Below are 230,414 nucleotides of genomic sequence, written 5' to 3'. Positions count from 1 at the left end.
GGAGTAGTGGGTCAATTCAAGGACTGTGGAGGTAGGGGGTATGAAGGCAGGGCTGAGAGGGGCGGATGGAGTGGGTGGTTAAGGGTCGAGGAGAGTTGGCGGCGATGAGGGGGACACGGGAAGAAAATGGAGTTAAGAAGCAGTCCTGCATGGCTACTTCTAAGGTGGCTAGAAAGTCGGTGGGAAGGGAGTGTATGTTGAACTTCTTTTTCACCGTACTTAGCCAACCGTGATAATCTGAGGTGCAGAAACAACAAACGACTTCCACAGTCTTCTCTGCCCAACCCCCCTCTCTTTCTATTTAAAGCCTCGACACAGAGGCATTCGGTCTCTGTGTGTCTATGTTGTGTGTCTTTCTCTGTGTGTCTGTGTTGTCTCTCTCTCTCTGCTTGTGTGTCTGTCTGTGTGTCTCCGTGTCTGTGTTTTGTCTCTCTCTAAAATTTAGTTCTAGCTGAGGACGGTTGCTTGTGTTGCAATAGAAACGTTGTACTCTATTATTTAATTTTATTTTACGTGACTTTACCAAAAGAACGAGAGTAATCCTGCAGTCACGAAAGCTTCAAATCAAGTTTGACTTTCACAGCCGTTCAGCTTTTCGGAAACAATTACGGTCAGATACGAGGGAGGGAGTTAACCGTGGTTTGGGGAGCTCAGGTGATGGGGAGCGGAGGCATAGAGTGGCTAGGGAGTTGAGGGAAGAGGATAATGCTCGCTATTTTTATTTGACCAAATAAGGCCCACTGAGCTACATAGCTCTTTTTAAGAACGACCTGGCCACAAATGATAGCTCAACGAAGTGGCTTATCATATATATCGCAAGCGAATAATCCAGACGCATGTTTCTAAATGTGGAGGGGAAAAAAGTGGAGGACCCGGGAGAAAAATCCACGGGGAGAGAGATATGCGCACTCCAAATATACAACAGGCGTCGGTGTCGGGATCGAACCCACGTCCTTCTGTACACCAGCGTCGGTGGAGGGATTCAGTAAAGGAGGGAAGAGATGGGGGGAGGGGGGGGGTCAGGGAGCCATTGTCCAGGGAGCGAACGTTGCGGCAGAGGTAAGGGAGGGTAGAGAGAGGGGAGTGGAAGGATCAAGGGGAGGTATTAAGGACATTGTGCGAGTGAAAGGAGAAAGTGTTCTGAGAGGGGCCGGAACCATGGGCGGAGTTTGAACGTCTTTGTTAATTTATTTTCAGTAATTTACGAATAAGATAAAAAAAAATTATATGCACCCGCGATTCCTAATGTGAGGGGACAAAGCGAACCTTTGCCCTCCCACTCCCCACAAAACATATAGAAGTTATACTCCACCTATGGGGGGGAACTCGTGGCACTGTGACAGTTCAGGATAATGACAGTCACATACGAGCGCGTAAATACGTGCAATTGCAAATCGAGGTCAAAGTTTGAGTACGTGCATTTTAAATCGACAGTTCCGTACAGCCAATGCTCAATGCCACCTGTTTGCAACGTGTCTTTGGAATCGTCAAGCGTCGTCGTGGGCTGCTTTTGTATTTTCGGCGATGCTCTGCACGCTCGAGGTTAACCGGCTTCCCTCGCGTGAGCGATTCGGCAAGATCAACATGATGACCATCGTGCCCTGGATTGAAATCTGTGCAACGTGACAGGCCAACATCACGGCATCGCTCCCTTGATGAAGTTGCCGTTCAATAGACAAAAAAAGGCGCAGCACTGAAATGTCTCGCTCTCGGCCACTGCTGGTGGAAGGTCGTCGACGGGAGAGGGACCTCGAGAGAGCCGCCCTCCAGAAGGGTAGTTTGGCCTACTCTTTCGCCCTGGCCAGATGTATCGTAAAAGGTGGGAGGAGCCACACTTTACCCTCACCACACACCACCGGTCCATTGACGAACTGTGGCATATGAAGTTCATTTATTTATTTCAAGTTCATCTATTAGGTGTAGCCCTGTGAGCCATGCGGCTCTTCAGTCGGGTGCAACCGCAACAAACAAAATATGAACACAAAACATTTTAAAGCGACGACGCGTAACAGAAACATCCTGGAATGAACCAGCAAATATATTTTTTTAAACGTATTAAAACGCTGTGTGCAAAAATCCCAAATGTGGTGCAAGTCACGGGGGGGGGGGGGGTTGGGAGGGAATTTAAGAAAGCTACCCATTTGTTTTTTGCAAGTCCAGCATACTAACCATTATACCACAACGGCATCCAAGGGGTGTACATTGATACTCGTTCAAACATTCAAAACTGGAATGTATGCAGCGTCCTCTTAAGATGCATGTAAAAAAATGTAGGCTGTAGATGTGGCAACTTAACTGCAATTGCCATTTTTTTGACAGCTCTTAGAAACTGCATGAGGTGTATTACTTCACTATTTTGGAGTTCCGGTGGGGGGGGGGGGCAACCCACGAAAAAAACTCACTAAATAATTAAGGCTTCCAAGGAGAGCTGTGAGTTTTGAATGGCTGCACGATTTATGTTTTGAGTTCGCCGCATCTGACTGTGAGCGCCTGGAGGTGATGTAACAAAGCCGGACAACAAAGAGAACAGAAGATGCCCGCTGAAAAACCTGATTGGTGCTCCGTGGCCGCTACAGGAATGTGAACAGCAAGCAAAGTGTCACGCACAATCATGGCTTTTGCCGGAAAGCTGAGAAATCCCTGTGCATGATCCATTAAGCCGACCTCCAAATCCATAGAGCACACTCACACGCACAACCACATATGTCAAACATGGCGCGTTTAAAGTTCCGTGCGGTCTTCGCCTTTGCAACAACAAACAACAATTGCTTTGCGGGTTTTTTTGTTGTGTGATTCAACTACATTACGAAAAAAGTTATTCTGGTATACGTGTTATTGTGATCATGTCACTGGTGCATGCAACAAGCATGTGCTCATTTCTAAACTTTGTTTATGATTTAAAGTAGGCCTCCGTTTGTTGTTAAAATGTATTAATAATTACAATAAAAACATATGATGCTGTATTTTATTGATGCAATTGCTTGTGGTGTGTGTTCAGATAAACAACAACATTCTATGTTAAACGACTACTTGCACCAACAGAGTTCGCGTCTCCAGACTTGCTGCATGCAAAGTGAAATTGGTGAAGTTGCCAGAAGGTGGCATGAGTGCAATGAAAATGTTTCTCCTTATCATGTTTCAATCATTATATTCGAATTGTTTGAACCGAATTACAGCGTCGTTGAGCTAAACGAGCTAATCTCTACTTATAGACCGTACAATTAAATGTCTTCTATGAAGCAACGCTAAGCGTGATACATTACATTTGCAGTGCACCTCTTATACTGCACTCGTGGTGACATCAACCACATTGCCCGTCATGACTTCTTAAACTATAAACTATAAAAATTTCGATTTAAAGCTTTCGTGACTGCAGGGATTCATCTTCTTGGTTCTTTCGGTAAAGTCACTATTTATGAACACAGTTTCTATTTTACTAGGTAAGGCCCACTTAGCTCTATAGCTCTTTTTTTCATAAGAGACATGGCCTCAAATGATGGCTCAACGAAGTGACTTGTGTGGAAAATGTATAGCAGCCAAATACTCTAAACGCGTGTTGATTCCAAATGTAGAGGGGAAACCCCGGAGGAAAATACGCGACCACGGGGAAAAAGACAAACAAAAACTAGGAAACTATTTGTATTTTACCAGGTAAGGCCCACTGAGCTATATCGTTATTTTTCAGAAATGTCCTGGCCACAAATGAAAGCTCAACGAAGTGGCTTATCACGTAGACATTTATAGTAGCCTGGACAAAAAATCCACGCAACCACGGGGAGAGAGACATGCAAACTCCAAATTATACAGGCGTCAGGGTTAGGATCGAACCAACGATCTCCAATATACCAGGCGAGGTAGTTAACATCTTTCCACCGTGAAGCCCACTTCCTGATCTTGTGTGAAATGCCTACAGTACTGCACACACATGATTCACTGCACGCTTAACCATTTTTCATGAAGATTAACCAAGATGTTGCATTCAAAACAACGTTCATACGCTTTATAAACCGGTATCCACAATTTAAAACCCCTCAATAAACGCATTGTTTTAAGGGCAGACGTCAAATTAAGCATATAAATTCACGATTTAATGTGTGATGTATGATCCATAAATTCGGAGCAAACTGGCAAAAGTCCCTGTATGCCGAATGGATTGGTAGACATGAAATTGCACAGTGACCGGGATATATGGAATAACTTACACTTGAATGTACAGGTTCAATAAGTGCAATGCTTGCTTTGATATTAGCATGCTCTTTTCAAATGGACATGCACTTCAAAGACTTTCCACTTCTCACGAGCTGTCACATTGCTACATACGACATGTGAACTGAAAAATAAAAACACAGATTAATTTCACAAATAGGAACATGCAGTACTTTACTAGGCATCGGGGAAGGTGCGTTTTATCCTGGTAATCCACGAAAAAGCCTCAAATCTGGACAAAAAGCTTTGCATCTCGCCAGATAATAACTAACAATCAGCAAGCACGGAAAATACTACAAAGAAGAGTGTGTGTGCTTTAACGCATAACTTTTTCGCATGATGTAAATGCTCAGTTTTTGACAGTGTGTGTGGGATGTTGCTCAGGCATGGCAGATTGTAGTATGGAGCTTTACATTTTTTTCCGTTAAGAAATTTGTTTTTTTATGAAAAGTTATTGTTTAAAATTGGAAAATAATTTCTTAGACAATCTACCCTCTTGTGAAATTATTTTCCAATTTTAAACAATAACTTTTAATAAAAAAACAAATTTCTTAACGGAAAAAAATTTAAAGTTGTGCCTGTGGAAGGATACATTGGATGATTTTAAATGACTTGCGAGTTGTGTTCAAGGTTAGAACAATTCGGCTGCAGGATGGCATTAACCCTGCTCAGTTTATTGTTTGAAGCGCGCTGCTATCGTAAACGTCTTTCAATATACGGCACTGCTGGATGAAGGTCTCTCCATGGTGACACGGCTGCCCTTGATTCTGTACAGCTGCAATTCATCTCTCTCCATAGCCTTCCTGCTTGTCCTTCTTGGCATGATCACATCGTTGGTTGCCATTCCATCACGAAGTTTGTTAATCTGTTTACATTTTTCCGTTAAGTATATTGTTTTTTTTATGAAAAGTTATTGTTCAAAATGGGAAAAGTATTTGTTAGACAAGCTCCAGGGCTGTCCTCGTATTTTTACTATTACTCAGGTCACTGTTTATTAAAGTCATGGCTGGCAGTAAAAAACTGTTGGAATACATTATTCTTCTACAAAAGTACACGTAGCTTTCCATGAAAAATATAGTTGTGTCTATTAAAATCACTCCGTCTTGCTTGCGATCCACATTGTTTCAGCAATGCCATCACCACCCCTCTACAACAGTGGCCATACTTGTGCATGTTTTTCTGCAGTGTAACCCACAACACCAATGCCTCTAAAACGACGTTGAATATCATATAAAGACATGCAGACTTGAACGTAATGTTGTTTAATTGCCATAAACTATGGCAGCTTTATATATTGTTCCCCCATTTTAGAGTACAAAAGTGAAATCTAAACGATGATATCACAATGAGCCTACGGGCTGTTGAGTTCAGCTAAACATTTTTCTTATTATACACTTTTATTTTACCAGGTGAGGTCCACTGAGCGAAACAGCTCTTTTTCAGAAGCGACCTGTCGGCTATCACAAACGAGAGCTCAACGAAGTGGCTTATCGCTTGGATATTTATCGCAGCCAAATAATCTAAACGGCATGTTTCTAAGTGGAAACAAGTTCGATAACCTTGCATCAACTTAAACTACGGATTTATTCGTAAATGTTACTTAACTAGAAAAGCCTCGACGGGTCTCTCAACTCGCCTTTCAGGAGGAATTATTCTTGGCATATTTGGCCGTGTTTAGAAAACGCGCCGCAGAATTCAGGAGCAAATATCAATAACCCTGCTTTTCATATTTATCAACTACCTATTTGCTGTTACCGTTTAACACCTCGTTTGTAAGTTGCGCAATATTCCTTAAGGACCCCGGCTGCACTCGTTCTCTGCAATGTCGATGTTTTTGTTTTGATGTGCTCACACCACGGATCTGCCCTCGCAAATAATCGGGCAAACTGTCTTAACGGGACCATCCGTGTGGCAACTCGAATAAACTCCACACAAATTAAAATAATGCCACCTGTTGGTCATTTTATATTCATTCAGGCTTGAACGCTGCACACGTCCAGGGCTCATTTTGAAAACACGTGCGGCGCTTAACCCGCCATCACCACACGGACAAAAAAAATGTAAAAAATACAATTTTACTAAAAAAAATGCGTTTCTACAACAGGCGTATGGAGACGAGAGACATTGGCTAGGAAAGCGTCATAGAAGCGCACACGTGGGTTAAGTAAAACATTGAGTGATTTCATTCGTGCTACAAAGCATCACACAATGTCTTCTTTGGGTATCACCGTACACTGCTCCAGTATTATTATGTCTTCAAAATATGCAAGTAAAAGTCTACAAATACAGGCAAGTCTTAATAATTTAAATCAATAGCAATGCTAGCTCAATAAAATTACTTTTTTATGCAAATATTTTACGTTTATTTGCAATTATTGAAACATGAGTTGTTGTTTTTTTACCAAGACAATTAAACCTTTTAGGGAACTATTCATATTTTGGCATCCCCCCCCCCAACACGACTCATGTCAGAGCAAAATGTCTCTCTTGCTATTCTGATCATGGCGTGTTGCACAATTTGCATGTACATACATTTTCTAAACTGCATATCTTTAAATGGTAATGCGATGCCATTATATGTTAATAATGGCGATTCCATTATATATTAATAATGGCACTGTAATATGCGTTTATAACACAGATAAGTGTACAGTCATAAGTGTGCCAAAAATGCAATTACAGTAATTACATCGAACACACGAGCAGAATAAGAATCTTTATATTCATACTGGAGGAATCCGATGAGCTTTCAAGCTCTTTTTCACAGACGTCGAGTAGAAAGCAGGTGGGCGCAAGAGCTCCATCACACAGCGAGTGAGAACTGGTCTTGCTCAATGGGCTTCTTCACCCAGGCTCCTAGGCTCGCCTTGTGGAAGGCCCGGTTGAGCTGACGCTTGGCTTCTTGGTAGCCCTCAGCTGCCAGCTTTGCTTCGCTGTAAACATTCATTCTCTTCCCCTTGAGGTCAATGCGAGTATTTAGCTGATAAAACAAAATAAACGAGAGAACAAAAAACATGGAAACAGGACAGTCAGTGATGGTAGCGTGTGAAACGATTTCAGCTTTTTTTTTTTTAAATACAGATGGCTAAGTGGCTCAGGGGGATTTACAATTCTTGTACGAGAACCACATTATATATTTGGTTTATTACGCAAGTTATATATGCAGGAAAGTCCCGCGGCATCTTACAACTCTTTCATATATTCCTGAAAGAGCATTTTGCATATTAGTGGAAATCCAAAACGTGAAGTAAATCCGTGCATACATAGGCAGGGCAGGAACATTCCTTAATATTGCCTTAATATTACCTACTTGCTAATGACTACTTAAGCGCCTTGCAGATTTGGAATCTCCCATTCAATAAACTCTGCAACATCCACCAAGCATTTAAGAACAAGGTTTACCCTTTCTGGCAATAAAACAGGTGTTAAGGTGTTAAAATACCAAACTGAAACCTTGTGCAAGGAATCATGTCTGAATTAACCACAAAACTTGTGGTGAACATGCAAACATGGTCTGATAGTTAATATGCATATCCGATCAGCGCATATTTTTTTGTTTGAATGTTCACCACAAGTATATGTGGTCAATGCAGACATGATTCCTTGCAAAAGGTTTCAGTTTGGTGTTTTAACATCTTAACACAACAGCTTTATTGCCAGAAAGGGTGAGACCTATTCCCATCTTTTTGGTTCTTTCGGTAAAGTCACGTAGAAGGAAAATAATAAAATAATTAAAATGAAACATAATAAAATAAAAATTTTATTTTATTATTTTCCTTCTACGTGACTTTACCGAAAGAACCAAGAAGAAGAATCCCTGCAGTCACGAAAGCTTTAAATCGAAACCTATTCTCATATTTTGATTTACTGACAAGGGAGGTACCATGATCCACCAAGCACCGGGTTGCAGGCGTGCAACACCGCGCATGCTCAGTGACTCTGCAACACCGAGATCTCAGTTTCAGTTTCATTTATTAGGTATAGCCCTGTGAGCCATTCGGCTATTAAATCGGGTGCAACCGCAACAAACAAAAGACAAAAACATGAACAAGAAAACATCTTAAAGTGACTGAGTGCAAACAGAAAATCCAGGAAAAAACAACAAAATATTCCAGAAAAAGCACCGTACACCAACGCTGTGTGAAAAAATCCCAGTGGGATGCAAGTCAAACAACAACAACCAAGGTTCGAATACTCAAAGATGACACGTTGCTGATGTCAGCTCAGTCGCGGATACATTCACAGACAACCCGTAGACACACGTATGTGTCACTCTTGGCTTTGCCCGGCTGTAAAGTCTGTTCTGCGCACTTGAAAGCAGCTTGGAAGTTGAGCGCCCTCTGGCGACTGGATTACAGAGAGGCATCTGGCTGGTCATCGAAACAATGACGGTCACTGCATCGCGCGCTCAAAGATGCGCTTCTGCGGTCGTCTGGAACTTTGCGTCTACGTTGTGCGAGTGTGTGAAATTGTGTATGTGTGCATCTGAGTTTAGGGCATGTGCAGCACAGTCACTCCATGAAACATGTAAATCCCATCCCTGATAGCTTCTGCTTATTTCAGGATCCAGCTGGCATGGGTCTGGCTGGAATGTTTTCGTGGTATTTCCCTGCCGACTCCACCGTGGTATCCAAGGCAGGACGGATGACGCCACACATCCCCAGCAGTCGTAAGCTTGGCCATTCGTGAGCAAATCTTGCTCACGATAAGCCTCGAATCCGCTTCTAATTCCTCTTTTTCCATTGGAGAACTGAGTCGAGCCAGCCGTGCCGCTGGCTTGGCACACGAGTCCCTGCCTTGCTGGCCCCAAACCAGATTCAAATGTCTTTTCAGGAGGCCAGTGTCCGTCCATGCTATTCCGGCACAGCACGGCAAATAGCCAGTGGGTAAAAAAAAAGACTCGTGTAGTGTCGGCCCCGTGCTGGCTCGGCTTAGATGTACGAGTGGAAAGGGCTACAAGTGCATGTGAATCACGCCTCAGGAGTAGTTCTACGGTGTCAACCTCTGGGGTTGCTCTCTCGTGAAAAAATAATATTATTTTGTCAGGAGGTTGGGTGGTGAAGGGGGGGGGGGGGCTGAAATGCTAAAATGGATGCCTTTGGTATATCACCTGGCTACCATCATCGCACATTTTCCATATAGACAGAAATAAAATGGCGAAACACATTTCGGGGAAAATGATGGTTTAAACTGTAAATGTATACTGAGCAATAATAAAAGATAACGGCACAGATTTAGTATTCGACACATGTAGACTTACACCCCGTTGCTTTTCAAATGTATGAACCGTAAAATACAATAATGGCCTCTGTACGTAACGCTGAATGTAATTTTAACTTTGTAAGAAACATAGCAATATATTAAAAGAGTCTTCTGTTATCAAATGTTGCACTAACACCTTCATATTTCATATTTACCAATGTTTCATCATAAAGACCTTACTACCATTTAACGTTAAAATGTAAAAAAAAAATGCAGATACAAAAAAGGATTTTGCATTTAAGCATATAGGACCATCAACAGAATTATATTTCTTCGCAATAATATAGTTCTTAGCGATTTGAGAATGCAACGGAGAGGTAGCTATACAGCACACCACAAAAACCTACACAGAAATTAATGGGGAACTGAATAAGCTAAATCTGAAAATCAATTTCAGTTAGTTTTTAACTGATTTAATTTACATGGCAAATTAAATGGTTCATAAACAATGGTGATATGAAGAAATCACCCACCATATTTCTATCACTATCACTGTCCCAACAGAGATGACCATTCATAAATGTTGATCACCTTCAGGTAAATTAGCTAACACCGCAGCCCTTAAGTACCAGGTGAGCTTCATTCTCAGGCCCCTTAACTATATCCTTTAATTCTAGATTTGAGGTCTTCGTGACTGCAAGGATCCATACTCTTTGGTTCATTCGGTGAAGTCACGTAGGTGGCTCCTCCCACCCTCTTGTCTTATATAATATCTTGTTACGAGTAGCTCTTGTCCACTCCAGCAAATTATTTCTTGCTGCGGCTGTCCTAGCTGACGACGGAGGCTTGTGTTGCTTCCGAAACGTCGTGATTTAATTGAGTTATTTTCATTTTTATTCTATTTTTATTATTATTATTTTTTATTTTCACCTACGTGACTTTACCGAAATAATCAAATAGTATATATACTTTAATGTTTAATCAGAAATATGGGTAAAACATAAACTCACACTTGCTTTGAGATGTTTGTGTTTTTCAGATTCATTTATTCACAACTCCTTGTGTGGGAGAGGTTCGTGGGATGGTGAAAATGCAGTCCTTGCACCAGGTCGGGTGCCATTGGCCATTGATGTTGAATTGAACTCAAGTCACCATAGTAGTTCACTAAACACTACATCACCCTCCACCTCATTCACACCCAAATGTGTTTCAAATAAATGTTTATAGTGAAATATGTGTCCTTTTCATTACAAATTTGGTCTACTTAACGAGATCATGATCTCATTTTAATTGCTCTGACTGCGTAAAAACATAATGTGCAAAAGAATAACGTTCAGAAATGAATTGTTTAGAATTTAGCATAACGCAGCCATGTCAAATGGCTCAATATCGAGGGAAAGTATGAATACGAGTTCAGTAAATAATGTTATCTCAAAAAGCAAGCAAGCTGCAAGCAACGATATAACACCTGATATTATTGTAATTTAAAAGTCAATTAAAATTGTATCGGTGCAAATTAGGTCAACTTGAAGTCGACTTTAGGGCAGTCAATATTGCAAGTCAAAATGATATTGATTTCACTGAATCAATAATGAATGGGGTCAATCACACGTTTCAACGGTGACAGACATAGTGTCCCGAGTGTTGAGGTCACAGACATGTGTTCACCTTTCTGTTGACTCGTAGCCAGCGTGAAAACAAGGCATGCTTGGAGAGACGCGATGCACGGCCCAGGTCATTCTTCCCCGTGGTGGCATTGATCACCTCCAGACTGCCATCGCCGTGGCTCCAGTTTGCACTGAAACTTGGGGCCTTCCCAGCCAGACGGGACTCGGCGTTGCTAATGCCTACACACGGGAAAAGCACAAAATACATTGACAACAGCGTTTTCGTTTTATATACATTTTGCGGTGTTTGATTAAAACCTTTGTTATTTTAATGGCGGCGTATTTCAGCGTCAAAAACAAGCAGTACAGTTGAAAACGCTGAGAGCGAAAATGAAGCAAACAAACCCAAAAAGAACACACCGCCACGGAACGTGTCGCGTGCAAGCAGTCGTGTTATCGGATTAGCATATGTCCAAAATCTAAACATTAAAGATGATTTAACAACGCAAAAAAATGTGCCATATTGCATGCACACCGTACCCCGACCATTGTGTAATTTCAGTTGAGGAAATGTGGCCATCCCATCATTGCTACATTTTTTCAACTATTCCGAGTTGGCGAACATAACCGCAGCAGATGCATAAACAGTGCCTAAAGTCACAGTACAGTGCTCATTTTTAAGAGATAAAATCAGCACAACGAGAAGCCAACTTGAAAAACACAAGAATAAAAGCAATCAAAGTCATTAGATTGCATTGTACTTTGAAAATAACATTAAACATTAAGCCATTGTGGAAGCCTCCACTCATCTGTAATCAGTTTAGTTTTCATTTAACAAAAGCCTCCAAGACAAAGGACAGTGAAAGTGTCAACATATTAATAACGGCGTCGAGATGGAGTATCTGAAGTGCACCACTGAGCATGGGCCGGTTGAGCTTGTATGGTGAAGGAAGGTCCCAAATGTCGGAGATCCTCTGGTAGGCAGCGCGCGACAGATGCTCGCCGTGGTAAAGGCTGCCCAGGATAATGCTGTTTAGGTAGATGGGCTTCATCAGGTGGCTCAGCAGGGAGCCTTGTATGCCCAGCACATTCCACCTGACGCACACACGAATACACAAAAGAGTTAAACACAAAAAAATTGATTATCACTCCTAATGCATTTTTTTCCATAGGCACGTCGTTAATTGCATGCCGTATTCCAGGCTGCTTCTGAGCCATTCTTTGTGCGGCTGCATCCCCACGGTTTTAAAAGCAGGCCCAAGGCGTTCTTCTTTACACGGCTGCTGCAACAATGCCGGGTTAGCGCTCTAGCATTCGAGTACTCCCAGCATTAACCCAGATACCAGTGCTGATGTCACATGCCACCGTGGCAATGGTGAATTTGTGCTGTGAATATATCCAGCTCTGCATTCAATTTGAGGTCTTGTGCAGTCCACGTGAAGGTAAAATGTGCAGTCCTACAATTGCTCACTCGTTCCACTGCTGGCGGACGAGAGCGCTAAAGTGGATTTTGTCTCCTCCGTCACGCTGACCAGACACCTCGGACGAGGTGGGTGTACCCACACTTTACCCCACCATGCAGGACTAACTGCGGTATACCCACGTATAACGCTGGGTGGACAGACGCAAGGGAAGTTAAGAAAATTGGCCAATTGTTTCAACTGCCGAACCTGGAGATAGAATCTATACAGAGTGCATTGGGATTGCAAGTCAATTGTACCCAACCATTGTACCATGGAAACCTCTAAGCTACCTGGCCAGATTGCATAACATTTGTGCGTTGACGGACAGGCAATTTCCACCTATATCGGTCGGGAACATTGCCTTATTTTTGCTATTCAATGCCAATTTGGCAATTTTCCACCACATCTGCAGAAAAGCAGTTCAAAGCTAAATTTGAATCGGACTCAAAAATGTGAACAAATTTTCAGTACTGTATAAAAAAGGGGTTCATGCACAGTGCCACCTGCGTCATCACCACGATCAGTAGTTTTCCATCCACTGTTGGATGAAGGCTTCCCCTGTTATCACCATTCCTCACAGTCAGACATCATAGTCAGTGTGTTGTGCATTGCAATGCAATATACTGAACGAGTTTTTCTCAACCTTTACGATTTGGCGACCCCTATTAGAATCCGAAAAATATTCGAAACTTACGAATGAATAAATAAACAAAAGGCCGTGTGCACATGCAGTGCGCAGTACTGTGTATGTATATCTGTATGTATGTTGTAGACATTTTTACTAAGAAAAAGATCCCCCGTGTAGCCTTAATAGACTGTTGGGACAAGTGCTGTTTGGGAGCACCTATGAAGGCAGGCACGACGCACGAGGAGGTGGGTGGCCAGCACCACGGCCGGCCGCCTTTGTCTCCCTCATTTTAGGAGAGGCCCAGTACCAGTTCAGATAATCGTTACTAGTGGTGGCCTTGAACGGAAATTGAACCCAGGTCGCCGGGTTCATAGCACAGTGTGCTAACCACTCCACTTCCACTCTCGACAGTACATAGATATATACCAATAATAAAATATAGAGATATTCAGCACCGCATCCACATACATGCACACATGTGCAAACATGCCAATGCACATGTATGCACGCACACATTTCAGTTCACATATATGCACATATGCAAATGCACATGCACATATAAACGTCTAATATTGATCGAGTCACATTGATATCCACGCTCGGACAATACAATTCACTGAAAATTATGCACTGTGACCTCATTTTTACTTTTCAACGGTATACGTGTTGTATCGGAGTCTGATCCATCCGATTGCCTAGTGGAGAGTAGATGGCAGCACGAAGTTAGATACCAGGGTCTTCCTGCTAATGACAGGTTTTACCACGTGATAGGAACAAGTAAAACATGTATCCCATTATTTGCAAATGATGGTTGATGGCATGAACAAATGCAACCCGTCATTAATTCGGTCCTTAATGGCCGCAGTTGACACAGAGGGTGAACTGGGATGGAGCACATCACCCAAAATAATGTTGGCCATCAGACGACACGAATGGTAGCCACATTAGGGGACAGACCAGAGATGATGGAAACATCCATCGGAGGTGGAGCAATGAGATTGGTTCACGTACAGGAGTAGGATGGATTACGGCATCACAGGATCGTCAGGAATGATGATGGCATGAGAAGGCCTTCATCAATAGGTGGATAGATCGTGCCTGATGATGACGATGATAAAAGAACATTAATGTTGCACGCGTTGAAGAGCTTCCATGACAACCATTTATCGAAATACAAGAAGACGGTGTACATTTGCGTTCACACACCTCGAGTTCATTGACTCGAGCTTGTCAATGTGCAGTGCTTGCTAATGTTCTTTTTCAAAGATCAAAGTGTGGAATATTGATGTGCGTTTAAAAGCACAAACCCTCGCTATCTTGTCTGTACTCTTCGGCAAGGAAATGGTTTGATGTTGAATGAATGTCCTACCGATGTAATTATGCAAAAATAAAGTTGGGTTGTTGAAGGATAATGGATGATAGAAAAAAAGCCCGACGACATAAAATGCAACAGATGAGTGTAAACAGTATAAATGGATCATGTTATTTCATGTATTTCTGTGATGTGAATTTAAGATGTAACATATGTCGATGTGGCATGAAATATAAAAGTTCCATGTTAAAGAGTTTAGTACTTGTGTTATGCGAACTCTTTTCGCTGTCATTTTTTCACATTTATTTTACATTTATCTTCTAAAATAAACAAAATAAGCTTTTCAAGTCCGCCAGATTGTCTCTGTAACCTTGAAAATCCAGTGAACCTCAGCCTCAGCCTTTCATGGTGACGGTCAGTGACTCGGATGAAACTACACAAGGGTGATTTTTGTCTTATTCAATCCTAAATGTGAAATCGTAAACAATTAGCTAATTGTGACTGTACTATGTTTTAATGAATAATTTTACCATGTGATTATGCATAAATGTAATCAACATTTAGTTTTTTTCTTCAAGTATGCTGAACATCACCCATGAGTGGAAAGTTGCTCCCCCCCCTACCCCCAATGACCATGCCCAGTCTGAGCAGATCTTTACCCTCCCCTCCAGACAGGGAGCTCGAGAAGCAGCAGGATGGAAACAGCTGGCCTCCTGGTCACCTCTGACCCCCAAAATGCCCAATGAAATCTTCGGTGCAAGCTGATGCCACCACACATCCTGCTTAAACCGCGGGAGATTCGGCCATATCTCCCGATTGCTTCTCCAATAAAGGGACCCATTCACCAGGCAGCTATATCACAATTGGTAACTACGGTAAAGCCAACTGTAAGGCGGATTTGCGTCCTTTAGAAAAAAAAATGCAACAAATATGTTGTCAACATGGGAAGCGGAGTCTAAAAGAGTCAGTAAAATACAATTGTCTCCATGCCCAAAAAAGCATGAGGATGGTATTGATATCAGAATAAGTTTTCCCCCTTTAATCTGATAGATATCAATACTCCCCATGAAGTATTGATATCCATCAGTAGCCCTATAATTTATAGGTGGAAATGACACGTTCCTATGGCAGGCACCAGTCTTTCTATAGTATAAGACAAAGTGGACATTCATTTTATCAACCCAAGTGGTACGATGGGCAAATCCGACCAATCCCTCACTCGGATTTGAACTCACGACTCGCTGAACGTGAATCAGGCACCGCCTCACTTGACTGGTTTGCACGCGTACAGCACTCGTATGCTGCCTACATACACAGGGCACGCGGGCACTCAGGGTCACGCAACAGCGTCGGTGAATGCATCACGGGGTGCGTGGTCACAGAATGCACGAGTGAACACCTGGACACGTACAGCCCAACACGTGCGCATGCTGGATGTGTTTCAGTGTGGCCCAAGTTGTCGGGTATAACTGCTTGAATGATTACCTGGGCTCCGATGTGATTTCCTGATGTCCCGAGAATTTTTTTTTTAGTGATCCAGCGATAATCCCCACGGCCATGTCTGCTTGCTGGATTTTCATTTTTTGAGTTGCCAGAAATAAGGACGCGTGCGTGCGTGTTCCAATTCGTACAAATAGGCAATCAAACCCAGCGGCTGGACTGCTGCCGAAGCCGTGCAGCTTTTCACGCAGCAGCATCCTGGCAGCGGCTTTTGGCTAACCATCGAACAAAAACGGTCACCGCTTCGCGCACTTTCAGATGCGCTTACGGGGCCCATCTGGAACGCTCCTCCTTCTGATATTAGGAAGCCGCTGGAGCTGTGTACTTTTGAATCTAGATTGAAAACGAATTTCTTTAGAACTCATTGGCACGGTTGGCTATGTACAGTGCAAAATAAATTCAACACGCGTGCGTACATACATCCTACCACATGGCCGCTGACTGTTACATCTCGGCAGGATCCTCCAAACCAAAGAGTACTGAAGCTCAGCGAGGCTTTCCGGGGTGAGCAAGCGTAATCAATTTAACACGTAGGCTTTCGCGACCAATGTTATTCATAATCAACGATTTTTGGGTTTAGATCGCGTTTATTTATAAATGTGTCGTAACCCTCCACCACCCGACACGGCCAATCAGTAAAAATGTGTCACGTTGACAAAGACAAATAGTTCACTGCTTTAGCCCACCGGTGTGTTGAAGCAACAACATTTACAATTTGAGTACGACGTTTCGCTGGTAATTGCAATCAGCATCATCGGGCAATTCGCCAGAATGGTGAGGCTCTCCTGTGTCTCCCGTTCTTATATAGAGCAGCAGCAGGGTGACGTCATCATTAACTCATTAACTCATCAGGTGCAAAGATTCAAGGGGGGAGTGATTGTAATTATATACTAGATTAGTAATCAGGCTATTGTTACGATGCGAGTTGTAGATTAGTAATCATTTGGAATGTGTTTTATTGTGATTATGCTACATTAGTAATCAGTTAGTGGTTGTTTCCCTTATAAGTAATTGTAATGTATCTTATTTAATAATACGCTTCCAGGCCGCACTAAGCCTATAGCTGTCTGAGCGATTAAAGTTATTTCTGTTTCTCTCAATTTCAATCGATTCTCTAATTAGTCTTTGCCAGTAGTAACTAGTTTTACACAACACTTCCACGTTGTCAAAATCAATTGAGTGTCCCTGTTGGCATGCATGTTCTGCTACTGCCGACAGTTGTGTTTGTGATAGTTTAATATTTCTCTGGTGTTCTTTTAGTCTTACACTAACGTTACGCCCTGTCTGTCCAATATAGCATCTGCCACATACACAATTAATCCGATATACACCTTCTGTTGATAATTTAGGTAAACATGTTAAAGAAGCACTAAGACAGAATGGCTACAATAATGCTCAAATTAACAGAGCACTAAAAGCCAAATCACGATCGCAAAGCAACACTGCTGAAAGCGATCAGATTATTAAAACAATAAAAATACCATTTATCTCAGGAGTGACTGATAAATTAGCCCGTGTTTTGCAAAAGCAAAACATTACAGTAAGATTTGGTACAGTACACAAAATTCAACAACTAGTAACGTGCACTAAAGACGAATTACCTAAATTATCAACAGAAGGTGTATATCGGATTAATTGTGTATGTGGCAGATGCTATATTGGACAGACAGGGCGTAACGTTAGTGTAAGACTAAAAGAACACCAGAGAAATATTAAACTATCACAAACACAACTGTCGGCAGTAGCAGAACATGCATGCCAACAGGGACACTCAATTGATTTTGACAACGTGGAAGTGTTGTGTAAAACTAGTTACTACTGGCAAAGACTAATTAGAGAATCGATTGAAATTGAGAGAAACAGAAATAACTTTAATCGCTCAGACAGCTATAGGCTTAGTGCGGCCTGGAAGCGTATTATTAAATAAGATACATTACAATTACTTATAAGGGAAACAACCACTAACTGATTACTAATGTAGCATAATCACAATAAAACACATTCCAAATGATTACTAATCTACAACTCGCATCGTAACAATAGCCTGATTACTAATCTAGTATATAATTACAATCACTCCCCCCTTGAATCTTTGCACCTGATGAGTTAATGAGTTAATGATGACGTCACCCTGCTGCTGCTCTATATAAGAACGGGAGACACAGGAGAGCCTCACCATTCTGGCGAATTGCCCGATGATGCTGATTGCAATTACCAGCGAAACGTCGTACTCAAATTGTAAATGTTGTTGCTTCAACACACCGGTGGGCTAAAGCAGTGAACTATTTGTCTTTGTCAACGTGACACATTTTTACTGATTGGCCGTGTCGGGTGGTGGAGGGTTACGACACATTTATAAATAAACGCGATCTAAACCCAAAAATCGTTGATTATGAAGCGTAATCAAACATGCGTTTTTAGAAACATGCGTTCAGAACATTTGGCCGCTATATATCTCAAAAAGAGCCACGTAGCTCAGTGGGCCTTACCTGGTAAAATAAAAAAAATAGTTTGTTATCGTTAGTTAATAATAATAATGATGGTGATGATGCGTACCTGGCGATTTTGTCACTGCAAGACATGGTGAGAAGACGCTCTCCTTGTAGCACACCATCCCACGTCTGCACAGCGCCACTCGCCCGCACGGGGATGGTCCCCTCTCCCGACTCGATCTTTGTACGCAGTTGCCCGCGGGCCTTTCTGTTGGGGTGCTTGTCACCTGCATTTTACCGAACAAAAACCATGTATATATGCACGGCTTTATGTGCTCGTGTTTGTGTAGCGGTTAGCGCGCTTGCGCTATGAACCTGAGTTCCATTCCCACTCACGGCCAACAGCGTTGACGAGTTTCTGAACTGGTCCTGGGCATCCCCTAGGTCGACTCAGCCTCAAATCAGTACCTTGTGTGGTGGATAAACATCACCACTGGGGAACTAAAGGTAAGCTGGGCATGGTGCTGGTCACCTACCCCCTCGTGTGCCGTGCCGGCCTTGATATTTGCTCACTGACAGCAATTGGCCCAACAGTCCGTTAAGGCTCTGCGGGGGATCTTTCTCTTTGTATATATATTTACTGCACTGCACATAAATCATGAACCATTTGGTAACACATCGACATTTCACGGAATGCTACACGGCAGAATTGCCATGATATCTGCAGTGCTCTTATCTACAACCCCTGTTTTTCCATGGGTTTCCGTGTGATGTGCACTTCATCCCGTTATCCACGGGTTGTAGCTCTTTGCTGTTTGCTGCAGATTTTGGAGTTTCAACGAGGATCAAGCAAAACAATAACATCCCACGCAATAAATAAATTCTGACCGAGTGTCAAGGTTTCATTCTTTTTTGAGGAGGGATTGTTTGTTTGGATGTGGAAGGGAACCAGAGGACTGGTAGAAAACTCAAAATGACATCCGAGGTTCATCTTAACAATCCATACTGATGGGTCACCAAACTGATTTATGTAACATATCCTGGCCACTTCAAAGCCAATTAATATGGGAATTGCACAGCGCATCGGCAAGAACATAATGCGTTTTCTTCTAATTCAGTTCATCCATTTGACTGAATGGAAACCAGGAGTTGCATACCAGATAAGGCAAATGGATACAACGTGAATCCTTTTACCTGCTGTTGTATCATACTGCACTAGCACAGACAGACAAACAAGTATTGGCAGAAAACAAGTAATAGATTTAAAACTCATTTTATCTGCACATTTATTATTCACAACTATATCTACCCATCCCATTGCAGATAAGAGGAAGTGGGATATATACTGTATATGTGAGCAATATTCATAATTTGTCAAACTCAGAGCTTATTGGCAAGTCATCATAGTTTGTGTGTTTGTTTTTCATTTGTTGAGGCAGATAATAAACATTCAGCCATGAGTTGTTTTACAAGAATGACCGATGCAATAGAAGATACAACAATTATAGAAGAGGCCATTAAGATGTATGTCTCAATTTGAGGACCCTACCCAGAAGATGATATGAAAATGTACATGATATAAGTAATCGGAAGCAATGTATATGAATTGGGATGATTTTTGTACGGCTGAACATCTCAAAGTTTTCGCGTGAAAAAAATAATAACGTGAACAAATAAGTGGTTTTAATGTAGCATACACATTCAACTAGTCTCTTACCTAAGTGCACGTGCATGTGAGAGACTGGAGGTAGAATGGAGATATACAATAACCCACTTGGGGGTACATTTATTTTCGTCTTCCCCCTGCCCCCCAAGTTTGAGACGATTCTGCGAGTTCCATCGTGTCATGTGACACAGAATGCATTTGCAACTATCTGAGAGCAGTGCATCAGTCCGTGTTAGAGAGCGGTTTTCGGAAAGAGATATTACAAATCTACATTTGAGATCCCTTCAAGTGACCTCTTAGGCATACTCGGGTACTAGGGGGCAGCACTTTCCCACCCACCCTGCTAGAATGTTTTTTTTTTCATCACGTGACAAACTGACATAGTTTTAACTCTCCAGGCTGGAATGTAACGAAATTAAGTGCAAAACCAAATGTGATTTTGTGCGTGTGCGCGCAGTTATCGATGGCTGGGTTGAGACAATAAGTTTGCTACACTCAAGAATCCAGTTCCATCGCGGGGGATTTACCAAATTTAAACTCAGCTCGGCACTGATCTCTGTGTCAAGCCGGTCCACCCTCCCTCATTGGGGTCATTTTTATTTACAACAACATAATAACCACACAGTGTGTTGAGAAGTTATTCGTACATACGAGAGACAGTGCCGGATTATCCTAGTAGCAAAAGTAGCTACAAATGCTACGGGCTCCGCACTTTCAAGGGCCCCGCGCTAAATGCTTTCAAGCTATCAATTCCGGTTCAGTGATTCTGCACTTGCTCTATTACTATAGTACTATACTGCCTTCAACTTTTACGAACGACTGGGTGTTTAAGGTTAGCGATCTGTCGTATTATCTGGCTGTATAGCAAATGAAAAAATACAATCACTTTATTTTGCATTTAACAAAAAATTGTATTTTAATATTTATGTTTTTTTTTTATTTAGGGCCCCTTTATAACACATGCTCCCGGCCCCGCACTCGCTTAATCCGGCACTGACGAGGGACTGCTGCCCTTCAGTGGCCACAAACAGGATTGCATGACGTCAGACCTTTTTTTTTGACAGCTTTATTCATGAAAATCCCATCAACGTAATAATGTGGTAGTAAATATTTATAATAATTGCACGAATGCAATATTATCTGCAGAGGTTAAATTACATGTACAGGCGTAAGATGTTATTCTAGAGTGTCGTGGACACATTAGCCAGGAGTTTATTTTCTTGTGGGTTTGTCCATTTGTCTCACGTGACAATGAGCATTAAATTGTAACATGAGTTTACTTCTCAAAGCTGGCAGAAGTCGCAGAATTGCTGCTTCCAATCATAGTATCTGGTGTAAGTTATGACCTAGACTAAACATTTTAAGAAGTGCAATATAAATGCATTCTTTAATGTTATTTTTGTCCTATTGCTAAAATCGACTTATTGTCCCCTTATGTGCTATCACGAGTTTCTAATACCAAGCTTTGGAAAGGATTTTTAAAAGTACTTGTTTTTCTTTTTACTTTGAAGGAGTTCTGTTTATTTTTGTATTCTCCCCTCATTCTTGTGCTAACGGTTCCAAGTTATGCAACGTAGTTTAGCTACGTTTAGACACTTTTGATATTTTTATTACTATATGACGTTCAACAGCATTAAATATAAAGTTATCTGCAAGAAGTGTACTGCCAGCACAGAGCCAAACATTGTGAGAGAAAGACCTGTCCCCAGATGCTGCTTATTGTCTCAGATAATACCCGTGCTGCGTGTCACTGTGGCTGAAGGCTTTGAATCACATCCAAAAGCCAAGAAATTAAACAGTTTAGACTCAAATCCTTGCCGACGACATGATTACCGCTTTGTGGGAAGTCAACAGCGGTCGCCCTATGGGAGAGAGACTGCCCACCGCCTTCCAAAACGTGGCATTTATACCGTGGACTCAGAGTTACCAAAGAAGATGAGTGTGGCCCCAATGCCACCTTTCTCACAAACGAAACCCAGACATGCTGTAAGTCAGCCTACGACTATCAAACCTGTGCAGTCTCCTGTAACAAAGTTCAACACAATACCGGTACCAGTTCTCGGTGCAAGTTAATTCCTGCCGCACGAACACAGATGCCCGTTGCTGGACAGGTGTCAACCCTACTGCAGACACTGACTTTGCTTACTCAATAACAACTCAACAGACTGCCAGTGGTGTGCAAGCAGAGGCCATAAACACCACGACATAATCATCATCGACTATACCTTTTAACAGAAAGCAATGATCCTATTTATCTGCCCTACTTTGAATGTAAAGTGTTAAGCCGTTCACGTAAAACATGTAAAAGCGCAGCCCTGCAAATTGCCTGCTCACGTGACTGCAGGCATATAGGCCTCCGCTAGTGGGAGCTGCAGCGAACCCTTCTAGATGGTATTTGGCCCACTCGTCCACGCTGACCAAACGTCTTGAAAGAGGTGGTCGTAGCCACACTCTACCCCACCACATGCAACCAGCCGATCGATCAACTGCATGCAAATCCATTTGTACTGCTGGGTGGACAGATGCGGGGTGGTGGGGTGGGTGTGGAAGTGATTCAAGAAACGCGCATTATTAATGTCATCTGCTGTGCAAGAATAAACAAATCAAACTAAAATTTGTTTTTAAATATTATACCAGGTAAGGCACACTGAGCCATATAGCAATTTTTCAGAAGCGATCTGGCCATCGCAAGTGATAGCTCAATCAAGTGGCTTATCGCGTGGGAATTTATAGCAGACACATACTACAAACGCACGTTTCTAAACGTGGAGGGAAAAACACGGGATGACCCGGAGAAAAATGCACGTGACCACGGGGAGAGAGACATGTAACCTCCAAATATACAGTCATAACAGGGGAGGTAGCATGGGACCTTCTTTGCCAGTACTAAAATAAATAAAGCTGTCTCTGGTGTGGACCAATCAGTTTCAAAGAGAATGCATATATTATCAGAGTTTTTTTTTGCATTCTGACCACAAGTGTTGTGGTTAATGCAGACATGATTCCTTGTAAAAGGTTTCAGTTTGGTGTTTTAACATCTTAACACGTGTTTTGTTGCCAGAAAAAAGGGGAAAACCTATTCTCAATAGGCGAGGTAGTTAACATCTCGCCACCATGGCAACCTCTAGATTGGAAGTCCAGTGTGCTGACCGTTACACCAGGGCAGCATGCCATTCGGTTGCTATGGGGATGCTGTACAAGGTCTTCTGGTACAAATGTTTCAAGGCAATTACAACAATGTCAAATTTTATATTCCCACATACGCTAGTTGTTGAGTAAGGTGACAACGCTGATACATTCTTTGTGGATGGGATGTATCAAATGGCTACGTGTGACAGTAGAGTGACATTGTGGACTGTGTAGCCACGTTTCTACAAGTAACATCCCAAGGATGAACAAGCTACAGAAATGCATCATCTAAATTCATAACAGGGTAGATATTTCATACCCTAGAATGTAGGCTTTTTTCAGAAAACATGAATGTATTAGAAACATAATCCTGCTTACATCTAAAAATCTTACCCTATATATACAGGGTGTACAGATGTCTAAAATGTACTGTATATAAAGGGTGTTTTAAAAGATAGACCCAATTTAAAAGCAGTATATTTCACGATGGAAACATGTTTCAATTACACGAAAAGTTGCAAACGGTTTAATGAGTTATCAAGTTTTACTAACCATTTTATAAATGCTCTATGTGCCCTCCACCTGCTGTGCGGACAACATCGAGGCGATAGTTTAATTCATCCCAAACGCCTCTCAAAGTGTCTTCTTCCACTAAAGTCACCGCTGCCGTGATTCTGTTTTTGAGGTCATCCAGATTAGTCGCTAATGGTAGCACAAAAACACGGTCTTTTGTGCCACCGTACTCTTTGACATTGGCGGATCAATGCCAAAACGCCGTTGAAACGCACGCTGCACCGCAATAACGGATTCAGTCTTGCTGAACTGCAGAATGCAAAAGGCCTTGTGTTGCGGGGTCACCATCTTGCGAATGACTGAGGCTAGAGGCTGTTTGTGCGCTGGGAGAGGCATCTAGTGGTAATCATTTGAAACTCTATGCCCCGCCCGTTCAAGTGGTAAGAGTTTCATTCATGGGTGGTTCGTGGTTGCAGAGATATTGCGATTTCAAATCGGGTCCATCTTTTTCAAATACCCTGTATATTCACGTGTCAAGTCAGTAGTTTCAGGATAAAATTTCTGACGGGAATCCACAGCAAGAATAAAATATTATTTGCCTATGAAATAGGAATTGGGGCCACGTAAGTGATATCCGATGCTTAAAAAACCTGAGCTCTTACCATCCATGCTGGCTTCATGGGGAGAAAAGATGCGAGCATCTCCGCAGGGTGATGTGCTGATGTAGAGGTGAAACTGGATGTCTTCCTTCAGCTTGAAGCCTCCCTGCTCCAATGCTACAAATATGGACGTCTGCTTCTCCTCTTCCTTGCTACTGTTGAAGTGAAACAAATGCATTTCACGCATGTTATACGTGCAAAAAATATATATGTACAGCAATACCCAGTGTTACATATTTGACTCGGAAAAATCACATCTGTTCATTTGATTCCTTTGTCCCTAATGTAATGTCAAATGCCACGCTTTATTTTCTAAAATATGCCACGTGTGGTGAAGCAGAGCGTATCCAGTGCATACGATGCATGCTGTGCATGGATCACGGAGCGCTGGGACTACAGTATTCTGCGAGCCTTTTTGGGCAATGAAATGTGGTGTAGGAATCAGGAGAGCAAATAGCCTCCTGGCTACCTGTGTGGAGTTTGAGTGATCTCCCTTCTCACGGAAGAGATGTTTCTGAAGGTACTGTGTTTGTTTCACATGGAGAGAGAGAAAAATACAGTAATGTGCTAGACTTTCCAACCAATACCTCCTGAAGATGAGTCACTGAAGTCAGTGAGGTGTTCCTGCATGTATAATGCAATGCAATTACTGTGGATTACAATATACACTGCAACCACCATCCAGCAGGCTGACAACACATTCCTGCGGAGGGAGCTGGTAGGAACGTTGGGTTGCTCGGTCAATGGCCAGGGTCAACGGCGGCGTGGTGTATTCCGCAAATATGCCCGACTGTGAGGGCGGGCACAAGCCGGCGTGAGTAGGTTAAACGTTGAGTTTTATAAGGGCACCACGGGGTGACCAGCCCCTCCCCACCCAGCCCCACCCCTCCCACCCCCCACCCAGCCCCACCCCCCACCCAGCCCCACCCTCCCCACCCAGTCCCCACCCTCTCCACCCAGCCGCTCCCCACCCCACCCTCCCCTCCCCACCCAGCCCCACCCTCCCAACCCAGCCCCTCCCTCCCCACCCAGCCCCTCCCTGCACGACAGACGGACACAATAATCCCCTGTGGGCTGGTGGAACCAGTGGGTTCCTACCAGTATTTGCTACACATATCTACATACAGTACAGTATACATATGTAGGGATTATTACGGGAGAAACGGCGGACAACAAACACAGGGGTGTCGGCACTCACATACACGGGTGGTCACACCGACGTCCGCATCCGTTATTGCCCACGCCCCCAGCCCTCGGAGTGATCCCTATAAAAGGTGGAGACCCAAAGAGCTCGAGGCAGTTCGACACGAAGCTGACCAGTGAAGATCCAAGACTCGGAGATTAGGCCCTAGGACTCCCCGGTCTCGCCGTCCTTATAAGGGCCGAGCCGGGTAAGCCAGCGGCGCGGCCCAAAAGCTTCCAGACCGCTGCCCTTATCAGGGCAAGGCTGGTTAGCTGGTGCCGAGATCTGTGCTTGCCAGGGCCAGATCAGTCAGCCTCCCGTAGCCCAGTAGAGGAGGACTGGGGAACAGGACAGAGGGCTTAGTACTAGGGTGGGTTTCCCATAGTACGGGTGAAAGGGGCCGATACCCCTTCAACTATTGTGCCTGTCCCTGGGTTAATAAACAGAGTGTGCCTCAACTTCGACATCGTCTCCTCGAACTTACTACATCTGGTGTCGGAAGTGGTCCAAGCATGGATACGAGACGGAAGACTCGTGCCCAAGACCCAGGAGAGGATGACGACGAGGGAGGGGCGGTGCAAGACATCACCGCCGACGTACCTGCACAACCGCTGCCGGCTCCGACATCGGCGGGGTCGTCGGAGAGGGCCGGGACGTCGACTGACGAGTTGGCGTTGGCTCACTCGCGGCTGGCGGAGCTCCTGTATGCAGCGGCCGCCATGCTGGAACAAATAACTTGCCTGGGGCCGGGAGGAGCGACGCGGCGGGAAGATGGACAACGCCCGCCAGAAACTCCCGCCTTTACAACAGAGAGGAGACTCGAAATTCCCGCCACAAAGACAGTAGGGGCAGAGGGAGGAGCCCCAGCTCGTCACGCGGGGGACGGAGCCCAGCCAGCAGCCGCCACGTCATCGGCGGAGGCGGGTCGCAGTGGCTGCCTATCAGGGGTTGCAACGTCACCACCATCGGACGCCAGCACCGACCAAGCCCCGACCAGCACGTCACTGACGGCGCGACACCCATTAGAGTCCGCCATTACTTGTACAGTACGGGGACGCGATACGGATGCTGCAAGAGGTTCGGAGACGGAGCCAACATTCCAGCAACGCCTGCCGGCCATGCAGGTATTCGTAGCAAGCGACGGCGATTGGGGGGGGTTCCAGCGCCGGTTCCTGGCCCACCAAGAAATGGCGGGCTGGTCGGACAACGAGGCGCTGTGTGCTCTCCCGGCGATGCTGGATGGCGACGCCCTGGGCACCCTCACCGCTGCACCCAAGTCGGCACGCTCCACGATTCAGTCGGCGCTGCAGCTGCTGGCCACGGTTTATGGGCCGCCTTCCGATTGTCGCCAGCTCTTCTATGAACGGCAGAAGGGCGACAAGGAATCGCCACTTGCTTATCGCACGGCCCTGCTGTCATTGGCGAAAGACGCTTTCCCGCGTATGGACGAAGAAGGGATCGATGCGATGGTGGCCGAGAAAATGTTGCTGCTGGCCGACGATTTGGACTTCATCATCCTAGCACAGGATGATGCGGATATGTCATCATTGCGGGCTGCAAGGCACATTCACGCCAATCTCATCTCCCAGCGGAGGAAGGCAAACAAGGCAGCTGCACGACACACCGTGGCGGCGACCTCTTCCGGAATGGAGGGAGCCTTCGCTGCGGATCGTTCTGCAGGATGGCGATCTGCCGAGCGACCGGCTCGGGACGTTCCGAGCCACCGAGATCAGCCCAAGTCCTCTGGAGCGCTCGTCGTCTGCTACAATTGTGGCCTCCGGGGCCACGTGGCGTCCGGATGCCGGGCTCCTCGACAGCGCGGAGCGAGACCTGGAGCTGCGGACGGCCCTCCCCACAAGCCTTCGCAACATCCTCGGGCAAGTCATGGCACCCCACATGTTCGGCCTGCACACACACCCACTTTCCTCTCACAAGGTCCGACACACGATTCTCGGGGTTTGGGTGCTGGTGCGTCGGGTCGCGGCATGTCGGGGAGGGCGCTCCAACCGGGCCAATGGTCCGAGTTGGCTCACCGGGTCGTGGCTGCATCGGCGGGGTCGTCCGTTGTCATGGGGCATATTGACGGGGTGTCACGGGGCATATTGACGGGGTGGAGGTACGGGTACTGGTCGATAAGGGAGCTTCGGCAACTATCATTTCGGATTTGATTTATAATATCCTGCCCGTTCAGAGTCGCCCGTTGCTCCCTGTCGACATACCGTTTTACGCTGCAAATGGGGGCTCGTTGGGTATTATCGGCCAAATTCGAGCGCAAATTTCTATCGGGGACATTAAACTATCTGGCCCGGTGTTCGTCTCCTCCTCGCTGGCTATTCCGTGCCTGTTGGGGACGGACTTTTTGGCCAAATTGCCCATCAAAATTCTGATTGACCAGCGATGCATCGAGCTTCCATCGGGCCGACGTATTACGTTCCTGCCTTCCACCCCTGCCTTGCATACTGCCTGTGCTACGGTACAGGCGCTCGTTGCTCGGACGGTGCGTGTACCCCCGGGGGCACAGATGCTAGTACCCCTGCGGTTGCGTCGACCGTTCGATAAAGGGGTCTCTGACCGGGGCATTATGTTGGGACCATCTAGAGCCGGGGTGAGTGGGCCAGATCTGGTGACGGCCCAGACTATTGTTAAAGGGGATGGGGACCCGTTTATCGCGGTCCTCAATGTCGGGACACGGACGGCGGTGGTTTCGCAGGGTACCGTGTTCACACATGCGGTTCCGGTACCTGCGGAAACGCCGATCATTGGCCAGGTGGCAACCGATTCTCAAACGCGATTAGCCTCAGACACTGACGAGGGTTGGCTGGAAGCGTTGTGTGCTGAGTCACCTGACTTGTCCGACGCACAACGTGCTAAATTACGCGCCTTATTGCGAGAATTTTCCGACGTCTTCAGTAAACATAAATACGATATCGGATGTACCAAATTACTACGCCACCATATTGACACCGGTGACAACGCTCCTATCCGCCAAAATCCTTTTTGGTTAAGTCCCGCCGAAAAGGATCATGTCAAATCGGCTGTAGATGACATGTTGAAATCTGACATCATTTCTCCCTCGACCAGCCCTTGGGGTGCACCCATAGTGTTGGTTAAAAAGCACGACGGGTCCCTAAGGTTCTGTGTCGATTTCCGGCGATTAAATAAGATCTCGGTGGCCGATGCTTATCCGCTTCCTCGAATGGACGATTCGCTGGATGCCCTCGCGGGATCGCGATTCTTCTCCACTTTGGATTTGCTCTCAGGATTTTGGCAACTTCCCTTGGACGACGAATCTAAGCCCAAAACAGCTTTCCGAACGCCGCACGGCCTCTTCCAATTCAATCGCTTACCCATGGGATTACACTCTGCTCCCGCGACGTTCCAGCGCCTGATGGAATTGGTCCTCGCTGGCTTGCAATGGGAGGTGTGTTTGATTTACCTGGATGACGTTATCGTATTCAGTAAGACGTTCGAGGAACATCTTGATAGGCTTCGGGCCGTCTTTCTCAAGATGCGCGCTGCTAATTTGAAATTCAAGCCACAAAAGTGCCATTTGCTGCGCGAATCTGTTAAATATTTGGGTCACATCGTCGGCCGGTCAGGCATCTCAACCGATCCCGCCAAAACGCGTTGTGTCAGCTCCTGGCCTACTCCCACCTCGGTGGGGGAGGTTAGAAGCTTCATCGGATTTGCTTCATATTACCGCCGGTTTGTCGCGGACTTTGCTTCCATCGCTAAGCCACTACATGCCTTAACGTCAAAAGGGGTCAAATTTCATTGGGGGCCGGAGGAGGACGCCGCTTTTATCTCTCTTCGGGATGCCCTGGTGGGGGCCCCGCCGTTAAGCTACCCCGATTTTTCCATGCCCTTCGTGCTCGACACGGACGCAAGCAATACCGGGATTGGAGGCGTGCTGTCACAAATTGTGGGTGGCGTGGAGCACGTTGTGGCTTATGGTAGTAGAGTATTGTCTCCGGCCGAGCAGCGGTACTGCGTCACCCGCCGCGAACTGTTGGCTATCGTGTTCTTTATCCAACAGTACCGACCATATCTGTACGGCCGGCATTTCACCGTCCGTACAGATCATGCGGCGTTGCAGTATGCCCTACGAATTAACCAGCCATCGGGGCAGTTGTCCCGATGGCTGGAGATCATGCAGGATTTCGATTTCGAGACAACTTACCGAAAGGGGATTCGCCACACCAATGCTGATGCCCTATCACGCCTGCCGATCGCTCCGGATTGCACTTGTTTCTTGGGTTCGGGCCGTTGCAAATCGGCAAGTGACGGCCGGGATCGGGTTCTTGCGGCCGCAGTTGACACCCCTTCGGACGCTGGTCCTATTTTGGGGGGAGGGAAAGATTCCCTACTAGGCTTGTCAAGTGCTGAGTGGGGTCGCCTCCAAATGGAGGATGCGACCCTCCTGGCGCTATGACGTCGCGCGGAAGGATCAGGTCAAGGGAAGTCGGGCGTTGACTCATGGGGGTGGTGCCAGGGCCTACTCATGCATTGGGACGGGACGTTCCGCCGTCACAGGCTGGTGGTGCCTTCCACGTTGAGGGGTAGGGCTGTATGGGCTGCTCATGAACGGCTCCTGCACCTCGGTACCCTCAAAACACTTACCATGCTCCAGCTTAATTACTTTTGGCTGGGCATGGCAAGAGACGTGGACGATCTGCTGCAGTCCTGTACCCAGTGTGCACAACGGAAGCCGCCAGCAAAGGGAGCCAGTCCACCGCTCCAGTCTATTTCGGTCACCCGGGTTAATGAGCTGGTCGCCCTTGATATTTTGGGACCGTTTCCTTCCACGCCGAGGGGTAATAAGTACCTGCTGGTTGGCGTGGAATATTTCACGCGATGGCCTATGGCTTGGCCCCTCGCCAACCAGTCCGCAGCAGCCGTTGCGGAGGCTTTTGTTCAGGGCTACGTCCTCGACAAGGGCGCACCGGAACGGTTGTTGACCGATCAGGGAAAGAATTTCACTAGTACCCTTTTACACGAGGTATGTGGCCTTCTGGGTACAAAGAAAATTCGTACCTCACCTTACCATCCACAAACGGATGGGATGGTGGAACGCCTGCATAGGACTCTTACGTCCATGCTATCCCACCAGGTATCTGAGTCCCAAACCGATTGGGATCTACGGATCGGGGGAGTCCTGGCAGCATACAGGATGGCTCCTCACGCGGCGACCGGATTCTCGCCATTTTTTTTTATGTATGGCCGCGAGGTTGACCCGCCTGTCGCGACTCAGCTGACGATTGCCGCGCCTCATGCTAAGTCCAAACTCGCGGACCATGTTAAATTTAACATCCTTCGGTTGGCGGAGGCACGGCAGGCGGCCATGCAAAACTCTGACTCTCGCCAGAAACAAAACGAGAGATTGCGATCGCGCCGGACACACACGCACGAATGGCACCCGGGCGACCGAGCATGGTTGCACTGCCCCCAGGTGCCATTGGCCACCTCGGCTAAGTTGTTGCGACCATGGAGGGGCCCCGTAGAAATTGTGCAGGTTATGCGGCCTCAATGTGTGCGCATTAAGTGGGGGAAGCGTCGGTGGTTTGTGCACCCTTCACGGTTAAAGCCATTTTTTGCTCCGCACGCTTCCTCTCACAAAAATGGCCGAACATGTGGGGAGTCCACTGACTCCGGGAGGGCGGGGTCACCGCCAGCCTCTGATCCGCTAATGACTGTCTCGTCTTCAGGAGCCCCAGGACTGAAGCCCTCTTGGCTGCCAGCCTCCCCCGTGGGGGTCGGCGCTGGCACGTCCGGGAAGCCGGATGACCAGGCACCTGCTGATGCGACACCTGCCACCGACTCTACCAAGCCGGCCCCTTGTGACGGGCCCGCTGCACGGACACGCGCCAAAACGCGCCGGTTGTCATGAATAGCTTTCCGCGCGTGTTCCGTTGCTGCGGAACCCGCTCATTATATATATTTTTTTGTTGTGTGTGTGTGTGTGTATGGATGCTTCTTGTGCGTGGGGATGGCGAACCGCGTTCTGTATATGTGTTGCAATTTTGGGGAGGGGGTTTTTATAGGGGACCATCGGTTGTTGTTACACTTGTTCTTGTTATTGTTACTGTTACGAGGCACACGTGTGTTGACTGTGTTAATCTTTATTCTTGGGGGTTGAGGGATTGTTGCAGCCGGGACGGCTGCGAGCTGTACAGGGGGGGGTGATGTAGGGATTATTACGGGAGAAACGGCGGACAACAAACACAGGGGTGTCGGCACTCACATACACGGGTGGTCACACCGACGTCCGCATCCGTTATTGCCCACGCCCCCAGCCCTCGGAGTGATCCCTATAAAAGGTGGAGACCCAAAGAGCTCGAGGCAGTTCGACACGAAGCTGACCAGTGAAGATCCAAGACTCGGAGATTAGGCCCTGGGACTCCCCGGTCTCACCGTCCTTATAAGGGCCGAGCCGGGTAAGCCAGCGGCGCGGCCCAAAAGCTTCCAGACCGCTGCCCTTATCAGGGCAAGGCTGGTTAGCTGGTGCCGAGATCTGTGCTTGCCAGGGCCAGATCAGTCAGCCTCCCGTAGCCCAGTAGAGGAGGACTGGGGAACAGGACAGAGGGCTTAGTACTAGGGTGGGTTTCCCATAGTACGGGTGAAAGGGGCCGATACCCCTTCAACTATTGTGCCTGTCCCTGGGTTAATAAATAGAGTGTGCCTCAACTTCGACATCGTCTCCTCGAACTTACTACACATATGATATTACATGCTGTGAATACACACTCTATTCTACACAAGTTTGGAAAGCCATCGAACAAAGAGAGTCACTGCATCGGGCGCTTTCATTGTGCTTCTGCGGCCGCCTGGGACGATGTTCCTTCCAATATTAGAAAGCCACCGAAGCTGTCTTTCCGACAGACCTGTTCTTCACCTGAGGACGGCTGCTTGCGTTGTGGCCGAAACGTCGTGAGAATTATTTTATTATGTTTTATTTATATTATTTTTTTATTTCCCTTCTACGTGACTTTACCGAAAGAACCAAGAAGAAGACTATATATACCTTTAAATCATCTAAATTTAAAACTAATTTCTTTAGAAGAGTTTTTTGTGTTTAGTTTGTTGTCACCCCCCGCACCTCCGATTAGCACAGTTAGCTACGTACTGTGCAAAAGAAGTTCTACATATGGTACGTTACAATAGTCACATATGACATGGTGAATACATTTACGTTACTTGCATTAAGATAAAATATTCGTTCATTATTATGCCATGTCTTATATAGATATTCTTTTGCGATTGTTCTTATCATTAGACTGTCACAGGAATGTGGAATTCGTAAAACTGGCCAAAGACCACCAAAAGAAACAGAGACACGCTTGTTTGGTCATCTTCGATAGCTCACTATTGTGGCACTGGAAACGAATTATATCGGCTTGCAAAGCCCCGACAACCTCACTCTTGCAACAACAACAAAAAAACAAGACCAAAGCGCAAGAGCAGGGCACTCATCAGCGTTGCATAGAGCTATGTTTAGACTGAGCAGCCGCAGGTGTGAAGAAGGAAACCCACAATACTTCAAAACAATCTCAAACAAGACATTGCTTAGCAACAAGGCACTGTTTGCTTTACGAACTATGCTGTCAGAGCTCTTATCCAGCTCCACCGAGATCCCGAGCTGGAATTCCACAGCTCTCACGAAAGATAAAACCAGGTTCCCATGTGTAAGGAGTGTTATGGTATCGGCTTGTCACGAACAACTGCACGTGAACACACACACATGACAAAGATCCCTGTTTATCCTTACATTAAGTATTGGCGAGTGCCGTTTGCAATGACAGCAGAACAAGAACGTCGATTGTGAGGCCTCCACTATGCCCAGCAGCCTTTGTCTCATCAGTGCTGATCGCTCATTGCTCAGGCTACACTTTTAAGGCTGAGCTGACCTAGGAGAAGCCCAATGCAGGATCAAATACCAGGTGTGCTTGATCGATATATGCCAGGATGTTGTTAATGTTCTATGCATCGCACGCAAATATTAAGAACATATTAATTTGGTTTCATACTTTACTTGGTCAAGCAAACACTCCAACATCGCCATCGAAAGACTGCAACCCACACTCACTCATCAACACAGTCAGCTGCTTGTTCTATGACAGATCCTTGATGGATAACACGAACGGCGCTGCCATACCATTCCCAAGTTATTCCACAACGTCAAGAATTGTTATTTTACTGCAGGAGAATGCACAATTGGAAATTGCCGTGTTGATGTATAAATATTGGTTTAACATTGGCTGCAGAATGTTGAAAACCGACCAACTTTCACTGGCTGACAAAGAGTGAAGCTGATCCATTCTCAGCTCTATGGAAAGGGGAACTTAAAGGTCTTCGCAATTACTGAAAAGAAAAAGAAAACGAAGTATGGAACAATGCAAAGCAAATGTTCTGACAATAGTATAAATTCGACGTCTTTGGCACAACATTTGCTGGTGTTTGCCTTGTGCAGACGTGAGATTAATCACCTCACACATCTAAAGAGAAACGGAACAAATACAACATCAAAGCCAAGGATCCCCCGTGTAGCCCTATACGAACACCCAATGAAGGCCGGCACGGCACACGAGGGGGTGGGTGGCCAGCACCACGCCCGACCGCCTTTGTATCCCCAGTGGCGACGTTTAACACACAGTTCCAGGTAGCTCATTTTGAGGGCCCCAGGACCAGTTTCAGATATTCGCCACCGATGTTGCCTGTGGGTGGGAATCGAACTCGCCATCGCCGGGTTTGTAGCCGCAGCCGCAGCGCTTAAACAAATCTCGACGCCAAGTCGTGAGCGGACAACACAAAAAGTTCCCAACTGCGCCTCGTCCACCGTGTGCTTGTGCGAGTTTTCAGCAACGCATTGTGCATTATTGCCAATTCGTGTTTGCACACGTTTCATCGCCCAATCAGCAAAGTGTCGCGGTGATTGTTTTGCTGTGGGTCGTCGCAACGTGGCATCCCGTCAAACGCGAGAACTGCCACCGGCAGTCAGGGCCGGATTAAGGCACCACGGGGGCTTTAGGGGTTGCAGCCCAGGGGCCTCCACCAGCTGGAGAGCCCTCCAGAGATGAAGTGAAAAGTTGTTTAATTTGTGAATGCTTATTTGTTGCTAGCCGTGTAAAAAATAAGAAAAAAATTATTTTACTTTGTTTTCGTTTTGAAAATATTACTGGGGGCCTCACAGTACCTGTAGCCCAGAGGCCTACAAAATCTTAATCCGGCCCTGCCCGCATGTAGCACAGCAGATGGCAAAGGATGTGAACTACCAACGCACCCAGGCAGTTCACATTTGTATATTCACTTTGCACGCACATCATGCGCGCGACAACGCCTGCATCGCATTTGCATTTAAAGGAAAGCGTTCTATTAACAATGGCAAATGCGGCTGAAACGTTGCATGAAAGAAGCATTGCATTTGTCTGAGCGAGTGTGGTTTTATAGTCTGAAAAGGTATGGAAATTACTGGATTAATGTGACCGAACATATAAAGGAGTACAATCTCCACACACTGACTGCAACGTTGCATCCCTAAGCTATAACCAGATTGTAAATAAAGGAACGTGTAATTACTGCACATTCTGGTCAATGCTGAACTTTCAACTTGTAAATGAAACATCTTGAATTCTCTACAGTTAAGTAACAACACACAAATATCCAACATTGGTCAGGTGACACTGGAACAGGGAATTGGACTCACAATTGTAAGCCCACGACTGTACAACGAGGAGGTATTATGGGGTATGTAACTCGGCCCTAAATCATTCTGCTGTTGACAAAAGTACAAGAGTGAAAACCTCTTGAAGCCACACTCGAGTAAGCTGGAATGTTTCAGATGTGAAAGTAGAACATTGTTTGTAAAGCATTGAAGTCTACTGTATTGTTGGCGAGGGTGACTGTGTGTGGGTAAAAAAATTGTCTGGTTGTCATGCGAGTCGAGACGATGTTCCTTGAAATATGACTTTCATCTCTGCTAATTGAGGCAGTTTGCGACCATACAGCATATCCCAATTATTCCGTGCATTCGTATGTATTTAGTGGAATGTAAAAACAAAATCTATGCGGTTTACCAATTTCAATTTACTCAGAAATTACCCAGTTGGGTAAAGCTACATCGCAACATCACCCACTGTTGTAAAATAACTAATGCAAACTATGTCTGTGAAACATCGTTTCTTCGTTTTGCGATAGCCTTGCGATCTAAGAATGGAGCGAATACCCAGTGTATTATTTATATTTTACGTCATACAACACAAAATAGCATCCATCACCAACAAAGTAACTGACTTCCAAACAACACCCAGCATCACATTTCCCGTTGGAAAAAACAAATCCAAGACTACTTTTATTTCTACAGAATACAATCCGTGCAAGAGAATTACACTTGCCAGTCTGGCGGGTATTCGTGTCCAAGTGCAAATCTGTTTACATAGTTAGGGCGCAGCTCCCTGTCCTGTCGTAAATTTCCATCGTCATACATTCTGCTGGGGTTAAAATGTCAGCTGGAGTGCATTGTTTTGGAATCCAGCACCAGACGTCTCCTTCAGCGAGCGGAGAAGAAGGTTCATGGGGTGGGACAGTCAAGAAAGAACCGCCGGGTGAACATGATTTGAGGGTACAAAGCCAACCGTTAAAAACGTATCCCAAAATATGGTAAGACGTTATACACGCATCAATAGGGAGTTTGTGTGGAAACACCACTGTAGACATGTCAAGCTCAATTCCAGATGTCCATTGATGATGCAATGGTGCAGGCAATAAATTTCATTTTAAGAATGTAAGTCCCGATTGCTGAAATGTATCATGCTAGGTGAGCCATACCAGTCCCGTAATGTAATTATTGAACACACAGGATTCATTGTGGATTGGTGCTGAAAAAGGGTATGGAGGACTCATCATCATCACCATCATCTCTACCATTTACAGCCCTGAGGCAGTGAACGAAATTCCATATTGTACAGCCATTGTTAAAGTGACATTTTAGCTTATCAATCCTGAAATATCAGAAAGGCTGAGTTGGAAATAAAACACATTTTGTGCATAATTGATTATGATTACATTTTAAAAGTATATATTTCACCGCAATAAGCGATTATACATGGGTTAAGAAACGCAGGCATACTGTAACATTCTGAGGCAGAGCCCAGAGACAACAGCAAAGACGTTTTCTTTCATCATCGCAAGATACGCCGGATTCAAAACTCCCTCACTCAGACTGCCGCTGAAACAATCGCGCACGCCTACGTAACCTCCAGACTTGATTCCTGTGATTCTCTCATACATGCGCTCTTCCAGAGTCTCCCACTTCAGCGGATTAAACTTGTGCAAAACGCTACTTGCAAGGGTGCTGACCTCAAACCCATACACGTGACCACCATTACCATCATTCTCCACTCTATAATCAAGCTTAGGATTGCACTTATTGTTTTCAAAGTTGGGCCAATTAGCCCCAGAAAATTATGGAGCGGGGGGGGGGGAAGAATGCCCGGGCCCCTCCAGCCCCACCTCCCTAATCCTGCTGAAGGATTGGCCCACATTATAATTTCCTATAGGCAAGATTTTTGTGTTTTCTCCTCCCAAACAAGGTCATGCTACAGGGTAGAACTATCATGGCCATGAATGGAGATTTAATTGTGCCGAGTGGTCCTTGTACGTATGCACGTTGAACTTGTGAGAATAGGTTTTCCCCTTTTTCCTGGCAACAAAACAGGTGTTAAGATGTTCAAACACCAAACTGAAACCTTTTACAAGGAATCATGTCTGCATTAACCACAATGCTTGTGGTCAGAATGCAAACAAAAACCATACTCTGATGAGAAATGTATTGTCTTTGAAACTGATTGGTCCATACCAGAGACAGCTTTATTTCGAGTCTAGGCTAAAAAAAAAGCACATGACTATTTATGATCCTTGACGAGACCAGCAAGGTATTGTGGTTCATTTGGGGCAACTACTTTGTGTGTAATGAGTGCGAATATGGCAATGTGAACGTAATTCCTTGCAGGCCACCATGTCTGCTTTTAGAGATGACGACAACGACGACGGCGATGATTGACGATGAGACACGTTGCTCGCTCACCTGAAGTGGAGCTCCAATTGGGTGTAGAGGTAGCGGAGCAGGGCACGCCGGGCCACGATCTCCGCGTGGCAGTCGTTGAGAGCCAGCCCACGGTCACTCATGTACTCGCCGTTTACGCACTTGGTTCCCGTCGCCACTGATATCACCTGCGCATCTTTAACGTCCAACCCTGCCACCGAGAATCACCGAAACAACACCGTGTTACGACGACGACCATGAGGAGAAATGTGATGTTGTTGTGCCGAGTTGGTTTGTTAAGCCAGAATGTCAACCGGCGAACGCTTCATACCCACGGTGATACGGGGAGACCGATATCGCGGATCCTATTATCTGCAGGTTTATCCGCAATTCTATTCCTATTATCCACGGGATATAAATTCACAGATAACCCGAGAATAATAGGAAGACTTTGCCACACGACTTATCTGCAGAAAAAGCACGAGTATTAAGGAGCAGCTTCGTTGTGCATTTAATATGGTCACAGATAATAGGAGTTACTCTTTGGTTCTTTCGGTAAAGTCACGTATAAAGAAAATAAATTAAATAATAGAATACGCCGTTTCGATTGCAACACAAGCAACCGTCATCAGGAATAACTAAATTTGAAAGAAAGAGACAAAACACAAACACGGAGACAGACACACAAGCAGAGAAAAACAACACAGAGACACACAGAGAGAGACACACAACATAGACACACAAACAGACACACAAGCAGAGAGAGAGACAACACAGATACAGAGAGAGAGAGACACACAACATCGACACACTCAAATCAAGTTTAGATAATAGGTCCCCTCTATTGTCATGTGCTCGAAAATGCCGATTCAGATGCATCATATTCAAGGTATATTTGGTTATGATGGCGTGGCTATATATTTGAAAACATATTTACTAAGGTTGTATGAGCATTGTTTTGCCTGTGAAGGCCGCAAAATGAAATGTAGGTGTTGGTGTTGAGGTTTCACAGCGTGAAATATTCATAAACACACGTGTTTGCCAAACATTTCACAAATGTGGTGTCTATATGGAAATACAATAATGGTCTCCCACAATAAATTCAGGAATGTATTGACATATATTCATAATGTAAAGGAAAACTGCTCTCAGGTGACATATGTCATGGCTGCGCCGTGTCATTCCTCAACGGCCTGGAAGTTTGGTATTGCACCATGAAGAAATGCGATTGCTACCGCGTACACAAAAATATAAACACAAATGTGAATTACATTAGTCTAATATAATTGTTTTTACAATTATAAAAATCCTAGCATCCATTAGGATTTCAATGAAAGCCAGAACATATCTCTATGATCGTAAATCAGTTGACACCAATGTGTGAGATAAAATATTGAAAACTTATTTAGGACCGTATTGTAGAAATAAATAAGTCATGTGGTGGCCATTTGGATTGCGCTAAGCAGGGGGTCTCTGGCATCAGTTTGGGCAAGCTCAATATATTCTTAGACAAAAAAAAACACCGTTTGCATTGGACAACCTCAAGTGAGAAAATTGGCAAGTAACCGTTTCTTATTTGTGTGAAGAACTGAATATGAGCACACGATCAATGTACCACATTGTTCATAATAATGTCATCAAATTTCACAGTGTGTGTGAGTGTGTGTTTCTCGCCAGATAACAGCTGAATTGAAGGATGAATTGCCAGGTGATTGTAGGCCGATATCAGCTCAATTTAAGGACAAATTTGCTAGATTCCTTTACTGCATTGTGAGAGGAGGCAAATTATAAGTGTGTCCCTGTCAAAAAGAGAGAAATTTGGATGTCTTGAACCTCATATCCAGTGGCGTATATACACGTTTGTCTCATAAAGGAACTGCTCAACAGGGGATAATTATCGATAATGGAGGAGTTGTAGTACACTCCGATTGGCTACGTACTGTGTGAAAGAAGTTCAACATACATACATACATACGGAGGTTTGCTCCCATAGGCAAAACACTCAGCAACGATTTGTCCACACTTTAAATGCAGGACCTATCTGAAAAAAAGAGTCTTAAGACTCAGAAAGACTTCGATTAGACACATATGAGCCTTGTTCGATGCCTCATATGATGGCACATTTATTTATAAAATTATGGAGCGATGCAGGCCTCAAGAAAATCTATCGGTTTTTTTTCTCCATCTGGGTGATAATTGCTCACTGGAAAAACGAGGGGGTGACTTGAATGAAAGGTAGTGGTTCAAAAACATATGTTAACATTGAATATAGCGTCATTTTGTATTTTAATTTGCGTTTAGTTTGTTTTCCTTCCCTGTTCACCTCCGATTAGCACGGTTGGCTACGTACGGTACAAACAAGTTCAACATACATAAATACGTGCAATACTGTGTGATAAATATGTTAAATTACTAATAATGACGATGCAACTACCTTTCTAACAGGTAAAACCACCGCTGCAAATATGTATGGCCCGAACTATTTACTGTAATTCATATTTAACAAAATGCCAGAAAATGTGCGCACCAAATAACAATACCATATTCCAGTTCAACAGCGTTGGCCAAATGACCGTGAAAGGGTAGTGGAACAGGGTCTTGAGTGAGCACCAGTTGTGGGCTCCACACAACTGGCACGCCGCTGGCAGTGCGGTGCGGTGTCATCCCGTCGCGTCTTATCGTCGTTGCTGGCGTGTGCACGGGTGTCGAACCGGCCGTCAGGACGATCCCAGCGAGCACTTTCCGTCGAGCGTGCGGCGACGTGAAGCCGTCGGTGAGATCTGAAAACTTCTGCTGCACAAGGGATGCGACCGTGTCTGCCAGCACCTGAGCGCAAAGCACACAAAGACAAAGATTCCCCCGTGTAGACTCAACAGACTGTCGGGGCAAGTGCTGTTGGCGAGCAGCAGCACCTGTGGAAGGCTACCGGCACTGTGGCACACGACGGGGTGGGTCGCCAGCACCACGCCCGACCACCTTTGTCTCCCAAGTGGCGATCTTTACACAATGCACTCGGTACTAATTTGAGGCTAAGTCGACCTAGGGGAGGCACAGAACCGGTTCAGATAATTCTCACTGGTGTTGGTGGCCGTGAGCGTCACAAAATGGGCTGCTTAGCCTGATTGTCTTTTGGCGTTGTTCTCTGGTCTGACGCTGGTGAGACGAGGCCCTAAAGAAGGCTCCTGTCTCTGGTATAGGCCAATCAGACAATGCATATTTATTAGCAGAGCATGTTTGCTTGCATGTTCAGCACAAGTACGTGTGGTTAATGCAGACTTGATTCCTTGCAAAAGGTTAATATTGGGTGTTTGGACACCTGTTTATTACTTTGATACTGGAAAATAGGTCTCCAAATATACAATTATTTCTTTAACATGCTGCTATCAATCCATACAAAAGAAGAAGATCCTATTCATGGCCATACTGTGTCCTGTTTGCACGGTAGGATGTCCATCTGAAGAATTCTGGCAAACATATCTCTCACTGTTAGAAAATAAAAAAAATATCAGAAATCACTCAAAATCAAAGACCCTACCACCTTCATGTCAGAGTTTTTTGGGTTATATTTGTTTCATAGCAACGTTTATTTATTTGATCGTGCCTTCCAGTTTACCATGATTTCCAGCTTTGAGAGGTTTTACTTTATAGTGGTCTACATTCTCCCATGTACGGAACTTATATTTTGTTAATTTGTGAACTTCTTCTATCAGTCGATCATAATTGTTATTTTATAGTTATTCTAGTATTAGTCTCCAAGCTCGTTACTAGTAGCCTATTCTAGTACAGTAACCACCCCGGTTTACATCGGGGATGTGCTCCTGAAATGTGCTGCAGCGAACATCGAAACGACGTCGATCAGGGCTATTTTTCCCAATCACCAAAATGCTGTACATGAATGATATATTTTACTCCACAGCACGGTACATTTCTTCATGCGATGGATACGAGCAAGGACGGACGACGCCGCCAGCGACACGTGGAGCTTGAGGCGACGCAAATTTGGTAGCGGTGTTAATCATGTGACAACGTGCTTTGCGAAATTACGGAAAAAGGGGCAAACAAAAATCGGCGTATAACTCTATAATCATTCTATGACTCTAAAATCTGATCAATACTGCCAGAAAAGATCGACTGGAAAATCCTAATCAATTCCATAGAATCACAGGTCGGATCGCCAATTGGTTAAGATTTGTTTCCATATATATACGAGCAGGGCCATGTGATAAAAAAATTATTTGTAAAAAAACAACGCCCCTATTGTCCAACAATGCTTATCTATGGCCTGCCGTGTTTGGAACATCTGATATACACTATATTAAAATAAAACAGCACTTGTCCAGGACGTCGATGGGAGTGGTGGAAATGCTTTGTTGAGCCTCGAAGAGACGCAGTCCAGGGATCGCGCCTTCAATATTTACACATCCGGATTGATGGTGTGCCTGAATGGACTGGGAACTGTATGCTGTCTTGGTGTGGTCTGGGACTATTTTTGATTTGAAGCTTTCATGACTGCAGGAATCCACACTCTTTGGTTCTTTCGGTAAAGTCACGTAGGTATAAGATAAAATAGATCACGACGTTTCGGGCGCAACACAAGCGTCCGTCATCAGGTGGGAAAAGCTTTACCCCCCTCATGATGGTTCCATAAATCTAAAACATACTTACTCAATAAAAAAAATCGAAATGTAAAAAAAAAATCGAGGTCAAAAATGTATTTGCACTCAATCACGGGGCTTGTATCCATTAATGAGGCCTTATCCCCAGATGAAAATTCCACATTACTATGCTAGGAGCAAGCCTCAACCCAGAAAAGCTTTTCCCACCTGATGACGGATGCTTGTGTTGCGCCCAAAACGTCGTGATCTCTTTTATTTTATTTTATACCTACGTGACTTTACCGAAAGAACCAAAGAGTATGGTCTGGGACTGGTTTTTTTGCTGTTGTTTTGCTGCCTTACCAAAGCCTGGGAATTGGAGTACTTATGCAATTTGAATTGATACACTCTATCTATTTTTACGTAATTATTTTTTAGTGATTTCTTTTCCTATACTTTGCACTCCAATCGTTGTTTGTCTTGTTTGTTGTTGTAACTTTTTGACCCCCCCCCCCACACTGGACATCTGTGAAAAAGAGCTTCATAGCTCATCGGATTTCTCCAGCATAAATAAAGATCCTGTTTCTGGGGATGTATGGAGTACCAACGCGTATTTATTGTCTTAAATGGACAGACGCCTGCTCACATCTGAACCACATCTCACACGGGTAAGAGAGCAGAAGTCTCCATTTAATCGCAGACACTCCTGACATTTGTAAAACATTCATTTTGTGTATTCTTGGTTCTTTCGGTAAAGTCACGTAGAAGGGAAATAATCAAATAATAAAAATAAAACAATTAAATTCTCACGACGTTTCATCATCATCGGGTGTTTTTCACACCCGATGATGATTGCTTGTGTTGCAATGGAAATGTCGTGACAATTTAATTGTTTTATTTGTATTATTTTATTATTTCCCTTCTACGTGACTTTACCGAAAGAACCAAGAATATGAATCCCTGCAGTCACGAAAGCTTTAAATCGAAATTCATTTTGCGTTCAACCATATTTGAGTTGCTGTCTTTGGGCTCATCTGTGACTTTCGATTGCAGATTACCACTCTATTTATTTGTAACATGGCGCGCACATATCAGACTTTTATTTTATTTTTTAAAGACATGCGTGCAGTAGTCTGCACCGGGTTCTTTTGTTTGGATGCAGTGTGCATATTTGTGGCTCAGGCTCTGAAGTGCTCGTTATTTTGAGTAAGGTATAAAACTCCAAGTCTGGCAAGCTGTTGACGACATATCATCATACTAATAGGGTTTTCCCCCTTTTTTGCTGGCAACAAAACTGACACCTTTTGCAAGGAATCATGCTTACATTAACCACAATACTTGCAGTCAAATACAAACAAAAAACAATACTTTGATAATTTATGCATTGTCCTTGAAACTGATTGGTCCACACCAGAGACAGCTTTCTTTAGAGCCTAGTCTCATATGGTGTTCGACCAGATGACGCCATATGGTGTTCGACCAGATGACGCCAAAAGGCATGCGCCTTTTGGCGTCATTTGGTCGAACACCATATGAGACTAGGCTCTAAAGAAAGCTGTCTCTGGTGTGGACCAATCAGTTTCAGTCTCATATGGTGTTCGACCAAATGACGCCAAAAGGCGCATGCCTTTTGGCGTCATCTGGTCGAACACCATATGGCGTCATCTGGTCGAACACCATATGAGACTAGGCTCTAAAGAAAGCTGTCTCTGGTGTGGACCAATCAGTTTCAAGGACAATGCATAAATTATCAAAGTATTGTTTTTTGTTTGTATTTGACTGCAAGTATTGTGGTTAATGTAAGCATGATTCCTTGCAAAAGGTGTCAGTTTTGTTGCCAGAAAAAAAGGGGAAAAACCCTATTAGTATATTTTGGTACTGGCAAAGGAGGTCCCATGATGACGTATCATCAATTACGCTGCCTATTCTTTAGAGATTCTAAATGGACAACAGCAATAAACATCCATCCAAGAATTCGCCAGCGTCAACAGGTTCGAACGCCTTAGTTAAATTGTTGTCTCATGAAAGTGATTATCATTTAAAAGCCATTTCAGCTTGCCTTGCATACTGTGTGTCTGTAAAAACACATCTGGTGAGGGAAACAACATTGAGAGTGTATTATTAATTTTAATGACACTAACAGTAAAATGCTTAGTTTTTAAATAAGTTGTTCTATGGCAGTCGAATCTCATACTGGGCCACCAGCAAACTATATTAAACCTGGCGTAATTATAATGCATCTGTAGATAAATTATATTTTTAACGTGGCAACAGAGGCTGCAACATTGATGATGCCTCCCTCACAGTGAAAGTATCCAAAAGATACTCTAAACAAAGGTCCTTGCAATGGTAAGAGCACATTCTTTGTACATTTTAGATACTGCATTGGTTTATTTTGCCAGCAATGTGATGAAGGCTATGTTATTGTTACCCAGTACTGTAATTACAAACTGTAGGTATGAAGAAGAAATGGCAGATTACACTACACACTGCTTTGTAACAGGTTAAACAGTAAATGTACATCCAAAAGCCATGCATTTATGACTCAGGGAATCCACCCCAGACTCTCCAGCTTTGCGCAGGATGCACGCTCATCACACGAGCCCTCACTGGTTCCAGAAATCTAAAATATACTTACTCAATAAACAAAATCTAAATGTTACATTTTTGTTCGAAGTCAAAAGTCAAAAGTGTATTTGCACTCAATCACGGGGCTTGTATCCATTAATGAGGCCTGATCCCCAGATGGAAATTCCACATTACTATGCCAGGAGCAAGACTCAACCTAGAGGGATGATGAGTCGGCCGCAATTGTGAGCAGGGTAAAATGTGCACTTTGTAAAAAAAAAAACCGCTTACAGAGATTCGAACACAGTTTACAGACATGTAAGTATGGCAATACCTTTGTATTTGGTGCTAGAGTATATGACACTAAATTCATCGTCATTATGTTGAGGCCCATCTTATAAAATATGCCACTTTCAAGCTTCACAGACCTCATCACATGAAGCTCCCACAAATACTTTCCCAGAGTTATTCATGAATTTCATCGAGTATAGATAACAATTCGTCTTTAGATAAATCTAGTTCCACATGGAAGCGTGGGACAGTTTCCCAAAGACAAAGGAACTATGCTGAGTATTTTCGTCACTGCAATTTGAAGTCACATCAGACAGCAGACAAAGGTTGCTTTAATCGCCTCCTGTATCAGTATGAAACATGAATTTAAAGTCGGGACACATTCATACTAATTCCCATACTTACGTAAGCCATTACCCTCCAGAGCATAAAATGTTTGCTGACCACCAATCACAACATTAATTTACAGAGGTGCTGAGAGCATGTTACCGTGCAACACGTAAAGGGTGAGGGGTTTGGGAGGTGCAGACCTGCACCCGTCTTTTGCTTTGCTACACCACCTTCATGGTGCCTCTTTGTAATATTTCAGCAGCATTCTGAATGAACTGAGGAATACATTTGCCACGCAGTCTTTTGTAATAAAACTCAAATGAATGGTTGCACGCTCCATCGCCGATGTTGATGCCAATGACTTAATCGTCAGGTGCAATCTCACTCAGATATGCTGTGTTAGAGTGGAAGGAAGTGACTGTGTGCATTGAAATTGTCATTGAAAAGCATCAGTAATTACGCGGATAATTGGAAGACTTTACGGTGACTCCAATTTTATGTGACTTTCCCACCGATAACCCAATGGGGTAAGTAACTCATTCGATTATTCCCAGTAGCTCACATGTCATAAAACTGATTAATACAGTTCCCCCGGTTAATATAATTAAATGCTACGGTGATTATCAGTAATTGCCATTAGTTTAGACAATAATCATCCTAATATTATGAAGCAGTATAGGAAGTATTTATTAGACTGGTTGTAGACAGCATTTTAAAAAAAATTGTTGAGCCAACTATTGGCTAATTTACTGGAAACCAATCTGCTACAAAAATGCCGCTCATATGGAGAAGACTGAGTTTGACCATTGGAATGTAAAATTTCAAATTAATCCATTTGATTTGCTTTTGTCATTTGGGTGGCCCAGATCACAGTTGCAAATGAGACTCCTATCCTGGTCTCTTGAGTTCTCATCCTTAGTTAAACAAAATTAAATGTGAACTTTTAAAGTATTTGATGACTCATAGATGGAGATGAGCTCCAGGGCATTGCTAGTTTTGATTTTTGATTCATCATTTGCTGTTGTGTCTGGTCACGTTCCTTACTTGTTGATAAATTCTGCTATATTGGAGGTTTCCAAGGAAAAAGCATTATCACACACATGCGCTCATACTGGACTGCACAGCGATGTGTTACTTAAAAGCTCCATCTATGGTCGTGTAGCACTTGTGCATGCTACACTCACAGCTGGTGCCTGTCTTCTGCTTAATAATTACCACGTGCATGCGGGGCTAAGGGGGGAAATGTAACACACTTTGAAATGCCAATTTGGGAAATTCCACTATATTTCTTGTATTATTTTACAATCAAACCAAACACCACTCTGTACAGAGACAACAGCGGTGGTCCTAGGATAGACTAGTCCCAGCCATAGCAAAGAAGCATTATCCACAGCGCACATGCCGTCAGTTACGCATGGCCGTGAATTCTAGAGCGAGCAGCAAATGAACGATGGCTGGCCCCCACATCACCACTTCGAATGCCAATATAGTTGCAGTTAACTTTGAGAATTTGGGCTATAACCCCTTTAACGCTAATGCTGTTCCCATTAAGCAGATTGCACTTCTAAATGCAGCCACAGGCCCTTCCGGGAGAGAGAAAGGATGTATCCACGAATGAATCAGTCACTCTATGCCTACTCTGCAGTGTACTGCACATCGATGTGTTGTGCGCCCATTTGTGTTAGGTCTGCCCCCCCTCGAGTTTAACTTACCCAGGAATAGCCAAGACACAGCGGCAGAGGACCGCAGGTGATAAATTGGCCGCACATTGATGAGAAAGGCTTGTCTGAGCAATCCAATACTAGCAGAAGCCCATGCACTGGCAATCTGCACCTGATGATGTGATTTTTACCACACAAGTGTAGCAGTGCGCGCTTGAATGATCAAATTACAGCACAGGCATCAGAGATGCAATCAACACCTTGCGGTGGGAAGCAGGAACCCTGCTGCTGCCCTGCCACCCATAAGATGTGAATCACGATTAAGTGGTGAGCACAACGGATCCTGCTCGAATTTGGACCTGGTATAAATCGTTACGATCGTTACTGGGTCAGCGGCTTTTGCACTGCACTTTGCTGGGTGGCGTGTCCGCCAATGGGCAATTTAAATTGAGTTGGTGGTTATTTTTCTACTGTGAGTCTGCAGCGTAATTACTGTAACAAATTGCCAAAGCGAGCTCTCTATCTGTACAAGAAATAAATACACGGCGTGCCATTTCTCCCAAGCAGAGGCCACCGAAAGAGAAGTATCACAACCCAAATGCCACATTTGAAAAGTTGTACGCAAATACACGGTAGTGCATGGCGAATAATCTCCTCCGCACACCCTGGACACCCTTGCAAATGAGGGAGCCACGTTGGTGAGATGTTAACTCCCTTGCCTGGTATGCAGGAGGTCGTGGGTTCGATCCCGACCCTGACGCCTGCTGCATATTTGGAGTTTGCGTGTCTCTCTCCCCGTGGCCGTGTGGATTTTTCTCTCGGTTCTCTGGTTTTTCCCTCCACATTTAGAATCAACTTGCGTTTAGAGTATTTGGCTGCAATACATTTCCACATGATAAGCCACTTCGTTGAGCTATCATTTGTGGGCAGGTCGCTTCTGCAAAAGAGCTATATAGCTCAGTGGGCCCTATTTAGTAAAATAAAAAATAGTTCATATTTTTTTATTTTATAGATGCTATATAAAGGCATTACACGATTTATGGGTCAGAGTAATGCGTGCTATTCACCTCGCAGCGTGTCTGCATCACCGGTTTTCTTGTTCCCAGTTCATACTTTATAACGGTTGCTAGCGTGTGCTCCAATTTGTCCGCATTTATTGTGTTATTTGCCATTTACTTCAAGCACCCCCTTCAAGATGAGTCGCAAGCGTAAATCAGCATTGCCGGCTATTACTCAGCAAAGAAATCTCGGCAAACTATGAGCCTGCGAACGAAGCGGGACATCGTGAAGAAGGCACGGGAAAGGAAAACGCTTGGTAGAGATTGCGTGTTCCCTCAACTTAGCTGCATCAAGTGTGATAACTGTTATCAACAATTTCCATAAGATCAAGAGCAGTAAAGTATTATTGTTAATGATTATGTTTTCATTGCTGTAAAGGGAAAGTAGCCGATATGTATCATTCTTGCATTACGAGAACGTGTCCTTAATTTTTTTCTTTCAAATAATCGGAATTCTTTTTTCGATCGACGATTTTCCGATTTTACGGACCGTTTTTCAAAGAATAAATCCTAATCGTAAATTGAAGAATGCCTATATTAAGGAATTTTCTGGGTGAAATATTTTTAGAAAAATTATTTTAAAAATAAGTTGTTCAGTTTAACACGTAGGCTTTCACGACCAATATCATCCATAATACAGGGTTTTTGGGTTAGATCGCGTAAATATAAATGTGTTGTTAAATCCACCACCACCCGACATAGTCAATTAGCAAGGTTTGTCACGTAAACAAAACGTGCCAATTCGTTACTCGTACAGCACATCGGTGGCGGGTTTAATGACACATTTATATTTATGCGATTATAACCCGAAAACCCTGTATAATTATGGAAGTTGTTCAGTGCTTGGCAAAGATATTTTTTTCTCAGGGTCCCTCGCCAGATTAAGTAGAGGGGGGACACTGAATTAAATAGTTCCCATCAATTCTGTTGAAGTTGTGTTCAACATTCGTGTAACTTCAGGGCCACATTGTAGATATCTAAGCCACACTTTGCTCGGGTAAATGTATTTTAAGGATTATTTAAAACCTACCGCTGTCATATTTTATTGAACCTAATCCCTTCAAACATGCTGGTCTACTTACTATGCAAAGTTGAGAAGCAGTATTCATTTCTCTTCAGAAAAAAATATTTGAAATACATTGCTTTGCGTTCGTTTTTCCTTTGTTAAAAAGATGCACTTTCAAAGCAATGGTGTTGTTTTGAAAGTGTCCCCATAGGCAGCTGTGTCGGATACAAGATCGCCTGCTGGCTGTGCCACCACCATGCCTCTACCCTCGGTCGTCCACCGCACCTCTCTTCAACTGCTGTCTCACTGCACTACAGGTCACAGTGCAAATCTCCACAGCAGAGCGACTCACAAGCTCTTCTCTACACCAGGGACCAGGGACGTCAATGCCGGGCGTCGTTTCTCTGTGGCAGCCTCCCGCCGTCTGGAACGCCATCTCGCTGCACATTCGCAGCAGCATTCAATCTGCGCTGATTTTAAGAGACGCTAAAAGGCCCTCAACTCGTTCTCTCCTGGCTTTCGAGTGAAGAATGAGCTTGGCTATGTGCCTCTGAGTCACAGCCATTTACGTCTGTGAAATATTGTTCACGTTACAAATTGCATTAGAATACTGAAGTATAAAGGAGCTTAAATGGAAAGGACATCTGGTTGCAGTCATTTTTATTAAATGTATCAAATAATATCTTAGTAGACTGCATTTCAAAACCACAATTCTGGTAACCACAGTAAAACCAAGGTAAAACAGAGTGAATTCATGGTCATGAATTTACAACACTTGCATAATATGTCGCGTCCCAACCAACTGGACCATACCCTTCAAACCCCACTATTGCTCAAGCCCACAGTGAGACCACATGCTGTGCTAAATAAATAAATATAATCCTTCCAAAATGCATTATTCCATCATCACTGTTCGTCTCCATCTGCATCCATGGTGTTGAAATGCAACGTGAAAGATTAAAACTGGGATAGAGTGATCCACTATCACGTTTAGCAACAAAGCCAGCTCCCACAGTGTCCTTGTGCTGTGTTTTGTTGGCTGATCTGCAGACAATTCTCAAGCTCAGCAGAAAATGAATGAACACTATCAAAGGAAATTTAAGAGGTGGACTGAGACCTCCTGAAGTTCAAAATCAGTATACAATACAACCTCAGCCTGCCAGACACAGGATGGCCAGATTTTGCATTTAAACGCACAAATGGCAACTCATAATAATAAAGTATTTTTTTTAAATGTACCAGATTTTAAATGCAAGAACAGAATACATAAAATGTAATGTCGACTAATGTACAAAAACTTTAGGTGAACTTAAATATTGCACACGTGAATAAGAAATATAAATGACTTAAAAAAGGGGCAATTAAATATTGCACAAAACCGTTATGTTTTGGCTGAGTCGGTTGCTGGCAATAAGTATCAGTTGATAAGAGTTTTTTTGGGTTAAATCGCGTAAATATATATAGATATCGTTAAAACCGCCATCACCCGACACAGCCAACTAGCAAGGGTTGTCACGTAAACAGAACATGCCAATTCGTCACTAGTACAGCACACCGGTGTGTTGGAGAGCCAAGCCACAACATTTACAACTGAGTACAACGTTTCGCCAGTAATTACAACTAGCTTCATCAGGCGACAGCCTCTATTATGGATGATACTGGTCGTGAAAGCCTACATGTTAAAGTATCAGTTGACAGACAAATTAATAAACACAGTGGGAGAGCATTGATTCCATCATCAACGAACAGATGGCCTATTCGTTGATATTTTAATTGCTCACGCAATGCTGGTGACGATCATAGAGGTTGAAACTGGTACAGGATTTTCGTCGTTTAAACAAATACTGAGACAGCGCCATGATACGGTGGGGGTTTTTTTGGTACGTTAGATCGCGTAAATATATAATGTGTCGTTAAAGCCACCATCACCCAACACAACAAATAATTAAGGTTTGTTACGTAAACAGAACATGCCAATTAATTACTAGTACAGCACACATATTGGTCTCGAAAGCCTACGTGTTAAATAGAGAAAAAACATTTGTCTGGAAGGGCCTGTTTGCCCGGAAGGCACATTTCTCAATGAAGCCTCAATATTATTTATTTTGGTGAAGTAAACAATGTTGGTGTATGATAATTGGTTCTTTACCCTTCTATCTGGCAACAAAACTGACACCTGGCAAATGAGGTCCCCATAATGTTGGTGTACATGAAGTCAACGCCTCATTGCGTAATTAATTACACCTACACTTCCACACAACCCGCCTAGACAGCACGTGATGATATTGCACCGGTTCGCTGTTCCGTACTCTGCTGTTCTTGACTTGGGCCTCACCGTGTCGGTAGATAACGCTTGCCTAGGACACCTGCCAACCCAGCAGCCTTTGTTGCTGGGTTGCTGATGGGCCCCAGAGAAGTGGAACCCACCCCTGTAAAGTGTGCCTTATTAGAATTACTGCTGCTGAAACAGATTGCTCCAGAAAACCACGACACCAGCAGCAACGGGAAGCTGCATCTCATTAGTGTCTCTGTTTAGGCATCTAAATTCATGAATGCTGAATGACAAGCTTGTTATTTCATTTCTATGAAATATATTCGGCCTGGATGCCTTCAGGGTTTCTTGTATTTTTGCTTTAAAATAATTCACATGATCGCCGATAAGTACCCGTTTGAATCATGCTTATGTGGAAACTTAGCCAATTACTGTTTAACATGTAGGCATTCCGAACCAATGTCATCCATAATATAGGTTTTTTGGGGTTAAATCGCGTAAATATATAAATGTGTCGTTAAACCCGTCACCACCCGACACAGCTAATTTAGTAAGGTTTGTCACGTAAACAGAACATGCCAATTCGTTACTAGTACAGTATGTTGGAGAGCAAAGCCACAACATTTACAATCTGGCTGTCGCCTGATGAAGCTAGTTGTAATTACTGGCATAACGTCGTACTCAGATTGTAAATGTTGTGGTTTTGCTCTACAACATACTGTACTAGTAACGAATTGGCATGTTCTGTTTACGTGACAAACCTAGCAGATTGGTTGTGTCGGATGGTGGCGGGTTTAACGACACTTTTATATATATTTACGCGATCTAACCCCCCCTAAAAATAAAACCTGTATTAGCCAATTGCTGTATGCCAGAAAAAAATGTTTACTTCACAAATACACAAATAAATGTGGTGTTTTAAATTAGCATCAAAACATTTAATCTGCGATTATAAATGTAATAAAGCATACTCGTATTCAACAACGTAATCTCTTGTAGGTTGATAAATGGTTACCACTCAGAGGGAATCATGGTTGTTTGATGAAAAGACCAGCCACGGCCATGTGAATGGAGAATTTCCACGACCTGCTCAGGGCCGGCAATGGAGGCCACAGTCTTCCCCATTGTGCATTGAGCTTGGCAGATGCTTTAACGAGACTGTGACAATTGCCCATGTATATAAAAAAAAAACAATATAAGAAATATATAACAAAGAACATAGCATCTAATTACAAAAATATTGTATGCAATTGTACAAGAAAAGTCAGTTAAAGGGGTTACATTAAAAAAATAGCTATGGAAATTTAACATGCAAAAAAATAGAGCTGAAGAAAAATGAAGGTTTGGGTGGCGTGGAAGCAAAGTAGACGGCACAATTCATGGCAGCTCCGAATTTGATATCCCACCTGTGGCAGGTGCAGCTGCAGGCCCTCACTTGGGATGGGCTGGCGACCGGGGGTGGCATCCAGCTGCAGATGAAAAATGCCCTGAAGCACAGCCTGCGCTGCTCGAGCCTTCGCCAGCTTCTTATTGCGACCAGATCCCTGAAATGTCTGCCCATCCACCGTCACAGCCATTACAAAGTTCCTGGCATGGCTCTCGCCGATTTCTGCGACAAAGTCAAACCTGAGCCCAGGTCGCATTTCATTGAGGATCATCAGCGGGTTTTTTCCGCACGAGAGAAGAGGGTAAGGTGGGTTGCTTGGCTGCTGACCAGGCACGGCAGGAATGAGCGACGCCTCGCTCCTGCTTGCCTTCGCCTCGAAGCCGTTGAGTCCGAATGTAGACAGAAATGACTCGCTCTCGCTGGAGTCTTGAGAAAAAGAGTCACTCTCCCCAGGTAGGTCAAACTTGTTAAAGTTCATGCCCGGGACGTCGGCCAGGTCGGACGTGAAGTCGGTGATCGCTGCGGTGTTCTGGCCCATGGCTATGTGGGCCTCGCAAGCGTTTGGAAACTGCACGAAGGAGCGCAGGGCCTTCTCGGCCGCCTGCAGCTTTGCCTTCTTCTTTGTGGAGCCCGAACCCTCGAAGGTCTGACCATTCACCTCCACGGCCATGATGAAGACGGGCGCGTGCACGGGCCCCACCTGGTTCACCATCTTGTACTGAATGCCCGGCTTCACCTCGTTGAGCTGCATCAGGGCGTTCTTTGGCACAGCCGGCCCTGGCGCCCTCCTCCGTTTTTTCGGCCGAAAACGCGGGAACATAGAGCCATTGCTGCCCTCCTCCAGGGGCCTTTTGCGTTTCGTAGAGCCCCTGTTCGCGGGAATGCTGGCTATGGAGCACAGTCCGAGAGCGGGCTCCGTGATGGACATGTTGTTTCCGATGTGACGATTCTCTTTAACGTCGGTGCTGCAAGAGTCTGAAAAGGGATATTGTAACACGGACAAGCAAATGTGTGCATTCAAATAGAATAAAGACCACGATTGTATTATTTTAAAAAAAAACACCAATTAAGAATAATACATTTTGACACGTGCTAATACACTTGCAGCCATGTGATATTACTGCACACATTTTTAGGTCACGTGTTTAGGAAGCCACGCAGCTTCCCAAGTTGACAGTTGCTCACGATCTGGAATTCATTTCCACAAAATAGAAAAAAGCAGACCTAATATGTATATTGGAACCGCTGTGGTATAACTGTAATTACATGGAAAATAGAAACCCTTTCTGGCAATAACTCAACACATTTCAAGACTGCCACAAAAGTAAGAACTAGATCATGGATGACATTCAGGCAATGGTCTTTCATCATTGCCGAGAAGGAGGGACATTGCATTTGTTTCCCCTTTGAGGGCAGTCTTCCCGATTAATGCGTTGACTGCCAATGCAGAATCACAAAAAAAATTATTGCAAAAATTCATGAACTTTGCTTTGACAGCTATGGAATGAAATGTTCTTGCCATTACATACTCCAAAGTCTGTGAAATAATTGCAAAGGCATTTTTATTTTATTATTGCATAATTATTTGTGGATTATATGATATACTGCAATGTGATATTTTTACGATAGCTTATATTCTATATACGTGTATCTGTCAAAAAAAAGCGTACACATCAAGCATATAATATCGAACATCAGGTTAAATCGGTCATGGCTCTCTCTCAGGCAAACTGAACGGCGAGGGCAGGTTGACGTTGACCCATTACGGGGGTTTATTAGGTCGTTGTTGCAGAGGGGTGTTTAGGAGGTGCAACGTGGAGATGGAGGAGAAATGTGAGTGGTGTACTCAGTGGCTCATTGCTCGAGTGTAAACATACACACAGGCAAGTGGAGAACACGATCTCTAGCATTAAATCATCGTCATCATCAACAATGACTAATCCACTGCTGGATGAAGGCCTTTCCCCCCCCCAGCCACTATGATCCCTCATCATCGTGCACCGCAAAAGTCCACCTAGCACCTATACACGTGATGATTCTATCGCTCCATCTCCTGGATGGACGTGATTTCGGGCATGTTTCTCTCCTGCCACTCCGTCACTAGCCTTGACCATAGCCGAGGTTGCCTCGAAGTGTTGTCCACCTGCAGTAACTGCGGTGTTATTGGTCACCACCCAATGCTATTTTACATTATGTAATGCAGAAAGTAGCGCAAAATGTGGTTCGTACATTTAGGCTGTTGTATCAAAGCCACGGCCAATAAGAGCCAATTAGATGTATGTCGGGGTATATAAAGTAATAGCAGCAAACACACCATTACATATTTTCATGGGGTGAATAAGTAGAACAAACAACAGAATAAGTAGCACACTTTGCACACGGTGTGCACGCACTATCGTGGAGTTTGCAATGAAAAAATAGATTTTGGATGCCATACATGGTGCATTCCACACTAAGCATGCACTCACAACTATGTTCTATGCATCACAGAACCTGTGAAAAGCTCCCAGAAGCGGGTGACTACACTTGCAAAGGTAGCCGGTTGTCCATTCAATACATATCACGTTAGAGTTACTTGAGAAATATACTATTAAAGATACAATTAACGCGTTTGCTGATATGCCCCTTCATAACATCTTACACTGTGGTTCCTAACTGTCAAGTTGAAATTACAAAATTAACTGTGATCTTGGCGACCACGTGTCCATATTTCATACATATTTGTGCACACTGTTTAACAAATACCAACGGTGGTAGTTGACTGCTGGCTAAGACTTGCTGATGGAATTCCATGAGAGGCAGTTCACCGGATCTAACAGCAGATGAAAACACTTTCATGGCCAATATGGCCACCACCAACCAGCTTTTCCTACCTTTAGAAAGTGAGCATTTGTATTCCATTTCTTTTTACGTCACCAATATAATTTAAGTACAGTATGTATGATATATATATATATCCATGTAGCATGCGTAAGAATTGATGAATTGCGAATAGAAAACTATGAACGTAATTGTGGAGACTGGAGAAGTGCTTAATGAACCCCAACAGGAGAGAAATAAGAATAAATCACATGCAAACGCTGTGCATACTCCACACGTAAGTATAGTATCCAGGGTCGGCGAGATACTCACTCATATTCTCTTCATTCTCATCCACTCCAGTCACATTTGGTTGCGCTCTGAATTGACAAACAGCTGTGGTCCTTTCTGAAAGTGGGAAAAAAAAGGACACGGATTTGTATTATTCAAGCTCTATTTCACATTCATCCCAGAGATACAGCTCCTTCCTGAAAAAAAGACACAAGACTCAGCCATTGTTATATCATGATGAGTGAAACAGATGACACTAGACTGTAAAAAAGAATTTCAAGGAAAGGAATCTGCCGATTAGCCTACATACACCATTTAGGTTCCTCTGTGTTTTTTTTTCAGATTGCATTTGAACACACACACACACGCGCAGTGGCTATATAGGCAGAACGACCGTTTACAAAACCTGCTTAAGTAGAGTTTCCATTTTAAAGTCAATGCCCCCACGACTTACAAAGCATAAAGTGGTGAGTTAAAAATCTCAGCCCATCATTTCTCTTTGGGTTGATACAATCACGACCGTTTTGCGAGAAATTCCAGTCGTCCGATGGAAAGAGCAAACCCACACCCCGAATGGGACTGTAAAATTGTCGCGTCCAAGCCAGCTCGTCGCAGCAGAAAAAAAAGTTCCGACAACTTTCGTGATTTACCCCCCCACTTCCCCCAAAGGGGCCCCCTCTACCCCACCCTTAAGATACAATAACATTTCAGTTCTGCACAGCGCACTTAACAAATTAAAAGTAGTAATTTTTGGGTGCTGTACAAGGTGACCAGGGTGAGTATAACGCTTTAGCTAAATATAAAAAAAAGTTTCATTAAGAAACGCTCACGCAAAAAAAATAATTGCGTGGAAGAATCGAATGGTAAACCTAATGGTACATATAAGGGGTTATTTAAACAACATTTGTACGTGATGAACTGAAAGAGAGAGTTAGTTTGTGAAGAATTATTATGTATATATGGGGATGCATTTATGCACCAATGTGTGGGTGCTGTGCTTTGTTTTTCTCTTGACTTTATCAACACCGTGACCTCGGTTTCAGCTCTGCATTGGTGTCTAATTTGCATCTCTGTGAAAGGTGTCAAGCCTATCGATAAATATAACTCCCTAAAACTTGTATAGTACTAGCAGTGCAAGTTTACAGCTACTTTTCAAACACATCTTATTCAGGACATGTAAAAAATGTGTTGATGTTTTTTTTTTCCATCACTGAATATAAAATAAACAACACAACACGTTTACTTTTCATGGACGGTCTCGTAAAAAAGTGTTTTTTGAGGTGGCACAATGGAAATTGGAGTTGCATAACAGCTCAAGGTGTCAACTATGATATCCCCTTTTCTTGATAAGCAATGAGAGTCAAATGTAATGCAGCACAAGTCAATAATGTTTGACAAGGACATAATCCAAGTTCTCAAGGGAAGTGGAATTTCATCTATTGGCTGACCTTTGAATTTTCATAGTTTCTTCATCCAGATTTGACTTTATTGCTGAGTCTCATCAGAAAGCTCTGTCCTTATAAAACAATGACAATGTATGTTATGGACAGGAAATAAACAATAGTACTGATGGGACTCAGAGACGCAGTGAATTATAATGGGTTGCCGCGTTTAAACAAATTAATCTGGGAAATATAAATCGGGAAGGCCACAGATCATTTAATGAATGAAATGCTTTTGTGCGATTGAAAAGAGTCTTATTAAACCCCTTCATAAATATCACTACAAAAAATCGAAATCACTCTCCACTCAGCTTCCCCTCGTCCCACGTGTATTGTTTGCCTACGTAGTATCTACTGTGACGCCCATACAGGTGCTATTGTACAGCTATTTGAAGTCAAACTGCATTTTATTCTCCTCAGTCTCCCAACTAAAAAAAAAATCAGTTGGCATTCCACACAAGGGCGGTCACTGCAGAGGCGGTCACTGCATCGCCAACTTTTAGATGCGCTTCTGTGTCCGTCTGGAACGCTCTTCCTTCCAATATTCGGAAGCCACTGGAGCTATGCACTTTCAAATCTCGACTCAAAACTCATTTATTTAGAACTTCTATTTTGTGTTTTGTTTGTTGTCCTTCCCTGCACCTACGTACGGTGCGAGAGAAGTTTAACGTGCAAACACAAGCCACACTGTCCAACAAATCTGACGACCAACATCACCCTCGAGAGGTCTTTATCTAGCAGTATGTTGACAAATAGCTATAAACGAAACGCACCATATGTTATGTTATAAGTTCGAGTTAATACTGGTGGTCATGGTTTATTTTAAGTCTGTGCTCATATAATACTGCCAGCATATTCCAATAGGTGTTTTTAAAGGCTACCATTGTAATATGATAGCGAGCAGTCTAGTTTACTCAATGATGAATGGATCCTAACCAATGGGGCCAATGGATACACACCACGTCCCTCCATACTGCATCACTGAAACATTTTAGACTCAAAATATATATTCAAAACAGAAGAAGCAATCGAAAATTGCTGCAATGCAAGTTGCGCTTCAACACAGGCAATGAGAGGACGAAACTAATTTAGGGGAAAATCATACGTAGTTAACATTGAAACATCGAGGGCAGAAGGTGGCTTGTTTAGGCCAACTCTAAACAATAGATAGAGATGCCTAGAGGATAAAATAGATTAATTGGATATCTTTAAATAATGAATGAACTGTAATGAATAGTGCATTAAAAGAAGGGGAAAAGATTACAGAGCAGAGAGCAAATTGTTCAACACTTTAAATATATCATGTATGAAGAGGAAAATAATAAATGTAACAAGCAATGGAACAACTGCAGATTGAATGCACATCAACTCTGTCAAACGAATCGGGAACGAATGGGAAAAGGGATGAGAGAATGCAGCACACAACTGATAGAACATGCAAGCAATGGGCGGGAACGTGAAAGCAGCAAAAGGAACTTGACTATGAGCAATTCACAAATGGTTGTCCCTGATACGGAGAGAGATTTAAAATGAGTGGAGGGATTTGTGCACTCCAAAGAAGACGGCAGATATAAAAGAGACCCTTTTATATGTTTTGATGGATGGTTTGCTAAATACAGAACTTGTGCCAGCCCTGTTGATATACTGATTTCAGAAGCAAGTCGGGATTAAATTGTAACTTTAAAGGAACAATTTCTACTGTTCCACACTATTGTGATAATGCCCACGTTCCTATTATTATTACCACCATGTACGTAGTTAATCTTCCAAGCCTGTGACTACCCTCAACAATACCCCCTTGCTTCCATTTGTACAGAAATGTTCTGGAACCTCTCGTGTATTCATCCTTCCTACTCGAACAAAAGCCCAACAATCGCACAGTCCCTCCCCAAGCCTCTGACCCTCCACTTTTCTCACAGACTCCTCCATCCGTCGTACTTGCTCTGTCCTCTTAACAGCCCCTTCACCACAGCCTCATCCAGCCTCCTCCCTCGGCTCACCCTCCTCTCCTCCGTAATCCCTCGCGCAATTGCGACGCACAGGACATCGCGACTCGTCTTACCCCCGTAGCAGAGAAAACAGGGTGCCAGATAAGCGAATGCGCACATAAGGGGCTTGCTCGTCTCTGGATTGTCCGAACAAATAGCCGTGACGAGCAGCCTCGTTGACGCCCCTTTCTAAATCCACTGCTGGATGAACGTTTCCGCCGTGACGCGTTGGTCTTGGCAAATATTTAACCATACTTCACCATGCCGGTCAGGGTGCGGGGTCAAACCCACGACCTCCTGCGTGCCAGGCGAGGGAGAGTGCATCTCTTTCGCCATCACGGCACCGCAATAAACGCGTGACATCTTAACAAACGAGGGCGCCTTCACGCGAGGATATGCAGGCACATATTTATGTATTGCGTAAATTAGGTGCGGTTTCCTACTACGAGTGGCCATCGGATATTACGTGCGTCAGTACTAACCGCAGGAAGAGTGCTCTTTTGAGCAGCGTGCCTAGGCAGACGATGCATTCTTAAGTTAACATCACCACCTCATAACCCTTCCCATCGTTTGCGCACGTTTATTATTCCACTGCCTCTTGTTAACATGGCACTCTTGACAGCAGACAAGCGGCTGCATCATTTTCTCATCTGTAGGCAACGCCGAAGTCAACTTCGGCAACCGAGGGCGACGGTGATTAGCTTCTCTGAAATGTGACATGTACAAAAGACACACGCTCTGGAGTTGCTTGATAAGAAACAAGCCCTCAAAGGAATATAATAAAGTTCCCACAGTGCAAGAATGCCAGGAAATTGTCTAAAGTCACGAGATATATTGATAATTCAGCCGGCACTCTGCGTCACAAGACAAGTATGCATTTGCTTGACCAGTGGTGTTTCGTACTTCTTGGTTCTTTCGGTAAAGTCACGGTAGGTATAAAATAAAGAAACAATTGTTTCTTGCTGTGGTTGTCCCACCTGATGACGGACGCTTGTGTTGCGCCCGAAACGTCGTGATTTCATTGATTTTATTTTCTACCTACATGACTTTACCGAAAGAACCAAAGAGTATGGATCCCTGCAGTCACGAAAACTTCAAATCTGGATTCAGTGGCGTTTCGTTGAACACGTAGTAGGATTTCGTGATCAATATTATTCATAATCAAGGCTATTGGGTTAGATCGCGTAAGTATAAATGTGTCGTCATTCTCACCGCGCCAGCGCAGCCGAAAAGTGAGGGATTTGTCACGTAAATAAAACGTCAATTAGTTACTACTTCAGCCCACCGGTGAATTGGAGAGTAAATCCACAACATTTACAGTTTGAGTCCCGTGACGTTTCGCTGGTAATTACAACCAGCATCATCGGGCGATTTGCCAGAATCATTCCCTCAAAGGAATATAATGAAGTCCCCACAGTGCATCGCCCGATGATGCTGGTTGATGTAATTACCGGTGAAACGTCGTACTCAAATTGTAAATGTTGCGGATTTACTCTCCAACACACCGGTGAGCTGAAGTAGTAACTATTTGGCGCTTTTTTACGTAACAAACCCCTTACTGTGTCGGGTGGAGGAGGGTTTTGACACATTTATACTTACGCGATCTAACCCAAGAACCTTTATTAGAGTGACGTTTCAAAAGAGCAAGATGGACATCAGCTATTTTGCAGCGCAAGAGAAGTCCGTGATTAGGACAGCTGAAATAAAACTACGTACCGTAATTGTACATTCACCTTAATCCTTACTCAGCTGCATCTCGCTGCCAGCTTCAGTGTTCAAATGTTCATGGCAGGTGTAGACCACACTCGACGCTACCCGGGTCTAATTCCAGGCCATGGCTAGCAGCAGTGCCGAGTGACATCTGAACCTGATCCTGGCTCTCCTCCTTAACAAACCAGCACAGGCCAGCGTGGTTAAGTATGATCAATCTTGACTTGAAGCTTTCGTGACTTGCAGGAATCCATACTCTTTGGTTCTTTCGGTAAAGTCACGTAGGTATAAAAAAAATATATTATTTTTATTTTATTTTATACCTACGTGACTTTACCGAAAGAACCAAAGCGTAAGTATGATCAATCAACCCCAATAGACGACATGGCACGGCAAAAGGCCTTCATCCAGCAGGCGAATTTACAAAAGGCTGTAAATGATAGAGACAATTGGCAATACTGTATATGAGATCAAAACATGTTGTTTTTAACTACCAGTGCAGAACATGCCCAGACATTGATCTTGTTCACTACAGTACCCGATTACCGGATTTGATATTGTTATTATTTTTTAATGAGCATGTTGCTTGTAATTGGTTTTGCACCTGTCGCGCAGAATAACTCTGCATCCAAGAGGCAAATATTTGGTTGCAAAGTGAGCCGATTGGTTTATTAACACGAAACTTGCGCTCCTGCTGCTACCCATAGCGACGAGGATTACATTGAGCGAACTTTACTGCCTGCTATTGTGTGCTCGCATTACAGCGCTGACTGACTGACTGACCTTGCTGGACAACATATTGCCCTATCATTTGTTCAGTCTTCATACAACCTATCTTGGACCGCGTGTTTGTGCGTAGCGATCGCAATGTAGCAGTCAGTGGCTGCAACGTTCTTGTACGCCGTGAGGACATTGTCATCCCGAATTGCAAGGCTGTTACACACTGGTTATAGCTGCACATATTGAAGGACATAGTGCAATACATAAATACACCTTTGCAGAACCCATAACCTGCGCAGAAAGATTTAAATGACAAACCCGTCACATGTTTCTGCCACATACTGTAAGAAAGTACAACAGAGTAACGTTTACATTATTTTGACGGTATCGTATACAGCAATTGAGTATGTAATTGTGGCATAATCAAGTCTAGAGCAGCTATATAATTTTTTAACAAACACAGTCAGAGTTAAGCGAGACATATGTTCGACGTCGTTCTTAATAACAGCACTGCGATACATATGTATTTTAAAAGAAACACTGACCTGTTTTTTGTGTTCATTCACACAGACGACGAACAGGACACATTAACGCAACAACAAAGGCATACGCGAATGGCTCTACATACCACATGGCAGCCTGGTACGGCTTTTGCTGACCGCTACCCTCATCCAAAATCAATAGGAGCCACAAGCAGGATGCATCAGTGCAGGATGCATCGATTGTCTCCACTTCAGATTCTTCTGACTTTAAGTGGCGCCTCTTGCTAGTAGGCTTTGCTTGGTCAGTCACTCAACGGCGTGCCTTCTGCACAACCTTAAGCAAACTTCATATCCCGGGACGGCCACTTGTGGGTTGCCCTGGATGAGCACCATCTCTCTCTCTGTAGTGGCACCGATCATCTGGGACTCTCCCACTGCACACACTGAGCTAAACTGTTTTTAATTTTACCAGGTAAGGCCGACCAAGCTAAATGATAGCTCCGTTTCAGTTTCATTTATTAGGTATAACCCTCGATTAAAAGCTTTCGTGACTGCAGGGATTCATATTATTGGTTCTTTCTGTAAAGTCACGTAGAAGGGAAATAATAAAATAATACAAATGTAACAATAAAACGTCGTGAGAATTTTTTTTTTCATTATTATTTCCCTTCTACGTGCCTTTACCGAAAGAACAAAGAATATGTATAACCCTGTGAGCCATGCGGCTCTTGACTCGGGTGCAACCGCAACAAAACTAAAAAATGAACAAGAAACCAACGAAGTGGCTCATCATGTGGAAATGTACAGCAGCCTAATACTCTTAAACGCGTGTTTCTAAACGTGGAGGGAAAAAAAGGAGGACATACAGAAAAATCCACGAGACCACGTGGAGAACATGCAAACTCCAAATATACAGGCGTCAGGGTGAAGATCGAACACGCGACCTCCTTGCAAACCAGGCGAAGTAGTTAACATCTCGCCTCCGTGGCGACAGTCAGGCACCATCCATCTGCAGGCAGCAGTTTAAGGTCCACCTGTTGTTCAGGCTGACTTTGAGCCATACGATAACTTCGTGACTGCGTGGAATTGTAGCACAATGAATGAGTCTAATACGGTTTGGGAAAAAAAATAAGAAATGTAATGTTTATAAAAATATGCTTTTCAATTATTAATACTAACTAAAGCAACTGCAGCGCATTGTTGCGAATTTCACACGTACTTCATTGTCCACATGCTTTTAATTAACTCCAACAAATCTCCAGCAGTTGTAAAATGCACGTTTGTTGCGATTCATTCCAGCCACCACCCATGTTAACAATTACATCACGACAGTCTAATCAGAGTCATGTTACAAGAAGATGTTCCTGAGAGAGCAGAACACTCGCACTCTGGCAGGGAATGGCCCGCGTTTTGTGTAAACAATCGTTAAAGGAGTTAGCCAAACATCTCAATATAGGGTCACAGAAGTCGGGCAATTTTTTGACGCCCATTCTGTCTGTCTTCCCGTTTGTCTGTGGGTTTCTGTTCCCTTAAACCCAACGAAAATTGTGCACGTTACAAATTTGTGAAAATGTTCACGATGCTTCTGAAGTCGCTTGCGTTGACTTATCTCATATAACTTGGGTGGTGCTCCCTCAGACTCGTTACAGAGTGGCTCAATAATGTTCATGAACTACGTTTTTATCTTCGAGAAAAAACGAAGATAATGAAGTGATGTATGAACAGATGTACTCGTTTATGGACTCCCAGCCCCTATTTAAGTCTAGGCTCAAGACCTTCTGTTATCCTCTTTCATTGACTCATAAAAAAACAAGTACAGCACAGTACAATATATTTGGGTTGTTAAACGATAATGGGGATACGTTTTTTTTTGTATCGGTGACCAATTCCGAATGTCAGGAATTAGCAATCGATTCCAGTGGAATGTCAGTGATTAATGCCGTTGTTGGCGAGCGCAAACGTACAAACTAAATTACTGCACGGTACATTTTCCCTTCTTTCTCATGTAAAAGTTGAAGATACATCTAAGCAATCGCTAGCGCATGAGACTTTTTATCAGAGGGGCCTCCATTATAGTGACTTCTAGACGATATTTGATCTATCCTTCCATGCTGATAAGACATGTTGGAAGAGGTGGGCATACCCACACTTTACCCCACCACACACTAATCTGTTATCCTTCCCCCGCACCTCCGATTAGCACGTTTGGCTGCGTACGAAGTGAAAGCAGTTCAACACAACAACAAAAAACAACATTCGCGGCCAGGTGAAGTGTCGAACGCCCGCTGGCAGGAGGCCACGGGACAGACCCAGGTGCCATGGGTCGACTGACTGAGATGACTGCCGATGCACCACCTGTGCCCCCTAATGTGCCAACTTGCTATGTTTTAGCCACCCGGCGCTCTGCTCGTTGTTGTGAGCATCGCTCCTCTGGCCTCCGTTGTTGCTGCCTCCAACTGCCCAGTAACAGCGTCCTTCACGAAGTTCAACACACATACATACGAACTGCCAATTGACTGTGGTGGACCCATTGACACTGCTGGGTGGATAGAGGCGGTTGGGAATGATTTAAGAAACCTGCCCCATTGTTTACACTGCCGTGCCATGAGATTGAATTGAACCGGTGACCTTTGAATGGCAACTCAGGTGTGCCAAACCATCAAACCACAACAGCTCCCATTGTGTCTTAGATAAAAAGCTAAAACTACATAGATCTTCATTGGTAACTATTTTTTTCATGCGATTATCCTGCAGCACAACGTAGAATTTTAACAACGCAAGTGCATAAAGCCACCTCTACTAGCACAATGTGCATGTCTCACTGTTTTGTACATCGTATTGACGTGCAGTTGCATTTTGATGTTACATAAATCCAACATTGCATTGTTTTGTGCAGTCTTTGATGATCGGTCTGATACTTTCAACTCACTGCACTTGACATGCCTGCTTAATCACAAGTGGTTGTCACACGACAGCGGAGCTTAATCTCAGCGGTTCCTCCGTTGTAGACATTTGTTTTTAACCGTGCCACCCAAACCACCTGTGGTTTTAGTTTTCATTATAAGTGGGATTTTTTTTCCATCTGAACCAGCAGCTTCATATCAGTGTCTAAGGCAACGGGTCTGTGCTGCATTGATGTCAAAGAAAGCCCCGGTGAAGGCCACCTAGTGCGGTGAACTCGGCCACATGCAGAGCAAATATTTTTTGCTTGAAACCTCCATCCATTAGGGAATCACGATGTTCTGCTTCACTCGCGGCCCAGGGACAGGTGGGGAGGGTGGTGCGTTTGCTCGCCGTGTCTGTCCCAACAACCTTCAAAACATGCGAGTGACACATCTACAAATGGGAGCGAGGCCATGGGGGGGGGGGGGGCTCTTCCCTTCCCTCCCACGACTGCATGTGAAACGACGCCTCCGCAGTCGCGACTCGCGCATTCAGCGCCTTGCGCGCGCCGCGAGCGCGTGGAATTCCGCCTCCACCACCATTATCGCCAAGGGGTTCTGTGCTCCCCCACCCACTTCCTGAGACCTTGCAGAGTCGCCGGCTCGTCCCTCTTCAACTGTGCTCTGTCAAAACGAAGACCGCGTTCTCTACCCACTGCTCCCCCCCACCCCCCAAGTCAAGAGATTGCATTACTCCCACTCACGGCCTCGCGACCATTGCCTTGCCCCGTAAGACCTCTCGAATCGGAGGTCAGCACTTCATTGCCCGCATGCTTTATCTGCACTGTTATTTATCTCGTTCGCTCAGATGGGGCTACACCCAATGATATTAGCACTTTAGTGTATAATACAGGACTGTCTTAACCACCCCTTGAGGCACGGTGGTGGCGAGATATTAACTACCTCGCGAAGTATACAAGGGGTCGTCCCTAAATGATGTCACGCACCTGGGGGGGGGGGGGGGTCAGACATTTGTGACGATGTGTGAGGGGGTTTGAGAAATATGACGTCACATCAAAATGCGCAACTTTAAATAAATATAGACAACACGTTCTACTTAATTAATTAGACTTTTTAATAAATGTTTTCTCCTAAAACATCAGTGTGCAGCGCCACATTAAATACGCACTACAATGACAATAGTTTAAAGCGATTTAAAGCATGTTTTATATTTTTTTGGGAGGGGGGGGCAGAGCTTTGTGACGTCATATTTGAGGGGGGGCTGACTTTTCGTGACGTCGTGTGACGAAGGGGGGGGGGGGTCAAAAATCGTCCAAAATCGCGTGACGTCATTTAAGGACGCCCCCCAAGAGGTTATGGGTTCGATCCCTGACGCCTGTATGTTTAGAGTTTGCATGTTCTCCCCGTGGTCGCGTGGATTTTTTTCCCAGGTTCTCTGCTTTTCTCCTCCACATTTAGAATCAACATCATGCGTTTAGAGAATTGTGTTTCTATAAATGTCCACATGATAAGCCATTTCCTTGAGCTATCATTTGTGGCCAGGTCGCTTTCTGAAAAAGAACAACATAACTCAGTGGGCCTTATCGAGTAAAACAAAAAATAGTTTGAGGTTTTTTTTTAATAACAATGTATTGTTGCCCTCACAGTTTTCCCCGCTATATATGTCTGTCTTATATTGTTGACCTGGTGTAAGCAGCCGCGGCGTGTAGGCTGCTTTATCTCACTTGCGTGTGAATAGACGAATATATATGAGCGTAAGGTATATTTCACTTGGGCCCTCAACAGAACATTGGGGCCACCAACAGTTCACACATTAAAAGCAACCACTGAGCAAGGCCTGGCCACTCATTTGATAGCATGAGCTTACAAAGCCACGTTGAACAGTCTCAACGTGATTACCATGTTTAACCTTCCCAGAAACTGTGGGAATCATTTGTGTCCAGTTAAATTTAGATATATTTTCTGTCCCATTAATAACCAAGCATATGTCTAAATACAGCTCGTGAAAATATACATGAATTTTGGACAAATACTGTGAATATAATAATGTGCATAGCTAAGTAATGTGTTCATCTATATTTCTGTAAGCACATTGTCAACACAGACATTACATGAAAAATGTTGGTGTAATTAACATCAATTTACATAATAGTCATCTAAATCATATTTAGTTTTCCGTATAATGCAGTGTTTCGGTACTGTGTTAACGAGTGACGTTAAATTAAGTAAATTATGAAATGTGTGTTTTTGAAATCATATCTGCGCTAATGTTCCATTCACATACAATCATAGGCTTGGTAACGATTGCAAACAAATAGTCAAAATCATTTCCACAATCATCGATGCCATCTATGTTACTGCTGCTGGTTTTCCCCGCTATTTGTCCCAGAAAGGACTGAACGAATCAAGATCGCACCCAACACCTTGCTGTACATACCGTAAAACATATTCCAGTCACACTCCCACACACATACACAATGTTTAATGACACACACAACAGCAACAGCACGAGGTAATAAAGGAACACAGAAATTCGGTGTCGCAAACATTTTGCACGGATTAAAAGTATTTAACAAGCAAAGAAAAAAACACGCCGAAAGAGTAATTGTTCTACTTTACCCTTTGCAGATTCCATGAGACTGCTGCGATGGAAGTGGCGTGCTGTGTGCAGTGTCTCGGGGTGATTTCTTTTTTGTTCTGCCCCAAACCAGCAGTGCCACATTTCTTTCGTCTCTCTGATGTCAGCCTTTGCAGATCGTCTCGGCTATCTGCAACATCCTTGGATTCGCATGCGCTCTCCCTACCCGCAGCAATGTTTGCTGCCGTAACTCGGATGATTAATGCACCATAAATAAGCAAGTGGTCCTGCGGCTGATACTGGAGAGAGAGAGAGAGAGAAACAACTAACAGACATGTTTGTTGGAAGTTAGAGAGGAGAGTATTAGAGAGAATGGAAATGAGATGAGATGCAGCATAGCTGGAGTTGAAGAGAGAGAGAGAGAGAGTGGGAATGCTAGGTAAGAGATTAAATTGAATAAGGAGAGGTAACAAGAAGGGTGAGTTGGCCAATTGGCTCAGCGGGGTAATGCCTCTGTCAGAGCACTGAGCTGACACGACTGACGTTAAAGGTTGAGTGTGGGCACTTATTCATAATTAAAACTGGCTCAGAGGCAAAGATGAGTCAATGCTCTTTAATGCACAAAAACTGTCATTATACATTAGATTCTCTTTTTCGATCATAATTCAGCTTGAGTGTTTATCTCCATGGACGGAAATTGTCATTGACTCCCTGCAGTATTTACAAAATAATACAAAGTGCCATCGCTTGTTGAGTAAGCAGATTTTGTCCTCGTTTTCACACTTGTACGACAGTACTTGTGCGACGTAAAATAAACAAGTTTACATTCGGAACGCCAGCATAAGAGCAGTGCGTCTCCCCAACGTGAAACTACTGGACATCTGTGGAAGAGCTTCATAGCTGATCAGATTTCTCGAGAATAAATCATCATTGTGATTCTGTAAGAGAACGGCTTCATCAGGTTCCTTCAATTGCCCTGTATCTACACTAGGGATACACCTGCTCACGTGCCCTGCTATAGAGGCGTTCATTGTATCGCATTTAACTCAGTTGTTGTGTATTCCCCCAGAGCTGCAATACACCAAATTGAATATAAAATATAAAATGTTATTTTTGCACAGCCATTGGTGACCGGGTTGCGGCTATAAACTGGCTACACTTAAGAGCCCACTTAAGTCGCTGGTGGTGGCCTGGATTCAAACCCAGGTTCCCAGTCGTTCCGGCTCAGTGTTCTCACAAGACGTGAGGCCCCGCTGAGACACCCAGCCACCTCCTGCAAAGGTACTTTCTGTGGTGCCATCTTCCGGGGGCCCATTCTCGATACAACGGGATGCCACTGCTAACCGTGTGAGAACCAAACTAAAGTTTCTTCATGACGCAATATGAATTTAATAGCACACCACGGATACAACCCAGAAGGCCTAAACAAGGAATTACGTCATCGGGGAGAGATGAAAGCGTCGCTATAGGGCCACTGTGTGAGGAAAGAGGAAGAACGTGGTTAGAAGACGAGAGGGTTGAGCGAGAAGGGACTTGTGTGGCCTTTTGGGATGGTGATTTATGACAGCACCCAGGTCTCCACATCTCACAGCAGTTACCGTATGCCCTCATCTCAATGTCTGTGTTATCAACGTACGGTCAAGTGCATGGTCTTGGGATGATGATGTTTAACGAGCAAAGCTATTCCTCGACTGAATTTAAACGCAGTGCAACAGCGTGAAACGTGTTTATTTAAACGCCTTGCACAACAAGTAACTGAGTCATGTGATAAGATACCTGCAACACACAATGTGCTCGCACCGCACGAATTATTTCAGAATGTGGTGACTTATTTCATCAACTTGAATGGATAAACGAATCCATAAATATATATTAAAAACATTTAAATTAAAAAAAATTGCATTTTTCAAAATGTTCACTTCGGTGATTTTCAAATTGTTCAAAATAAATGTTAACTTTTATTAAAATCACGAAATTAATTGTTCTTTTACAAAGAATAAATTAAACAAGTTTCACCTTATGGACAAGTTTTGAGTATTTCTGGACTCATAAGAAAATGCAAAACAATATTACTCAAGATATATATGATGCAAGCATCTCTGTATTGCGTTATCTGAGCCATTAACACTAACTCATGTCCCTAAAATTAAACACATTGCAGATAACAGGATGGTTTATCAGGAAACGAATTAGTTGCTCAAAAAATGGACAAGAGGATGACGTCCCTCTTAATTAATTCCAATATGGAATATATCTCCGTGATCTTTCTCTTATCTGCGCATTTGCAGAGGAAGATCGAATGCGTGTGCAATGTAGCAAAGTGAGAATCTCATTGAACCCTGGATAACAGTTGTGGATACACGAGAATTGAAGATGAGAGGATTGTTGCTATATTTTATCCATGACTTAATACACTACTTGCATCCCACTGGGATTTTGCACACAGCGTTGGTGTACGGTGTTTTTTCTGCAATATTTTGCCATCTTTTCTTGGATTTTCTGTTTGCACTTAGTCACATATTCACTTTAAGATGTTTTTTGTTCATGTTTTTGTTTTTTGTTTGTTGCGGTTGCACCCGATTCAAGAGCCGAATGGCTCACAGCGCTATACCTAATAAATTAACTTGAAAGTTGAAACATAATGTTAGTTATTTCAGTGTTCAATAAACCATACCCAACCACGTCACCTCCTAGAGGGCGCCCTTCCATTACTCCGCGATGGAAAAACTCGAGACGAAGAAGAGGGTTGACTTTAGAATTTAATATTTAGAATCTTCGAATTTTTAAGGACAATTCCCGATCTTATTTTAGGATGTTCATATCATGTGCGTTTAGTTATATATTGATGTGGGGGCGGTGCTCATGCTGTGACGACAGTCGGGGGGAGAGAGGGTAGGAGGCACATAGGGCTGACCCTAAATAAATAAGTAAAACCAGGCGCCCCATATGGCCATGCATTTTTGTATGTATGTTGAACTTCTTTCGCACCATATGCAGCTAACCGTGCTAATCGAAGGTGCGAGGGTAGGACAACAAACTAAAATAAGACAACGATCCCCCGCATCGCCTGAACAGACTTTCGGGGCAGGTGTTGTTCGCAAGCAGAGCCTATGAATCGATTCCATCATAATTAAGTTAAAATGCCCCCAAAATAACTGAATATTACTTAAATTAGCCACTTGGTTTAAATATTTAGAAGACTTTGAAATGGTAATATTAACAGTTTTTTGTATTATTAATTCATATATTCTTTTTTTTTACATAGTTGGCAATTGAGAATAGCATTCTTTTATCATAATTGAATGATTTATTTTCACACACGTGTGTGTTTTATCAAAACAATTATTCTCATATATGAATGCGTCTACTCTGAGCCAAAATTCCTCTTCGTTAAAAAAAAAGGCTAAGCAATGGAAAATAAAATATGTGAACTACTGATGACATTCGTGCACTGCAGCGCACACTGGTGGCAGACAGAACGATGCGTGGCTGCCAAGGACTCTCACTCTCCCCGACACGGGGAGGAGAGGAATTGAAAGCACCCTATACTAAGCACGCCGGAGCAATGCCCTTGCAGGTGAGTATAAAACACAGGAAAATAGCCGCTCATAAATGTTCGCCTGTTTAATGTTGGCGGGCGATAACTTTTGCCCGTTGCACTAAACTATGCAGATAAAAGTCCTAGCAACCAAATGAATGCAAAACGTTGCATGACCAAGTTTCACCATTTTCCACTGTTGACGTTATATTGCGTCGTGCATCATTGTGCCAAGAATGCATGCCAGAGGAATGCTTCGTGCACGATTACAGCAGGAATAACCTCGATGCTCCAAGTGCTATTTGCATTCAACAATGCCATATTTCTTAAATATTGGTCATTTCAAACACATAAAATAGTCTGTTAAAATGGTTTGTAGCGGAGGCTTTCTCGTGTAACCCTAAAACAGTTGATCAACGATCACAATAAAAGACATTAAAAGATATTTATCATTCGTATTAGTTCACATGTCGTATAGCATCCAACATTTTTGGGCTTTGCAAGAGACCACTGTGTACAAACTGTTTTAAGACGTGATATGGGTTTGTTTAGTAGTTCAATTCCGTTGGAATGCAATGTTGCAGATTCGAGAGAGCAAGCATATTTCATTGTAAAGCACACCAAGGGAATCGACTGTACGTTAGGTCGGGTTTTTTTTAAAGCACAATACTTCGTTCAAAGCTGTAAATGTTCCCAAAAGTCCTCCTGTGCCATTAGCCTTTGGTGGATTTGCCATGCTTTATGGCACACAACTAGAATAAGAAAATTATGGGAAATAATAATACTACGAACGGCCCTCTATTAGGATGAAGGACACCTCACACTATGTTAATTATGGGGGTTGTTTGACTATACTTCACCACACTGATAAGTAGGGGGGCTGGTGCAGGGGGGGGGGGGCAAGACCCAATCAGATATCACTCCCTACTCATATTAGCCATGGCCAGGAATCTAACTCAGGTCAATGGGTCAGAGCGCTGAGTCAACAGCCTGGATTGCGAATCGATTATTCAACCAGGTTTCAAAGTGAAGTGAGTCCATGGTCTTTCCCCAAATCACCAATGACTGCACACCCCCTACCCAAAAAAGCGAATTAAATGTGGTTTTTCGTTCAGTTGGCAAAACAGCCATCTCTGAGAATAACCGTTTTCCGTGCGACTATTATGCAACAAACATCTCCACAGCAGCGTGCTTAGGAGAGCATAGCAATCCGTAGTGAGGATATGCGACAATTCTGAACGGATCTCGGAAATAGTTTCGTGAAAATTACCTTCCATGATGGGCCATTCTCGAACACGGGGTGATGCACTGCCCGACTACGAGAGTTCCAAGGCAGACTCATTTTTGACATTTCTCATAAATAAATTCACCCTATCGATCCGTGCTTTGGAATGCTCCGTTAATTGCACATCACAAAAGATGCTGGCTAACTATGAGGCGTCAGCTCCCATTGGACAACGTGCAATTCTGCACGAGCGGAATGCCCTTGTGCAGTCAAAGCGAAGCGATCACTTGTGTGGGCAGCTGTGTCCTCAAAGCCGTGTGGTATAAATACTCTTTGGTTCTTTCGGTAAAGTCACGTAGGTATAAAATAAAATAAATTAAATCACGACGTTTCGGGCGCAACTCAAGCGTCCGTCATAAGGTGGGACAACCACAGCAAGAAACAATTGCTGAAGTGGGCAAAAGGGGTGCTTGAATCAAGAGGCTATATAGGTAAGAGAGGGGGGGGCGGAGCCAGGGAGTAGAGATAGAGAGGGTGGGCGTGATCTAGATTGTGTGGTATAACTTCAGTGCAAAAAGGGTATAAGTTGAACTGCGGTAGAAGATAACGTAATTTCCTCGCTGAGAATATTAAAACATATTCATGAATTTCGATTTAAAGCTTTCGTGACTGCAGGGATTCATCTTCTGGGTTCTTTCGGTAAAGTCACGTAGAAGGGAAATAATAAAATAATAAAAATAAAACATAATAAAATTAAATTCTCACAACGTTTCGGCCACAACGCAAGCAGCCGTCCTCAGGTGAAGAAACAGACCTGTCGGAAAGACAACGTCCTCATTAAGATGCTGTCTTAATGAAGAAACAGAGCTGTCGGAAAGACAGCGTCCTCAGCTCTGTTTCTTCACCTGAGGACGGCTGCTTGCATTGTAGCCGAAGCGTCGTGAGAATTTAATTTAATTATGTTTAATTTTTATTATTTTATTATTTCCCTTCTACGTCACTTTACCGAAAGAATCAAGAATATTCATTAATGTTGGGGTTGTGAATATACCTGCAATGCTTTCACAATGGGTGTATTAATTGCATGTTTTTGTTTATTTATCATCGCAAACACAGTTGCTGAGAGCTCCAGGCTATAATCGCAATTCTCCTGAGGCTCATTCATTTCCATAGACCAGCGGGAGTTTGTTTTAGGGACCCATTGGGCTTCTGTTGATACCCAGAAATCTGTCGAAGAGACTGGGAAATGTTGTAGTTCTACAGTGCTAATGTACTTGCTGTCTGAATTTTCAGCATGTCCTTTTCAACGGTGTTACTGTGGAAACAGGAGGTAGTGCACAATGTGAATTTACTCAGGAACTCATTTCCTCCGAATTGGATTGTGGTTCTGCCCAGGTATGAAATGATCAGGTCACGCCATGGTCACACCATGCGCCTCTAACACAGTGTATAATGCATTCCTTTATCGAGTAAACCTCACCGAATCTCAATAATTGTATCAAAATGTATAATGCACTCCTTTATCCAGCAAAAACCTCACCGAGTCTCAAATAATTTAACATAAATCTCCTGCATTTATGGCATGTTTTGGCCATTTTCCCCCCCCATTATATATTTTTTCTCCTCGAATAGAAGGGCAACGATGTATCCCACACACACAAAACGCATTGCTCACGCAAACATTACCGTCCTGCTGTACTGAAAACACCACGGGCGAGGCACAAACACATTTGCCGTAACTGCCATCGGCGCATTGTTTTTTGTGTGTGCGACCGTTGTATTTAACTCTCGATTATTACTGTCGTTTTATGTTTTGTTCACTTAAAGGTCATTTAAAAATGGGGGTTGGTGTATCCCCTTGTTTGTAGACCGATGTTATCTGCCTCGTGACCAGTGGTTTGCGGGTCAGTCACGCCACCACCTCTATTCTTGTCTCTTTAATATACTCGACACCCCTTTTTGTACGTTTCACAGAAGCAATCGGTGCACATGACTGTAATGGTTTATATATTTGGACAATTAACATCATCGCAGCCATGTGGATCACAATAGTAAACTATTTTGAAGTATTTCTAGATTTGAAGCTTTCTTGACTGCAAGGATTCATAAAAAAATTAAATTAAAATTAATAAGACGGAAGCTTGTGTTGCCTCCGAAACGTCGTGATTTTTATTTTTATTTTACTTTTATTAATTTTAAATTTTTATCTACGTGACTTTACTGAAAAAAACAAAGAATAGTTTGAAGTATAATAATTGCCCTTTCCTAATTGTCACACAAATTGAGCTCTGCTATATTCTTTGGGTCTTTCGGAGAAGTCACGTAGATAGGTTGAAAGAAAATAACAAAAAATAACTTTTCTTTCAACCTATCTACGTGACTTTACCGAAAGACCCAAAGAATATGAATTCCTGCAGTCACAAAAGCTTTTAGTCAAGATTTGAGCTCTGCTGTTTAAAAAAAAACACATTCATAAATCATACTGCCTTAAAGATGAGGAGTCATTTCCATTTTGCATAGCACATCAACAGCAATACTTATTTATGTGCTTTGAAGAAGGGCAATTTTTCAAAGCGTCACCTATCATTACTTTTTTTTCCTTTTATGGCAATGTTACTGATAAATGTGTTTGTTTTTGTTAATGCTGCTTGTGCACCACTGCCAACGTAGCATCAACAGCAGCATCACCAAATAGTTTTATTTAAAATACAGTTGCACGTTTGGACAAAAGGACATGGCGACACCTTCTGTTGGCAGTGACATTCACATTTATAATACGTTTTCTGTGCCATGCGAAAATTTAGAGTGCCGTGTAAATTATTCATATTTCTCTCCTGCAATATTAAACATTGTGGACTTTTTTTTTAAAAAATTGTTCCGATAGTATAACCCATTCCTTATTTTGTAATCAAAGGGAGAATGTCCCACACTTCATGCCTTCAAGGCCCCCGTCAATTCATACAAATAACCGCACGACACAAACACAATGCATAAGAACGTATCATTTTGCAAGACCAAAACAATTACACAGTTCTATGTTGCTGTCAACAACTGCATTAATAATTCATCAACAAATTAAGATTACCTTAATAAACGAATACATTCTTTATATTCAATTTCCTGGTCCTATTTCAAATGCTAGTAAATACTTTACTTAATTAAATAGTAAACATTATGCATTGAGTGACTTAGAAATGCATAGTTATACGTGTACAGCATGGGCACAGTCCATAATGTACTTGACAAAATGTTAACCAAGAATAGCTGCATTTACTTAAGAGGTGAACAATTCTGAGATCATATAAATCAATAAATTTTCTGATTTGCAATATCCCTTGAATATTTCAGGAGTTCACTTTTGGGTCTGACAATGAGATGCACAAGGCTGAATCACTCACCTCCCTTGTGCTTTTCGGTTATAAGCACATCACAGAAAAACTAAGATTCCCATTTTGCCTTGAACAGACTGATAGGGCAAGCGCTGTTAGTGGGGACCTCTGAAGATCAGCATGGCACACGAGGGTGTTAGCCGGATTTGCAGCGCAGCATGCTAACCGCTGTACGTATGTGTGTTGTTGCTAATCGGAGGAGCATCACACGTGTGACACACAATATGGTGTTGGGCATTAACCGTACACTTGTGTTTCCGCGATGTTGCACAGGGTATGGGCAACTCATTCGTCCCTATCTCTCCTTCGAGGACAATACACAGCAGAGATACGTCTCGCACTCTACTAGGTATGGTACGTACCATTTGGACCATGCCACTTTTAACGTGATGTGCAATGCATCTTCGTAATAGGTGTACCAAGTTTTTGAGAGGAATTGTGCTCTGCGATTGCACGAGCGTGCATTTAACGTCACCCCCGCAGACACCGGCATGTTTACGATGCTGCGCCACTCTCTGCATATCACGCAACCGCTTATGCGTGCGCCGAAAGGCTCGGACATTCACTCGCTTGCTCTCTGCAGAGCAACGATGGGACTTCCACTGCTCTGAAATATACAGACTCAGAGTCTCTATTTGGACCGGAGGAATCCGATGAGCGATGAAGCTCTTTTTCACAGATGTCCAGTATGGGGCAGGTCAGCAAGTCGCAACAGGAAACACTACCAAAAAACCGATAGGAGTGCAAAGTAGAGAAAATGGTAGGAAAGTCACTGAATACTCTTTATTTTTATCGGTAAAGTCACGTCGGTAAAACAATAAAATAATTTAACTCACGACGTTTCGGAAGCAACACAAGCCTCCGTCACACGGAGGCTTGTGTTGCTTCCGAAACGTCGTGAGTTAATTTATTTACAAATTTTACCTACTTGACTTTACCAAAAAAAACAAAGAGTACGAATCCTTGCAGTAACGAAAACTTCAAATATAGAATTAATCTTCTTGGTTCTTTCGGTAAAGTCACGTAGAAGGGAAGTAATAAAATAATAAAAATAAAACATAATAAAACAATTCTCACGACGTTTCGGCCACAACGCAAGCAGCCGTCCTCAGGCGAAGAATGAAACACCACCAAGCTTGGAGCGTATATTTAAGCTGGGTTAGAGGGGGGGAGGTGGGAAGAAGAGCGCCTAAACAAAATAATTTGTATATCAAGAGGAATTCAGCATATGGAAAATGCGTAGGAGGTGGGCGGGGGGGGTTCCAAATCAATACTATGCCCGTGCATTATGCAGGATTAGCAGCATCAAAGGGGGGGGAGGGGGGTAGCATTAACAAAGGAAATGAATGTTAATAGTATGTAGCTGCAGTTACTAAACTTCCCTTCTACGTGACTTTATCGAACGAACCAAGAAGATGAATCCCTGCAGTCACGAAAGCTTTAAATCGAAATATAGAATTAAGTCACTGAATATAAAGAAATAGGAAACTATTCATTATAAATATCCGGTTTATTAAGATTGGACAAGGTAGCAAAGACAACGGTAAAACAGTCCCAGACCACACCAATATAACACCACGCAGCAGTAGTCCCTCAGTAAATTGGCACGTCAACATTGAATTATCGATACACAGGCAATGATCAAAGTTATAAATCACTTTTGCGAATGCGAGTGCTGCATCCAGCAATAATCTTCTGCTCCAGGATATGTTTTTTGTTGAAGGAGACCACAACCCACATTGAAGCCCGTTTCCATCAACCCACCGCGTCCTGCCTTTGATCTGTCAATGGTTGCTGCGCGAACATTCGCTCTGAAACGGCTTGAAGGCTTGAGGCTGCTCATTTCCACTTGTCGCACTTCGCAGCTCTTTCAAGCATACAGTGAGGGAAAAAAGTATTTGATCCCCTGCTGATTTTGTACGTTTGCCCACTGACAAAGAAATGATCAGTCTATAATTTTAATAGTAGGTTTATTTGAACAGTGAGAGACAGAATAACAACAACAAAATCCAGAAAAACGCATGTCTAAATTTTTATGAATTGATTTGCATTTTAATGAGGGAAATAAGTATTTGACCCCTCTGCAAAACATGACTTAGTACTTGGTGGCAAAACCCTTGTTGGCAATCACAGAGGTCAGACGTTTCTTGTAGTTGGCCACCAGGCTTGCACACATCTCAGGATGGATTTTGTCCCACTCCTCTTTGCAGATCTTCTCCAAGTCATTAAGGTTTCGAGGCTGACGTTTGGCAACTCGAACCTTCAGCTCCCTCCACAGATTTTCTATGGGATTAAGGTCTGGAGACTGGCTAGGCCACTCCAGGACCTTAATGTGCTTCTTCTTGAGCCACTCCTTTGTTGCCTTGGCCGTGTGTTTTGGGTCATTGTCATGCTGGAATACCCATCCACGACCCATTTTCAATGCCCTAGCTGAGGGAAGGAGGTTCTCACTCAAGATTTGACGGTACATGGCCCTGTCCATCGTCCCTTTGATGCGGTGAAGTTGTCCTGTCCCCTTAGCAGAAAAACACCCCCAAAGCATAATGTTTCCACCTCCATGTTTGACGGTGGGGATGGTGTTCTTGGGGTCATAGGCAGCATTCCTCCTCCTCCAAACACGGCGAGTTGAGTTGATGCCAAAGAACTCCATTTTTGTCTCATCTGACCACAACACTTTCACCCAGTTGTCCTCTGAATCATTCAGATGTTCATTGGCAAACTTCAGACGGGCATGTACATGTGCTTTCTTGAGCAGGGGGACCTTGCGGGCGCTGCAGGATTTCAGTCCGTCACGGCGTCGTGTGATACCAACTGTTTTCTTGGTGACTATGGTCCCAGCTGCCTTGAGATCATTGACAAGATCCTCCCGTGTAGTTCTGGGCTGATTCCTCACCGTTCTGATGATCATTGCAATTCCACGAGGTGAGATCTTGCATGGAGCCCCAGGCCGAGGGAGATTGACAGTTATTTTGTGTTTCTTCCATTTGCGAACAATCGCACCAACTGTTGTCACCTTCTCACCAAGCTGCTTGGCGATGGTCTTGTAGCTCATTCCAGCCTTGTGTAGGTCTACAATCCTTCATTAAAATGCAAATCAATTTATAACATTTTTGACATGCATTTTTCTGGATTTTTTTGTTGATATTCTGTCTCTCACTGTTCAAATAAACCTACCATTAAAATTATAGACTGATCATTTCTTTGCAACTGGGCAAACGTACAAATCAGCAGGGGATCAAATACTTTTTTCCCTCACTGTATATGGGTCTCTATGTGTCTATGGGTCTATATGTGAATCTATAGGTCTCCGTGTGAGTCAGTGGGTCCATATGTGTGTCGAAGGGTCTATATGTGAGTCTATGGGTCTCTGCGTGGTGAGTCTATGGGTTTCTGCGCGGTGAGTCTATCGGTGTCTGCGTGGTGAGTCTATGGGTCTCTATGTGATGAGTGTATGGCTCTCTATGTGGTTAGTCTTTGAGTCTCTGTGATGGTTGTATCCTATCTTGTTTTCAAATATATATCTGTAGTTAGTGTTCACGTGAGTTTCATACCATCACAATATTTCCGTAAGCACACAACAATGAGGACCTCCGATGCGCACTGGTTGGCTACGTACGGTGCGAAAGAAGTTCAACATACATACAAGTGACTGTGATGTTCACAAGCTAAAACAAAGGATACATTCTGATCTATGAAAATGAAACTAAACTATCGAGAGAAAAAAAGTAGCCGTTCATTGAAGAACGTGGCTCAAGCTTCAAGATTAGAATAGCATTAAGTACTATCTGATTAAAATGCTAACCATGTATAGTATTGTATTTCCTTCATCTCATCGTAAAGCTCATAGCGGTTTGAGCGAAATGTCGTCAGTATAATACAGGTTTTTTTTTCAAACCCCAAAAAACCTGTATCGTGAATGATATTGGTCGCGAAAGCTGACATGTTAAATTATCTTCATGTAACTGGTGAGGAGGCGCTTCATCGGCCATAATTGTATCCACACTTTGGACACGTGTAAATACTATCTTCCTAACCATTGACAACTTTAGATTTGAAGTTTTCGTGACTGCAAGCATTCATACTCTTTGGTTTTTTCGGTAAAGTCACGTAGGTAAAAAATAAAATAAAATAAATGAAAACAACTCAATTAAATCACGATGTTTCGGGCGCAACACAAGCGTCCGTCATCACCTGATGACGGATTTAATTTAGTTGTTTTCATTTATTTTATTTTTTACCTACGTGACTTTACCGAAAAAACCAAAGAATATTGACAACTTTGTCAGGTGGTGGAGGGTTAACGACAAGAATTTTGGCGTAAAACTACCAAGTGGTGAATTTTACGCGTAGGCTTTCGCGACCGATGTTATGATGCATAATTGATTGCATTTGGGTTACGTCATCGTGTAAAAAATGTGTGTGTCGTAAGCCCTCCTTCACCTCACCAAGCCAATTAATAAAAGTATCACATGCATCAAACGTGACCTAATTACCGGGAGTGATCTCACAACATTTACGTGGGTAACGGCGTTTCTCTGGAGAATCCTCAGAATCTTTATTTATCCTGGAGAAATCCGATGAGTTACGAAGCACTTTTTCATTTGGATATATGAATTGAGTGCACAAAGGAACCTTGTGGCGGGACCCCGGGGTCCCATAAGCCCCCGGCTCTCGCATAAACTGCGTTGCGACGTCATTTTATGTCTGTTGAAGGCGAACGATGCGGCAATTTATTCCTCTCGACGAGCTCTACATGATGCGCTAATCAGATTTTCAAAGTTTTGTTTCTTCTCTGCATTCGTCCTCGCTGCTGCGCTTGGACGACATGACGACAGAATGATCCGCGCCAGGCGGGTCGCGGCGTTCATGTGCGCGGTGGGACGGAGTCGCCAAAAATAATGAATTAATTACGCTTTTAACTTCTGTTTATTCGGGACCCCGGGGTCCCACCATAAGGTTCAGATGTCCAGTATCCAGCATCCTCAGCTTATTAACAGGAGCTCAGATCTCGAGTGATAGCGTTTCCTGATTCGGGTTTGATTCACGTGGCAATTTCATTAATTGGCTGTGTCGGCAGGAGGAGGGGTTGACGACATTCGTACACGATGACCCACCCCAAAAGAAACCAATTATCAACTACCATGCGTCCTGACCCACGTACAAATATGGAGCATGCACTGTTAATGGTATATGCCTATCTCCTCCCGAAAATATTTTTCGAAATGATTTTGTGTCGTGCGATATGTTTCCATTAAACGTCAGCCCAAAGTACACAGTGCGTTGGTCAGTGGAATACCTCTTATCTATAATCATTGAAATGACTTTGACATTAAAACCAGACTTTCATCCTGATTAACGCTTTGATATTCCAAAAAGGCGGATGCAAAGAGTGGATTATTTCCCTTTGAAATTGTTCAGGAGGATTATGGATTCCCAGGGTGAAACTTAAAAGCCTGGACTTTAATGCATCCCATTAAAACAGCAGTTACAGAATGGGAAAATTACTCTCTGTACATGTTTAGATAGTCTCTGTTCAAGCCATTTTTCTGCACATTTATACTTGTATAAGTATTTTTTTTTAAACTGTCACAAGTCGTAGTGTATGGTGTTCATCTCTGCAAGCATCCTGCATCCTATTTAAATGAGATACTCTATTCTGGTTGCAGGGAATGGTCTCTCCAAAAATCCAGGTTTGAAGATGACTCAGCCGATCATCCTGACTCAACCCATAATCTGCAGACGTTCATCTGGGGGTTAATAAAATATGAATACTGTACTATGTGAAATTATAGAATTTTTTGTAATCTTCACACACAATTGAACATTTTTCATCAAATTGTAAAACCATGTTGATATGCCTTTTAAATTATTATTATACCACGTTCCATCAGAATTATCTGAATGCTATGAACATTTTCAATACCTCCACAATGGTCACTCATTTCTGGAAGTAATGTACTTCATGCTAATTCCTGTTTAATTAACCTCATTGTACCACTGCAATTGTCAATCAAAAGCCCGTGTCTTAGCTTGAGATTATATTTCTCCAATCCTAAATGAATAATCAAACTGTGCTGCTAAAATTGAAGCATCGAGTGTGGCCTTTACAGTTTGTTGAATGCCAACCAGCACTGACCGAAATGGTGAAGTATGTAAAATAATCCCCATGTCCAACAAGGCAAGAGGAGCCCTTAATCCAGAAGGGGATTGACAAAGTGTAAAAAAATATATAACTTAATTATTATTTTAGATTTTCTGTATAAACCAAATAATATTATCCGTATAAAGCATATTATATTATTTTGAAGGTTGAATATTACATTTTTTAAACATGGACATTATTTTCACGCCATTCCATAAGTAAATCTATATATATAAAATCGTTCATGTCTGTCTGTGTGTGTGTGGACTTTGGCCCATACGCACTTTCATTGGACGGCGGTTGCCCCTGGCAACGGCTAGCCACGCCTTCGCCGCTTTCATTGGACCTGGCAACGGCTAGCCACGCCTTCGCCAAGGGCTGCAGTTTCATTGGACGGCGGTTGCCCCTGCCAACGGCTAGCCACGCCTTCGCCACTTTCATAAGCTCCGTATTTAATTAAATAATAGCCATTACACAGTATTGTTGGAGCGCTAGGGGGGGCGGAAGGAACGCCACCCGTACCCTGCCTCTTCCAAGCCGACAATTTTAGGCGAGGCCGCAGGCTTTGCACGCTACTAGGCCTCGACACCCACCACGCCACTCTGAGGTAAATTCATCAAAGTTTTTCCTACTCTTCACTACACCTCCACCACAATGTGTGCTATTAATATTACTTTTAAACCCAACGCGCCAACAATCGATTACTTTAATGTTCACTGTACAAATACTCATTAAGCTGGGTGAGCGTACTGCCAGTCTATCATGTACACTGTAGCCTGCTTATTAAGCTCGGTGAGCGTACTGCCACTCTATCATGTACACTCTAGCCTGCTTATGAAGCTGAGTGCGTGTCCTGGCAGTCTATAATGTGGACTCTTGCCTGGTTATTATAATCGATTCTTTATATGTTCTTTGTACAAACAGTCATTAAGCTGCTTGAGCGACCCCAGTTCGATTCCAACTCACGCCCACCACCGCTGACGATTATTTGAAACGGACCTGGCCCTCCCCTAGGTCCACTCAGCCTCAAAAGCGTAACTGCTGTCGTGTGTGAACATCGTCACTGGGGAGACAAAGGCGGCGGGGCATCGTGGATCCAAGTCCCGGGCGAAGCCGGGTCATGTGTATGTGTGTTTGTGTTTATGTGTATGTCTGTGTGTCTCTATGTATGTGTATGTATGTGTATGTATGTGTTTGTGTGTATGTGTGTGTGTATGTATGTGGGTTTTTTTTTATGTCTTTATGTGTATGTCTGCGTGTCTCTATGTATGTGTGTATATACGTGTGTGCATGTGTTTGTGTGTATGTATGTGTGTGTCTATGTATGTGTGTGTCTATGTATGTGTGTGTATGTGTGTGTATGTATGTGTGTTATGTGTCTGTCTGTGTCTGCATGTATGTGTGTGTGTATTGTGTATGTGTTTGTGTGCATGTATGTGTGTGTTTGTGTGTATGTGTATGTCTGTGTGTATGTGTTTGTGTGTATGTGTGTGTATGTATGTGTGTGTATGTGTTTGTATGTGTTTGTGTGTTTACGCTCGCATTACACAAATGTGTTGCTGGTCTAAGGCGTTCCTCGCACAGCATTGCCGCTTTATTATTTCAGTCGTTTACTGCCTTACGCACCCTGAAAGTCGTGTGTGTCTGCAGCAAGCGCGTGTATGTGTACCTATGGACGCGCGCGCGTGTGTTGTGTAGGGGGAACGGTAGTGTAGTGCTTAGCGTGCTGTCTGTGTCTGTGTGTGTGTGTGTCTGTCTGTGTCTGTCTGTGTGTGTCTGCGTGTGTCTGTGTGTGTGTCTGTGTGTGTGCGTGTGTGGTGTGTGGGGAGCGGTAGTGTAGTGCTTAGCGTGCTGTCTGTGTGTCTGTGTGTGTGTGTGTCTGTCTGTGTCTGTCTGTGTGTGTCTGCCTGTGTCTGTGTGTGTGTCTGTGCGTGTGTGGTGTGTGAGGAGCGGTGGGTGTAGTGCTTAACGCTACGCTGCGCTACCAACCCGGCGAACCCAGTTCCATTCCCGCTCACGGCCACCACCGGTGACGATTATTTGAACCTCCCCTAGGTCCACTCAGCCTCAAACGAGTAACTGGTGTGGCGTATTAACATCGGCACTTGGGAGACAAAGGCGGCTGGGCGTGGTAGATCCAAGTCCCGGGCGAAGCCGGGTCATGTGTATGTGTTTATGTGTATGTCTGTGTGTCTGTATGCATGTGTGTATGTATGTGTGTGTATGTGTTTGTGTGTATGTCTGTGTGTGTATGTATGCTCGCTAACAGCACTTGCCCCTACAGTCTGTTCAGGCTATACGGGGGATCTTTGTCTTTGTCTTTGTATGTATGTCGGTTTTGCCGCCGTGGTGGATCCAAGTCCCGGGCGAAGCCGGGTCATGTGTATGTGTGTATGTGTTTATGTGTATGTTTGTGTGTCTGTATGCATGTGCGTATGTATGTGTGTGCATGTGTTTGTGTGTATGTATGTGTGTGTGTATGTATGTGGGTTTTTTTGTATGTGTTTATGTGTATGTCTGCGTGCCTGTATGTATGTGTGTATGTACGTCTGTGGATGTGTTTGTGTGTATGTATGTGTGTGTCTATGTATGTGTGTGTATGTGTTTCTGTGTTTGTATGTGTGTGTATGTATGTGTGTTATGTGTCTGTCTGTGTGTCTGCATGTATGTGTGTGTGTATTGTGTATGTGTTTGTGTGTGTTTGTGTGTTTACGCTCGCATTACACAAATGTATAATGCGGGTCTAAGGCGTTCCTTACACAGCATTGCCGCTTTATTATTTCAGTCGTTTACTGCCGTATGCACCCTGAAAGTCGTGTGTGTCTGCAGCAAGCGCGTGTATGTGTACCTATGGACGCGCGCGCGTGTGTTGTGTAGGGGGAACGGTAGTATAGTGCTTAGCGTGCTGCCTGTGTCTGTGTGTGTGTGTGTCTGTGTGTGTGTGTCTGTGTGTGTGTCTGTGTGTGTGTCTGTGTGTGTGCGTGTGTGGTGTGTGGGGAGCGGTAGTGTAGTGGTTAGCGTGCTGTCTGTGTGTGTGTTTCTGTCTGTGTGTGTCTGCGTGTGTCTGTGTGTGTGTCTGTGTGTGTGTCTGTGCGTGTGTGGTGTGTGAGGAGCGGTGGGTGTAGTGCTTAACGCTACGCTGCGCTACCAACCCGGCAAACCCAGTTCGATTCCCGCTCACGGCCACCACCGGTGACGATTATTTGAACCTCCCCTAGGTCGACTCTGCCTCAAACGAGTAACTTAACTACTGTAGCGTATTAACATCGCCACTGGGGAGACAAAGGCGGCCGGCCGTGGTAGATACAAGTCCCGGCGAAGCCGGGTAGTACAGCTAGTACAATATACAGTATTACGCTATTTTCATAAGTCATGTGTTTCAATTAAAATCGCATTTTAGAATTGCAATATTGAGAATATTCAGAATATCCTCTATATATGTGCTGTCAGTACTCTCCTGAATATGAAATTACAGAGCTATAGTCGAGAATATTTCTACGTATTGGATACATACCCTTACCATTCATGATGCATCACAGACTATCATCATTACGTTTCATTTTATGTCAGAGGTGACTTTGCTGCAGTTCGAGCAATAAGTCATAGTTCATTTTAATTAGTAAAACTATAAAGCATTAATTATAAGACAACAATAACATCCTGATTCATAACCATTTCTCTGAAACATTTTAATTAACAGTGACACGGTAATTACATCAAGGGCAAACCTGACCAGCATTAATTCTATCTTCGAGTTTCAGCCACTGTCTTTGTGCCACACATCCCCCCAGGTGACAGAACAAAAAAAGAGGCACTCGGATGCTTTCAGGCTCTACCGCATGTTGTTCCGTACGGTGTCCGACGTTTCGATACGTGTGTGCTGGGCAGCTTCTTCAGTCACGAAAAGTCATGCACCATGCGCTCATAACCCATCGGAGAGCAGGAATTGCAGCCACCGCACAGCGTACACGGTGTACAGGTAGTCCCCGAGTTACGATGGTTCGACTTATGATATTTCTATCTTACGATGGCGATAGCGATTCGACAAAATTGCCATCAGCAACCTAACATCGTTCAAGTATGTAGACGACGGACAGAATCTTGGTGAGTACAGTACAATATGATACGTTACGATACGTTCAATGCATGTATGATACGTAGCTTTAGCGATTTCATTTCCAGGTTACCACGATAAATTGCTCTTTTTTGCTGAATTATCACCGTTCTTTAAGACTCCTGGGTAGGCTAGGCCATCTTCGACTTACGATATTTTCAACTTACGATGGGGTCGTCGTACCGCATCTCCATCGTAAGTAGAGGACGACCTGTATATCTTGGCCACATTTTGCAGCCGCACAGCACCCTGACTCGCAATTGCTACGATGCAAAGTTCAGAACCGAGGGAGAGTTGCTTGGACGGTTGATATTCGTTTGACATTCGCGACGAGAGCACTTAGCCACATCATTCCAACTGGGATAGGATGAAAATAGGTTGTGAAAATGTGTGTTACCACTGATTTCGCTGAGAATCCCATTGGAAATCCTATAGCACGCTAAATCGCAACGCAAGCACTTAGCCAAACCATTCCAACTGGGATAGGATGGAAATATGTTGGGGAAATGTATGGTACCACTGGTTTCACTGAGCATCCCAAATCCCAAAAAATATCCTATAACACACTATAATGATGTAACGGCAAAAATCAAAGCACTTAAAACTGTGGGGTAGAGGTGCAATGATTGTTGATTGATTCCTAAAGCTCATGATGAACGCACATCATCACACACACATAGGTGTTCACAAATATTTGTTCTGATACACGGTGAGACAAGTTTCAAGTAAATTTCCTACATATTAGTTCAACATACATACATATTTGAAATGATGTGCCTAAATGTTTTTGGTTTTGCTGTTAAAGTATGTTATTGGATTGTTAACGGGATTAAATGCGTTAGAGTGTATTTGATGATTTTATGGGATTCGCAGCGAAACCAGTGGAACCACACATTTCTACAACCTCTTTAGATGATATTACAGATAGAATGGTGTGGCTAAATGGTTTTTATTTGCCATTTTAGCGATTTAGTGTGTTATAGGATTTCTTTAAGGGTTTTCACACATTTTTGTTAGGATAAACAGTGAAACCAGTGCTACCACACATCTCCACAAATGCCTTCCTTTCTATTACAGTTGGAATGGCGTGGGTAAGTGCTTTAATTTTGCAGTATGTTATATGATGTTTCTTATGGGATTAAAAACCTTTAATTGTGTTATAGGATTTTTATGGGATTCGTGGCGAATCCCATTGACCGAAGAAGATGTGAATTCCCACCAGTGTTTAATTACTTCATATGAAATGTGAAAAATGCATCATCATGACATGATGTAATCAAACGAAAATCTTGATTTGAAGCTTTCGTGACTGCAGGAATCCATACTCTTTGGTTCTTTCGGTAAAGTCACGTAGGTAGAAACAAACATTTTGGATAACTTGTTGATGAACATGAAAAAGCACAGTTATAACATCCCTCCTGACTGTCATTCTTCTACATGTACAAAGACTCGAGTGTAATTGTTGAGAAGTCAAGTTGGCTTTGCTATCCCGATCATGTTTCACCTTTGGCACTGACGTCACACTTATTGTGTCTGCAATGGCACTGACGTCACAGCTGTCCACGTTCGGGATTAAAAACAAGGCGTGGAGAAGTTTAATCAGATCCGAAGCAATCAATACAAATCATAATCATTACCACGTAACTGCTAATGAAAGGCTAACCACACCTCACAACTCCTAACGGAGGTAGAGCGTGAAATATTGCCCAAGAGATGATCGATGCAGGTCTACTTTCGAGTCAGATTGACTTCTGCCACACGCTCCTGCATATTAAACACTTTCCTTAACATGTAACGACTTTTTTGCACATTTCAATCATAACACTGCTTTTAATTTGCCGCAACTTTCTCCAAACCGCACTAGATATTGGAAATTGAACTCAGCTATCAATTCCATGAGTTATTTCAAAGCAATCGTCAAATGCAGTGGAGTCCAATAATTATCATTACTTCAATTATGCACAGATTTGATGATTCGTGATTTCATTTTATTGTCTCGCTGATTTGTTTTAAACATCCCAAACATTGTAATGTTGATGATACCATTAATAAACCTAAAATTTCCACATCATCAAACAATGTGACAGACACAGTGAGTTATCCAAAGGAAAATTTGTGATACGGAACAATAAACTGAGTCAAAATTAAATAAATTCCCTCCTATTACTCTGCTAATATGTTACTACGCACACTCGCTTCAAATACACAATGCTGATATGAAAGAGCCCTGTGACAATATCTGATTTGTATTCATCATCCCCTTACACTATAAATGCATTTCTATTGTAAATTGCATTATTTCGTTTGCACAATGCATTTCATCCTCAAACAATATATTACCTTGCATTGCTACGATTGTGTCACTAGCATTGTGCCCAGAGCTGTACTTGTAAAGCCGCACATTTTACTTTTTTTATTCCCCCATAGTGCTGCCCAAGAGCCAAACAGCAATTTGGCACAACACGGCTGCGATACATACAGTGAGCAAGGATGCTCCATGCACAATGCTCCTTCATCTCGGCTCCACGCTAATGTAATATTAATTAAATCCCCCAAGGTGTTAATTGCCATAAAGCACTCCCTCGCCTCTTTCGCATCGACGCCGCAGTGAGTTTACTGAGCTGTGGTGGCAGGGTTAAGAAAGGCCACCCAAGCCATCCCATATTCCCAGGCAGACGCCGCTGAGTGGCACAATCGCTAACTCAATGTGGCAGGGGCAGGACACAGGGCCAGGAGGTTGCCAATGCAAAACCCAGGGGACGTAAATTGGCCACCAATTCCCTTACATGAGATCAAGGGGTCTGTGTATCAAGAGATGGGGTGGGGAAAGAACATTGATAGGAATGGAAGATACAGTACTTGAAAGATTGCCTATGTAGCTAAATTAACCATATTCTTTATACATTTCATGTATGCTGTGAAACAATCCAAAACTAATTGGAAAATATTTGAAAGACATGGTTGGTGCTAATTGTCCATGGCAGTCTTAAACCAGTGGTGGCATTTCTACTTTCCTAAGGCAGAGCCCAGTATCCATATGACAACCATCATTACCTACACACAAAGTGGTATTTAATGCATTAACCTTGAAGAAATGATGGTCTGTGTTGACCACTAACCAACGTTTGAACTCATGACCTTTCCATTGTGACTTGAATTAACTGTAGTCTTTCAAACTACTGAATTCAACGTTTAATATGCTTTTAAATGTACAGCCTTATGATGGTCATCATCACCGTCATCTTTGTCTATTTTCCCTGCTAGTTGAAGACCTTTCTATATTATCCTGCATATGTAAAAATAATTATGAATAACAATGATTTGTCTTTGATATAGCATTATTTATGCCAGAGCATCTCAGATGCCATCCATCTCGCTTCCATGTGCTCTGATTTCACTGCTCGCTCTCTTGTCTGCTCATTCCTTCACGTGCGCTCTGCTTATGACTTCCACTCCTTCAACTGCCTTGCCCACTAGTTGCCGTCTCTGTGACCTGTCCTGTCCAAGGCTGTTTGCATTTCTGAACGATGATTGCAATGTCTCAGATTCTTGTTGGCTATATCAATCATCATCTTCGGCCAATGAGAAGCATGCTAATGGATTGAAAATACTGATTGAAAACTAAATTCTCAAATATAGCCGTAGAGAAATAAATATATTGAAGCTGTCATGCATCATTGTGAAGCCCACCATACTTTACTTTCCATTTGTTGGCATCCATGTGAATAGCAAGTGGTGGCTGAAGCAAGCACTCACACTGAAATACAGCTGATTGTGCACGGCCGTCGGTCCAACAATGACCACTGTATTAAATTGGCATAATATATATCAAAGTGTAAAGTTAGACTTTCAATACACCGGACATGGAAATTTATGGCAGGAATGGTCTGATGGTATCCGAAACTTGGCTGCCCACCAAGTGATGAAAGGTCCAGATTATGTTCATAATTGTGGCATAAAATCACCTGGAATATAAAGCCTACAATTCGTCATTGTGTTGCATAAAATGCAGTGCTGCTCAATAAATTACCATTTTATAATGATATGCAACATTTCCTTGGGGATATGCAAACTGTTCATTATGAATGGTCATTAGCATTAGAGCTTGTCTTTTCTTTCGCTGCCAAGGTTGCGCAGGTCAGTTTATGCACAGGTATTGCAGACATCATAATGATGGCCAAATTAATGACGGTCAACATTGCATCTCAACAATGAACACATTTATCAGTTAGCTTGCAGAAACCTACCTCTCCATCAATATAGCTCACTCTGAATAGCACCAGCACCTGGCAGGGGCAAGAAACTTTTTCCTTTTTTTTTATCTCGGGCTGAACAGAAGATGTACGACCAACACAACCAAGGTGAATGCAATTTCCAAAAAATTCACGGATATTTAAAAATAAGTAACACGTTTTTGTTAATTAAAAAAGAATACGCTTATAACAATTACAGTATTCATAACACTTTGACTCTTGAGAAACATACAACTTATTTAAAAAAATGTGAAATTAATTCGGAAACTAATTATTACTCTTCTGAACATTTTTTTTTGATTGGATCGGTCCCCTTCACTATTTTTTTTATCACACTTATAAAACTTAACGTACCAATTACATGTCTGCAATGAAAATTTCCTTTGGATTTCGTTAGTAAGACTTTAAGCAAACCTATGACTCTGCGTGACAGCAGAGTCTATGAACGCTGCTGTATCGGATCTCAGGTATGATAAGTTCACTGCTTAAATCGTGTATGATGGGACTCAGACTTGTGTATGAATTGAAAAGCCATCAGGCTGGTTTGATGTTGGGACAAGTGTTCATAACATTTATATTTTGCCTCTCGCTTTGGTTTGTATGCTTGACTGTTCTCACTAACTCCACAAAAAAAGCCAAACTATAAACCCATTTTTATTTTAGCCGGTAAGGCCCACTGAGTTATGAGCGCTTTTCAGAAGTGAACTAGCCACAGATGTTATCTCAACAAAGTGGAAATTTATCGCAGCCAATTACTCTAAAAGCAATAGAAAACACTGCGTAACTATTTTTTTTTGTTCCTGGGTAGTAAGTGTTATTTCCCAATTGCTTATGCTTCAAAAGTAACAGAAAATGGCTATCATTCCCCAAAAACTTAGCTTTTGTGACCAGGACATTGATATTTTGAAATGTACCTATTTTCCAGAACATTCTAGATAGATGCTGTGCTATTTCACCCATGACTAATGGAGTAAATTCTATAACATTCTAGAACTTTCCAGTAACATAAATAGTAGTATAAATACAGGGGCCTTAAGCCCACCAGTTCAGTTTAGTTACAGCTGCCTAAGTGGATATATATCTGCATTTTTATGAGATGGCATCAAGAGGCAGCAAGCATCCGGAAGACGCATTTTGCTATGTCTGTGGCAAATTTATCAAAACCAGAGTGAAAAAGTACTCTGTGGAAGCATCTGCTAAGATGTGTGAGGCCTACAAGGAATATTTCGGCATGCCTGTTGGGGATCAAGACAAACCTTGGGCACCTCATTTCACCTGAGAGCAATGCAAAAAAACTTTGTAAGATAAGATGGACAATTGTTGCTCGGAATTTTATGTTATAAATGTATTTTAAAAATGTTAACATTGTAAAAGTTTTTAATTTGAAAATTTTTACAATTTTCAATGTTATTGAAAAAAATATATCATATATGAGAAATGTTGCGATTATCTCTTACACATTAGTCATGGGTGAAATAAATGTATTTTTGTAGGATGGTACAGAAGGAAAAAAAGAGCCATGAAGTTCGCGATCCCAAGAATTTGGCGGGAACCCACTGACCATTCAAGCAACTGCTACTTCTGCATGGTGGTCCCTTCCAAATGTTGGACTGGCAAGAATGCATCTGCTATCACGTATCCAGACCTTCCTTCATCCATCACCTCGGTACCACACTGCCATGAGCTCCCCGTACCCACTCCTCCAGAGAGAGAGCAGCCGTCTTTAGAAGAGAGCAGCAAGTCAGAGAGCGAAGAAGACACGGTAGATCCAGATGACAATCTCAGAGGTGGAGCTGAGGAGAGAAACCCATACTACCCCAACGAAAAAGACCTCAACGACTTGATCAGAGATCTTGTTCTCACCAAGTCCAATGCCGAGCTTTTGACGTCTAGGCTCAAGCAGTGGAACTTGTTGGATAAAAATCATGAAATCAGGAAGCGTCACCAACTCTTTTGCAGCTTCTTCACCCGTCAAGATGGGCTCTGCTTCTGCCATAATGTGACCAGTCTGTTCGAGGTAATCAGAATCGCCTGTAACCAGAATGAGTGGCGCCTCTTCATTGACAGCTCATCCAGAGCCTCAAAGCCGTGCTGCTTTATAATGGTAACAAGTACCCGTCTCTTCCCCTGGCTCACTCAGTGCACCTCAAAGAGGATTACAACAGCATCAATACCTTGCTGGACGCCTTGAAGTGTGATGAGTACGGCTGGGAGGTCATCAGACACTTCAAAATGGTGGTATTCCTGATAGGTCTCCAAGGCGGTTTTACCAATTTGCCTTGCTATCTTTGCCTTTGGGACAGCAGGGACACCAAGGCACACTACCACAGGCGGGACTGGCCACAGCAGACTGAGTTGTCTGTGGGGAGGAATAACGTCAAGTGGGAGCCATTGTTGGACCCCCGGAAGGTGCTGATGCCACCACTGCACATCAAATTGTCGGCAGCCTTCAAGTACCATCAAGACTTCTTCCCTAAGCTGTCTGACGCAAAGGTTAAAGCCAGTGTCTTCGTTGAACCACAGAAAAATAAGATCCTGGAGTGGATTGAATAACCCAAGAAGCTCACTAGTAAGGAGAAAGCAGCTTGGAACAGCTTTATAGCAGTGGTTCGTGGCTTCCTGGGCAATCACAAGGTCGAAAACTATGTGGAGCTGGTTGAAACTCTGGTGAAGAACTACGGCACAATGTGCTGTAGGATGTCCCTCAAAGTCCATATCCTTGATACTCATCTTGATACATTCAAGGAGAACATGGGAGCGTACTTGGAGGAGCAAGGCAAGCGGTTCCACCAAGATATACTGGACTTTCGACGCCGCTACCAAGGATAATATAACGAGAACATGATGGGAGACTACATTTGGGGGCTGATTCATGAAAGTGATTTACAGAATAATCGTAAAACTCGAAAAACTACTCACTTCTAAATCTTTTGTAGTCATTTTTGTATTACTTTAATATAAATGCATGTTAATTTTTATTAATATGTTGTTTTTTTCCTGACTTTATGTGAATGGAAAGACACAAATTCGCCCGTTTTGTCATTGAAAATAGGTACATTTATAAATGTCACTGTCTTGTTCACAAAAGCAAAGTTTGTGAGGAATAATAGCCATTTTCTATACTTTTTAGGCATAAGCAATTACGAAATAACACTTACTACCCAGGAAAAAAAAAACAACACAGGTGAGATGAATGTGTGGCACTTGAAGTATGTATAGATGATGCGGGTTTGTTGGCTGTGACTTTGGCTGCAGCCAAGCAATTGTTTGAGGTGTTAGGCATCTACACTGGACACTGGGTGTTAAGGTAAAAGCTTTCCCAAGATGCAATTTATGGTGGGAGTTTTAAAACGAGGCTCCTGTGGTCAGACTGCAAGTCCCAGGGGGAGAGAATGTGCAGGTCTACGAGGACTTTGTGTGCTTAGGCAGTGATGTCCGCAATGCAGGGGGCTGTGAGAAAGAGGTGAGGAGGTGCCATTGATTTAGCAGGCCACACTTTCTATGGGCTATGGAAACCACTTTGGACCAAACGAGAGACAAGTCTGAGTGCAAAGAAACTGGAATTTGAAGCAGGAGTGCGGCATGTGTTGCTGTGTGGATTAGATAGCTGCACCCTAAGCAGACGATTTTTTTCTGTTGAACTACTTTTTGTGTTTAGTTGCTCGTCCTTCCTACCGCACCTCCGATTAGCAGAGTTGGTTACGTACGGTGCAAAAGAAGTCCAACATACATGCACACAACTCAAAGATAAGTCGTTGGCATTTGACACCAGGTGTCTGAGGCGGATGCTGGGAATTTCATTGCAAGACAGAATACGCAATGCACAATTCCGGAAACAGAACATGGCAGGTAAGTGTTATCGATAGAATTAGGCAAAAAGAGTTGCGTTAGGTGGGACGCATCCGCAGAATGGAGAAGGGCTGAATGCCGGTGACGGGCACTGGAGACCAAGACGGATGCTGTTCGGGAGGATCCCAGAGGTCGCTTCGTCTCTACCGTGCAGGAGCTACGCGACTCGCATCCAATCACAGCCATACTCGAGTTCATTCAAACTCTCTGCTTATGAATTATATTTTCGTACAGGTAAATGTTCACAGTATTAAATAATCTTTAAAAAAACACAAATGTATACAAGTACTCACCACAAGCGTGTGTAGGAATCGAAGACATGGCCAGCTGCTCAGAGACACGGCTGCACATGTTGAGTTGATGTGCTGTGCCCAATATACCTGAGGCAAAAAACAAAAACTATGTAACTGTGATATTCAAGGTCTAAAGACAACGTGGTTTCATCTATATAACATAATACATGAGGGCGACACAACATGTCGACCAGCAGCCACAATTCCATCAATATTTTATAATAAAAAAAATTGGTAAATTCATGAAGATTAGCACCAATTAGGCCATTAGACTTGTACATGAATCATATTCCTAATGTGTGGGTAAAGTGAACTTGGAAGCAGGCGACTTTAATGATTGATGAACTTTAGCACATTTTATCTGGAACATGTAATAATGTAACTATTTGCAACATACATTCACATTTTTTTGTTTATATTTTTGTATGACAAAACTTTACTGAATTTCTAGACTTTCGGGAGGGTGCTTGGGATGTTTAGGTTAATCCGTTTTTTTTAGCACAGTATTGAATGTGTGTTTACTACTATCGTTAGCAGATGCTACTATATAGTCAGTAGATACTACGATAGAGTTAGTTACTACTATAGTCAGTGGATACTACTATAGAGTCAGTAATTACTACTATAGAGTCGGTTGATACTACTATAGAGTCGGTAGATATTACCATAGAGTCAGTAGATACTACTATACAGTCAGTAGATGCTACCATAGAGTCAGTAAATACTAATGTACTCAGCAGATACTACTGTACAGTCAGTAGCTTACAACTACAGAGTCAGGAGATACAACTACAGAGTCCGTAGATACTACTATATCGGCAATAGATACTACTATAGAGTCAGTATATACTACTGTAGAGTCAAATACTACTGTAGAGTCATACTACTATAGAGTTACCAGATACTACTCACTCTATTGTATATAGGGTGTGCAGGTATATATGCCTATGGGGGTTAAAAATACTTTTTGAGGGGGGGTCGACAATTTTCGGAAACTTTTTAGATCAACTATTTACCCGCCACTTTCTATAACTTTTTGGATTTCTGCAAGCCTCTTATAATTTTGTTGACAGACAAATGGACAGACAAACAGAACACCTCGCTTTCACAATAGCTTCGTATTTGTGTATATATATATTATGTTATGTTTTTTAAGAGAGAACAAGTTTTTAAATATATAACGCCGGGTACTTCCCGCTAATTTAACCTATAAATGGTATGCATGAAGGAAATATAGAAGCAGAAATATCTGCGCTTTGAGTGCAATGTGCATCCAAAAGTAAAAAAAAACTGCAACTTTAGCTGTGAAGTGGTTTATACCAATTTACTACTATATTTACCCAATAATTTCAGTGTTTAACGAGCGTAACGTCACTCCACGTCGAACAGCCCCACTCATTAATAATCATGAACAGGATACGTCCTCCACATGGACTCGCCCCTCATTAATAATCATGAGCAGGGTGACGTCACTCTTCATGGGGGGGGGGGAGGAGGGGCCTCCCCCCCCCAGCGTCAACTTACAACCCTCACTACAAAGGCAGAACCCTCACGTCATCACGTGATCTCCGTCACGCTGTTGAGACATCAAAGTAAAAAGGACGTCATGATGAACAAGGGATTATCACCTTAAAACGAAATCGGTCTGTGTCACCGCGGCCTTACAAATTGCACACGCATTCATGCAGTTAATATCACGTCGCGCTCTGCTTTTCGCTTGCAAGTTTCTGATTCACTGCAATACACCCGTCCTTGGATGGGCAAAAGGCTAGTTAATACATTAATTTATTCACAATATAAATGAAAATCATAGCACAAAGTGATGAATCGCTTCTCTGATGAATATTGCTTCTATGTTTACCATGCCTTGCTTACATTTTGTCTCCATGGGCCGATAATAGTCATTTACAGGAAGCCTATAAAGCCACAACACTGCAAACGGTGAGAAACCACGAGCATTCAACTCAGTCCTTGACTGTGGTTGAAAAGTCAATACACATGTGCTGCTTTGCACTCTGATAACCACTTCCCGCCATTTCTGGTACCATTACACGACAAAGTGTTTGCCACAAATGAGCCACAAAACCTTGCCGATCTCGTCAAGGAGCCTAAACCATCGTCACACGCAAATCGTTACATTATTACATGTTCCAGATATCGCAGCGGCAGCTTTGGCTCACCATCAAAGACGGTCACTGCATTGCGTGCTTACAGATGCGCTTCTGCAGCCATCTGAAACGCTCTTCCGATATTGAAAGCCACTGGAGCTATGCACTTAAAAATCTAGATTGAAAACTAATTTATTGAGAACTGCTTTTTGTGTTTAGTTTGTTGTCCTTCAGCCGCACCTCCGATTGGCATGGTTGGCTACATACGCACCGAAGTTCAACATGCATACACACAGCTCTCCGCGCACAAAGGAGCTATCTCTCCCAATGCTCACATCTCCCGCAAGGAGAGTATGACAAGCGGAAAGAATTAATAATGTGATGAGAATACGGTAGGTACTTCTTCGAACCCACTAAACAATCGCTGCCTCCGGACTTATGGGAAATGTTAACATCATTTTCTGTAATCAGGCCCCCTGTGTTTGATTCCTCTTAGGACTTAGATGTTGTATGGATGATGTTGTATGCGGTGAAAGGTGGCAGTACCCTTGCACAACTGAACATTAATAAAGATGCAATATAGTGATGGCTGTAGCACATAATATAATTTACAAATGGGTGATGACAAGGCCAGTGGATGTTATTGCTCCAGCCAACATTGCACACGTTGTGAGGTTGTTTTTTGATAATAGGCAAGAAGGAATAAAGCACTGATCAGCAATGTTAAGGACACGTGTGAGAATAGTTAATTCAACAATCCACGACAAACTCAATTGCCAAAGACGTTCTTGCCTATTGGGTGCCAAAATGTTCATGCAAGACCATTGTTGTGATTAATAATAGGCCAGATTCCTACGTGAATGTCAATGCATGTTGTCTCATTGCATCGGTTCCAACCATCATTACACAATGAAACAAATCGTTCAGTGTGAATAATGAAAAGCAAACTTTCCCCAGCTGAAGAGGAAATCAAATTTCCAGAAAAAACATGTGCATGTCAGCAACTAATGATAACACACACACACACACAAATGTGTGCAACAGCAAAACAAAGTGTCAGGCTTTGTACGTTCAGATGATTTCACCGTATCCTGTGAATGTTCTGCACACCGCCTTGTGATGACTGCCTGCTCAACCTTACCGAGGTTGTGACTTTTCTGTTATTATATTTAGGCAGCAGAACAACAATTGGGCATCTGTACCTCTGTTTTACTCTAATTACGGCTGATCATCAGAGTAAGAGTCTCATTGCCTACCGTCGCCAATCGTCTACGGGGAGGGCTTGTAAACACAATTCCATGAAGCACAAATGGCAGCAGTGGGCAATGAAGGATATGCTCTACTGATGAGTCCAAATAATAATAACACCAGTACATGGTTGTCTTGTCCTTCACACTTCTGCTGCAAGAATGTCAAAATCTCAGCCCTTCTGAGATGTGTCTTTCAGAAGGTTGTGTGTAGATTATGCACAGGAATGTTGAGATGCCTGCATGTGTTTCTGTAGGAGATACCTTGTTGCATGTGTAATAAGCAAGCGCCATCTCCTGCATTATTGTGGGGTTACATTTACATACCGTCATACAGTCCACGCACTATGAGTTGTAGGGATTCTATCTGGGGGAAAGGTGAATGGGCGGATCTAGCATGGAAGCCTCTGGAACGTTCTCGAAGGTTCCTAAAGGGGAGTGGCCAGAGGCGGGTCTTAGCCTCGGAGAAGAAAATAGAAGCAGGGGGTACAGCAACGTTAGGGGTCGGTGTTTGAAGATCGAAGAGGAGCTCCCTGTCGCTGCTGCCCTGCCATCTCCACCTGCCACGTGGCGGCTCGACCTCCAGCCGCTCAGCCGCTCCACAGCGCGCCGCTAGCCAGCGGTGCGGTAGAGAGCGGGGTGAGCAGCACGTGGCACAGGGCAGCGCAGCCACGTGCTGCGGGTCGGCATCCGCGAGAACGAGAGGAGTGGTTGTACCGAAACTTGAATAAATATACCGAAGTTACTTACCGTGTCGGAGCCACTTATTACAGTGGTGTCAGACAGTGGACTTTTTCTGGCGGTGCTCTACTGAATACGCGATGTCCAAGCACCAGAGAAAGAAGAATCCACCTCCAGTGTTCTCCAACGACGAAGAGGCGGCGACACGGCTCCTGCCAACCCCGGGTCCCGTGGTCCCGGTTATGGAGCCCACGATGGGTGTAGATGTCGCACCTGCGGCAGACGGCGCGGTGGAGTTTCCACATCAGCTTCGCCTTAACGATCCGTGGAGGAGGGTGGAGATGCAGCTGGGTGCTTTGACAACAGCGCTCCTCCACCTCGCCGCTCTCGTCACGCCAATCGCCGCTGGAGGAGGTCCGGTGGCGGACCGTCCGATGGCGGACCATCCGGGGACTGACGTACAGAGGCCCGGGGACGGAGGGTGCCCCCTTGGTGGATACGGCTACCATCCTGGGCAGGGTGGAGACAGCTGCCATTTCGCAGTCCCCGGCAACCACGCGTCTCATGACCGCCATTTTGAACACCGCGGAGGAGAGTGGTGGGGAGGCCGCCATTTCGTCGTTGCCACGCGGCGGGTCACTGAACATCGCGACACCCACTGCGAAGGAGAGCGCCGATCGTGGTTGACGCCTGCCCCAAGTTTGAGAGTTCGTGGCCACTGGGGGTGACTGGAGTGCCTTCAAGTGGCGCTTCGAGGCCATCTACAAATCAGTCCGCTGGTCGGAGGAGGAGACATTGATTGCCTTGCCCACCATGCTGGACGACGATGCTTTGGCCGTTTTTCGTTTCATCCCCCCAGAGAAGAAGAAGACGCTCAAAGAAGCTTTTGCTGAGATGGCGGAAGTCTACGAACCGCCGGACGACAGAACACGAAAATTTCAGCACCGTAGACGTGGGAGCTCAGAGTCGCCCCTCATCTACAGAAGCGTCTTGAGGGCCTTGGCAGTTGATGCCTACCCCGACGTACAACAGGAGATCTTGGACCCGCTGGTGATGGAACGCATGTTGGCACTGGCGAGGGACATGGGAGTCGTCTTTCCCACGTCCGGCCACGAATCGAAAACATCTCTGTGGGCCGCGCGTTTCCTGAACGCACACGAGAATTTGAAGAGGTGGGCACAGATGGCCGCATGGTCAGGGGACCCAGCTCGTGATGGTCAAACGATCGGCTGGCATCCATCCAAGGTGGTTGTCATTACCCAGGAGGCGCCGTCGGAAGGTGATGTCGCGGCGGCGGTTCCTCTGTGGAACCAGCGACGTAAGGATGGTCGACATCGGCAGAACGTCTACCGACCGCGGCGGGATGACGATTTGTTGCACCAGCGGCCTCCCACCACATGTTTCAGGTGTGGCCGCGTGGGTCACTACTCCAGGGAGTGCCGAGCTCGTCCAGCATCGCCGTCCGGATCGCCGACCACGTCTCCTGCAGCCGACCAGCCACCTTCACTTCCCTCCACACAGGCGAGTTGGCACATGTCGGGCACCCAGGCACATTCACCATCTCACCCATCTCATATCGTTGGGATGGGTCCTCCACATCAGGGCGTTTCACGTGATGTTCCTTGCTCGGGTACCGTCGCTAAGGGTTGGCCGGCCTCAGAGACACAGTGGAGGAAATTGGCTCGAACGATGGTTGCCGCGGCGGCAGGATCCTCGACGGTTCCGGCCACTATTCAGGGCGCCATTTATTTTAAAAAAATTCTGTCTCTCACTGTTCAAATAACCCTACCATTAAAATTATAGACTGATCATTTTTTTGTCAGTGGGCAAACGTACAAAATCAGCAGGGGATCAAATATTTTTTCCCTCACTGTACATCACCAATTATACACCTATTGTGCGATTGGGATCTTTTCAAAAAGTGAGTCATCGTTCATAACAGCAGAGCCACAATGACAGCAATCATACTTGCAAACAACCTACAAGTGCCATCATGGGCGCTGCTCGCTGTCATTTTAGAGTTTATCTTTGAATTACATTTTAACTGTCCTCTTTAATTGGACAGATAAGGAATTAACTTTCTGTCTACTGAATAAATAATCTTCATGGACTATAAACATACAAGTAAAGCTTTACATTTATATAATGTCTTTGTAGAAGTTGATAACTAGGCTCAGAGACTTAAACTCAAGGACCCATGTAGTAGAATAAACCTACGTGTTAAACTGAATTATTCTAACTGCAATAAACACATGGACACGTGTTATAACATCATAAACTATGCACGAACATGCAGAATATATGTATCATTTCATAATGCTTACACGATCATCAAAATTGCTTAACAACTCAACGAAAATAATCCTATTTATTTTCCATTTCATTACAGTCTCGGGAGCTATAGTATTATAATGCGAGTTGACTTAGCACTGTTTATTAATGTGTATTCACTATCCTGCGAGGATTGAAAGTCAGCCCTATGCTCTACCGCCATGCAGAGAGATCCAATTTAAATGGCTTAGCAACGTGACATTAAACATCTCTGCGATGGCAAAAATGAATATTCATGAAGAGAGGAGTTTATTGTCCCAGGTGGAGTTAAGCACCGGTTATGAAAGTTGGGGGTTCAATGAAATTTACATGCAAATGCTGACAACTGGAAGATAGTCCAGACGCTGTGTTTCGACATGCAAGACAAGATACACCCCCACACAGATCCACATTTGAGACAGCAACAAATGGCACTCTCATAGTAGCAATAGACACTGCAGCATTGGCAATGCCTTTGCTTACATTAAGCTAAGAGGTGCCACAGTGGCGAGATGTTAACCACCTCGCCTGGTATACAGAATAGTCGTGGGTTCAATCCCGATCCCGACCCTGACACCTGTATATTTGGAATTTCCCTCCACATTTAGAAACATGCGTTTAGAGTATTTGGCTGCAATAAATTTCCATATGATAAACCACTTCGTTGGGCTATCATTTGTGGCAAGGTTGCTTCTGAAAAAGAGCTATATAGCGCAGGGGTCCTAACTGGTAAAATATTTTCGAGTTTTATATTTTATATCAGCTCTATAAATGCCTTACCTCGATTTATAAAATCCCAATATACGAATTTTTGATTTTGCAAAAAATTAATTGCGTGCCATAAACAAGAGGCTTCTGGGTCAGAGTACTGCGCGCTATTCACCCCGTGGCCAGGTCGCTGATGAGAATTAGCTACATAGCTCAGTGGGCCTTACCTGGTAAAAGAAAAAAATATTCTTTGGGTCTTTCAGTAAAGTCACGTAAATAGGTTCAAATTAATAAAAATAAAATAAACAAAAAACTATGTCGTAGGTTTGTTTTGATTAATTTGAACCTATTTACGTGACTTTACCGAAAAACCAAAATAATATTAATTCCTGCAGTCACAAAAGTTTTAAGTAAAGATAAAAAAAATAGTTTAGTTATAGTTTAATGCACAAGCAGGATCTATTGAGATATTATAATGATGTTCATTGTTTGGTGGTCATTTAAGGAACAGCCTGTGAAAGAGGCAATGCCTAATTTCAAAAAAGGTGTTAAAACTGTTAGTATTTAGTGACTCTATACCGTGATGATAGCATCAACAAAATTATGCTTCGGTGACTCTGCATGCCACCAAAACGGCTTTGCAATAGATGTTTGAGAAGACATGTGTGGCTTTGTTCACTGCGAGATAAGGTGACATTTACAGTCCTAACCGTAGTGATTTAGAGGCCTTGAGTTTGTGGAAAGCAAACAGTTTTAAAAATTAAATCACGGCATTGGTGAAAGTGTGAACATGAGGGGGGGCGTTCATGAATTGCATGGGGTTTGTTTGGTTGGCTGCATTTATATTAAATCACTGCTGAGTCTGCAGACTATTACGGCGTTTTGTTTACCCAACTCGGATGAGGTCATTGCAGGGTAAATGAAGGGCCATTTGCAGGAATGTGTTAAGCAACGCATCTCGGATTCCGGTTGGACAGTCGCTCGGTTTCTTGGTATGTGACATCCATCGTATTCCGTAAACACAGGAGACGGTCGATAAACGCCAATGATGTATAAAACGAGTGCAATACTATTGTTACTCGAATTAGTTTTGGGTATTTTCAACACGGTAACCCCCGTAAGGGAACTGCCTGTATGCAATTCGGGATGTATGATAAAAAACAAATGTAATGCTTCGGTTTATTTTGACAGTTGAATACGATCTGTTTATGTGCCCCTAAATTACCCAAAGATCTGAGTTTGGCTTCCATCCATCGCCGGCATCAGTGGTGAATGATTTCCTGCCCTTCACCAACCCGCACTGACCAGCGTGGTGAAGAATGATCAACGAAATATCCCCGTGACTGACACAGTTGGAAAGGCCTTAGCACGCCCAGCGGTCGATAGATCAAGTACACATCATTATACTCCGTGTCTTTATACGAAAAATCTTATCGTTGAGACCTTATTTCCAGTATCAAAAATTATGAAAAACAAGAATAGGTTTTACCCTTTCTGGCAATAAAACAGATTTTGAGATGTTCAAACACCAGATAGATACCTTCCGCGAGGCATCACGTCTGTATGAACCACACGTGCTTGTGGCAAAACGTGCAAACAAACGAAAAGTATTACAACATTTTTGAGAAACATGTTTCAGTGACTAAGGCGGGAGAGCGCGCTCTGGACCAAACGTCGTGTGCGCTGAGTAATGGAAATGATTGGACTGAATATATAGGCACGGTATATATGCTCTCCTGAAAATATGATCTTTAATACATTTTAGGGTGAGATATATATATATATGAAGGCACTTTGTTGTCCATGTTTTGGTAATGTGTTTGAGCTCCGGACACAAATTTATCGAACTTGTTTGCAAACTCACGCTGTTCACATATCATCCATCCCTTGGAGGAAACAATGTCTTTTCCCATTTGAAAACCCCACTTTTTAAAAGCTATGCTCATACAGCAACAGCAATCTCCTACACACAGCAGAGGTGGCTGTGTGAATGCTGCAGGTTGGTTCGCCGAGAACTGCTATATGGTCTTTGTTTAAGTGTTGGTTCCTCCTCCTGGTTCTTTCGGTAAAGTCACGCAGAAGGGAAGTAATAAAATAATAAAAATAAAACATAATAAAATAATTCTCACGACGTTTCGGCCACAACGCAAGCAGCCGTCCTCAGGTGAAGAACATGTCTGTCGATAAGACAGAGTCTGAATGACACGTCCTAGGCTTGAAGCGTATATTTAAGCTGGGAGGGAGGAGGAAGAGCGCCTTGACAAAATAATTTAGCATATTTATGGGAAATGCAGGAAGGCGACTAGTGCTACTTGTGAAATGCGTAGGAGGTGGACGGGGGGTTTTCAAAATCATATTATGCCCATGCATTATGCAGGATTAGCAGCATCAAAGGGAGGGGGTAGGGGTAGCATTAATAAAGAGAAGGAATGTTAATAGTATGTAGCTGCTGTAACTTTACATTTAAAATATGAAATGGCACCCTAACGCCCGTGACTCTGAGATGCATTTGCAGTCTGAACAAAGACTGAGAAGCATCTAGAGGCAACCAGCAGCATCCAGCCTTGTGTGATGCTACGCCGAGGCAGTCGTACAACCGCGTATTCCTACTCGCGCCACGTAGTTCCATTCTTCACTCCATCGCGTTATAACCAATGCGCGTCAGCGTTATAAAAAAAATGCATTCTCCAAATACATTCGTGGCGTTATATCAAACTCACGTTATGAATACCACGCGTTACAGTAAAACAGGCTGCATAGTGTACGCGTAAAAACAGTTCATATCCCTGTGCACAAATTGCATCAACACTGCTCCAGTTTTTGTTGGAGCTTTGTTCTCTTACATGTTGTTATGTTTCAATGCTCTGCAGTGTTGGACAGGTTTTTCCACAATACAGTAAAACCAGTGGCGGCTCCTGCAAAATCTCTCAGGGGGGGCAAATGTCTAGATGATTGATATGGATAAGGTCCACCCATGCAATGGATAAATTAACAGCTTAAGCATGTAAAGGCAGCTTCACTTCTTTAATATTAATGAAAAATAAAGTGACTCTTACAATACATCTTGTTTGTTTCTATACTCACTATTAAAACAAACCACTCAAGTTTATTTTATTAAAGATTCCACTAGGTGGCGATAAATTATATTGTTGAATGAAACGTGCTTACGTATAATGACGTTAGCACGTATGATGACGTAAGCACGTTAGTGCATGCCCTCCCGGAAGCCATAGAGAATGCATTGGAGCGCCCGCCGTTCGAAAAAAAACATCTTTGAATGTAAGTCTATGGGGCCACTCTGGGCGATTCTCAGCCGGAGTGAAATCGCCCAAAAAGAGGCGGTACTCCACAGAACGTGACATGACGCTGATTGGACTATATCCAGAGGCACAGTGACGGTTAGCGTCACTCTGTGGTTCAATGACATTGGTGGTGCGTCGCCCAATCGCCCTAATGAAGAAACCGCCCCTGAGTAAAACACATTTATAAGAATACGTGTGCCAAACGTAAACTCAATCGTAATAAAGTATTTGTTACACGGATTGCCAGTGCTTACCCATTGTAGGCAAACCTTGCTATAAATGTACTGCTCATCGAATGTGACGATGTCTCACCGTTCAGAATATAGTTCCTGTACTCATGGCTCAATATGTTCCGTCTAAGCTCACTATAACACGAAGTATTTCGCTCAAATGTATTGGTAAGGTGGGTTAGTGATACAGTATTACCGCACGACAAATGGCACTTAAAAACCAAAGGTTTTAGATAATGCCTTAAGTAGGCAATGCTCAATGTAGAGATTTCAGAATTAAAAAAAAACGCTTTGGTTGCCAGAGGTGTTTTAAATAGTATTCTTTCAATGTTACTTTTATTTCAAAATAAACTATACTTTTAATTTTACCAGGTAAGGCCCACTAAGCTATAAAGCTCGTTTCAGAAGCGACTTGGTCACAAATGATAGCTCAACGAAGTGGCTTATCACGTGGGAATTTAAAGCAGCTAAATACTCTAAACGATAGTTTATACTGGTAGGAACCTCCTGGTTACACCAGCCCACAGGGGATTATTGTGTCCGTCCGTCGTGCAGGGACGGCTGGGTGGGGAGGGAGGTGCTGGGTGGGGTGGGTGGGGAGGGGCTGGGTGGGGAGGGTGGGGCTGGGTGGGGGGTGGGAGAGGATAGGCTGGGTGAAGAGGGGCTGGTCACCCCGTGGTGCCCTTATAAAACTCAACGTTTAACCTACTCACGCCGGCTTGTGCCCGAATTCACAGTCGGGCATATTTGCGGAATACACCACGCCGCCATTGACCCTGGCCATTGACCGAGCAACCCAACGTTCCTAACAGCTCCCTCCGCAGGAATGTGTTAACTGTGGAGGGGAAAAAAACCAGAGGACCCAAAGAAAAATCCACGCGACTACGGGGAAAGAGGCATGCAAACCCCAAACATACAGGAGTCAGGGTCGAGATCAAACCCACGACCTCCTGTATACCAGGCGAGGTGGTTAACATCTCACCACCGTGGCAACCTCTAGATTGTAAGTCCAGTGTACTGACCATCACACCAGGGCAGCAAGAGAAATTAGAGAATTTGTCGCAGGCCCATGGAATCTCCAGCACCTCACTGAGCTCAAATAAAAAAAAACGGCAGTCACATTACGGTGTTTTAAGATTTTTTAAAAACATAACAACACTCTTACCCCTCATCCAAGCTCTTCTCCCTTTGCCTTCCACTCACCCTCAACCCATCCACTTCTCCTTCAGAAGATTACAAGTGTATCCATGGGACAGATAAAAACAAGCGAATGTAGTAATATGTCGAGGTAGCAAATGTATTTTTCGAACCGAATTTACTGTAAATGGAACTTATTGTATACGGTTAACTGGTTGACAGCACATGACAAAACTTCACAGAATATCAACCGGATGATTAACTGAAATTGCCCTCTAAATGACTGCACATTTGCATTGCTACGCTCAGTGCAATCAACAAGGACAATTAGGCTCTCTAAGCTGCAACCATTAATGTGGTTGCAGCTTAGAAAGCTTCTCGGCCCACCTTAAATATTCATACACAATTATTAATTCATTTGCAAGTGATAATTGAAATGATTAAAGGCATACAATATAAGTGCATCATAAATTTGGATTTTCAAAGATAAGATGATGCACATGCATAAATCACAGCGCATTCTGGGCCTTCCGAATTGTTAAAACGTTTGCAAACAAAAAGTTTACAGTGTTCTCCTTGTGTGTTTATGTAATCTACGTAAAACTGATTCATAGATAGCAGGTAAGGTAGCCATTTCGTTCCCATGGTCAAATAATATTTAAATCCATCGACCATTCATCAGCCTTCCTTACCAATGTCTCCAAGTTGCATTTGTTTAAAGCCCATTGGTCGATGCACATTAATAATATTTTGGTGATGAGACAAACATAATTTATTTAATCGTTAAAAAAACAATAGTTGGAATGCCACACAGCCCCATGCGGTTTTTGGCGAACTATCGAACAAAGACGATCACTGCATCACACGCTTTCAGATGCGCTTCTGTGGCTGTCTGGAACGCTCTTCCTTCCAATATTAGAAAGCCACTGGAGCTATGCACTTTTAAATATAGATTGACAACTAATTTCTTTAGAACTGCTTTTTGTGTGCTGTTGTTGTCCTTCCTCTGCACTTCAGATTAACATGGTTGGCTATGTGCAGCGTGCGAAAGAAGTTTAATATACATGCATATGTGTTTTACACAGACCATCAATTCTTCATACAATGGCTATTAACATCTTACTGTTCATCCGTATGTAATGACCGAAATTAACAAGCACTCACCCCAAGCCAATGTGCAGCCGGCACATTGAAGTAGGCAAAGGGGTCCGATTGGCGGAAAGAGGCCTCCACGGTGATTGGTCGGGAGGCAGGGCTTTTTAATTGATTGGAGGAAAAGGTTTGAACGGGGAAATAGGCGGGAAACAGAAGTGGGGGGGGGAAAACCCAGAGGCGACGGTGAGGAACCGTTAGAGGAGAAGGGCAGGGATTGGCTGGGGGGAAACGAGTGAAGGGGAAGATTCGAGAAAGGGGACTCGAGGGACATAAAAGGGGAGAGCACGAGGGGAAGGGGACGTTCGAGGGAAGGGATGAGCAGGAAGCACGGACCTAGTGTTTGGTACTGTGTTTGAGTCGTTGTAAACTCTATGCACAATATAAACAGTGGTGTGACGTGGTTTGATCACTACACCGGATTTTTTTATGAAATTAAAAAAATCATTGAATTTAATATCCAAGACAAGAGAATGTTTAAAAAGTCAATCGTAAAAAACACACATCACACAGGTAAAAGCGCTCACCATTTAGCCTGGACTGTTACGTAGCATTCCGCATTATAAATGTGTAGTGGAGTAACGCGTGCGGGGTTTGCAAGCGGTGTGCATGCATGTACGAGTTACGGACAGTGAGGTCGCATCGGGACGAACAGGTGCGACGAGAGAGAGAGCAACGGAAAGGAGACGACCAATTAAGATGCATAACGGTGATTGGCTGCCTGCAAATGCAGGCGCGGAACAGGCGCCAGGCTGACGGGAGATTGAGGCGATAGCGTCTGATGCCACGGGGCGTGATGCGACGGGAGGTCGCCAGCTTAATGAATGAGGAGTTAATAAGGAGGGGGATATATATATGCGGGAGCGTGAGAGGGAGGGAGTTGAGTTGGTCGGAGTGAAGAGAGGAGGAAAGACAAGAGAAGTCCCAGGCCCCGCTCTCCAGACCTCGCCATCTCCAGCGGTGATGGCTTCACCCCCACTGGAGGCAAGGGCGAGGTTGGAGAGGCGAGGGGCGGAAGGCTAGCAGTAGAGAAGCTAGCAGAGTATGTGGAGGAAGGCTAGCAGTGGAGAAGCTAGCAGAGTATGTGGTGGTAGGTTAGCAGTAGAGAAGCTAGCAGTGGAGAAGCTACCCGAATGTATAGTAATAGGCTAGCAGTGGAGAGGCTAGCAGAGTGTGTAGTGGTAGGCCAGCAGCGGTGCGAGCGAAGTAGGCTAGCAATGGAGAGGTTAGGAGAGCAAAAGTGAGAACAGGCTAGCGGTGGAGAGGCTAGGAGAGTGAGAGAGAGAACAGGCTAGCAGTGGAGAGGCTAGGAGAGTGAGAGAGAGAGAGCAGGCTAGCAGTGGAGAGGCTAGGAGAGTGAGAGAGAGCGCAGGCGAGCAGTAGAGAGGCTAGGATAGTGAGAGAGAGAACAGGCTAGCAGTGGAGAGGCTGAGAGAGTGACGTCAGGAAGCTGAACCAGCCGTGATCGGCCGAGGATCTGGTCTTCAAACCGATCCTTCGGAACCCACAGACAAAGCTGCCATCCACCACCGCCACCCCCGGCATGGAGAGGCGCCTCGCCAATGCGCGGCTCGCCAGGATGGGAGATCTGGTGGAGCCTGAAACACGGGGCCGGTGGCTCGGACCAGCAGACATGGACCCAAAGACAGGGCTGCAGTCGCTCCGGGTGGCTGCCCGGATCCTGGCCGAAGCCAAGGGGGCCTTCTCAGCGGCAGCGGGGAGAAAGCCCCCCATCAGCGTTGGGGATGACGAGTCCCCTCTCGGTCCCCCTCCACCGGAGCTCTCCGTCGTGCCACTGCATCGCCAATGCCGACAAGCGAAGGCGGATCACGACCTGTGCCGGCTGGAAGACCTACCGGAGGTGGCCTTCGCAAATGTAAAGAGGAAGGTGCTCTACTCCTACATGGTCCGGTTTCACCAACAGGACACCCTGAGGAGCCACAAGGACCATGCCTGGAGGAAAGCCCTGCCCTGCATCTCTCCAGAGAGGCCTTGCTGGAGGCAACTCTACTCCAGCCCGACATACAACCGCGTCAGTGACCTCAGCTGGAGCATCGCCCACGGCACCGTCACCACCAACGCCTCCCTGGTGCGCTTCACCGACACGTCCCCGGAATGCCGGTTCTGCGGTAAAGTGAAGACGGTGGCGCACCAATACGTGGAGTGCAAGAGCCTGGACTTGTTGTTCAAGGTCCTAAGAAACATCCTCCTAAGGTTCAGCCTCCACTTCTCCCCGACGGTCCTCATCTTTGGATACCCGAAGGATGACGGACCCCAACATCTTCAGGAGCTGGTCAACGTGTTCGAGCGAGAAAGTGTACGAGAGAGCGAGCGAGAGAGAGCGAGGGGGGGGACATAAAAGAAAGCATTAAAAATAAAAAATAAAACAAAATGATGAACGAAGCAAAGTGCCGGCTACACCGAGCATCTTCTTGTTTCCTCTGATCTTAAAAAAAGAGAGAGAGAACAGGATAGCAGTGGAGAGGCTGAGAGAGGGAGGGCGAAGCAGGCGAGCAGCGCTAGCGCGAAAATCACAACGGAGTTACGGAGTGTCGAACGCGAGGAGTTCTGTTCAATAGAGAAAAAGAAGTTGTCCGCGTGAAATAAAAACACTACAAATGCAATGTTTTTGGAAACAAAATCTCAGAGTATTTGGGTGCAGAAAGGGTGATGAGAGATGTCATGGGGGATGTGATTCTGCTTTGAATTCCATTCTCGGAGAACAATATGAGTAAGCCACTTGAAGACAACACAAAAGTGCTTTTAGTGAGAACCCGTGAAGATCGGCATACCACGCGAGTGTGTTGGCCGGATTTGCAGCGCAGCACGCAAACCACTGCACTACCGCACCAGATGCACTTATGTAGAACTTCTTTTACACCGTACGTAGTCAACCGTGCTAATTCGAGGTGCGGGGAAGGACAACAAACTAAATAGAAAAAAAAACTGTTCTTAAGAAATAAGTTTTCAATTTAGGTTTAAAAGTGCTTAGCTCCAGTGGCTTCCTGTCAAAAGGAAGAGCATTCCAGACGGCCACAGAAGCGCATATGAAAACGCGCAATTCAGTGGACGTCTTTATTCGATGCTTTGCCATAAGTGACATGGGGCTGTGTGGAATGCCAACTGTTGTATTTACGAGGTCAAATACAATCATATATACCACGCATATATGACCACGGTTGCGACATACATACATAGACTATAGAGTCATGGATTCAATTTGCACTGCTGTGTAAAGAATTAGCTGTGCAGGTCGATAGCAGAAGTGATTTTCGTGTTTCGGCCCGGTTGCCCGTTGGTTCCAAGCATCAAAACTACAAGGACTCACACCTCTGCCCGTTTGCAAGAGAATAAGTTCGTGAAATTGGACAACAGACCCGTGTGCATGTTTCTGTTACCGATTCTGACAAAACTACTGCGACCTTATCAGAAGTAAAGAGAGGGATAACGTTTTATAGAAACTGGCCCTTGCCACAGAAACGCGTACGGTACGTTCCTTCACCAGCTCAAGGCTTGGCGCAGAAAAGAGTCCCGGCACATACAAAAAAAAAGTTGTCACGAGGTATCTTGAGTTAGCTGCCTTCTTAGTCACCGATGTCCTATTTACATTAGTATAACAGGTGCTGAGAAGCACTGCGGGTGAACAAAGCAGACGTTACCCCAATCGGAGTTTACCAATGTCACGCGGCAAGTAGCCTTGGCCTGAACAAGAGCATCCCGTGAGGCTAATTTGCGCGCGCGCGCCACGAGTCAACGGAGTGTGATTTGAGTTGGTCAAGTTGAGCCCCGAAACGTTCTGTTCCCAAGAGGTACCTCGCATGCATTATGCATTGCGCCATTAACGTGAAGGGGAGATAATTAAGCACTACGTGGTTTATTAGAAAGTAGATTAAACAGGTGACATCCTGATTGGCTAATTGGATACTTTGCAAAATTGGCAGCAATTTTTATTTATTAACGTCAACTCATTAATATAATGGATTATTTTTTTTCAGTAAAACATTTAGTTTACGCGTATTGTGCAACAACACTTTATTCACTAGCTAATTAATAGTGGGTGCAATGACCTGTCACAAAAAATCGCAACTTTATTATTTGAAATATGAGAAATGTTTTTGTTTTTATTTAATTGTAGCGTATTACTTACATAATATTACAGGACGTATGTCTGTTTGTTGAACATCTTTCGTCGTCATTTTGTATAACGTAAACAGCAATTGTTTTATGGCGAGACTCACCTCCAATGTAAGAATGTGGATTTTCCACAACAGGCTCAGAGCCACCAATGGAGATGGGACACCATCCAACATTTATTTGAATAAGTGCCCATCTTCATTGTCTGCATGGGCTGTCTCCTGCTTCATTGATATGCTAATCACTCTGTATGCATGTAGACCATAATGACCTAATCATATCTTATGAGAGCACATCCCTGCGCAATGATGGAATACATAAATTAAACACATTGTAACGCATATGTCATCACGTAAAATGTTAATACAGTGATAAACGTCATACAATACATAAATAATATTTTATTGCAGTTTCAGTGCCTCAGATTGTGCTTGTAGAAACATCACGAGAGTTACAGATTTGCTGTCACCGTGCTGATAACAAGAAATATGATTGAGCATGAATAGCTTAAATCTTGACTTAAAGCTTTCATGACTGCAGTAATTCATATTCTTTGGGTTTTTCGGTAAAGTCACGTAGATAGAAAAATAATCAAATCAAATACTAAATCACGACATTTCGATCGCAACACGAGCAATCATCTTCAGGTGGAAAAATACAGCAGGTGGACTGCTGAGGCAGGAAGAAACATAGCGAGAGAACTACTGCATCCAAAGGTTATCAAGGTTTGAAATGGGTACAACCCTAGGGTAAGTGGGCGGGGCTAGAGATGGAATTTGCAAGTAAATGTAAGATCGCAGAGCTAGGAATACCTCGGCTCATTATGTCTGCATTCACCACAATACTTGTGGTGGTCAGAATGAAAACAAAAATAATGGTGATCGGTATTATCTTGGTGTCGCGGCATCTCTTCAGAGAGGTGAGCGACTCGATCAGATGAGATTTCTTGTCTCAGAGTCTGTTAAAAGATCTAATGGTTGTGGGAAACCCTCCCCGTAGAGGCAGTTAAATTTTGACTTAAAGCTTTCGTGACTGCAGGAATTCATATTCTTTGGGTCTTTCGGCAAAGTCACGTAGATAGAAAAATAATAAAATAATAAACTTAGGTCATTTTACCGAAAGACCTAAATAACATGATTAGCTTACAATTTGTCTCAGGCTCTGTTACTTGTGACTCACTCCAGCGAAACGGCTCGTAACAATATCACGTGAAGGGATGTTATATCTGAAATCAGAAAAGCCAACTTCTAAATTTACATGGCCTAGTGTTGCAATTATTCTATGTATGTTGAACTTATTTCACATCGTGCATAACCAACCGTGCTAATGGGAGGTGCGGGTCAAGGACAACATACTATACACAAAAAGCAGTTCTAAAGAAGTGAGTTTTCAATATAGATGATTTAAAAGTGCATATAGCTCCAGTGGCTTCTTAATTATTGGAAGAAAAAGCGTTCCATACGGGCGCAGAAGCGCATCTGAAAGCGCGGCGCAATGCGGCGAGCCATTATTGGGGAGAAGGGAAGCTAAACTCGCACCCCTATCTGACTGGTTTTTGCTTTCTAAGCAGTCCTTATTTACATCACTGACATAGTATTTGTGTAGTCTGTGCTTCACTGTGAGTCAGCACCTCCAATTAGCCTCACACCGATTAGTAAGGATGGCTACGTACGGTGCGAAAGCAGCTCAACAAAAAATCCGACGTGCTGATTTGCTATTCAAGAATATAACACTCTATTTGGTGATGTTGCATTGGAAGTGGTGCTGAAGCACATACAACATCAAAAACTCACATTGGTCAAAAACACTGTGGCCTTAAAAGGGAACAAATATATAATTGGCAACGATTCAGAAAATGGCCCTTTTTCGTGTGCTATGAAGATCCATTTGCAATAATAAATGTTAACACTCCATTTTCCATCACATCCAGCTCTAGCAATGTCCATGGAGTAGAAATGGCAAACGCTACACTGTGATTCTTAATAACGTTAATCTGCCCAACATTCATCACACACTCACAAATCTCTTCAAAGGCACATTTGCACAATGATGGGATTTGCCGTTTGGCTGCCGAGCCTTTGCTGCATATTATTATCACTATGGTGGAATAATAATGATATATTTTGTGCAAATGCAGCAGCATGCAATAATCAAGCCCTTACATTATAAAAATTGTTATGTATTTCCTCTCAAATAATAGTCTCTTTAACGGCACAATAACTTCAGGTGGACAGACTGTACATACATGTGTGCGTACGTATTATGTATGAAATAGTTCATAACAATATAATGTAAAGAAATGTACTTATAAAATCAGAAAAGCCAACTTCTGAAATTTCATAGCCTAGTGTTGGAATTATGGTACATATGGTGAACTTCTTTTACACCGTACGTAGCCAACCCTGTTCATCGGAGGTACGATGGAAGAACAATAAACTAAACACAAAAAGCAGTTCTAAAGAAATGAGTTTTCAATCTAAATTTTAAAGTGCAGGGCTCCAGTGGCTTCCTAACATCTGAAGGGAAGAGCATTCCAGACGGCCGCAGAAGCGCATCTGGAAGCGCGCGATGCAGTGACCGTCTTTGTTTTTTGGCAAGCCCATTATTGTACATACGTACGTACGGGCAGTCAGCCCTTCGTGTATTTTTCAGAGAATGTTTTTTTTTATTCTTGAGGACATCAATCATTGAACAGGTTCTTGGGCATGCTTTGTAGTGCCTTTAAAAAAACTGTGCTACATTATTGAGCAGGCACGGGAGATTGCACTTATTTATGTGGCCACCTATACACTTGAACAATTCTGTTGGGGCGTATTTCACGAAGGTCGCCGACATGCATAAATTGCTCTTTAAAGAAATGAACATGGCGACAAACAGTATAATATAAATTATTGAGGCCTTTAGAATAAAAAGTGTAACTTCATTGTTTTACTTAAAAATAACAAAAGCACTAGGGTTAAAGGATTTCATTGAACCAAATTCCCAAGAACTTTTAACGCAAGGTCAAATTTAATTAAGTACCAAATCATTCAGACAATACATGGAAAGCAGCAGCTATTGGCGCTTTAAAAATATATATAACAATACAGTAGTTATGCCTTTGATGGAATTAGAACGAGACTAAAAACTGGTTATTATATCCTGAACTGAAATACTGCAGTGATAAACAGGGCGTTGAAATCCAACGTACGAATACAGATTATAAATCTGGGAGAGAAACACGATGTTTAATACCACATACATATTTACCAGATGATGTTTTTAGTTTAATCTAATTCACTCTCGGTGTAGGTTATTATGAGCGCATAAGGATGGATCAATATATGATTGAAGTTCCAAAGATTCGAATGAAATATTGACTCAGTATGTAAAAAGTTGGATATATTCTGCATCCAACATCGTTCTCAGATTTTAAATGTTGTGGATTTGCTCTCCAACACACCAATGTGTGCTGTACTGGTCACGAATTGTCATGTTCTGTTAACGTGACAAACCTTACTAATTGGCTGTGTCGGGTGGTGGCGGATTTAACGACGCATTTATATTTATGTGATCCAACCTGAAAAACCTATATTATGAGTTATAACACTATTTATGCTTTAGTGAATAGTGTATCCACATACTGGGTGATTCTCTATCCAAGAAAAGTAATTTCTCTTCCGTAATTCATACTCCATTATAATAGTGATTTAAATAATCTTTCTAATTCAAAATTCAATATACGAGTTAAATGTACATTGTCCGCTTTGCATAAAGCACTTCAGAAAAACGACAATCGTAATTTTAAGAGAGAAATCAAAGATCACCAGGTTTCCTGAAATGTGTTCCCCATCTACAATGTAGCACCTACGTCACCATGCATCTAAGAAAGGCAGACAGCGGTAACAATAAGAGCCATGGGTTCGATTCCAAACTTGGGTGCCTTGCTGTGTGTCGTTGGTATATTCTCTCCCTGTTCTGCATGGGTTTCCTCTGGTATCTCCAGTTTCCTTCCAGGGAAAAAAACACCCATACAATATACAGCTTAACACTTAGGCTTATACAGTTACTTAAATTGGCCAAAAAACCCATTGCTGACAAATTACCTGCAAATTACTCAATTGATATTAGACACAGAAGCAACATCCACCGGACTGCAAAAACTTAGCAGGATCCTCCTGAAAGAATAATCCTGAGTCTCAGCGAGGCTTTCCTGGGTAAACAGGCAGAATATCTACTATATTAGAACAAAAAACAAGTTTTGCTGGCTGGCACGCCGGCAGGCAAGTGCGTGGTGGTGACGTCACCATGCACGTCTGCGTGATGACGTCACCCCATACCATTGAGCTGGGTTGGGAGTGAGATAGAGGGGGGGAGGAAGCGACGGAGAGGAGAGTCGTCAGGGATAGAGCGAAGAAGGGGCGTGAAACGGAGAGCGAAGAACGTAAAGAGGAGAGCAAGGGTAAGTGACACACAGTGAGAGATGGGTGGATTAGGTAGCGGCAACAAGAGTCTGGTAGAGGAAAGGGAGAGATATTATTTGGGTCTTTCGGTAAAGTCACGTAGATAGGTTCAAAGAAAATAACAAAAAACTATGACGTTTCGATCGCAACACAAGCGTTCGTCATCAGGAAGAGGGGGTTAGCCTCTAAGGCAAACTGTTTATAAAGGTTTAAAATGGGCCTAGCCCAAGTGTCAGCAGCATGGACGAGCCAGCTAATCTTAATGTAAGTGATGGTCAATGACACCGCTGGTGTTGGGTTTCCACCAATTAAGGACTTCCAGGTAAAAATCAGCATGTTCATGTAAGATCGGAGAGCGGCCTCCACGGCGAGCGCGCTGAGGTGGCTATGTTAATGTGAGAGATTAGCAGGTTAATGTGAGAGATTAGCACGTTAATAAGAGATTAGCAGGTTAATGTGAGAGATTATCAGGTTAACATGAGAGATTAGCAGGTTAATGTGAGAGATTAGCAGGTTAATGTGAGAGATTAGCAGGTTAATGTGAGAGATTAGCAGGTTAATGTGAGAGATTAGCAGGTTAACGTGAGAGATTAGCATGTTAATGTGAGAGATTAGCATGTTAATGAGAGATTAGCAGGTTAACGTGAGAGATTAGCAGGTTAACATGAGAGATTAGCAGGTTAATGTGAGAGATTAGCAGGTTAATGTGAGAGATTAGCAGGTTAATGTGAGAGATTAGCATGTTAATGTGAGAGATTAGCATGTTAATGTGAGAGATTAGCATGTTAACGTGAGATCGCAGAGCCGTCGCCACGTCGAGGTGGGCGCGTGAAGGTGGCTGTGTCGGTGTGAGGAATTGAACTTGTTAATGTAAAATCGGAGAGCCGAAAATAACAACTAACATCGGAAGGTGGCAGGATGGGAACATCACAGCCAGTTATGACTTAAACTTGTTGATCACGTCCTTCCATGATGATATTGAGGACCCAATGAAAAGCATCACCTTGCCATACATAGCAGGGGTCACCAAAAATATTTCCAAAATCATGAGCAAACACAAGATCCAGGTTCGATTTAACACAGTACATACAATTTGTGGTCTGATCCCATCTGTGAAGGATGTGATCCCTGACATGCAATACCCCGGTGCCTACAAACTAAGCTGTGTCTGCAGCAGTAGTTACATCGGACCGTGCTCGAGAACATAAGGTAGATCTGAAACACGGTTGGACCAATACTTCGGCCGTGGCTGATCATTGTTTTAATGCGGTGGGCTCACACGAAATTGATTTCTCTAAGAAGAGGCTTACCCCCTTTTCCTGATGACGATTGCTTGTGTTGCGATCGAAACGTCATCGTTTTTTGTTATTTCCTTTGAACCTATCTACGTGACTTTACCTAAAGACCCAAAGAATATGAATTCCTGCAGTCACGAAAGCTTTAAGTCGGGAAAGGGAGAGTTGGGGATAAGGAGAGCGTGGGCTAGCGGTGACAGAGAGAAACGGGGAGGGTGCGGTGAGGGGAGTGGGTGAGATGGAGTGGAGGAAGGGGAGCAATACAGAGGAAAGGAGAGGTAGAAGAGCAGACAGAGGGTAATAGATAAATAGACACAAAGCACGAATCGAGATAAAATCGGATATACAGGAGAGAGAAGATAAAACGTTTTGCTGGCTGGGAGAGATGAACAATGACATCTAAACGACGTGCAGGTTGCTGGTTAGATGAAAACAATTATGTTGGGCATTGCTGAAAATTAAAAAAACCTAACTATCCGTGGAACAAATTGCGTTTCATTTACACGTGATAGTTTACTGTGAATCTCACACAGTTTTGCATCTGTTGTGGTTTTTTTCACACTCCTATTTGACTTTATTCTTTGGTTTTGCAATGCAGCCACAGTTTCACAGCTTGGCTATAAATAAAACGACTGGGGAAAAAGCGTGCTAAGTTGTTGTAAATTAAGCAGTAATTAAGATCTGTAAGAAAGAGTGATGTGTTATTATTCAAAACTTGTGGAACGTTAACCTACAAATGAAGTGTTATTACACCGCTGCCCCACAAAAACCTAATACATTTTACATTCATGCTCATCTCCGATTGTAGCTGTCAGCCAGTGGGGGGGGAATATTGGAAGGAAGAGCATTCCAGACGGCCTCAGAAGTGCATCTGAAAGTGTGGGATGGGTTAACATAATGTGTGCAAATATCAAATATCTGCAGGTAACGTTACAAAAACAGACTCAAAAATATCCCAATACTGACACAGAGACAGTCACTCACCGACAGAACCTGTACAGTGGATTAGTGGCTGTTGAGTGGCTTTTGAGATCAACTAGTCCGCTTCACGTGTGACATCACAGTACCTGGTGGTCCTGGCTCGGCCACTAAAGGTACAATGAGATGATGGGTTTTGTTTTTTGTTCTTGCCAGCTTGGTAATCAGTGGCAGGAGCAGCATCTGAGGTGGGCAGCTGGCCATGGTGGTCTGGCAGAGCCGGCTGTTCACACCTAAATAAGTGGGGCATGCTCGAGGGAAGGGGTAATTGACGTGTTTTAGAAAATCATGAATAGCCTATTTTTAATTGCATTACGAATAATCACGAGGGATGGCGGGGGCTTGCTTGTGGGAAGCCTCCTTCCAGCAGTTGATTGACCATGGTTGATGATCATTACTAATTTAAAAACGAGTGCATTTATGTGTACGCTTTTATGGGAGACTAGTGGGTTGTGAGTCATTTGTTATTTGTAATATTTCCGTCGTTAAATTGCACGTTCACGTATGGGGTTGATTTAAAACAATCTTCAGAGAGAAATAGAGAAAAATGAAAGTGCAATTATGGAACAAAAAAGAATAGTATAAATATTCCTCGACGTCCGAGGAATGTCACCTGGCTAGAGACAACTGAACAACTTCCGTCAAACTAGCATGGCTACAGCACAGTCGACCAGCAGCAGGTCATTTGTGGGCGGGGTCAAAGTGTGGGCGGGGTCAAAGTGTGGGCGGGGTCAAAGTGTGGGCATGTCCACCTCCTCCAACACATCCGGTCAACGTGGAGGAGTAGGCCAAATTCCCTCCTCTTGAGTCACTCGAGTGACTGCCCTTCCTCCAGCAGTGCATTGAAAGAGCAATGGCAAGCCCCCCACCTCTACCATATACACGTTTGCTTACTTCAAACATGCAGGCGTGCAGGCACGGGGTGGTCCACCTATTGGAGAAAAAAATCTGCAGCCCCAAGGGTTCTCAGAGACAAAAGAAGTCAAAATGAGAAAAGCTTTTGGGCAGACAAATTGGCAGAATTTGCCTATTTTAAACGTGCGGATGCACAGTTGCCGAAGCAGTGAAATACATTACATGAACTTGGCAGCAGTATAAACAATTCAAAGGTGGCTGGGGGCCTCATCAGTGCGTAACTGCTCAAGGCACCACGACTTCAAAGACTGCCCTTGCACAGGCGTGATGACACACAGCCACACACAGAGAAAACACACCAGGAGTGTATTATGCGCAACATTTGCAGCGCAGCATTTGCAACGCAACACATCCACCAATATTTGGGCATTAATACACGTGCATCAGTAATTTTGTACAAACGTAGCAGTTTCAATCAGCGATTCTGTCAGGAGCCTGTGCATGAAAAGTATGTTGTGTCTTGTACGCCTATGATGTGTTGTGTGCTTAGTCTTATTAGGGGGCTTTTGTTTCGTTAGTTCAGCCTTAGGCATTTCTGGAATCCTACGAGTAATTAAATCTCCAGTACATTTCACACAATATCCATTTGTGTAATATCTGAAAAATACTGCACAACAGAAGTTGGGCCTATTGGTGAAAAATGAAAAAATCACAAACTGCATTCAATTTTTCATTGCTAATCGGAATTTCACATGCAGGCACCAAACACCATCAGCATTAACGTGTGCTTAACACACGTTACGTTTGTTGGCTCTGCCTGGATGCATTGAAACCCGTGGGCCACTGAAGTGAAAAATGTAAAGTTTATGTGGTTACGAACATCGTAATGTTACTGCTGCTTATCCTTAGCAATATGGAAAAGGATTCCACTGGCATATAAGTATTTGTCACTGATATTTTTTTCTGAAAACCGTGTAAATTCACCCATGGTGCAGGTCACTTAAAAAACATTACGTTCTTTGGAAAAGAAATACAATGAGAAGCAGAATTGTTTTTATTAATCCTGGAGAAATCAATGAGCTTTGATGCTCTTTTTCACAGATGTCCAGTAGGGGTGGGTCCGAAAGACAACACAAAAAACGAGAGGAGTGCAAAGTATAGGAAAGGTAAGCAAATCACTCAAAATAAACAAATAACATAGATAACGTTTATAAGTTCAATAATATAATTTCAAAAATCTCTCAACACTGCTGCTGTAGCTGATGCGTCTTATCTAAAGCTATCACCTTCCAGATGCAAAACAAAATATATTGCTCAATTTGCAAAATATCAACCACAACTTGTCTGTGATGGAACATGTTCCGTGACACCTAGTCCGCATGTACACAAATTGATATCACAGAGCCACATGCATATGTACACACGGGGCAGAATGTGCAAGCACATCTGCAGATGCTCGAAAACAAATACACTGCACAGAGGCAACCACTCTATACATCTTAGGATGAAGATTTGCACTAAAAGCAAATACAAACTCTCAAACAAATAAGCCTGCAGATGCCCTCATACATCAAGACGCGTCAGGAGGAATACACACTCATACATTCAGGAACTAGCAAGACGGCTGATCTCTATCCTGCTGCTTGTGCAAGCGAATAAACATGACGACTGATGAGCAAACGATATGTTATTCAATCTTGATTTGAAGCTTTCGTGACTGCAGGAATCCATACTCTTTGGTTCTTTCGGTAAGGTCACGTAGGTAGAAAATTAATCAATCACGACGTTTCGATCGCAACACAAGCACCTGCGTGACTTTACCGAAAGAACCAAAGAGTATGGGGTATGTTCTTCACCAACGTGTCTTGAAATTTGTTTTACGTTTTTTTGCGTGACAAATATATTCATTATAACACAGGATATTGTAATTATTGTAATTAACCACATACCCTGACTAATCCTGGAAACAGCCACATTTTGTGCCTCTGATAAGAGTTATCGCTTATCACCATTTCCCAATGTACACACACTATATGTGCGCACTGTATGGCAGAAGATAAACCCTTACCATGAACCCATCTCATTATCCCATTAAAAGCAATAACATACAACAACAAAAACTAATTGGGCAACTTGACTGCCTGGCTTGCTGGATAACCGACTTATCAGGCATACCAGTGGGCCAAGTCTGCACGAGGTTGATGGCTCAATTCCAATAATTAATTTCGGGTGCGTAATAGCTGTATACAGATGCACGGGCTTATGTGACATGGCCAGAAATAAATCTGCAAGAGACACCATTGCAGCATGCGACAAATTCCAAAGGTGAAGATTGTCTTCTCCTTGCAAAGAACACACATTTTACAAGTCGAACTTTGGATGTTCACATTTCACTCACCTGGTTTAATAAAGGACAAATAATAGAATTATTGCCTGCTGCTGATTGGGTGATTGCCAGATGAGCAATGCTACAATCCTCGAGTATTATTAAGATCCGAAAGGCATTTTTGAAAATCATAGGCGGCAATAAAGGGAACTCGAGTAACCCAATAACATTTCTTAAGTTAAGTTCTAATTCTGTTTCATACGCAGGAGGCTTTCATGACCCATAACCATAATTGAGGTTTTTTGGGGATAGGTCGCGTGAATATAAATGTGTCGTTAAACCCGCCACCACCCGACACAGGTTTGTCACGTAAACAAAACGTGGCGTTACTAGTTTAGCACACAATTATAGTATTGAGCACAAGTTGGCAGTCGCCTGATGAGGCTATTTGTAATTACCGTCGGAAACGTCGTACTCGAATTGTAAATGTTGTGGGTTTATTCTCCAACACACCGGTGTGCTGAACTAGTAACGAACTGGCATGTTTTATTTATGTCACAAACCTTACTGATCGGCTGTGTTGGGTGGTGGCAGGTTTTATGACACATTTATATTCACGCAATTTAACCCCCCCAAAAAAGAAGCCTCTTTTCACAATTGAATTTGAAAAGTACACGTTGCCTTAAGGAATGTTTAAATATGTTACTGTAGACAAATGTGCTTATTGTCTGAAGCTATGTGGTGTCATTTTGAACCGAAAGCATGAACCACCGCCTACACTTCTTGCGTGCAATGCTCTACAAGACTCCATTCTCAACAGACACATCAACTGCATCCATGCCAGCCCAAAATACTGCCACTTAGGGGGTGTCTGGTGGCTATAAGGTCAGCCATAAAATGCCTACTGTGACCAATGTCGACAGATGCTGCTCCATAATCATAAAGACAAATGAAACCATAGGGATCCAGTGACTTTCAATAAATCACTCCTGTTCCAAGTTTGCCTTTTTTGTAATTAAGCCACGGAGCGCGCAAGGGAGCAAACGTTCCAAACTCTGTATTAATGTCTCTCATTCACTGCTCAAGCAACACACGCTAGCGCCGTGAATACAAAACCTTGGCAGGATGCGAGCTCCCCCCTCCCTCCCTCCATTCCCTACGTTACCACCCCTTTATTGTTCTTTTCCTTTCTGTGAAAAACCGAACAGGGCTGCTTAGGGTAACAGCAGACAAATGTACAACGATAAATCACAGACACAATTAACATGCGCGGCTTTGTGCCTGTAACTGTGTGTGCAATGTGCTCTCACTGAAGAAAGCGATAAATTAGTTAACATTTTAATTAATTTAAAATTACAACATATACTATACAGCCACGGAGCAATCGTCTTCAGGTGAGGGAGCACCTGAAGATGATTGCTTGTGTTGCGATCGAAACGTCGTGATATTTTTCTTTTATTTTTCTATCTACGTGGCTTTACCGAAAGACCCATAGAATATGTATTCCTGCAGTCACGAAAGCTTTAAGTCAAGATTTAAATGACAATGTTTAATGGGTCTTCACGATCACAGTTATGCTCGCGCTCAACACCGTAATTGTAAAATGTCAGACATTCTACCCAGTACACAGACACAAATACACTTGCTTGTGTACAACACTGAGACATTTGTTTAGACCGTAATGTCGTGTTGTGACACCGAGTAGACTTGCAAAGGAAGCATTTATTTTCCTTCGTTGCAAAGGCACCTCACCACGACCCTTCTCACCCTTCATTGTGAACTCCAGTTCGCGAAGGAGACGCGTGTACATCGCAGGCCAATGTGCAAATCTCCTTAATCAATGGAAGGTAAAAATGGAAAATTAAAAACAAGCCACAGTCGTGTGACTGTGGCCGTGCAACCCAAACTTTGGACCAATATTGCAAACCGATATAGTTCTGCGCCCCATCAATGGGGAATAGCTCAACCACACCAACTCTCTCCTGAATCCCTTTCGTGGCCAGCAGACCTCGACATTGCCATTTATCTCCACAACATATTGCCATCATACGCAAGCGCAGAATTATGAACTCATCTGCGCCCGTGTTATCTAGACGGCGTTTGGTAATTGCTTTTGCATGCGTATGCTAACCATACATTCTGCTTTCAATGCAGTGAATGCTGTAAAGAATTGCAGTTGCAGATTATGTTTTTCCGTACCCAATCGTTCCTTTTATAAGATTGCTAGAAACTATATATTCTTCCTTCCTCGGTTAAATAGAGCTGTTGCTCCTGTAAAACAAATTGACATTCTACATTTGAGAAAAATATGATTAAAAAAATGCTTTGCTGTATGTATGTTGAACTTCTTTCACACCGTGCTAATTTGTTGGCGACGTACTGAAAGAACATACTTAAGTTAGAGACATCATATTTGACTGCTGCTATGTTAAGGGTAAGTGGGCTTGGATGACGGCCAGCAGACGAGACGAATGATAGAGTGTCAGCCAAAGGAGAGAGCATTCATTGCCGAGAGCACGTCGACTGAAAAGTAGAGTGTTCCATCGCAGGGTGGATTGTCACATTGCAGGAGGGATTGTTACATTGCAGGGTGCAGGTCCCCCTCGCAAAAGAGGTGTTTAACGTCAAGGATTTTTTTAACTGGTTAAATAAAGGTGAAATTAAAAAATATCGCTGAACATTTAACAGGCGCTTGACATCTTGTGGAGGCCTTCATCCAGCAGTGAATAGATTATGGTTTATAACGATGATGATGAATGTTAGGCTTGTTTCAACCACACATTACATGTCATTTTAAATGTTTGTACACATACAATACACAGATACAGTACAATATAGAAACTCAAAAAATATTATTTCCATCGTCCATCAACATCATGATGTTCAAATCTTGCATATTATAAACACAATCTGGAGATGTTCTTGTACTTTAACATCAAGATACAACATGCGTAAATACAAACATGTTATGAGAAATAATAAACAACATTACTTTTTTGGTCGACATCGTTATTGAATTATAAGAAAATAAAAAATGAAAATTGGGAAATACAGTGTTTTTTTTTTTGGGCTCCAAGCTCAGAAAAGCCACAACAACCAAAGTAAATTCATGAAAGCACACAGACTATGTTTAGCAGAGGTGGAGCCCTCGGTTGCCCTATGGTAAGATAGTTCAGCAAGTTTAGCAGGGGTCATGGATCAATCGACAATGACCCAAAGTCCATGCAGCCCTCGGAGGCAGTAAAACCCAAAACAATTGGTTGGATTGAGAGGGCTTTTGGAAGGTCAGTGAATTAAGTGGTAAAGATGAAGACAAAATGGATTTTTTTTCAAAGAAGCTTTTGAAGATAGATCAAACCCCACTCGGGCTAGGGATGAACCCTGGTAGCTCTGAATCTATACAGGGCTCAACACACACCCCATTAGAACGCAGACTCTATTCTCGGAGGCAATAATATCATAAGTCAGGAAAACACGTAGCCTTCAAGTGATGTGACACAAGTAAGATCAGAGCAGTGGGGAGGAAGAGGGTGACACTTTATACATGCATACAAGCAGCCCCAATATTCTTCCATCAGCTATGGCTGTTATTGCCCCATTCTGCAACAGATATTGTTTTTCATTGTTTAAAACTATATAATTGCTTGACTGCTACGGTATGACTACATAGGACACAGACGTTCACATAAACCCATCAGCTACTATATTTGTTGCAAAATATTAACATCAGTTTGATAGCCTTGTGAAAGCACAATGCTTCGACTCTGGAGAATAGCATTTCCAAGTAGCATGTGGGCTAAAGTACACGACCATTGAAGCATTTGGATTTTCAACTTAAAAAACTTAATTAACTTAAAACTGTGGATCTTAGATATGACGGCATTAGTTGCTTCTTCATAGGCAAATTATTATGATTTATTCATCGGGAAATTATTATTTTTACTATTTAGTTATTATTGTGAAGAGGTATCAATTCCCATGCCTTATGCCATCGTAACTAAACTGCAAATACATCTTTCAGTGCGTCAATGTCATTACTGACGGACAGAACGTATTGTCCATACACCTTGACCAGGGATCGGGAGTGTGTGGATTGGTATTTTTAACTTGCTAATATCACTACACCACTGCAGCTCCAATTATATGCATGTGAACACGTGTCTTTAAAGCAGTGACTAAAATGTACAGTTCTATATTAGCAGGCTCTGATACCAGTATTAGCACAAATAAGATGTTAATTAAACATCTTTATTCATTTTCCATTACATACCACTATCTACAAACATTTGAACAAAAAAAACCGCTTAAACTGTTTTAGGAAACAATGAGAGTAAATATGACATTTTATTCATGAAAAATCAGTTTCTCACAAAAAGTGGTTTTCTGCATTAAAAGTGCATTCACTACGGGGCGGTAGTCCTCTAAAGCGGTGTATCTCAAACTCTGTTGGCCCACGGACCACCCAGCCACCCACCCTATGTGACAAGACGCATTCACTTCTGTCTCTGAATACCAGTAGTACAAAAATATTAATATTACTGGAACACTTATTTTTTTACACAGAAGGATGTTATTAACCAGGTAAAACCTGAACTGTTTGTGGTTGTTCCATCATATCTACCGGGTACTAGTCTATTTTTTTACACGCTTTTATTTAACTCACTCTGTCTGTTATTGTTGTTGTATCCTCAAATCTTGTACCTCAATTTGAACCCACTTCTCAATGTGGTATCGACTGCAAACTTGGTATACTTATGTCATACTGATGACAATACTATATTCCCTCATTAAAATAAAATAAAATATTTTTAAACATTATTTTTTATGTTAAGTTTCGGCTTGGGTCTAATTGTCCACGCTCAACTGACATTGGCTGTACATCACCACGGTCCCTTACGTTATGGCAAGCTTCGGGGCCACTTCCTGGAGTCGTGGAGTTCTGCCATTACTCGTACGGTACATTTCATTAAAGTGTGTTCTTAAAAAAAGTTGTTTTTAATATTACTTATTCCGAGTAAATTTCCTCCCGAATCCCCAGCGTTCCCAGCCTCCCACTTCCAGCCCCGCCCATTTCCCCCTCCCCCATCTCCACGTCCTCTCTCCTCCTAGCGCTCACCCCCCCCATCCCCCTACCCCACCCCCCCCTCTCTCTCCCCCCTTGCTCCTCCCCCTGCCACGGAAGCTCTCTCGCCCACTGCATTGTTGCTGCATTGGCATTGTTGCTGCATTGGCATTGATGCTGCATTGGCATTGCTGCTGCATTGGCATTGTTGCTGCATTGGCATTGTTGCTGCATTGGCATTGCTGCTGCATTGGCATTGATGCTGCATTGGCATTGCTGCTGCATTGGCATTGTTGCTGCATTGGCATTGTTGCTGCATTGGCATTGCTGCTGCATTGGCATTGCTGCTGCATTGGCATTGTTGTTGCATTGACATTGCTGCTGCATTGGCATTGTTGCTGCATTGGCATTGCTGCTGCATTGGCATTGCTGCTGCATTGGCATTGTTGCTGCATTGGCATTGCTGCTGCATTGGCATTGTTGCTGCATTGGCATTGCTGCTGCATTGGCATTGTTGCTGCATTGGCATTACTGCTGCATTGGCATTGCTGCTGCATTGGCATTGTTGCTGCATTGGCATTACTGCTGCATTGGCATTGTTGCTGCATTGGCATTGATGCTGCATTGGCATTGCTGCTGCATTGGTATTGTTGCTGCATTGGCATTGCTGCTGCATTGGCATTGTTGCTGCATTGGCATTGTTTCTGCATTGGCACTCGTGCACTGGCCATGCTGCTGGTGCTGTTGATACACTAGGGCTACGCCCATCCCAAAACCTTTATCAACGGTTTGCCTTTAGAGGCTGACTTCTTTGCCTGATGACGACTGCTTGTGTTTCGATCGAAACGTCGTGATTTGCTTTCTTTTCTTTTAATGTATTTCTAACTACGTGCCTCTACCGAAAGAACCAAAGAGTATACCTTTAAGGTTGTTTTTTTAAGGGTGGCTTTAAGATATTATGACCAGGGGGGTTTTAATGAGGGTTAGTTTACTTTATTTAATTTTATTAAAATAAAATATTATAAGTAAAATGTAAATTAACGTCCGAAACAAAGGTATAAACATCGTGATTTACGTCACAGTCAACGGACCACGTGGAGGACCGTCACGGCCCACTCGTGGCCCAGGGACCACGCTTTGAGAGCCACTGCTCCAAAGGTACAGGGTGACATTATGAGTTAATGTTAAACTGTAACGCATCTACCACTGCATTCTGTCGTAAAGCATCGCCAGTTTCTCTCTAGCGTCAGTCAGTCTCCAATAGGGTTCCACCCCTCTGTTGTTCATCACTTGTAAAATAAATGCAATATTTCATTGTAATTACTTCGGTGGGGAAATTACATCGTCGGCGTAGATATATATAACACGCGTTGTTTCGCATGCGTGCTGCTGCCGTGCGGGTACATCAGTGGTACGAGCAGCAAGCAAAGGAGCGTGTCAGCCCATGATAACTCGCCTCCGAGGACCAACCAGATAAAGAGCAATACCCACCACATTCAGCGCACCGCCAGTCAGCGGTGCCTTGTGGCCGCTGCAGATAACGCCCCAACCACCGCGCAACAGAATCATCCAACATCCGGCATCTCCTGCGGGTTAACCCCTTTGTATCCTCACACTTCACGCGTTGCCGATCAGGGGGTGCGATTTTTTGCGGGTCCCTCTGACTGCATCCCAACATTTATTTGTTTCAAATAGGAAGAGCTTTGGTATTCTCAAAATGTTCATGGCACACTTGAAATTCTTGCTTCAAATATATACACAGTATATGTGGTTATATTTGCCTTTGCAAAGGGGCGCCACGGTGGTGAGATGTTATCGTCCTCCCCGGATATGCAGGAGGTCGAGGGTTCGATCTCCGACCCTGATGCCTGTATATTTGGAGTGTGCATGTTCTCCCCGTGGTCGCGTGGATTTTTTAAATATTATTTTGGTGCTATGATAGTCCAAATGATAGGCCACTTTGTTGAACTATAATTTGTGGCCAGGTCGCTTCTTAAAAATAAGTTCATACCTCAGTGGGCTTTGCCTGGTAGGATGGGGATGGTTCAGTTTCATGTTAATGTGTTTTTCTTATACTTTTCACTACTATCATGTTTTTGTATTGTATGTTGTTGTAATGTTCTTACTCGCTAACTACTGGGCATCTGTGAAAAAATAGCTTTATAGCTCATCGGATTCCTCCGGTGTGAATAAATATTGTGATTATGATTCTGAGATTAAACCATAATACTGTACATTAAATAGTATGCACTAGTTTAATACGTTTCCGTGAATGAAAAGTACATGTTTTAATCAAATCATATGTACACTGAGAACCATGATTACAAACAGCATTATAGCCCCCATGCTTTTTTAACGATACAGTGTGCTGGATCACGTGTCTAATGTGTTGTGAATATTGTTTTTACTTGCAAATTAGAAACGGTTGCATATGGTCAGATATATCCATGTAACACAATATGAGCAACGTTTACTGTAGACATCACAATTAAATGAGAAAGAGTTTTACTTTATTCATAATCAACGTTTTTGGATTTAGATCGCGTTATTTATAAATGTGTCGTAACCCTCCACCACCCGACACGGCCAATCAGTAAAAAAGTGTCGCGTTGACAAAAGACAAATAGTTCACTGCTTTAGCCCACCGGTGTGTTGAAGCGTGAAACCACATACTTTAGCTGAAAATTATCTCTGAAACCCTTGGTACCGTAAGCAATTTGACATTCACCTCTTTCCAATTTTAAACCATAGTCCACTATCGATGTAAAACAAATTAATTGCTTTTAAGTCTTCGTAAGGGATTTTTCGATGACTCCTTTAAATAACATCCAACACCACGATTGAAGTGGAAAATGAAATTTGTTCTTGCATTGGCGCCCAGTGCTGACCCTACAAAAAAGAGGGCCCATGATGTAATAGCATATTTCACACTTGAGTTTGAAAGTGCTATTTTCACGAAGTGAATTTCACATCTCGCAATTGCATTCGGCATACATTGCTTGAAACTTATAATAGTGATCTGTAAGCATTTTTTTTTCTTTTTTGATTTTGAAATTTTATAAACTTTGCAGTGTAATAACACGTTGATGTCTGGGATGCATTGTTTTGAAATTACAAAAGTACCACCTGGAGAAAATTAATTTTAATAATGGATAACGTTGGCATATAGTAGTTGTTTCATATATACAGCAGTTTAATTTTAATGTTCGCACTCCCCAATACCTGTAAATTTATAGTGGCATAACACAATTAGAATATTGTAACAACAAATATAAATTACCAATGTGATATATGGGTTATAGGAGGATGAATCTATAAATGTGTTACTTTACACATTGGTACGGTTCAATAAATAAGTGATACAAAAAACTACTAACGCACAGCAACACAAACACAATTCAACACTGACACTGGGGAGCTGTGAATTTCACGATCAACATTGAATCAGTTGTTCAAACACGTCATTTACATCCGCTGTGCCAGGAAACAAATACGCTCTTCTAACAAAAAAAACCATTTGCATCGCAGTCCGGTGCAACGACAGTCACTTACCTTGTCGTGAAACGCACACACACACTTGCGTCTGAGAAAAGTGCCCAACAACTTCGACCGAACGCGAGAGTTGTGTGGGGTTTTTTTTTGCGACATGAAATCTTTACAGCATGAGATTATTAATATGATCACTACGCCCCTCCAAGCCGAGCAATTTACAGAGCAGCATCGGCGCAAATTCAGTCAGATAAAGATCCCCCGTATAGCCCTTAACAGACTGTTGGGGCAAGTGCTGTTAGCGAGTACCACCTATGAAGGCCGGCACGGCACACGAGGGGGGTGGGTGGCCAGCACCACGCCCAGGGGCCGCCTTTGTCTTCCGAGTGGCGATGTTTACACACCGCGCCAGGTGCTCATTTTAGGCTGGGTCTACGTAGGAGACGCCCAGGACCAGTTCAGATAATCGTCACCGGTTTTGTCCGTGAGCGGGAACCACCACGCTACCTCTCCCCACTTTATCCGCGACACACACACGCGCAGTTTAACCCGTAGTAAGTAGGTTTCGCGACCAATATTATCCATAATAGATGTGTTTTTTGGGGTTAGATCTCGTAAATATAAATGTGTCGTTAAGGCTGCCACCACCATGCGACACAGACAGTTCGTAAGATTTGTCACGTCGACGAAACATGCCGATTCGTAACGAGTGCAGAGCAACCGGTGTGTTTGTAAAGTCAACCCACAACATTTACAATTCGAGTACACGTGCACACACACACACATACGCGCAATAAAAAAAATGTGGCCAACCTTGGCCAACGGGCAACAACATAAACCATAATCGAGGAGGAGCGAAAGGCGTCAAAAGCTCGGAAGCCCGTCACCTGCCGCGCAATATTTTTTTTTGTGCTGCAAAAAAAACTTCCCTGGCCGCAACCACCACCCTCCACGCCCTTTACCTTTCTTGCACTTGGAGCGCCGCCGTCTGCGCCGCTTGCATTTGCGTCGCCGCGCGGGGCCGAGAACGCTCGGCGTCGGGCAGCGTCTTGCTGCTGCTGCTGCTACTGCTGCAGATGTTGCTGCTGCTGCGGGTAAAGCCATCGCGCCCGTCAGAGCTGAGCGAGCCACGGGTTTAGTGAACAAACCTCCCACTCCCCTTCCCCCTGTCCGTCCCGCTCCGGACACTCCAAAAAGTCTCGCCCGAAGTTCACCGGCGACTGGCAGACAGCGCTCGTGCGAACGGCGAAGAAAGATCCCGTCGCGTAAACGCCGCGTCGCCCGCTAAAAAGTGCGGGTAAATTCCGCTGCGGTGTTAAATTAACCAAAAAAAAATTTCATTAAAAAAGTCGGAATGCAACGAAGAAAGTCGATGAGAGCGACGGGTGAAAATGTGTTGTGCTTCTCCAAGAGAGGAGAGTTGAGAAGAGAGGATGTTGATAGCGCATTGCCCCTCCGTGCTACACGCGACTGCTGCTCCCGTGTATCGGCTCAACGAAGGAAAACTCGCGCGAGCTGTCTCAGGTCAACAGAGCTTAATGAGCCTCCCCTTTGACGAAACGCAAAGTGTGGTTAACTCGGTGCGACCAAAGGCGGAGGGGGAGGCCACGCTGCCTTTCTACTCCCTCTGCCTCGATCCTGCCCATCACGAGCCTCCGATTGGTTCCAATTTATAGGGCGCGCTTTGGTGTGACATCATACACGCAGCAACCAGCCTTTCGTGAACGCGCTCTAGAGCTAAAAAAAACCACAGCGATGTCGCCTTAACCTACAGCCAGTAAGCGTAACAACAACGTGCCGTCTGCAAAGGCGGAGTATATACACAAATGTATTGCACTTAGTCGCACGTTCATTCCATGGCTGGTGTGGCACACTCACTCGGTATGCAGAGCTACCGCGTACTATCCCGTTCATTTATTTCGTTGCCTTCACTTGCGATTAAATGAGTTTGTCTGTCCAATTTGTTTTCCTTTCAGTCAAAGTAAGTGGAATGAATGCAACATCGAAGCAACACATGCGTGATAGAGCATAATAGAGAAATGACACTGAATTCGTTCAACAATGTGGGGGGAAATATCAAGAATAAGTATAACCCGTAAAAACAAAGTTTTTCACTATAAATCCTTTATATGCGTGGCAGCGAACTTAATATAAAGGATTTAAAAATATATTCGCCTGTGGAGGACGCGGGGATCGATCCCGCGACCTTTGGCATGGGAAGCGAGGGCGCTACCAACTGCGCTACTCCGCCACGGCCTGTGGAGGGGTTACGCTCTGGGCTCTTATACTGTGACGTTTAGCCAAAGCGATGAATGAGTTCTATTTGAATATATGTAAAATCAAATTTTTTTACCTAAAAAGTGTAAAATTTTGGGAATTTTTTTCACGAACATTAATTGTCTGGCACAACGAGTCTGTGTGGAAAATGTCAGCTCGATTGGATCACGGGAAGTGGGTTAAAAAACGACCGAAAGATTTGCACGGTCGTAAGCAAGCAAGCACGCAAGCACGCAAGCAAGCAAGCAAGCATGCGAACTTAATATAAAGGATTTAAAAAATACCAAGAATGTGATTGTGCATTGGCAATTTAGCAATGCAGTTTACAGGGCTTAACTTCTCACTGAGTACTTTGTGGGTCGCTGGTAGACTGAAGTAGGAATGCGACGAGTATCTACAGTCATAGCGAGGGGTATACTGGATGTGGTGTGCCTGCTGTAGAAATATATATTTTGGGCCACCTACCTGAACAGACCCAGCTAAAAGGACGCCCTGGCAGCATGCTTCATGCGTGACAGCACACTCCGAACATTGACCCCAGCTCGCAGTAATAGACATTCGGATGGAATTAAACAAATGAGAAACACTCCAAATCACCTACCATGTCTGTAATGTACTCCAACACCTGTATAACTAAAGTAGCAATTGCATAAATAGGTATTTAAATACCCACATTTGTTTTGGGGCGAGGCCACGATTTACACGCGCGGACATAATGATCAACATTCTGACCAATGAAGTTCAATCGGAAGTCGAGTGGCGTGTTCATTGCCAGATGAAGCCAAAGCAGTTTGAGGGAAATATCTTAACATGCTGATCTTGAATGCAGTCTCGACAATTGTTAAGCAACCTGTGAAGAGGAGCTTCATTGGTCAGAATTGAATCGACACATTGACACGTAGAAATGATATATTTTCAAACGTGACAATCTGGTCAAGTGCTGGAGGGTTAACCCAAATGCGTATGCTTGCGTATGGGGGGTCTACTGACAATGTACGTACACATAGGAACCAGGGGGGGGGGTGAAGCCTCGATAATAATTTGTCTACATTAGACTTCAAATGAGTTAGATAGTCCGGCGGTGGACTATCTGTTTGCTTAAACACGTCAATATTATTAATCCTTGGTCTTTTCTGCGTGGATTAAATATCGGCCGTTCTATAGGATTCGGGGGGGCGGGTGCGTCAAGCGTACGTACGCAGGTGGGGGGGTGTTAAAAAGTCCGCGTGCGTACAGGGACGGGGGAGGGGTAAAGTTTTAACATATTTTTGCGTACCTATTCAATGGATGGCCCCTTAAAAGTGGGTATCACGTTCGTCCACTGACCTCTGGCTGATAAAATGTAGCCATGTATGATGATAAAATATTCACGATGGTCATTAACGGGGCTTTAGAAATTCACTGCTGGTTGAAGGCCTCCCCAGGCCATGTCAGTCACACGGGTTGTTTGACCATACTTCACCACACTGGTCAGTGCGAGTTGGGGAAAGGGGGGAGGGGGGAATTTTAGCCTGGGCTGAGAATCGAACTTTTCAGATGTCAGGCCACTGACCAGAGCACAGAGGCCTCTCCCTCAAATGTTACTGCTGCAGGAATGCAATTTTACCATGACTTGTAGGTAACTTGAAATTTTAAAAAATTGCACACATATGTCGTAAGTGTGCAATCACAACCACAATACGGGACCACTTGTTCTTAAACACCAGGTTATAATTATACAGTTGTTGGGATTTTGGAGTGGCGCTGAAAAGCATGATTTGGTCTCGTTTGGTGCCAAATCTCACGAGCGAAGTGATGCTCGTCTCTACCGTCCCGCAGTGAATGTTGTGGTTACGGGGTGGATTGAGATACAGTATTGCACAGGCAAAAATCAATATGCGTACGTGGTTGATAATAATGTGGTAACATTTCCCTACGCAAGAAACTGAGCCGCATAATAAGATAAAACATTTCTTTTTTCTAGAAATGCAAATAAGGAATATATAATGTGGACTTAAATTAGGTGAAATAAAATCCCGACGTCATAAATAACATGCAGAAACATCACAAAAGAATATAAGAGATAATAAGTAAAATATATGGGTGGACTTCCAAGCGATATACAGGGTACTTAAGAAAAATGTAACATTTTTCAGGATTTGCAACAATGCCACGAGAAATATTCCTCCAGGCTCCGGAGACCACCTGGAGAAGATTCCAGGCATGTGTTCACAATGATGGCGAACAAGTGTAGACACTTTGACTTTGTGAAGCTATTAACATACATTTGTTATCATGTTACAGTGTATTATCCGTTCTTTTTTCATTAAAAACGATAGTCCCATCTAAGTGTTAACATTTCTTTGAAGCACTCTGTATATTTAACCTGACAATGCAGCGCTGAATTCACAACGGACAAGAAAGATCCTGAAAAGCTTCAACGCTTAAAAGAGCTAATCACTGGTAAACCACACATGATTACAGCAGCAGATTTAGCCATAACAATGAGCCACAAAGTACACATGCATTGAAAAAAACAAATGTATGGTTTTGACAGAAATTTATGCAGTACCGTATTTTGTATCGGAGGGCAAGGATCAGTTTAGATCGCGCTGATGTTAACCGTGGCCAGGTTTCTAACTCAGGTGACCGGGTTTGTAATGAAGAATTGTATACGATAACTGCTATTCCGCAACTCCACCTCGCGGCAAAGTAATAAGCAGCCAAAATGAATGCATTTATCTGATGCAGAATACGCAAGTGGTTCTTGAAACAATATCACAAGACTATAGGTAAGTAGTGGAGCAATTTCTGACGTTTAAATTAAACATGTCATGAATTTAAAATGTAAGCGTTTCCCTTTTAAAATAAAAAAAACTAGCTATGAATTTGGTATTTCCTGTAACAGATTGCAAAATCGTACATGGGAGCAGAAATAATAAATTATTAGGCAGCAGTGAAACTCTTCAAGAATTTGTTGCCAAAGTTTTTTACTGGACTAGAGAGTGTATACGTACGACCAACTTGTGGCTGTCACCGCAAAGGATAGGTAACGTTGCCTTATACATGGCAGAACTTACATGCCTGTTCATACATTCACAATAAAATTTCTATAATTTGATTTGGCAGTTGAGTCAATCAATAATTAGGACAGCAGTGGAAATCCAGGCCTTGGGTTCAATGTCCCCGATAATTTTTTAATGATTGCTGTTTGGAATAAAATTTCGTTTTTATATTTCAATATTGTAAACCGCTAATGCATGAAAGTGCTTCAGAAAAGCATGATTAAATATTCTTCATTTTTCCTTGCATACAACTAGAACTATGTCTGCAAATATTGCCATCTACATAAGCACATGGTGTAAAAACAAAAAATAAACCTTTTTTAATTTTACCAGGTAAGGCCCACTGCGCTATGTAGCTCTTTTTCAGAAGCAACCTGGCCACAAATGACAGCTCAAAAAAGTGGCTTATCATGTGGAAATGTATAGCAGTCAAATACTCTAAACCCATGTTTCTAAATGTGGAGGTAAAACCTGGAGGACCTGGAAAAACCCCATGCGACCACTACAGTAAACTCCAAACATACAGCAGGCGTCCTCCTGTATGCCAGGCGAGGTAGTCAACATCTCACCACCGTGGTGCCCGTATTTACGAAGGTAATTAAAAGCTAACCTGGCCTTCAATTTCCTGAACATTTGAAAGCAAATTGAAGTTTGTGAAACTCACCCAAATCTTCAAGGTATTACACAGCTACACATACCTGTTTGTCCCAGAACATAAATGCCAGAAATATACAATTATACTCTTTGGTTCTTATTTTTTATTTTATTTTTCTACCTACGTGACTTTACCGAAAGAACCAAAGAGTATGGATTCCTGCAGTCACGAAAGCTTCAAATCAATATACAATTCTTTAGGACATGACGTAGCCATCGCAGGACATTCTTATCGCCTTTTTTTACGGACTCTCGTCGACCTATTCTTATATATCTCTTGAAGGCTGCAAAGGCTGGGCTCAAGTTGAATACTGCGTGAGCAAAACAAAAGCCATGAACAAAAAAAAGCTTGCTCAACCATAGAAAAATATCTGTTTGGAGGGACAACATGTAGAGAACACATCAGAGGGCACCTTCCCCGGCCAGTTCTTGAAGGGGATCGAGACAAAGAGGAGGCAATGCCATAACGTGGTGGGCTCGAGTTGACTCGTGCGCTTTTGGAAAACTGAACGTGCAGTCGTGTACTTTAATAATATACTATTGTATAGCCTTACAATGTGTGTGTGTGTAGTGAGTCATCCAGGATCCTTTCGCACAATATACTACATACAACGTCGTGGCTAAATAAATATCTAAGAGACAAAATGCAATGTTTAAATATAACCACGGCCCTTATTTATTACAATTAGAACAAGTTTGGACCACATTATGAATACAAATTGCTTATGTGCCTCTTTCCAACAAATATATTTCGGCCAATAAGACATATAAAGTAAACACTACGGTCATTTCCTCATACATCTGTAAGCCCTGTTTATAGAAACCTCATTGGAGACACCCGATTGGAAAAAGGAAGGCATGAACGCGAACCTGGCTACAGCTCAAGTTGGGTCCGCAAAGCCAAGTGCCGCTGGAAAGCCGATCCCTCAGCCCAGACCCGTGCACTTTATCGTTTCCTTCGTCTAAATTTCTTGAAGATCGCTAATCTACAGACCAGCCTTACTTCCTGTCCCGAATCTATTCCCCTGCCTCGCCTCTGCTCTTCTTCCCCATCAACAACTTGCTCCATGCCCCTGCTTCTACCCTTTCCTCTGCTACCAATGCCCCTTCTGCTCCAGCCGTCTCCCACAGTTTCTCCGTCTCCTGCCCTTTCATCTCCTCCGTGCGCCACTGTCTCTTCACCGTGACCACTCCAGCGCTGAGCTCTCCGTGGTAGTTTCCAAAACTCACCAAACCTCTCCGCTCCCCCCTTGACCCATTCCTACCTCCCGTCTTCCTTTCCTTCTCCCCCCTTTACCCTTCCCTACCTCGTGTTCCTTTAATTATCTTACATTTGTAATGACAGGGTGACACCTGCTGGCCGGAAATGGAATCACGGATATGAGCACGGTTAAGTACCAACCAATAAGAGAAGGTGTATCTGGGGCAAAGGTAACAGGTGAAGTTAGCCGAGATACTCCGGGAACCTGCTGGAAGGTTCCACGAGAGGGCGTGGCCGGAGGCGGGGCCTAGCCATGCCTGGAGGGATATAAGGGGGAGCGGACCCGGGGCTCGGGGTTCGTGTGTGGAGTCTTGCGTCCTGGCTGCGTCACTGCTCGCCGACATCTCTCTCTGTTGTCCGACCACATGGAAGATCTCCTGCGTGGTTTCCATCGCCGTCATCGTCACGCCATCAGCCAGCGGCCTAGCTGAGTGAGGGCGATGGGACCATGCCGATTGATCGGCTGTGTGTGTAGCCGGTAGAGGTGTTAATGCCTAGAGTTATACTCAGTGTGAGGAAGAACAAGTGTTGGCCTGTGTTGTGTCCAGTGTGAGTAATAAAAAAGAAGTATCCTCTTCACGACGTGTTGCGGAAGTGACTGATTACACATTAATATCGCGCCTTCACCAAGGCGCTGTACGGTGAACTATGGTACAAGATGGTTGGCGAGATGACACGAGATAAGTGGATGGGATATGTGTAAAATTAGGTGGTGGTGGTGGTGGTGACGATGCGTGGAATAACTGGAGATGGAAATGAGATGAGTGGATTGATGATGGGTGGCCATGGGGAGTTGGGGACAGGGTAGGCGTTATTAGTACGAGTGGGGAGGACAACAAGGTGAGAAGGAAGGCTGGGAAATAGAGAAAGAGTGAGTTTTAAGAGAAGAGCGGAAGGTAGTGAGTAAGGGTGATTGTTTACTCCTCCCGCTCCAATGGTGTCTTCCCCTCTACCTTCAAATCTGCTGTAATTTTTCCTTTCCTCTAAAAAAAACCCCTCCCTTGACTCCCCATTTCTGTAAATAAACGCCCAATACTGTATCTCTGTTTTCCTTACTTTTCAAACGACAAAAAATCTGGAACGTCTTGTTCATAACCGGCTCGCACTCCACATGCCTTCTCATTCCCTCTTACCCCCAGCCCTTCGCAATGTCCAGAACCATCTTGCAAACCCCTTCCATGCCGGTCTTTCTTCAATTCTCATCCTTCTCGACCTTTCCTCCACCTTTGACACTGCTGATCGTCCCACTCTTCTTTTCACTCTCTCCGACATCGGCATCTCTGGCACTGCCCTCTCCTGGCTCAAGTCTTAGCTTACTTCCTCAGTCTCTGTCAAATCACCACCACGCGCCGCTCGTTGCATGGACCGAAGCAAAGTTGGTTGGACGTTTCATAAATTCGTTTGTCATTTGCAACGAAGGCACTTAGCCGCAGTATTCCAAGTGTAATAGGATGAAAAAAGGTTGTGGAAAATGTGTGACGCCACTGTTTTTACTGACTCCCCATTTCCCATTCGCTTCCTTCCCCATCGCCCCCTCCACTCGTTCCCGTCCCTCCCCTGTAACCCTTTCGTGACCCCCAAGTGCTCTGTCGCTCACTTCTAGGCCCTTGCATGACCCCTTGCCATTCGGAATCACTCGATTTTCATTACCACTTGTTTTAAACTTTGTAAAGCGCCTTTAGTTGAGGTGCTCTATAAATGTAAAAAATACAATTACATAGAAACAGGACTTAACAGAATGTAAGAGACAGATTGTAAAAGCCAATGATTGCTTACTGCTTCAAGGAGACACGCCTTGAAGAATCGTCATATCGCGTGCATCTGGCACGCTTGGAATGGTTCGCCGTGATAGAATGGTTTACAGGCGTGTAAATAAATAAATGTTGACAATTAAGGACATGAATGTTGTTCAGGTCTACGAGTCTATTACTCGGAAGAATTGGCCAACAATTAAACAGTTTGTGGTTGAATCTTCATTTTAAGCAATGTGTCGATGTGCTAGGGGTGTAAAAATGATTTAAGTGGGCAGCAGACAACAAACAACAATGAAGTTGTATGGTCCTAAATGATTCATACTTGTCCATTGTCTTTCTATCTCGCCCTACGCACGTACCAAGTGATTTCTTTCATGCGAGACAAGCAGTCACTGGATGTTTGACAATGCCGATGGGCGTATTAATATTCATGACATCCTGGATTTTAATTTATTTATTCATTCGTTTGGAATTCGTAGGCGTCGGAGAAAGCATCACAAATCTCAACGTAGTGGGAGAAGCTCGCTGCGCTGGATACCTGCGTCGTTATATTGAGCCTTCAAGGTCTGCTGTAAACTGTAGGGCGATATGGCACGTTCTTTGGTGGCGATGCTGCAGCGTTGGCAGTGGTGCACAAACACAGATAATAAGAATAATAAAAACTCAGCACATTTGATAAAAAAACACCGTGGCTTTAAAAGGAAAAATATATATAATAGACGACATTGGAGGAAAATTGTCCTTTTCTGTTTATGTGCTATGAAGGACCATTGCCCAAAACGTCAACGATTATATATTTTTAAAAGGCAGTGTTATTGAGTGAATGTGTTGAGATTTAAAAAATGTATATATGCAGTGATACAGCACTGGAAACAGTACAATAATACCCTGCCACGTGGTATTGTGGCAGAGCACTCGATCATCTGAAAAGTTACGACTTCAAATACTGGTTGGGGTCGATTTAGCCCATCACTTCTCACGGGACTTTGAGAATATGAGCCACTTTTTTTGGAAGTCAACCGTGGTAATGTTATGCAGATCGTGGCCCCTGCCTTCGGAATAGACGGCAAAGGGCATTTGCAAAAATCCATGGCCGATTGATCTTTTTTGTAATTCTTTGTGCTGGAACGGCTCCTTATTAAACTTCAACAATTTACCCTCAGAGTAACAACACAGCTGAATTAGCACATGGGATATTAAGCGCCTCTCTTCAATATATGGTTGAATGTACATCTTCACAAAATTACACCGAGCGTGATCTACAGCGTATAGCTAAGGGTAGACCCTATGTGGTTGTTATACCACAGGCAGTGTTTCCTGTCCATCCGTTTTGAAGATGGTGAGGCGTTTTCCATCCCTGTGATTGGTCGGTCACAGCGTGGTTATTTTTTTGTTAATGCTTGACAGTATTTTAATGCAATACAATGATGAATACTGAACACTGTGCTTGCTACTATGGTAATTAAAATACCGCAAGCAAATATAACGGAGGCCTGCTCGCTCAAGCCAGTAACGGAGCGCTCGTCCGCATTCACAGCATCGTGCCAGGCTTGGAATTACACGTTCCCATAGTTGGGGCCAGTCTTCTCACAAAAGTGGCTGCTGTTGACTTATTTCATCATGATGTTAGTCTGAGCTCAAAGGTGCCCTCTTGGTAAGCGAAGTTCCTTAAGCATTATTGTATTTGGCTTCGTTTTACGGAGTAAAAGTGATAGATTTCACACAAAAATACTCAACAGAGTCGTCAAGAACACTGCCGTAAAAGAATATATATACAATCTGTTCTACTCTAACGTGTGTTTTTATAACGCGAATTGGATACAACGCGATGAATGTACCGGGGAAAACATATTTTTCAAGCCCGGATGGAAATTGGATATGGCGCGATTGAGTGAACAGAGCTACGTCGCGCGAGTAGGAATAAACGGATGTGCGGCTGCCTCGGCGTAGCATCGCACAATGCGGAATACTGCTGGATGCCTCGAGACACTATCCACGCACGCCTCAAGTCTTTGTTCATCCAGCATACGCATCTCACGTGTTATTGCGGACTGTGCTTTACCATATATTATTCATTATAACGCGATTTTTCCATAACGCGGTATTTTTTCAGTAATGCAACGACTACCACGTTTTCGGATAACATGCTGTATATATAATCTGCAACATTTTGGGATATGACCCCTCTTCATAGCACATGCTTGGTATTAACCTTCTTATAAAAGGCTATCATATGATAAAAGTTCGTTTTCTCCAGATGCTTTATATTTTTTATATTAATTTAAATCGACTCAAATTGGATGTTCCGGCTGAAGAAACAACAGTTAAACAGAATTAGTTTTTTTTATACATGTAGCAATGTGCGATTATTATTCTGCAAAGAAAACTGCCAATTTGAGTCAGTCACAACTGCTAATCTGTGCTTCTAAAATGAAGGTAAAATTTCATACATATCTCAAGAAACGATGAGGCCAATATCAATGCACATAAAATGTGGTGTCTCATTCTATTGATGATGCCCGTTTCAACAAGTTTAAATTCAACACAGACGTAATTGTATTAACATTGACTATGATGCGTAAACGTATTCTGCTGTTTAAAAGGAGTGCATTTTTTATCAGGACAATGGAGAGAACCGATATTCTCCGTGAAAACTGAAATGATCGCAGTGGTAAAAGATTAAGCAAGCTATAAAAAAAACACCAAGTAAGGTCCACTGAGCTATATAGCTTTTTTCAGAAGCGACATGGCCACAAATAATAGCTTAACGAAGTGGCTTATCACGTGGACATTATAGCAGTCAAATACTCAAAACGCACGTTGATTCTAAATGTGGAGGGGCGACTACGGGGAGAGAGAGAGAGAGAACATGCAAACTCCAAATATATACAGCCGTGTCAGGGTCAAGATCGAACCCACGACCTCCTGTATACCAGACGAGATAGTTAACATCTCCTAGCCACTGCGGCGCCCAAAGCTGGCACGCCCTGCAAGGCGACTGAGAATTGTGTCCCTCAAACGGAAACAAAAATACGTTGCAGGTCGATGCAAAGCATCAAATACAATTTCTAAGCATGATCCCCCCCAGTGTTTTCTCACAAGGCCAGTGTGTAAACACTGTGCTGAGGTGATCAAGCAAAATGAAAGGGCGAGAGGGATATGGGGCAAGGCTACGATGCACACATCAGACAACAAGACAAGCACTGCCCTCGGCGTTTAAACTAAACTCCTCTCAATGGGAAATTCAAAGGCGTACATGTAACAGTACTAACAAAATATGCTCATTGCAGTTTAATGTTAGGCGCTCCAGGAAAAGGCGTACTTTTAATTTTGCCAACAGAACTTCTATAGGGAACTCACGGAGCTTATGTGACAGGGGGAGCAAGTCAATGTGCGAGGTTATTTGTTTCAATTGAAAGAGTTCTTGCACTCAATATCGATTTCCATCTCTCTTGCAACGGATGTAATTCTGTAAAATAAAGCATACCTGAGTCAGGACATGTGGCATAACAATCCATGGCCTCTTATCTGCCTTGTCTCACCTGAGCTTTAGACCGTGTTTGCATTGTCCAACTGTCCGATCCACCAATTCGAGATTTTGTCTGTTTGTTTGTGATTTTAAACTCCGAACAGGATCAACAAAATCTTCAGAGCTCAGAATCACGAGAAGGGCTGGGAGGAGAGATTTCGTTTGGCTCTACTAAACATGTTGAATGTTAATGGCTCGTGGGAACGACGCGCTACCGGCCTCCGAAGAGGGCAACAGCTTTCACATGCGTGCAGAGATCAGCATACATTTGCATTCGAAATATTAATTACTGCAATTTTCAGCGTGACATGTTAATGTACAAGTTATGCAGCTGAAACCGTTTTCTTTCACAGCATTTAATGGTGCACCTCAAAACATGCTTTGCTGCTATAATGTTACTTTACTGGTAACATTTATGTTCTTAATATCACTGCACATTACTAATTTACACAATACGGTCACGTACATTATATACAACCTTTATAAAGCAACATACTGAAAAATCACTCCATTGCGGTATTTTAATAAATCTCACTATAGCAGTTTAATTACATAACAATCACAGAGTGACATCGACTAAACCACTTGAACACCCATTGACTTGATATTCTTCAATCAGACGCCGCGTTTGTAAGTGAATGCAATGATGCGGGCTGAGGACAAATGCACCTTTTAACCTTCCGCTATGCTGATGAAGCGTTGTGCAACTTAGCAAAGGTCAATGTCACTCACCAGGGGGGTTAAAAATCCAGCACCACATCCAGCAGTACAAGTGATGTGAAATTCCAGGACAGTTGCTAATTTCAGGTTGTGGTGCCCTTTGGGGGGTGGGGGGGGATGACCTCCGGAGCAGAGGTGATTATTAACGTCCGTGAATGACTTTCTGTAAAACGTTCTCCTGGCTGCGCTCGCCTCGGTGGACTGGAACGAGGACAACTCATTGTGAATGCGATAGAGTCGTGATGCACGCAGCGCAGTCTGCCGGGAATGAGCACGCTGACCCAAGGCAGAAGTCCCCAGGACCACAAGGTTGCCGCTCCAGGTGATGTGTGTGTGTGCGTGAATTGAATAACAGCGATTGGCCTGGACGGCTATTTTTCTTTTTTTGAAAGTACTCTCTGGTTTGTGTGCGCTCGTTGGTGGTGTGGGGCGTATCAGAACGTTGTAATTTACGAACTGATTTGTTCGCGATGAATTCTAACATCGCAAAAAAATTAATCAATCGATCAATATCGGCCCGCTCTTCCGAACTGAATCGAGTCGCGAGGGCAGCGACTCCACCAAGGCCCTTCCATCCTGCCCTGTCCTCCGCCAGCGGCATCAACTGTGGCTCGCGGATCGCCGGTGTCTGTCCTCGGCCAGGCGCACCAAGAGGCCGTCCATAAATGACGTCACGCGATCTTGGACGATTTTTGACCCCCCCCTCCTCTTCGTCACACGGCGTCACCAAAAAGTCAGACCTCCCCCCCTCAAATATGACGTCAGAAAGCTTTGCCCCCCCCCCCCCCAAAAAAATATAAAACATGGTTCAAATCGCTTTAAATTATTGTCATTGTAGTGCGTATTTAATGTGGCGCTGCACTCTGATGTTGTAGGAGAAAACATTTATTAAAAAGTATATTTAATTAAGTAGAACGTGTTGTCTATATTTATTTAAAGTTGCGCATTGTGATGTAACGTCACATTTCTCAACCCCCCCCCCCCCCATCGTCACACATCGTCACAAATGTCTGACCCCCCCCCCCCCCCTGTGCGTGACGTCATTTATGGAGGGCCCCCAACTGGTCTCTCCAGCGTGAAAAATATAATACAATAGAATACAAAATACAATACAATTTAAAATATTGGTTCGAAAATGACAAACGTGCTTATAAATAATATCGGGTTTTTTTGGGTGAGATCGCGTAAATATTAATGTGTCGTTAAACCCGCCACCACCCGACACAGCCAATTACTTGGGTTTGTCACGGAAACGGAACATTTCAATTCGTTACGAGTACAGCACAGCGGTGTGTGTTGGAGAGCAAATCCACGACATTTACAATCCGAGTACGACGTATTGCCAGTAATTACAACGAGCTTCATCAGGTGGTAGACAGCCAGATTTGTGGAGAAATCCTCCTCTTTTGTTCCTTAAATCGAGGGAGAGATGTGATGACGTCACGTGTGAGCCCTTAACGAATGCATGTAAATTACAATGGGTGTCCAATGTGGGTTATTTATACGGTAATCAACGTTCCATTATGCATGCCCATTGTTCTTGTACCTCCTGTCGTTTGCGTGCAATACAATATCAGTACCTGTTATTGTCTGCGTAAAGTGTATTGTTAATTAACCTCATGGAGAGACCCCGGGGTCCCGAATAAACGGAAGTAAAAATCGTTATTTACTTTTATTTTTGGCGCACATAAACGCCGCGACCCACCTGGTTTGGATCATTCTGTTGTCATGTCATGTCTAAGTGGAGCAGCGAGGATGAATGCGCAGAAGAGCTGAACAAGCGAATGCACTCCATGCTCGGGTATGGGCAGGATAATAAGTCGTATCCAAAGCTGCTCAAACTGTCTACACGACTTAAGTCCTTTATTTGGCATCACGGGATGCATTATACAGTGAAACTACTCTCTTATCTTCATTATTATTTGTGAAATTCCAATGTCTGCAGCCAGGATCAATCAATGACACTCCTATTACCTGCAGATATTTAACAGATGAAATGCGTTGCACCGTGAATTCCTCCTGTTTGATAATACTTCTTTTGTCCGTATGCATCTGTGCAGATAGTCCCCACATACCGCTCGTATCAATGCAGATAAGAGGAGCGGTGACGCACTACTCTGTAGAGTAACATTGCAATGAACGCTTGTTACGATATGAACAGCGCATTGAAAACGCGTACTATTTTATGTACTGTTTACAAAGTATGTTCACAAATCCACACTGAGAAACACGATGATTGACAGAGGGGTGTAAATTATTTTTTCGACAGTGTATTTAAATAGAGGTACTGCAGGTAAATCGTTTTCAGTTTTAAAGGCATAGCTTAACAAGACAACACTTGCCACCATCCTTCAAAACCATTGGTGAAAAATAGCAAAGTTTTTGTTTCCATTATAATATATTTTTTACGCGAGAGCCGGGGGCTTATGGGACCCCAGGGTCATTTGATGATTCGCTTCCAAGCAGCACTAACTAAGCCTGTAGCTATCCTAACGGTGAGAATTATTTTTTATTTCTCTTAATTTTGATAGATTCTCTAATTAGTCATGGCTAGTAGTAACTAGTTTTGCACAGAACTTCAATATTATCAAAATCAATTGAGTGTCCTTGTTGGCACGAGTGTTTTGCCACTGCCAACAGTTGTATTTGGGAGAATTTAACATTCCTTTGATGTTCTTTTCGTCTCGTGCTGATCATTTGTCCTGTCTGCCCAACATAGCATTTTCCACAAGTGCAATTAATCCAGTACACACCTTCTATTATTGATAGATTTGGTATTACATCTTTAGTACCAAATATTTGTATCTGTATTTATGTATCATGGCAAATCTTACTCGGATGTTTGGTTTTTCCAAAAATATGTCTACTTTATCAGTTACTCCCACAATGTACGGTATTTTAATAGTTTTAACTACTTGGTCAGTTTCAATTCTCGTGTTATTTGATTTGGTTTTGACATTCAGTCCCCTGTTGATTTGTGCACCATTGTAACCATTCAATTGCAGCGCTGCTTTATCATGTTTAATTTCACTCAGACTATCATCATCTGACACTTTCTTAGACTGATGTATGATGAGAGAGCATTTCTGTGCGGGATGATGGTGTGACTCTGCATTCAGATAGGCGTCGGTGTTATTTTACCATTTCGGCCGCGCCTGAGCAGAATATCCAGAAATGGGAGAATTATGTCAACTTCCACTTCCATGGTGAACTGAATGGTCGGGTTTTTGCGAGTTGAAGTGATTTAGAAATTCGCTACGTGTATCTTTGCCGTGCGGCCAGACCACCAGTGTATCATCCACATAAACCAAGCTGAGGGTTTTAGTGTGCTTGAAGCTATTGCTTTTGCTTCAAAATACTTCCATTTATAAATTCACAATCACAGGATACAAAGGAGAGCCCATTGCTGCTCCTTCCTTTTGTTCATAAAAATCACCTTTCCACAATAATTAAGTGTTCTTTAGACAGTGTTCAGCGGGTCGTGGGATATATTTGGCTTAACCTGTGTTTGTTACCAGTCTTGACTTAAAGCCTTCGTGACTGCAGGAATTCATATTCTTTGGGTCTTTCGGTAAAGTCACGTAGATAAGTTCAAAGAAAATAACAAAAAACTACAACTCTTCGATCGCAACACAAGCGGTCATCATCAGGAAAAGGGGGTAATCCTCTCAAGGCAAACTGTTTATAAAGGTTTGAAATGGGCGTAACCCAAGTGTCATCAGCATGGGTGGGGCAGCTAATGTTAATGTAAGTGATGGTACTCATAGATAGGCCTCGGCAAGGTAAGGTAAATTACCCTTTTACCAGGTAAAAGGGTAAAGGTAAAGAGTAAAGGTTTCAACATGCCAAGGGGTAAGGTAAAGGGTAGGGTAGAGGTAGCTCATAAGAATTACCCGGTAGGGTAAAGGTAGCGCGAATAATTACCCGGTAAATACAGTACCTTGTTTACCGCTAAAATATCCATGGCGCAGTCCGTGGCCTCCATTTTAAATTGCGATAATTGATGTCGGACCAGATGGAGACGGTCCACGTTCTTGAAGTAGAGGTACTAGAGGACGAGGTCGAGGATGCCAGCAACAGCATTTTAAGGGTTGCTGTCGAACAGCAATCGAAAGGGGCAGCGGCATGCATTCCCGTGAGAGCACACGCACGATTGGATGGAGGGTGATCCCCATGTACAGCAAGAGAAGTGGCAGTGCGTGCACTGCCGCAAGTAGTTTTCCTCCCACACAAACGCGTCGGGGTGGAAAGCCCACCTCAAGAAGCACCACGTGCTCGCCCCAGGCAGCGAGGTCGGGACGTCGGCGTCGGCAAGCCGCCTAATACAGCAAACGCTGAGCCGGCCAGCAATCCCGGATTGCCTCCTGGTAAAGTTTGAGAACGCGGTGGTTGATTTTGTTATCCAAGGTGCAATCTCTTTGCGAGCCGCCGGCAGCGACAAGTTCAAGACCTTGGTCCACACATTGACGCAGGGATATAAGAGGCCCGTCGACCCGCACTATTGTTGATGAGATCGCCATCGACCAAGACGACGGGGACAAGGAGGTTATGGAGGACGGTGTCGTCCACAGCCTCAACGCCTAATTCGAGAGTATTCTATATGAATAAAGTGCTCTACCTCGCATTTACCGTTATAACCCTTTTTCATGTGTTGTACCCCAGTAATTTCCCTGTAATGGGAAAATTTGTATGGGATAAGGGTAAAAGGTAGGGTAAAGGTAGGCTCGTTGCTTTTTACCTTTAACCTTACCTGCTAAAGGGTAAAAGGTAGGGTAGAGCGATTGTATTGTGGTAAGGTAAAAGGTAGGGTAAAGGTAGTCCTGTTTTTTTTTACCATTTAACTTTACCCTACCTTGCCAAGGGCTACTCATAGAGGGCAACCACGGCGCTGGTGGTGGGTTTCCACCAATTAAAGGGCTGCCAAGTAATCATTGCACCTCGCTTTACACACTCACACTGTTGACGGTGGAGGTTGCTGCTAGAGGTGATGGTACTCGTAGAGGGCCACGACGGCACTGGTAGTGGGCTTCCACCAATGAAGGGCTTCTGCTAGTGGTGATGGCAGTAGTGGGCATTGATAGTCCTGGTGGTGGGCTTCCACCAATTAAAGGGCTGCCAGGTCTAAAATGGAAACATTATAGCTAGTTATGACTTAAACTGGTTGATAACGCCCTTACAGTGATTGCTGAGTTTGTACTCATCTTCTCGGTTGCATGTGCTCAGGAAATTTGGATTTCCCCTCTTCCTGAGAAAACCCAATTGAGCATCCATAGAAGGTACATTTTCCCTCCCATACATGAGATAAAATGGCAAAAATCCCGTGGAAGAATGGGGGGCCATCCTGTACGCAGATAATACACTTGGAACATGCAAATCCCAATCCGTTTGCGTTGCGTCAACCGCCTGACAGCGCATGGATGTCAGAGTCCTATTTAATCGCTCTACCATCCCATCCGTCTGGGGATGGTATGACGACGTTCTAATTTTCTTAGTGCCCAAAGCATCGCAGACCTCGCGCAGCAGCTTCGACGAGAAATTCCGCCCCTGGTCAGTGAGCAACTACTCAGGGGCCCCCTTGTCCATTACGTATCCATACAAAAATGCCTCAGCAATCAAAGCCGCCTGCTGATCAGGCAGCGGCCAAGCCATAGGCCATCGTGAGAAATACTCAATGCCCACCAAGAGAAATGTATTCCATCTTTGAGTGGCCAGGAAGGGCCTAAGGATATTGAGCGCCACCAACTCGTTAATCCGTGAAACCGAAATGGATTGCAGCGGAGGCTGAGATTTAGTCAGTGGCGGTTTCTTACGCGCACACTTCATACACCATTGGATCAAGTGGTACACATCGCTCGACATACCCAGCGAATAATAATCACGCTGGCTGGCGGTGTGACGATGATGGCGATGGAGCCTATGCAGGAGATCTTCCACGTGGCCGGACGACGGAGAGAGATGTCGGTGAACAGCGACACAGCCAGGACCCAGGACCCACACGAGCCCCAAGCTCCGGGTCCACTCCCCTCTATATCCCCCCAGGCGTGGCTAAGCCCCACCTTCGTCCACGCCCTCTCGTGGAACCTTCGAGCAGGTTCCTGGAGCATCTCGGCTGTCCCCACCTGTTACCTATGCCCAGATACGCCTCCTTCCCTGATTCGCTGTTGCCTCTGTGGCTGTACCCGTGAAACCCTTCCCAGGCCAGCAGGTGTCACTCTGTCATGTCAGCAGGTGTAACCCTGTCATTACATGAGTAACGACTTGGCATGTTCTGTTTACGTGACAGACCTTACTAATTGGCTGTGTCGGGTGGTGGCGGGTTTAATGACACATTTATATTTACGGGATCTAGCCCAAAAAAAACTATATTACTTATGATATTGTTAAACAAACGAGCTTATCATGCATAACTGCTGTAGTTATTTCTCCTCTGGAACATACAGTATAGATTCGTTATTCCCTGAATATTACACCAAAGATGCAAGTGCATAGCCCATTCCACGAAAATTTTGAGAACGCTGATCCTTGTGGACTGCTTTAATGTCACGTGTACATAATTAACAAAGATATGACATTTTATATAATTACAAATGAGAACACGTGTGCGTTACACAGCATATTACGACATTTTGCGGGTGCCGGTTAAATGATCAGTGGTAAGCTGCTTTAGTAATGAATTGGAAGTGCACACCAGAAAGAAGCATTCTTGAAAACCTTTGGTAATTTCCGCGGCTTGCACATATGCACGTCCAATTTATAGACTGTCCAGTCGTGTGATGTATGTGTTTTGCATAGCACGTGGTTAAATTTAATATAACCATACGAAAGGCTCGCTACGACACGGTGTGATAAACATGCACCACCAAGTGTTTTTTAAACACCATATACTACAATACGGTTTGACTTTATGTGGTGGTAAAATGCAAATTATGTGAAAGAAAAACAACATTTCTAGAATATGTAGACACGTAAACATCCTTTCCAAATAATAATTATCCCCCATCAATATGGGAGTTGCTGCCCATCTCAGAGTGGGGGCACGAAGTTTTAGGATTCTGCAGATTCGAGGAGCGTGGATTTTTGGAATATTATGGCCCGGGGGGAAGTATGTGGAATTAAACGTGACATATCAAATTAAATAAAAACTCAACGTGTTCGTCAATACAACTGTGGCCTTAAAGAAAGCAATGTTTTGGGTCAATGGCCCTTTATCTTTCTGGCACGTGTCATGATCCGACCATATCCGTTCAGTGCTCGCTTCCAATCGCCGAACGAATACATTTTTATGTTGCACTCATTACACACAAAGTGCTTGCCACAATAAAACCACAACACTTTGCTGATCTCGACAAGGAGCATAAACTATTACACGAACTCTGGTTATCCTCGCAGCGGTTTTTGGCTAGCCATCAAACAAAGACTGTTACTACATTGCGTGCTTTCAATAATGCGCTTCTGCGGCCGTCTGGAACGCTCTTCCTTCCGATATTGGTAATCCATTGGAGCTATGCACTTTTAAATTTATATTGAAAACTAATTTCTTCAGAAGTGCTTTTGTGTTTACTTTGTTATCCTTCCCCTGCACCTCCGATTATCATCGTGGGCTATGTACGGTGCGAAATAAGTTCAACGTACATGCTTTAATATGGTATTCACCTCCTTATTATTGCGTAAGACTATGTTTCACACACATACCCTGGAATAGTTTTGCAATGGGGGGGGGGGGGGTGATGATAACTATATGATCTCCAAATTGATTAATTTGCGGGTAATATTTCAATTTTAGACCATGACGTTATTTGACATCATGGGGTCTTAAATGACCACCCTGAAGCAAATGGCTTTCATCTTTGATAAAATATTGACAAATAGGAGTTATCTGGCAATACAAGAGTCCGGTAGACATTTCCATGTGGCAGCTGTCTTGTAACTCTGCACGTATATCACGAGCACAATGATGAAATCACAATAATTCACCTATACAATACTCACACGATCCCCAGTGACACTCAAGAAAAACTTTTACAGCTGCCACAGGCTACCTTGGCCTGCAGTGTTGAAGTCATTCGCCTTCCAGACACGTTATAAAATTAGAGATTCAATTGTGAAAATGCTCTAATTAATTCCCACAACAGTACATTTATTTGTGTTAATAATTCAGGTTCCATTTTGGCCCTTATATGACATACAATATTTAAAACTTGTGTAAAGCTATAACCGTATCAAGTAATGAAACCTACAATATGAATATCGTTATAAATAATTCACACCAGCGGGGATGTGACCAAATTATCAAAGGACAAATGTTAACAAAATTATGGCAGTATTAAATATCATTACAATTTTTGTAATAAAGGGTAGTGATCAATCATAACTCGAATATGGAGACTTTGACCCAAAGTGAACTCATCATCCGTGACTGGCAAGACTATTGTTAAAGCCTGTGCCAGTGCTAGCATACGATCGGCCACCATGATGTCCAGGGCCGCTGCGTCCAGACGCAGGAAGGCGGCTTGGGCCAGGGCCATTATATTAATAGAGCATGTTTTGTTTGCATGTTCACCACAAGCGCGTGTGGTTAATGCAGACATAATTACTTGCAAAAAGTTTATATTTAGTGTTTGAACACCTTACCACCTGTTTTATTGCCAGAAAGGTTAAAACCTATTCTTATTTTTTTTATACCAAAGTGAACTTGTAGTTTTGCACCTACGTTGATTCCTGCCGCTGGTGCCATGAAATTTGTATTTAAAAATTCGCCCGTTTTCAATGAGAAAACGTGCGAATTTATGTCTTTTCATTCACGTAAAGTCAGAAAACAACAACATATGAATCAAAATTTACATGTATTTACACTAAAGTAATTCAAAAATGACTACAAAATATTTAGAAATGAGTAGTTTTTCGAGATTTACGATGCTACTGTAAATCACTTTCACGAATCAACCCTCAAATGTAGTCTCCCATCATGTTCTTGTTATACTGTCCTTGGTAGCGGCGTTTAAAATCCAATATATCCTGGTGGAACCACTCGCCTTGCTCCTCCAAGTCCCCATGTTCTCCTTGAATTTATCAAAATGAGTATCAAGGATATGGACTTTGAGGTATATCCTACAGCCCATTGTGCCGTAGTTCTTCACCAGAGTCTCAAACAGCTCCACATAGTTTTCGACCTTGTGATTGCCCAGGAAGCCACGAACCACTGCTATAAAGCTGTTCCAAGCCGCTTTCTCCTTACTAGTGAGCTTCTTGAGGAATTAATTGCACTCTGGTTACAGGCGATTCCGATTGCCTCGAAAAGACTGGTCACATTGTGGCAGATCTTGACAGGTGAAGAAGCTGCAAAAAGATTGGTGACGCTTGCTCTGATCTGCGACTTGCACTTTCATCCAACAAGTTCCACTGCTTGAGCCTAGACGTCAAAAGCTCGGCATTGGACGAAGATCTCTGATCAAGTCGTTGAGGTCTTTTTGGTTGGGGTAGTATGGGTTTCTCTCCTCAGCTCCATCTCTGAAATTGTTATCTGAATCTAGGTCTTCCTCACCCTCTGACTTGCTGCTCTCTTCTAAAGACGGCTGCTCTCTCACCGGAGGAGTGGGTATGGGGAGCTCATGGCAGTGTGGCACCGGGGCGATGGATGAAGGAAGATCCGGATAAGTGATAGCAGGTGCATGCTTGCCAGTCCAACATTTGGAAGGGTTCACCATGCAGAAGTAGCAGTTGCTTGAGTGGTCAGTGGGTTCCCACCAAATTATCTGTACCATCCTACAAAATATCATTGCCCTGGTCACAAAAACAAAGTTTGTGGGGAATAATAGCCATTTTCTGTACTTTTGAGGCATAAGCAATTAGTAAATAATACTACTCAGGAACAAAAAAATGTTCCCACGCAATGTTATACATTTGTAGTGGATTCTATTGAGGCACACACTTGCACTTGGAGGCAACACGTTTTAGTAATTAACACAACAGGTACTCTACGTCAACGGGATAACGACATAGGGTGGTGACCACCGCTCCTAACTAGCTAACACTCGCAGGGATCTATATAGTTCGACCAGGACAGCTAACAGGCTGCCTGAAGATCAGAGACCGAGGATCGTAGGTGGCGGCTTCATTCCCAGGGTGAACAGCCCAGATCTCTCTTGGGACTTGGCTTGTATCCGCTCCGGCATGGTCGGCTCTGCCCTTGGCCATGCCCCCCTCCAGATCCTTCGGGAGGGTCCGAGTTCTACATCACGTGACCCGACCTCAGTGACGCCTGAACCCTGCCCTCCAGTGAGTCATGCCGTGCCATGCTCACACCGGTGCCATAGAGAGGCACCACGCATACAGTACCCGTCATCGCTCGGTACTGTCGCTACACAGTAGTGACACCATTTATGTCAATACACATTGCATTCATCACAACCTGTTAGCCAGGTAATGCGTGCGTGAGGATGTTCACTTGTGATTTAGCTCAATTCTCACATTTGAATACAACACAACAGGTGCAGTCATGAGCTCAAATATCTGCATTCTACCCTTCAACGAATCACAAGTCTACTGACGGAAATTAGATTGATGTTGAATTGGTTTAAGTAAAACACGAATCATGAAACAAAGATAAAGGGTGAGTAAAAAGCTGCATATGTTAAGACCTCAATTTTATGGAAAGCATAAACCTATATGGCTGTCTTTGCGTGTTTTTGTGACTAAAAAGCCTATAGTCCAACAAAAGAAGAATATCCAGCAGTTTATAAAATACAGAGTTATATAATGTACTTCACGTAACGCTCTATGGAGGACACCAGAGTCGTATAAACGCTAATACTCCAGTGAAAGAGTATCTGTCAACATGACAAAAATATGCGCTGGGTTACAAACTATCAGCAAAACACACCGAGAAGGAAAAGCAGGTGACTGCAAAGCTATATAGGAAATGCATCAACAATGTCTGCCCTGTCGGCATGATTGTACGTAAGTTATGTTCTTGTCAGTCACTGATAGGCTGCACCACGTGCCATTTGTTCCCTTGTATTTTTGTAAACCAACTTCGTAGTTGTAAACCGTTCACCTTTATATTCATATCGCATCACGAGTACAGAACTGTTCTACTACCTTTCTACAATGTAAGTCGGCTGTTACAAAGGAAAGTGCTTCACACACAAACAGTGACCGACTGACAGCATCCTGCAAATCAAAGTTAAGCTGCTTATATCAAACCGCATTAGGCCAATGAAGACCGCAGTCACATTGTGGATTATACTTGTTTTTCTGCTATCATGTTGCTAACAAAGCATCTGGTACTCAGTCAATTGTGAGGTGCCAAGCTGATGACGATGATGTCACAGCCAATGCTTAAAGTCTATGGGGGGGAGGGGAAACATTCCACTGCGGAAAACACTGCCAACTAAAAAAGCATTCTAACAGTCATTGACAAACACCGCCAAAGACATCAACAGAAACATGCAGTATTGTTCAAAGTCATAAAAAAAAACACGTTTAAAATATTACAACTTGCCAAACACAATAACCCTCGAAATATTTTTTGGAGAATTTTTTTTTAAAACGAAAAGCTAACAATGCAGAAACCTACTCAAAGCAAATCACACGCTTAAACATATTACAATATTACCAAACATAATAACCCTCAAAATATGTTTGGAGAAATTATTTTAAACATAAACCTAACAATGCAGAAACCTACTCAAAGCAAATCAGCGTAACCTGTTCAAATGGACATAATCTTACAGCCCTGTTCTCCAAGTGAAGCTCTTAACTTATCTCTTCTTGACAAGGAATCCGGTCACACAAAGTAATCCCAGAACACGCCATATGGGGTCTCTTATCAAATCATTTCAGGCACCTTTTTTGGTCATCCCAATGTGATGGTATCACACCGCTGCATCCAATGAACACACCACTGCATCCAACAATCTGCCATCTTCTTACCTAGAATCAGAAATCGTGTTTAAAGTGAGGTGAACATGTATAGTATATTGAAGGTGCCAAATATGTAACTGTTCATCCACTTTATTTGTAAAATATCACATTCACTCTTCTCTGCCTTCAGGGCTCAAATCATGTTTTCTGTTAACACTCTAAACTCTAAAGTACACAGGTGAACACATGCCTGCCTGTAATATCACACCGCAAGCAAGGGCAGTGCAGGATACAAAATCATTACTCCCAACTCTTGCCCTGCACCACGTGTGCAATTAAGTTGTGTGCAAGCGCCAGACCATAAGCGGACATCCTCAAAAGCTGCCACGTATCCTCCTCACACGTGTCCACAACGGAAACGACACCACGACTCACTGTAGCAACCTGGCACGCAACAACCTGGAGTTAACATAACACTCACTTAAAAACTGCCAAATCACGACAAATCACTAATACAATTGGTTACTAGACTAAATGTGGCACCGGTGAATTCAAGCACTAAAGGGTGATGGAAATGGATCAAAGGGAGCTTGTTAAACGCTGCTTTGTTTCGCTATGTTGCCGAATCTAGTGTATCTGAAAAAGGAGCCCAAGCTTAACACATGTTCAAATATCTGCCGTCTTTTTGTTTTTACTAAATACAGCATTGCAGATTAGTGAATTCATCATCTTCAAAAGACCTTCTAAAATCCTCAGTGCCAAGGGGTTTTTTTCTCTCTCGAACATCTGAAGTTCCGATTATCCGACAAACATGCTAAACCCATAACTGGCATTTCTGTCACATGCGAATGAAACTGCTGGGCTTTCGTGTCCAGAAAGGCAGCGGTGATTCGTGAGCGTTGCCACCATCTACTGGCCTTCCTGTGTTGCTGCAGAAGTCAACGGCACACTCGTTTTGTACACAGTCCTCGTAGGAGGGTCATCTCAATGAAGTAACTACAATAACGCATCACTCACCCTCTGTAGATCTTTGAATTGTTTTGTTCTCAGGGACGGCCAGTCCATACAGGCGAACTAGCGCGCCAAGTTAAGTGGGGGGACGTCCAAATTCAAGGAGAAAAAATACAAATTTAAAAAATACAAAATAACGAAAATGGCATTGTTGCAATTCCTGTGCGCGTACGGAGGGAATATTAATTATACTTAATTTATCAACATTTCTGAGAATGTATTGGTTGGACGGACAGACAAACCGAATAATTATGCCTCTGATGAAAAAATAATACGCTGAAAAAACATTTAACGGAAAATAGGGGCAAAATGTTACCCACTTTACCAAAAAACCTCAGCCCACTTGGGGTGGGGGCGCTGATTGCATGGTTCGTCTTGGGCGCCAGCTGCTGGCGCTGCTTGTTCTATACGTCAGACGATTATAAACAGATTGCGTGAATGGTCTACTTGCACGTCTCTATGCGTACACCAGTTGTCGGCTCACACAATACTCTACGCGTTTACTGCAATGGGACAGCGCTTTAAGCATTTTATTAAAATGTACATTTACAAAAATATGTTTTGTTCACACACACACAAGCACTTATAAAATGACTTGGTTAAGACGTTCCTGATGAAGATGTAGACCATACTCTTTGGTTCTTTCGGTAAAATCACGTAGATAGAAAATTAATAGATCACGACGTTTCGGTCTATTAATTTTCTACCTACGTGACTTTACCGAAAGAACCAACGAGTATGGATTCCTGCAGTCACGAAAGCTTCAAATCAAGATGTAGACCAACACATGTACAGCAATAAATACCACATAAATCGTAAGGTTTCGCTACAAATGCGTAAACCTTAAACATTAACATGAGTTTCAAGCGCTTTATAATATTACAGTAATACGAAGTGTAAATTTCGTATTCAAAATTGGCAATTTTTCGTTTAAGTTATGTCTTTGTAAGACGGCACGAGAACACAAAGGCTAAACTCATTCTCTAACTTTGGTGAAATTCATAATCACGTGTGAAAGAGCACGTGGTTATGCAGGCAATAGCTCATCAAACGAAAAAAAATATGCATGTAGATGTTTTTGCTGAGAGAAAATTACCACATAAGCCACTTTGTTGCGCTATTATTTGTGGCCAGGTCGCTTCTGATAAGTTAATACCTCAGTGGGCTATACCTGGTAAGATACATTAAAGTTTCGTTTTATTTGCATATTTTTTAAGTGATATTTACCTTTCCAATACTTTTTGTAGTATTTATTGTTGTTACGTTCTGACCCCCCCCCCCCCTACTGTAATCTGTTATAAAGAGCTTCATAGCTCATCACATCCCTCCAGTATATAAATAGATATTCTGATTCTGAAACTCTACCAAGGGCCCCGAATAATCTGCATGGTTCCCTTTGGCTACTAACTCGACATTCGACTCACACACCAGCCAGTCATTCATTTTACACTGTAGATTATAAACAACAGGGGGAAAACTCCAAACAACACGTGGTCCTTGAAGCAACACAAAACATGAAACAATAGAACACATGAGGGTTGTGTATTGAACTGCGCAATACTGCTACGAATGTCATCAGAGTACGGATTTAAAGTCAAAGCTGAAAGTATATAGGTACATCTTCTTGGTTCTTTCGGTAAAGTTACGTAGAAGGGAAGTAATAAAATAATAAAAAATAAAACAATAAAATAATATAATATATTTTATTTTTATTATTTTATTACTTCCCTTCTACGTGACTTTACCGAAAGAACCAAGAAGATGAATCCCTGCAGTCACGAAAGCTTTAAATCGAAATATATACGGTACAAAAGTATATACTATATGTTGTCAAAATGAATGTGATTACATTATTAACCCAAAAAACCCGTAGTATGGAGTACTGATAACTTCAAACATTTAAAATGAAAACTCAAAGCAGGTCCTTGTCACAACACTGTATTGGAATGGAATTATAACAAACAGTGGAATCACCTTATAGACTTGGCTCAGCAAAAAAATCTGGCATATACTGGAATAAGCGAAATTCATCTTCGTATGGTGAAGAATGACTTCGATACTGCAAGTGAATAAATTAACTACAGCCTCTGCACTGTGAAAAAGAGAAATCGGCTTCGCCAGCCAGAACCACGTCTGATTCCATTGGACGAGTTTGAGTGAGTGTGTGTGTAATCTAGAGAAGCTGGCACCAGCCTGGCGTAACTAAAAGATTTATGCAGACTTCAGCAGAGCAGCTTCCATAACAATGTGGGTGTTTTGTCTCGAGCTTCCAGTCTGGAAATTTAACTCTAACAGTATATAATAGTTGGAAATGTGCAAGCCTGTGATCTTGAGCATATGAAAGAGAAAAGACAGCAATGGTGAGTATAATATTTCTTCTGGGTGCCACAAGTAATGCGTTAGAACTGTGAGCATATGGAAGATATCAGGAAAGTGACACTTTATCTGGGTTCACATCTCCAGGTCAGTGCAAATGTTTCACTTTGGCCCATTGGGAGTCAGAAATGTAGTCTTACTCACTTAAGTGCGAAAAGGCTGCCATTTGTCCTTTAAATATTCTTAGAAAACAATCACGCAAAACGCAAGACGCTTAAAAAAAAGAGGCCTGCACTGCGCTGTGGTGCGATGCGAATTTTTTGTTTGCCATTTTCAAGAAATCCAGTGCTTGGAAAACATACGTGAGACAGGATAACAAACATCTCTACGGATAGGTCAAGTAGGTCAGCAAATTATATGCTGACTACAGCAAAGATCTGTGATCCAACGATCCGTGAATTCCTGTCGTTGGCCAGCTTTACTTGAAAAAAAACCCATAAAAAACACGGACATTTTGCATACGTTTGATTCACTTGTGAGAAATATATTTATTTGAAATGGTGAATATTCTCCTGATGGAAACGACCTCTATCCGCAGGCGTCAAAACATTTAAATGCAACAATTGTAAACTCCCCAGGCAAAATAAAACACGCAGCGCTGTCTTGCAGAATGAAATATCATAGGATCTGGCCTGGCGTGCAATGGCATAATCACAATTGCAGGTGAGCAATAGAGAATTACCTCCAGAGTCGTACATATGACAGTAATGTTCCCCTAATGGGCATCAGGATCGATGTTGTTTAAACTTTACTGGCAATCCCCAGGCTCAGCCTGGATCTGGTCGTGATATTCATCTCCAGCTGTGACCCTGATAGCCAATTTGTAAACACGGTTAAGCTCCTCCTGTGCATTCACAGGATAATTTATTTTTACAAGTAATGTCTGCTTGTAAAGATGTAGCCTAGTACACCATACCATTTCAGTCCAGTTTCCGTGGATGTCCAGTATTTGCACAACTAGTACAAAAACTGAACAGTTAAGATAAATAACAAAGATTAACCGTTTGTTTTGAATGAGACGTGCCATTGGGGAGAGGGCACGCAATTTCGCAATGACCGTCACACGTGTATACACAGTAATCTGGCTTTCTGATGTACAGCAAGTGACTTTTGTGCATGTTGACATCCCATAATCACTTTACTGTAGTTGCTGTATTTTTACAACTCATTCTGTACAAATACGAGTTACAGAATGTCAAATGGTTGTCTGCAAAACGCTGTTGGTGTCGGTGTCAAGGAGAGTAAACCCTCTTCTATCCGTGACGGTTACGTTGTTAAAAACGCTCGCTAATGGAGAATTCGCGAATGCAGAAACCTTGTCGCAATGGGAAAAACGGGGTTACGGTCCTGTATGAGTGAACATGGTGGGAGGGGGGGGGGGGTAAATGTTGAATAACAATGACTACAATAAATAAAACAAAGCGCAATTCTTTTTTTTAACTTTGAAGATGATTATTTGATGAGATAAGTGCTGGTGAAAATGCATGACTCCTTACGAGATGCAGGTGTTTGATAACAACGCAGCTATCATTTTAGCACTATGGGCAGCGTTCTTTAAATCGATTTCGCAGTCGACTCGTTTATACCAAAATGTCGGCCTAACGCAGACACACTCTCACCACTATCTAGCAAGTAGACGGATAGATTTCCGACGTGAATACGGCATCATGTCCAACTTATGTGAGCTTCTCCAGTTCCTTAAGAAGCCCCCAACACGTAGAGTGATTACAGGTCAGACTTCGTGCCGAACAAAACGCGCTACAATCCGAACGCACACGCCAGAGCCGTACAGGAACAACCACGAACACCTTTGCAGTCGGTGTGAAAGTTGTCGTTTCAAATGGGGAAAATAACAATGCCAAAAATGTGTCCTCATTATTAAAGGCGATTGTTTCCGACACTGCGAAGTTGTTATGATGCTGCAATGGGAACACTGTTTTCACAGCTTGGTGCTTTATCAACAGAAATGGGCGCCGTGTCTTTATCCCTGGATCGTGCCGCGTTCTCATCTGCCGAAGAAAACGCTATCCGCGGCCAATGTTTTGCACCGTTCTAAATCCCACTCGATACATCTTCATTTTTAAATCCAACGTCACTTCGAACTTGAAACGCACATTCACCACGCGGCGCTGCCCCGGAGCTACCAACATCTGTCCGAGCTCTGTGGTCCTCTACGTATTCATGTTTCTGGCCAATTAACGAGTGTTTATACTGGTAGGAACCTCCTGGTTACACCAGCCCACAGGGGATTATTGTGTCCGTCCGTCGTGCAGGGAGGGGCTGGGTGGGGAGGGTGGGGCTGGGTGGGGAGGGGCTGGGTGGGGAGGGTGGGTTTGGGTGGAGGGTGGGAGGGTGGGGCTGGGTGGGGAGGGGCTGGTCACCCCGTGGTGCCCTTATAAAACTCAACGTTGAACCTACTCACGCCGGCTTGTGCCCGCCCTCAGTCGGCCATATTTGCGGAATACACCATGCCGCCGTTGACCCTGGCCATTGACCGCGCAACCCATCGTTCCTACCAGCTCCCTCCGCACGAATGTGTTACGCGTGGGAGGAAACCGGGGCGCCCGGAGATAATTCACGCATGTGAGGGGGCAACACTCTATCCCATACAAAAAAAAAACCTATTTCACATCATACGTAGCTAACCGTGCTAATCAGAGGTGCGGGGGGGGGAGAACAAAACACAAAATGCATTAGAGCTTTCAATCTAGATTTAGAACTGCATAGCTCCATTGGCTTCCTAATATCGGAATGGCATTCCAGACGGCCGCAGCAGCGCATCTGAAAGCGCGCGATGCAGTGACCATCTTTGTCCGATGGCGAGCCAAAATGTTCTGCGAGGATGAACGGAGTTCACGTGATGGTGGATGCTCCTTGACGAGATCAGCAAGGCATTTGCTGTACCGCCTTCTCCTGGCGAGCCAGGGTATGGCACCTCGAAACCCACGGGGGGGGGATCTGATAAAACAGGTGGTCCACCAACCCTTGCCTCCGGTGTTGGGATTACAGGCGTGCGCCGCCACCACCACCCAACGGAAGATGCAGCAGACCTCTTCAGTTAAAAAAGAAAAACTAGGCGGGCCATTGATCGACTTGGAAATTGCACTTGCCTCGCCAATTACAGCTAATGCGCCATCACGAAAAGATTGAGCCTCATCAGCATGCAAGCACATTAAAATGTAATGCGTGGATTGGATACATTACCTTAACAATCGTGTACATTATATCATGAGTAACACGTTTCCTATGTAGTGGCGCAAGATTGTACAATACATTTCATAAAATAAAACAAATGTAGCATACAATGCAATGAGCAACGTTGATTCCAACACATTGATGTTGCCAGTTAACCGAAGGCATAAAAACGTAATCTAGTATTACTCCAAGTTTAGTCTCATCAGATGACAACATGAAACACTTTGACTAATTTTAATTTGAAGTAAAATCGAAATAAAAAGGGAAATACCTCCTCCTGGCTGTACAATCCAACTACACCGACCTTCTGTTATGGTCCAGACACGAGTCCTTCCTTTTCGCCTGTCTGCAACTCTATTTCCACTGCGTTGCAGCTCTAGAGTGCCTTTATTATTCATAGGCCAAAATGTTATCCTTCTTTGCTTGAATCCCCCGATGGATTTGTGAGCAACCTTGGGCCATGCAACCAGGCAAGATGGCAGGGTAAGGGAGTCGAGAAAGCATCGGGCCTCATGGCCTGCAATGTAGTGACATAAGGCGGGTTGTGATTTACGATAATGGCTCGGTAATGTGCAACTATGTTGCCAAAGAGAAGCGGCAACGTTCCAGTGTTTCAGCATGGGCTGTTGCACCACAATAGAAGGAAGCAACGTTGTAGTGGTTAACATTCCAGCTTGACAAACCAAGAGCGTTTGACATCTGCGTATCAGTATTTAATAACAATTGTCACTTCAGCTGTACACAACAACAGATGTCCAAAGATACAATCACCTTCTGAAATAGACATTAAGTTCTACAGCTGCATTATTTGTAGAGCCATTGCCAAACAAAGCATGGACTGGGCCATCCTCCACGGCTACGTTTACATTAACTCCACAGCCAGTACGATTTATTTTAGAAGCAGAGGTTTGCAAATCGTTAAGCTGCGTTAAAATGTAACGGGCGTTCACACACGCATCAGGACTGCTGCATGTGCTCCAGATCTTCTTGCTTCATCTTGTTCCGCAGGTGTTCACTAATTGCTGCTAAAGGATCAGCCTTGAAAGCTGGGTGACTCAGCACCTGGGCATGGCGTGACAGTTCATCTTCCCTGGTGGAATCACAAAAAGCAGAAGGGAAAGGTAAACGCCAAGACTCGAAACAATGATACACAACTGCTGGTGGCCAAAAAGAAAATTGTGACCGTTGTATAATCACAGGAAGTCTAACGAGCACGCTTGAACCGGACTTGACCCAAGATAGCCACCCCTAACATGACATCTACCCATGAAGTAACATTCTTATAATAATAGTGCTTGCAGTGGCATGAATCAGTTACAGTATTAACTACTATAATGAGCCAAGAATGTCTGTGTGTCCCGCACGTGACGTCACTCCACGTCGGCCAGCCCCCCTCATTAATAATCATGAACAGGTGATGTCCTCCACATGGACCCCCCCCCCCCTCATTAATAATTAGCGGCTGACGTCACTCCACATTGGGGGCTGAGGGGCCTCCTCCCCCCTCCTCAGCGTCAACTTACAATCCTCACTACAAAGGCAGAACCCTCACGTCACGTAACGCTATTGAGACAGAAGTAAAAAGGATGTCATGATGAACAAGGGATTATAATCTTTAAATTAAACTAGGTCTGTGTCACCGCTGCCTTACAAATTGCACACGAATTGATGCAATGAATATCATGTCGCGGTCTGCTTTTCGCTTGCAAGTTTTAGAATGACTGAAATACACCCGTCCTTGGACGGGAAAAAGGCTAGTATTTAAGACTTTCCCTCAAAACTACTATATTTTATGGAGTCCTCTTGGCCATATTTCTCCCATATCAAATAGTAGATAAAGGAGATAGTATTGTTTGGGAGCTTATTTTAATAAATTTGAGTGCCGTTGCAGAATTACACTGAGTAATGATTTCCACTGCTGTGGATTATTTATATGTTTAGGCTTTAACTTAGGCAGTGTGGTGTTAGCATACTTACAACATCTTCTTTCGCTTGCTTTTTGTTATCTTGCTTGGATTACTTCTTTGGAGTGTGTCACTAGCAATGGCAGGAAAAAATTAAGAGTTACTATCACAATCAGAATCTTCGGAAATTTATATCAGCCAAATACTCTAACGCAGGTTTCTAAATTTGGAGGGGAAACCGGAGGAATCTGAAGAAAAATCCACACGACCACGGGAAGAACATGCAAACTCTAAATATACAGGTGTCAGGGTCAGGGATTGCACCCACAACCGCCTGTATACCAGGCGAGATAGTTAACATCTAGCCACCGTGGCTCCCAATAATGAACAAAAATAAGTTCAACTTGTATCGTGCCACGCAGGGTCCACTCCCCCACAGAGAGAGGACGACTCACGGGCGCAGAGAACCAGAGGAGCTGGGCAGGCAGAGAGTTGGTGCCAAATCTCCCCCCACCCATCGCCCCCCCCCCCCCCACCAAGTTCGACAATGCAGGTTCCACTGAACCGGAATGCTAAAATTTGTATTTTTGTAAGTCGTGGAAATAAATATTTAAAATTATATCCTGAAAATATTAACTTTTTAATAAAACCTTTTGAATCGCTTTTTAATAAAACTGCACTGATATTTGTACAAATTATGCAGTTTTTAGTTACAACTGAAAGAATAACCACTGTACATTGTGGCAAATCTCACAAACACACGAACAAAATATATCATTTACAGCCCCTTTGGCAGCCCACAGCAGGATAAAGGCCTCCCTATACCGTGTTGGCTGTGCGGGCTGTTTGACCATACTTCCCCACATTGGACAATCAGGGTTGGTGAAGAGGGGGCAGAGATTGGAAGAATCATTTCGGATATCACGTGCCACAGATGTTAGCTGTGGACAGGAATAGGTCGCTGAGTTCATAGGGCAGTGCAGCAGCAACAACTATGCCACTGTTTTTTTTCGTCAAACCATACTATTTACATTACTTAAAATAGCTGTTCATTTGTTACAATGATTCACAAACAATATGAACAAAAAGCTTTCTTTGAAAAAAATTGTTTACAACTATAATAGTATTATATATATTTTTATCCACACCATCCATCTATATTTATCCATTTTTTCTTTTGTAATATCAGGCAACTCTTCCATAGATCGGTTATGTGCAAAACATGGCTGAAGTGCAAAATAAGGTGAAGTATATACTAACAAATCACCAATTCCCCACCACCATACCTTGTGCATTTGCTTGTATTTTGTGCAATGGTGGCACTCAGCTGGTCAAGTTCTGGCAGGGCATTTGCCAGTGTGTGCATGTCTCCCACCACGGCCGTTTTGCTGCGCTTAATCCTCTCAAGCTGCTTCTGCCGGGCAATTTTTATCGCCTCAATTTCTGAATGCAAACGATGGGAGGGGATGGGAGGGGAGGGATGGGAGAGCATGTGAATGGGTTGACACCAAAAAAAACCTTCAGCTACATAAATTGCATCAATGTAAGACAATTAGCTATTGCTACCTGGGAAATTAATATACGTTCTAAAATGTGGACTGTGAAATTATGACCATTATCATTCATAACAATTACATGATAACTGAGTGATCCAAAGTAATTTTAAGTAACGTATTTACCATATTAGTTGTACAATGACCTGCAATACTTGCACCGCAAAGCCTTATTACAGACAAGAAAGATATAAAGATGGGGTTAAATTAAGCTTCTTTAAAAAGCAGGTACACGCATGTAATACATTTAAAATATCCATTTACGGATAAAAGCAATTTTCAAAACCAGTGGATCACAGGAAGTAGGTCCAATAGTGGAATTGACCAGTTACAATTGTGGCCATTTCAAACAACCTGATTCACAGATGACTGGGTCTTGAAAATAACTATAATTCACAGCTAAGAGAGGCATCTCACTGCATGTCTATTTTGGCATAAGCTGTGTTTTTTGGAAGCCCATACACCCATCAAAAACTTGAAACACTTTTGGTAGATTCGAAATACTGTAGGCCGCAGTTGAGTGACGATGGCTGTGTGTACAAGTATGTATGTATGCAGTGTCAAGATTGGCCTCTGTGGAGGAGGCATGTGAAGGACGCTGGTGGACAGTTGGAGGCAGCCCCGCTCCAACAACAACAGACAGCAGAGTGATGCTCACAACAACGAGCGGAGCGCCAGGTGGCTAAAATCCAGCAAGTTGGCAAAGTAGGGGGCCACAGCTGATGCATCTGCCAGTCAGCCAATGCATGGCACCTGGGTCTGTCCCGTGACCTCCTGTCAGCGAGCCTTCGACACTTCACGTGGCCTCAAGGTGCACCTGGCCTGGCACAGGCGCCTTGGTGACGTCACCGCCGCTTAGTGGCGAGTGGTGGGTGTTTTTGTTGTGCGTATGTTAACCTTCTTTCACAGCGTATGTGGCCAATCGTGCTATAATCGGAGGTGCAAGGGGGCAACCAGAGACAGAGCATCTCAATGAAGGCTATCTGACCATCGCAAAATACAATCTTCGTGAACTCCCTTATCAAGAGAATATTTCCTCCCTATGATAATGTTACACAATTTTAACGAAGCCTTCCTTTCCGTCACCGTTGACTGAAGGAGCAATGAACAAAAATGCAACATGATCTTACTTTCTAAAAATCTATCATGTCTCATTTTCCTCTTGTCCTTCTTGGAAATCTGAAGCTTTTCACCTGAAACAGATGACATCATATAACGAAGCACAAAGGTCAACTGCTTACGTAATTTAATACAATCATCATATGCACAATTACACAAACCCCCCAAAACACATGTGCGCGTTTTATATATATCCAGATTAATTTGAAATGTCTTACACGGAATTACATATGTTATGAGACATATATTATAAGCACTTAACAAAAAACTCTCCAAAGTCACACTTTGAATAGATTTTTTAAATGTTTGAAATATAAATCCCGTAGTAATACAGTAATAAGAAATCTCCACGGTGACATGTCATTTAAATCTGATTTTATGAATAGGTTCTTAAAATTCATTGATTCGATTAAGTTGTGCAACATTTCACTTCATCCTGATTTCTGCTGCTGAACTCAATTTAAAGTGTTCACACAGTCTTCCCGTACATAAGTGTCGCAAGTATATTGTCACAATTTTACAACACTTTTCAAGGTGACAAATACGCTCAACCACGTATTAAAAACGCTAATAAACATAAAATAACAAACCATCAAAGTTGTGAAGATTAACTTGAAGCCAACATCTCGGAAAAGTGCCACTCTCTCCATGCAATTTCACAAATACAATACTAAACTGATCACAGCTATGCTTTAGGTTAACTGAGTGAGTTTGCCTTATTTCTCCACACGACTGGCAGGTAGGATACCAACATTGAAACATTACACGTGGTGCATTGCTTTCCCAAGCAATGTAACATCAAGGTCTATAAAATGACAATTAAGCGATACAAAAACAGTAACCATAACATGCTATCAACAATGCAAGAACATTGTCATGAATATGCATGCAATGGCACACATCAGCATGGGAAAGCTTACTCCAGGTTTAGCTATATGTCTTATCTTTATCTGGACTACAATGGTAATTTGTATCGTGCATGGTGTGAGACTAATATATTGCAAGTTAAATGTGGACCATGTATCATGACAACTCTGCAGAGGTGTGCAAATATAAATGTGATGGGTCTACTCTCTGTTTGGTTCTGAAACAGATTACATCTGATTTATGCAACAAAAAGGAATTGGCTTGGAAGATTGCATCAATACTGCATGGACCAAAATGTGACCCAAAAAACACGAGGTCATGTCCTGAAAGTCAGATCATATTTGTTTCATTTTCGAGCTGGTACAATATAAAATAGTTGCAGGAAATGCAATTTGATTCACTAATTATTTTAAAATTGTGGTGTAACGCTCAAATGTTTGCACTTTTGAGATCTAGTAAACTGTATTATGAATGTACATACTTATCAGCACACCTATGTACTGTACAGGAAATCCTCCAGTGGGTCGAGCCAGCAATCACAAAAACTGCATTGTCCAATGATGTCAAGGTGGTCTTCACACCAATTTCAAAATGACTTTGCACTCCTCTCCCCAGTTGCAAGTGCTAAGTAAAAGCTGTTCCACAGTCAGCACCGAAGACGACCCTGACACTCCAATTGCACGTTTCTCTGGACGTATGCCGAGCAATGACAACCCGCTAATGAAATTACACTTCGACTCAGAGGTCATCGTGCCTTTAGAAGTAGGAGCACTCCTACAGACACGTGATTGTCACCCGATTATGGTTTGCTATGGCTTAAACACACAACGGTTGCTGTTTAAGTAGGCATTACGTGTCAAAATCTGATGCAAAATTATTGTTTACACTGCATACCTATTGTGGGTATATGCTTTATATATTATTTGGGTACAGCGGAGGTGCACTAATTCGCAGGCCCGAATTCAATTTCCAGCCACTGTTAACATCAGTGGAGAATGATATCTGAACTGGCCCTGGGCATCCCGCCCTCGCTACCAAACCGCAACTCACTCGTGATGTGAAATACCGTGTGGTCAAACAACACCCATGACCAACGGTGTGGGGAGGCCTTCATCCAGCAGTGCACTGATGATGCCTGATATTAACCATATAATCTCTACACAGCTAGCACCACGTGGCCACGGGGCATTATGGCCTTGTAAAGCTCACAATTGAAAGTTTAATATGGTAGTTCCTTGTCACGGGGTCAAATCAGGTCATCATCCCTCGAGGATCAACAAAACAAGCAACACTTTATGGGGTGTGCAATTGTTTGATAAATGAACAGGACCCGACCAGAGCAATGTGCAATTGTGATCACTAGATCAGAACCACCAAGGTGGAGCACTGACCCAAACTCATTTGCGTGTTAACAATCTTGTATTGGACTTTCTATAATATATACTGTATACTGGACTGAATAAGGGTTTCCTCCCACGCCACTGAAAATCAACCCCGAGCAAAAGTCCCACGAATTGTCACACAATGACCGAATGTGGAACAGGGCATGCCAGCCACGTGACCATAAACCCATTTATATGGTCACTAGACCACCACTAAATGTCAGAATGTTATTTATACTGGAGGAATCCCATGAGCTATTAAGCTCTTTTTAACAGAGGTCCAGTAATGTAAAACTCATAAATGTGCTACGGTAAGACATCAACCCATATATTAGGACTTTACCGTAATTCAAGTTGGTAACATATCAAGTAAGAGTTGGGAAGTGAGAAGATGCCATTTTGCTTAACTTAGGTCTTGCAAACATCGTTGAAAACATCGCTAACAGAACAATAATGCAACTGCGGTCACGGACCCGTTCTGCTGGAGACAACGCTCTTGCTGTCATCTTTGGTATCTTGCTGCTTGCTGCCATCATCTGCGTCAGTCGCCGAGAAGAGCGAGCTAATCTGGGCCAGCACCGACACTGGGGTCAGCTGAACACACGGGAACACAGTAGCATTGTATTATTATTGAACTTCTTTCGCACCGTACGTCGCCAACCGTGCTAATCGGATGTATTAAAGCCACACACGCACACTGTTCAAGTATTGTATTGTCCATAATATGTTTTTGGGGGGGGGGATTAGATCGCGTAAATATAAATGTTGTCGTTAAACCCGCCACCACCCGACACAGCCAATTAGTAAGGTTTGTCGCGTAAAAGGAGCATGTTAATGCATTCACTTTATCGCCCCTGGACGGATGATGGGTTGAATTTAGGCCACTCGCGATCACCTCGCGAGTCTCGCGCTCCGATGTTTAAACCATTGACAAGAGATTACTCTACAGTGATAGATTTCAGAGCGCATTTATCAACAAATGTACTTTCTTCGTCTACACCACCCTCCCCCCCACCTCCTTCAGGACGTAGAAAATATAGCTTCATAGGTCATCGGATTCTCCAGGGTAAGTACAGATTCTGATTCGAGAACCCGCACTGGGAGCAGCGTTCGTTACGTCTGGCCAAAAAACTCCCACATGACCAAGATGTGGGAAGATGTATTTTGTTGACATACATTTCCACGCGATAAGCCACTTCGTTGAGCTATGATATGTGGCCAAGTCGCTTCTGATAATTAAGAAAATAGAGCTCAGTGGGCTTTACCTGGCAAGACGAAAATAAATGTTTGTTTAGATTGTTTTTACCTTTCCCCCATCGTGTTGCTGCATTGATTGTTGCTGTAACGTTCTGAACCCACCTCTACAGGGCATCTGCGGATTCCCCCAGCATAAACAAAGACTCCGATTCTGGAAGGGCCACCCCCTCCAGCAGTGGATTATCTCAAGGGCTGTTACATAGGCCCACGCTATAAGGGGGAGATGGTGGTGGTGGTAGTAGCAGCAACATCATGGTTACTTGCGCGATGGCGGTGCGTGTCGTGACTGCAGTACCGATAAGTCTTCGTCACCGCCGCCGCCGCCACCACCGCCATCCTTTCCGGCCGCCCGGTGGAACTTCTGCCGCGCCCTTTTCACTTTGCCCATCGCCGCAGACGAGCGTCGACAGCCGCCGCCACTCGCCGTTCACCGCCGGGGGACCCTTGACGAGCTCCGAAACTCACGAAGCACGCCGGCCTCGCGAAACACGTGGCGCGCGTGGGGCCCCGGAACGCGCATAGTAGTGGGGGGGGGGGGAGTGGTTCCGGTGCCAGGTCAGAGGTTTTTTTGTTTGTAAATTAATCTCCTCCAGTCAAATCAATCGGAGTATTTTTACCTGGTAGGAACCTCCTGGTTACACCACCCCACAGGGGATTATTCTGATTTATTATTTTATTTCTATTATTTTATTTATATTTATTATTTATTTTTTACCTACTTGACTTTACCGAAAAAAACCGAAGTATGATTATTATGTCCCTCCGTCCGTCGTGCAGGGAGGGGAGGGTGGGGGAGGGTGGGGCTGGGTGGAGGAGGGGAGGGTGGGGAGGGGTCACCGTGTTGGGAGGGTGGGGGCTATACGCCAACGTTTACCTACTCACGCCGGCTTGTTCCCGCCCTCACCGCGGGCATATTTGCGGAACTACACCCGCCCGCCGTTGACCCTGGCATTTGACCGGCACCCAACGTTTCCCTATCACTCCCTCCGCAGGAATGTGTTTTGTACTTTTGACCAATCAACTTCAAGGACAGTGCACATTATCAGAGTTATGTCTTTTGTTTGTATTTATGACTGCAGGTATTGCGGTCTATGCAAACATGACTCCTTGTAAAAAGGTGTCAGTTTTGTTGCCAGATAGAAGGGTAAAGAACCAATTATCATACATGAGGTTTATTTACATGTTTAGGTTGTATTCATAGAAGACTTCTCAACAGTCGGTGGGTGTTGAGTGGACGCTACCGCTGCAAATTGTTTAGACCAGAAGGAGGCAGTGACTGTACCGGTCGGGTCATTAGTTACAATCCATTCATAGATACCCCACAATTCTGTTTGTGCTCGTCATGGCAATATGGTTCACGAGCTAAATGCCAATGTTGAGGTCTGCTGGCCACGAGGAGACGGCTTCGGGAGATATTTCGCGTAGTTTTTCCATTTATCCTCCTCCGTTGAAGCACCGACTACATAGGTGTTCTATCTGGTCCATAGTCTTGGTTTTATGGCCATATTTGCACTGCTGTGGCCTCGCTTTACCTGATTTAAAAAAAAAAACACCACTTGTTGGGAAGTCAACGGTTGTGATCTGACCCCTAGAATAGGAAAGTTAAATTTTGACCACTGACTAAGGGTGCTCAACATAATCTCAGAATCTGTATTCATTCTGGAGTAATCCGAGGATGAATCCACTCTGTTGTTAGTTTAGAGCCGGTTAATGGAAAACAATTCTACAACTGGCCAATGGCTTTGAACACAAGACCTAGATACGACTCCTGCTAGGATTATATCGTTGGCTGTCATCAGCATTGACATTCAACGACACACACACCAAAAGGTGTTTGAGCCTATTCTATCACACACACACACGCAAGGCAAAGATGAGATCAGCAGCATGCCTGGCCATGTTCATCTCGGATATGCTGATCTTGAAAAATGTATACGGTAGAGAGGTACACACATGTCTAAAGACGACTGTGTAAGAGCCATAAGACAGAAAGTGAATGTATTATTTATGTGTATACATTTGATTTACATCTGTCACATTTGTTGAAGATTGCGCATACTTGACTTGAAATATTACAACTTTGTTTCAGTATCCCCCTTGGTTAAACGCTCCGTTGGTTGAACCCATGACGTCACTTCCGGTCTGGCAGTATAAAATGGAAGCCAGGAGTAGAACTCGATGGAGTGAGTGGACAGTCTTTGACCGTGTGATAACGTGATAAAGTAAACGACGACACAACGTTGGAAATATTTTGTGCTACTAAGAAATAAAGAAACAGTTTTTTATTTATTTAAGACACGTCAAACACGCGTCAGACGTATTGCTCCATTTAAGTTAAGGCGTAGCTTATTTGGGGCCGTCCATAAATCACGTCATGCACCTAGGGCGGGGGAGGGGGTCAGACATTTGTGACGATGTGTGACGAGGAGGGGAGGGTTGAGAAATGTGACGTCACATCAAAATGCGAAACTTTAAATAAACAACACGTTCTACTTAATTAGAATTGTCAAAAAATGATACATTTTCGTTATCAACTTTTTGATTATTTAAATTTATTAAGCTCACTATTTATAGTATAGATTATATTATGTTAAACATTAAAACCAGAAGTCAAACTACGTCAGCACTTTTATAGAAAATAATACCTCGTCAGGAAGAGGAAGTGCAAATACAATTTTAATGCAGTCGTTATATTAAAAACGCTTCATAGTTTCGAATAATATTTTTTAAAGCGTAAGTACTATTATTCCTGTCATATCAATCGACAGAATTTTAAATCACATTTGGTTATTAAATATACATTTATAATTTCAGTATTACATTTTTATTATGTTACGATAACATTTATAATAATATAGAGAGAATAGTTTTTGGGTACAAAGATCTCAAACAGCCATTTTTGAGCATGGAGGGATAATTAATAATGGAGTACCTACTAAATATATGTCATGAACCCAGAAAATGGCGTCATGCTTCTTTTTGCCATTGTCCTGCTATGAACCATGAGTGACTGCATTTAACCATTTATGATCTTTTTATTTAACTACGGAATCCCCTTATGTCTTTACAATCAGTAGAAGTGGGCTGTACCTTCGTCTTTGGCTGAAGCGCAGTTCATCTCTTGAAGGACAGCGTCATATGTCAACGGTCCCTGTGAAACTCATTAGAGCACCATGCCAAACATATCGACGGTTTGTTTTGGTAGGCAACAATAAGGCACTTAGAAGAGTTGACGTCCATGCTAGGACCAAACGATGTGTGCTTTGTGAGTCAAGACGACAAAGCTCATGTTACAATAGGGTTGATCGTTGCTAACAAGCAAAGTCCATTGCGGATGCACGTCAAGTACAGAGTCTGTCTGCCTGACCATGACTGGGTTGTGGCCGCAGGACACAAGCTAATTCCTTCGGTCTATGCCGTAATCCAAATTCAGTCTCATGGTCTAGGAAACCGAGAAGCTGTTGGTCATACTGGAAGGAAACCTGGTTACACCAGCCCACAGGGGATTATTGTGTCCGTCCATCCGTCGTGCATCCAAAAATGGGACGGGTGGAGCTGGGTGGAGAGGGGAGGGTGGGGAGGGGCTGGGTGGGTCGGGTGGGGCTGGGTAGGGTTGGGAGGGGTGGGGCTGGGTGGGGAGGGGCTGGTCACCCCGTGGTGCCCTTATAAAACTCAACGTTTAACCTACTCACGCCGGCTTGTGCCCGCCCTCACAGTCGGCCATATTTGCGGAATACACCACGCCGCCGTTGACCCTGGCCATTGACCGAGCAACCCAACGTTCCTATCAGCTCCCTCCGCAGGAATGTGTTTTGGGACCGACCTACATAGCAATCAGATCTGGAAAACACTCGTCATCAACAGCATTCAGCCATGGATTTGATTTAAAAAAATTGCTTACTCTCGAGGAGTTTTACGTCATTACAAGGAGTGGTCTTGATCGATTGGTCAAACCAATTTTAGTGTCGACAGTTGATGGTGGCCCGGACGAGAGCCCGAGATACCAAAAAGTGAGGTTGCAGTCCACCACTTTCTCAAGCACGATTTCGACACTTTATTCCTCGCTACCAACACTCCAGTAAGAAACGCATTTAATAGGGTCGAGAGAAAAGTGGCGCCACTCAGTAAGGAACTTACTGGATTGATATTACCACATGACCACTACGGTAGTCATTTGAACGAAAGAGGTATTAACATCGACGCTTATTTAGAGAAGAATAATTTTAAGTTTACAGGAAACAGTCTCGCCGAAATTTGATCACAGTTGATTGTCGATAATTTTCCGACAGTGGCTGAATACATCGAGCCAACAGTCTGAGCTCTAGGATCTGAAACCTCTTGTCCATAGATCAGAAATGGTACCACATCCACGTACGAACAAGCCAATACTTGACACAGATTGTAAAATACACTGACAACAAGTGCTGTTTGAAACCAAGAAGTTCCTATTTTAGTGTGGTAACAGAGATTTTTTCCTCCTCCTTTAAAAGTTGTTCAAACAAGCAAAGGTCTTAAAATTCCAGAACGAACACCAGACGGGGCATCTCATAGATTCCCATCTCTGTTTGCAGCACAAAGTTTGAAAGTGGATGACATCCTTTCTCGCTCTTCAAATCCTCATCGGTCGATTCCATATGACTTGTACTGTCCGTCAATACAAACCGTGCTTAGTGATAGGATTTGCAAGAAATGTCACACATACTTTGCGTTGTTAGTCATGCTGCGCAGCCACTCTGTAACACACAAGCAGGAATCAATTATTATTCTGCCCAAACGCATCAGGCCACAGAGAGTCGCTGCACGTCGGCAACGTGAACTAACTGGTTGTAATCGCGAACGAAGAAAATGGAGAGAGCGCAGATTGGATAGACGAAGAATAGCTTGATCTGAATGGAATATCCATTCCACAGGATGAAGAGATCTATGCTCTCCCTATTTATTCCATGAAGGAGCATTTTGCTTCTCCATGGGAGAATGGAGAAGCATACATTTTGAAAATCTTTTGAATGATTGTTATTAAACATTTTGATTCTAATGATTCTACCAGGGCTTTTCATTCTGTGGAATGAATATGTGATTGTTATAATTGTACTCTCCATTTTGCTTCGTTCTACTACAAAGTTTCAAGTATTTTTTATAGTTATAATTACTTTTAATATTTGATCATTATAAGATAATTTCAATATAATATTCTGAACATCTGCAGTTTTAGTTAGACGATGAATATTTTCAAGTGAATTTTATGCTAAATTTCAGCTTTCCAACGCCTCCTTTTAATAAATGTTTCTCCTACAACATCAGAGTACAGCACCACATTAAATACGCAGTACAATGACAATAGTTTAAAGTGATTTGAAACATGTTTTATTTATAAAATGGAAATATGTTTTGGGGGGGGGGGGGGCAGAGCTTTGTGACGTCATATTTGAAGTGGGTCTGACTTTTTGTGACGCCCTGTGACGAGGGGGGAAAGGGGTGGTCAAAAATCGGCCAAAATTGCGTGACGTCATTTATGGACGGCCCCTTTTTGGTACAAGAAAGCTGCGCCTACAGACTGTACTCTTGGTACAATTTGGAATACAGGAATACTCTTCTTATTCGTGGCCTATTACTCGTGACTCCAGCCGTATGGTCCACGAAAACTCCTGTACGGTAATCCACAGCCCTATTTTTCCTATTCGTGGATTTTCACTCCACAGATAACAGGAGTAAAATCACGATATTGCTCCCCGCGATATCACCACGGATATGAATTCTGTGACCTATGAAGTGTATGGACAGAATAGTGCCAAGGTGTCTGCAGTCGATGACATATTGGCCCACCACATTTTGTAATTATAAAGACCAAAGTAAATGCAATTATTTGGCATTGCGGCCTTATTAATTTTAATGTAATTTTTTAACTACGTGACTTTACCGAAAGAACTAAGAGTATGAATCCTTGCAGTCACGAAAGCTTCAAATCTAGAATGAAATATAAAATATTGTACGACTGAATGTGCATGTTGCTGTATTACGTCTTGCTCCATGCTGTTCCCACCAGTGGCTGGCGCTCGTGAGTCATTGTTTTATTTAATGTTTACTGCAATACACGTATTCTTGTGGAACTCTCATACCGGTCAACCCATACGGTTTACCTGCATTCTTGTACAGGGAAATTGAGTTTTCAGGTGCATACGGCATACAGCCGTTTCAATATGGCTTTGTAGGAAGGGCACGGGATGGCCAGTAAGGTCTGAATTGGTCTGTAATAAGGTCGGCGCTGATAAGGGGTTAACAGGTATGAAGTCGTCAAAGAACAGATATTTAAATAGAATAGCAACATGGAACATTACACACACATACTACCACAAGTTCGAAAACAGGAACTACTGTATGTGTTAAGTGGCACACTGACAAAATATTTGTAAACGTTTACAGGACAGACACATGATCTCATCTTTAATTGATATATTGCCCTGAATATGGCACTGAACAATTTTACAGGAAAAGATGAGACGAGTTGATGGTCGTACACGAACATGATGATGCGTGATATATAAACGATGACGAGAGTGACGATGAGGGGTTGATGATGAGTAATGATTAATGGGTAGGGAAGGTGGGTAGAGGAGCACGGTGCAATATAAACCAATGTTTTAATCTCCATACTCAAATATGCTCAACTGCCATAAATGCAGCTTTGGTTCCCCGTATTGAGTGCGTTGTGATCTGACCAATAATATAATGAATACTCTTTGGTTCTACCTACGTGACTTTACCGAAAGAACCAAAGAGTATGGATTCCTGCAGTCACGAAAGCTTCAAATCAATATAATGAATGCCTTTGGTTCAAAGGCACATTGCGACGAATATTTTCCAAATTACACGTAATTTAAGTTGAGAGACAGTTTCTTTATATTTCAAAACAAATAAAACAGTTCTATTATACACTTTACAGATTTATAAAAATTGAAAAATATATTATGGCTGTTTCTCCAATTATGCTTAGGTCAACTAAGCATGACTTTTTCTCACGCTCAAGAGGAAATAAAATTTACATATTTGACCAAATGGCAGTTCCTGGAAGCAAACAAAATCACATTTGAAATGTAATTTCTGAAAACAAGCAGAAATTCTTACAAGTGATTTATTTACGTTTTTTCTAAGGCGCAGCAGACCCAACAAACTAGCAAATGTAACAATTGTTGACTATTATACGTTGAGCCTCACATTGTCGGATGCAGGATGTATTGTCATGGAAATTAATTTTGTTATAAAATGTCCCATATGCACAGGTTTCAAGAGTGAGTATTGTATGTACAGTATACTAATACGTGTGTAGTGATATAGATCGGTCACTTAGCAGCATAGCGCTTGTTGCTGGCAGAGAAGGGAATCTGCAGTTACAACAGCCCTGACTGACAGCAGGTCACGTGGTAGACCAGAGAGAGGGATGTAGGAGAAAGGTTACAGAAGGGGCATGTGAGGGAAGCCCGGGAACCCGCTAGTTGGTTCTAGAAAGGGGGCGTGGCCAGGACAAAGCGAGGCCATGCTGGGAGGATAAAAGGGCCCAGGCAGGAGCTCGGGGCTGTCGTTTGGAGTGGGATCCCATCGTGCTGCTGGAGTCTTCGTCACCATCTACGTCTTCACCATCTTGGCGTCGTCAGTCAGGCAGTCTGCCAGCTGTCCTGACTGGGAGCTAGTTAATAAGTGTGAACTGTTAAGGCTGTTAATAAACAGAGTGCTTCCTACTCTTAGTGTCTCTTAGTCAGTCACTACACATGTACAAATTCCCTGCCGTTTGTTGATGATCAACACAAGCCATGGTCTGTGTATGAGCCCCCTATTATAGTCCTAATCGTATCATACTATATATAAAACAAATTATGGATGGTAATCCTGGGTGGATTCCTGTCTGCCTGGATGCCGTGCATACAACTGCAGGCTGGCCGTGAAGGATGGCCAGTCACGTCCAAAGGACACGCGGGTTGTGATTCCGATTAAAAACAACAAAGTTACTCATGACAGAAGTTTCAAACAACGCATATGAAATGTGTTAATAAAAACATACCCTCCTTGCATACATAAAAAACCCATCAGCGTTTCCTGAAGAAGTGCATTGTGGTCCTCTTGACTTCGTTCACCGTCAAAATAAATGCAAGCAAATGTGACTGATTACAGCAGCAGTGATGCAGAGATCGACAACCCTGGACGGGTTTCATACCCATTGCGGCTTATCAGCACAGAGTTGCTCACTGCTGCCACATCTGCCATTGGGGACTAGAGACAGATTGTGAAGTTCCCACATCCACACCATGAGGCTCATTCGCTTGGCTAATGCCAACAACAATCATATCTGTAAAGGAGGGATGGAGATGTGGGCGATAGAGATATCAATGAGTTGTGTGTTCACAGTTAAAAGTATAAAATGAGTAAAAAGCACGACAGTATATGCTTTAAAATCAGTGTTGTGATTGTATCGGGCTGTGGGTGTAATGCAGAGGAAATTTACCATGGTGATTGTTTGGCCAAACAAGCCACTGCTTTAAAAAAAAGTGGCCTTTACTCGGGAAAGCATCACCAAATCTCGAGATGTATTTTTTCCCCCAAGCGTACCACATTGAAACGCTTGGAAAATTCCTTTTGAGGAATGATTTTAATTGAATCGTAACGTCGGTTAAATACGTTTTAAGTTAGAGTGCAAACCAATAAACAAACACTGCAAAAAATGTCCACCATATTTCTGCCGTGCCCAAACACCGCACTTTCCTGTTGATAATGCATAGTATACCGCAATTTCTGTAGTGACGCAGACTTCCCGTTGCATGCTTTTTTTTGTTACAAAGTTGTTGCTCAGAAATTTCTTCCGCAATCCTGTGGTGCCTCATCGTGCCTCTGAGTTGTTCTGCCTCTTGCGAGTAAGCGGACACTTGTGGTGGTGTGTTACAAGTTGCCATTTTTTAAGTCATCGTTCCTGACAACCACTTGATTTTGTGTTGGCTGTGCCTCATACGGTAGTTCGTCGCAACGTTCAGAAACTTACGGCAAGGCGTTTAACCAAAGGTAGGTGTACCGAATTAACTTAATTAAAATTGTTTTAAACGCAGCAGTAAAAGCATCTTTCGGAAATAGACATTTGGAGTGTTGTATTGCAATAATATTTCTCCTTTACATATTGTATAACTTGTTTACATTGTTTTGCCTTAAAAAATAAGCAATGTACATATTTTTGTTCCTTTAAATTGAAACTCTTAACTTCCTCTTATTTAAAATACGTATTGCAATATACTTTACAAATCCATTGTGATTAAAGCAGGAATAAGCTATGTACTCTGCACAACATCTACAATTTACACACACTACTGAATTCGCATGCAAATCAAACATTCACTTTGAATTACGTTTGGCATGTTTCATATTCTGGCTGTTGAAATACACCTCCAATGAGCACGCTTGGGCTACGTACGGTGCGAAAAAGAAGTTCGACATACAATAACAGTTTAATAGAGTACATGTTCACACCTTTGTGAATGCCTAATTGGATGATGGTCTCCCTGCCTAGTACCGCCATTTATTATGGAACTAGTGTCGTAGCAAAACAGATGTATGTGGAACTTCTTTCGCACCGTCCGTAGCCAACCGTGCTAATCGGAGGTGCAGGGAAAGGACATAATCAGAATTTGTATTTGTCCTGGAGAAATTCGATGAGCTAGTAAGCTTTTTTTTCTCACAGATGTCCATATTGAACACATACGATGTTTGAACTAATTGTTTTAAGCATAACCTAATCCCTTACACCCATTAAAAAAAACACGTTTCAATTTCTTACGTATGTTTTTTTATTTTTCACTTGGTTGACGACCAGGAGGATGTGGCTGCGGGTAGCTTGGGTGGCAGTACTGTGTCTGGCCAGTTCTGCAGATGCAAGTAAGTGGCACTTAAATTGTAAAACCAACGTTATATACTCCTGTACAATACGGTGCTTATTGTGTATTTGCGAACCGTTTATATGTGGTTCTTCTTCCTTCGTATGGCTGCTGATGTAGACGCAGAGCAACAATAACAATTTCATATTCAGGTGGTCAAGCCAGATAATAACCGGAGTGATTTGCTGTGATGGTCTCCTTCGTATTTGTGTATCGGGCATTGCGTCGTTATATTTTGTACAGTCTGTTTTGTCTGACCACAGTCACGCAATGGCGAGTTTTTATTTAGTTTCCTTTGGTCCATCATGAATCCGCATCTGCCATGGTGTGTGTCGATGTGGTTTATACATATATGTGGAACGAAAGTGCTATGCTTGTAAGCACCAAAATATTATGTGAACTATTTACACAACCGCATATTCTGGAGGTTGCTATAGTGTGGGCGGACTATATATAGAATTATGATAAATGTGATGTACACTAGTATTATGATTGACTTAATTTACACAATTGTGTTATTTGTATTATTTACTGTTCTTGTTTGAATCACATGTGTGTGCAGGTGTACCGGCAGGAAAATGTGTCCCCAAGAATGTGGTCACATGTAGTGATTGTCTCGCCAGTGGTGGATATTGTGCCTGGTGCAAGACACTGGTATGCATAACTCACAGCAACACGAATCCCATTCACTATTAACTCGTAACGGCACAAATATACTGTAGTCGGCTGAGGTTTTTTGAAAATGGTCCTTGTATTGAGAATAGAGACAGAGGGCAGAGGGATTGACTGACTTGTAACTGGAGTTCACATTTTTAAGAGAGTTGAATATGAACAGCTTTGAATTTACGTGAGCAGTTTTCTATTCGCGGACAGTGATTGCTGAACAAACTGTGACATATATCGATACGTACATTTGTAGTGACGTATATTGAGTCACTACGGCGCTTAGCGCCAGCTATTGAGAATAAAAAGGAACTACGCGTGTTAGAGCCTCTCTCTGGCACCAGGGTGTATATGCCATGGAAGGAGCCCCTAGGGGGCATGGTTCAGGTAACGGGCAGAGAGAGGGCACACCAGGACATGATACTCTGGGTCAGGGGTCGGCAACCTACGGCTCCGGAGCCGCATGCGGCTCTTTACGGGCTGCTTCTTGACGATATGTACGTATGTACTCAGATGCATTGCGGCTCTTGAAATACAGAATTTTGTACCGAATTGGAAAGAAATGGCTCTTCTTGTTATTTTGGTTGCCGACCCCTGCTCTGGGTGAACCCGAGAGGGCACGTGACCAGGACAAGGTAGCGAGGGGGGCCCGAGGGGGGCGAGCAGGACATGCAGCCTAGAACCTTCTGGTAGGATCCAGTTATCTCCTTGTAGTGTAGTTACCCCGTTGTGGTCTTAGTTACACATGGTAGTCACCACCTATGTTGTTATCCCGTACGTTAATGCAGTTACCCTGTCGGGGTGTATCAATTAACGTGTTGCCTCCAAGTTCAAGTGTGTGTCTTCGTGGAACCCACGACACATTTATTAAAAGTGAATTATTCATACACCATGTGACATGCTCCCACTAAATTTCCTCAAAATACCCTCCGCAATGTTATTCATTGTTTGAGTACTTGGATTAAATTACCAAGTGTCCCGGTTTGTCCATGTTGTAAAATGTGTCATTTGAGATGGAATGCAAGATTTTAAAAAAAGTCCATGATATTAAAGGCAACAAGATTAATTTACCACGTGACTCATCCAATCTGCAAATCGCTGACAAAATGATGACCTACAGCTGCTGAATGGAATTTGAGCCACGGAGCGAGAAATAGTGGGTTACAAATGATACGGTTTACATTTCAGGCGCATTGTTAATATGGGCTAACATTAATAAAGTTAAATTTGCAACTGTTATCGAAACTCAAGTGATGAGAGGATTAGCTCGTGCACCTCTGTACGTATTGTGGTGGGAATGCTCGCAATCTGTCCACCTTTCCACGTTCAATGTGCAATATATTATATTACCGAGCCTTTGTGTGGATGAGAAGTGACACAGAAATTTAGGAAAAAGTCTCCCTATTGGTTGCACCCTTGCATGACCAAGTCACATGGCTGTTGGTCCATTGATCAGCGGCGGGCTGGTCCGTGTGGAGCATTGGGAGTGGTGCCCCACCTGAACGTTTTCTTTAAAAATATGCTTGTAAATTAAAAAGTATGTTTTAATATATATGAACAATTTAAAACCATGTTTAATGTTTAGCAAAGGAAGTGGTGAATAGAACGGGATGCTCAGTTTGTCTACTCCAATGAGTTGCTTATTTCCACAACCCCCACTGAGTGCCACATGTAAAATAAATATATATATATATATAACTGCATGAAAAAGGGGCACAGATAATTCCATCCCAGACCAATAAGTGGCCATCCATTGAGTAGTTATGCAAAAATCTGTCAAAACTTGAGCCCTCCCCCCCTCCCTGTACGCACGCGTACTTTTTACACCCCCACCCCCCACCTGCGTACGTACGCTTGACGCACCCCGCCTCCGAATCCTATAGAATGGCCGATATTTAATCCACGCAGAAACGATCAAGGATTAATAATATTAACGTGTTTAAGCAAACAAATAGTCCACCGCTGGACTATCTAACTCACTTGAAGACCAATGTAGACAAATAATTATCGAGGCTTCACCCCCTCCACCCATTTCCTATGCGTACGTACATTGTGAGTAGACCCCCCATACGCAAGCGTACGCATTTGGGTCAACCCCCCTCTCCCCTCCATGCGTACGTACTAAATGGAAGGCCCCTAAGAATATGCCAATCCATTGTCAATTTCATACGGACAACCCCATGCAATGGCCTCCTCCAATCCCCAACCCCCTCCTCCAGCTGAGGTGCCGGAACCACCACCTACCCACCAAAAAAATTACCAAAAGCCACTGCCACTGACCTATCTCACTTACTTAAATCTGGGTCCAATTTATGGTCACGAACAACATCAGACGCATGGAGTTCTCACCCGGTCAAACGCATAAATGTTTTATTTGCGGTATATGCACCCATCCTGGTTGTTTTTCTCGGTCACCTCAGCCTTAAACTAGTACGCAGTGCTGTGTATGAACATCAGCGCTGTGAGACTAAGACAACCAAGTGCTGTAGCCACGTGGTTGCTAGCCTGTGTGCCGTGCCGACCTCAATCCTGTCTTAAAAGCATCAATATCATATTCCCCTAAGGTCTTTAAAGTTACACAAATTATATTTACGTAGCGAATACTGTATACCACTTCTAACCCTCCATGTTTCACAATATTTAGTAGAATAATTCCACCTTAATGTGGCCTAAAACCTTTTAGGGTACTACATAACTGTAAACTCTTATGGATACTGTATATTTATATTTTTTCGTTTTGAACAGAATTTTACTCGTGATGGCGAGCTGGATTCTGTGCGCTGTGCAACAGTGGAAGCTCTGAAGGCCCGGGGCTGTGAGGCGAATGATATCACGAACCCCAAGGGATCGTTTTCTGTACTACAAAATGAACCTCTCACAAGCACTGGTATGGAATCCAAGACGGTGGTGCAGCTGTCCCCACAGAAGGTGCACATAAATCTGAGACCAGGTGAGACATCAAAGCATTGCCATGACAACCACCACCAAGGGGATATCTCACTCGCACTCACAAAATAACCTTCCCATCTGCAACCCACGGAGTATTTTATACTTTAATGCCAATCATCTCATGAGCCTCTCACAGTAAACGTGCACTGCTGACCCAACGTTCCACGTTTACTGCAGTCTTTACCTTCAACGGGTAGGAGTCTGGTGCTTCCTACGTTCACACACGAATGGCCGCTGATAACATTCGTGAAAATGATGTTAAAACTCTAGAGGGATCGTTGCAATGAAATTGTAACAAGTGTGACATTTGAAATACTCTCTGCCGTGGTGTGGCTAAACCATCGAGGCAGTCATCATCGGCGCTCGTCACTTGCAAAACTGCAGCAAAATCCTGGTGGTACCCCTAACATTAGAATAGGTAATGAATTTTGATAAGTGGATAAACTCAGTAACCAAAAACCACTCACCCGCCTTCATTGATATTATCTTCCACAATGGCCGCTATTTATTGAAAATATCACTCTTTGCCAATCTAAAATGTTCGATTATAATCGATTGTACTGTACGGTATATCTACAGCAGTCACCATGAAAAGTACCCAAGCCTTTGTGTGGACGAGAAGAAGTGAACCGGAAATTGAGTTCGTGTCCCAACTTGAGGGCCCTTTCTCCGTGGAGTTCTGTATTCTCTCCCCTTGTTCAGCATGGGTTCCCTCTGGGTTCTCTAGTTCCCCCCCCCTCCCCCCATAGCTAAACAAAAAAAAACACATACTCGTACAATGTAACTGGTATTGGCCAAACATCCCAATGGTGAAAGATAACCTGCGAATTACTCAATTGGGATTGCACACGGCATGAGCAACATGAACCCCAACTGAGATAACTTGGCAGGACCCTCCTATTACTGGACATCAGCGAAAAAGAGCTTTATAGCTCATCGGATTCCTCCAAGGAAAAATAAAAATTCTGAGAGGTGTTCACTAAAAAAAGAGTCTTGAGACACAGTGAGTCTCTCCTGAGTTAACAAGTGTAACAACAATAATAATCCGTATTCATGCAGTGTCACGACTTGCTGTTCCTTGCGCAGGCATTCCTACGAAGTTTGATATTAAGTTCAAACGTGCAGAAGGATATCCCATTGATCTGTACTACCTCATGGACCTGTCGTACTCCATGAATGACGATCTCGAGAACGTGAAGAAGCTGGGAAGTCAACTGCTGCAGTCTTTGGGGAAAATTACGAAAGGCGTCAAAATAGGTACTTGTGTGTATGTGTGCACTGTGAATTTAACTTATTTCGCGCCGTACGTAATCATACCGTGCTAATCGGAGGTACAGGATACAAAAATTAGGTGCATTGCGTACCCCCACACTTTTCCATGTGGCGTGCGAGTTGTAGGGTTAATGTTGAGTTGAATATATATTTTTTACAACACGCTTTCAACTGTATGTTTGCAAGAATGTTTTGGTCAAAAGTCGATCGGAAAACTAAATCGCATTTTAATTTACAAGCCTTTTGCCTACGGTAGCAAATTCACAAAGGTTCGTATTGAATAAGGACACGCGTGTTTATTTATTCACTGCATGAATTGATTTACTGAGTAACACAGTGGGAAATACGCCTAACAATATAGTAATTACTTTAAAAAAATCTAAAGGCTTTTGTAAGAATACATATACGTTGATAATACAGGGAACCCCCATTGTTATCGTCTCTCTTTAGCGTTTTCCCACTTCTGTTATCTGTTTTAGCTCCAAAAATATCACCATGACCACAATGTTAAATTTTCCTGTAAGAGCTCTACACCAAATATATTGCTACACATATAAATAATTCCATCTCCATCACATACTATATATATTTTAAATACAGTACCTGTTCCATCTCTTTTCTATGCTCGGGATGTTTTCCAAACATTGGTGTTTGTTGCGACATGAATCGTGACCTGTAGTGATGTACTGAATCCTTGCACTGCCTCCACTTCTCTCTCTCTCTCTCTGACACTCCATGTACCTCCCTGCTGTGTCCCCACTTCTCTCTCTCTCTCTGCTACTCCATGTATCTGTGCCCACCTCTCACTCCACATATGTCCAGTGGTCTGTGTGTGCCACTCCCATTTTAATCACTGTCCCACACTGTCCTTGTGTCCACTTTTTCACCACGTCGTCCCACACGCGGTAATGGCACGGACACCATCTGAAGTGGGCTAAAAACGCTCTCTAATGAGATCCGATTACATTTCTCATTCCTACGTAAACATTACTCTTAATACTCCACTGCTTCCCAAAGCTCCAAGGGCAATAGTGACGTTACATCTCTTATTGCACCTACTCATACATCACGGACCTCAATATTTCCAAAAGGTACAGAGAGCAGTCACTTTGGACTAATATTACAATTTTCAGAGATTCGCTTATTTGTGTTTCCACAAGGATTATGTCTAGTGTTCTGGTCACTCTTTGTGTCACTTAAAAAAAGCATTTGCCAATAATGCTTCACACCAAGCAATAAAATGTCACACTTGCTCTGACTAAATTGACCCGCATTTTCTAGTGTCTCTACCAGCCACGAGCCATTATGTCTAATAAAATGATCATTGTTGTACAAATTTACATATATTTTCCTGTTGACAATGTTAAAATGAATAACCAATTGCATGTGGTTTGCGATCTTCACACCCAGGATTTGGAGCATTTGTGGATAAGACGGTGTTGCCATATGTCAGCACCAGCCCTGAGCATTTGGAGCACCCGTGTACGGAGAAGAATGTACGCTGCAGTCGGCCATTTGCCTACAAGCATGTGCTGACTCTCACTGACAAATCTGACATTTTTGAAAAAAAGGTCGGAGACCAGATCATCTCTGGTAATCTGGACACGCCAGAGGGAGGATTTGATGCAATGCTGCAGGCAGCTGTGTGTGGGGTAAGAGCGTGCAATGATGGGGAACAATTGGCAATAGCCTTTCGTGAAACTCAACGGCAAGCCACATTTCACTGGCTTGAATAAAAACATATTGTGTTTTAATTGTGTAAAACAACAATTAGACAACAATACAACATTGGTCTTGAATCCATACAGTTATATTTAAAATAATGGGTGCTTTTTGGTTACAACTCGGTAGAAAGTATTCCATCATTCTATAAAATTTTGGGCTCAAGGAAATTTATTCCAAAGTCTAATCTCATATTTTTAGTTATCATAGCCAACAGCTAGCAAATACGATGGCTGTTGGCTGGAACTTGTGCCCAGTTTTCATCACCATGAGAGTCTTTGCTATTTTCTTTTTCAAAATTACATTATTTGTACTTTATTGCAATCGCAAATTATTTTTCTTTTCCTTGTAGATTATATTCACATATCTTGAGTAAATACCCTTTTTGATTCAGAAAATATGTATGGACATTCTAACACTTTCTTAAAGTGACAATGTCTGAAAGAATCATGCATTCCTTTTGAAGTTAATTCTTATCTTAGATTTACACCAAAGAAGTGACATTCTAAAATGCAGCATAAGGCAACAAATATTTTTTCTCAGATGAGGGATTTGTTACATCAATGAATCCAAAGGAAAGCTTAATATTGTATATTTGAACAATTGACCAGGGTGTTTTTTGCCAAATTTAATTCATTTAAAAATACTTGAATGTACAATTGGCCTAAATTAATCAGTGTGTTGTGTTGGTCGTTTTACATGTAACAAATAACTTGAGAGAGAGTAGACGTTTGTGTGAGATGTAAAATTGTAAACAGTTAACATGAGAATATCCCTGGACGTCTTCCAAATGCAGTGAGACCCAATCAAATGTTGCTAATCCACTCTTGATGATTCACAGGACAAAATCGGATGGAGAAACAACACAAGACTGCTGGTGTTCACGTCGGATGCTGGATTCCACTTTGCTGGAGATGGCAAACTGGCTGGGATTGTCACTCCCAATGATGGCAATTGCCATCTGGATCCCGATGGAGAATATAAAGACAATATCCATTACGTGAGTAGAACAGATGAAGCCAATTGGTGGCTACAGAAGGAAGGAATCTAGCTTGGGTCATTCACATGATCTCATTCATGTCATCAATTTGGGGTCGGCAGTGGTAACCCTTGTGCCTCACAGCAAAAAGGACCTGGGTTCGATTCCCGACTCGGTTGCCTCTCTGTGTGGAGTCTGCATGCTAACTCTTCCTGCTCTGCATGGGTTCCTCAGGGTTCTCCAGTTTCCTCACATAGCAAAAATAAACACTCAGTGTAACTGGTATTGGCCAAACATACCAATACTGAAAAATTGCCTGCACATTACTCAATTGGAATTACACAGCAGCAGCAACAGCAATATCGCCCCCGATTGTAAACACTCGGCAGGACCCTCTTGAAGAAGAGTTGAGACTCAGTGAGGCATTCCTGGGTAATTTACGCACCACCGCTTCATCTGCCCAAGGATAAAGATCCCCCCCATATTCTCAACATACTGTAGGGGCAAGTGCTGTTAGTGAGCACCTATGAAGGCTGGCACAGCACACACATCGCATCAGGTACTCATTTGAGGCTGAGTCGACCTAGGGAAGACCCGGGACCGATTCAGATAATCGTCACCAGTATTGGCCGTGAATGGGAATCGAACTCGGGTGGCCGGGTTCGTAGCGCAGTGTGTTCACCGCTGCGCCACCGCTCCACCTGCCCACACACCTCGCCACACACCAGAGGGTAAGTGCCCCGACATCACTGCTGAGTCGTCGATGCACATACGGCCCACTTACCTGGGTACTCGTTTGTGTTGGGGGGGGGGCATCTGTGCCATGCCAACCTATCACACGGTAATTATCTCTTTTCCCAACATTGTACAGCACACTCACAACAATTACTGAATTGTGAGCGAGCGCTACATAATAATGTATACTAATAAAACACAAGACATACATCAATAACACCGCCTTAAAATAAAAATATATATGAAATACGACGTCATACTGTACGTGTTGCCTATTATATATTTTTTCCTTTAAAGGAAATGTTATTGGCGAATGTGTTGAGTGTTTATTATTTGTACTTTTGTGCCATTACCAACGCAGCATTATTACCGAATGATTTGTTTAATACAGAAAAATCTGTGCTCTTTCGTTCAAAAAACCCCAGCCCAGCCCTTTATTAGAATGGTAGTGAAACATTCACTTCTAGATCGGGTGTGGATTCACTTCACCCTCCTTTCACGATCAAATACAATGAGTATCTCACTCAGTTGAAAGACAACTCAGTGTTCTAAGGCTGCCAATAGTTGCACTCACACGTGCATTTAAGCAGGGGGACACTTGACCTGACCGCTGATTCAACGAAAGCGTTCTCCTGGTTTCAATAGACACACAATCACACACCAAATCTATCACTATGCCATGTACTGTATAGAATCATAATGTGCTGTATTTCGGATAAAGGCATATGTGGATTCTGATTAAAAGCTTTCGTGACTACACTGATCCATATTCTTGGTTCTTTCGGTAAAGTCACGTAGAAGGGAAATAATCAAATAATAAAAATATTAAACAATCGAATTCTCACGACGTTTCGACTGCAACACAATCAATCATCATCAGTCGAAACATCGTGAGAATTTTATTGTTTAATATTTTTATTATTTTATTATTTCCCTTCTACGTGACTTTACCGAAACAACCAAGAATATATATGTGGATTCCTTAAATCTACATGTTTTTAGAATGTGTGCAGATATATATTGTCATACGATGTGCAAACATTTAACTCAAAATAAGACACGTAATGCCCTGTTTGTGTTTTCCCTGTGCAGGATTATCCCTCCGTTGGGCAGCTGGCTCAGAAATTATCAGAGAATAATATTCAGCCGATATTTGCCGTAACAAAAAGTGTGGTGAACATCTATCGGGTGAGTGGACTCACAAATTTGAGTTTTACATTTGGAATCTAGTGTTGCATATCTTCCGTCTTGTTAAATCACTAATCTGTCAATAGCCATCCCCGTATTAAGTTCTTGTGAGTTATACCTAATTGCATACAGCCAATAGCATCTCAAATCTATAATATGTTTTGGATATTTTTAGATCATTATATCATCCCTGGTTTGGTGCCATGATAGATCACTGTGCATTGCTCTAATGTGTGCTATCTCATCCAGCAAGTAAACCTCCCTAATTCAGTTGACTTATATTAATGCCGTGTGATGTCTTGTAGATTTTTCTCTGATGAATGTGCACCTCCCTTTGTAAAGGATGAAAAAAAAACTTGCTTCAAATCCATTCACTCGTGTGTAGTATTCATCTTTGTCGTAAATCTCAATTAAAAACAGAGGATCTGAGATCGCCAAACAACAAAAGTTCCATCACTGCCTGTCAGACCCACAACAATTCACAAAGCAGCTTATATTTTTCACACACATCTCTCCTGGATTATACCTAAGCATACAGTATTTGAGATGAATCGGGTTCAGTGATCGGATGGTATGTGTGTATGTTGAACTTCTTTTTCACCGCACGTAGCTAACCATGCTTATCAGAGGTGCGGGGGAAGGACAAGAAATCTAAACACAATGATCAGTTTTAAAGAAATTAATTTAAAATTTAGATTTAAATGCGCAATTCTCCAGTGGCTTCCTAATATCTAAAGGAAGAGCGTTCCAGATGGCCGCAGAAGTGCATCTGGAAGCTCGCGATGCAGTGGCCATCTTTGTTTGATGGTTAGCCAAAATCTGCTGTGAGGATGACAGGAGTTTGTGCGATAGTGACCACTATGGATGCCAGTTTGGCGTAGGTGGCTCCGGGGTTGAGCTACGTGACGGACAGCAGAAGGCAGTGCAGCAAAATCCGATGTTGTACTGTACTTCGATCCTCCTGTGTCTATGCTCCTGGCCTTCACCAACCCTCACTAACCAGAGTAGTAAATTATGGTCAAATAACACCCACGACTTTCGTGGCGAGGGGTGCCCTCATCCAGCAGTGGATTGAGAAACGTTACGTACATGTATATAAACTTCCAGGAAACAAATTTTGTAGGTTACTTTTACATTTTATAAAATCATTGGAAAAATGTAACATTTAATGCAGGAAAATAGTCCACAAGTCCACACAACTTCATCAACATAAAAACAAAGCCCTTCCACTTTTAAATGTCAATGTAAATGCAAACTGCGTGTGTAAAGACATGTGTGCTCTGCAGGAACTCAGCCAACTCATTCCCAAGTCAGCTGTCGGGGAGCTCTCTGGAGATTCAAGTAATGTTATACAGCTCATCACTTCGGCTTACAACGTATGGTTTGCTACAATTACACTTTACAATGTACCGAAACGTTGAATACATTTGGCACGTGTATATATTCCAATCACGTATGACCTTCAACCTCCAGCTGCGATACATCTCATACATCTGCCACTTACTTGACCCATTCGCTGCTGAGACCTTATCCATGTGTAGTAAGTATGTAGGAGGCTTGACGACAGGGTCGGAGGCACACTTATTTATTACACCAACTTGTGCACACACAGTACTTACGGGGGTATCGTCCCCTTCACTTAGCTACAGGGATACACAACAGCTAACCCCGCTAACCTACGCCCAAGTCCTCCACTACGGAGCTAGGGGAGGCTACCTATCCCAGCCTGGTCAAGCTGGGATCCCGGCACCCTGAGTCTCCAGACCGGCTCGTCAGTCTGGGCTCTCGGGGCCACGCCACCAGCTTGCCCTGGTCGGCCCTTATAAGGACAGCGAGCCAGGGGAGCTCTGGGGCCTATTCTAGCAGGTCTTCCTTCTTCTCTGGTTAAAGCTGATCCCCGACCTCGAGCCCTCCGGCTCACCACCTTTTATAGGACTCGGCCCCCGGGGGGGCCCGTGGGGGATGCAGGTGCGGACGTCGGTGCGAGCGCCTCCCCTGTGTACGGCCGTAACCCCGCCCCTTGTGTTTGTTAGCCATCCGTGGCCATGCACAATTACACCTCTACACATGCATGACATCACCTCTTGCCTTGACAACTGCAATTGTTTCCTCTGTGGAATCTCCAAATCCCTCTTCTACAAGCAATCCAGAACGCCGCTGCAAGACTTCTCACCAGCATTCACGAACCCGGCATCACCTCAATGGAAAAAATCTATCCGCTGTCTCCGAACACAATCCCTCGCCATAGCAATAGGTTTTTACCCTTTCAACTGGTACAAAAACTGACACCTTTATACAAGGCATCATGTTTGCAATAACCACAACACAAGCAGTCAAAATGCAAACAAAAAGAAACAACTCTGATGATGATAATGATATGCACTGTCATTGAAGTTGATTGGTCCACACCCGAGACAGCTTCTCTTAGAGCCTAGTCTCCATTGGTGTTGGACCAGATGACGCCAAAAGGCGTACAACTCAAAGACAGCGCACTATCAGAGTATTGAGAGCTCGGGGTAAGCATTTACACTATGAGACCTCCTTTACCAGTGGCAAAATATAGTAATAGGTTTTTACCCTTTCAACTGGTACAAAAACTGACACCTTTATACAAGGTGTCAGTTTTGACATCTGGTCCAACACCAATGGAGACTAGGCTCTAAGAAAAGCTGTCTCGGGTGTGGCCCAATCAACTTCAATGACAGTGCATATCATTATCATCATCAGAGTTGTTTCTTTTTGTTTGCATTTTGACTGCTTGTGTTGTGGTTATTGCAAACATGATGCCTTGTATAAAGGTGTCAGTTTTTGTACCAGTTGAAAGGGTAAAAACCTATTACTATATTTTGCCACTGGTAAAGGAGATGTCTCATAGTGAATCCTTCACCATCTTCAAGATCCTCCGTGGAGTCATCCCTGCCGACCTCTTCCCTCTCAAATCACTCGACTACCCTACATGCTATTCACTCTGGCGATTGAGCCTTCTTTCGAAGCCTTCGGTCAACCTTCGCTCAATGGGAGTTTGCTCCTTCTGTGTTGCTGTTCCCACAGCCTGCAGTTTCTTCCTCATGGCTATCCTCGACCATGTTTAATTTTAGGCCCAAGGCTTTATCATCTCCTCGGCCTACGACATGTTTACGAGGGCATACATCTCACGTTGTTCCGTGGCTTGCCGTCTAATTTGCACGGTTGGCTACGTACGGTGTGAAAGAAGTTCAAAATACATACGTACTTATGTCGAGCGTCTTGAGCCGCTGCAGCTGCGTGTAAATGCTCTCCAAACTTGCTGTGTAAGAATATATTAAGAAAAACTCTCAAGGACAAAATAATGATTATGTTTAAAAAAAATGGTATGTCCCATGCTTTCATTATATTTTTGTGGAATTCACCTATTTTATATACAATACTGTATAACAAAATTGCCCCAGTTAAAATTACACCATCTGCCTGGTGTGGCTTATAACGAGAACATTTTACTTCCCAACAGAACCTGTCCTCCAAGATCATCTTAGAGCCATCCAGAGTGCCAGAAGGAGTGAGTGTGTCCTTTGTGTCGCACTGCAATAACAAGGAAAAGGAAACACAGAAAGGAGAGTGTTCAGAAGTCAAGATTGGAACAGAGGTACAAGTTGACACCGTCACTCAACACATTCAACACATTGCTACTTCTGTCTCAGACCTGCTCATTTTCCGGCACCTCCGATTAGCACGGTTGGCTATGTACGGTGCGAAAGAAGTTCAACATACGTGCACACATTTTTGTGTTATACGCAACGTTACTTTTTTATTTTATTTTTTGCATACTTTTAATATCCAGTGTTACGCTTAGGTAGGAACAAAGTGACTTACTATAGTTTGTTTTCACATGGTTATTATCTTCAGATGTCTTAATCTACCTGTGGAAAAACAGGTTTGTAGTTTGTGCCTTCTCGTGTCCCAGATAATCACAGCAATAGATACTGCAGAGGATGGGGTGCCAATGAAATTTGCATAAAAAATAACTTTGTCAAAGTGAGTATGGGCCAGTGTTCATTTTTTCTGAAATTTTGAGCCAAGCAATGGTGGTAGTTTCATAATTCTACTGTGGGGTCAAACTATCCACTGGACAGCCACTGTTAATAAACCCTGATGTGAATATGGATAGTGTCCACTGCTGGACCATCAACTGACAAAGGGTTGTTAGTTAAAATCTGGAATGACCACCGCTGCAAGAACATAGGATATATGGGCACCAGAGAAACAGGAATGGGCGACACGGTGGCAAGGTCTTAACTGCCTCGCCTGGTATACAGGAGGTCGTGGGTTCGATCCCGACCATGATGATGCCTGTATATTTGGGGTTTGCATGTTCACCCCGTGGTCGCATGGATTTTTCTCAGGGTCCTCTAATCTTTCCCTCCACATTTAGGAACGGGTACTTAGAGTAGTTGGCTGCTATGCATTACCCCTAGGTTGAGCTACCATTTGTGGTCATGTCACTTCTGAAAACGAGCTATATATTGAGTGAGCCTTACCTGGTAAAATAAAAATAGTTTCGTTTATATCAATCAAATCAATATTTGTTTACGTGCCAATATCTCCCTCAATAAAGTAGGCATTAGTGCACATTACAACAGAACTGGTATGGTACAGGCGTAGTGTACTAATTCAGAGACATTAGTAGGAGGCGTTATCCCTCTTGTTTATTCCAACTCTCACAGCCATAGGGGATAACTCTATACCGGGTCGGGATAGCCAACATGCTTCTAGACCCACAGCTTGAAGAAGTGAAGACCACGATGACATCAGCATGACGAGTTCCATTGCCGATGGCAGCAGCCCTGAGTGAGTCTGAGCTCGCCTTTTATTCTCCCCAGCATGGCCAGGCCCCGCCCTCAGCCACGCACCCTTCTGAATCCCCCAGAAGGCTCTGGGCTTGGCCCACAGGTCCAACTGGTAGAACGGGCTGCTACTCCTAATTCCATTTTCTACAATTTTCTCCCAGCGCCACGTGCTACAGTGACTCATTCAATGTCACTACACAGATACAGGGGCATAGCGGCCCATATAGCCTATGTGTGCGGCCTGCTATATGGGCCGCACACATAGCCAAGTGCTGCCACAAACGGGATAATTTGTGTATTTTATTTCGAAAGTGGCCATTTCAGATGTTTTTCCTTGCATCGGTGTGCCTCATCACATCACACTTGGTATGTCGTTTTGTATTTTTTTTTCCAGATCCTTTTCACCGTCGCTGTGGAAGCAAAAGAGTGTCCAAAGGATACAGAGGTGGAGTTTGAGATCCGCTCATTGGGCTTTCAAGAGAAGCTGAGTGTGAAGCTGAGCTTTGAATGCCAATGTAACTGCAATGATTCGACCAAAAATGCACCGTATTGCTCCAATGGCAACGGCAATTTGGAGTGCGGTGTTTGCAGGTGAGATTGTAAAGGTTCTGAACATGACTTAACACTTCCTCCAAAATACAGTGGAGCTACCCTTATGACCCTCCTGTTTGTAACTCGTTAAGCGTTGGGCCTCAGCTGTGTTATTCGTGATTTGTTTTCATCTTTAAAAAGAGTTACCCAGAAGTGATCATGTCAAGTCCTTAATATACCCTAAGAACCACGGGGCCAGTGGATAAATGGAGTCTGGACGATTGGCGAGCACCAATAACCAACTACGATGGGAGGCTGCAATGCTTCTGTGATATGCTGGATTAGGAGGGGACATCTGTGTAAACGAGCTTCATGGCTCATCTGATTTCTCCAGGATAAATATAGATTCTGATTCTGGTTAGGGGCAACCTATTTTGTATCTTAGTGTCATGTAGTTGTTTATTGTTCTTAGGATATATATAAAGCTTAAGCTGAGGTCTAATATCCCTCTTTATATAAATAGACAGTTCTTGCCAATGTGTAAATGACTACTTTCGGAGAAAAGAGTTGCACAATGGAAAGTTTTGTAGTGCCTAACCACGTATTTTGTGTGTCATGAGCAGTTGCCATCAGGACCGAATTGGCCGTTTGTGTGATTGCCGAGCGAAGGGCGGTGACACAATAGCTCTGGAGGCTCAGTGCCGGCCTGACAACAGCTCGCAGTTGTGCAGTGGACAAGGAGACTGCGTCTGTGGCAAATGTGTCTGCAACGTGCGTGAAGATCCTCAGGAGAAGGTGGACGGAAAGTACTGCCACTGCAACAACTTCAACTGTGAGCGTTATGACAATAAGCTCTGTGGAGGTGAGATGTCGTGGCACTAGTATCTTCTATCACTCTAACCCACACCCACCCCTCTCCCGCCTCAATTACATGGTGCAACAGAAGTTCAACATACATACAAATTGCCAGTTGGCACGGTGGAGGGCACAGGTGATGTATATTTAAATCACCTCAGTCAGTCCAACCCATTGGGCACAGCTGAATTGGATACTTACTCGTGTGCTGTTGGGATTTATTTGTGGGTCTCCAGCACATTTAATTGAATAAAAACATGAAATTGGGTATTTCCAAAACAAGACAATACCTTTCAATTGAGACCACAAATATATGTTTGCTGTGGAGCTTATCAACGTAGAGACATTATATACATATATAAACTAATTTGTGTGTTTTATAGATATTATTAAAGAACTATCGGACACTATAAAAACACTTGCATGGAATTATGCAAAGCAGTACAAATACGTGCGATAATTTCGTTTGAACAAAAACACCTCGGAAACTTTGGTCAAAATCCTCCTCCATTTCCTCGTTTCTCTTTTTTTCTGCTTTGCCTTTGACCGACTCATTCGTGCACACGTCACTTTAACCTTTCTGTACCAGCGTGCACTTTTTGTCACGCAAGACGCCTTTGAAGTGTATTGATGCACTAATTCTTTTTTCAGGAAACGGCGAATGCGTCTGCGGAAAGTGCCAGTGCTTCCCGGGCTTTCATGGCAATCGATGTGAATGCCCTCTGGCCACTGACGGTTGCATGTACAACAATCGTACGTGCAATGGCCAGGGAGTGTGCAAATGCAACAAATGCCAGTGCACGAATTCGTCGTACAGCGGCTCAACGTGTGAAGTCTGCCTCACCTGCACTGAACAATGCGAACAGCACAAGTAATGTATTTGTATTTGCAAAACACCATTTCAATGGCTAAACATCTATTTGGTAAATACATAGACAATAATAATATATTGTAATTATTATTACAGTGGAACCTCGGTATACGTCGTTAATTCGTTCCAGAAGGTAGAACTTATACCGAAAATGACGTATACCAAACGAATTTTTCCCATAAGAAATAAAGGGAACGGAAATAATCCGTTCCAGAGGAAAGGAAATTATATTTTATATGGCATATTATACATTATTGGGGTTGTATAAAATAATTTAGACACTAATTACTAAAATGCATACAGAAGCCACGTAACCGCGCTGCTGCCAGCTGCGCTGGTCACGTGGCGTGCCTCAACCCCGTACGTCACACGCGCCTCGACCCGGGGCTCCACCCTCCTTGGGGGCAGCCCCCCACGCCCCCCGCCCCTCTCCCCCACGCCCCCCGCCCCTCTCCCCCACGTCCCCCGCCCCTCTCCCCCACGCCACCCCGCCCCTCTCGCTTTGTTTCAGTCGTGAACGGGGCACACGCGGGTCCTGTACGCGGTGACTCATCCCGACCCACACAAGTTCTAGCAAACACGTCGTATCCCAAGCAAGACGTCGTATCCCAAGACATTTTTTCTCTCGAAAAAACACGACGTATACTAAATTCTACTTATTCCAAAGCGGTTGTATACCGAGGTTCCACTGTATTTGCGCTTTATGAATAATGGATAGTCCACGTAATCGTGCTTGGTGTGTTTTCACATTTAAATACCAGAATCACAAATTAACTTATGCAAGTTCAAAAATCGGTTGCATGTGAATAATACACCAAACTTCAGAAATTGTTAAAGTATCACTTTCCTGAAATTCATCCGGCTTTTTTACTATCGAGCAAATGGCTTCTGCCATAGAAATAGCAAAATGTGTATTTTTGTCATGGTTGCTTCTTCTCTTAATGTTGAAAAACATGTATCCATTTGATCAAAAATATATTCAGTGGTTTGCTGTGATTTAAACTTTTTTTGAAGAATGTATGTATGTTGAACTTCATTCGCACTACACATAGCTAACCATGCAAATTGGAGGTGTGGGGAAAGGGCAAATCCTAAGTGCATGCTACGTCTCCTGGCTCAGCAGTACAGCGAGCAACCCACAATCAGAAGGTTGCGAGTTCACATCCTGGTTGGGGTATGAGGGGGGGGGGTGATTGACTCAGCCCATCAGCCCTCTGTGGTTGATCAAATCATTTCCATTTTGTGAAGTAGAGTGGTTGTACTACAGATGGACTTGTCCCCCGCCACAGAAATGTGGAATTTCTACCACTGGTTTAGGGCTGTGAACAGATGACCCTCAACACCTCATTGCCTCAAATTTCGATTTAAAGCTTTTGTGACTGCAGGGATCCATCTTCTTGGTTCTTACCGAAAGAACCAAGACCTCATTGCCTCATTTGAGCAGGACATCGCTGTGAATTGACTTGCACAGTGGTCTCTCGGTTTACGATGCCATCGATTAACTATATTTTGATTAATGACCCGCCTACCATAGGGTCTCATTGTTTCGATTAACGAGACATTTTCGATGAACGATATGTTTACGATATCATGCGGACCGCCAATTTCGGCCAATCGGAGCGCTCCTCTAAGTAGACTCGGCAGACCTCAGCCAATCAGCGACGCCCTTTTATTTAAAATAGCGTTTTGGGAGGAACTAGCTGCTAGCTTTTTAATGTTTGATGTGCGTTGCTTATGGAAACAGCTGTCTTGAATACTTAGTGTTTTTGTGACTTTCAAATTAAATAGTATCAATAACAATGGCCCCTAAAATGAACGTGAAGAAAGACAAGAAAACAATTAGTGTGCAAATATTTGAAACTATTTTTTAGGGTAAAACATTTCACTTCCGATCGTCTTGGAACAAATTAAGCTTTTAACATGTATTTCCTATATTCAATTAACGATGGTTTTCGTGGAACCAATTTATATCGTGAACCCAGGGACCGCTGTATTTGGGAATGTATTTTCTTTTGGAAGAGTACTGATGAGTGTCCTGTAACCCAGCTCGTGAACTGTTGGACGTTGTCTCTAGGGAGTGCGCGCAGTGCTTGGGATTCAAAGATGGAATGAAGAAAGATTCGTGCGACATCTTGTGCCCGCATACCCATACCATGGTGCCGAACTTTGAGGTCCATGACAAGCAGTGCGTGGTTAAAGTCAACGCTGAATGTAATATGGTGTACCGCTACAGCGACGCCTCCCAGGGGAAATTACATTTCACCATTAAAGATAAACTCGGTAAGGCCTCGATTCAAACACACGCCGATTTATAATTCCACTTTGTCGCTCACAATTCTGCTTCAGCTGCCACACGTGTGTAACGTTTTTCATTCCGTTCTCCAAACCCTATTGATGCCCATGCCCTCTTATCTATAAAGCCATTGAGATCCACTGCATTGAAGTTCCCATTGAGACCTTCTGAATTGGGAGTGTTATCCTCCATACAGTTTTCCTCACATTAGTTGCCTAAAGCGGGAAAGAGGAAGCACAATGTTGCAACTGAGCTTCTCTGTAACAGAACTGAATTATAATGCTCTACGGTATGTTTTTTCGTACAGTATTCACAGTATGGTCGGATTGATAGGCTAAACACTGATACATTAACACATTAGAATAATCACTTGACATTCATACGTGAACTATTGTTTAATAATTCGTACAATTGATCTACTTTTATTTGTTGAACGTAAAATGTCAGTTGATAGGTTGTTGAGGCAGTTTCTGTCAGTTTGAGGAAGTTGACAATTTGAGTTTATGCTCTTTAAGCAGATGAGAACTCAAGAGACCAGAATAATCTCATTTGCAAGAATGACCTAGGTCGCCAAATTCACAAAATAACAACTGTGTTCCAGGAGATATAGAAAAATATATAGTACAGGACATGAATCAATGTTAAATAATACATTCCCTGCCAAGTCGCCTCAGATTATTATTTATTAGACCGATCATAGCACAATTATAAATAAAGTTGCAGAAACATGAAACATATATGTTGAACTTCTTTCACACCGTACATAGCCCACCATTATAATATTGGGTTATTATTGTACTTATATATAATAGACAAGGAATGTACGTCAAATGCAAGTGAAGTAATCATAATCTACGTTTATATACCATTATACTGTTTTAAAATAAAAATGAAATCTTAATATATATGAAAGGAAAATTTGTGAATATGTGTGTCTGTTCGAAATGTTTAGCATACTTCCCGACATGCAACAAACTTTAAATTTGGCATGTGGGTAGCTTCCAGACTGTACACAATGCAAAAAGTATAAAAATAGACTTTTGTATTTTAGGGGGGGGGGGGCGCAATAATGGATATATTTTGCACGGCAAGTGAACGGTGACGTCACATCTGTGATGTCACTCGCATGCGGCAACGTCACGCAGTGCCTGCTGACGTCACGCATACCCCCCCCCAACCCTGCGCGTAGACCGTGTATACCGCACAAATGCGCGGTATAGCTGTCTAGATTTTCTAAGTCAACGCGACTATTTTGAGCTCGCTCTTAAATATAAAGCAGAAAATACATCTGTTTGTGTGAAGCAGCAAAAACTCGCGAACGCTGACCTCTTACGTCATGAAATTTGCACAGCTGACGCTGTCTGGAATTTCTAAGGGAACGCGACTAATTTCAGCTCGCCACGTCATTCCCTTGCCGAGTTGCCTAAATCGACCTTACGTATAAGTGGGTTAAGGTTGAATTTCCTTGAGTGAAAAACATCTGATTTAGTTAAATTGATTTGTTTTGGCTTTTTTCTTTCTTTCAAGCATCAAGATTTTTTCAGGGTTTTTCGGTGAAATATAAGGGAATATGAAATTAATCCTAGACCGGAATCCAAGTCCCGGGCGAAGCCGGGTAGTAAAGCTAGTGCTATATAAAATGTTAATGAAGCTATAGTATTGAATATTAGTGCATGAAGAAATCCAAGCAACTCAAGTATTTTATACATTTGTTACTATAAAATAAAGCAGATATAAAGTTTTGAGTGTTGGCAAATTCTTATCTCATTGGCACTTGTATAATCTACTGTATTATAGGTCAGAATAGAAAAGTTTATGAGGATATGCAAATTCCTCAAAAGGCATGGCTAATAGGCACCATTGCATTGTAATGAATTCAGATTTTCACAGTGGGTGGAAATGTAATGTCAAAATGATAACATTTTACATATCATGTATAATAACCTACAATTAAGTAATGTTCAACCATAGTGCAGGAGTAAATAGTACAGTCCCCTTGTGGTATTGTGCTAATTTTAACGTATTTAATAGCTTATTTACGTGTTTATTTAAGGTGATTTATAAAAACAAAAGATAGGTTTTCGCAGGCCAATATCATTATCCGCGAAATATGCCATTTCACGAGCATCTCCGGAACGCGCCCCTCGCGAGTAACGAGGGAAGGGCGCGTGTACCACGTGGCCTGCCTTGCACATTTCGTTACCTTTGTTTCCAGAGTGCCGGGTACCTCCGAATGTGGCTGCCATTGTGGGGGGCAGCGTGGGTGGAATCCTCATCATTGGCATCGTCCTCCTGCTCCTGTGGAAGTCTTACATCACCTGGAAGGACAAAAAAGATTTTGCAAGGTTTGAGAAGGAACGCCATAACGCCAAATGGAACGATGTGAGTGCCAAACTTTTTAGTTTTCTCTCTTTCAAACGTAATTTGTTGGGGGGGGGGGGGGTTTCGCAGAATTGTTTTTTATATATAAAGTAACAAAAAAGGTCCCGATTTAAAGCTTTCGTGACTGCAGGGATCCATCTTCTTGGTTATTTCGGTAAAGTCACGTAGAAGGGAAGCAATAAAATAATACAAATAAAACATAATAAAATAAAATAATTCTCACGACGTTTCGGCCACAACGCAAGCAGCCGTCCTCAGGTGAAGAATGAGACACTACCAAGCTAGGAGCTTATATATACGCTGCGTTGGAGGTGCAAGAGCGCCTTAACAAAAAGAATGTGCATATGAAGAGGAATTTAGCATATTCATGGGAAATGCGTAGGAGGTGGGTGGGGGGGGTTTCATAGTCATTATGCCCATGCATTATGCAGGATCAACAGCACCAAGGGGGGGGGTGCAGTAGCATTAACAAAGGAAAATAATGTTAATAGTATGTAGCTGCAGTTACTAAACAACAACGTAGAAAACTAAAGTATGAACTACATAAAAAACTAAAGTATAAACTGCATAGCACCATGAGTATACTTACTATACTCTACAATAAGCTGAGTTATTATGTTTGAGTTGTTTTATTTTTATTATTTTATTACTTCCCTTCTACGTGACTTTACCGAAAGAACCAAGAAGAGCAAGTAATACATTACAATTCTACGTCGTAAAAAATTATATAATATGCTTCCATCTAAACTTTATTCTCTTACATCACACGAGCATACACCGTACTATATACTGCCATAGATAAACCCAACATTAAATTATATACTGTATTGCTATAAACTACCCTATACCTTATACATTTTAATATAACACTATGTATTATTCTACTCACCCTAATGTGTATCACACTGCTATATGTTTACTATACAATTACGATACTATATATTACTTTGTACATTGTATTAAGCATATAAATGTTATACTCTTTGTTATTATACGCTGTACCATTGACCGTCGTATCAATGGGTGAGTCGTGGGGGGGAAACTTGCAGCGGAGCAAAGAATCCATTCCTTGCGGAGAATACAATGCCAGTGAGTGGAACGAGGTCTGAAAGTCACCGTAAACGTGAACACAATCAGTTAAGATCCGAAATGGTTTATTACGTCCTTCCAATGATTGCTAAGCCAGAATCCATCTTCTCGGTTAAAATTGTCTCTGTGTTTGTATATGTGGATCGCCTCATGAACGAATCTCTCATGATAGCCAGATGGCTTGCAGAGAACCTCTGTCTTGGAGAAGTCAATGTCATGTGAGCCCACTGAGTTGTAACAGTGATCTGCCACGGCTGAGGTGTTTGTCCTACCGTGTTTCAGGTCAGCTTTATGTTCACGGATGCGGTCCGAGACATGTCGTTTGGTTTCCCCAATGTAACTGCTACCACAGAGGCAACTTAGTTTGTAGACGCCAGGGTACTGTATGTCTGGAACCACATCTTTTACAGACGGTACCAGATCACGGATTTTATGTACTGTGTTGAATCGGACCTGGATCTTGTGTTTAATCAGGATTTTGGAGATCTTTTTTGTGACCCCAGCAATGTAGGGTAAGGTGATGGTCTTGAAAGGCTCCTCAACAGGATCCTTCTTGATGGTTGGAGTGATGGCTTTGCGGATTGTGTAGTCGGAGTAACCATTAGCCTTAAGAGCTTGGCGTACGTGTTTGAGTTCACTGGCAATGTGTTCCTGGTCGGAGATGCATTGGGCTCTATGATATAGAGTCTTGATGAGGGAATTCTTCTGGGATGGATGGTGGTGGGAATCCGGTTTTAAGTAAGCATCCGTATGGGTGGCTTTCCTGTAGACAGAGTGGCTCATTGAACCATCAGGTCTCCTTTTGATTAGGACATCCAAAAAGGGTAGCTTGCCATCTTTTTCGACTTCCATGGTGAATCTGATGGCTGGGTGTATGGAATTGATGTGGTCGAGAAATTGGTCGAGAGTAGGCCTGCCATGTGGCCAGATGACAAAAGTGTCGTCTACGTACCTCTTCCATAAGGTCGGGCGTAGAGTGGCAGTCTGGATGGCGTCAGTCTCAAATTTCTCCATGAAGATGTTGGCTACAACCGGAGATAGGGGGGAGCCCATTGGGGTGCCCTCAATTTGCTTGCAAGATCCAGGTTCGATTCAACACAGTACATAAAATCCGTGATCTGGTACCGTCTGTAAAAGATGTGGTTCCAGACATACAGTACCCTGGCGTCTACAAACTAAGTTGCCTCTGTGGTAGCAGTTACATTGGGGAAACCAAACGACATGTCTCGGACCGCATCCGTGAACATAAAGCTGACCTGAAACACGGTAGGACAAACACCTCAGCCGTGGCAGATCACTGTTACAACTCAGTGGGCTCACATGATATTGACTTCTCCAAGACAGAGGTTCTCTGCAAGCCATCTGGCTATCATGAGAGATTCGTTCATGAGGCGATCCACATATACAAACACAGAGACAATTTTAACCGAGAAGATGGATTCTGGCTTAGCAATCATTGGAAGGACGTAATAAACCATTTCGGATCTTAACTGATTGTGTTCACGTTTACGGTGACTTTCAGACCTCGTTCCACTCACTGGCATTGTATTCTCCGCAAGGAATGGATTCTTTGCTCCGCTGCAAGTTTCCCCCCCACGACTCACCCATTGATACGACGGTCAATGGTACAGCGTATAATAACAAATAGTATAACATTTATATGCTTAATACAATGTACAAAGTAATATATAGTATCGTAATTGTATAGTAAACATATAGCAGTGTGATACACATTAGGGTGAGTAGAATAATACATAGTGTTATATTAAAATGTATAAGGTATAGGGTAGTTTATAGCAATACAGTATATAATTTAATGTTGGGTTTATCTATGGCAGTATATAGTACGGTGTATGCTCGTGTGATGTAAGAGAATAAAGTTTAGATGGAAGCATATTATATAATTTTTACGACGTAGAATTGTAATGTATTACTTGCTGTTAGTAACTCAGCTTATTGTAGAGTATAGTAAGTATACTGATGGTGCTATGTAGTTTATACTTTAGTTTTTTTATGTAGTTTATACTTTAGTTTTCTACGTTGTTGTTTAGTAACTGCAGCTACATACTATTAACATTCTTTTCCTTTGTTAATGCTACTGCACCCCCCCCTTGGTGCTGTTGATCCTGCATAATGCATGGGCATAATGACTATGAAACCCCCCCCCCACCCACCTCCTACGCATTTCCCATGAATATGCTAAATTCCTCTTCATATGCACATTCTTTTTGTTAAGGCGCTCTTGCACCTCCAACGCAGCGTATATATAAGCTCCTAGCTTGGTAGTGTCTCATTCTTCACCTGAGGACGGCTGCTTGCGTTGTGGCCGAAACGTCGTGAGAATTATTTTATTTTATTATGTTTTATTTTTATTATTTTATTGCTTCCCTTCTACGTGACTTTACCGAAAGAACCAAGAAGAAAAAAAGGTCCCATAAATGGGATGGGGAGGCGAAATGTACTTTTTTATTATTAGGTCATGTCAATAAGAAAAGAGTGGGAATATTTCATGTTATATTTTTGTGAATGACTCATATGTTCATAAAACAAAGTTGCTTTGATTACTAATACCATTAAAGCAATATACCAACAGTAGCAGAGAAGTAAGTTTTTTCACAAATAAAAGCGATTACACTTATCACAATGAGTATTCAGCTCAAAGATAATCGTGCATTTTCCACATTCCTATGGCGAGTCCATTCGTTGGACACCAACTATCATCTTTCCACAAAGTGGTACTTATTTTATACACCTCGGCAGGACAGCAGACTGAGTCAATCTCTGAGATTCAAACATCACAAAATCTTCCAATTGCTCTCACAACACTGCCGCTTGGCCACCCATTTCGATCACTCATCTGAATGTGTATTGTACAAGGCCATTTCAAATGGAATAGAGTCTGGATACTCGCTACCCCACGCGACAGCATAGACATTATGTGACACACCATTGTTTTTATCGTGAGTTACTTAGAATTGTGTCACCATCTCTATGCTTTTGCTCCACAGTGAAATTGGAACAAAGCTTAAAAAGCCCGCTTGTCCATACTGAGTTTTAATAATAAATCTACTCAATCCGATGCAGAAAACAAAGTTGTGCTTCATAAAGTGTTTGGGTTAGATCGCGTTATTTATAAATGTGTCGTAACCCTCCACCACCCGACACGGCCAATGAGTAAAAAAGTGTCACGTTGACAAAAGGCAAATAGTTCACTGCTTTAACCCACCGGTGTGTTGAAGAGTGAATCCACAACATTTACAATTTTTGATTACGACGTTTCTCTGGTGATTACATCCAGCATCATTTGGCAATTTGTCAGGTCGCGAAAGCCTACGTGTTAAACAAAGTTGTGCCTTTATACATTTTATTAAAAAACAACAGGCCATTGGTCAAATACTTGCATGCATTTGCAGGTTAGACATATCCTATTAGCTGTTAAGAAAATCAAATTGAGCTTGGGCAGTAACTGGGGCGGGGGTGAGGGCAAACCGAAGGAAGGAACACACCTGTCCCCCACACAGATGGAGCTATGGAATCAGTGCATGTACAGACGCTAGATGGATTGTTGCACCGCGTGACTGCGAGAGGTGGCAGTGGCTTGGGGAGGCCTTCATCCAGCAGTGGATCGATCATGGCTTCGCGATGATACAAACCAAACCTTTAGCCGAGATGAACAAATATGCACACGTACTAACTAAAGGTAAATACTGAACACACCTCTGTTCTACACGGACGTGTCAGCTGAATAAAACTGACGTGTGTTGGGTATTTCCACTCTGAGAATCAGAATTTTTTCATTGATTTAGACTGGAGGAATCCGATGAGCTATGAAGCTCTTTTTCACGCATGTCCAGAATACTACTTGGATATCTGACCCGCCCCTACTTGGACATCTGTGAACAAGAGATTCATAGCTCATCGCATTTCTCCAGGATGAATACAAAAATTCTGATCCTGGTTCGTAATTACTTATCAACTGATGAGAATAATTTCTGTGCTGCTGCATGAGGCAATTTTCACTCCATGGGGGCGGGGGAGGGGCATGGTGGTTATTTGACCATATTTGACCGTTCTGGTCAGTGTGGTTTGATGAAGGCAGGAAATGTGCACGTGGGAGCAGAGTAGACTGCAATTTTGCTGTGCCATCACGTCGCCCCGCTACAGCCTGTTTTGTGCACGACCCGGGCTCAATTCCGCACATTACGGGTGGTGATTTCGGTCAGCGAGTTCAACTATTCGGCATTCGTAATTTAACAAAGGAGTTATCAAGTTGTGCTTTTTTTGTTTTTACTCTTCAACACTCAAATGTCATAAGGGAGCCACATTAATCTCACACAGGAAGAACAGAGCAGTCGACTAATGAGTGTTAACCATATGGGCGGATTAGCTGAATTAAATGGCATTTGTAGACTCTGCTTCCTCAAAACCCATGTTACCAGTGACATTTAAGACATTGATATGAAAAGTAGAACAGCCTGCCTTAGGCACGTTAAACATATGACACACTGTATGTGAAAAAAAAAATAATTTACCATGGAAATTTCCATTGGTTGCCTATTTGCAAATACGTATCTACAGTACATATGTCTACATAAAAACTATAACTGAAAAATCCTAAATGTGCTTGACTATGTAGAGAAAAACAAATTCGCAGTTTTGTAAGAAACAACACATTCAATAAATAAAAACACTTGGAAAGAAAGCACACGCGACGATTGCCTGCGCTTCTCGGGCATTTCGGAGCATAACCCCTCAACTCACGCCACAAATGGGGCATTGACAGCATGAAGGGTGAAGATGGGATCCTTTCTAAGCAAAACGAATCCTTCTAACTTAAAGCTCCTTTTTGGGGTGGTTGTTAATGCCCGAGGCTCAATTACTACCTTGAGACGCCTTCGTAGAATGCCCTTGCCCATCGAGACCCATTGTGTGGCAGTAACCAAAGCCATTCGTCAACTTACAACCAACGCCGCTCAATGGCTACAGAACTTGGACATCGGTTTATGATTTACACCCACTCTGAGAATGCTCTAATTACATTTTGGTTCGTACATTTGTTTTTCCTGCGTCTGTGTTCTATCACTCAGAATGAGTGTCACGGGTGGTGGTCTCACAGCCGCGTGAACTTTTCACCAACTGTTCGATGCCACCAATGGAGATGAGCACCACCCATCTCCTTATTTAGTTTTTATTCCTATTATCGCCGTAAAATACACTAACTTGACCGTTGGTTTAAATCATAAACATTCACCCATTTGCCGCCCAGTGGTGGTTGTTGTTGCTCTGGAGACCGGGAGAGATCGATGATCGATGTCGATGATCGATCGATGTCCGGCCACCGAGCTGAATGCTGCCATCTTCAACTCCAGTGGTGGTCACTGTAACTCATGGGCCATGTTTGCGGCACAATTAGGTGCACATGTAATTGTGAAAAAATTAACCCGTAAAAACAAAGTTTTTTACTATAAATCCTTTATATGCGTGGCGGCTAGAGTCCTCTCGTCCTCTGGCTTGAGATGGCTGCCACCTATGGGTCAGATGATTGCCTGCCACCATTAAGCAATTGGTAATTAAATATAAAAAAATCCTAAAATGAGCCAAATGGGTTCCTGGCCACAGGCTAGCTTAACCATAGCATGAGTCATGCTCCATAAACTCAACCCTGTGTTTTTAGTGTGAGTACACTTTATTCAAGCTGCCCCATGGACCACATGTCTTGTGAACCTTCCTTCCAGAGGTCAACATTGTCACCATTGGTATCAACCAACAAGAAGGCAAACTCCTTCATAAACTATAGCTGTGGGCTGAGGCATATGGTAACTGGTCATGTGGACTACGCGTTTGCAATATCCACGTCTCACCTGCTTGGGAGACCACTTATGAAGTGACAACATAGATACTTATTTTTATATGTTCGCCATTCACCGAGTTCAGTTGAACAGCATCAGGATAAATAATAGGTAGATAGCCGCCAATGTTTTCTTTTCAATTAAAATGAAAAGAACTCCATTTGGACCTGGTATACGAACAGAGACTGAAAATATATCATCACATTTCGATTTAAAGCTTTCGTGACTGCAGGAATTCATCTTCTTGGTTCTTTCGGCAAAGTCACGCAGAAGGGAAGCAATAAAATAACAAAAATAAAACATAACAAAATAATTCTCACGATGTTTCGGCCACAACGCAAGCAGCCGTCCTCAGGTGAAGAACATGTCTGTCGATAAGACAGAGTCTAAATGACACGTCTTAGGCTTGGAGTGTCTATTTAAGCTGTGAAGGAGGAGGAAGAGAGCCTTGACAAAAGAATTTGTAATTTGAAGAGGAATTTAGCATATTTATGGGAAATGCAGGAATGCGAATAGTGCTAATTGTGAAATGCGTGGGAGGTGGGCGGGGGGTTTTCAAAGTCATATTATGCCCATGCATTATGCAGGATTAGCAGCATCAAAGGGAGGGGGCAGGGGCAGGGGCAGCACCAACAAAGGGAAGGAATGTGAATAGTATGCAGTAGCTCAGCTTATTGGAGAGTATATTTAGTATACTGATGATACTATGAAGTTTATACTTTAGTTTTTTTTTTACGTGGTTGTTTAGTTGCTGCAGCTGCATACTATTCACATTACTTCCCTTTGTTGGTGCTGCCCCTGCCCCTGCCCCCTCCCTTTGATGCTGCTAATCCTGCATAATGCATGGGCATAATATGACTTTGAAAACCCCCTGCCCACCTCCCACGCATTTCACAATTAGCACTATTCGCATTCCTGCATTTCCCATAAATATGCTAAATTCCTCTTCAAATGCAAATTCTTTTGTCAAGGCTCTCTTCCTCCTCCCTCACAGCTTAAATAGACACTCCAAGCCTAAGACGTGTCATTTAGACTCTGTCTTATCGACAGACATGTTCTTCACCTGAGGACGGCTGCTTGCATTGTGGCCGAAACGTCGTAAGAATTATTTTGTTATGTTTTATTTTTGTTATTTTATTGCTTCCCTTCTGCGTGACTTTACCGAAAGAACCAAGAAGATATCATCACATTGTGGTTAACATTACAATTAACACAGCCTTGGAACATCATGGACGTCATATTGACTGACCCATCATCATATTGTAGCAAAACAAGTAAACAATGTCTTCACATCATGGGACCTCCTTTTCCAGTACCAAAATATACTAATAGGGTTTTCCCCTTTTTTATGGCAACAAAACTGAAACCTTTTGCAAGGAATCATGTTTACATTAACCACAATACGTGCAGTCAAATGCAAACAAAAAACAATAACTGATTGGTCCACACCAGAGACAGCTTTCTTTATAGCCTAGTCTCATATGGTGTTCGACCAGATGACGCCAAAAGGCGCACAGTTCAAAGACAACGCACTATCAGAGTAATGAGAGCTCGGGGTGAGCAGCTACATCATGGGACCTCTTTTGCCAGTACCAAAATATACTAATAGGGTTTTTCCCCTTTTTTCTGGCAACAAAACTGACACCTTTTGCAAGGAATCATGTTTACATTAACCACAATACTTACAATGCATAAATTATCAGAGTATTATTTTTTGTCTGCATTTGACTGCAAGTATTGTGGTTAATGTAAACATGATTCCTTGCAAAAGGTGTCAGTTTTGTTGCCAGAAAAAAGGGGGAAATCCCTATTAATGTCTTAACATATATGTCCCTCCACGTAGAATGGAAAAGTATTACACAACCCATCAGCCACACGGCCTTCTGGGAGCACAGCAACTGCTTTTGGGAGTGCATTGTCTGCTTTTTTATATTCCCCACAATGACACAGCTAATTATTGAGATTTATATAACATTGTAAGTGGCCTTGGACAGGACACTTGACTGAGATGGATAATGGTTAACGGACAAGATTGCTTTTGGAGTCGCAGTCCATAGGATTCTCATCTGTGACGACGACCACTGTGGAGGTGTAGTGATGAGATTGGCTCACACGTGGGAGCGAAATGGATAGCGGCATCACGGAACCATGGGGAGTGGTGATGGCGTGGAGAGGCCTTCATGCAGCAGTAGATAGAACACAATTGTGGATAACAATAAATTACAGTGTAACGCCACTGTGGTGGTGCTGGGGGAGATTTTGAGTATCTGTGATGCCACGCAAAATAACTGACTTTATCCAAGTGGAAAAGTGTGAATAAACACAAATGCTGTAATTTTAATGCATTTACTGCCAATTCTGGGTCACTCTTATCTGTGCAAAGGCTCAGATAATTTGGATACATTTGCTGCTACTGTACTTTTCCTGCAAACAGTTATAGTCATCATCACCCCCGTGGTCACTGTCACTCCCATCATCAATATCATCGATCATTATTTAGAAGTGCTGCACGTTACGTCACACTCTCATAATTTTCGAACGAATGCATCCCACTGGAATGCGCACTTCTAACGCGCGTCGCGTTTCTCTTGTTGTTCGCGCAGGGTGTCAATCCCATCTACAAGAGTGCCACTACGACAGTGGTCAATCCCAGGTTTGCCAAGAACTGATGGAGGGGTGCTGCGTGCATCTGTGCCACAGTCAACTTTGTTCCACCATGTGCAGAATTGTTCCTCAGCATCTTATTGCACGGAACTCGTCTTTTTTGTAACGCAATCTTCAAAAAAATGTTCTGTGAACTGTGATACATTTTTATATTTGCTTGTAATTGATTTAAGGATATGTTTCATTGCTTCCGAAAAAACTTTGCTTTTCAATACAGTGTTATGTTTTAGCTTGATTAATTGATTGTAATCGATTTGCTGAGACTGTAAGAATTAATAACAATAATATTAACCAGGTAAGACACTCAAGAGAATGTATATATGCCACCAATGCTGTCATTAACTTTAAGCGATCAACATACATTTTGGAGAAACAGTGGGACTCTAGAAATCTGCACTGCATAAATTATGCGAATCCTTTAATTCGCAGTGCCCCCTATATTATATGAATGTTCATAGGCTTTTTTTAGTTTTTAGCTGAATGGCTTCCTACCTCAGAACCCTGTCCAAAAGGAAGTATATCACCAGTCAATCAAAAATGTTGTAGGAAGTGGGGGAGAATTTCAATTTAGGAATATGATCTGGACCTTTTACTATATCTGGGAATGTCCTACTCAGAAGTATTTCTGTGAAGACTTGACCATCTCATGATAATAATTATAATAACAATGAAAAATAATTTTAAAAAAATAACAATAAAAATGCTACTCCCTATTACGAACTCGTCCATGAACAAAAGTTGTAAGAGAAATCTGAACAACGCAAGTGCACTCAAGGAGTTTTGTGTTGGCTCTTCACGGAAATAAATTCATTTTGAAGTTGTGATAAGGAAGCATGCAGGGATACGTAAAGCAGTTCTGAGAACTTGTGGTAATTGCGGAACAACGTTCTTCTCTCTATGAAACGTTTTATAATAGATTACTGTGCCACTTTACCCGGTGCTCTTATGCAAATGTAGAAATCATGGAGAATGTTTTGATATGTAATGCACATGAATATAGCATGGATGTATTTTGGCGAAAGCCCGGACCATTTTTACATTTGTATTTTCATTGCTTGACTTGAATTTTAACATTTGCTATGTGCGAATACAGTACATATTTTGATGTATGTTACACATGTTAGTATTCAGATGTATTGCTTTTAATGTTTCTACTTTTGCATTGGATAATTTGCTGAAATAAAGTTGTATTAAGAAATCGCATGTGTTGTTGGGTTTTTTTTACAATAAAGTGCATAGTGAATAAATGCAACCGTATAACTACGTGAAAACAACCTGTTTGGTTGTATTCTTGACAACAAAGCAAAGTTTAAATTCTGATCAAGAAATATTTTTTAAAGTTAACTCCATTATTTGCATTGAAAAAAAACAATCAGCACATTAGGGTTACAACTGGGCACACAGCACCTGAACATCGGTGCAGTGCAACGCATCATTGGGCAACAGGGTGGAGCAGTGGTAACACTCATGCCTCACAGCAAGTAGTGCTTGGGTATGATTCAACTAATGTGCCTTTCTATGTAGAGTTTGTATGTATATGTGTTGAACTTCTTTTGCAGCATCCGTAATCAACCGCGCTAATCGGAGGTGCAGGAGAAGGACAACTAAACACAAAAAGCAGTTCTAAAGAAATGAGTTTTCAATCTAAATTTAAAAGTGCACAGCTCTAGTAGCTCCCTAATATCGGAAGAACATTCCAGGTGGCCGCAGAAGCGCACGATGCAGTGACCGTCTTTGTTCAATGACTAGCCAAAAGCCGCTGCTGCCAGGATGACCGGAGTTTGTGTGATGGTTTATGCTCATTTACGAGATCAGCAAGGTGTTGTGGTTAATTTGTGGCAAGCACTTTGTGTGTAATGAGTGCGACCTTATAATGTATTTGTTCGGTAACCGGAAGCCAATGCAGCTCGGCGTCCACTGGACGGACATGGTCAGGTATTGCAGTACCAGTCACGACACGTGCCAAAGAGTTTTGCGCACGCTGCAAATTGGTAATGTTTTTGCCAAACATCCCGTAGAGATGTAGTGAGTTGCAATAATCGATCCTTGTTAATACAATTCTACTGTGTTGGCTATGTCGAGTGTATAGTAGAACCCCGATATGAAAATTGCAGGACCTTACTATGTTTTGCACGTGGTGATTAAACGACATTCTGGTAAAGTACGGTGCTGGGGCCTTTTTAGATGAGAAGAAAACTGAATCCTGGAGTCTGTGACCACCACACTTGATCCTCCCACACATTTTTTAGCCTGAGTGACAACCAGCAGAAGCTCCGATTTTTTTTGGATTAAGCAACATTTCGGTTCGTGCAAACCACCCGTGCACCACTCGTGTGCAATCTTCGAGGTTGCCGAGGCTCTCCATACCTAACTTTGACTTCACTGCGGTGTACAATTGTGTATCGTCATCGTATTGATGGAACTTGATGTCATGCGATGAGATGACATCGGCGATCGGAGAGACGTATGCTGAAGATAGGAAGGGCACGAGGACAGATACCTGTGGCACGCCAACTAGGCACGGCAAGGGCAAAGACTGTTTATCTCCCAGCTTGACGAGCTGTGATTGACCATTTAGGTATGATTCAATCCACCCCAGTACCATATCCGATACACTGAAACTTTACCTTAGCTGCCCAATGAGTATCTCATGATCGATGGTGTCATAGGCGGCTGAGAGATTGAGGCCAACCAATGCTGCGGCACACTGGTCATCCGTGATCTTGTAGAGGTCGTCAGTGATCTTTAGTAAAGTCATCTCGGCGCTGTGCCACTTCCAGGATGCCGACTGCAATGGGTTGAATCTGCCCGTCACAGCGACGTGGGGATGTAACCAATACAGACAAAGGTGCTCTATGGCCTTAGAAATCGTTCTCAGCTTAGAGATCGGGCGATAGTCAGCGGGGTCACTATGGCTCAAGCCAACTTCTTTTTTACGCCATTTTGAACCAGTCTGGGAAACAGCCCTCGCTGAGTAAAATTTGCCAGGTGGGCAATCAGGAGCACAAGAACGTCCAAACATGATTTGAGAATTGACGTGTGTATGTAATCAAGCGGTGATGTCTTATTTTACAGCCATGCGATGAACATCGACACCTCTGCCACCAACATTGGTGTCAGGGTCGGTCTGGAGTTTTGCATTGATTTCAGGTTGATCAAACTGAGATGGCAGACCGGGAGAATGCATTGCCTTCAAGTTAGAAACTGCCATCTCGATCGTCACTATTTTATTAGCGAAGGATGTCGCAAGTACAGTACTGTACACAGACCGGGTTGACTCGGTGATGTGGAGTACAGCAGATGCTTCATGACGCACCACAGAGCATGGGGGTTACAAGCCGACGCATTGACACGTAGGGCATAGAATGATCTGTGAGACTCAATAATGAGTCAGTTGGCAGATCTGCAGGCGGCTCTGTGAGTCACTTTCCAAACTAATTTTCTTCTAAAGACAGTCTCGCCTCCCCCACGTCTACTTCGCAGCGATCGCCTCCGGTGGCAGCCAGTTACTACATGCTTTGCCCGCTCTAATTAAGCTGCAAATGAATCGACCGTCGATGCAGGATTTAGACCCCACTGCAGATATGGGTGTGTGTTTTCAAAGGATCTTCCTGATATGACGGTGTTGAGTTTGGTCACGTGACCAGGAAGTTACGAGTTAAGGGTCTTTAAGTCACGAGGCCAGGCAGGGGTGTCAGCCATTACACAGAGTACAAAATGGAGGCACAATTACCATCTCAGTGAAGACGGGTGCATCTGTTCATTGCGGCACTTTAACAAGCATTGTCTGTAAGTTCGCGTATGTTCTTATAATACTGGGAATACTGTTATGTTCGGATTGTCGTTATAATGCTGTTACATTGTTACAATGAATATGATGACTAGTTAACAACGAAGCCTGTCACTTGCATTATAGTGAAAGTTATTTGTAGTTGGATAGGTCGAGCCAGACTTGTGCTCATGTAACTTTAATGTGATCTTGAGAGCAAGGATAAAGAAGTATCTCATCCACAGTTCAGTGTTACGTGCAGCGCTGTACATTTAGGCTGCAGTATGGTGATTACACAAAGTGACCTTATTAAACACAGCTTTTTCTCTTGTTGAATAACTAGTCAGTGCTAATGGAGATGCCTGGTCCATCCAGGACCTATTATATAATTATTGAGATTCATGTTATCTAAGACAATGTTATGATACTGCAGTGTTCATTCATTGTATTGATATTGCAAGTATTAACAGATGCTGTATTTTGTGCTGTGTTTTTTCATAAGTTTTACCTCGTTCTATTCATTCAATACGTTGGAGTCGGATGTTCACCCTGGCTCTGAAGATTTATTGAATGCGAGGTTAACTACTCGGATAGTGGTGCAATGCAGCGCACAGCGAGGCCGAGACACAGCCATTACAGAAGAGTATTCCGTTTTGCACATTGTAACATTCAATATATAACAATGCAATGCTGTTGTTTTGTCCCTTTCTGTAATAGCTTGAGGTGTAGTGTAGAGGGTAAACTTTAATGTTCAAAACAACGTAGCAACAGCGCGCACACACAGTTCATTAACTCCCTGCCTGCCATTGGCCAAACCACTGAAAGGCTCAACACTGATGCGTCTGTGAGCCACAGTTGGCATATCTTGCACATTTACAGGGTGTCCCATAAGTCTGCAATCATAGGGCAAAGTAACTAATTAACGTGTTTTTTGTTTGTTTCTGCAGGCCCCAAAGATGTATCTTGTGTAAGGAAGAACAAGTCCAGATAATTGAGCGCTTTCTGTGAACAGAAGCGTTATTGTTGCTTGTTTTTGTATTCTTTTTTCCCATGATTCCAGACTTATGGGACACCCTGTTTTATATAAAAGTTAGTAGTTTCGTGTGTGTACACGTGTGTACTGGCAGTCTACATTATAGACTGCAGTCTACATTATAGACTGCCAGTACACTCACCAAGATTAATAACCAGGCTAAAGTCCACATTAGAAATTGCCAGTACACTCACTCCGATTACGAACCAAGCTACAGTCTACATTAGTGTTTTTTTGTGTGTTTGGGTTGACAGGTATGGGTATGTAACAACATTACACATGACATGTGTACTATATCTTAGCTGTATGTAGTAGATAGTGTGATGTGTAATGTTTTGAACCTCATCACTTGGGTCGGAGTAACGCCCCCCCGCTCAGCTAGTTTAATAATAAATCTCAACACAGAAAAGCTGTTATTTCCACCTCCTTCGTGTTTTCTGTGGTAAAATGTGCTTTCGCGGGTCTTATCAGCAAGTCACAGCTCTCATTCAGTTTGACCCACGCAGTGTAGGAAATGGTGATTGCTGGACACATATCTGATATGTTAGGCATACTCCCAGCCGACTGTCCGGGACAGCGATGCCTTTAACGTACACAACTCAAGTGCCCTATTAGACACGTTAAAGACTTTATCCAAAACAATGTCATATCCCCCAATCACGTGTGGACGGTCATTATGGTACAGAGTTATCCAAACAGGTATTGTCGGAGAAACTCAACACAAACTTAAAAGCTCCAACACACTCGGCAACAACACTGCCTTACAAAAATAAATTTCAATCTAATCGGCGACGTTTTGGGCAATGGCCCTTTTGCATAGCTCATAAACCAACACAAATGTACGTTACTTTGCAAGATATGTCGTGAAAAGTAGCAAATACTTTTTACGGGTGAAAAAAATACAACAGCATAAGCGTGTTGCTGCAGGATCAACAATAAGCTGCGATATTAAGCCTACTTTTCAAAATGTAATAAAAATGTATTACGAATAACAAAAGGCTGCAGAATTAACAGAACCATTAGCAAAGGGCCGTCTACTTCCTAGAATACTAGCTGTACTACCCGGCTTCGCCCGGGACTTGTATCCACCACGCCCGGCCGCCTTTGTCTCCCCAGTGGCGATGTTAATACGCCACACCAGTTACTCGTTTTGCGGCTGAGTCCCTCCCTCACCACTCTCCCTCCCTTACCACTCTCCCTCCCTCAGCACTCTCCCTCCCTCACGACTCTCCCTCCCTCACCACTCACGCACGGCCGCCTTTGTCTCCCCAGTGGCGATGTTAATACGCCACACCAGTTACTCGTTTGAGGCTGAGTCGACCTAGGGGAGGTTCAAATAATCGTCACCGGTGGTGGCCGTGAGCGGGAATGGAACTCGGTTCGCCGGGTTTGTAGCGCAGCGTAGCGTTAACCACTACACCCACCGCTCCTCACACACCACACACGCACAGACACACACACAGACACACGCAGACACACACAGACAGACACACACACACAGACACACAGACAGCACGCTAACCACTACACTACCGCTCCCCACACACCACACACAACAACAACCGCCATTCGCCACTAAGTGGCGGTGACGTCACCACGATGCTTGTGCCAGGCCAAGTGCACCTTGAGGCCACGTGAAGTGTCGAAAGCCCGCTGGCAGGAGGTCACGGGGCAGACCCAGGTGCCACTGGTCGACTGACCGAGATGACCGAGATGACTGGCTGATGCACCACCTGTGCCCCCTACTGTGCCAACTTGCTGTGCTTTAGCCACCCGGCGCTCCGCTCGTTGTTGTGAGCGTCGCTCCTCCGCCCTCCGTTGTTGTTGGAGGGCGACTGCCTCCAACTGCCCAGTAGCGTCCTTCACGAGCCTCCTCCACTGAGGCCGATCTTGACACCGCTGGTACCAGTCATCGGCAAGTCCACTCAGCTCCACGTCCTCCTGTACCACATCACTCCATCTCTTCTCCAGCCCGTGCCGCGCCCGTCTAGCCCCCTCGATCCGGCCGAACAAAAGCTGTTTAGGCATGCGGTGGCTGGGCATGCGGGCTACATGACCCAGCCAACGCAGCCTTGCCTGCCGGAGGAGCTCACTGATGGGACTTTGCCCAGATCTTTCAAGGATTTGTGAGCTCCTCACACAATCCAGCACACACACCACACACGCACACACACAGACACACACACAGACACACACACACAGACACACACACACAGACACAGACAGCACGCTAAGCACTACACTACCGTTCCCCCTACACAACACACGCGCGCGCATCCATAGGTACACATACACGCGCTTGCTGCAGACACACACGACTTTCAGGGTGCGTACGGCAGTAAACGACTGAAAAAAGAAAGCGGCAATGCTGGGCGAGGAACGCCTTAGACCTGCAACACATTTGTGTAATGCGAGCGTAAACATACAAACACATACAAACACATACACACACATACATACACACACATACACACAAACACATACACACACATACACACACATACATACACACAGACATACACATACACACAAACACACACATACATACACACACATACACACAAACACATACACACAGACATACACATACACACAAACACACACATACATGCACACAAACACATACACAATACACACACACATACATGCAGACACAGACAGACACATAACACACATACATACACACACATACACACACATACATAGACACACACATACATACACACAAACACATGCACACACGTACATACACACATACATAGAGACATGCAGACATACACATAAAGACATAAAAAAACCCACATACATACACACACATACACACAAACACATACATACACATACATACACACATACATAGAGACACACAGACATACACATAAACACAAACACACATACACATGACCCGGCTTCGCCCGGGACTTGGATCCACGATGCCCCGCCGCCTTTGTCTCCCCAGTGACGATGTTCACACACGACAGCAGTTACGCTTTTGAGGCTGAGTGGACCTAGGGGAGGGCCAGGTCCGTTTCAAATAATCGTCAGCGGTGGTGGGCGTGAGTTGGAATGGAACTGGGGTCGCTCAAGCAGCTTAATGACTGTTTGTACAAAGAACATATAAAGAATCGATTATAATAACCAGGCAAGAGTCCACATTATAGACTGCCAGTACACGCACTCAGCTTCATAAGCAGGCTAGAGTGTACATGATAGAGTGGCAGTACGCTCACCGAGCTTAATAAGCAGGCTACAGTGTACATGATAGACTGGCAGTACGCTCACCCAGCTTAATGAGTATTTGTACAGTGAACATTAAAGTAATCGATTGTTGGCGCGTTGGGTTTAAAAGTAATATTAATAGCACACATTGTGGTGGGGGTGTAGTGAAGAGTAGGAAAAACTTTGATGAATTTACCTCAGAGTGGCGTGGTGGGTGTCGAGGCCTAGTAGCGTGCAAAGCCTGCGGCCTCGCCTAAAATTGTCGGCTTGGAAGAGGCAGGGTACGGGTGGCGTTCATTCCCCCCCCCCCCTAGCGCTCCAACAATACTGTGTAATGGCTATTATTTAATTAAATACGGAACTTATGAAAGTGGCGAAGGCGTGGCTAGCCGTTGGCAGGGGCAACCGCCGTCCAATGAAACTGCAGCCCTTGGCGAAGGCGTGGCTAGCCGTTGCCAGGTCCAATGAAAGCGGCGAAGGCGTGGCTAGCCGTTGCCAGGGGCAACCGCCGTCCAATGAAAGTGCGTATGGGCCAAAGTCCACACACACACACACAGACAGACAGACATGAACGATTTTATATATATAGATTAACGTTAACCCTATGTGCAGTATGCACGTGCACCTGTAGACGGCGTTTGGAGTGGAAACATTTCTATAATTTATTATTACAAATTTTATTTATTTATTTATTTATTCCCTACGTGACTTTACCGAAAAAACCTAAGAGTATGAAAGGGGGTTTCCTTCGTGTTTTTCAAATTGACAAAACAATACCAATATATCGTCGTATATGTCAGCCTTTTTGTGTGTGTAAAATACATGTAAAAGAAAGCATTGATGATTCAGTGCTTTCGCAGGGATCAACATTGATGTCAACGCATCGATGTATCCAAACCAAAACATTGATGTTACCGAGGTTATCAATGTGTCTTGCCCATCCCTCCAAGAGGACTTACATTTGTCAACTCATATACAGGTAGTCCCCGACTTACGATGGAGATGCGTTACGACGACCCCATCGTAAGTCGATAATATCGTAAGTCGAAAATGGCCTAGCCTACCCAGGAGTCTTAAAGAATGGTGATAATTTAGCAAAACAGAGCAATGTACAGTACCGTACTGTATAAACTATATACTGTATCTATTAATTACAATACATGCTTTTTTCACTAAAATTGGGCTTTGAAACAAAAAACACAGAAAAAAATACACGCGCTAACACCGTGACAACTTAACTCCGTCGGTAAAAAATTCAAATTAATAAAAGTAAAATAAAATAAAAATCGCGACGTTTCGGAGGCAACACAAGCTTCCGTCTTCAGGAGGAACTGTTGCAGTCACGAAAGCTTCAAATCTAGAATGAACTCCGTCGACCGCTGGTGAGAGTGAGAGGCATCACCACACAAGGCGTGATATGCCTACAGTACATCCCGGCAGCGTCCCAATGTACATCATCGTACCTCGTATGCTGCTGCGTTTGCCTGCCGCGCGAAATGCTAAATATTTTACAATTTTGTCATATCGATATCGCCATCGTAAGATCGAAATATCGTAAGTCGGACCATCGTAAGTCGGGGACTACCTGTATACTGTTGTAAACAGCCATCTTGGTAACAAGCAGCCAGAGACAACAAGAGCCAGTTCAATCTAATTAAGCTGCACAGTAATTCGATCAAATCTATTTGACATTTCTGGAAGACCTTTTGACATATCCGATCTTGCACTTTGTTTGGAAAGGTTCCCAGACTTGGTAACGGGATGCGTGACAAAAACGAATGCTTGAGCAAAACTTCCCCCTTTGCTAAATCACTTCCCCTTAAATTACAGTGCACGCAAATGTGCGTGGGAGTGCAGCGTGTCGTGAATGATGGTGTCCACAATGAGGGCACTGGGTGGGCCCTGCACCACCACATTTCAGCTAGGCTCAGCCAAGTTCACTTTCCTCCACTGTTACCGTGGCCCTCCACACAACAAGTCTATTGCTGCACTTCCTCTCAACCCGACACTTTCCGAGGTGCTGGACCTGCAGCTTAGCCTGACCTGAGGCACATTTTGGGATTCAGCGTCTCCCATTCTATCTCTAAATTGCATTTTATTCTATTTTGTATATACGTTTCAGGTAGCTTTAAGTTGCATTTCTGGTTGCAGGCTGCCACGGCTTTCATCATCTACTCATGGGACAAGCAACAACAAGCTGCCGTTCATCACTGTGGTTGTGACATCACCCAAAGTGCTTGTGGCAGGCTAGGTGTACTTTGAGGTCATGTAAAGTTTGTTAGGAGGTCACAGGACAGACCCATGTGTTATGGATTTATTGAGATGACTGGCAGTTGCACCACCTGTGCTGTCTAATATGCCAACTCGCTGCGTTTTAGCCGCTAGGTTCTCTGCTCATCGTTGTGAGATTAGCTTCCCCGTCCTGTTATTGGAGGTCAATTGCTTCCACATTCCCAGTAGCATCCTTCATGAGCCTCCTCCACGGAGATTTCACCGCTTTACCAGACCACATAGTGGGATTAGAAGCCAGCATGGACAAACTCGCAGGAGATCTAGCAAATATCCGTCGCCGTGAAAACGCAATGTTTTCTCACTTCAATGAAATTGACAAAATGGAGGTAATAATTATAAGCTAGAGGCTAAAATGCAGGCCGACCAAGTTACATTTTAGGGGCTACCTGGTTAAATTTTAGGGGCTTCCTTTCTGCGCTTTCATTTCCCAACGATGCTAGTATCTTCATCGCAGCATGCTACTTTTACACATCTTAAACCGACCCAAATCAGACTTGTGGCATTGGCTTTGAATCAGGATGTTTCAAAACGATGGACCCAATTTCAAAGCAGTATATTTCACGATGGCAACATGTTACAATTACACAAAAAGTTACAAACGGTTAAATGAGTTATCAAGTTTTACTAACAATGTTATAGATGCTCTATGTGCCCTCCACCTGCTGTACGGACAACATCGAGACGATAGTTGAATTCGTCCCAAACGCTTTCCTTTGTCACCGGCACGAAGAGCCTGTAACATTTGCAACTGGTATGGCCTCATGATTAGACGTCGCCTTGACACACGCCAGACAGTCGTATGCGGGATCGCAAGTTTTCCGCTGGCACGACGAGTGGACTTGCGCGGCAAATGCAGAACACTCTCTTGAATTCTCATGTTTTCCTCTGAGGTGCGTGGTCGCCCTGTGCTCTTCCCCTTACATAAACATCCTGTTTTCTCAAATTGTCGGTACCAACGAAGAATGCTCTTTGACATTGGCGGATCAATGCCAAAATGCCATTGAAACGAACGCTGCACCGCAATTACGGATTCCGTCTTGCTGAACTGCAGAACGCAAAACGCCTTGTGTTGCGGGGTCGCCATCTTGCGAATGACTGAGGCTAGGGGCTGTTTGTGCGCTGGGAGAGGCATCTAGTGGTAATCATTTGAAACTCTATGCCCTGCCCTTTCAAGTGGTAAGTTTCATTCATGGGCGGTTCGTGGTTGCAGAGATATAGCGCTTTCAAATCGGGTCCATTTTTTTGAAACACCCTGTATAATGATCTCAGTCTCTCCTTTCCAAACACAGTAACCAACTATTTAGTTTGGCTCTCATTCCACATTGCTAATACATTTGTGTTTTCTTTTTATGTACGTTTAATTTGTACTTCTTTCGCATTGTACGCAGCCATCCGTGCTAATTGAAGGTGATATACACTTGGTTATCTCTTCTTATAAAGTGATGATAGCACTGCAAGTTCATTTGAATATACACCCTAATCCCGAAAATATTGTAATTTTATATTCATATATAAATACTTGAGAAGTATTGAAAATGTAATTGAATTACATTCATTATGAACTCCAATATTGTTACTTAATGCAAACTAAAATAAAATGCTTAACATTCTTGAAACATCAAATTTCAAACGTTATACAGTTCAACTGGGTACTTAGTGTGGCTGATTTAGTGAACATATTGCTTCTTATACATATGTAGAATAGTACTTATTGACACCAAGGACGATTGTAGAACCAGACCGAGACGAGGATTCTTACACACTCTGTCCACTGTACTCTCACTGCTGGTTTACACTCTGCACTCGACGCCTACACCCGTTAAGGCGCACGTCAGAACTCTGTCCTTTACACGGTCATCCCTTCATTATCTACGCCCCGGTACGACTCCCCTTTGTCGACCCACTCGTCTGCCCCGGGCGGGGGATCACCAAATACCGCCCGGCGTCGAGGTGAAACCTCTACATCTCGAACCCTCTTCGGCGGCGGCTAGGACGTCGTCCACGCAGGCTCTCGTTCCTCTCTCCCTCCCAACGACGGCGACCTCAGTCTTCCAATGGCGACCCAGAGCTCACGCACACTCCTGCTTATATATCCCTCCTCATTCTGAGTCCGCACGTGCCCCCACTTAAGCTGCCGTCTCCATGGCGCCCCTCGTACTAGCTAATCCTTATCATCACCCCCATCTCCCCGGCACCAACCCTGTGTTCCCACGCGCACACCTGTTCGCCCCCAATTGCCCCCACTCACAGAGAGACTTGCACAAGGTTGCATGATGCATGCCCTTGCACGACCTCTACACCAACTCACACTTTCCAGAGGTCGTCCCTTACGGTACTCCTCTATGCATATTTGATCACGGAATATTGCTTCTCATCTACCCATCTCAATGTTTAGTTGCATTTTTTTTACACGAACGTTTTTAATATTATTGGGTCTTTCGGTAAAGTCACGTAGATAAGTTCAAAGATAATAACAAAAAATAACAAAAACTACTTTTCGATCGCAACACAAGCAATCGTCATCAGGAGAAAATATCGGGAAAGCTGCTGAGACAGGATGTTTTAAAGGTTTGAAATGGGTATAGCCCAAGGGTCATAAGCAAAGTGAGCGGGGCTAGTGATGTTAAAGTGAGACATTTGCATGTAAGTCTAAATCAGAGAGCTACCTTCACCACGATGAAGCTGCGGAGGTGGCCATTGTATTGTGAGAGATTAGCATGTCAATGTAAGATCGCAGTGCCACTGCTACATCGAGGAAAACGAGCAACAGTGGCTGTGTTAGTGTGAGACATTTAACCTGTTAATGTAAAGACATTTTACCTGTTAATGTAAAACCAGAGAGTCGAAAATAACTACTAACATTGGAAGGTAGAATGGAAACATCACATTTCAAACCTTTAAAACATCCTGCCTCAGCAGCTTTCCTGCTATTTTTTCTCCTGATGACGATTGCTTGTGTTGCGATCGAAACGCCGTCGTGTTTTTTATTTTGTGTTATTTTCTTTGAACCTATCTACGTGACTTTACCGAACGACCCAAGAATATGAATTCCTGCAGTCATGAACGCTTTAAGTCAACGCTTTTAATTTACCACAACCTATCTCATAACCTCAACTTTTTGCTAAATAACTACGATATACAGAATACATTACAGCTTTAATGGCAACTTGAAACTTACTTGACCAACACCGCATACTCTGCCCATCTATAAAATCTTTATGGTTTTCTTTTTGTAAAATGGAAGAAAATACCGTGGAGTATTTTGTGAGTTTATTCATCTATCAAATGTATACAACCCTAGCAAACACGTCTGCTAAGTATTAGACAGGCAATCTCTTGCAATCGGAGATGGCGCTTTCCCAGATAGTGCTGCGGTTGGCTACGTTCGGTCCGAACGAAGTTCAGCGGACATACATACTTTTGAGCATTATGCATACGGACTAACATTGCTCAACAATGTGTGCCAATTGTATTACGGTGAAATACTGTTACAAAATACGTGAGTGGGTCCTGTGCATTTCCTTTGGAATGAAAATTCTTAAATATGAAATGACAAATGTAAGAAAAAACGTGCAATGTAAAAAAAAAGTATATTCTAGGAGTTTTCCATTGCTTAATAAGGCCTTCTCCACTCCAATGTGGATCGTGGGGATAGTTGACCACACTTGTCAGTGCGTGTTGTTGAATGCAGGGAGCATAGACGTGGAATCGTTAAGTTCCGTACAGTAATCCCTAGTGTCGCGCGGTAGATGGGTTCGTGTAAAGTGACGCGTTAAGCGAGGAATGACCGTTCACGGAATCACATTTGCACCATAAAATCGGCCTGCATTAACCCCCAGCGCTACACGTACTCTGTCGTTCAGTGCACTGTATCATTCCGCCCAGCCGCACAGCTCAAGAAAGTAGTTCGTCGTCGAACGCTCAGAATGCGCGTTATCACGCTGCTCGTTCCGCGTTATAACGGGACGCGTTCAGCACGAAAAGTGTCCCCTAATACAAGAACCGCGCTGTAGTGAAAAACACGTTGCAATTAAAACGCGTTCAGCCAGGACTTGGCGTACAGCACACCAATGGAGTTAGCTCTACTGCCCCAAAGATGCCCATAGCATGGCACGGCCCTGCACTCGCCCATTACACCCGAAAATAAACAATTAAATTTGCATGCTATCAATACACTGAAGCTGGTGTTTTATATCACTGCACATTTGAAATTATTGTTAAATGAAAGGAATGCGAGGAAAATGTGGATTGGATATCTGTGAAAACTACTGAAAATCTGTGAAAACGAGCTTTATAGCTCATCGGATTCCTCCAGTATGAATACTGATTCTAATTATGTTCACTCTACTGTGTCCCGCTTTTTTTTGTTTACGCAGTTGGGTATATTCATCCTTCTTATTTGTGATTTGCCCTCTCGGGAATTAATTCCCCCCAACGAATGCGGGAGCTGTCACCTATGAATGAATATTCTGCTTCTTTAATTGCTGTCTCTCTTAAGCTGATGCTATACGAGTAGCTTGGTTTGAAGAATGTCGAACTTTTTGCGCACCGTACGTAACCATCCGTGCTAATCAGAGGTTCGCCCTGTGCCTAGTCACCTGGCGCCCCCTCGTGGCATAAACGACCGTGCAGACAAATTGCGACTCCTGTGACTTCAGTCCCGATAGACCAACGGGGCGTCGCACATAATAGAATACAGTTGATCATCGATTATCCTGCTGCTTCCAATATTATCCGGCGGTCCCGGGCCGATCCGGCGAAACCGGCAAAACCGCTCCAAAGGCTGTACACCAGTCCGACCATCGGCTATGCTCGATTTCAGTGTCAAATATTATTTACGGTACATTATACACTACATACAATTTACAAATTAAAAATACTGCACGTGTTTATATACATCACCCCAGATTGGAGTGGTAAGTACGGTACAGTAAATAGGTAACTTTTTAAAAGTAGGATGTTTATTTTTTGTCTATTTGTATGTTTATTAATATAAATTCCATAGAATAAACACATTTAAAACACAAAAATAACACCTAATCACGTAATGTCATACAAAAATGCCCCAAAGGAATCTATCTTAAACAATTATCTAGTGATTATCCAGCGTTTTTTTTAAATCCGGCGCCCCCCTCTACCCCAAATAATCGATGATCTACTCGAACTCAAAGCCGGGTCTAAAAGTGGCAAACCAATCTTGATTTGAAGCTTTCGTGGCTGGAGGAATCCATACACCTTTGGTTCTTTCGGTAAAGTCACGTAGGTAGAAAATAATAGATCACGACGTTTCGATCGTAACACAAGCAAGGGCGGAGGACGATTGCTTGCGTTGCGATTGAAACGTCGTGATCTATAATTTTTTCTACCTACGTGACTTTACCGAAATAAACCATATTTGGTGTTTTGGTAGCAGGAATGTTGGACATGCCGTTGTTGCTGCACACACACCATTTCCACCATGAAACGTATCGTGCCTCGGGGGATGTTGGGTCTTCCGTTATGCTCTTTTTTGTTTGAGACCGGGAGATCGATGATCCATATTTGGTCGCCGCGTTGATGGCATTCGTCGTCAATTTTCACTTAACAGAGTTGGACCGCGTGAAGGCCGCTACCGTATTCCACTCCTTCCGCACGGCTGCTGATGTAGATGCAGAGCAACAACGACGATGTCACATTGAGGTGGTCAAGCCAGATAACAGTGTCAGGGGCAGCGGAGTCAGAGTGCATCGCTGTGATGATGTCTCCTTCGTATTTGTGGATCGGGCATTGCGACGTGAAACTTGCTCTGGATTACCAGTCACGCAATGGCGAGTTTATATTTTCCTTTTGTCCATCAGGTATCCGCATCTGCCATGGTTTGTGTGGATGTGGTTTGTACATATATGTGGAATGAAAATGCTATGCTTGTAAGCACAAATACTACGTGAACTGTTTACACAACCGAATATTCTGGAGGTTGCTATAGTGTGTGCGGACTATATTTAGAATTATGATGTGATGTGAAATAGTTGACCTTATTTACACAATTGTATTATTTGTATGATTTACTTTTCTTGTTTGAATCACACGTGTGCAGATGTACCGGCTGGAAAATGTGTCCCCAAGAATGTGGTCACATGTAGTGATTGTTTGGCTAGTGGTGGATATTGTGCTTGGTGCAAGACACTGGTATGCATAACTCACATCAACACTAATCCCATTCACTAACACATTCCTGTGTAGGGAGCTGGGAGGAACGTTGGGTTGCTCGGTCAATGGCCAGGGTCAACGGCGGCGTGGTGTATTCCGCAAATATGCCCGACTGTGAGGGCGGGCACAAGCCGGCGTGAGTAGGTTAAACGTTGAGTTTTATAAGGGCACCACGGGATGACCACCCAGCCCCTCCCCACCCAGCCCTTCCCCACCCAGCCCCTCCCTCCCCACCCAGCCCCTCCCTGCACGACGGACACAATAATCCCCTGTGGGCTGGTGTAACCAGGAGGTTCCTACCAGTATTAACTCTGCCTCGTAACGGCACAAATATAGTCGCCTGAGTTTTTGTTGAAAATGGTCCTTGTATTGAGAATAGAGACAGAGGGCAGAGGGATTGACTGACTTGTAACTGGAGTTCACCACTTTTAAGAGAGTTGAATATGAACAGTTTAGAATTTATGCGAGCAGTTTTCTATTCGCGGAGTGATTATCGAACAAACCATTTAGTCAGAAATACATATACATTTATTAAAAGTGAATTATTCATACACCATGTGACATGCTCCCACTAATTTTCCTCAAAATACCCTTCACAATGTTATTCATTGTTTGCGCACTTGGATTAAATTACAAAGTGTCCCAGTTTGTCCGGTGAGTTAGTTTTTAATTATGTTGGATGTTCTAACCATGACCGTATGGAACTAAGCGAGGGTACTGGTAGTTAGGCTTGTTAAGTGTCTCTAAAATTCTTGATAAATGAATAAAACCAAACGGGTACCGATTTCCCACACATTTATAAATGTCTAGAGCGATAAACATTTTGTGGTTGCCTTTTCAACTGAGAAACAAAATGAGCTGCCGTGCTGTAGCGGTTGGCACAATGGTCCTGCAATGCAGAGGTCGACAGTTCAATCACCTGGCGCGGCAGGTAAACTGTTGGTGCAAGTTTCTGAAATCCCACCGGGGCCTCAGTTCACCCAGCAACGTTACATGGGTACACCAGTCAAGTCTATCTATGATCGTTGGTTGGTCACGCAAAGAACAGGCCAAATGGCCTCGACAGGAGCTGTCAACAGCTCCCTTGACATACTCTTTGGTTCTTTCGGTAAAGTCACGTAGGTAGAAAAAATAGTAGATTACGAAGTTTCGATCGCAATGTAAGCAACCGCCTGAGGGCGATTGCTTGCGTTGCGATCGAAACGTCGTGATTTATTATTTTTTCTACCTACGTGACTTTACCGAAAGAACCAAAGAGTATGGATTCCTGCAGTCACGAAAGCTTCAAATCAAGCTCCCTTGAGTTGAGATTCGTTACATCAGCTGTGGCGTGAGCAAGCATTGTTACGTGGACGCTGCGGCGGCGAGATGTAACTACCTCAGCTGATATACAGGAGGTCGTGGGTTCAATCCCGACCCTGACGTCTGTACATTTTTGGAGTTTGCAGTGCCTCTCTCCCCGTGGTCACGTGGATTTTTCTCCAGGTCCTCCAGGTTTTCCCCTCCACATTTAGAGACGTGCGTTTTGGAGTACTTGGCTGCGATACATTTCCACGTGATAAGCAAACTTTGTTAACCTATCATTTGTGGGCAGGTCACTTCTGAAAAAGAGCTATATAGATCAGTGGACCTTGCCTGGTAAAATAAAAAAATTGTTGAGTTTAGTTCATCGTTTTTTCGGAACAAAACAGAAACAAACATCCCCTTTCTTTTAAAGTGTTTAATCACAATACATTCAGTAAAACCAGCATCGTATGACAACTCAAATGAATAAGCACAACGGCATTGCAAATTAACTTCCGATAATCCATACATTTTCAACGTGTGCATTAAGAATAGTTGGATTATAACTAGTGTTGACTTAATATTATCTTTTCATATCAGCATGCCAGCCACCAAGTTTGAAATATGTAGGCACAGGTGTGGGAGACAACAAATTACAAAATTGTTGACAACTGTAAAAGGTGTGAACAATGCATAATGGCAGAACGCTATATTAGCTCTCTCAAACTAAAAACATGACCGTACATTCGTAAATTATGTTTTAAACACTTACAATTTTAAAGTTAATTGTACACTTACGTTCTTTCAAGAGGTCGTGTCTGCATTAAAGGCAGTGCCAACTTGTGGAATCGTCAGCAGATGAAGTTGTTAACTACACAGCATGGCTTTGCTTTATGTAAACAAGGTAACATTGACATGAAAACATAATAACTGTAGGTTAAATTGTCCAAACGCAATGACGGATTTAGCACCGGGATCATGCGATCGTAGAGCAAGATGAAATGATGATTTTTAATCAACATGGCTGTTAGTGCAACGTTAATCGCTGAGCAAAATAGCTCGGCAACACCGACCTGTAATCCTATTCTATTCCAAGCACTTGCATTAAAAGCTATTACAGAACAGCAAACTCAACGGTAAACAACTGGTTGCGATTAATCATTACGATAAAATCATTCAGTGACGTTTGCATGTGATTTAAAGTGAAAATTATTAGAGAATAGCGGCGGCGAAAAACGTCGATTTATTAACGAACAATAATTTCACTCGGAAGGAAATAAAAACACTGGCATCAGCAGGAACCTCAGCGCATGAAACGGCGAAACAGCAGTGCACCACACCCAGGCTATCTTACATTTTGGATATCTCTCAAGAAAGGAGCTCACAATATATTATGTTTATCGTATGAAACTAACAAAAAGGAAACTTTCATTTTAATTCTAAAACTGAACAAATGTTTATATGATATCTTCATTGCATTTACCTTGTTAAAGCTACGGGCTAAAGTAAGATTGCAATCACCAAAAAATCAAGCAAACGTAACCTAAAACCAAAAATCCCACTTATCTACACAAATAATCATTGTTACAGCAACTTATTACTCTTTAAATATAGTGTGGATTAAACCTAGCAATATAAATATATAAAATGATATGATTTTTTTTGTATTTTTTACATTGCATATTTTTTTTCTCACCCAAGGCATTAAAGCTTGCACTTTAAAATATTTAAAGGGACAGCGCTACACTAAATATTTTTTGCTCCAAACAAATATTTACATATTCTGCTAAATATGCACAAGCTCAAAGCACAGGTGTTGTTTTTTTTTCGTATCAATATTTATGTGAATAATATACTGCTTAGTTCTAGGTCACAGAAACTATGGTTATCTAACTGGTACTTCCCTGTAAACATTTGCCAACGTACGATCACAACTCGCGCTGAGACACAGCGCCAATCTGAAAAGCCACTTCTCCTCTGGGAACACCTATGAACGATATTGTTTTTGGAATAACTGAGGCTTGTTTATATTAAGATGACTTTATAATGACCTACAGAGCTTTGGTAATTATTTTATAGCTGAACACTTTTATTTCTCATAGCAGTACCATTATGAGCCATTTCAGGAAATAACATAATACGTTATGCATTGCCATTCCTATTACTAGAACCATGAAAAGATTTTACTCCAAAATCTACAAATAATATCACGC

At 43.2% G+C, this 230,414-nt stretch overlaps 3 protein-coding genes across 11 annotated transcripts; 1 reads left to right on the top strand and 2 right to left on the bottom strand.

The window, feature by feature from the left end:
- Positions 1 to 6,271: 6,271 nt before the first annotated feature.
- On the bottom strand, positions 6,272 to 130,990 carry ADARB1 (adenosine deaminase RNA specific B1). 9 transcript variants are annotated; one of them, XM_061556894.1, is made up of 11 exons: positions 130,840 to 130,990; positions 94,422 to 94,508; positions 55,838 to 55,912; positions 52,725 to 53,680; positions 40,249 to 40,363; positions 37,580 to 37,748; positions 24,321 to 24,469; positions 18,475 to 18,637; positions 11,929 to 12,110; positions 11,077 to 11,255; positions 6,272 to 7,186 (listed from the first exon to the last, which is right to left on the bottom strand). In XM_061556894.1, exons 1-11 carry the CDS (start codon positions 130,979 to 130,981, stop codon positions 7,010 to 7,012), a joined length of 2,394 nt encoding a protein of 797 aa, XP_061412878.1. In that variant the 5' UTR covers positions 130,982 to 130,990; the 3' UTR covers positions 6,272 to 7,009. The 9 variants fall into 9 exon arrangements, with proteins under 9 accessions (XP_061412878.1, XP_061412877.1, XP_061412880.1 ...); XM_061556893.1 differs by having other exon boundaries at positions 6,277 to 7,186; positions 24,321 to 24,472; XM_061556896.1 differs by lacking the exon at positions 130,840 to 130,990 and adding an exon at positions 129,941 to 130,015 and having other exon boundaries at positions 6,277 to 7,186; positions 24,321 to 24,472.
- A 26,799-nt stretch (positions 130,991 to 157,789) lies between these two features.
- On the bottom strand, positions 157,790 to 170,154 carry SLX9 (SLX9 ribosome biogenesis factor). Its single transcript, XM_061556892.1, has 6 exons — positions 169,938 to 170,154; positions 168,859 to 168,979; positions 166,148 to 166,210; positions 164,751 to 164,907; positions 163,538 to 163,597; positions 157,790 to 162,650 (listed from the first exon to the last, which is right to left on the bottom strand). The coding sequence occupies exons 1-6, from the start codon at positions 170,028 to 170,030 to the stop codon at positions 162,518 to 162,520; spliced, it is 627 nt and encodes a 208-aa protein (XP_061412876.1). The 5' UTR covers positions 170,031 to 170,154; the 3' UTR covers positions 157,790 to 162,517.
- Positions 170,155 to 178,511: 8,357 nt separating this feature from the next.
- LOC133345855 (integrin beta-1-like) lies at positions 178,512 to 211,605 on the top strand. The gene is made up of 16 exons (XM_061556890.1): positions 178,512 to 178,687; positions 179,490 to 179,551; positions 180,113 to 180,204; positions 182,959 to 183,163; positions 184,249 to 184,419; positions 185,845 to 186,086; positions 186,998 to 187,156; positions 188,963 to 189,058; positions 190,345 to 190,434; positions 192,546 to 192,680; positions 194,276 to 194,472; positions 195,036 to 195,274; positions 195,919 to 196,138; positions 198,213 to 198,418; positions 200,647 to 200,813; positions 210,355 to 211,605. Exons 2-16 carry the CDS (start codon positions 179,494 to 179,496, stop codon positions 210,418 to 210,420), a joined length of 2,343 nt encoding a protein of 780 aa, XP_061412874.1. The 5' UTR covers positions 178,512 to 178,687; positions 179,490 to 179,493; the 3' UTR covers positions 210,421 to 211,605.
- Positions 211,606 to 230,414: the final 18,809 nt, after the last annotated feature.

The sequence above is a fragment of the Lethenteron reissneri genome, chromosome 23 (assembly GCF_015708825.2).
Source record: "Lethenteron reissneri isolate LAM-NWPU_2019-01 chromosome 23, ASM1570882v1, whole genome shotgun sequence".
Classification (NCBI taxonomy): Eukaryota; Metazoa; Chordata; class Hyperoartia; order Petromyzontiformes; family Petromyzontidae; genus Lethenteron; species Lethenteron reissneri.
Note: the sequence above shows the minus strand (reverse complement) of the source record. Positions and strands in the feature narration are given on the sequence as shown.

Bases quoted from the DNA above. Each gene is read 5' to 3' on its own strand.
- ADARB1 (XM_061556893.1), bottom strand. From the start codon at position 130,981: ATGGCTTTACCCGCAGCAGCAGCAACATCTGCAGCAGTAGCAGCAGCA. The intron at 94,509-130,839 runs GTAAAGGGCGTG...TTTTTGCCTCAG, and splicing joins GCGCTCCAAGTGCAAGAAAG to GTATATTGGGCACAGCACAT. The intron at 11,256-11,928 runs GTGCACTTCAGA...TCCCGTGTGTAG, and splicing joins CAACCGGCCCATGCTCAGTG to GCATTAGCAACGCCGAGTCC.
- SLX9 (XM_061556892.1), bottom strand. From the start codon at position 170,030: ATGGGCAAAGTGAAAAGGGCGCGGCAGAAGTTCCACCGGGCGGCCGGA. The intron at 163,598-164,750 runs GTATGGTGGTGG...TGCCATTGCTAG, and splicing joins AATACAAGCAAATGCACAAG to TGACACACTCCAAAGAAGTA. The intron at 162,651-163,537 runs GTAAGTATGCTA...TGATTCCACCAG, and splicing joins AGCAAGCGAAAGAAGATGTT to GGAAGATGAACTGTCACGCC.
- LOC133345855 (XM_061556890.1), top strand. From the start codon at position 179,494: ATGTGGCTGCGGGTAGCTTGGGTGGCAGTACTGTGTCTGGCCAGTTCT. The intron at 180,205-182,958 runs GTATGCATAACT...CGTTTTGAACAG, and splicing joins GTGCCTGGTGCAAGACACTG to AATTTTACTCGTGATGGCGA. The intron at 192,681-194,275 runs GTACAAGTTGAC...TTTTTTTTCCAG, and splicing joins AAGTCAAGATTGGAACAGAG to ATCCTTTTCACCGTCGCTGT.